This window comes from Tenrec ecaudatus, chromosome 18 (assembly GCF_050624435.1).
Source record: "Tenrec ecaudatus isolate mTenEca1 chromosome 18, mTenEca1.hap1, whole genome shotgun sequence".
Lineage (NCBI taxonomy): Eukaryota > Metazoa > Chordata > Mammalia > Afrosoricida > Tenrecidae > Tenrec > Tenrec ecaudatus.
The window spans coordinates 680,180-968,537 of record NC_134547.1 but is presented as its reverse complement, the minus strand read 5'-3'; the positions used below and the strand labels follow the sequence as shown (position 1 = coordinate 968,537).

General features: G+C 45.2%; 7 protein-coding genes, 1 long non-coding RNA gene and 3 pseudogenes across 22 annotated transcripts; 5 read left to right on the top strand and 6 right to left on the bottom strand.

Annotated features, from left to right (window-relative positions):
- Positions 1-21,145: 21,145 nt before the first annotated feature.
- Positions 21,146-29,772, bottom strand: LOC142431500 (zinc finger protein 132-like). 3 transcript variants are annotated; one of them, XM_075536490.1, is made up of 5 exons: positions 29,577-29,772; positions 25,794-25,841; positions 25,534-25,700; positions 24,348-24,474; positions 21,146-22,699 (listed from the first exon to the last, which is right to left on the bottom strand). In XM_075536490.1, the coding sequence occupies exons 3-5, from the start codon at positions 25,600-25,602 to the stop codon at positions 21,348-21,350; spliced, it is 1,548 nt and encodes a 515-aa protein (XP_075392605.1). In that variant the 5' UTR covers positions 25,603-25,700; positions 25,794-25,841; positions 29,577-29,772; the 3' UTR covers positions 21,146-21,347. The 3 variants fall into 3 exon arrangements, with proteins under 3 accessions (XP_075392605.1, XP_075392604.1, XP_075392606.1); XM_075536489.1 differs by lacking the exon at positions 25,794-25,841; XM_075536491.1 differs by lacking the exons at positions 25,534-25,700; positions 25,794-25,841.
- Positions 29,773-52,118: 22,346 nt separating this feature from the next.
- On the bottom strand, positions 52,119-59,605 carry LOC142432554 (zinc finger and SCAN domain-containing protein 5B-like). The gene is made up of 4 exons (XM_075537784.1): positions 59,264-59,605; positions 56,957-57,166; positions 55,736-55,883; positions 52,119-52,858 (listed from the first exon to the last, which is right to left on the bottom strand). Exons 1-4 carry the CDS (start codon positions 59,603-59,605, stop codon positions 52,119-52,121), a joined length of 1,440 nt encoding a protein of 479 aa, XP_075393899.1.
- A 29,985-nt stretch (positions 59,606-89,590) lies between these two features.
- ZNF606 (zinc finger protein 606) lies at positions 89,591-112,185 on the bottom strand. Its single transcript, XM_075536458.1, has 7 exons — positions 111,791-112,185; positions 109,330-109,416; positions 108,856-108,987; positions 108,349-108,437; positions 96,836-96,962; positions 96,480-96,575; positions 89,591-93,036 (listed from the first exon to the last, which is right to left on the bottom strand). The coding sequence occupies exons 2-7, from the start codon at positions 109,358-109,360 to the stop codon at positions 91,046-91,048; spliced, it is 2,466 nt and encodes an 821-aa protein (XP_075392573.1). The 5' UTR covers positions 109,361-109,416; positions 111,791-112,185; the 3' UTR covers positions 89,591-91,045.
- A 115-nt stretch (positions 112,186-112,300) lies between these two features.
- ZNF135 (zinc finger protein 135) lies at positions 112,301-159,523 on the top strand. 7 transcript variants are annotated; one of them, XM_075536466.1, is made up of 5 exons: positions 112,301-112,505; positions 123,237-123,383; positions 125,348-125,638; positions 144,719-144,805; positions 153,214-159,523. In XM_075536466.1, the coding sequence occupies exons 3-5, from the start codon at positions 125,536-125,538 to the stop codon at positions 154,941-154,943; spliced, it is 1,920 nt and encodes a 639-aa protein (XP_075392581.1). In that variant the 5' UTR covers positions 112,301-112,505; positions 123,237-123,383; positions 125,348-125,535; the 3' UTR covers positions 154,944-159,523. The 7 variants fall into 7 exon arrangements, 3 of the variants coding, with proteins under 3 accessions (XP_075392581.1, XP_075392582.1, XP_075392583.1); XM_075536467.1 differs by lacking the exon at positions 123,237-123,383; XR_012780837.1 differs by lacking the exons at positions 112,301-112,505; positions 123,237-123,383 and having other exon boundaries at positions 125,591-125,638; positions 144,719-144,801; positions 153,214-153,349.
- ZSCAN18 (zinc finger and SCAN domain containing 18) lies at positions 158,589-169,470 on the bottom strand. Of its 2 annotated transcripts, none has more exons than XM_075536493.1 (7): positions 169,315-169,470; positions 165,914-166,397; positions 164,906-164,968; positions 163,521-163,612; positions 162,060-162,162; positions 161,132-161,224; positions 158,589-160,295 (listed from the first exon to the last, which is right to left on the bottom strand). In XM_075536493.1, the coding sequence occupies exons 2-7, from the start codon at positions 166,353-166,355 to the stop codon at positions 159,628-159,630; spliced, it is 1,461 nt and encodes a 486-aa protein (XP_075392608.1). In that variant the 5' UTR covers positions 166,356-166,397; positions 169,315-169,470; the 3' UTR covers positions 158,589-159,627. The 2 variants fall into 2 exon arrangements, with proteins under 2 accessions (XP_075392608.1, XP_075392609.1); XM_075536494.1 differs by lacking the exon at positions 169,315-169,470 and adding an exon at positions 168,359-168,934.
- Positions 169,471-177,710: 8,240 nt separating this feature from the next.
- Positions 177,711-182,235, bottom strand: LOC142431508 (small ribosomal subunit protein eS12-like; annotated as a pseudogene).
- A 5,931-nt stretch (positions 182,236-188,166) lies between these two features.
- Positions 188,167-203,620, bottom strand: ZNF329 (zinc finger protein 329). Of its 4 annotated transcripts, XM_075536481.1 has the most exons (4): positions 203,376-203,492; positions 194,715-194,913; positions 191,406-191,531; positions 188,167-190,892 (listed from the first exon to the last, which is right to left on the bottom strand). In XM_075536481.1, the coding sequence occupies exon 4, from the start codon at positions 190,870-190,872 to the stop codon at positions 189,277-189,279; it is 1,596 nt and encodes a 531-aa protein (XP_075392596.1). In that variant the 5' UTR covers positions 190,873-190,892; positions 191,406-191,531; positions 194,715-194,913; positions 203,376-203,492; the 3' UTR covers positions 188,167-189,276. The 4 variants fall into 4 exon arrangements, with proteins under 4 accessions (XP_075392596.1, XP_075392595.1, XP_075392597.1 ...); XM_075536480.1 differs by lacking the exon at positions 191,406-191,531; XM_075536482.1 differs by lacking the exons at positions 191,406-191,531; positions 194,715-194,913; positions 203,376-203,492 and adding an exon at positions 203,588-203,620.
- Positions 203,621-203,771: 151 nt separating this feature from the next.
- LOC142431510 (uncharacterized) lies at positions 203,772-211,353 on the top strand. The gene is made up of 3 exons (XR_012780840.1): positions 203,772-204,048; positions 204,727-204,799; positions 209,217-211,353. It is a non-coding gene; the product is annotated as an uncharacterized LOC142431510 (long non-coding RNA).
- A 10,652-nt stretch (positions 211,354-222,005) lies between these two features.
- Positions 222,006-226,907, top strand: LOC142432553 (inositol monophosphatase 2 pseudogene; annotated as a pseudogene).
- A 3,568-nt stretch (positions 226,908-230,475) lies between these two features.
- On the top strand, positions 230,476-262,238 carry ZNF274 (zinc finger protein 274). 3 transcript variants are annotated; one of them, XM_075536463.1, is made up of 8 exons: positions 230,476-230,542; positions 230,955-231,047; positions 232,211-232,337; positions 233,052-233,147; positions 251,861-252,649; positions 255,117-255,223; positions 258,140-258,266; positions 261,011-262,238. In XM_075536463.1, exons 2-8 carry the CDS (start codon positions 230,991-230,993, stop codon positions 261,937-261,939), a joined length of 2,232 nt encoding a protein of 743 aa, XP_075392578.1. In that variant the 5' UTR covers positions 230,476-230,542; positions 230,955-230,990; the 3' UTR covers positions 261,940-262,238. The 3 variants fall into 3 exon arrangements, with proteins under 3 accessions (XP_075392578.1, XP_075392579.1, XP_075392580.1); XM_075536465.1 differs by lacking the exons at positions 230,476-230,542; positions 230,955-231,047; positions 232,211-232,337; positions 233,052-233,147 and adding exons at positions 248,580-248,727; positions 250,654-250,781; XM_075536464.1 differs by lacking the exons at positions 230,476-230,542; positions 230,955-231,047; positions 232,211-232,337; positions 233,052-233,147 and adding an exon at positions 248,571-248,727.
- Positions 262,239-264,713: 2,475 nt separating this feature from the next.
- On the top strand, positions 264,714-287,897 carry LOC142431504 (uncharacterized; annotated as a pseudogene).
- Positions 287,898-288,358: the final 461 nt, after the last annotated feature.

The following is a 288,358-nucleotide window of genomic DNA, read 5'->3' as shown; positions in this document are numbered from 1 at the left end:
GTTTGTTTGTTTGTTTTGCTAAACTACAAAGTATTTTAGGATTGTGCTCATTTTGTCTTGTTCTGGATTCTTCACATAATTTGATTTGGCCAGAGTCAATGCTTAAAAATGTAGGATCTAAAAGAAATATATATATACATATAAAACCCAAGAATGACATTAAAAGTAAATAATAGTAGTTAACCATAAAGAGAAATTAAATCCAGATACATCTAGAACATTAATAAATCATGAAATCATTATTCCCAGTGAAGTGTATCAATTGCAAAAGTACAAATATTGTATGTTCTTACTTAAAAAGCTAGAAGAGACAACTTCACAGAGACCAAAGGAACCAAAGGTAATAATTACCAGTGGCAAGAAAGTAGAGGAAGAATCATTATTTAGGAAGTATTGTGTTTATGTTTGTACTAATAGAATATTTGGCATATAGTGATGGTCACATAATATGATTCATGTAATTTGTGTCACTGAATGGCACATGCAAATAATGTTGAATTGGTGAGTGTTATAAGATGATAAATCAGAAAGTATTGTAACTATGGTTCCAGTTCTTACATAGACATGGGTTTATTCCAGAGAATACTTGTTTAAACGTGGCTCTTTGTGGTAATTAAATAATCTGTTGTCAATTTGAGACTTAAGAGTGAAGGGGTAGAGTTTAGTCTGTCAATAAGGTCACAGCTTGAGGACCTCATTTGGAGGCATGAAGGAGGTTAATAGCTCGCTGGAGGCAGGACATAGGCTCAAACCCTGCAAGACATTATTGTGAGAAGGTGCATGGGGACAGAGCCTCAGAGTTGGAGGACCCAAGTGGAGACCCACGCCATCTCTGAGATGCTTCTACCACCACTGGATCCACAAGACTTTCCACCCACTGGGCCATGATCTTCCTGCATTTGCATCATTGCAAGTGTTTCATAAGTCTGAAGAGGACTTTATAAGTTGGTATCTGACATAAGGGCTAATATCGAACTTATGGACCTGATCTGGACTGGGTTGGGATGTTTTCTCAATATCCAATTGCTCTTTGTTACAAAACTCTCTCTTATACACATAAGAATGTCTATGAATTTGTTTCTCTAGTCCACCCAGACAAACACACTCTTCAATCAGTGGGTGGCTAAAGACAAATTCTCTCAGCAATACACCTGTCTTAGTCTCTCTAGGGTGCCTTCCATGAAAACAGTCCAAAAAAATAATTTCTTCCCAAAAGACATGTTAGACTAGTGAAATTCAAGGCAGAGAAGTCAGCTGAGAAGGTTATAGTGACTGTTCTTTGGGAGAGCAAAGGAAAAAGCCTTGATAGATTTTCTTGAGGAACACAGGATGATAACGGAAGCTTATTATAAAGAAGTTTGAAAAGAAAAGTACAGTGGTAAGTGAAAGGCTAGGAAACTTGTGCCAAGGGAATTTTTCTCAATCTGGACACTGCACCTGCTCATCCTTCAAGTGTGGCAAGAGGTGTCCTACAATGATTTCACTGGGAAAGCTTACCCCTCCACCTGAAATCCCTGATCTTGACCCTCGAGACTCCCCCGCCCGCCAAAGAAAAACAAAACGTTGAAAAAGAACCTAATTGGAGTCCCTCAAGGATGCCAAGACAGTGGTCTGGATGTTCTACAAGTCAAAGAGCACAGCAGCATTGGGGAAATGTTGAAGAGAGAGAACCAGCATCTTCAGAAGTGTACAGACCTAGATGGAGGGTATGTTGTGAAGCAATAGCTACATCTTCTATCTTTGTTTAATAACGGTGTCTATCGTTTTGTACCAATCCTTTTAAAATTTGCCCTCCTATACATAATTTTGGAGTTCTGGTGGCATAGGGATTGCTTGTTGGGCTGTGCTCTGCCTGATCCGCAGTTCAAAACTACCAGCTGCTCCTCTGGAGAAAAATTGGGCTTTCTACTACCGGAAAGCCCATAAAGGGGATCACTATGAGCCGCTAAGTACGACTTGATGCCAGTGAGTTCAGTTTTGGGTATATATAATTTTTAACTAAAAAATCAATTAACCGTGATTAATATTAATCAATATTTAATATACAGAGATAGGAGTTCTTGTGTTTATATTTTCTCACCAGTCTAGAGAAATCATTTTTCCCTGTGTAGAAAGCAAAGCAGCAACAGTTCACTCCATGATAAGCTTCAGTCCTCAGGATTTCTCCTTCCCGGCTCTCTCCCACCTTCTGCTCACCAACCTCCAGAAGCCCCGCCTGAGAACAGATGCCAAGCCCCTCAGTGTCAGCCACAGGCTCCACTCATCATCACACGGATCAGCGTCAACCCACTGGAAGCGGCAGTTGGGCACACACCCACCATCTAAGTTCTGGGCCTGGCTCACTAGCCCGCTCCCTCTCTTGACAGGTGTTTTCCCGAGGGTCCCCAGCATCGTCTCTCCCTTACACAGGCATGTGTGAGAACTTTTACCTGCAGGTCCCCAGTAGCAGGGCCCTGTCTGTCTCCACCTCCGCCTCACACTCTCTCCAAGGCAGCACTCCCACAGTCCCTCTCCCTCCCTGCCCCGCCCAGAGCACAGGGGTTTTTCTTCCGACCTTCATCTTGAAGCCAAAGGTCTGTGTAGGTCACAATAGTTGTGTGTGGTGTGTATCGAACATCAGTTAGTTCGGCAAATGTTGGTCTCAGTGCATATAAACACACACATTTTATTTTACTTAAGGCAAGAAGCAAGTGGGTGTGCATTGTTACCCCATGAAACGTGAGGATTATTATTCAAACGTCGAAAGTTACCAACTGGCTGAACATGATTGGTTACAGCTCCATCTTTCTCTGCCAGCATCTGGCTTATGAAGATTTTCTTTCCAGGATCAGAAAGCAAACAGTTTGGTGAAGAAGACTGGAAATTCTGGAGATCAAAGCAAACAAATATTCAGAGGAAATGTGGATCTTTGAACGGTGGCAAAAAGAGGCGCAGGAGATAGTGGTGAAATGCCAAAGTATTTCAGTGAAGCGATCTCATCCTTTTCGGGAAATCCCTCTATTAAAAAGTTACTCCCCACCCCAGCCAGTCCTGGGGCTTTGGGGCTCGGCTCCAGGGGAGTCCCTCTGGGACATGGGGGGTACAGTGAATGGTGTGACCCTTTGCTGGGCATGCCTATACAGTAGGATATGCTGGGCCCCTCTAGGGTTTCCCATATGGGCTCCAATACGTTTCTTCCCTTTTGCTTAAAAAAAAAAAAGTTACAGTGAGATTTGGAAAACGCGTGTTTGTTTTCTGAAGTCATGTAGATGTAGAAAAGTTCTACAGATCAGTTAGGTAGGTAGACTTTTATAGACATAGTATTTTTTCTTGCCTGAGTATCTTGGTGGGCTTAGAGTAGTCTTTCAGAAATTATTTGTTTTACGAATTATGTATTTCTTTTGTTCAATATTGTAATCTTCTGTGCCAGAGGCTCTATTATTTTCATCTTCATCAGTAAGTGCCTCAAGCCCTCTTCATCTTCATGACCCTGTAGGAAGGTTGCGTCCTCTGCATATCATCTGATGCCACGGGCATCTTCACATGATTCAGTTCCTCGGCACACATGTTTGCTCGGCGCACATACTGAATAGTGAAAGGAGATAAGCCTGGCACCTACCTTTCCAGGCAGAGCTGCCTTCCTTTGTTAAAACAGGTGGACAGAGAATGCATTGATGTTATCAAGGATTTCATAGTATGTGAATCCACAATAAATATGCATGGCAGCAGATATGCAGTCCCCTAACGGATGCAGTTCATGCGATGCATGCACCTACGTATGCTTTAAGGCTGTGTATTGGCTAGGTCACGTGTTGGCAAACTGCAGCTCGAGAGCCATATGCCACTCTTTTGGACACATATGTGGCTCTGAAATAAAATTGAAAAAATATAAAGGATGTATTATTCAGATAATTGTGATTTCATTTGTTTATAAAACTATATTTACGACTCTCAAATAATTTTTAAATTGTTATGAGGGACAGGATTGGCTCTTCCATCTCAAAAGTTTGCTGACCTCTGGGTTAGATGACCTGTTTTAACAAGGCTAAGAGACTAACAATTAGAAAACCAGACCATTATTTTGTAGACAATTCAGGAAGTGCCATGATAGGGTGCCTTAATGATGCAGGCATCTCTTGGTAGTTTCACACGTTTCACATCCCTAGGGCTTTGCCTGTTTCTGAAGACGTCCTTTGTCCTCTTCACTGAAGCCCTGAGACTGTTGTCAAGCCGGTGCAAGCAGTGAGGTCTGCATTACAAACAGCATCACCCAGCCCCAAGTAGTAGATGCTGTGCCGTGTGTGCCTAATTTCGGAGTTATTAGAATGAAGGAACATGTGTCTTAAGGTCTTTGAAAAAATGGTGTACCCACTGTTCAAAGCAGCTCAGTGGCTGCGCATAGGAGTATCATAAAAACGCATGGCCATCGAGTCCAGTTTGATTCCTAGTGTCTCTAGAGGACAGAGTGGAGAGGCCCTGTGGACGTTCACTTTATGGGAGCAGAAAGCCTCATCTTTCTTTGTGGGAAACTAACAAATGGCATTCCCACACATTCTCCAACAGCTATGCTGCCTTAAAATGAGCACATGGTTGATTCTGTCTCCCAATAGAGCAGTGGTTCTCAACCTGTGGGTCTCGACCCTTTTAGGGGTCAAATGACCCTTTCACAGGGGTCACCAAATTCATAACAGTAGCAACATTACAGTCATGAAGTAGCAATGAAAATAATTTTAAGGATGGGGAGTCACAGCATGAGGAACTATTAAAGGGTTCAGCATTAGGAAGGTTAAGAACCACTGCTATAGAGACTGACATTCCCTGATCATCTCGTTCCACCAAGGCACCCATCCCCATCATGCCTTCCCTCAAAGCAGGTATTAAGTTTCCTCACCTGTGGATCCAGGGACTTTACTGTGATTCCCCCGACCTTGTGACTTATGTAACTACTGAATATGCATTTCTTATGGCGACCTACAAGTAGCCCCAAAACAATAAAGACCTCTTTCCTCCGGTCCTCCTTCCCCACTCCCTCTCCCCTCTCTCCTGCCCTTTCCACATCCCCACGTGGACCACCAAGCGGGGCTGAGGTGTGCATGCTACTATGAAAAGTGTCTGACTCCCTTATTTCATTCTCTCTCCCATCTCTCTTATTCTCTATGACTTTAATCTTTAGATATTAGAGCTATACAATTGCGCCTACCGAACCCGTGATTACTTTTAGGCGCTGGCTACCCTGATATTTCTTCTGAGGGAGGCACAGCTGTGGTTCTGAACTGCTAACCTTGTCATCAGCATCCCAACAAGTAACCCACTACACCACCAGGGCTTTCCATTACCCAGCAATCCCAAGCCCGGGTTTTGTTCTGAAAAAGTGACGTCAGAAACCTATACACCAATGTTCATGGCAGCACTTTCCACAGTAAATAGTAAAAAGGTAGAAACAACCAAAATGTCTCATGAGCAGCACGCAGACCCCGATGGGTGACTGTTTTTCAACAAAAGTCTGTAATCGCGCAAAGGGCAGGAAAGGTCATGCAAGGGCAGGGGAGGGATAGGATGAACTGGGGCTACTGGAGACCAGGGTCAGTTTAGCAATGCCCTCTGGCCTGGGGGCAGGAGGGCAGGTTTGGGAGAGGAGGAGTGGGGTCGGGAAACACTGCAGGGTTTAAACAGGATTTTGCTCCTCATAAATTTGCTTGCCAGGGCCTAGGATTGGAGAACTTCACACTAGTACCCTATATGTACAAAACCCAGATTTATAATACTTTCCCTTTTTTGTTATGTATGAATACTATGAACCAAAATATTAAAAAAAGGTACATCACCTTGTCCTTAGCAATAAAGTGTATTGAGCAGCAAAAAAAAAAAAAGTCCCATCAGTAAATGAATGGATAAACTCTACATAGCCGTAATGATTAATGAAATTCTAATGCACACCACAGATGGATAAGCCAAAAAAAAAACCTTGCAGAATGACATCAGTTATTACAAAAGGAAAATACTATATGATCTCATGTATATGAAATAAGAAAATATACAGAAACCAACACTTATTGGTGTCTGTGATAAGTAGAAGGAGGAGGAAAGGGTGTTTTGCACAGGAGAATGTGAGTCATATTAGTGGTGGTGGAATTATTTGGAAAAGGAGAATGGGGGTCCTTATGCAACTGAAAGAATGTAACTAAAGTGACTGATGTGTGCATGTGGAAATTGTTGAGATAGCCCATGTTTTATTATGTATATTTATAAAATAAAAATTTCAAAGGCCATGGAAATACATTGAGACTGGACCATCTAGGTTATTATAGCATCAGATTACCTTAAATATTGCCCAGCCCACAATCAAAACATAAACCAAGATGAAAACTAAACCTGTTCCCGTGTACTTCGCTCCCACTCGTCATCCCCTCCCCGACAGAGCGGCACCACCTCAGGGTTTCCAATTACGAAGAACACAGTGTCTCATTCGGTTGTGCATAGGGTTGCTATGGTCAGAGTCAACTTGAAAACATCAAATAACAACATCATCTTTCAGAAGGATACTGTCACATCTCTCTCCCACCAAGAACCTAGTGGATTCGAACTGCTAACTTGGCGATTAGCAGCCCAGCTCTTAACCACTGTACTACCACCGGGCCTCCTTAAAATTCAGGCTTGTCACAGTCAGTATAGAAGAAAAGCCACTTATCTCACACTATATGGGTTGAGGTACAGGCAATTCAACAGGGCACAGACCAAACCCATTGAAGTGCGTGTCATTCGAACACAAAGAAGGGGAAAGATGGGGGGGCAGGGAAAAGGAGGGGGGAAGATGATGACATTGGGGGACCAGGGCACTAATCCACCCAGGGGGAGGGTATTATGTCTCCACAGAAATAGGAGTGTGAATGCAGACCCCACCATTGCACGGCAAACCTTGAGGGCAATGCAACCACATGGAGCAACTCATGAGCAGAGAGATCTACAGGGCCAGCCCCAATCAGAGCCAGACTGACCCCCTCCCCCTAGAAGTTTGTGCTACAGAGGACAGCACTAAACCTGCAGGTTGGGGAGAGGGGCCTGCCTGCCACGCCCACACGGAATCAGACCAAGAAAAAGAGAGTGAGAGACTAGACCCCATACACCCTATAGCAGCACACCAAGCCCTGAGGACAACCTCCCTGCAGGAGCTGCTAAGACAGAGAGGACCATAGGGCTGACAACAGCCTGAGACGTGATGTCTCCTCACTGGAGCACACGGTGACAGAGGACAATACTGGGGACACACAGCGGGGAGTGAGTCCAGTCTAACCCCCACCCCCAGTAGGGCAAACGAAGAAGGGAATGTAACAGATCAGCAATGGGAACAAAGCAAAGCCACAAGCCACTGAGGAGCCCCCCAAAATAGGCTTCGGCTAGGAGGGGCAGTTCCTAGAATTCCCCAGGACCAGTAGGGAGATAGTCATAAAGATCAGCGGACAGACCTGGAATTATCTATGCTTTTCTGGTAGTTTGGCTTTTTTTTCTTTTTATTCAATCTTTTGTCTTCTTTTTGTTTTGTCTCCATTATTGTTGTTTTGACCACCTATATAAGATAGGCATGGGAAGCAAGCCCAAAGAGAGGAGAAAGCAATGGGATCTATGGTTCTGGAGAGACTTGGAGGGAGGAGGAAGTGGGGGAAGGGAGCAGTGAGCAAACACTGCCATAGACAGAGGAAAAACTAGGGAATTAAAATCAGCAACAAGGAGGATGTAGAGACCCTGGTGGTGATGGAGCAACAGCAATCTAGCTAAGAGGAATTACTAAGAGGCAGAAGAAGGGCAAGCATGATGGTGGGCAGGAGGAAGGTAAAAGGAAACAGGAAAGGTCTAGGAAGTAAAGCTATGGATAGAGATGTACACATAGGTGTGCACATATGTAAATATATTAATTCATAAAAAGAGGTATTGGCCCATGTACATATAATTATATGGCAAACCTTGAGAAAGTGGATGGACCATGGGCTTATGCTCAGGCCTTCTCTCAATGCAAGATCACTTTGTTCTAACAACCTGGCATTCTCCTGACCCGATCACTGAAGACAAAATGGATGCCTAAGCAAATGTGATGAAGAAAGCTGTTGGTACCCAGCTATCAAAAGATAGTGTCTGTAGTCTTAAAGGATTGAAGTTAAACAAGTGGCCATCTAGCAGAGAAGCAGCAAGCCCACATGGACGAAGCACACCAACCTGTGCGATCATGAGGTGTCAACAGGATCAGGTAACAGGCAGCAGAAGACCCAAAACAAAACAAAACAAAAAGAACATGTTGAGAATGAGGTGCATCAGAGCAGAGACCTCAAACCTATCTGTAGACAATAGGACATGCCCTCACAGAAGGGTCACAAGGAAGGGATGAGTCAACCAGGGCATAGTGTAGCACTGAAGAAACAAACACAATATTCCTCTGGTTCCTTGAGGCTTCCTCATTCCCCATTCTCATGATCCTAGTCTTGCCTTTCAGTGCACAGGTACAGATAAGAGCTCAGGATACATGGAATCCAGGTCAGATAAACCCCTCAGGAACAGAAATGGGAGTATCAATACCAGGAGGGTAGAGAAGGTGGGGGGAGGAGGGGAGGAAAGGAGAACTGATCATGATCAACACATAACACCCCACCCAGGGTGGGGTAAAACAAACAACGGAAACATGGGTGAAAGGAGACAGTGGATGGTGTAAGATATAAAAATAAGAATAAGATCAAGGGGTCAGGAGGGTGGGAGGGAGCGCAAAAAGAGGAGCTGATACCAAGTGCTCAAACTCAAAGTAAGAGTTTAAAAAATGATGATGACGACATATATACAATTGATGTATGGACTGTTATAAGAGCCCCCCATGAGATGACCTTAAAAAAATCAGGCTTGTTCTTATATAATAAATAGATTTCTATTTTGTACAGAACATAAACTTCCAGATCTTTTGAAAGACGTAGAGGAAATTCCCTTTTTCAGAAGGAACTAGTCCCTGGAGAAAGACCTCATGCTTGGGAAAGTACAGGGTCTGGAAAAAAGAGGAAGAGCCTCGACAAGATGGATTGACACAGTGACCGCAACAACGGTGCAAGCATCCCAAGGACCGTGAAGATGTCAAAGGCCTGGGCAGGGTTTCCCTGTGTTATCTGTACAGGGTCACTATAAGTCGGAATGGACCAGACGGTGCCTAGGAACAGCGCCTTTTCCTGTAGCAGGGAGAATAGGGTCTGGAAGCAAAGTTATTTTTCTGGATGAACACAAACAGGTTTCCACAAGAGCGATGGTGTTTCTCAACTATTGTTTTTGGCTTATCAGAGTGCCATAGAACGTACCAAGATGGAAGAGAGTGAGTAGAAGGTGAGAGAGGCGAACACCAGCAATAGGATGGTTTGGGTGGCTCTTGTCTCGGGGTGAGTCTAGAGAGAGCTAGGTGCTGTGAATGTATTGGACTCGCTTCTGGTACCTGTAGAGGATGCTCATCAAGGAGCCGCTGGCCCAGACCATGAGGCCCAAGCACAGCACATCCATGAAACAGAGCGTGAACACATACAGTGTAGTTGTAATCGTGCCAGAAACATAGCCTGAGCAGTACCCAAAGCTCATCGTCTCAGTGATAGTTCTGCAGTCGCCCACAAGAGAACCATGATGTTGATGAGCAATTGCACTAGCCAGTTGAGTAAACAGAAGGGTCCAATGGACTTTGTGGCTCTGTGCCAAAGTCCCATCCACTTGGTCCTGCTGGGTCTGATCCTGAGAGCCTGGAAGCAACTAAGGAGGCAAATAGGGTCTAAGGAGATTCCCCCAGGCAACTCAACAAAGGAAGAAAACAAGCTTACATCCAGAGTCTCGAGGCAATGTTTTAATCCAAAGGTTGCTATTGTCGGAGGAATTTCTCTTGAGACAATGGCTAAGGAGGTGCTTTAAAATCAGGTCTTAGAGCTTCAAATTCTGTCCCATATATATCAAGAAGATACAGTGAAAGAGAACTGAAGAATTGCCTAAGACTCCCATTCCGGACTGGGTCAAGAAGGTAATCAGCATCACTAAATCCCAGGGAAATATTCTGTCTCTACCTAAAGGAAGGTGAGTTTATTAGGGTTTAAAAGACTCTAGAGAGAAATATACAAATGTGTGTTCTTCCTATGAAGGGAGGTGAAACAAAATGTTCACTTCTTCACCATATTTATTGAAATTTCCTGTTGATAAATATTATCTGAAAGTTGGTTCTTTATATCAATAGAAATTTTCCATTGATTTCTGTGGTATGTACCTTATACATGAAATGAAGCTTATGATTGGAATATTTAGTCTCAATTTTTAAAAAATCCTTCCTATAAATCCAAGTATTTCTGCTAGATGTGTCGAGCACAGTTGACTATTGTGTTTATTTCATGGTTTCACTTTTTCAAAAGGATTATTGATCTTACTAAAGAATAAAGTTGCTCATACCAGAAATGTAATATAAACACATTGATGACTACATTTAAAGCATAATTCCTCTACCATCAAATGGAAAAATTACTTTAAAACAAAGATGAGACTGTAAGGGGGCAGGGGGACTAGATGAATGGAACTGAAACAAGCGGCATGAGACTAAGAACAGCACCTTGTGAAGAGTGTAACCAGTGCCGCTGAGCGATTTGTACAGAAATTGTTGAATGAAAAAAAAAAGAAATTGTTGAATGGTCTCAGAGCTACCGGTCCACAGAGAGGACCGCATGGCCGTCCCCACTATGAGACATGACATCATTCACTGACCTATAGCCCAACAGGGGACAACACTGGAGACACAGTGTGGGAATTGCACCCCATCTGATCCTGCCACATCGAGGCAAAACATTAAGGGGGTGTAACAGAACAGCAATGGAACAGAGCAGTGAGGTCCCCAGGAAATGCTGAAGGTGGACTTTAGAGCCAGGGCTTGGTGCCCCAAAGACTGGACTGGAAAAAACTCTGAAAGGCCAACAAACAGTCGTTGAACTAACTACAAGCTTTTCTTTCTTGTTGTGTTTTGTCATTGGTTTGTTGTTGTTTTGTTTTATATTATTGCTCAGTTGTGCTTGGTCTTGTCTTTGTGCATGTTATTATCTCCACAGGTCTGTCTAAATAAGATAGGCTGGATGAACAATCTGGAGGAGAAAATAACAGGACCAACAGTTCCGGGGGGACATGGGAGAGGGGGAGGTGGGGGGAAAGGTAGTGGTGTTAACAAACCCAGGGACAAGGGAACAACAAGTGATCCAAATCGGTGGTGAGGAGGGTGTAGGAGGCCTAGTCGGGTGTGATCAAGGGTAATGTAACCAAGAGGAATTACTGAAATCCAAATGAAGACTGAGCATAATAGTGGGACAAGAGGAAAGTAAAAGGAAATAGAGGAAAGAGCTAGGAGGCAAAGGGTATTTATAGGGGTCTAAATACAGGCATGTACATAAGTAAATATATTTATATATGAGGATGGGGAAATATATCCATGTGCCTACATTTATAGGTTTAGTATTAAGGTAGCAGAAGGACATTGGGCCTCCACTCAAGTACTCCCTCAATGCAAGAATACTTTGTTCTATTAAACTGGCATTCTATGATACTCACCTTCCTGACAATCTCTGAAGACAGGGAGGGGCAAAAATGAGGAGCTGATGCCAGGGGCTTAGGTAGAGAGCAAATGTTTTGAGAATGATGAAGGCAATGAATGTACAAATTCATTTACACAATTGATGTATTATGGATTGTGATATGTTGTGTGAGCCCTTAATAAAATGATTAAAAAAATTTTTAAGTAATTGTTGAATGGCAACCCAAATTGCTGTATGAACCTTTCAGAAAAACACAAGAGAGTGTATATATATATATATACATATATATATACACACATATATATATATATATGTAGGATGCAAAAGTTTTTCCATTTCAAAGTGGTGAATAAGGATACTCACCTCCAGAAACATTGTGAACATGGTCATCAAAACAGTGATTGGTCAAGACTTTCATTACACAGTCGACATTTATAGTCAATTAAAAATAAAACCAAATGCTTATAGATCAGGGCATCATGATTTTCCAAATCTGTTTATTCAATTTGCCTGTTAAATTCAATGACACTTTGAGTGTCCTAAGACCTGAAGGGCCCATCCTCTGGCACTATCTCCGAAAACGTTCTGCTCATATCCATTAAACCTTCAGTATTGGTCAGTACACTATGATTAAGGTTTTCAGTGGCTTTTTCTTCCAAAGTGGGTAGCCGATTGCTTCTTAGTTGTTTGTTCTTAGTCTGGAAACTCTGCTGAAACCTGTTCTCTTTGGGTGACCTTGCTGGCATTTGAACTACCAGTGACATAACTTCCAGTGTCATAGAAACACACGCCACCACACTATGACAAACTGACAGACAAGTGGTGGTTATTCCAGGACAGATCTTGAAATACTCTTTTTGATCCTCATCATAACTCACTAAAAACTCACTGTCATTGAGTCAAAGCTGACTCCTAGGGACCCTACAGGGCAGGACAGAACTGCCTCAGTGGGTTTCCAAGATTGTAACTTTTTACTAGAGTAGAAAGTCCCATCTCTCTCTGGAGCCATCCTCAAAATAGTACAAATATAGTCCATCCTATTCAAATGGCAATTAAAAGTCCATTTTAGCTCAGGAACGCCTCCCTAACTTCATACGATGTGCGTTCTATGTTCTGTTATCAATGGCTGCTTATAGCTGCTTTTCTGAGTCATGTCACATCAGCAAACGAAGGTCCCCAAAGCTTTACACCCTCTATTTCATTAAGGTTACCTCTACTTTGAGGAGGGTGCTCATCTTCTGGCACTATATCAGACAATACTCTGCTGCAGTTCATCAGGTTCTCAGTAACCAACGTTTTTAGAAGTAAATGGCCACATCCTCACCCCCACCACCACCCCACCCCAATTCTGTCAGCTCTGCTGAAATTTGTCCACCAGGCGACCCTGCTAGTATCAGTGGTATAGTTTCCAGCATCACAGCCACTTGCAAGCTACCACAATACAACAAACTCACACACAGGGGGTGGTTTCTCTCCCTACATTGCTCTCTCTCTCTCTCTCTCTCTCTCTCTCTCTCTCTCTCTCTCTCTCTCTCTCTCTCTCTCTCTCTCGTTTCTAGTCTCCTGAGCCCACAGCCACAGTACATGGTTTTCATTTCTTTAGAAGTCTCCATTTTAAAACTCCCTACTTCTTCATGGAAGAAAAAGTGTCCAGCACATTTTCTGCTGAATAAACAAACCAAAAACCAAACTCACTGACATTCAATGCTGAATCATAGCGACCCCCTATGGGTTTCTGAGACAATAACTGTGTATGGGAATAAAAATCCCAGTCTTTCTCCCGAGGAGCTGCTGGTGGTTTTGAACTGCCAACCATGAGGATTGCAGTCCAACGTAACCACTACATCACCAGGGCTCCTTGCTGGGTAAAAGGTCTCAAGGAAAATGTAGCCAGTAGAAAGAATAACTAAATTACAGTTTAAGATCAAATATGGTTTTAAACAATATTTTTAATTATATGTGAAATGGGGTATTTGCTTTTTAATAAAATGTTTTTCACTTATGTACAAACTTTTAAAACAAACATCAATAAATATAATTTATTGTACCAAGGACTTATTTTTTTAACTGCAAGGTTTACAGTTAGAAACCACCAGCTGCTCCATGGGAAAAAGACGGGGCTTTCTACTCCCATAAAGAATTCCGGTCTCAGAAACTCACAGAGGCTGTTCTACCCTATCCTATAGCGTTGTAATGAGTCAGTATCAACTGGATGGCAGTTGTTTGTTTTGCAACATATGAGCAAGTATTATTCATTCTCACTAAACATATTTTGGGAGAAGGGGAAATAAAATCCCATTTTCTGTAATCTAATGAGAATTAGAGTTAGTATTATGCTTATATTCTTCCTTGAGGATTTTTTTCTTTTTTTGCACATATATAATCTTTTAAAAAATCATTTTATTGGGGACTCGTACAACTCTTATCACAATCCATACATCCATCCATTGTCAAGCACATTTATACATTTGTTGCCATCAACATTCTCAGAACATTTGCTTTCTACTTGAGCCCTTGGTATCAGCTCATTTTCCCTCTTCCCGCTCCCTCATGAATCCTTGATAGTTTATAAATTATTATTTTGTCCTAATCTTACACTGTCCGACGTCTCCCTTCACCCACTTTTCTGTTGTCCATCCCCCAGGGAGGTTATATGTAGATCCTTGTAATTGGTTCCCCCTTCCAATCCCACCCTCCTCCACCCTCCTGGTACCACTACTCTCAGCACTGGTCCTGAAGGCATCATCTGTCCTGGATACCCTTGCACATATATAATCTTGCATACGCAGATGTGATCAAACCACAGAGATCATTTATACTGTTACAATTTTCTCTAATAGTGAGAATACATAATTTAACCAATTATTTGCCCATTAAGAAGCCCTGGTGAATGGATTACTCATATGACAGTGGTTCAAACCCATCAGCCACTTCATGGGAGAGTGATGAGGCTGGTTGTTCCAGTAAAGGTTTAGAATCTTGGAAACCCAAAGGGGACAGTTCTGTTCTCTCCTATAGTCTCTTATATGTTAGCTTCCACTTGATGACAGTAGGCTTGTGTTTTGGTTTATCTGCCTATCTTGTTTACAACTTCCCTACTAGGGAACGTGTACTCAGCATGTTTATATGTAAGGTCACGTGTAATGGAGCCTTTATTTTTAGTAGCAGGTTAACAAGAATGTATTTAAACCCATGCACACTAATTGTTAAAACATGTTGGCCATCAGGTTACTATTCCAAATGTCTACCAAGACTCTCAGCCTCTTCAGCAACACGAGTGCCTGTAGTAGCTATCCCTGGGCCATTCACACACATTTGATCAATGCTTTTATCCTTTTCACACTGGTTGCAGACACCCAGCCATCCCACACAGGTGCTTGCCGTATGCCACTTCTCTTCATAGGAATTGCAGAGAACGGAAGCTTTATCACAACGGAGCGACCCAAGTGGCCCAGAGCAACTACAGTGGTGTTAGGCTGAGCAAAGTACCCTCACTGAGAGGGTGGCAGAGTTGCACAATTGGAGAACACCATTCATGGAGATGATTGCACCTTTCACAGCTTTGGTACTTGTGGAACCTTAGCCTCTCAGAGACAACAGTGGCTAATTCACACAAGCGGTGTCATCATGCTCCTACTCTCAAAATACTTGTTGTCTTACATTTTGCTTATAATCTTTCCAGAAGCAAATCACGAGTTATTTCCTCCACAGGGGTGTAAGGCAATATTAGATGCATGTAACGGGCTTACAAGCTCCAATTTGCCTGGTGTTTGAAGTTCTAAATCCCCCAATTTCTGTAACTAGAATTCTTAAATTGTCCTTAATAAAACCAGAATCCTCTAAATGATCACATTACGGCAGGAATGAGTTATGCTAAGTATATTGGGTAAACACCTGCTCACAACATCTATGGTTTTTAAAATTCTAACTCGGCCCTGATCATTTAGCAGTGGTGTCCTTATTTTCAACAGCACTTTTAAATTGCAGGCCGGAATAAGTCAGTTCAGAAAGAATGACCTGCTCTGGGACAACAGGCTTTCCCCTCCGCAATCTTTGATGAGGGACGGTTAGACTGCAGTAGGAAAAAGGAGATACAGCACGGTTCAGAAGAAAAAGATGATGTGCCAAGACCAAGAGAAAAATGGCAAGTTCTGCTCTTCCTCATTAGATAGTAACAGTCATTTCTGTATCTGATTTATTCAAAAAAGTAGGAAAAAGAAAACCTGGAATTTTGTGTCCAGGGAGCCTTGGTGGTGCAGTGGTTACATGGCAGGCTGCTACCACAAAATCAGCAGTTTGAAACCACCAGCTGCCCTGCAGGCGAAAAATGAGACTTTCGACTCCCCATTACAGTCTCAGAAACCCACAGGGGCAATCCTACCCTGGCCTATCGGGTTGCTGAATCGAAATCAACTCAATGGCTGTGAGCTTCATTTTTTGCTAAGTTGCAAAGTACGGTAGTATTGGGCTCATTCTGTCCTGTTTTGAATTCTGCTCACAAGTGGACTTTATCATAGTGCTTCAATATGAGACAAAGGAATCAAATTAAAACTTTAAAATATTATTCAACCACAAGGAGAAAATAAGTGCCGCAGCAGGTGATGCTTGAAACATCATGCAGAGTGAATCAAATCAATTGACAAAAAGACCAATATTATATGCTTCCATTGGAAGTGTCTAGAATAGGAAAAGAGAGACCAGATTTCACCAGCAGGAACCCTGGCCGAATGGAGGCGGAAGGCAGTGATTGTGTAGAAAGCACCAGGGTGTATTTGGATTCTGGTGGCGATTACATAACACGTTTGACATTAACTGGAACACTAAATTGGACATGGAAAAAATATTGAACTGGTAAATGAACTGTCTTCACGAAAAGCAAAATTTTCCAAGTAAATTGGCATCTGCGTCAATATTTATTATCATTTAGCCACATAAGAAAAACATTTCATTCTTGGGCAGCAGAGCCTTGACATGTAGGGGTCACTGCCAAGTTCAAAGGGCTGAGCTGGGAAGCAGGCAGGTATCAGTGCACAGGTATTCCAAGCAGCCAACTAAGCTTTCAAAGCAAGGCTCATACCGTTAAAGAATAAGAACAGTAAGAGGCGAAGTGCTAAAAAAGACAAGGCTGCTCTGGCCTACTTGGAGCACTTTGAGGGGAGGTTTTTACTATAAGTATATAAAATTTCCATGTGTTTTGTACAAGGTTAACACCATAGAGCTACTGGCCCAAACCATAAATCCTAACATCAATGAAGAAATGACCAGTTAATGCTGTTAGGTTATAGTGTCAATAATCTTGGTAGTGACTTAATAGGGCTCTTCAAGCCAGAGTCTTCGATTCACAGACTGGGTGGGGTTTTGCCAACAAAATGATTAAGACACATGCAGCCAGGGAAGTAGGCAAACAAGGTGTGTGGAACCCTAATGAAGTGGTCAGCTTCAATATCCTGCTAGGCTTTAAGAGAGCCAGTCATAGAAACAGAAAGGGATCTCCTTAAAATCAAGAAAGACTAGCCAGGATTTGAGCATGTCCTTTGGGTGCAGGGCTTGTGCTAAGAACCCCATAGACCCAGGGACCAGAGAATTGTAACTTCAGGGAAGGCATGAGATTGCAAGATGTACAGCAATGGTGGTAGAAGAAACAAGAGACTGGCAAGAAAAGGTACAGGATCCCCAGCCCTGATTGAGCCAGTGAGTGGATTTGCTCACCCAATGAGAAAATGGAGCACCTTTGGGCAAGTGGCTTGCCAGTGGTGTAGACCACTTCTGGATATTTGCCAGTGGAGCTACTGCTTTGTGATACTTACCTGAGCAGAACGGTATAGAGGGGCTGAGGGCTGTCAGAGAAGCCTGCCAGCACAGGTGGCATGGACGCTATTCTCAATGTAGTATAGCCTAAATCCTGATCCTAAATTGTAACTGTTACTTCCCTCAAACTGGCTCACTGCCATAGTCAATGCTGACTCAGTGACACCCCCACCCCGTTTCCAAGACTGTAACTGTTTACCAGAGGAGAAAGCCTTGTCTTTCAGATCTCAGCCCAGCGTGTAACCATTACGTCACCAAGGCTCCACAAAGTTGCACCCAATTATGAGTACCGTTCGAGTTCTGTATGGCCTTTTCCAGCAGAGAAGCAGAGCATCAAGGGATGGCTAGTGTCAGCCACAGTATAAAGATCGGGAGGGTGAGGGTATGTTTGAATTCCATCTCATGGGAATCAGGGACTGATAGTAATTTTGATTTACCCTTAAAAAGCTACCCTAAACATGGTTCCCATGTTTCTCAAAACAGACTGAATTCTTCAAAGAGCACAATGGCTGGAGAAAAATGGTTTCACTAGTTTACCCGGGCCATTGTTTGAATCAACTTACCCTCATGCCCTAACTTTTTTTTTAAAGACTCAAGGTTTAAAAGGACACCCAAGGGCAATGGCCTGTGTGGCTCACCCAAACTTTCTTGTAAACTATTAGTTTGGACAGTGAACTAGGAAGAACAGAAACATTCACATTATATCAAATATTCCAATAATCCATTGTATCATGGCTTTTGTAACAAGGAAATAATTCCCATGCTGATAAGTGTCAGAAACTACTTTTATGTGCTGAGGCAGCAACATTCTGCAAAATCTCCCAGCAAAGTTTAGTAAAGCCTAAGAGATTAAGATTAAAAGGTCAGCAAATGTGACAATAAAATAGTATTAAAAAGGATGTGGTACCTACAGGGCAATCAAGTTAAAAGACACCTATTTGGGATCCTGACCATAGTCAATCTGCCTTAAAAAATTTTAGTTTTTGAGCTATTTGATAATGTCTCAAAGTAATTTTATTTCACATGATCCAGTTATTCGAGTTCTGCTAAGGCCCATAATTTTGGAGATGCATTCTGAAGAGTACTGAATTAGATACCATGTCTGACAGGAGTAAAGCAACCTATTTCTTATAAATTTAAACATTCGCCTACCCCGTGACAGAATCACAATCCAAGGTAACTGTGTGAGAAATAAAAACATATCTCCACATAAAGAAATGTACACAGTATTTAAAGCAGTTTTATTTGCAAGAGCTCCACTCTGGAAATAAACCAAATGTCCACAGAATATTTGGTTATAAAAAGAACAAATTACTAATACAAGACAAATCATAACTATGTAACAAGGAAACTGAAGAACAAAACATTTTAGGATTTCAACTTTAGAAAATTCTAGAAAATGTAAACTTATCTTTATTATTTGTCCTTGAATTAATTCTGACTCAGCGAGCCTATAAAACAAGAGTTCAACTGCCCCTTTTAGGTTTCAGGGACTGTAACTCTAAGGTGCAGAAAGCCTCATCTGGTGGTTTGGAACTGCTGGCCTCACGTTTAGAAACCAAATGTGTAACCCACTACACCAAGCAAAAAAACCCCAACAAACCAAACACCAAATTCACTGCCATTGAATCAGTTCTCATACTGACCCCAATCAGAAGGCTGGCAGCGTAGTGGGTTATGCAGTGGGCTACTAACTGCAAGGTCAGCAGTTCAAAACCACCAACAACTCTGTGGGAGAAAGAACTCACAGGAGCAATTCTTTTCTATCCTAGAGGGTCATTATGAGTATACCAGCAAACTTACCTATAAATATATCAGTGCGTTAGGGCTGGGGAACACAGTAAATGTGTGGGTATGGAGATGTTCATGATCATGAAGGGCTCTTCAGTTTCCAGGTGTGTCCAATTATAAAGCTAAAACTTGTGGTTTATGGAATGTCAATTATATTTCCATAAAGCTCTAAAAATGATTAGAAGGATAAAAAGTCTAGATCTTCCACTTTTGGGGAACTTGGCTTTGGCAACCCAGTAATGACCTGAGTTGTCGTCTCTCCCTTCTTGACCCCCGTACTCTAGAAGAGAGTTGCTACCTAAGACAACAAAAAGGCTGTGGCCGGGTCATAAAGCCTTGTTCCGGGACTACAGATCTCCTTGAGCTCTAGCCTTGCTTTCCTGCTGGTGCAGAAATATCATTTAAGTGAACACTCAGAGCCTACAAGAACACACAAAATGGTTTCCTTTGACAAGGATCACAGTTGCACACAACTACCCTCATTTCAGACACCAAGTACACGTTGAGCAGCTCTGTTGTGAGGTGCTGTTGAGTCGATTCAGACTCAGAACGAAACCCTGGCCAGTCCTCCGCCATCCTCAGAATTGTTCTGTTTGAGTCCTCTGTGGTACCCACTGTGTCATCCACCTCATGCAGGGCTCTCTTCTTCACTGCCGCTCTCCTCGACCAAGTCCTTCTCCACACGGCTCTCTCCTTGCAACACGTCCACAGTACACGACAGAACATTCTGCCTGTATTTCTTCTGACAGATCTGGTTCATCTTTTGGCGGTCCAGGATTTCAAGAAGATTCTTCACTACCACAGCTCAAATGCAAAGATTCTTCTTCTGTCTTCCTGATTCAGCGTTCCACTTTCACATGCCTATGAGGCAACTGAAAATACGATGGTTTGGGTCAAGGGTTCTAGGCCACAAGCATGGAAGCTCTCACTATCCCTTCAGGTTTGTTAATTTATGAGAACGACTCACAGATGACAGAAAATTACTAATTTACAGGTTCATTAATATGAATACAAAAGAGGTACATGGAGTGAAGGCCTGGGAGGCTACAAACACAAAACTTCTGTATTGTCTCCCCATGAGTAGGATCTAGCACCCTCCTGGCACGCCAATGTTATCAATTAGGAAAGCTCAGAGTCCAGATTTCTGCTTGGAGTTCCATTTTGTAGGCACAAATGGTTGAATCACTGGCTGCATGATCAAGCTCAATCTGCAGCTTCTCTATCTGCCCTGGCAGCCAGGCGGATATCGTTTTTCCTGGCACAGCCTGCCCCAATATGTGTCATTTCCTTAGCAGGAATATCAGTGAGATTGAATTCTTTCATAAATAACAAAGACACTCCAAACACTCAGGTGATCCCAGTGGTTTACATGTTAGCTCCCAGGACCCAAGGACAAAAGCCTAATCAATTGGGTAAAATTAATTCTTCACCTCACCAGATATAGGTCTGGAAGTCCTGAGGTTCTCTATACACTGACTCCACACAACCACAGCCACTGAAATGGGTCGAGGCACTTTGAGAAGAGGTATGTATACTCATTTGCTTCAGTCTCAACTGCTTATCAATACAATGTTTGGGTATCTCCCTGAGCCCCAACCATGCTGAACCTGCTCATGTACTTCTCTAAAGCAACTGTGCCCCCTTCAAGGTAACCTCTGAGTTAATGTGTGAGAGCATACACAAACACATACTGGCACTGAAGCCAGAACTGTAGCTCAAAAAGTCCTGTAATTGTTCTGAGACACATGTAAGTCCCTGAAAAAGAATCTCTTTGGCAAGATGCCATAACTCAGATTAGGCTCTCTGGGTCCCAACTGGGTCTGGTGCTGGCCTTACCATGTCATAGGGATGGGAGTGAGGGCCTCCTAGAGGTCACGTTTCTGTTTCCTCCAGCAAAAAGCAAGCACAAGGTTTGCCTCCGAGAGCATTTTAGGTTGGTGACTAATGCAGTGGGTACTTTTCTGGTGATCCAGGCAGGATGCTGTATGCCAGAGGTCCTGGTGGCTTAACGAGATTCTGGTGAGGGTTCTGGGAACTTTATAAAATGCACTGCAACTTCTGAAGGCTTCCCACAGGCCTATATCCCATGGAGAATCTCCACTCTGCAAATGTTTGACGGTAGGAGAGTCAATTCCTGTAGATCAGTGCCTCACAAAGACTTCCCCAAGTCGTGTTATTTTGAACAATAGCTCTTTCCCTGCCCACTTAAGGCCTTTCTCCGGTGTGAACTCTCCGATGCTGAGTGAGGACAGAGCGACTGCTGAATGACTTCTTGCACTCTGCACACTGAAAAGGCTTTTCTCCAGTGTGAACTCTCCGATGCTGCGTGAGGACTGAGCGACTGCTGAACGATTTCTTGCACTCTGCACACTGAAAAGGCTTTTCTCCAGTGTGAACTCTCCAATGCTGCGTGAGGACAGAGCGATTACGAAACGATTTCTCACATTCTGCGCACTGAAAAGGCCTTTCTCCAGTGTGAACCCTCTGGTGGTAAGTGAGCAAGCACTTGTATCTAAAGGCTTTGCCACATTCGCCACACTCATATTCACTGGCTGTGGCGTGGCTTCTTTGGTGGTGGAGGAGGCTGGACCCTCGGGTAAAGGATTTGCTGCATTTACAGCACTGGTACAGCACTGTTTCTATGTGAATGATCTTGTGCTTACTCAGGTAGGAACAGTAACTAGAGAATTTCCCACATTCCTTGCACTCATAAGGCCTTCCTCCAGTGGGACTTTTCTGGTGTTTCCTAAGATTTGATCCCTGGGTAAAAAATTTCCCACATTTGCTACACTCATAAGGCTTTTCTCCAGTGTGAATTTTACGATGTTGAATGAAGGATGAGGAATCTCTAAATGATTTCCCACATTCCTCACACTTATAGGGCCTTTCTCCAGTATGAACTCTCTGGTGGTAAACAAGTAAACATTTGTATTTAAAGGATTTTCCACATTCGCCACACTCATAGGGCCTTTCTTCAAGGTGAATTTCCTGGCGTTGAACAAGTCTGTGCTTGTAGCTTACACCTCCATATTTGCTATCCTCATAACACCCCTCTCCAGTCATAGTGCTCTTGTGGTGAACAAGTGTGTGTTTGTTATCAGAAGATTTCCTGGATTTACCCCACTTGCAAAGATTTCTTCCACTATGGAAAGTCTCCCCATACTCAAAGCTGCTGAGTTTCTTCTCACTCTTAGGAATGACCTGGTATTGGAAGGTCAAGGGTTGCTCTAGCACTTGGAATCCGCAGCTGTTCATAAATGAGGCCCCATCCACATACTTCTGGAAGAGTTTCTCCTCACTGTGACACATCTGGTGCTGGTGAAGAGCTGTACTCATCCAGAAACACCTTACACAAGCCCCACCAAAGCATGGATCATGTCCAAGGTGTGTCTGTTCAGTAAACTGCAAAATGTCTTTCAAGAATAAGACACCCATCTCCCAGGGGTGAGTCTTCTGAGTGGTTAAATTTGCCTCTGAAATCTTGACCGTTGAGATTTCTTTTCCAGAAATATTCTGCTTAGAAGATGCCTCCTCATCCCCTGTCCCACGCCAAGAACCTGAAAGCACATAATTGCTGATGAAATGCATGCTGGCTTGGCTGAGAGGCGGTAGCCCATGATAAATGCATGTCAAGACACAACAAAGGGTAGAAACCACAAAGCTGTTATGAGAACATGGGAGCTGGGGGCACGCTGAAGAATGGACTGCGTTGCAGTACTGGAACTCTGAGAGCAAGACAATCAGATGGGGAGTGGCACAGGATGGAGATGCAGGGTCTCCAATTACCTTCTAGGCCAACAACCGTCTGGAGGATCTTAGGACTGGTAACAGTGTGCCCTGTATAGAGGAGTTAGTTATTCTCACTCCCAGGAAGATACAAGTGGAACTGGGAAGTTGGTGTTTAAGGATTACATAAGGGAGCACATCTCGAGAGACATCACATGGGCTAATGTTGGGGAACAGTACAGAGGAAGCAGTGGGGAGAAATGAGTGGAGAACAGATGAACAGTTGAAATGATAAATCAAGAAACTGTCAAAAACAGGGGAGGAAAAACAAAAACAAGGAGTGGCCATTAGCTTTTGCACCAAAACGCTGGGGGGCACAGAACGAGTCCCTAAGTCTGATCTAAACACAGCTCTGATAACAAGCCGCCGGCAATGTAAAATTCCATAAGCGCTCTCTTAACTCAGGTTTGAGGCCCTGGTTAAAGACTGGTCAGTTCCTCTTCTTAAGCAGAGGATTACATGCTCTCTTTCTTATTGGGTTCACTTACTCTGGACACTATGCACCTACCCTAATGACTGGGCTGGGTCGCAAAGGAATAGGGACAGGTGAAATGTCCCAGAGACTGTGGAATTACGAAATATGCCCAATCCCCAGAAAACCTGCAAAATCTAACTTATTCTACTCTGCTTGCCACATGTAAGCGCTTCCTAAAATCTCAACTCCTCAGGGGCAACATTCTGAGTGGTGGCGCAACATGCCACATTATCTCTGGGCAAAGGTGACAATAAACTCTTTAATACTTTCATGGTTTCTGTCTCTTGATCTGCATCTGACCACATCTTATCATACCTCATTCAAGACAATATAAACAAACACTCTTTCCAGCTGCCACTCAGCAGGGACAAGCCTCCTGAGAAAAGACGCCATGACCACCCCGGGGAGCAAGAGCACACCTCTGAGTTCCTGGTGCATAAGCCAAGTCCCCAAAGACGCACATGACAGGTGAGTTAGACAACACAGATCCACAGTAACCTAGCTTAGAAAGAAAATTAGCACTACAAAAACAACAACCTGTGAAGGACGGTATTGTAAGAACAGGTCAGTGCATGTAAGTTATGGTCCATGATAATGCCTACAACTCCAGGCACGTTCAAGGACATCTAAGCTAAAGAAGCCAGAACTTAAGCCAAGGTGTCATGAAACCAGACATTCATGCTGCCGGGAAGAAGCCAAGAAAGGGGAGCTCCACTAGGTTAGCTGTAAGATTACTGACCCCCAGATGTTTCCCTGTAGGGTTTGGGCAATAGAAGGGGGGCTGCTTTGGGAGTGCACAAGGCCCAGTCTGGTTTCCATGCATGCCAAGAACGTGGGATGGTAAGAGTGCAATGGCCTGCCTGTGGAAGGACAAAGACATTGCTGAGGAAAGGAGGAACGGCAGAAATTAGGTCAGGATACATGTGTGAATGTGGGAGGCTTACCCAGGGAGGCAGTGATAGCAAAGTTCTCCAACATCACATCACAGTACAGCAGTCTCTGTGCGTCATCGAGGAACCCCCACTCCTCTTTGGAGAAGTCAATGGCCACATCCTCAAAGGTCACACTGCCCTGCCATGAAAGGAACAAGTTTATTTCACGATTAGCTTTGCTCTGAGAACCTCAAGTTCATCCCCTTTGTGTTCATCTTCTCACCTTCCTAGCCCACTCAGAGGAGATACCAGACCCTGGTGCTGCGGATGTCACCTCTCCCCCTTGGTCTCACTGATTGCTGCTGTCACCCACCAGCACCAACTGGCATACGAGCAGATAAGCTTTGGGCCAGGCATGCCAAGTTGTACAGCCTCAAAACAGACAATTCTCTGGGCTTCCAAGAACACGTGTCCCTGATACAACCGTGCGTGGGCTTAGCTTCACTCGGAGTCTTTAATGTTAGGGCCCTGAAACCATCAGTTCACGCTTGTCTCCACAGGCACACCACACTGTGCCACTCTCTCTCACAGCTGTACTTGCATAGCCTCCTTCCTTCTGTGCTCCACAAACAGTAATCTCTGCCCTCACCACATGTCACCTTGATCTATTTTGAATTTGCTTTAGGGGGTGCGTATTTTTGCATGTGACAAACCAATTTTCCCAAAACTATTTATCGAAGAATATATCTCAGATTTTTATCATGGTCAAAACAATTCTCTCATATCCCCAATGAGAATTATTCTTAATACTATCTTCCCTATTATCACTTGATGGCAGTTCCGCTGTGCTGCTTAGTCTCAGAAACCCACAAGAACAGCTCTACGTTGGCCTGTAGGGTCCCTATGAGTTGGAATCAACTCAATGGCAGTGAGTATGCTGTTACCAGGGGAGCTCTGGTAGTATAGTGGCTTACATGGTGGACTGCTTACAAGGTTAGCAGTTCAAAAACACCAGCCACTCTGGAAAAAAGATCAAGTTTTCTACTCCTGTAAAACGCTACAGCCTCAGAAACCCACAGGTACAGTTCTATTCTGATCTATAGGGTCATTATGTGTCAGAGGAAATTAGCCTCCAACAACTGAAGGGCCAGAAGGTGCAAATGTATAGCGATAATAAAGATTAAAGTCATAGAGGATAAAAAGATAGGAGAGAGTGTAAAATAAAGGAGTCAGACACATCGTATGGTCGCATGCTCACCTCAGCTCCTCTTGATGGACCACGTGGAACTGGGAGAAGTGAGAGCAAACTTTTCCTATCTTGGGACATTTATAGGTAGCCTTAGACAATCATATTCAGTAGTTACATGCAACACAAGGGAGGTTGAGTGTCGTGATGGGAAGAGAACAAAAGGATAATGTCTGCTTCTGTAGGGAGATAGAACCATGTGCCCATTTTAAGAATCTGTGGGACTGAGATTTGAAGAAGCATAATGTACTTGGACTTTGCCTCTAACTTACCGAAGTGGAGACATTCCTACTGTGGAATAGCAGCTTTCCAGAATCCATCTGTTTTAAGGTAGGAAATATAGTGCTCATCATATTTCCCTCAGTGTTAGTTTCCCAAAATTATGCATCCGAACCAAATCCTTGGCAGTCAGTTGAACTGCTACAACCTCAAATCTCAAGAGTTATGATAGTACCCCACTAATAGGATACAGCCACAGTAGGCAAGTGGTTAATGATCAAACTTATTAGAGGTTTCAAGAGTATCAAGCAACCCCAAATCTCAAGAGTTATGATAGTACCCCACTAATAGGATACAGCCACAGTAGGCAAGTGGTTAACGATCAAACTTATTAGAGGTTTCAAGAGTATCAAGGTAGCAGGACGGGAAAAGAAAAACAATGCTTAGAGAACACTAAGCATCTTTTAAGGGTGATGGAAAAAACCCCAAATGGTTAATGGTGATGGCATAAATCATGTCAAAGAACTATGAAGATTACAGAAATGGCTAATGTTATGTAACTTATGAGGTGGGACTTCAAAAAGTTTGTGGACAAGTCACATTAATTTTCCAATTTCATCTTTCCATGAACCTTTTAAAGTTCCCTCATATATTTACCACAATAAAAATAAAGCGGTATTTACATATGGAGTTATTGATTAAAAAATAATTTTTACTTCAATCATACTTCCTCATGCTAGCTACATATTTACCACAATTAAATAAACTTATTTACAGTAAAGAAAATTTTTAAAGTCATCTCTCATTCCTATCTTACTCCTACCTTCAAAATCAGAAAATCTAAGTAGGCTTATATAGATTTGATAAAGTACATACAGAATCCACAAATGTCTTCTCCCACTAGCACTGTCAGCAGCACCTAGACTTCTACAGGAGCCTCCTCCCTAGTCTGTTACCCAAATCATACCCACACGCTGGTCTCCAGGGTGTAGTCACTGAGAAATTGACAACACCTTGATCAGATAACCACCCTCCAATGCTCCAAAACTCCCATTACTCCTATCACCTCCATAACAGAGGCTCAATGCAGAGAGCTAGCCAAAGCTGACTCCTATTCTTTCTTCCTACAAGAACAAGAAATAAATATGCAGCTTCTTGGTCTCAACTCCAAGCATTCCCATACAGTGCTACCTGGGCCCTAGATAAACTTCCACATTGGTCCCACTGGTTGCCAACAACATGCCCTATACTTTGTACCCAAGTTCAGTGTCTTCTGGCCTAGATAAGAATAGCGTAACTCGCTGCACCAGGTCGCCTTACATTGTCCCAGATCATCACAACCCCAGACACCCTAGGGATGGGGTTCAGAACAGTGAGTGGACAGTAATGAAGTGGGGCACATACCACTCACTCACCAGTGTAGGATCCAAGAGGGATTTCTGCAGCCATGCATGGGAATCTGAGGAACTAGAGACCACATGAGGAACAAAACCCAGGCTTCAGTGACTTAGCTTTCTCTGTATGTTGATCCACCCCTGCCTGGGAGCCAGGTGACCTTGGGGTGCCAGGCTAATCCCTGCCTCTCTCACTCTTACTATCTGTGTCACCTTGTGCAAGGATTGAGTTTCCCTATGTTTTACACTTTAAAAGACAGGGCTTCTGACAAAAGACCAGCAGTTTGAATCCACCAGTGGCTCTGCAGGAGAAAACCAGACAAAATCACCACCACCAAGTCAATCTTCTATAGTGACCCCTATAACATAGAGCTTAACTGCCCCTTTAGGTTTCTGAGACTTTACATCCTTTTTGTTTAAATCATTTTATTGGGAGTTTGTACAACTTCAGCTACAGGGTCAGAAAGGTGAGCATTATGGAATGCCAGTTTAATAGAACAAAGTCTTGCATTGAGGGAGGCCCAATGTCCATCTGCTACCTTAATACAAAGCCTATAAATATCCTTAATGGAGCAGAGAGCTTTATCTTTTTCTCCTGTAGAATGGCTATTAGATTAAACTGCGGACTTTGTGTGGTTAGCCACTCAGTACAGTCTGCTGCGCACAGTGCTCCTTTCTGAATGAGGAAGATGACTCTCAAGATGTGGTGTACTTTAAAAGCAGTGGGTGTGATTGGTGTGCCCACTCTATCACCTTAGCCTACGATCTGGTCTTTGGGCAGCTCTGAGAAGTTTTTTTTTTTTCATCTCCAATACATTATTCTTTTATATATATAAAATCATTTTATTGAGGGCTCATACAACTCTTATCACAATCCACACATACATCAATTGTGTAAAGCACATTTGTACTTTCGTTACCCTCATCGTTCTCAAAACATTTGCTCTCCATCTAAGCCCCTGGCATCAGCTCCTCATTTTTCCCCCTTCCTCCCCACACCCCTTCCCTCATGAACCCTTTTGCCCAATGTCTCCCTTCACCCATTTTTCTGTTGTTCATCCCCCAGGGAGGAGGTTATATGTAGGTCCTTGTAATCAGTTCTCCCTTTCTACCCCACCCTCCCAGTATCGCCACTCTCACCACAGGTCCTGAAGGGATCATCTGTCCTGGATTCCCTGTTTCCAGTTCCTATCTCTACTAGTGTACATCCTCTGGTCTAGCCAGATTTGTAAGTTAGAATTGGGACCATGATCGAGGTGGGGAAGCATTTAGGAACTAGAGGAAAGTTGTACATTTCATCGTTGCTACCCTGACTGGCTGGTCTTCCCCTCTCCCAACCCCCACCCCCGCTGCCAACCTTCCCTAAGGGCATGTCCAGTTGCCTACAGATGGGCTTTGGGCCCCCAATTCGCACTTTCCCTCATTCACAATGATGATTTTTTTTGTTCTTTGATACCTGATACCTCATCCCTTGGACACCTCATGATCACACGAGTTGGTTTGCTTCTTCCATGTGGGTTGACAAGTTTTCAAAAAAACACAACACACAGGGGACAGCACCGGAGACACAGTGTGGGAATTGCACCTGACCTGATCCCACCACACCGAAGCAAATCACTGGGGGAGTGCAGCGGAACAGCAAGGGAATGGAGTGGCAAGGTCCCCAGGGAATGCTGAAAGTGGACTTTGGGGCCAGGGCGTGGTGCCCCAACAGACTGGACTGGAAAACGCTCCTAAGGGCCAGCAAACGATCCCTGAACTAACATCAAGCTTTTCTCGTGTGAAAAAAAAAAAACACATCAAATTCCTCTTCTGGCCAAACAAGGTTGTCAGAATGAAAGTACAACTCCTCAACTTGGTATTCCAGGCCGATTCCTACCATTCTCTGGCCCCTGGAGTCACAGGGTGGGCTCTCACTCACTGCCATTGATTCAGAGAATTCTTATAGAGCAGCCCCTGGGGGCTTCCAAGGCTGTCAATCTTTCGGGGTGCAGAAAGCCTCATCCTTCTCCCTGGCTGACCTTGTGGCTAGTAGCCCAATGCACAGCCACCCTCATGCCATCTACGCTCCCTTAGGGGGTCTCTCCCTCCCTCACTGCCATCAAGTCGATTCTGACTCATGACGCCCCTACAGGGCTGGGGAGAATCGCCCCTGGGAGTAGAAAGCCAAGTCCTAATCACTATACCACAAGGGCTCCTGCTTAGGAGGCCTGCTGGTTTCTCAAGTGCTCCCGGCCATGTTTACAAGATCGGGTCCCTCGGCCGGTGGCTCGGTCCCACTCACACGGCAGACTACAAGCGGAACGGGAACCCCGCCGACAGCTCGCCTCCCAGAGCAGGCACCGGGGGCTGGGCGGCAGTGGCGCCAGCGGGCCCCGAACTGGGGGACTTGGGACGCAGAGGTGGGTCAGCGGGGGCAAGGCCTGGGGCCGCGGCACTTACCTGAAGCAGGCCCTTCCGCGCGGCCGCCGCCATCGGAGCCTGTGGGCTGCGCGCCCACCCTGGGCAGTGTCGCAGTCCGGCCTCCCCGACGTCTCTGGCAATCGGTGAGGACAACGGCTCTCACGCCTGCTCACTCCGCATCCTTCACACCGTAACCCGTAAGCACAGCGGAGGTCCATCCAAAATGACCGCGACCGGGAAGACGCCGGATATCCAGCCCCGACGTAGTGCGTGAGAGGAAGTGCCTCTCTTCTGGGCTTTCATTGGCTGAGAATTGCACCGCCTCACGCAGAGCTTTCTGGGTAATGTAGTTTCCACCGTTGTATAGGCCTTGGGAACCGCTTTGTACTTAAGGTCTGCGAGGACTGAGAGCATCATTATGACCCTGGAACACGGTTTCCTGTGTCTCCAAACGCAGAACAGTCATCGCTTCTACTTAAAGGAGCGGATTAGACATTTCTGGAGCCTGTTGGCTTGTGATCACCAAAGCGTTTGGAAACATTAGTTGAGACTTCCTGAAGATCAAACAGCATGCTCCCAGAAGCTAAAAATATTTCAGAAGCTCCCAGAGGTGACAGATCCAAATACACACAGCCATTCAATTATAAAACGTAGCAGGAACCTAACAAACATTTGCGTTTAAGTTCAATTGCATGTACAATCTGCTTTATGAGTCTAAAACATGTACAAGAAGGGCTAGGGCAAGACAGAACAGCCACGTGGAGGTGGGCAAAGGTGAGTATCTGCCTACAGTTTCCCCAAAACAACATACTGTAAAGATGAACTGAGGCACAGGACAAGTGAGAGGTAAACCGAGGCACGGGGAGACGGACAAAGATAGCTGACAAGACAAAGGGAGAGCAGAAACAGAAATGCTTTATTAGAGGGGAGCTCTCGGGCGAAACCCCATGGCTTGCAAGTAGTCCAGGGTTGTAAAGGGAAGCGGGAGAGGGAGGTCCGTCCTGCAGGGGATGGTTTATGGCCCAGGATGCAGTTTCTCAGCTCTGGAACCAGGCTGACTGGTTCTCAAGGAGTCAGGCATTCCAGGCATTGTTTTGTGGTCTCCTCATTTCAAGTGGGCAGCGGGGCCCAGGCCTGCCTCAGTTTAGCCCAATCACATATTTTTAGGCTTGTTTTAGGCTATTAAAAAGACACTGGCATTAGAGTTTAAACTTCTTGAGCGCCCCAGTTTGCAAAATGCTATGGGAGGCATTTATAGTTGAAAATCCTTAATGTTTAAGCCTCCCTTGAATTTTTTCTGGTCTTTAACCAACGATGCAGCTAACCATGCCCTCAGGCAGAGTGCCTTGGGAAGTAGATTAACCCCTCCCTCTCCAGCCTCTCTCCAGAGAGGGGAAAGTTTCTCTCCTAGGCTGTGCCCTTGATGGAGGCCACTGTACTTCGGACAGCACCAGAGGTCTCACCTGGTAATCATGAGTCATGCCCTATCACTTCTGTCCTGATTGTCTGAGTGGGAAGACCTGGACCAATTTTATAAGCACTTCTATCTAACAACATGCATATCCCAATCATGGTCCCATTCCTAATTCTGTACGCCCACATGTAATTTAGATGTATTGGTCTATCAATCATACTTTTGTGACAGTGTTTTTTACCCTCCTGTACCCTATTTTATAGCTTCCCAATGGGGAAGTCTGACACCATTTTAACCCCATGCTAATATCTCCCCTCATCCAGATGATGTGTCTTGTGTTGTCTGTGGGTATATATATATATACATCTGTGTTTAAGATTTAGGAAATGTTCTCCTTATTTGAGATTGGGTCATTGTTGTATCCAGAGACATCATCCAGATAAGGGTGACATTAGTAAGAGCCCAAAATGACATCCAAGGGTAAAGGACATGGGAGGACAAAGGAAACTGTCACAAAATCATGTTTGAAGGCAGAGCAACACCTCACAGTGACAGGTGGGGCTACAGAAGGGGGAACAGAACCATGATTAGGACACATTATTAGGATTAGGACACCAGAGCTTTTAAGATTGGTCCAAGGTCTTGCTTGGCAGTCAGAGCTTGATTCATAGGGCATGACTCCTGACCATGCAACCCCTGGTACCATGACCTCCATCAAGGACATACCCAGGCAAGTTCCCGAAGAGAGACTGCCCCTCCCTGTGCTGGCTGGAGGGAAGAAAAAGTAATCCACTTGCCAATGTACTCTGCCTAAGGGCAAGACTGCTTACATCCCTGGGCAATGATCTGAAATAATTCAAGGGAAGCTTAATCCACCTGGAACTTTCACTTCCATCCACAGCCTGCAAAAAGAAAGTTCAGGATTTAAGGTCTAATACACTGTCTGGTCAGTAATTGTATCCCTTTCACTGTTTCTGAATTTATATTCTGAGACAGACTCGGTTCCTCTTAGGAATTGTCACGTCTCTACGGGAGAGCAATTTATCCAGAGGTATCAGGTAGAGAGGGGGCAGTGGCTACTGTGTTGACATACAGAAAGCATGTGCAAAGGGGGCCTCTGGACGTATACTGGAGCTTAAATCTGGCACCTCTGCTTGTAAAAGGCTACGGGTGGCAATGGCAACCCAAACTCCACGTGCCAGATTCCCCTAAGATGTAAACGACTGAATGATTTATCCTTATTAAGGACATAAATAATCTTGCCCCTCAGGCAGAGTGTCTTGAAAAGATTACCTCCACACCTTTCCGGCTAACCCAGGAAGGGGCAGTTTCTCTCTTAGGACTTGTTTTGCTATGTCCTTGATGGAAGTCATTGTACTGAGGACAGCACAGGGGAGTCTCATAGTCATGAGTCAGGCCCTATCAGTCTTCCCCTGATTGCCTTCATCAGAAGGCCCTGCACCAATCTTGGAAGCCCTTCTAACAGTGTACATGTCCCAATAATCGTCTTTCCTGCTTCTGTAGTCCCATCTGTACCTGTGATGCCTTGATTTGCCACCAATCATGAATTTGTGACTTTGTTTCCTTTGTGCCATGCCTTAACTAGCTTCCTGACTGCGAATCCTTGGACACCATCCTGACCTGGTGCTAATGCCCTCCCTCATCCAGATGATGTGCTTGTGCCTTTGTCCCTTGAAGACTTAATATACATCCTCCTTAAATTATATTTTGGATCGGCATCTCTTTCATCATACCATTAGATGTCTCTATTTTCTAATTAAGTTATAGTTATTAATGAACTATGAGAAGTAAGAAGCAAGAATTGCTATATAACAAATTTATTTGTGCTCTACACTTCTGAGAATCTTCTACTGGGTTCTCAGAGGGTGAGTCTTGTTTGAATTCTGTCATCTCAGCCCCACCGTTGATGTCTTTGTACTGTCCAGCTTGCACCTCTGCTTTCACAATGGCACGTGCATTCTGTATTTTCCCTTTACTTTTCATCCTTCTTTTCAGTAAATTTTTTTTGTTTTGATCTCATAACTGAAATGTGAAACATAATGATATTGAGTGAGTAATAAATTAGGAAAGATGGAAATAGGACAAGGGGAAATACGAGAAAGTAAAAAGTGCAAGCCATGGAGCTTAATAGGTAATGATTAATAATAGGCTGCATTCAACCATTCAACGAATGATAGGCAAGAATAGTGTTTATTTTCTTGTCGAGGTGAAATCTGAATGTTAAAATTATCTTCCCACTTTGTTTTCACACATTATAAAAGTCTTAATGTGATGTCAGATTAATTTTATGTCCTGTTTCCTCATAAGGAAAATGGAACGAAGTCCAAACATATAGAAAAGTGAGAGCCCAATGAAATGAGAAGACATCTATGTGGAACAACGAGGGGCCTTGTCTCGGGATATAAAACTCATTCCTTCTGTGCTTGGTCTCCTCCTCCTCCTCTTTCTATCGATGCTTTGTGAGTTGTCAGAGAGGGAATCCATGCAGAGGAAACTTACTACAACACTTTCCTTCCTCTTTGGTTTTGTTCTAGAATTTTCTAAACAGCTATTTAAAAATGTCTCGGCGCTCCTACCAGATCAGGTTTATATTCGCCTAAACATTATCATCTCACAAGAAAATACAGAAGACATCCAGAAAGGGTATCTCTCAGATACAGAGCCTTCCACCTGGAGGAGGTGTTATCTCAGATGCCTGGGCTTAAATCCTGTCCCCACAGCAAACTCAGTCAATAGGTGCAGGGGGAAGTATGCCTGTCTGTGTTCTAAAGGCAGCGAGCCCTGGAGCAATTGTTAAACTGTGAGACTGACTGCTCATCAAAAGTTCAGTGCTTCGAATCTACCAGCTGCTCCATGGGGAAAAAAGCTTGGAAATCTGCTTCCATACTAATTTCCTTTATCATATTATGGTGCTGGGGAAAAATATGCAGGGTACCACAGGCTGCCCAGAGAATAAGCAGGCCTGTCTTGGAAGAAGTACAGCCAACATGCTCCTTAGAAGCAAGACTGGCAAGATTCCATCTCCAGCACTTTGGACATGTGACCAGGAGAGGCCAGTCCCTGTAAAAAGACATCCTGCTTGGTAAAGTAGGGGTCAGCACCCTCGACAAGATGGATTAACACAATGGCTACAACGGCCTCAACGCTAACAACAGTTGTGAGGACAGCACAGAACCAGGCAGTATTTCACCCTGTTGGACACAGGGTCCTTATCCGTCGAAACCAACTCAAAGCAACAACAACATAGGGTTTCTAGGAGCTGGAATTCACCAGAGGGCATTGAGTTTGGGGGTCTCAATGCAGAAACCACCAAGAAACTCACTGGCTGCTGTCAAATCTATTCTGGCTCGAGTGTTACAGAGGGGCCGTCCCACAGGGTTGCTTGGCTGTAACTTTATAGTAGCGGGTCACCAGCTTTTCTTGTGCAGAGCCACTGGGAGCTTCAAACTATCAACCTTGAGGTTAGTGGTGGAATGCAAACGGTTTGTGCCACTCAGGGGACCCTTAAAAAGAAACACCATGTGAACAAGTATGTTTAAGGGAAATGTGTCTCAGCAAAAGTGTCCTTCCTGAAATATGTTTTGGATTCTTGAAACTGCCCTCCAGAAGGAGCCAAGCAACCCCATAGCTGTTTGTCCTTCCAGTTACCTGGATGAAAACAGTGTCATCTGTAGGAGTGGCCATAACTCGGAACCTTTTTTACCCCGGCCTCCATTCTCTCATAATCTGTCTTTGAAAAGCAAACCACCATGTCTAGCCTAGCTTTCATGTGCCTTTGGAACTGACAAGTAAAAGTGGTGGATTCTCTACCTGAATGAATGAACTTATCTAGTTTCTTCTCCTTCTCCTTCTCCTTCTCCGGTAGCAGGTGAGCAGACTCGCCCTGGCCCTCATCCTCACCCCCCTCTTCTTCATCTCCTGATGGTATCTTGATATTCTTATAAAGTGATGCAAGCTGTTGTTTTTCCTCAGCCTGGACCAGCTGGCTAGAAGGTAGAATAGATGAATTTAGCACCACAGTCTCCATGGTAAATCTCACATTAAAATAAATAAATAAACAAACAAACCTATTAGGGCCTCTTACAGTTCTTATAACAATCCATACATCAGTTGTATCAAGCACATTTATGCATATGTTTCCATCAACATTTTCAAAACATTTTCTTTCTATTTGAGCCCTTGGTATCAGCTCCTCTTTTTCCCCTCCCTCCTCCACTCTCCTACCCTCATGCACACTTGATAAATTTTAAATTATTATTATTTTCATATCTTACACCATCAGCTCTCTCCCTTCACCCATGTTTCTGTTGTTTGTCCCCCTTGGGGGTGGGGGTGGGGTTATAAGTCAATCATTGTGATCAGTTCCCCCTTTCTCCCCTTCCCCCTCCATCTTCCCCTATCTTTATGGTATCACTACTTCCATTATTGTTCCTGAGGGGTTTATCTGTACTGGATTCCACGTGGAGAGCTCTTATCTGTACCAGTGTACATGCTCTGGTCTAGCCAGGTTCCTAAGCTGGAGTCTTGACAGTGGGGTGGGGTGGGTGGGGAGAGGAAGCATTAAAGAACTAGAGGAATGTTGTGTGTTTCATAGGTGCTATAATGCACCTTGGCTGATTCGTCTATTCCTTGTGACCCTTCTGTGAGAGGATGTCCAATTGTCTACAGATGGGATTTGGGTCTCCATTCAGAACCCCCTCTTTCGCATCAATATGATTGTTGTTTTGGGTCTTCTGATGCCTGATACCTGATCCCGTGAACACCTTATGATCACACAGGCTGTGTGCTTCTTCCATGTGGGCTTTTATGCTTCCCTGATAGATGGGTGCTTGTTTAACTTTTTAATAGCCAGGAACAATCAGCTTTCTTCACTATATTTGCTTATGCACCCATTTTGTCTTCAGTGATCTGTCAGGAAGGTCAGCTCCACAGAATGCCAGGTTATTAGAACAAAGTGATCTTGTGTTGAGGGAGGACTTGAGTAGAGGCCTGATGTCCGTCTACCTTGATACTTCATGCCTGTATTTATACCTCTATAAATGTCTTTTGCCTCCTAGTTCTTTCCTCTATTTCCTTTTACTTTCTTCCTATCCCACTATTATGTTCAACCTTCATTCGGCTCTCAATAATTCATCTCAGCTACATTGCACTTGATCACCCCCCACCAGGCATTCTACACCTTCCTCACCATCGATTTTAGATCTCTTGTTGTTCCTTTATCCCTGGGTATGTTGAAGTAAACCCACCTTCCCATCTCCTCCATCCCCCAGAACCGTAGGTCCCGTGTTTTCTCCTTGGGATTGTCTATCTTGCCTATCTTATATAGACAAGACAACATCATTACATCTTAATCATGTGCCCATTTGATTGGAAATTAGTTATTTGTACAAAGTGGTAGGGAAGGGAAAACCAATCAAAACCCACTCCAATGCGTAGTGACACTAAATCGGGTTTCTAAGGCTGTGAATCTTTGCACGAGCAGGTAGTCTTGTTTTTCTCCTGCAGAGTGGCTGCTGAGTTTGAACCGCCTACCTGTATATTAGCAGTTCAATCAACAGAAAAGAATTTTAAATCAAGGTCAGCAGAGTTCCCAAATGTCTGTGTGGAGGCAGGAGAGGAACATCTTTCATAATTCCCAAGAGTGGATCAGAGCCAAAAGGAGGGTGAGACACTTTTTTCAAGTACAAGATATACAGATTTAACAAAAAATAACCCATAACTTAGATAAATAATAGATACTTAAAAAAATAACACCTCTGTGGTTTTGGTGAAGATTTACACTGAAGTTTAAGTTCACATTCAATAATGTCTACGTAGTTGTTCACTGACATCTTCACAGTGGGTAAACATTCTCAATATTTTTGCTCAGGTTGTTCTACTCCCATGAATCTAGTTTCCCCTTAACTTTGACAGTCTCATCTTAAAAAAAATATTTTCTAATCACAAGTAATATTTTAATGCAATAAGGTAAAATTTCAAAAGCAATCCATTATGAACAAAATGTCAACCTTTTGAAATAAAAATTGGATCGTTCTTTTTATTTTATTTTATTTTATTTAGGGGATAGCGCGAACGCAGTCCCGTTCTTATTAATATTCCCTTCTGCTCAGGTTTCAATGTGGCATGGCAGCATTGTTATTCACCCTGTATTTAAAATATTGATATTCTTTTTACTGTGGGTATAGTCATTAATGGAAGTGTTCATTTTGATTTCTTAAAATATTAATTAATGGCAGGATAAAAAAATTCATGGCAGGGAATTTAGGTTTACAGTGGAGGATAAAATAGTGAGAGTGCTTTGACAAATTGAAGAATGTTATCAATATTACTTAATTATATATGTAGAAAATGTGGAACTGATCTACATTTTATTTGTTTGTATGTTTATCACAACTACTTATCTTGATTGTAGACTTTATGGTGCCCCTTAAGTTTTGCAGTTGGGTGAATACCTTTTTCATCTCTCCCTAGATCCAGCCCTGGAATGGATCATCCACCATGGATTTCTGTTTGACATGGAAATGGATAAGACTGTTTTGCTCTTGCTTGATATATTTCAATCTCTAATTCTGTTTGAATTATGTAATGAACATAATCTTAAATACAAAACCATGTCAAATACTTTTTTACAACAGCATACATGGGCACAGTGCACATATACCTCACCATGTGGAACACGCAGGAATCAAATGAACTGAGTACACCTGTGAAAGAGATGATGGAGAAGCTCAATAACATCAGACAACTGGATGAACAATCTGGAGGAGAAAACAATGGGACCAACAATTCCGGGGGGCATGGGAGGGGGGAAGTGAGGGGATAGATAGTGATGTTAACAAACCCAGGGACAAAGGAACAACAAGGGACCCAAATCAGTGGTGAGGAGAGTGTGAGAAGCCTGGTAGGGCATGATCAAGGGTAATGTAACCAAGAGGAATTGCTGAAACTCTGGTGGGGACTGAGGATGATAGTGGGACAGGAGGAAAGTCAAAGGAAATAGAGGAAAGAGCTGGAAGGCAAAGGGCATTTATAGAGGTCTAGATAAAGACATGTACATATGTAAATATATTTGTATATTAGGATGGGGAAGTTGATCTATATGCATATATTTATAGGTTTAGTATTAAGGTAGCAGGACATTGGGCCTCCACTCAAGTACTCCCTCTATGCAAGAATACTTTGTTCTATTAAACTGGCATTCTATGATGCTCACTTTCCCGACACAACCGCTGAAGACAAAGCGGGTGAATAAGCAAATGTGAATAAAGCTGATGGTGCCCAGCTATCAAAAGATATAGCATCTGGTGCCTTAAAGGCTTGAAGGTAAACAAGCGGCCATCTAGCTCAGAAGCAACAAAGCCCACATGGAAGAAGCACACCAGCCTGTGTGATCACGAGGTGTCGAAGGGATGAGGTATCAGGCATCATCAGAACAAAAAATCTTACCATAGTGAATGAGGTGGGAAATGCAGAGTGGAGACCAAAAGCCCATTTGTAGGCCACTGGACACCCCCTTACAGAAGGGTCTCGGGGAGGAGATGAGCCAGTCAGGGTGCGATGTAGCAACCATGATGAAAAATACAACTTTCCTCTAGTCCCTAAATGCTTCCTCCTCCCTATCCCCCACTATCATGATCCCAATTCTACCTTGTAAGTCTGGCTAGACCAGAGCATGAACACTGGTATAGATAGGAACTGGGGGAGGGGGAGGGAACCACACAGATAGGAACTGGAAACATAGGGAATCTAGGGCGGATGATCCCTTCAGGATCAGTGGTGTGAGTGGCGATACTGGGAGGGTAGAGGGAAGGTGGGTTTGAAAGGAGGAAGCGATTATAAGGAGCTGCATGTGACCTCCTCTCTGGGGGGTGGACAACAGAAAAGTGGGTGAAGGGAGACATCAGACAAGGCAAGATATGACAAAATAATAATTTATAAATTATCAAGGGTTCATGAGGGAGGGGGGAGTGGAGAGGGAGGGGAAAAATGAGGACCTGATGCCAGGGGCTTAAGTGGAGAGCAAATGTTTTGAGAATGATGAGGGCAATGAATGTACAAATGTGCTTTACACAATTGATGGATGGATGGACTGTGATCAGAGTTGTATGAGCCCCTAATTAAAAAAATGGGACCTAAAAAAAATTCAGAAGGGGAGCATGAGAATGGTAATACAATCTGAAGAATGTAATTAATGCCATTGAGTTGTACTTAATAAAATTGTTCAACTGGTCTATGTTCTGCTTTTCAAATTCTCAACAGCAGGAAAAAAAGAAAAGATAAATGAAAAAATCTGTTTCATTCAGGAAAAAAAAGTTAAATTAAAATTCAGTACTTCAGAAACTGGAAAAAAAAAGACAAAATAAGGTCACGTATCAAATCTGGAAAGACCATCAATTTTGCATAATTCAAATTGAAGCTGAAGAAAATTAAAACAGATGCCGGAGAGCCAAAATACAACCTTGAGTTTATCCCATTTGAATTTAGAGATAATCTCAACAACAGATCTGACACTGAACAGTTCCTTAACCGAAGAGTAGATGAACTGTTGGGATGCCATCAGAACATCCATGAAGAAAGCAAATGAGAACTAAAATGACAGGACAGAGAGAAAAGACCAAAGTGTGTGCTGGAAGAGACTCTGAGATTTAATCTTAATGTAGATTAGTTAAAGAAAATGGAAGGAATGATAGTAAAGGATCTGAAAAGAAAATTCCAAAAGGCAGTTCAAGAAGACAAAGGAAAGCATTCAACAAAGAATCAAGTACTGGAATTAGGACACCAGAAGGGGAGCTGATCTTAACACAAAAGGGCTAAAGAAAAGTCAAGTCAATAGTTGCAACATTGAAGGATTCTAAGGTCAAAATACTAAATGATGCAGGACACTTTAAAGAAAATGGAAGAAATACAATCATTGTGCCAAAAACATGGCCCATATGCAATGGTTTCCAGCGGTAGTCTATAATCAAGAACCATTAGTCTTGAAGGACAACTTTTAAGCTGTGCTAAAGGCATTAGTGAAAAGAAAGGTTCCACGAATTGGTGGAATACCAACTGCAACGATTCAAACACGGATGCAGCATTGGATGCACTTGCTCATCCATGCATGAAATCTGGGCGACTGTTACTTGGTCAACTCACTGGAAAAGATCCACACTTGTGCCCGTTCCAAAGAAAAGTGACCCAACAGAGTGCAGACGTTATTGAACAACATCATTAATATTATATGCATGTCAACTTCGGTTGAAGACAATTAAAAATAGAGCAGTACAATGACAAGAATCTGGAGGAAATTCCAGCTGAATTCAGAGAATGTGGAACAAGAGATCACTGCTGACGTCAGCTAACTGCAGGCTGAAAGCAGAGAATACCATGAAGATGTTTACTTGTGTTTCATTGACTACACAAAGGCATTTAAATGTGTAGATCATAACAGTGGCTTTCAAACATTTTTGACCATGACCCATAGTAAGAAATAGTTTTACATCAAATCTGCACATGAGTATATATATGTGTGAAAAGTTAAAAAACAAGCCAGTATGTACTTTACCATTTGCAATTCTTCCTGTTACTCTCTTAACAGCCTCTTAAATTGTTATATTGCATTGTTTTCCATTGACATGAAGACTCGATGTAAAATGCACGGGGACTACAATAATTTCCTGGTATAATTATCATCCTTGTTATCATTATCATCTTTCGACACTCATAGCAAGTTGCAGCTGTGGTGGCATCGTGGGTTGTGAGTTTTGGCCGCTAACCTAAGGTCAGAGTTTGAAACCACCAGCTGCTCTGTGGGAGATGAGTGAGGCTTTCTCCTCAGTACAGGGCAACAGTCTCAGAAACCCAAGGCGCCAGTTCTCCACTATCCGACAGGGTCGCTATGAGTTGGAAACAACTTTATGGCAGTGAGTTTTCTGAATTAATTTATTATATCTCCCACAGTGACTGTATATGTGATATATTACATACTTACTGAACTACAAGGAAGACAGCAATCCCCCCTAGCAGAGCGATGCCGATGGCTATGCTGGAAGCTACCATGACTCGAACAAGAGCAGGTCTATTCGGAATCAGACCTAATAATGGAAAGAATTCTCATGACAATGCATTTCAACTGTGCCTAAGACTTCAGAAACTTTTCCTCGTGGTTATTCAAAGAGCAATGAAAGACACAACCAGAACACTCACTGCCATCAAGTCATTGCCAACACATAGTGACTCTGGAGGACAGCATTGAACTGCCTCTGTGAGTTTCTGAGCCTAATTCTGTATGGGAGTAGAAAGCCCTGTCTTTCTCCTGAGGAACTAGCTGATGGTTTGAACCGCTGACCTTGCAGATCTCAGAAACCAATGTGTAACCGCTACGCCACCATGGCTCCTGTGGCATAAGAACTAAAATAATAGGATTTTATATTTTTAAAAAAATATTTCATAGTCTGTGAACAACTATAGCTTAGATTCCCACCTGCTCCCTAGCTCCCCTTTTTCATCCAACTCTTGGCTCTTGTGAAGGCCTCGAAGAGATACCAGATCCTTGTGTCATGATAGAATCTCTCTCCCCTATTCTAGCTAAAATGAGTGACCTGCATCCTCTGACCCAAATGCAGGTGTGTGGTGCTGTCGTGAGTGCGTGAGTGATAGGACATTGCAGGGATTCCATGAACCCGTGTCCCCAAACAACTTGCTCTCTGACTGCTGCCACGCCATGCACTTCAAAGTAGAACAGCACCCAGAGGCTTTTCATGACTGTGACCTTCTCAGAGGAGAACCGCAGACACGTCTTGAAGGAGCCCCCTTGTGAACTGTTCATATAACAACTTAAGGCCCTGAAGTATTCCTAACCTGTATCCCAGCTGTTGGACTTCAGGTCTACAGAATGTGCTAGAAAAACATGGTTGCTCGTTGTTGTTGGTTCCGACGTATGCTCGTTCGTACGAACTGAAATTTAAGGGAAAGTAACCAGAGTTAATGTTTGTATGAATTGAAATAAAAAAATGGTAAGGGTGGGCTGGGGGATAGGCAATGTACATGCATAATTCAGCTGCTTTTAAAATCTGACAAATTGTGAAATGAGACACCGGACAGGGAAAGATATGACAAAATAATAATTTATAAATTACCAAGGGTGCACAAGGAAAGGGGGAATGGGGAGGGAGGGGAAAAATGAGGACCTGATGCCAGGGGCTTAAGTGGAGAGCAAATGCTTTGAGAATGATGAGGGCAAGGAATATACAAATGTGCTTTATCCAATTGATGTATGTATGGATTGTGATAAGAGTTGTATGAGCCCCTAATAAAACAACTAAAAGAAAAAAATCTGACAAATTGAGATGACTGCTTTCTGTCCCCCATTTAGCCTTCCCTCACTGCCAGTCCCTTCCTTCACAGGTACAGGATAAAGGGTTCAGTTAATTGAGTTGAAAGTCTCCCCGAGGTTCATTCCTCAGGAGAAAGCCCACCTGGGTAATGAGAAGAACCTGGATTGTGAAAAATGAAGATGCCTAAAATGTTTAATTATAGACTTTAGGTGAGGAGTTGCTAACAGCTTTAGACAAACCATTTTGGTCACTTTCAACATGATGGCTAAAAAGTGCAATCCTGGCTTGGTTTCCATATGCATTTATCTTATTGTGGGTGGGGTGATCATTGTTCTATGTAACCCAGAGCTAAGGATTACAAGAGAAAAGTGGAGTCTTCCAAACCAGTCTGAGTACCCAAGAAGATGGAACTCTGTTATCACCACCAGTCATTTGGATCAGGGCCTTAATAGATGTATCATGATCAAATGGGATAAAGATGTAAAACAATGTCTTTAAAAAAATTCAGGCTAACGGGACCAGGTGAGACTGAAGAACACCCCTCAATTTTTGTCCTTAGAGACTCTTTAAACCTGGAATTAAAACTGATCCCCAAGGTTCCCTGTTAGCTGACTCGCAAGTTGGTTCACAAAATAAAGATGATCACCATGAGTATTATGCTCCTTAAGAAAAATATCTATATGGACTGTGATAAGAGTGTATGAGCCTTCAATAAAATGATTTTTTAAAACCTACTACCACAAGATCATAAACCTTAAAATAAATATAATAATGGAAAACAAGAAAGAAAACTTCTATATGATCTGGACACCTGGGTTGCAGTAGGCTGTGGACAGTGGAAGCCTAAAATCCATTCTCAGGGTTTCCATACAGATTAAGCCTCCAGTGAATTCCCTCTGAGCATAGTCTAAGGTTATGAATGGTTTTGCTATCAGACAGAAAGCATCATAAAAATCAATTTTGGTAGATGTAGTTAAGTTAAAATTTAACACCTTATTAAAGAGTATGAGAAGAAAATGTTCTGGAATTAATTGTGGTGATGATTGGACAATTATTTTTTTGTGTGTGAGTCAGTGAGTGAATGAGTGAGTGAGTCAGTGAATGAGTGTGTGAGTGAGTGAGTGAATGAATGAGTCTGAGTGAGTGTGTGAATGAGTGAATCAGTGAGTGAGTGAGTAGGTGAGTGAGTGAGTGAATGAGTATGAGTGAGTGAGTGAGTGAATCAGTGAGTGAGTGAGTGAATGAATGAGTCTGAGTGAGTGAGTGTGTGAGTGAGTGAATCAGTGAGTGAGTCTGAGTGAGTGTGTAAGTGAATCAGTGAGTGAGTGAGTGAGGAGTCAGTGAGTGAGTCAATTGCACAATTCTTAATATGGCTGAATGATTAATGACTGTATGATGTGTGATGTTTATGCTAATAAAACTACTTTTAAGAAAAATTATCTCTATGAGACCAAACAGTCAGTAATGCCTTTTAAAGATGAGATGTTAAGGGGGCAGGGAAACTAGATAATTGGAAATGGAACAACCTGAATAGAAATAAAGCGATAGTTCATGCTTCATGAATGTAGCCAATGTCACAAAACAATCTATGTATAGATTGTGGAATGGAAACCTAACCTTCCCTATAAATGATCTTCATCGGCAACACAATAAAATATTATTTTTTTTAAAGAAAACTGGAGTTTTCAAGGGAGCTGATTAAATAGATATTTTCCCTATCTCCTTGGGGGTTCAGACACTTGGAACTCAAACCTCAGCAGCGGAAGTCTCAGAAAACTACAATGCAATCTCAGAAAACACATTAATGTCAAGCCAGGATCCGAACCCACGTCTCCTGCTATGCTGGCCAGGGCTTACACGCTGCTGGAGAGTGGAGGTAAGACCAGGTGGCGAAATGCTCACAGTTGCCGCAGGAAAATGAAAAATGTGTTTGAGGTGGATGTGGAGTTGAGGATGACTCCTAGCAGGCATTTCACAAGTCTACACAGAGATGAGGAAGGCTCTTCTGGATGGGGGTAGCAGCAAGATAAAGGTGGTCTTTCAGTTCAGAGGATTTCTAATCAAGGGTCTTGAGGGAGTTCCAGAAAAACAAACAAGAAACAGGAAGAGCGCTCAAAAGAAGGCTCGAGGGGCCGTTGGGTGTAAGACAGCACTGTGTATCCTGCACAACGCAGCCTGCGCTTCAACGGGTAAAAGGAGAGCCAGTGGAGATGTGTTATTTTCTAATCTCACCCGCCCCAAGTGGCATCACGACTAATCCAAGTAGCCACCACCATGGTGCCCTCTGGAGTCCGATACCATGGTCGCTTTGGAATGGACATTTGTCCCCATCCACCCTCCGGGGTCCCCTGACTTACCAAAAGACTTCAGGAACTGCTTACGGTTCTCCGCTAACGGTCCTCGGAGGGAGTCGAAGAGAAGAGAGCGACATAAGAAGCGACATCTAAACCCCAGCTCCCTGCCATCCTGTCAGTTCTGACTCAGAGCAGCCCCTATGGGGCAGAGCCCAGCGGTCCCCTCGGGGATTGCTGACGCAGGGAGCCTTGCCTTTCTCCTGCGAGTCAGCTGGGGCATTAGGAAAATAACATTCTATTTAGATAAGGAGACCCCAAGCGTAGTTTCCAAACCGTAGGATGAACAATGCTGCTAATACATGGGCTCCATGTTTACTAGACATGTTGCTGGTCTTGTGCGTGGTCGCTGAGTTGATCTGAGCTCACTGTGAGTCATGAGCATATGCCTAGAAAGGGTCTACGCAGTGGTCCTCAACCTTCCGCAGGCCACGACCCTTTCAGACAGCTCCTCAGGGGGTGGTGACCCTAGAACCATTAACTTATTTTCGTTGCTGCTTCATCGCTGTCCTTTTTGCTACTGTGATGAATCCGGCGACCCTGGTGAAAGGGTCGTTCGACCCCCAAAGGGGTCACGACTCACAGGTTAAGAACTGCTGGTCTACAGGCTTCCAAATGCCGTGACCTTGGTCTCCCAAGGTGAACTCAAACCTCCAGCCTTTCAACTAGTCATCCAGTGCTTAACATCTGCATCACCCAGCGACTCCTCATAGGAAGACGAGTGAGGTTATTTGCACTGAATGCTTCCCTCCATGAATATGGACTGTGAAGAAATCATTGGCTCGGCTTTGAGCTCTGCTTTTGCAGTCACATGGTTGGGAACGCCTCTTTCCTGGACCTGGAGAGACAGTGCCGATTGAAGGGAGTTATGGCTCATCGGGAGGTCGGGCAGCTCCTACCAACGGCAACGTCCCATCCTTAGACGTGAATTACAAGTTCTGTATTACGCAGCTGGATGCCAGCAGCGGTGCAGTCATTAAACCCTGGCTGTGAACTGAAAGGGCAGAGGTTTGACAGACCAGTCACTCCATTGGGAAAAGATGTGGCAGTATGCTTCTGTAAAGGTTACAGACTTGTAGACCCCCACGGCCAAACATCTGTGGGTACTGGGCATATTGGGAAGATGGTATTTCTCCTGTGGGAGCTGAGATGGTTTACATGCACCACATATTTCCCCAAAGCTCCTTGGCTTTACAACGAAGGAACAGCAGCAGCAGCCTGTAAGGAATGGCAGTTTTACAGGGAGCGGAGAACACAGGGTTTCATTTCCAAACAAATGCCTCTCTCTGTTTCCTATTTCTTGGACTTTGGTGCTACCAAAAGCACAAGCAAAGGCAAAAGGCCCACAAAGCAGAATTTTCACTTCCCTTGTAAGAACAGCAGCCTTCCAGAGGCAGACTAGCAAAAGAAACTCCATTTTTGTAAGCTGCAACGTAACTTGCCCGCCCCTCCCTCTCATCTCAGAAGGTTACCTGCTGGTTGACCTACCCATTCTCCCTCCCCTATGGGAAAGTCTCGGCTGGTGATTAATTTTAGAATGTACTCCCATGCATGTTCCCAGGTTCTAGACACTACAATTAGTTTTGAATATATATATCTATATATACATATACATATATAGATATATATAATTTATCCTGATTCAATATTGTTCCCTTTGATGTTGTAATCTGAATGGTGTAGTTAATTTTGTTATGGTAACCAGATGTTATAGTCAATTTTGGTCTTGTTTTTTCACGATAAGGAATGTACCTTGTAATGCATGCTTGCTCTTCTCGAAGTTACCAGAATGTTATAATCAATGCTGTACTCTGTAATGCTCCCTAACCCTAAAGAATAGTAACATTAGTTTTGCTTTCTGCTAAAGGAGAGATTAGTTTTTCGCCTTTAAAAGTTGGACTGAAAGGTGGACTCAGGACTGCAATCAAAGAGTGGCTTTTAGATTCTAGCCGTCTCATTAAAACCGAATGAAGTCTCTTCTAGACCATCAAGACATTATAGTGGCTCTCGTTGAATCGAACCCACAACACTTACCTCTGTACTTTCCCCATCGTGCTGGAGTCAGAGGTATGTGAGTTCTACGCGATGGGCCAACCATGTTATACAATGTGCCATTTATACATATTTTTGATGGTTTTCTGCCTGGAAAAGAAAACTTACAGCGGTGAAATGTAATTTATCCTTCGGGCTACCTTACTACTTCCCCTGAACCAAGTGAAACAAGTGGTTGACACGATCCTCTTTGAAGACTGATATTTGTTCTGCTGGCTTGAACTCACCTGCATCCGGCAAGCACAAATGAAGAGGGTATTCCATTAAAAACAGAAACAAAAGGGTGAAAGAATTCTGCACTGGGTCCATTATGATCACAGGATGAAAGGAGAGTTTGAGCTGCAGGTCAGTCCTCTGCCCAACATGGATGTGAGGAACTACAGGGCCCTGCTCCCACAGAATGTTTGCATCCTGACTTGAAGCCCCCAGTGTGAGGTCAGCTCACGATGTCAAGATAGAATCCCTTCATCGACTCCCGTCATCCAATGGGAGAGGGTGTGCTTCAAGTTATACACGGCTTGCAGATGCAGCCGTCATTGAGACCAGGGACTTGCTCTCAAGTGTCCAGAGAAGTCCATATAACTCCAGGTGACCCATAAGAGAAGTGAACAGAAAAGGGAGCAGAGTGTATGTGAAGGAGCAGCAGTCTGAAGCCAAACCAACGGAATCACAATTCTGACCCTTCACTTCTTCACTCTTTGAGCTTGCGCAAGTTACGGATGTTTCCAGAGCTCCGGTTTCCTCCTCTAGGGTTACAATGATGGTTAAGTAATGCCACCAACGTATATCACACGCAGAAATGCTGATACTAACTAAATGTTCTCATTCACTGCCACAGAGTCCATGCTGACTGGGGGTTTCTAAGATGAACTTTATGGGAGTAGAAACCCAGTCTTTCTCCGGTGGAGCTGCTGGTGGTTTTGAACTGCTGACCATGGGGATTGCAGCTCAGTGCTTAACCACTATACCACCAGGGTTTCATAAATAAATGTTAGCTCTGGTTATTACAAGGGATAATATCAATATCTGCAGTAAAGCAACTCAAGACACTGCAGCCTCTGGGGTACTATTCAGGAAGTAGACAGTTGAACATATTGTAGTCCCATGGTTTCTGAACTTGGCTGTTAATCCGTTTTCTATTTCTATGTATGAGATCATAAAAAATTACCCAATTTACCCCATATCCATCTACTGCCTCACTTTTCTGTAGGTCAGAAGCCTCTGTGTGTGTGTTTATGTGTGTGTGTGTGTGTTGCAAATAGCTTGATTCTCTATTCAGTCTTGCAAGACGAAATCAAGGAATTGATGGAGGAAATGGTTTCAGATAATCCATGTCCTCTTCTCGTTCATTCCAGTTATTGTAAGGATTCTGATTCTAGAAGCTATGTAGGAATGAATTTTCTCATTTATTTTCAGCACTTGACTGGGACTTACTCTCAGTAACTAGAAACTGCCCTCAAATTCTAGATGTGAGGCCTTCCTCCATAGGCAATTTACACATGGTTGATTCCTTCAAGACCATCTGGCGAATCTCTCAAACTTGGAATTTCTTTTGTGCATAAGGGCCCAGTCCCCATTAAGGGCTTGCCTAACCTAACCCAGTCAGTCCCACCCAAAGTGATCTTTTGTATTAGCTCGCAGTCAATTTCTTTAGAACCTTAATTCTATTACTTTGCCACATGGTAAAACGTAACCATGTCCTATGCACCAGGTTGAAGGAAGTGGATTAGCCAAGGTGTTTATACCGGAGGCTAAAAATCTCGAGGGCTATCGGAATTCGGCCTCTCACAGCATCCAAAGCCTTCAGGGAACTGTCACAAAATATAAATTCTCAGACCCCAACCTAAAAGATCTATTGATTCAGCATCTTTGGGGTGAATCCTGAATATCTGAGTTTCCCCCTAAGTGACTGACATCTGGAAGTAGATACAAAAAAAAAAAAAACCGAGAGAGAAAGAAACAGGTGCAATCGGTTCTTTGTGTGATAAAATGTTTGCATATTTGGACTGACCTTTTGCACTTCTTCCATTTCATCCCTGAAACTCTTTGGGGTTTTTAAGGTTGCAATCTTTTGGGGGAGCAGTAAACCTCGTCCCTCTCCCACAAAGTGACTGGTGGTTTCTCACTGCTGGCTCTCAGCAACTCTTTAAGATTTCTGAGATTCCAGTTCCTGTCTGTACCAGTGTACATCCTCTGGTCTAGCCAGACTTACAAGGTAGAATTGGGATCATGATAGTGTGAGGAGGAGGGAGGAAGCATTTAGGAACTAGAGGAAAGTTGTATGTTTCATTTTTGCTACCCTGCACCCTGACTGGCTCGTTTCCTCCCCGCAACTCTTCTGTAAGGGGCTGTCCAGTTGCCTACAGATGGACTTTGGGTCTCCACTCTGTACTCCCCCTCATTCACAATGATCTGATTTTTTTTGTTCTGACAATGCCTGCTATCTGATCCCTTCGGCACCTCGTGATCGCACAGGCTGGTGTGTTTCTTCCATGTGGGCTTTGTTGCTTCTGAGCTAGAAGGCCGCTTGTTTACCTTTGAGCCTTTAAGACCCCAGACACCATATCTTTTGATAGCCGGCCTCCATCAGCTTTCTTCATCACATTTACTTAGGTGCAGTAGAGATTTTTATTTGGTTCTCATTTTGTTAATATTTCTGGCACTCTAGTAGAAATATTGCTTCAATTTGCAAACCTTTAGGTGATATAGAGTAAGTGTTTGGCTGATAACTGAGAGCTTGGTAGTTCAAATCCACAAACCACTCCCGGGGAATAAGACTCATGAGGGAGGGAGGAGAAGGGAGGGAGGGGAAAATGAGCTGATGCCAGGGGCTTAGGTGGAGAGCAAATGTTTTGAGGATGAGGGAAATGAATGTACAAATGTGCTTTATACAATTGATGTATGGATGGATTGTGGTAAGAGTTGTATGAGCCCCTAATAAAATGATTTTTTTTAAATCTACTGCACACCACCCAGAGAGGAGGATGGCATACTATAGAAAGTGTAAAATTTGTAGGAATTCCAAAGGTGACGTAGGCTGACTCAAATTTCTCTGACAGAATGGCTGGTGAACTTGAACTGCCAACATTTTGGTTAGCACTGCGATGTTTACCTCTCCCTGCCACTCGGGCTCCTGGGTTCATGAGAAAAATTCCTCCCAGTCTTAGAACAGATTTTCCCATTGCTGTGTGAAAAGGGCAAGAACAGAACGGAAACCTAAACATATGTTTAGGAAAGATTTTTATAGAGAATTATCTTGAAGGACAATTAAAATTACCGATTTACTCTAAATATCTCCCAGTCTGTCCTTTGGCATCTGATTCTGGAAAATTACTGAGTTCTTCAAAATAACACTCAGGTTCACTACCATTGAGCCCGTACGGATTCCAAGCAACCCTGCAGGACAGGAAAGAACTTGCCCTGTGATTCTTGAGCATGTAACTTGGTGTAACAGTACACAAAGCCCTGACTTGCTCCCTTGGGACTGACTGGTGCTTTGAACTGCTGACCATGTGAGAGGGGAGACGAAGACATGGGTGGGGGAAGATGTTGATAAATTATTGGAGTAAGGTGTAGTTGTTCACATCAGCGCAATTGTTAGGCAAAGAATATTTTATTTTTGTTCAACTGTGGAGCGTAAGGTTTAAATGGGGCTGATTTTCGGTTGTACACGTGTTATTTTCCATTAGACACAAACATGGACTTATCGTTGCTTTTGTTATTTTGTTTAATAAGGATGTACACCTAAGTGGTTGTGTAAGGGTGTCCAGTTGACGAGGGGTGGTCTGTGGTACTCAGATGAATTTATGACATTAGACACTTGTGGGCAAGGATGGACTCACAGCTGTCAATCAGGTCACAGACGGATGCTGTGTCCTTGGGCTGTGGTCTTCTTATAAGCTGGGACCTAGGCCCGCCATGGCTGGCTCTCCCCCTCCCCCTCTGACAGCCACAGGAACCCTGCCATGTTTCCATGGACCCAGGATCCACTCCACATCCACTGGCCTGTGTCCTTTGAGTGCGCTGCATCAATGCAGGTGCCTGCATGAGTCTGAACAGGGCTATGTGGACTAGTATTGCCCTTATGGACTGGGCTGGGACACTTTAATGACATACAATGACTTTTATATACAGTTCTTTCCTATATATATGAGTGTCACTGGATTGGATTCTCTAGTAAACTTGGCCCAACAGTGTCCTATACTTTTATGAACTGGTTTTTACCTTTATCAAGCCACATTACTAGATGACACTTTTTAAATTAATCATGTTATTAGGGGCTCGTACAACTCTTATCATAATCCATACATACATCAATTGTGCGAAGCACATTTGTACATTCATTGTCCCCATCATTCTCAAAACATTTGCTCTCCACTTAAGCTCCTGGCTTCAGCTCCTTGCCTTTTCCCTTCCCTCCCTCCTCTCCCCTCCCTCATGAACCCTTGATAATTTACAAATTATTATTCTGTCATATCTTGCCCTATCCGACGTCTCCCTTCACCCACTTTTCTGTTGTCCATCCCCCAGGGAGGAGGTCACATGTAGATCCTTGTAACCGGTTCCTCCTTTCCAACCCACCCTCATTCCACCCTCCCTGTATCACCACTCACACCACTGGTCCTGCAGGGATCACCCGACCTGGATTCCCTGTGTTTCCAGTTCCTGTCTGTACCAGTGTGCATCCTCTGGTCTAGCAAGGTGGAAAAACTGGCAGATATCCAAAGATAATAAAAGCCACGAGAAGACAAAGAATTCTTAATGAATCCAGGTAACAACTGTGGCAGAGACCTTTGTATTTCCAATTTTATTTCTTTTAGAATATAGACGAAAAAACGTGGTAAAGGCTTGGACATTACAGAATCCTTGGTGTTATTATGTGAATCAAGTCAATCCTATGCCAAAGCCCACAGGACAGAGCATAACTGTCCCATAGGATGTTCAAGGACACAATCTATACCGGAACACATGGCTAGGTTTTCCTTCTTTGAATGAACTGTTCAGTTTGAACTGAAATTTTTACTTTTTTAAAACATGTTTCTTATTAATCCTCTTACTTTGAGCTCTTACAGGTATCATAACATTCCATGGTTCAGTCACATCAAGCAGTGTTGGACAATTGCAACCACAATCAGTTTCAAAACATTCTCTTTCTTCTTTGCTATCACTTCTTCCACCCTCCCTCATTATACCCCCTGGGAACCTTTTTTTTTTCTTTTCTTTTTTTCCATTTTTTTTAATATAATAGAGTTGTTTGTTTTGCCCTATCTCACACAATGCAATCTATCCATTCAGTTACAATTCTGTCATTCAATCATATTAAGTGAAATTATATAACCAACACAATCAGCTCCTCCTCCCCACCCCACACCATCCTTTTCTTAGCACGTGATTCACAACTGACCCAGGAGGGATCAATAGACAACTAACTGGATGTCTTTTTCATATGTATCTTCCTGTGGCGCCTGTAAGTCCCTAGCTGCCGGAACTCCTGACCACAATCAGAACAACGGTAAGGTTTTTGTCCAGTGTGGATCCTCTTGTGGACATTGAGATTGCCCTTGTGGCTGAAGCATTTCCCACACAGTGTGCAAAAGAATGGTCTCTCTTTGGTGTGGATCCTCTTGTGGCCGCGCAGGGTGGAGTCATGGGAGAACTTACTGGAGCAGATGTTGCATTGGAATGGCTTCTCTCCCGTGTGGATTCGGTTGTGGACGCGGAGATCTGATGGTTGCATGAAGCCTTTCCCACAAATACTGCACTTGAAGGGCCTCGCTCCTGTGTGTGTCCTTTGGTGGATGTCAAACTGAGATTTATAAGTAAAGAGCTTCTTACAAAATCCGCACTGATGGCAGAACTGCTTTGGGGGGCTTTGCTTTCCAGCCGCCAAGTGGTCACCTGGTCCCCCAGTCTTCGGTGAACCATGCTCTGTTGGTCTCAATTGTGCCAAACCACTAGGTCCTTCATTGTGTCCTTCTCTATCTTTCTCTGAGTGGTCTGTTTTTCTTCTTTTGGAACGTCCAAGATTCTCCTCACACTCTCGTCTGTTTGGACCTTCAGTAGAAACTGATCTCTCCACAACTGGGGTGTATGGTGTGTCAGCATCCACATTTGCGATCGAAGTACCTTCTCCACTGTTCCGACTCTCATGGGCCCCCACAGAATCTGCTGGAAGCAAGGATTTAGAATACAACATTGTTTACTCGTTACTGACTTCCATGGAGTCATTTCTAACCCAGAGTGCCCCTAGGGGACAGAGTACAAGTGAACCCGAGGGATCTGGAGGCTGCAGATGTCTATGGAAAAGACACCCTCATCTCCCCTCCAAATTGGTTATCCACTCACTGCTGCCCTTGAGGCCAACAGCCTAGCCTTTCACCCATTAAGCAGAGACATTACACGGTATTTAGCGAAGCACACTGGATTAATACCACATACACTTCTTGGCTTAGCATTAGTCTTGCATGAAATTGTCCCACCCTCACACAAGCTTAAGAGATCATGGGCTATTCTGGAATGACACAGTGGAGAAGACTGGAAATCTAAGCCGCAACATCCACTATAAAAAAAACGCAAACCTGGTTACCATGGAAAGTACAAGAACAAAGAAATCTGCCTTGGCAGAAGCATAACATTCCTTAGAGGTTAGGATGGTGAGACTTCTTAACACATATTTCACCCATCAGAGCCTAAGCACAACCACCACGGCCCCACGCTGTCATTATCACATAGTTTGAATGTCATTAGGGGAGACTAGACCCTGGGAAAGGGCACACACACACCCTTTATGTAACGTAGAGAGTAAGAAAAGAAGAAAACACAAAGGAGGAAAAGACGGCGAGTGTCATAACAATTGTTAACAATCTCCATATTTACCAGCTTCCTTCAGAAGGCAAGGCTCTCGGGTGATGCACATTGTTGACGTATTCCCATTTCCCATCAAGTTCTTTTCCAAGATCTTCTTAGGTCTCAGACTCTCCAATTCACCATATGCAGAAACGGTCTCTGGCAGACAACTCTGCTTCTGATAAGAGACAACAGAATGTGGTGGATAATCTGCCTGGACTTGAGAAGGAAAGGGCACCTGCCTTCTCCACACTTCTACCCATACCCTTGATCTAACACCAAACTTCCCCAGAAACAAATTATGGCCACACAGATGTCCTACAGACCTCATCCCCAATCAATAGCAATACTTCATTTCCAAGTCTGTGATTAATCAGCTATTCCTCACATTCTTACAAATCGAATCATGATCTGGTGGCACCGTGATTAAAACCTAAGCTGCTGAACTCACCAGTCACGCCATGGAAACCCTACGGGAGCAGCTCTTCCCTGTCCGATACGGTTACTGCCAATTGGAAGGCACTAAGTGACAGCTGTGTGGCCAGGGGTTGATTGCAGTAGGGACAAGGAGAAAGGCTTAAGAATCTTAATTTTTCCCAAATCCTCTGTGATCATGAATCAAGTATTTGTCAAAAGAACAACAACCCATTCACTTTCCCCTCATTAGGACTTTGGCGGGTACCTTAACTCGATAAGGTGAACATCTCATGGGCTCTCGATCTTCAGACAAAGTCAGGTCCATTTGTCCACTGGTGGTAGGTGAATCAGGTTCACTTGGTCCCACAAGCCTCAGTGAATCATGGGCATTAGGCTTCCTGGTCTTTTGGAAATCTACTGGGAAAATATTAAATAGTGCCAGGAATTCTGTTTTGTCTAAACAAGTAGTTTCTTCATGGAGTTCTTCGGATTTCTGGGAGTTGTCTGGTTTTCGACGTTGGGCCCGTCTCTGGTTCTTCTCACCATCTTCCCTGTGTGCCCTTGGAGCAGCAGTGTGCTTCTGCAAACCACGGGTAGCTGGTGTGTCAAGCTCTGCATTTCCAAAATAAGTGTCTTCTTCAGTATTCTTTCTTCCACTGGCTCCCACAGAATCTACAGGAAGACAGGGTCATCAGACACGTGCTGAGCTCACAGTCCATCGGAAACCCTGCTGTAAGAGCACTGAGTCCTTATAAGGTGGCCCTGCTCATCCTGGCACTGAAGAGACACGGCATAACATGCTCAGTTGGGTACAAATCCTACCTTTACCACCGACCAGTTCTGTGAGCTTGGGTGACTTTCTTGAGTCACAGGAAGTCTATAAAAGGGACAAGGCCCTGGCCTTGCCCAGTTTCACTGTTGTTGTCCACCTCCGACCCATAGTCACCCTAGGTCACAGCAGAACTACCCATCTGGGTTTACCAGCTTGTAGGGTTTTTTTAGGCAAACAGAAAGCCTTTTTTCCCTCAGGGTGGATGGTGCTGATATGCTGACATTGCAGTTAACAGCCCAACACTAACCCCCTCTGCAAGCCACCTGGCTCCACCCTCGCAGGTCTAAGGAGAATTAGATATTAGATATAAGCATTACTTAAGAGTGGGTGAGATCGCTGGGTTATGTCATAGGCTGTGAGTTCCTTTCAAGGCTGTGCTAACTATAAGAGTTCAGCAGGTCAAACCTGCCCGTCGTTCCTGGGGAGAATGATGACTGTCTGCACGTGCACAGCACTTTGAAATCCCCAGGGGCGACTCTGCCCTGCAGGAGCTCTGTCAATCGCAATGGATACGTAGATGGGCATCTGGTGTGTGTGTGTGGGGGGGGGCTTTTTGCAACTGTGCACATCCTCCCTTTCTTATCCTAAGATTGCTAATCGTTTCTATACTCAGGCATGTACAGGGGCTTCAAAAAGCTCTTGGAAAATATGACTTACTCCAAGGATGTATGAAAAACCTCTTTGAAATCTTCCGTCTCTGCATCTGACCCTGTGTGCCTTGGCAGAGCTACGGGCCCTCGGGCTCCCACCCGGTTTTCCACCATTATATCTTCTAAAACACTTGATACACGTTTTGAAACTTTGTGATTCTGCCAGAAAAACGAGGGGCTACTTCCACTAGCTGCATTATGCCCTGCCCTCACCAGTTAAAAAAGATTGATCTGGTTAAATATAGAAGCCACTGTAGAGTCATTCATTGGCCCTGGGTCCCCAGGAGGCATACTTACCAGCACCCTGCAGAAGCTGAGGCTTTGGGGCCACACAGGCGGTTGACCCATCCCCAACTTCCGTCACGTTCTTGTCCAAGTTCTGCTCAGGGCTCAGAATCCACAAATCACCATTTACTGAAGTAGTCACTGGCAGAAATATCTGCTCCTGAAAAAGGGGAACCCAACGTGGTGAGTGACATGCCTGGATTAGAGTGTGGAAGGGTCTCTCCCTTGTTTCCTGCCTACTCCTAGCAGCCTGGGTGTCACACTAAACTTCTGAAATAACAATTCTGTGGCTACACACAGACAGCCTACGGGCTACTTCGTCTCCAGTCAATATCAATACTGAATGGTCTCTCAGTACGTGATACGCCTCACGTTTCTAAGTCCCAACCTTCCTGGTTTTGCTCTCTTCTACACTGACTAGTGAGCCCTGGTGACAGAGATTATGAACTGAGCTGATGAATCTGCATCCACCGTCCCACAAGAGAAAAACAACTCGTAATCTGCTAGCAGTTCCTTTCTCTAGAGCTACACTGCCTGAGCACCAAGGAGAATGCCCAAGGTGGGGACGAAGAACAAGGATAGTGAATCTTGATTCTGCCTTAACTTGTTGCCATGATTCTGATTCACAGTGGCACTATGGGTCAGGATAGTAAGTGCCGTATATACTTGAGTATAAGCTAAGGTGATCAGATTTTAACATTGGTAAAGCAGGACTCCATTGATAAAACTCATATCCTGGTGAAATAGCCACATGGCAGCCGAAAACCGTATCCCCTAGCTTGTCCTGCATTCTTTCCAAACTCGGGACTTTATCAAAACATGCAGGACGTGGGAAAAATTGTTTAAAAGCGGGACGTCTGGTCACCTTAGTGCAAGCCGATCCAAGTATTAGCTTAATTTTACCACAAAACTGCATTAAAAATGTGCTGAAAAAACTCAGCTTATCCTTGAGTATATAGGTATTTCCCACAAGGTTTCCGGAGCTGTCCCTGTAACAAAGGTAGCCTGAGGGGCAGCTGGGGTGCTTAAACCTCCACCTGTTCAGTTAGCTGCCAGGTGATTGGTCACCACATCGCCAGGGCTCTAAGACTGTAGAGCATCCAGGCAGTAACTGGGGAAGTGAATCCAGACTCTTTCTAGAGTAGCTCTTTCACTAACCACGCACCTTGCCTACCGCAGCCCTCTGTACCTTTTTTCCCACACCTACCCAATCATCAGTCATTCCAGACTCACCTGCTGTCTCCTTGATGCTTCGTCAGTCTCTGGAATATTCCGGTGCTCTTCAGTGACCTTCCATCCATTTGCCAGATGTGTCTCACGCACAAGGGAACCTGGCTCCCTGCACACGATGTTCCCATCATCCTTATCCCTGGCCTCAGATTCGACCATCTCAACATCTGGATTTTGTAGAAGATACTGCTTTCCATTTATGGAGACTATAGACTGTGAGGGGAGAAAAGCAAGATCAGATTTCCTGTGAGCACTTACACACATTTTCCCAAAGATGGTACACAATAATACGGATAAAAGACAGGAAAAATTGGAAAGGAATTTCAAATTCTCATGAAATAGACTTTTTTTTTGCACCTATGAAGGTTGTATAAACCCAGAAAATGATTTCCCTGAAATAATGTTTGAACATGAAACCAATAAAAGCCCTGAAATCTTCAACTCAGACATTTGTTTAGCTTAACTACCAAAAACTGTCTGTCTTGGGAATTATGATTTTTAAATATCTGTCTATTTGGAAGCAAATGGCAACTCCATTTATATATATAAATATATTTGTGCATATATATGTATATATATATAGAGAGAGAGAGAGACAGAGAGAGACAGGGAGATAGAGAGACAAACATCTGGAGGGACCGAGTTTACGTTACAAGGAAGAGGAGTAACTCAGAAGGGGAGAATGAGCACGCATGTTGTTTATATGAGAGTCGGTCTTAGCTCCTTTGCACCAGTGGTTTTCCTCCTATACCTTCATTCAGGTGTACCCAGAGTCACCTTGCAGAAAAAACCAGGCAACCACTTCATCCCCAAATGAGCCATGGAAACTCAGTGCACGGTGTTCCTGCTCTGAGACACATGGGGGGAAAGGCGGGTCATGAGTCAGAACCGACTCCATAGCAACTCCTGAGAAAACGCTCCTGAGTCCGTGACTGATTTGGTCTTCAACGTCAACGTCAATGGAAAGGGACGGGAATACCAACAACCAGCCACTGGCTATCCACACCTCTGACCCACAGCACCCCTCTAGACAAATGGCACATGGGCCACAGGGTTCTAAATCCTGCAATTCCTGGCAGCTCAGCTTGTGTTGGGACTTAGGGAACTTCCTGGGAGAAACTCTTCTCAAAGTTGCCAGTGGATTTCTGATACCGACCGGGGTGGGTGAGTGGCATAAACATAAAACGAAAGCGACTGCCTTCAATTCAAGCCCAGAGTCTGACTCAGTGACCTTCTCGGACTGAGTACAATGACCTCTACGGTTTCCAGGCAACTGGAAAGCACAGAATGAATGTAAGCAGCCTGAAAATGTATCCAATTTCATGGGGGAGGAGGGGGAGGTGAGGAGGCCAGACTCAAAACCCATCTGTAGGTAATTGGACCATCCCATTAAGGAAGGGTTGGGGGGAGCTGAGCCAGTCAGGGTGCAGGGTAGCACCGATGAAACATACAACTTTCCTCTAGTTCTTTAATGCCCCCCACCTATCATGATCCCAATTCTACCTTACAAATCCAGATAGACCAGAGCATGTACACTGGTACAAATACGAGCTCACAATACAGGGAATCCAGGACAGACAAACCCCTCCGGATCAATATTGCGAGTAGCCATACCAGGAGGGGAGGGGGAGAGCGGGGGAGACAGGAGGAACTGATCACAATGATCTACCTATAACCCCCTCACAGGAGGATGGACAACAAAAAATATGGGTGAAGGGAGGCAGCGGTCAGTGTCAGATATGAAAAAATAATTTATAAATTATCAAGGGTTCATGAAGGAGGGGAAAATGAGGAACTGATACCAATGGCTCAAGGAGAAAAAATGTTTTGAAAATAATGATGGCAACAAATGTACAAATGTGCCTGACACGATGGATGGATGGATTGTGATAAGAGTTGTATAAGCCCCGATAAAGTGATTTTTTTAAATGTATCCAATTTCATTAAAGTTTACTTATAGGAGCTTCAATTGGGGTTTGTTCTCAAAAAGCCAAAAACAAAACTCAGGATCACAAAGCTGTACCAATACCGGGACCATACAGGACAAGGGAGAAGTGCCCCTGCGGGATGCAGAGACTGTTTAAGTCTCTATGGGGGTAGAAAACCGACTTTCTCAATGGTTTCCAATGGCTGGTCTTGACGAATACAGGCCAATGCTCGCGCATTATGCCACCAAGATTCCAGCCTTGGGAAACTTAGGCAACTTCACTCTCTCCCACATATTTTGTGTTTGGTCATTTGTAGAGCAACAACTCGCAATTGCCCTTAAAATTTTCCAATTTCCACCCCAGTGTGGAGGGTTGTACTCACCTGGGGCCTCCTGTTACTTCTCAGCAGCTCCTCCAGGTCTTCGCAGCTCTCCACGCCGCTCTCCCTGACCAAGACCTGGAATTCTGGTGGCATGGAAATCAAGAACTGCTCCAGGACCAGCTTGTCCATAATCTGCTTTTTGGTGTGAAGGTCTGGCCTCAGCCACAGATGGCAGAGCTCACAAAGCTGCTTCAGAATACTCAGGGGATTGGCACCCTCAGGGCCGGTAAATTCTCTGAACTTCACATGCCATCGCTTAAAATTGCCATGCTCTCCAAGGTCAGCTCCAGGCTTGTTAGCAGCCTTTCCATGCCTCGAAGCACATGTCAGGTCCAAAGCCATATCGGCTGGAGATTTTTCCAATATGATGGAATGAGTCGTCCTCAGTAATTCACTGAGACCTATCTGAAGGTGTCTTAGTTGGTTTTCTTCGATAATAAGATCACAGCTTGGATCCAGAGATCTAGAAATAAACACAGGATAAGTCACACTAAATTTGTTTTACTCACTCTGTTACTCAACCCAATGTAGGGTATACCGTTCTTCACTGGTACTGTACTTGGTTCGGTGGAATTTACTCCAGGCTATCTTCAGTGGAACGCTGGATACACAGTTCTACTGTGTCCTACAGGGTCACTGAATCAAAGCCAGCTCAGCAGCAATGGGTTTGGTTGGAGTTCTTGTCCTACCTATTCTAGGATACTCCTATGTTCCAGTGAACCGGAAAAAGAAAAAAAAAAACCTCACTGCCACGGAGTCTCTGCCAACTATAGGAACCCTCTCCCTCAGGGAGAACTGACCCTGTGCTTGCTGAGACTAAGTCTTTTCAGAAGTAGAGCAAGGGGGAGCTGTTTACATGGCTGATACTACAGTTCACAGCCCAGCTCCAAGGAAGGGGAGACAAAGAAGCCTAAGAGAATTACAAATTCTTAAGCGGATCAAAGCTTTCCCCCCTCCACAGTGAAACCCAGAAACCATAAAGTTTACCACTTGGACCCTTTGCCCGAACCAGCTCCTCATTTTCCCCTCCCACCCTCCCTCATGAACCCTTGATAATTTATAAATTATCACTGGCATTCAATACATTCGTAAGGTTGTAAAACCATTATTTATATCTTGTTCTGGATCATTTTCATCATCTGAGAAGGACCTGTCTTTGCCTGAAGCAAAGAAGCCTGGTGACCCCACAGGTACAACACTCAGTGCGCCCTCCTGATTACTTAGCCCTCAACCTAAGCAGTGGCCTGCGTGGCTTAAAGAAAAAAGGAGGACAGTGAAACGGAAATGGACTTGTGACAAACAAGTTCACTTCAAACAATAGCACACACACACAAAACAAACAAGCTGCGTATAGATAGGCTGGCCTTTGAAATCCACTCAGAGAAAGATCATTACCATAATTTCCTGTAAAGATTAACCTAATGAACTATTAATTGTGTGATGTGTGAACTGTACGGCAATAAAACTGTTGGGAAACTAAGAAAAAAAGGATTTTACAAGCCCCACAAACAAACTCATTGTCAACCAGTCCAATCATAACAAACCAAAAGGAAAAAGTAGATTTCCTTAGTGTCTCTACGGCTGCAATCTTATAGAAGCGGTCGCCCAGTTTTGTCTTCCACACAGCGGTTGCTGGTTCCCAACCTCCCCTCTTCTTTAACAGCCAAACTCTTGACCATTATGCTGACAGGATAGCTCTTCACCAGTCACCCATAACAGGACAATCTAAAGAACTCTCCGGAGGGCACCGTCCCACGGTGTGGCGGGTCCGTGACTCAGAACAATGCATGGATTTCTCCCACTGCCCCTCCCTCCCTCCAGGCATTACTGATCCACCCAGTTTTACTCCCCCAACAGAGAAAGGATTAACACCCCAGGCTCTTAAATCATGAAGTAAACATTTTGACATTCCTAAGCAGTTCTCAAACGTGCTGCAAAAAGCAGAAACTGAAAATTAACATTTTTGAAGTCTCCATGCGGTTTTCAAACGTGTGGTACGGAAAATTTCGAGGCAGGTACTGGTCTCTAGTTAATAGTACAAAAAAGCCAAAAAACTGACTGCTACCCACGAAGCTCACTCCTATTAGCATCCTATAGGGAAAGACAGACTTGCCCCCTCTGAGTTTCCAAAACCGTAACTTTACAGGAGTAGAAATCCCTGTGTTTCTCCCGAGGAGCTGCTGCTGGTTTCAAACTGCTCACCTCGTAGTCAGTGTACAATGTATCCACTGCCACCAGCGATCCAACTAATACCCTAAATGCACAAGGCCGTCCCAGCCCCGTTCATTGTGTCCGTCGAGTGCACTGACTCAGAGACGCTACCGCACGAACCAGGAATGCCCGAGGCCGTTTCAAAGAAAGACCCGATTGTGCAGATGCCACCCGACCATTTTACACAGTGGCTTCGGCAGCGCCTAACGAGGTCAATCCATATTCACTGACGCCATCTTGCTCTCTCAGGGTCAGGGGCCTCGGATGAAACTCGCAACGATCATAGCTCCTTGCCAAAACAGCCACAAATGTTTGCGGCAACCCTGGGCCCAAGTATGAACCCCACCTCACGGATGTGAACTTTGTTCCCGTGCGCGCACGGGAGGCCCCTGGCTTTCAGCAGGTCTCCGAGCTAAGCACCCCAAACCTTCTGAAACGAACCCCATGCACCCCACTTCCTGGATGCCCTCGAAGGCCTGCATCTCAGGGTTCACCTCCTCAGCGCCCAGCCCAGGACTCACCCCCTCGGCGCCCAGCCCAGGGCTCACCCCCTCGGCGCCCAGCCCAGGGCTCACCCCCTCGGCGCCCAGCCCAGGGCTCACCCCCTCAGCGCCCAGCCCAGGGCTCACCTCCTCGGCGCCCAGCCCAGGGCTCACCCCCTCGCCGCCCAGCCCAGGGCTCACCTCCTCGGCTCCCAGCCCGGGGCTCACCTCCTCGGCGCCCAGCCCAGGGCTCACCCCCTCAGCGCCCAGCCCAGGGCTCACCCCCTCGGCGCCCAGCCCAGGGCTCACCCCCTCGGCGCCCAGCCCAGGGCTCACCCCCTCGGCGCCCAGCCCAGGGCTCACCCCCTCGGCGCCCAGCCCAGGGCTCACCTCCTCGGCTCCCAGCCCGGGGCTCACCCCCTCGGCGCCCAGCCCAGGGCTCACCTCCTCGGCGCCCAGCCCAGGGCTCACCCCCTCGCCGCCCAGCCCAGGGCTCACCTCCTCGGCTCCCAGCCCGGGGCTCACCTCCTCGGCTCCCAGCCCGGGGCTCACCTCCTCGGCTCCCAGCCCGGGGCTCACCTCCTCGGCTCCCAGCCCGGGGCTCACCTCCTTGGCTCCCAGCCCGGGGCTCACCTCCTCGGCTCCCAGCCCGGGGCTCACCCCCTCGGCGCCCAGCCCAGGGCTCACCTCCTCGGCGCCCAGCCCAGGGCTCACCCCCTCGCCGCCCAGCCCAGGGCTCACCTCCTCGGCTCCCAGCCCGGGGCTCACCTCCTCGGCTCCCAGCCCGGGGCTCACCTCCTCGGCTCCCAGCCCGGGGCTCACCTCCTTGGCTCCCAGCCCGGGGCTCACCTCCTCGGCTCCCAGCCCGGGGCTCACCTCCTCGGCTCCCAGCCCGGGGCTCACCTCCTTGGCTCCCAGCCCGGGGCTCACCTCCTCGGCTCCCAGCCCAGGGCTCACCTCCTTGGCTCCCAGCCCGGGGCTTACCCCCTCTGCGCCCAGTCCAGGACTCACCCCCTCGGCGCCCAGTCCAGGACTCACCTCCTCGGCGCCCTCGCTGCGGGTCTTCCTCGCTCTCCGACCAGAGGCAGGAATACGAATCCTCCAGAGCGTGCACGTGCTATTTATAGGGCGCCGGAGGAGGAGATACTTTCAGTGAGCTCTGCAAACAATGGTTGGATTAAGTAGGCGGGCCGGGTAGATTTCCCTTGGAAAATGAAAAGCAAAGACGGAACCAGTCAGCGTGCAGTATAGCTCCTAAGAAGCACACCGCCTTCCTCTGCTTGTTTAATGCTTCCAACCCCTCCCCCAGCCCCACTATCATGACCCCAGTTCTCTTTTACAAATCTGCCCAGCTAGACGCGAGCACGGGCCCTGCTATCGGTAAAGAGCTCTGGGCACAGAGAATCCAGGACAGATAAACCCCTCAGGACCAATATTGCGAGTGGTGATCCCATCAGGGCATGGGGAAGCGGGGTAGGGAAGGGGAAGAAAGAGGGAACCGATCCCAATGTTCCACGCACCACCTCACCCCGCCCCTTCCAGGGGGATGAACAACAGAAACATGGGTGAAGGGGATAGCCGACCGTGTAAAATATGAAAATTAAAATAATTTATACATTATCAAGGCTTCACGAGGGTGGGAGGGTGGGGAAGGGAGGCGGGGGGGGAGGGGGAAAGGAGCTGATACCAAAGGCTCAAGTAGAAAGAAGCTGTTTTGGAAACAATAATGGCAACATATGTCCAATGTGCTGCGAACAACTGATTCAGGGTTGTTGTAAGAGCCCCAACACAGAGACTGATTAAAAGAGTAGATTGCGCAGGTCTCTCAGGCTATCGGAGTTTCTGAGCCAGGGCCCGTTTTCATTTCCCATCCTGGAGAGCTATTAGCTACAGTGAGGAATTTTGATCTCCGCCCTGGAGTCAGAGCCAGTTAAAGGTGGTGAAGTCTGCAGCAGTGAAAAACGCTGGTGTGGGTGTAGTGCACATACTAACTCTCGGAGCATAAGGATATGTTTTCATTGCCTTCGTTGAAGTATTAGCATATTTAAAAATCTAACATCGTGCTCTGGGGCTTAGACTAGCCAGCAACCCTTACGTGTAATAGTGGTTTTTCACTATAGGATGTTTTCTTAGGGGAAAATGTGCACGCTAAGTGACATGGTCTGGGCTATTCAAAAGGAAACAGGTAGTCCCTGGTCTCAGGTGAGCTTTTGGAACGCTCAGGATACTGACAAGTTTCCGTAATTGAACACTTAATGGAAAAACAACCAGTCACCAATGAAAGGGAGTGTACAAGGCGCTTGGACACCAGGGGGGTAACACTTTTGCCAAACTTCTCGGCGCCTCCCCCAGGGAACCGGCCTCACTTGCCAGAGCCTTGCACACCCGTCTGGCTGATTGTTACTCTTTCTTCAAGTTGTGGACTTGTGTATTTCCGAGATCTGGATCTGAAGAGGCCATTTCATCAGAGGACTGCAGCCTTTGTTTGGTCGCTTTGGCAGCGATAGCTGCCCCTGGGAAGTGGCCCCAAAGCTTAAATATTTTTTTTAAGTGTTAGCCTTTCCCCCCCCAGACTTGCTGGCATAGGCTACAGAGAAGCCTTTAAGCCCTGAAGGAAAGCCCCCCAAGTTTTTCCTGTCCTCCTTCAGCTCCTGATCCGTTGCTGCCGCTCTACCATCAATGATGTGAATTGTAGCTCTTGTGGGGGCCTGCTGTAAGTCGGACTTGCTCTCTGTCCCTGGTGTTTGGTCCCCATGAGAACGCATGGTGTGAGCGCAGGTGATCCTTGTCAATGCAATTAGAATGTTAGACGGTTGAGTGGCTGGCAGGGAGGCAATCCCTTCACACCTGAACATGTTCTGATTGCTTATTCAGTATTGTGCGCTGGGGCACGGAGTGACTTCAGAGCTGCCACCACCTCAGATGGTAGCTTCTTAAAATATTTTTCTTTTTCCTCGTTAACACCATAATTCCTTTCACATGTTCCCAGCATTCCCAGGTAGACCAAGGTGTCCTTCAGAAAAGCCTGGGGTTAGACCTGCAGGGCTCTGGATGATGTTCACAGAGGGGAGGGCAGAGCTGGGCAGCTGGCCATGGAGAGGCTGACTTGACTGGCGTGGTACAGAGCAGCCAGCTTGTTTACACGCTCGCTCCAGGACTGCTTGCCCTAAGTAGAAAGTGCCTTTCAGGATCTATTTTTGGAGGTTTATTATGTATGTCTGGTTCTTAATTCCAACAGTTTAATGAAGATCTAAATAAAATGCTAGGTTCTACCTTTAAAGAAAAAAAGTTACGAGCCCCCAATAAAATGATTAAAATAAAATTTTTTTTAAAAGAGAGAGAAAATGAAAGCTGAGTGCTTTGCTGTTTGGATGGGGACAGGGCCGCCCATCACACAGTCCCAGTTGTTTTAAAGTTTCCATCTGCCAGCAGCAGTATTCTCATTCCTGGAAAGATCAATATGCAGCTCTGGGAGCATGCAGAAATTAAATGGTGACGGAACAAGGTTTTCCAACCACAGCTGATTATTCATCAGATCCTCGAGAGACAGCTGTTGAAGAGCGGTCTTCCTGGGAGGAGGGTGCCCCACAGGCGTGCAGAGGGGGCGAGGGACTGGGAACGTGTCATGTAAAACGGAAAGGCTTCAGAATGGCTGGAACCTGACATTGAAGGTCGTAACACCACGCTTAAGGAAAACTCAGAAAATCTTTTTATTTTATTTTATTGGAGGTTCTTACAGCTCTTATCACAATCCATCCATCCATCCATTGTGTCCAGCACATTTGTATTGCCATCATTATTTCCCAAACATTTTCTTTCTGCTTGAGCCCTTGGGATCAGCTAATTTCTCCACCCTACCTCACTCATGAATCCTTGATAATTTATTATTTTTTCATGCCTTACACAGACTGCTGTCTCCCTCACCCACTTTTCTGTTGTGCGGCCCCCAGGGAGTGGGTTATATGTTGATCATTGTGATAAGTTCTCCCTTTTCCCCCTTACCTTACCCCACCCTCCTGGTATTGCTACTCATAAGTGGTTCTGAAGGGTTTATCTGTCCTGGATTTCCTGTGTTGTGAGCTCTTATCTGTACCAGTACACATGCTCTGTTTTAGCCGGATTTGTAAGGTCAAATTGGGGTCATGAGAGTGGGGGAAGGAAAAGCTTTAAAGAACTAGAGGAAAGTTGTATGTTTCATCTGTGCTATACTGTACCCTGACTGGCTTGTCTCTCCCTTGTGGCTCTTCTGTGAGGGGATGTCCAATTGTCTACAAATGGGCTTTGGGTCTCCCCCTCATTCACATCAATATGATTTTTTGTTCTGAGTCTTAGATGCCTGATACCTGATCCCATCAACACCTCGTGATCACACAGACTGGTGTAGTTCTTCCATGTGGACTTTGTTGCTTTTCAGCTAGATGGCCGCTTGTTTATCTTCAATCCTTTAAGACCCCAGAAGCTATATCTTTTGATAGCCAGGCACCATCAGCTTTCTTTACCACATTTGCCTAGGCACCCACTGTCTTCAGCTATTGTGCTGGGAAGGTGAGCATTACAGAATGCCTGGTTATTAGAACCAAGTGTTCTTGTATTGAGGAAGTATTTGAGTAGAGACCCAATGTCTTAACATATAAATATAGGTACCTAGATCTATGTTTAATTCCTTATTGAGAGAACCGTTCAATTTTGGCCCCGAGGATGGCAGTACAGGTTTCTCTAGCAAATTAGCAGCTGCACAAGAGGGGATTTTCACTCACCAGGCTCCTGAATTAGGAGCTGTCAGTTCCTGGCAAGAGAATACCAATGCCCAGGAAGAAGAAGAAAGGGGAACTGATCCCAATGATCAACGTACACCACCCCTAGCCCCACCCAGGGGGATGAACAACAGAAACGCGGGTGGAGAGAGACAGCAGACCTTGTAAGATATGAAAACAAAACCATTTATAGATTATCAAGCCTTCACAAGGATGGGAGGGGAACAAAGATGAGCTCAAGGGCTCAAGGTTCAAGTAGAAAGCTCAAGGGCTCAAGTAGAAAGAGAATGTTTTGGAAAGGATGATGGCAACCTGGGTACAAATGTGCTTGACACCATGGATGCATGGATTGTGGTAAGAGCTGCATGAGCCCCCAATAAAATGCTTTATTAAAATTTTACAGAAAAGAAGAAGAGGAGGAGGAGGCAGCCTGGCCAGCAGAAGTCTCAAAGCCACGGGGACTGTGAGAAAAGGGGGCAGAGCAAAGGAAACACGGAGGAGTGCAGCGGCTCATGAAGAAGGAACCCAACAGATGGGGCCCAGCTTTCCGAAGGAAGGCTGTTTGTTCTTCAAATGCTACCGCGCCAGGAGGGGCGTCTGCCCTCCACAAGTCAAGGGACGTGTGTGTGGATGAGAGAGAGCTTGTCGCCACCCTCCCGTAAATACACACTCATTGCTTGAGTGAATGCCTTCCTTTCTAAGGTCATCCAGGACAGCAGGTTTCTCTAGAGAACCTTGAACTCGTATTGATTGAGACTGAAACTATTTTACTGAGCACCATGTGCTTCTGCACAGGAGACAGGTCTTTTCTAACGACATGTTCAACTATGTCATAGGGTGTAGCCTTGGTGACATAATGGCTATGCCCTAGGTCTGATATGCAAAGTACATGCTAAGATATGTCAACATCCTAACCTCTAAGGACCATTTGGGCTGTACTTCTTCCAAGACAGATTTGTTTGTTCCTCTGCTGTCCATAGTAGTCAGCTTTGCCATTGTATAGTGGCTGTTGTGGTTTAAACTTGCATGGTTCTCCACCAGGTTTTATGAGAATAGCATAAGAACTCTTAAGGATGTGAGACGGGGACAATGTCAAGGAAGACTAATGTTAGGCCAAGTGTATGTGTTGTTACTCAAGTGTGCTTCACTAGATGTTGGGGAAAGGCTCTGTTTGCTTAGAGTGAAGCATTCGGCTGCTGACTAAGGTAAGCACTTCAAAGAGATAGCAACTTTGGGGTGTGGGGGTGAGGGGTGGAGATGAGACTTTCTATTCCTGTAGATATTTACCGTCTCTAGAGCCCGTGGAGTAAGGATGGGTCAGAGTGGAAGTGAGCAATCAGTAAACAATGTTGTATTCTAAATCCTTGCTTCCAGCAGATTCTGTGGGGGCCAATGAGGGTGGGAACAGTGGAGGAGGTACTTTGGTTGCGAATGTGGTTGCTGACACACCATACTCCCCAACTGTGGAGGGACCAGTTTCTATTGAAGGCCCAAGCAGACGAGAGGGTGAGGAGAATCTGAGACATTCCAAAAGAAGAAAACCAGACCTAATGGTGAGCCCTGCCTTCAAGGAATAGGAACAGCTGATTCTGGGGTGAGGGGGGGGGGGGGCGCTGACTGCTAAAAGGCTAATCCCCCACGGACTTGCTCTAGTTTCTCACCCACTGCATCTCCTGATCTTGGTTACTGGGGTCTGGTGCAATACAGAATGACAGCCGTGGCAGACTTGAGATGTCTGTCTGGTGTAGTAGTTACTCATTGAGTGGCTTAACTTAAAAACCCCGCTGCTCTGCAGGTGGAAGACCAGGCTTCTAGTGCAAAGGTGACCAGATTTTAACACTGGGAAAGCGGGACACCATTGATAACACTCATATCCTGGCGAAATAGCCGCATGGCAGCCGAAAAACCATATACCCTAGCTTGTGCATCCTTTCCAAAAAGCGGGACATTCTTAAACTGCGGGACATGGGACAGATTGTTAAAAATCTGGTAACTTTACTCTAATCCCCGAAAATGTCAGACCCACAGGGGCCCTTCTATATTACCCTTCCCTGTAGAATCACGGAATCAAACTGACAGATGATGGATGGTTCTTGAATTTCCCCTGTCTTATGTCCTTGGTCTTTAGCTGGTTCTTTAGGGTTCTTTAGGCATAAAGTGACCACAGAGTCCTGGCTGATTTGGAGTGTCAATCACTGCCTGAAGGAAGCATTGGGAGAGTCATCAGAAGTGCTTGTTGTTGAGCTCTGGGCATTTCCAATGCCTCCCCTGCCATTAACGCCAATGTCTTTTCTGTGTCAGCTTCAATCTGCAGTGCTTTCACGTTCCATCATTACTAGTGATCTCATTTAGAGAGCTACATTATTTTAGGTAGTAAGCAATTAGACCTAGTGTGCTAAATTTTGAAGGCCTAAACTAGCTTAAGGGGTGCCCTGGATCTCTGGGGTTGTCTCTTTGTTTCCCTTACTGCTGGTCCAGAGGCCGGTTTGGGACAGATGTTGGGCTTCCCTCTACATTTCCTCCCTTCTGAAGCCTGGCAGCCTGTGGCACCCAGTGCACAGAGTGGCCATTTTGGGTGTGTCTCCAGTTGACAAGGACACAAGGGACACTTCCACATAACAAGCCAAGGAGCCGCCTACCTTGTCTTTGCAAAGGTAGGCCGGCTGCCCCTAGATTGGAGAAACAACCAGCCCTGCTCTCTGGGTCATACCTATGGTTCTGATCTTTCTATCCAGCTTCCCCACCACCTGGCACCAAGGTTGACATTGCTTATCCAGTGGCTGGCACTCCTGTTGTGGCTTCCTGGAAAGTGCTCTTGGAATGGAGTGCTGGTGGTGGGTGCTGCCTTGACAGAAAACAATACCATCCCTGTGCTGAGGCTGCCTTCCAAGAAGGATGCTTCCCCAATGCCCTGGAGAACTAGCCTGAACTCTAGAGGTTCACTTCTGTTCCAGGGTCTACCAGTCATTCTGTTAATGCAATGTTCACATTTTATTATAAAATAAACCTTTCTGAGAAAGAGGATATTCTGACTTTCTTAATAAGTAAGAAACATGGTGTTAAGGGGAAGTGGAGAGGGAGGGGGAAAATGAACAGTAGATATTAAGGGCTCGAATAGAAGGAAAATGTTTTGAGAATGATGATGGCAACAAATGTACGTGTTCTTGACACTATGTATGGATTGTGATAAGAATTGCAGCCCCCAATAAAAATGATAAAAGAAGAAAACCAGACCACTCAGAGAGAAACGGAGGATTATCATGAGGGAGAGGGGAGTGGGGAGGGAGGGGAAAAATGAGCTGATGCCAGGAGCTTCAGCAGAGAGCGGATGTTTTGAGAATGATGAGGGCAATGAATGTACAAGTGTACTCTACACAATTGATGTATGTATGGATTGTGATAAGAGTTGTATGAGCCCCCTAATAAAATGATTTTTTAAATTTTAAACATTTTATTAGGGGCTCATACAACTCTTATCACAATCCATACATATACATACATCAATTGTATAAAGCACATCCATACATTCCCTGCCCCAATCATTCTCAAAGCATTTGCTCTCCACTTAAGCCCTTTGCATCAGGTCCTCTTTTTTTCCCCCTCCCTCCCCGCTCCCTCATGTGCCCTTGGTAATTTATACATCGTTATTTTGTCATATCTTGCCCTATCCGGAGTCTCCCTTCCCCCCCTTCTCTGCCGTCCCTCTCCCAGGGAGGAGGTCACATGTGGATCCCTGTAATCAGTTCCCCCTTTCCAACCCACTCACCCTCCACTCTCCCAGCATCGCCCCTCACACCCTTGGTCCTGAAGGTATCATCCACCCTGGATTCCCTGTGCCTCCAGCCCTCATATGTACCAGTGTACAACGTCTGCCCTATCCAGCCCTGCAAGGTAGAATTTGGATCATGGTAGTTGGGGGGAGGAAGCATCCAGGGTCTGGGGGAAAGCTGTGTTCTTCATCGGTACTACCTCACACCCTGACTGACCCATCTCCTCTCCTAAACCCCTCTATGAGGGGATCTCCATTGGCCGACACTTGGGCCTTGGGTCTCCACTCTGCACTTCCCCCTTCATTCAATATGGTATCTATCTATATATACACACACACACATATATATATACACATACACACATATATCTATTTTTTTTTTGCATGATGCCTTATAGCTGGTCCCTTTGGCACCTTGTGATCGCACTGGCTGGTGTGCTTCTTCCATGTGGACTTTGTTGCTTCTCAGCTAGACGGCCGCTTGGTTATCTTCAAGCCTTTAAGACCCCAGTCACTATCTCTTTTGATAGCCGGGCACCATCAGCTTTCTTCACCACATTTACTTGTTCACCCACTTTGGCTTCAGCAGTTGTGTCGGGAGAGTGAGCATCATAGAGTTCCAATTTAATAAAAGAAGGTATTCATGCATAGAGGGAGTGCTTGAGTAGAGGCCCAAGGTCCTTCCGCCACCTTAATACTTGACCTATAAATATAGACACATAGATCTATTTCCCCATCCTCCTATATATATTTGCATGTACATGTCTTTGTCTAGACCTCCATAAATGCCCTTTGACTCCTAGCTCTTTCCTCCATCTCATTTTTTAAAAGAAAAATAGAAGATTATTGATGTATATTTTTGACCTTTAATTATTGAGGGAGGCGAGGTTTGTGGGGAACAGGAAATCAACGGAAATGAGGTGAAAGGGGTTTAGGATAGCCACATAGAGGTTAGAGGTGGTCCTTTGTCTAGAGCCAGAGAATTAGCTAACTTACAAGTTATGGAGCACGAGGGCCACTATTGCAGAAAGGAAAGGAAAATTAGGTTTAATACAGACCCACTAACAAATTACAACTGAGTCTGGCAAGGACAGAGTCAAATGGCTCTGGTGCCACCACCCTGATTTTGCTCCATGAGCTCCTGGCAGGGAAGGGAGCAATGGAAAGATCAGGCACCAAGAAGGGTCTCTGAGAAAGAGCCACTGGAGTTTCAGGTAGCGAGCAGGGGGAGAGGAGAGTGCACGAAGATGCAGGAATGCCAGTGTGTAGGCTTTCTGCACCATCTGTAAGTTTTAGATTTGGTGAGTGTGATGTAATTTTTTAAAATCATTTTATTGGGGGCTCATGCAGCTCTTAACACAATACATACATATATCCATTGTGTCATGCACATTTGTACATTTGTTGCTATTGATATATATTTTAATCATTTTATTTGGGGCTCATACAGCTCTTGTCACAGTCCATATATGCATCCATTGTGTTGGGCACATTGGTACATTTGTTGTCCTCATCATTCTCAAAACATTTGCTTTCAGCTTGCACCCTTGATATCAGCTCCAATTTTCCCTCCCTCTCCATTCCCCCCTCACTTAACATAATTTAGAAATTATTATTATTATTTATCATATCTTAGAAAAATGAAATTTTTCTGTTGTCAGAATTTGAACAAGCTTTTATGAAATTAAGAGAATGCAGGCTTCCACTAGTCTGTGTCATTCCCTGGAGATGGAGTGGGTTACCCCTTGGGCTGTTAACCACAAAGTCAGCAGTTCAAATCACCAGCTTGTCTGTGTAGAAAAAGATGAGACTGTCTACTCCCATAAGGATCTACAGCCTAGAGAACACTAGGCATGAACTCTGCTCTGATCTTTGGAGTGGCTATGAACTGATTTGACTCAGAGGCAGTGGGTTTGGCTGGTAAACTCTGTAAAACATTAGTGAAAGACCCAACTCTTAGGAGGCTTGTTGATCTCTTTCCCTGGGTGACTTTTCATCCTTTTCTATGATCTCATTTTCTTCCCAGTCTGCTTACGGAGCCTCCACATCACATACTTACACTGCTGGTTTTCATTTGGGCTCTTCCATTCTCATAGCATAGTTAATATTTCTACAGGAATATCAGCAAAACATTGCATCTCATCCCAGGATCTTCTCCAAGAAGTTCAATTGCATGTACATACATAAGAAGGTATGAGAAGACAGGATCACTGCCTGGGATTCAAATAAATTAAAATACATGTGTCTTTAAAAAAAGAAAAGAAAACTAGAGAAGGACATTATGAAGGAGCGACCAATTTGGCACAGTTGAGACCAACAGACGAAGACTGTGGGACCAACTGACTGCAATTCACCAAGACCATGGAACCAATTGACCATAGTGTGGCTGAAGATCAAAAGTCCACAGAACAGTCACACCAGCAGTGTGGATCTTGTGAGAAGCTCTTTACTAATGAATCTCAGTTTGACACTCACCCAAGGACACACACAGGAGAGAGGCTCTTCAAGTGCAGCACCTGTGGGAAAGGTTTTGTGTTAGTCTGGGGTGACTAGAAAAACAAATACATAGACACTCATGTGTGTGCGACAGATACTTTATATCACAGAGCAATTGTACAGTATATATATATGTGTGTGTGTGTAGATAGATAGATAGATAGATAGATAGATAGATAGATAGATAGATAGATAGATAGATAGATAGATGCCATATTGAATGAAGGGGGAAGTGCAGAGTGGAGACCCAAGGCCCAAGTGTCGGCCAATGGAGATCCCCTCATAGAGGGGTTTAGGAGAGGAGATGGGTCAGTCAGGGTGTGAGGTAGTACCGATGAAGAACACAGCTTTCCCCCAGATCCTGGATGCTTCCTCCCCCCAACTACCATGATCCAAATTCTACCTTGCAGGGCTGGATAGGGCAGAGGTTGTATACTGGTACATATGAGGGCTGGAGGCACAGGGAATCCAGGGTGGATGATACTTTCAGGACCAAGGGTGTGAGGGGCGATGCTGGGAGAGTGGAGGGTGAGTGGGTTGGAAAGGGGGAACTGATTACAGGGATCCACATGTGACCTCCTCCCTGGGGGAGGGACGGCGAAGAAGGGGGGGAAGGGAGACTCCAGATAGGGCAAGATATGACAAAATAACGATGTATAAATTACCAAGGGCACATGAGGGAGCGGGGAGCGGGGAGGGAGGGGGAAAAAAGAGGACCTGATGCAAAGGGCTTAAGTGGAGAGCAAATGCTTTGAGAATGATTGGGGCAGGGAATGTATGGATGTTCTTTGTACAATTGATGTATGTATATGTATGGATTGTGATAAGAGTTGGATGAGTCCCTAATAAAATGTAAAAAAAAGAAGAAAAAAAAAAGAAAACACCCCAGCCCAGTCCAGATCAAGTCCATAAGTCCGATATTAGCCCATATGTCGATACTTGTCCATAAATTGCTCTTTAGATTCACACAGCCATGCAATGACACGGAATGCAGGAAGATCACAGGCCAGTAGGTTGAATGTCTTGTGGATCCTGTAATGGTGGAAGCATCTCAGCGCTGGCATGAGTCTTCATATGGCTCCTCCAGCTTCAGGGCTCGGCCTCCATGTGGCTTGCCAACAGGAATGTCTCACAGGGAGAGAGTGTATCTGGCCTCCAGGGAGTTATTTATCTCCTTCACGCCTCCAAATGAGGTCATCAAGCTGCGATCTGATTAACAGGCTAGACTCCACCCCTTTGCAAGTTGACAGGAGATTATGTACTACCACAGGCTTCATGCAACCATCAGATTTCTCTGTCAGAGGAAACGACCCTCTAACAACTGGAAGGGTTTGTAGGTGCAATTATACAGCAATGATATATAAAGGTTATAGTGAAGTCATAGAGGATAGGAAAAAGAGTAAAATAAAGGAGTCAGGACATTTCATGGTAGTATGCTCACCTGAACCCCTCTTGATGGTCCATGTGGAGGTGGGAGAAGAGAGAGAAGAGAAAGGGAGTCTACTATTTTGGGATATTTATAGTTAGCCACAGACATGCTTATTCAGTAGTTACAAACGTTACATGGTAGGTGGTAACTACAGGAAGGTCCCTGAGTTCACAGGTAAGGAAACCTAATACCTGTATTGGGGGAAGATATCAGGGGGGCTGGGTGCTATGACAAGAGTTGATAACTAAAGGATATCTGCTTCTATAGGAAGATATACAGTAATCAAACATGTGCTCGCTTTAAGGCAGCATAGGGGGAATGATATTTAAAGTAGGATAATGTACTTGGACTTTATCTCTAACTTACCAAAGTGGTGGCTTTCCTACCATGGAATACTAGCATTCCAGATTCCCTCTGTCACAAGTTAGGAAAAATAGTCCTAGTCATATTTCCTTCAGTGTTAGTTTCCTACATGTGTCCACATTAAGACAAATCCACACAGAAGATAATCCATTAAAATGCAAGATCTGCCACAGAGTATCCACCAATGACTACACCGTGCTTAGCCACAAAAGGATCCACACCAAAGAGAAGCCATTCCATTTCACAGAGTGTAGGATAACCTTCACCTGTAAGGAGGAATCTCAAAGTCCATCACAGAATCCACACCAGAGTAAAACCTTACAATTGTTTGAGTGTGGGCAAGACTTCCATCATCTGGGAACTTTCAGATGCCTCAAAGAGACTCATTTAAAAATTAAGTCCTGTTGATTGTTTACTGGATCCCTCCTGGGTCAGTTGTGAAACACTTACGTTCTAAGCAAAAGGTGGGCAGTACAAACTAAACAGTTATTCCAAAGAAGAAAGGCATGCTTCTGTATCGATTGTATCCTTGAAAATTCTACGGGACAGGTCTCTGTCCCATGGGCTTTGGTACAAAATGACTTGATATCACACAATAACATCAATGATTCTGTAATTACGTCCAAGTCTGTCTGTCTCAAGTTTTCTTACCTACATTCTGAAAGAAATAAAAATTGAAATACAAAGGGCCTGACACAGTTGATACCTGGATTAATTCTGAGGAGACAAATATGTTTTTTGACGTGAAAAATCTTCAGTCCAGTTGAAGCCTTGTGAGTCTACATCCATAAGAAACGTCAAATCAAGTCAGGCCATCTATCCATCAAGTCAGCAGCAGTGTGCACCAATTCACAGACCCCAAATTCTGATCTTCAACTGGTTGGGTTCTAATCAACTCAGGTTGGCCATTGGCTACTCCACATCTTGACCACGGGCCCCTGCACAAATCCTCAACTCTGAACTCCTCGGGGTAGGTCATGCCATATTTTCTGCACAACTCTTTAAAATTCAGACCATCCAACCCACTCTTGTATCTTCTAGTCCCTGTAAACCAAATCAATGGGTGTCAATGGACACTCAACCCATCTCTCCATTACTGCATTTCCTCACTTCCCCTCAGTAAGTGTATCCAGGTGGTCACCTAGTGAGCATGTCAGAGTGTCTGAAGACTCCCTTTAACATTCAGTCCTAGAGAGATGGTATCTTCAAGTTTCCAGATCTTTCCAGCTTTAGGCACAAACAGCTTTCTTTAAGAAAAAGAAACACACAATATAGGTGTTTTTTCTTAAGTCTCCCACAGCTCTAGTGGAAAGTCTTTCCCAATGTAAATGTCCTGAGCACTCAAGGCACTGGATAGGGTTAACCTTTTCTAATTTGCAGGCAATTCCTACTACAAATTTAAGAGATCCAATTTAATGATTGCAGGCAGTAGGCTTACAAACTCTCTGGTCATACTTTCCAATAATTATTTCTATCACATATTATATCAATAACAGTATGTTAAAGAAATCAATATGTTTCTAGTACAGCCAGATCATAAACACAATTCATAGAATTGAATTAAAATTAAATCATTTATTGTCTCAACTACCTTATTAATATGCATATGGCCCTACGCCACTGGCAGGATCAAGCCAGGGCCAAGTCTTCTATCTGTCATTTTGAGTAAGCAGCATGGTTCTTGCCTCAGAATAGTTAAAGTGGCATTTTTGCCTGCCAAGCTGCAATTTAACATCTACTATATCCATGGGGGCTATTTCTGGTTGGAATAACCAAAGATAGTGTCTAAGAATCAAAAGGTTCACTCTCAGGCCCTTTCCAGAAAACAACCTAGTATACTGACCTCTGGCTATCACAGGGGCAAAAATCAAATTCCATCCAACCATCAGACAGACAAGCCTCCACTCCCCAGGGTTTCAGCTTATAAGAAAACCACAACCAAGAACGCAGCACCAAGTGGCACATTTGACTTCACTCCTAGCCAGGGGTGTCTATTTGACCTAAACTCATCTGACTACCGCAGACACCAGTGATCTATGCAATTCAGATCAACAACAAGTAGTGTGATGTGTCCCAAGTAAGCCTGGCAGGTATTGCAATGATCACATGCTCAACTACAACCGAAAGGTCCTATGCTTTAATCCAGGGAACATCTCCATGGAAGAAGGACCTGGAGTTCAGCCCCCAATGACATTATGACCTAGAAAGCATTATGGGGCAGTTCTACTCTGTCTTGGTGGCTGGTATGCTTGCAACCAGATTATACTCTGAAACGCTCACTGTTTACCTAAGAAATTTCAGACCTGAACCATGCTGACTGCCTGTGGAGTCCACTCTCCCTAAGAGACGTTTTTCACAATGAAATACACTGCGCCCTAGTCCTGTGCCATCCACATGATCTGCTTTGGATTGGATCTTGTGCCCTCTGGGATTTGTATCACAACAAGTGAGCCTCTGTCAGCGGAGGAGTGGCGGGTGTTGTAGAGGTGCGTTGACTTCCAGTTGAAAATGAGTTCCTTGTATAAAAGGTGACAGTTCTCCCACTGAACCACCACTGCTCCTGAAATTGAGCTGCATGAAAAAGATATTGAGAAAGCAATACTGTTAGGTTGAAACGAAGGTGCCCAACGAAGATAGAACTCGGCTGAGAAAGAAAAGTAAAAAGAGGCTCTACTGAGGCTAGGAGAAACTCCCGGGAGAGTTAGATCAGGAAACTCGCAGCTTGTTGGAGAGGCAGTGGGAGATACATAGGGCTTGTGCTGAGGTGTAAGTTGACAACAGGAAGGGAGACTTTTTTTTTTTTTTTGCTTGCAGCTGCAGGACCTTGAGTCAGGATGACTCTGTTGTTTGCCAACCTACTCCCTGGAGTGCTGGGACAGGGACTGTATAAACGGGCCTGGGGAGGTAAGTTGCTTCCTGGGGTGCTGGGGAAGGGGCTACACAACTTTGGTCTGGAGAGGTAAGCTCCTTGGAATGTTGGGGCAGAAGTTGCATACTTCAATAGGTCATTTTTCTTCCTGAGAGGCTGGAAATGGGGGCCTTGAAGTTTTATCTTCCGGAGGAGCCGGAGAAGAGATGGGGGTGGCCTAGTGTGGACCCCGCCCAAACAAATACCATTTACAATAACTACACAAAATGTGAAATACTTATGATGAATAAACCTAACTAAAGAAATAAAAGACCCATACAGGGAAAACTACAGAACATTACTACAAGAAACGAAAGAAGACCTACCTAAATGGATGAATACCCCATGTTCATGGATAGCCAGACTTAACACTGTCGAAATTGTCAATACTACCTAAAACAATTTACAGATGCAACACAATCCCAATCCCAAATAGATTATTATTTAAAGAATGAAGAGAAACTAATCACCAGTTTCATATGTGTAGGCAAAAGACCCCAAAGAACAAAGAACTTAAAACGAAGAACCAAGTAGACCTCACCCTATCTGACCTCAAAACGTACTACATAGCCCAATAGTGAAAATAGCCTGGTACTGTGTAATGAGAGTTATGTAGACCAATGGATCAGAACAGAAAACCTGGACTTCAATGCATCAACCTATGGGCAACTAATCTTTGAAAAAGGACCTGGAATTAGTTGAACAAACAGCCTCTTTAACAAATGGTGTTGCACAAACAGGGATTTCCATATGCAGAAGAATGAAACAAGACCCGTATCTCTTCCCGTGCACAAAAATGAACTCACGATGGGTTGCAAACATAAATGTAAATCCAAGGACTATCATCAATGACCAACCAGGCCTAGTTTTCAGGGCTTGTTGCGGGACATATGTAGACTACAAGTGTAATGATGGAGGCCCACACAGCAGAGGACAAGACAGATGACTGACACGTGCTGAAATTACAACACTTGTGCGCATCAGAACACCTCCTCAGGAGAGTAAGAAGAGAGCCCACCGACTGGGAAAAATCATTACCAATGACGCATTGGACAAGGTCTATTGACCAAAATACACAGAAGTCTACAACAGGTCGCTAAGAAAAGAACACACAACCCAAATAAGAAGGGAGGGAGAGACATGAACATTTCACCAAGCATGAAGTACAAATGGATAACACATACATGAAGAAATGCTCCTGATCATCAGCCATCCAGGAGATGCAAGTTAAAACCACAATGAAATGCTACCTTACACCCACAATGCTAGCTCAATTAAAAAAATACAGGACACAACAAGTAATGGAGAGCTTGTGCAGAGAATGGAACACATAGATGCTGTTGATGGACTTGTAAATACATATAACCGCTGTGGAAAGTGACACAGTGATACTTCAAGCAGCTGGGATTGTATCCCACCCCAAAGAAGTAAGAGACACAACATGAGTGGATGTGTGCTCTCTCCTGTTCAAAGCAGCACAGTCCACAATACCAAGAAACTGGCAGCAGCCCAAAGGCCCAACAGTGGAAGAACAGACAAAGAAACTAAGGTACATACATACAATGAAATACTACACTCCCCTAAAAAGCAGCAATGAAAACGTGAAACACTGTATGACATGTAAAGACCTGGAAACCATTATGCTGAGAGGAGCTAGTCAATCACAAAAGGACAAGTAGTGTATGAGTCCACTCCTAGAAGGAGAAACACTAGTTAAGCAAATCTTAGAAACCAGTTCCCAAACATAGGGGTAGAAAGTCTGCCTACCAGCCATGAACTATGTACGTCATGCCCCATATGTGCGCTTCATAAGAAACACTCCAAATGAGGAGAATTAACCTCGCTTGGGGCCACTCCTTCAAGAAGGGGTGGGGGGTGGCCATCCACTTGATGCTATACAACATTGAGACAAGGCTGTGTGACAAATCAACAGACCCTCCACAGTAATATGAAGATGATGTTCCTGGAAAATCAAGTTAAGACCAGGAGTGGGGAGCATCTACATTTCAGAGGACTAAATTACATTTCTACTGGTAGATATGTTGGGTATACAGGAAGGACCAAACCCTTATTAGGAAAGGATGCTAAACAATAACTGCAGGGAACCTAAGGAGAGAATAAAACTGATTCTGTATTCCTGGGTAGACACTTATTCAAAATGAACAGCCCCATGGACTAAGCACTAGGATGACCTTCAACCCTGACCTTACAGGGAACATGGCCTTCCCCAAGTCCACACCAGAAGGACTCAAGGTGGAATCCCAACTAAATGAACTGGGCCCTGCCTCAAAACTACCAGTCGCCCTTGGACTTAGGACTAAAACTATAATGGGAGAGGAAGCACAGGATGGGCACCCCAAAACTGTGGAAATGGTAGTCACTGGAGCTTGGGTGGGAACCCTGGTGTAGTGAGTGTCCAATGAACCAACATATAGCTAGTATCTCAATGGGCCTCTTGCATTAGTAGGGCATGTACTAAATCTGATAGGCAAGGATATGCCCTTGTAAGAAATGTTACAGTAAAATTTCCCCATTGCACCAGTCCTCATGCTCAATATAAACAGAGCTCAATCAAGCGAAAAATCAATCTGTACAAAGTGACAGCTCCAGGATCGCAGCCCACAGTTGGAATATGCTAGCACAAACTCAAATCAACAGACCTTTATTTCTATGACATCAGTGGGTGAAGGGAGACATCGGACAGGGTAAGATATGACAAAATGATAATAATTTGTAAATTATTGGGGGTTCATGAGGGAGGGGGAAGAGGAAGGGAGGGGGGAAAATGAGGATCTGATCCCAAGTGCTCAAGTAGAAAGCAAATGTTTTGAGAATGATGATGGCAACAAATCTACAAATGTGCTTGACAATGGATGGATATATGGATTGTGATAAGTGTTGTACAAGCCCCCAATAAAATGATTTAAAAAATTCTATGACATTGGCTAAATTATGGATGTTATCAATGCAATCACCTTATACCCCAGGGGGATGATTAGATAACAATGTCTCTCTTTTTTGTTTGTTTGGGTTTTTTATTTGTTTCTTTGTTTCTGTTTTTGTTTGTTTTTGGTTTTCTTGGGCTTTGTTCTTGTTGGTTTCTGTTTGGGTTTTTGTCATAACATGACCGCCAAAGTAAACTAGAGTTGTTCATAATTGTGGACAAAAAGATCGTTTCTGGGCTCCCACAAACTTCTAGCCCCAATCTAAGAACAGTTCATTCATACAACGTGGCCCTGCTCCATACGGTGCTACAGCAAAGTATTGTGAAGAATGCAGATGGTACCTGGCTATCAATTGGAATAGTGTCTGGGGTCTTAAAGGCTTGTATCCCAACAAGCAGCCATCTAAGAGAGGTGTTAGTTAAATCCACATCAAAGAAGCACACCAGCCTGTGTGATCCAAAGATGATAATATAATCCAAATTTGATGAAGGGGGGATGGTATCAGAGCTTAAATTGTGAATACCCAATGTGGAGAAGGCTATGGAGGGCAGTGGGAGCCCCAAATCTATCTGCAGAGAATCTAGTCAGAGGAAGCCTCTGGCACAGGCCCTCTGGCCACAGGCGAGGGACTCCAACAGCTTTCCTACCAGACAGAGACTATCGTAAACTTGACCATGATGGATGGCACTACGGTGTGATATGATACTTGGTCAGTTGACCCTCCCTCTTGATCCAATCTAAATTTTTTCTAGGCTAAATATTTCTCATGCATTCCACAACAGAAATTTCTTCACTTGGATTTTTAAATATTGTTGGTGGTATTTTCTTTTTTATTCTTTATTTTATCTTTATATTATTATTTTTCCTCCTTCCCATTTCATTTGTATTCTAATTGTTTCTTTTCTGTTTCTCAGTTTATGAACACAGAAAGAGTGGACGCACAGAGACAATAATTGATGCAAGGGTTTATTGGGGATGGGGTTGGGGGAGGGCAGTTGGGGAACAAACAATGAATATAGGAACAGGGAGGGAGGTACTAGAACTAAATGTGATGATGTTTATACAACTCATTTAAAAGGTGACTTAACGATGGAAGTGCAAAATATGTGAATTTTAGATCAAGAAAAAGAAAAGAAAGAAAGAAACCAACGTTGACCAGTGTTTACCATGGGTGAAGGAGAAAGATTTTTCTCTTAGGGAGTACTGAGTTTATGTCCATTGTGGTGGAATAATTCGGAAGAGAATATCAATAATGGTTGCATAAAGGAGTCTAACCATTGGCAATGAAGTATACATGTAGAGGCGTTCAATTGGAGAATGTTTTGTTGTGTATATATTTTTGCCTCAAAAAATTTTTACTAATAAATACAAGGAAGAAAATGTACTAAAATTGATTGTACAACTCTTCTTGATAGGATTGAACTATTAAATTGTATGATATGTGGAAGAAGCACTAATAAAACTGTTAAAAAATAGAATAAAATAACAGCAGTAATGTGCCCTGGATGCCCAAGCTCAGAGTTTCTGATTCAGTAGGTTCTGGGTGGGACCTGAGAGTCTACATTTTTTTAAGTTTTTATCAGTACATAGATATGATTTGTATTTCCTTTTGCATTTTGAATCAACTTAAATTTCGACTAGGTTTACATGAACAGAAATCTGTGGAAATAGTACAGAGCTCCCATAGACTGCACCCCTTATTTTCCCTATTCAGAACACCTTAGGGCGGGAATTCTGGTGGCACCAATTGCAACCCAACGGCTGCCGTTCGGAACCCACCACTGACTTGACAGGACGAAGACCTGCCGTGTGCTCCTGAGGGGATCTCCTGTTGTAGTACAGGAGCTCTCTATGAATTGGAATCAACCCCACACCTCGAGCCATCTCACCTGACTTGTTTCCATCGGTAGGAGTCTTGGTAGCATGCCGTGTGTAGTGTAGTGCTGCTAACCTGAGGGTGGACAGTTGGAAACCAACAGCTGCGTCCTCGGTGAAAAGAGGGGGCTTTCTACTCCCCAGAAGAGTTTCCCCTTGGGAAAAACCCCAGGAACAGTTCGACTCTACTCTGTTTCCTTGGAGCTGGTTCTGATTAAGGCTGACCTCACAGGTCAGAGCAGAACTGCCCCGAGGAGCACCTTCTGAAAGTGCTGGGCTGCTAAGTAGACTGTGCTGCTTGAGCCCACCAATGGCACCCATGGAGAAAGAGGAGGCAGCCTGCTTTGGTGAAGACAGCAGCCTTAGAAACACCATGCTGTAGGGAGACTCTGTAGGAGAGAGTCCTTGGAAGCCCACAGCCACGACGCACCTAGGAATTGCATCCCCCTGAGAGGAGCGCTGAAGACTAAAGTCCTCAGCTGGCAACTGAATACACCTGAGCAAGTGTGTCTTTAGAAGCATGTTCAAAGTGTAGTCAAAACAACTCCTTGCGCATCATAGGGTAACCTTATTGGCACAAATAATGTTAAAAGAATGAACTGGCCTGAGAAAACCTGTGAATAGGCTGGTGGGGGTGGGCGGGGGGGGGTGGATGGCAAATTCCCTCCCCAAGTGACTTGTGGAAGGCCATCTGCTAACAGCAGTATAAAGCATTTCCACATGACGACACTGTCGTACAGCAAGAGAGCTCTGTCAGGGGCTTCTGTAATTGTGAACTCAGTTCCCCCCCCCCCCGACCCCCTACCCCTTACTTGAAGACTTTAGAACTAAAACAGACTGGCCTTTAAGCCAACACATTGTGTCAGGTTTATCAACTACGACTGGTATCACAATTCAGCGTTTCTGTGCCTTGGCGGTACTGTCACTGGGTGAGAGATAAGTCTTTGCTTGGGGGATTTCCTTTGCTGACTATGCCCCGGTCTGCCAGGAGAAGGAGCAAATCTGTCTGGGAGCTTGTACAGCCAGAATTCTACTTAGCAGTAAGAACAGAGAGACTGTGTCTTACATATTGTGGACATGTGACCAGGAGGGACCAGTTCCTGGGGATAAATGTCAGCCTTGCTAAAACCGAGGGCCAGAAAAATGGAGGACAGCCCTGAATGAGGCTGACAGACATCGCAGCTGTGGCAAGGGACTCAAACTCGTCAGGATGGTGAGCATTGGACACAATGGGGCGGCACTTGCATTCCATCCTACACTCTGGAACCCACTCAGTGACACCTTGAGCAATCAATCCCTGACTCCAGACATTGGCAAATGTGCCTTGAGGTCAAACAAGCCTGTCCTAAAGGATAACTGCCCACACAATGAAGTTCTTAGAATGAATTTGCCTTTAATCCTATGACGTTTCACTTGTCCATCGATGTTTCCTTTTGTTTTGGAATTCTATAATTCTTGTATCTTGTAATTGCTCACATTCGCTTTCTTGCATCCTTCTGAGAGAATTCCCCAACGCTCTCTTCCAGTTCTCTTAAGCCACTCTTCTTTTTCGCCTGTTATGCTCTGTTCAACTATAATGCTTACATTATAGTTTCAGCCCACACTCATTGTATTAGCTTTTCATTCTTATTGCATTGTGTATGTTGTTGTTGTTAGGTGTTGCCGAGTCTGTTCTGATCTATAGCAACAGAATGGAACACTGCCCGTCCCTGTGCCATGCTCACAATTTTTCTTAGGTTTGAGCCTGTCATTGCACCGTGGCCTCTCTTTCTCTGCCCTCTTTGTGCAGAATAAAAAGAAATGATCGTTTCTTATATTCGTTATGCTGTTTGTATTTCTTGGAGCTAGGTTCCCATTTTGTTTTGTCAGGTAACTAATTGTCACTTCATTCTTATATTCTCTTTAGTTTTCTTCGTAAATTAGCTAGCCCTGCTGAGGAGAAGTAGGAGCCCGGGTAGCACTTTCCCGCAAGCCTTGGAATGCTAACCTCCGGTTCGGCAGTTCAAACCCACCGGCCTCTACCTGGGCGAAAGCGTGAAAGCGATCTGCTGCCACAAAGACTTGCAGCCTCCAAAGCCTCACATAGAGTCATCACGAGTCAATGGCAGTGGGTGTGGTCTTGTTGGAGAGGAAAATTAATAGCAGACACCTATTTTAATTTTAAGATTTTTCTGAACCACAATACCAAATGTTAATCTGGAAAAAAAATCCTGACAAAAATTAATCCTGGCAGTGGACTCTTTCGCCCAAAGTTACTGATCTTTTCTTTCTACCTGACTCACTGTTGACAGTAGAAGGGGTTATGACTCACCGCAAGAAAATTCATGAACATAAAATAAAATGCTGAGGCCCAGAGTGAGGGTGCTAGGTTCTCACACCTACCAGCCTTGGAGAACCTGACTGCCTGGAGTAGGTCTCTCCTCCTTGGACTGAAAAGAAAGCTTAGGGATGTAAGGGAGGACTTTTGTGAGATAAAATTTAGAATTGTAATTAGATGAACACTCTTTGTTTCTCTCTTAGATCAAAATACCCACTGCCCTTGGAAATGGAATGTGTAGCTGTGACTGCTTGCTTTTACAAAAAAATATATAAATTCGGTTTAACCAGATACATTGGAAACAGACATCAGGAATGCTGAAACTTATGCATAACAGATTAAACTCACTTTGATTCTCTGGGTGTGGCTGCATTGGCTTTGCATTCTACACCAGCAAGACCTTGCCTTCCAGTATCAATTAGGGTTACATCAGATGGGATCCAGCTCATTATACCCTCATCCAGATCCACTCCTCCTGAGTGAGTCTGTGGTGCTTTTCTCGCAGTGAGTACTGTCACTGCTTGTCCAGGGAAGGAAAGACCTTCTGCCTAGAGCCCAGGCATCTGCAGTCCCAGAGCCAACCCAGCTGGAGACACAGAAAGCAGAGTTGTCATCGCAAAGGTGGGCACATCATAGCTTCTCTCTCGTGCCACAGTGCCCATGTCAAGACCTGACATAGTCTGTGAGATACCAAAAATGTCAAAACCAAGCACTAAGAAAGCAGATGGTGTCCAGCTACCAAAAAGAACAGTGTCGGGACTCCTAACGGCTTGTATGCAAACAAAGCAGCCTTTTAAGTAAGACGGTAACTAAGTCCCCATGGAAGAAGCACACCAGCCTGTGTGACCCAAGGATGAGAAATAACAAAATCCAAATCCAAAGGAGGGAAATGTATCAGAGCTTAAATTGTGAACACCCAATTTGTGGAAGGCGGTGGATGACCATGGGAGCCCAAAAGCCATGTGCACAGCCCCTACATAGGTCGAACCTCTGGTGCATGCCCTCTGACGACACTTGAGGATGTGAACAACCTTGCTGTCAGACAGACAGACTATTGTACACTTGATTATGGCAGATGGACTTACGTTATGAGGAAATTTCTGGTCATTTGATCTCCCTTTTGACCCATTTTGGATTTGTTCTAGTTTTCAATATTTCCTGCCCACCCCCCTGCCGAGATTTTTCCCCATCTGGTTTAATATTGTTGTTGGTTTTTCTTTTCTTTTCTTTTATTTAACTTTTTGCTGTTTTCATTTTCTTCAATTTCTTCCTATGTTTCTCTTTAAAGACCCCTGTGACCTATGTTCAAGGTAATTTATGAGCCCGATGTCAAAGAAACAAGGCTCAAAAGTTTCAAAATTTAGCCCATAAATGTGAAGCTTCTGATGCTTCAAAGGGAGAATTGATGAGTCAGTGCACGAAAGTTTATTAAGATGAAATCCCGGGCCGCAGGAGCTGAATATGATACATTGTAGCCTGTTTACATTCCAAAAGACGCTAGACTTTTGGATAGAAGAACTGGACACACCTGGAGCTAATGTCTCCAATTGGGCTGAAATGGAAACTTACGCCTGAACTAGGATTTGCTGTGATTAAACTGGCTGACGTTGATACTCTCTTAGATCAAAATACCCCGTCCTCAATGTGTAGGTGTGACTGTTTTCACAAAACAGTCTATTTAATCAGACACATGGGAAGCCAGCATTTAGTGATTGCTGAAACTATTTATTGTTTATATGTTAGTGATTAAATTCATTTCTGTCTCTTTTCTGGGTGTGAATGAATGAAACACGACTCTTCCTTCGGGTAATGGGGGAAGGGCAAGATAAATTGTATTAAGATTAGACTTTTCTTTACAAACCCCATTGCAACCAATCAACTTTGAGAGGCTTAGCATGAATTGTCCACATGTATTTACATATCATGTGACTTGTGGAAGACTCCTCTCTGCTTGGGGACTTGACTAGAGGGCACGTCCAGGGGTAAAAAATCAGACCTTGATCTATTTACAGGTTTTCCTTTCTTTAAATTTTTTTCTTTAAAAAAAATATTTATTCTTTTATGGGTCATTGGATTTCTTTTTTGTTGTCATAGCTGTGTTCTCATTCGTCGCTTTGTCTTGCTATGCCTTGTTTTTGGTGCATATTATTATCTCTACAGATCTATCTAGATAAGAAGGCTGGATCAACAGTCTGGAGGAGAAAACAAGGGGACCAATGGTTCCAGGGGGACATGGGAGAGGAGGAGGTGGGGGTAAGGAGGTGGTCTTGATCAAACCAGGGACAAGGTAGCAACAGGTGATCCAAAAGTAGTGGCAAAGAGGGGTACGAGGCCTGGCAAGGGCAATGTAACCGAGAGAAATTACTGAAACCCAAATGAAGGCTGAACATGCTAGTGGGGCAAGAGGAAAGTAAAAGGAAAGAGAGGAAAGAACTAGGAGACAAAGGGCATATATAGAGGTCTAAATGCAGGCATGTACATATGTAAATATATTTATATAGGATGGTGGGAAATAGAACTACGTGCATATATTTATAGGTTTAGTATTAAGGCAGCAGGATCGACACTAGAACTCCACTCAAGTACTTACTCAATGCAAGAACACTTTGTTCTATTAAATTGGCATTCCATGATGTACACCTTCCCGACATGATCGCTGAAGACAAACGTGTGCATAAGCAAATGTGGTGAAGAAAGCTGGCTTTCAAAAGATATAGTGTGTGGGGTCTTAAAGGCTTGCAGATAAACAAGCAGCCATTTAGCTCAGAAGCATCAAACCCCACACGGAAGAAGCACACCAGCCTGTGTGACCACGAGGTGTAGAAAGGACCAGGTATCAGATATCTAAGAACAAAAAATCATATCAGTGGGTGACCACCTTCCCGATATCACTCAAGAAAAATGTGTGCATATGCAAATGTGGTGAAGAAAGCTGATGGTGCCCAGATATCAAAAGATATAGCGTCTGGGGTCTTAAAGACTTGAAGATAAACAAGCAGCCATCTAGTTCAGAAGCAACAAAGCCCACATGGAAGAAGCACACCAGCCTGTGTGAACACGAGGTGCCGAAGGGATCAGTTACCAGGCATCAAAGAACAAAAAACCATATCATTGTGGATAAGGGTGAGTGCAGAGTGGAGACCCAAGGTCTATCTGTAGGCAGCTGGGTACGCCCTTACTAAAAGATTGCGGGGAGATGAGCTAGTCAGGGTGCAGGGTAGCAACGATGAAACATACATCTTTCCTCTAGTTCTTAAATGCTTCCTCCCCCCACTATCATTATCCCAATTCTACCTTATAAATCTGGCTAGACCAGAAAATGTACACTGGTACAGATAGGAACTGGGAACACAGGGAATCCAGGACAGATGACCCCTTCAGAACCAGTGGTGAGAGTGGAGACACCTGGAGGGTGGAGGGAAGGTGGGGTAGAACGTGGAAACTGATTACAAGGACCTACATATAACCTTCTCCTTGGAGGATGGACAACAGAAAAGTGGGTGAAGGGAGACGTCAGACAGTTTAAGATATGAGAGAATAATAATTTATTAATAAGGGTTCATGAGGGAGGGGATAGTGGGGGAGGGAGGGGAGAAATTAGCTGATATTAAGGGCTCAAGAAAAAAGTAAATGTTTTGAAAATGATGGCAACAAATGTACAAATGTGCTGGACACAACGGATGTATGTTTGGATTGTGATAAGAACTGTACGAGTCCCCAATAAAATGATTTAAAAAATAAAAGCAGTGGCTAGGCACAGGAAAACCACTGAGGCAGCAGAAAGATTGTGGTGATGACATAATCTCGTGTCAATTTGAAGATATATAAAATTGTAGGGGTGATATTCAATCTGTCAATCAGGTCATAGTCTGATGATACCTCATTATGGATGTGTGGTCTTCTCATAAAGAGGATCCTGGGAACCTTCCCCACCCCACCCCGACTTCGCCTTCCTGCTGGTGAGACAGTCTAAGAACTGCCAGAGCCGTGATGCTTCCACAGCCATTGGATCCACAAGACTTTGCACCCCACCAGCCTGTGATCCTCATTTTGCCTCATTGAATGTGACTGTGTGAATCTGGAAAGGGATTTATGGACTAGTTTTGTACTTAACGGGCTTCGAGTTAGACTGGGCAGGGGTTTTTTCTTGACATATAGTTACTTCTTGATATAAAGCTCTTTCTACGTTCCTAAAAGCCAAAGCAACAAATTCACCTAGAAAACTGCGTGGCACAGCAAAACAAAATGTGGTAGTCTTGTGGCATGCCTATGGTGGTTCATGGCTTGCACTAACATAATCCAGGTCTTCAATAGCTAATTTATTTGTAAGTAGATTGCCAGGCTTAGCTCATCAGTTTGAACATTTTCCTGAAACCTGTTCAATATTATGGTAGCATGCAAGTCCCTACTGTCAGACAAATGGTGACTGTACTGAATGAGAATTGAACCTCGTTCTGCATATGTGGCAAAAACTATACCACTGAACCACCACCACCACCAAAGATGTTAGATGGACATTATATACTGTAGGATTATATCCAATACCCTGGAAGCCAGTGGAGGAAGGATTCTTGGCATCTAGCTATAAGCCTGTTAGGGAAATTCAGAAAATATTTGCAAATTTATGATAAACCAGCCAAATCCAATGATGCATCTGCCCCTGGTGCATAATGAGACTTTCTATTCCAGGTGATTCACTGAAAAGCGGACACCAACCCCCACCCCCCATGGCATACTCTTCTGAATTACATCAATCATTTTACTTGGAGAAGATTTTTAATATTTACCTCAAAGTGGGGTCTTGAGAAATGATGCACCTGAACTCTGAAGTATGTTGTTATTGTTGTTTTCTTTTTTAAAAAAAACACCCAAAACTTTGCAAATTGCTCCATGAGGGATATTCTAAACTCATCACGGGACATTTTTCAAGTGCATCTAACTGTCCAATATGTCCACAATTCCCTCCTCCCCCATAAACCTCAAGATTATGGGTAATAAAACTCCAGGAAATCTCCATCCCCAAATATTAAGTAATTCTGTGTCTGATCCCAAATTCTTCAAATTCCAAATGGAGCTTACTCTCACCTTGACCACAAATTCTTTAAGACAGAGGAGTCAGGTAACTTTTTATCTGTTTAGTATTTTATTGATTTTTGTTATAAAATCTCTACTCTAGAAATACTGAACAAAATGAAAATATATCAGCAGGGGGTTGGGGTTGGGTGGAGAATCACTGGCATGGCAGTATAATGTAGAGATTAAAAATGAACTCTGGAGTCAAACTGAATCCCAGTTCTATTAACTACTTATTTATTCCTTCACGTCTGCTTTAGTCTCCCCATTTATAAAATTGAGATTGTAATGAGTTAATATTTGTAATGCATTTAAAACAATGCCTGGCACATGTGTTATCTGATTGTAAAACTATAAAATAAAACTTAACTGAGTTAATTTCTCCATGGGCTTTTCCAGCGCTTACTCATGGACAGTTTTTAGATTTGTTTTAGTGGATATGTATATATACCTGTGTCCTTTTTATTCCTTCATGTAACGAACATTGATGCAGTGACCACAACTGTAATTTATAGTTACTGCCTAAGACAAATCACAAACTATTTGACCAACAAGGCAGATATGAACAAACAATGGACACTGATACTCTAGCTTAAGGATCACTTCCTGTTCAACAACACAATCAAAATCTTATGTATACTGGCAATAATCTTTCCACCATTAGTAATCTATTTTTTTTCCTAAAGGGGTTAGTTTTGAACCATAAATAGGTCATTCGACTTCACCAAATTCAAATTTAGTATGTTTGATATTCTATTCCTTAAAGGACCCCAGGACCTTCTCTTATAAAGGCAAATTCTGCCTGTCTTTCTGTCATTATGTACAAATTATCAGTGTCAAGATTATACCCATTCTACTAGCTTGATGCATGTGTTCCGTAACAATGCACACTGAACCAGAAACAGGTGAGAGCACTTTCTCAAAAATGCCCCATTCCCTAGTCATGTTTCCCCACTATGGATACCTGGTGGACAATAAAAAGTGTTTTCCTCCTTCTATTAATAAGGATAGCTCACCCTTATCCTTTTTATTCATGAGTTTCTCCTAAGAAGATACTTTCTGTTCACGACTGAAAAAAAAATTTCCCCCTCTTGAATTTATTGAGTATTATTCCCTAAATGTTCTATCAAAGGTAAGAAAAGAAAGGGGAAAAAACCCAATCAATTCAATTTGCACAGTTTCTCTTCACTGTGATTTCTCTGATGTTGAGTTAGTGCTGACCGACCATTAAAGGCTTTTCCACACTCATTGCATATAAAGCGTTTCTCTCCACTGTGCATTCTCTGATGGATAATAAGGGAAGAGTTCTTACAGAAAGCTTTTTCACAATGATTACATTTGTAAGGTTTTTCACCGGTATGATTTCTCAAATGTACAATAAGTGAAGAACTTTCGTTGAATGCTTTGCCACATTCGTTACACCTGTATGGTTTTTCTCCGGTATGAGTTCTCCTGTGTGCAATAAGGTGAGAGCTACAATTAAAGGATCGTTCACATTGATTACATTTATAGGGCTTTTCACCAGTGTGAATTCTCCGATGAGCAACAAGGTGACAGCTCTGGCTAAAAGACTTCCCACATTTATTGCACTCATAGGGCTTCTCTCCAGTGTGTGTCCTTTGATGTCTAACAAGGTGAGCCATCTGGCTGCAGCATTTTCCACATTTATTACATTCATAGGGTTTAATTCCAGAATGAATGATCTCGTGTTTTGTGAGGGCTGAACGTTCTCTGAACGCTTTACCACACTCCTGACAGTTATATGGTTTCTCACCTGTATGAGTTCTCTGATGGGCAATAAGATGGGAGCTCCAACTGAAGGATTTCCCACATTCTGTGCATTTATATGGTTTTGCTCCAGAATGCGTTCTCTCGTGTTTGCTGAGGGCGGAGTAATCTCTAAAAGCTTTTTCACATTCATCACATTTAAAGGGCTTCTCTCCAGTATGCATTCGCATATGGGCAATAAGATGGGAGCTCCAGCTGAAAGATTTCCCACATTCAGAACACTCAAAAGGCTTCTCTCCAGTATGAGTCCTTTGATGTCCAATCAGATGGGAGTTCCAGTTGAAAGATTTCCCACATTCATTACATACATAAGGTTTTTCTCCTGTATGAATTCTCTTATGTACAATAAGATGAGAGTTCCAGCTAAAAGCTTTCCCACATTTATTACATTCATAGGGTTTTATGCCAGTGTGAGTCCGCTCATGTTTAGTAAGGGCTGAACGATTCCTAAAAACTTTCCCACATTTATCACATTCGTAGGGCTTCTCTCCAGTATGAGTAGTATTCTTATGTTGGATAAGATAAGAGCTCCAGATGAAAGATGTCCCACATTCATTATATTCATAAGGTTTCTCTGCAGTGTAAGTGCTTGTATGCTGAGTAAGGAATGAATCATACCCAAAGACTTTCTCCCATTGATTGTACTTGTATGCTTTCTCTACAGTATTGGTTTTTTGATGTTCCATAATAGATGAGAAGTAAAAGATATTCTCATATTCTTTATAATCATATTGGTTGTCTCCAACATTAAGTCTTAACTGTTCATTGAATGATGGGCTCTGGTTAAAAATTTGATGGCATTCCTTATATTCACAGAGCTTTTCTCCTGTATGAATTCTCTTATGATCACCAAAATGTATAATTTGATTGAAAGATTTAACAGCATCGGTGCATTTGAAAAGATTATCTCCAGGTTGTTTTCTTGGAGGGTGAATAGGCTGAATGGATTTGTAGAAGGTCTTGCTATAATCATTATTTTCGTAGGTAATCTTATCTGCGTACATTATGGCTGAATTATATCTCCAACTTTCGGACTGTGTATTAGGTTTATAGAAATGTTCTATTTGAGAAACTCTCTGAGACGGAAAAATGTTTAAGCTCTGGCTACAGTTGGACCCAAATTCATAGAGTTCAGGGCCTCTTTGTGAAAGTACTTCCTTTTGCATGAAGACCATTTGCCTCCTTGCTGTGCTTTGGTTCATGTGGTACATTTCTAATTGATCTCCACATCCCAAGACTTGTACCCTGGAGAACCAAGGATCATCCCATATGTATCTTTCCAACTTCATGCTATGTGATTGTTTTTCCACAAAAATACTCTGTGTTGGGATCAAAGCTGTTCTTTCAATACTTTTCATCCATTCTGAAATAAACAAGAATAATTTTTAAAGTCATAGTAACATAGAAAAATAAATTTTAAGAGCAGGAATGGTGAGATCTACTGTATACAATATTGTCAAGTGTGATTTTTTTCCCCCAAATACAAACTTGTAACCCAGGAAAATATCATAAACGAGAAGAAGAGAGTAATGAATAAGGAACAAACCAGTATAAAAACTATGTACTGAAAATTGATAACCCCAGTTAGGAAGATTCCTTATGAAAAGATAAGTCAGATTGGCTGAGCTGCTCTAATGCTGCATATCCAAGTAGACTTGATTCAGGACTGGAACGTGGCCAACTCCTGGGAAATGAGGGCTTGGAATGTCCTAAAGGAGAAAATGTTTTGTATGCTGAGGATTTGAAGCAATATAATCCTTTCTCTGAACAGTTTGTGCAAATAATATCATTTATGGTGGACACCTGAATTTCATTCTGGGTGGGATTCGGTGACTGAACTCATTCACACAGGCACCATGTGCTCTCCTGACTAACAACCAAGCTCAGATGAGTGTCCCTGACTATACTACACACCTATTATCACAACTCATTGGTGGGGAAATTAATTATGTCCCATGTGATGCCACTGGGAAAGGACTATAGGAAACTTGTATCTAGTGTCCCCTGAAACTAGGCCCCCTGTGCTTTTTCCCCTTTGTTAATGTTGTTTTATACCCATTCACTGTAATAAACTGTAGTTGTGATGATAAAGATTTCAGAGTCTTGTGATTTCTCCCAGGAAATCACTAAACTTGGGATGGTCTTGGGGACTCCTGATACAAAAAACACTGAATGCTATTAGGTTGGTTTTTTTTTAAGTTCCTGGTAACAAAAATAGTTAAGTGTTCAACTAGGAGACAGAAGGTTTGACTATACCCACAGGCAGGTCTGATGGTCTCTTTCTGATGGGTCACAGCTTTGAAATCCCTAAGGGGGATAGTTCTACTCTGAACATGTGGGGTCACCATGAGCCAGAAGTCAGCTGATGACAATTAAAAACGATGGCAATAAGGTAGAAAATGATAACAACTTGTTTTACAAAGGGTGATCAACTCACAATTCCTTAGCAACCAGTGTTTAAATTATTAAGTAGAATCCTAATTCGTTTCCATGTAATGATACCCTTTCTGTTCCCATAGCTTGCCATCACATTCACCTACCCTAAAAAGGAGGGGTCGATGTAAAGACAAAACATCATCAAGCTAGGTTTCAAGCTAAGGCATTGTCTATGAAAGTATGAGATCCCATAGAGTCCAAAAAAATGAAAGAAAATTCATCAACTCAAAGGCCAACATCATCATATTTTAAAGATCTCAAAGTTACAGTACTTTCAACCAGTACAGGAAAAAAAAATGTTTTTTGAAGGATTATATCAATGACTTGAAAAAGAGCATATTGTGATGAAACAGATAAATCAGTACTTAAATGGCTCCGCCACTATCCTTCCAAGACTTATCTGATGATTAAGTCAGATTATAGATACAGTGAAATGCCTATCAAATGGCAGACTTTCAATATATGGGAGCTACTATCATTGTTGTTGAAGTATGCAGTCCTCTAACAACTAGAGGGATCTGTATTTGTTCTCTAATGCTGCTGTAACAAATCACCAAACACTATGTGGCTTCAAACCATACAAATTTATTATCTTTCAGTTCAAGGGGTCAGAAGTTCAAACCAGCCATCCACAGGGCCACCTCCTCTTGGAGACTCCAGGGTAGAATCTGTTTCCTTGCCTTTTTCAGTGTCTAGTCACCCTAGACAAGATGGACTGACACAGTGACAGCAACAACGGGCTCAAACATAACTGTGAGGATGGTGTGGGACTGGGTGGCGGTTCATTCTGTTGTACACAGGGTCACTCTGAGTTGGAAATGACTCAACAACACCTAATTACAACAACAAAAGTGATCATCTGCATTCTTTGTCTGTGGCCTCTTCCTTCTTCAAAGAACACCAATCCTCTCGCAGCTTCTTGTGTGACACCTCCTCTGTGTCTCCAGCCCACCTGCTTCTCTTTATTAGGACCCTTGTGAGGACACTAGGCCCACCTAGATAATCCAGAATACTCTGCCCATCTCAAGGGCATCAAGTCCTCTTTCTCTTAAGGAAGATACCATATTCACAGATTCTGGGAATTAGAATACAGACATCTTTCAGGGACATATGCAAATGAATGTAGGGTGGAAGAGAGATGAAATGTGGACATTGTCAAGAAACTAAGGAGTGCCGGGGCTGCAAAAGCTAAAAGAGACAAGAGTCTTGCTCCAGAACCAACAGAGAGATAGCCTTTCCTGAAAGTGGTACCTTGAACCCACACTTCTAGCCTTCTGCACTGCAAGCAAATACATTTCTGTTCTTAGTCCTTCACAGTGGAGCCTGATGAGAGGGAAGATAAACCCAGGGTGCGGTACAGCACTGATGAAACACAGAACTATCCTCTAGACCTTTAAGATTTCCTCCCCTCACTATTATGGTCCCACTTTTACATCATTAATCTTGTCAGGCCTGTGTATACTCATTTATATAATGAAGATCACCTAATGCATGAAACCCAAGATAGAAAAACACATCAGAAATAGTAATGGGAGCAAGGATCCCCTGGGAGTACAGGAAGGTGGGGAAGGGGGGACTGATAGCAACGAAGAATGTATAATTCCACTGGAGGGGAACGAATAACAGGATTACAGGTGAACAGATACAGTGGATAGTGTAAGACATGGCAAATAAATAATAATGATAACAATAATTATTTATAATATAAGGATAAGGGTTCCTGGGGAGTAAGGTAGGGGAGGGAGGGGACAAACGAGAGCTGATATCAAAGAGTTCAAGATGACAGAAAATGATGGTGGCAGTAACTGTACAAGTATGCTTGATCTAACTGAATTATGGATTGTTATAGTATCTGTTAAGAGCTCCCAATAAAATTTTAAATAAATAAATAAAGGCCTGCCTTTTAAAGCAACCAACTATTATATTTCTGTTACAGCAGCTCAAGGGAATTAAGGCAGTCATGTTAGAGAAAAAAGTAGTGGAAACTATGAAAGGCAGGAAAGCAGACTGTGTAGAACTCCCAAAAAACCCACTATGGCCATTAAGTCAATTCCAACTTCTAGTGATCCGATATAGGGTTTCCAAGAGTGTCGATCTTTGGGGAGCAGAGAGCCTCTTCTTTCTCCCATGGAAGGCTGGTGGGTTTGAATACTAACTTTTTAATTAGCAGCGTAACCCTGAACCAGACACACCAGGGTTCTGTCATCAGGTTATCATCAACAAGAAGAGGTTGATACAGGAAGGGGAAAGATGTAGAGGATGTTCTGATGTACCTAAAAAAGGCAACCCCTCAAGCCCTTGTGCTGTTTCTCAAGTAAGGAGGTTCCGGGGAAGAATTTCTGCCCTCTTGGGGCCAAGACCGGCTCTTACCTGGACAAGTGCTTTGAAGATATCCTCTTTCCACAGCCCATGGCTCTTCTCCTTGCTCCAACAGGGAGATGACCTCAGGCTTGGCGATCTCATTACCTGAGCATACAGGGAAAACAGAAGTTTGTGTAACAGGACAGATCAACTAATGCCTGCTTCTCCACTGGGACTTTTCACTTGAGCAGAAGAAGCCTAGACCCTCTAATGCCATATTTCACGAGTGTTAATACATTTCACCCTGATTTCCTACCCAAGACCATTTCAGCCCTCCGGTGGCCTCAAAGGGCTTTTAACCACAGAGGCGCTGAAGGCATTGTAATGGAAACCACCTCATTGCACATGGGCAGCACCTGTCTTACCCACAGAGATCAAGTGCCCGAAAGTCTCCAGCATCACATCACGGTACAGGGTCCTCTGAACAGGGTCCAGCTGCCCCCACTCCTCTTGGGAGAAGTCCACAGCCACATCTTTGAAGGTCACTGGTTCCTAAAAGGACACACATGTTCTTCCTCAACCTGGGGCACCTTCTCTACTATTTCCTAGGGATGGACTGAGGCTGCTAAGAGAGAAGGGAGATGAGGCTGGTGGTAGAGAAACTGGCCTGATTATGTTCAAAATTCTGACTGGTGCAGGTCAGGTTTCATTAGGAGGCACTTAACCTCACATCTAGGGAGTCCTGGTGGTGCAGTGGTTACAGTTGGGCTGCTCACCACAAGGTCGGCAGTTCAAAATCAACCAGCTGCTCCAAGGAGAAAGATGGGATTTTGCCTATGCTTAGAGTTTACAGTCTTGGAAACTCACAAAGGCAGTTCTACCCTGCCCTACAGGGTCACTATGGGTCAGAATTGACTTGATGGCAGTGAGTTTGGATTTGAGCCCCTTATCTGGAATGAGCCATTAGGAAACTAACCCATCCCTCTTGCTATCAAGTTGATTCCTGTAAGGTGGAACCACCCCATAGTTTCCAAGGTGTAAATCTTTACAGAAATGGACTGCCATATCTTTCTGCCAAGGAGTGGCTGGCGGGTTTGACCTTCCCATCAGCAACCTCAACTTAGCCAGGAAGTTACCAGGGATCCCCCCAGGGCATTGGGTACCTTCCACAACCACTGCAAGAAGTTAAGCAGGTCTTTCTGCAGACTCTTGCCCAACTTATATTACAGCAAATTTGGACAGAACTCCCCCTTTTGGGTGGGTAACCCAGACATTTAATAAAACAAAGGCGTCCTTGGGTGGTACAAACGGGTACGCACTCCGCTACTAGCCCAAAGGTTGATGGTTCAAACCGAGTCAGAGGGGCTGTGGAAGAAAGCCCTGGTGATCATATTCCAAAAACCTTGGGAACCCTAAGGAGCAATTCTACTCCGCACACGCGGAGTCACCTCGAATCGGCATCAACTGCATGGCAACAACGTCACAGTAAAGCCTTTGTGTGCAGCTCAGAGGATAGGAGGCTCAGTCGCTCGCCAGAGACTCTGGAAACTTTGATTTGCGACATGGGCATCTGAGCATGGAATGGCATGACTTGAATACAGAATGTCTGTATTCCTGGCAGGAGTTGAGCTGCTTCATACCCAGAGCATTTGTCTCAAGAGCTGGAGCTGAGGGTGTACAGCATTGGGGGTTCAGGACAATCTGTGACAGTGGCTCTTGGAAGCACTTACATCCAAAGAGCCCAAACAGAAGACGATGGGCAGGAAAGAACCAGGATAGTCCAAGAGCGAAAGTGAATTGATGCCAACCTAATTTCTGCAATGAATGTGCCAACTCACCGTCCTGGTAAGCAATCGGTACGATCCTCATCTACCCGGGCACGGGAAGGGCTCAACACTTCTCCTGGAGGTAAGGGTGAGTTATGTGTGGTGGTTGGCCCGACACACACCCTGCAGCCCACTTCTCAGAGTACGCAGTCCCCTGCACCCCGGTCCTCCTCTCCGTTTGGAAACGGCTTTCTGCTCTGCCCTGGTGTCTGTGTACAATCAAGGCCATGAATGCTCCAAGTGCAAAGGGAGTGGCTTCCACTGCCCGGTTGCTGGAGCCCTTTCACGCTCACCTTGAAGTCTACTTCTACCTGTACAAGGTGTCCCCGACGGACTGCTCTGCTGTCAGTGCTGGTCCTAGCTTGTAAAGCCAGCTCACCATCTGACTGCGTCAACACAAAGCCTTTACGCTGGCTATTTGAGGAGCCCTGTTGGCACAAGGGTTTTGCACTTTGACGTGAACCAAAAGCTGGGTGGGTGGAACTCACCCAAAGGCTCTATAAGGCGCCCTGGGGTGTTAGTGGGTTACAAGTTGGGCTGCTAATGGCAAGGTCAGCAGTTTGAAAACACCAGCGTCTCCTCCTCGGGAGAAAGATGGGGCTTTCTACTCCCACGATGAGGGACAGTCTCACAACCTCACAGGGCAGTCTTACAGGGTCCTGTCCCATAGGATCGTCATGAGTTGCAACCAAGTCGCGGGCAATGGGAAGGCTCCATAGGAGAGAGATCTGGCGATCTGCTCCTGTCCTTGTGTTTTGTACCAAGGTCCACGGACGTCACAGACGGTTTGTGCTCACCTGCAAGTCTGCATCTGAACCCACCCAGCAGCTCTGTGGAACACCAGGTGACCAGCTCCTGTCCTGTAAGGATTACTCTACCGGGGCAATTTACTGTCGCATGGAGCAGCTCAGCTCCAAGTCAGAACCGTGTCTTCAAAGTATCCAATTGTAACCATCTGCCCAAACGGCTCCCTTTCCACCTTTAAAGGAAGAGCAGGATAAAAGGCAGAACCACCGATTCCCCTACTCAAAATCAACCCTACTGATTTCTAACAAGATCACCAGGAGGACCGCCCTCCCATTTATGGCCAAATCTTTCGTTTCTGTAGCTCAACTCCTCACAGAGCACATGGGATAAGGAGTCGTCTCCTGTGATCTCCACATTCTTTCTCCATAGCTTATACAAACGTCCCTGTTCTCCTGTGCCCGTGCCAGCAGTCAAGCCCCTGTGAGTGACAGTCCACGCTCACCCTCTCCTTCCTTGCCATCCGGGTGTCACCAGCTGCAGTCCCTTCTGTGCCTTCACTGTCCCATCTTTACCTCTGCTTCTTGGCAATTTTTCTTGATATTCATCTTTTTTTAAATAATCTGTATTGAACTATATGGGGGGATGGGTATGCATTACAGCCAGTCCTCATACACCAACTATTTCACTGTCCCACATTTTAGATATCCACAATAGTGAAAACTCGGCTTTCTGACTATTCTACACATTAACAGTATACACCTGGCAGTAACCAACAGCAAGAAGTGAAACACGAGTAGGGGCGGCTGGTATCAACTTGGCTGGGGCATGGCAGTTTGGCATTGATGTAATTTGGGCAGTTATGTGATCATCATTTTGTGATCTGCTGTGGTCATTCTCCACGTTCACATATCAACAATGTTTGCATGACAACGTGGTCTTTGGAACTTTACCATGTTGAAAAGTGAGGAGTGGTCACAATCATGATTTTCCTGTTCACCATGCCCTCCCCGCAAATTCCTCACTCCTGTGCTTGCTAAGCCTAAGGTCATTGGCTGCTTTCCTCTTCTTGGACATTCCCGCGGCATTTCAAACGACCGTGCCTCCTCTCTATGCAACACTCCTCAGCCTTGGGCTCCCCTATGCCAACGCACTCTCACAGTGTCCATACTTGGCTGCTTCTGCTCCGTTTGGTAAGGTAAACTTTTCACGTTAGTGGAACTTTAGGGCAGACAAGTGTGCAAAGCATACATGTGCCAAGAGCTGGATGCATTTTTACAGACACTATACCCCTAGCAGCAGCTAAGAGGCTGTGCTCGCTTGCTTGTTTTCCTCTCAGGCTACAAACCTCTCCTCTGTGGAGTGCCATCTATGAACATGGCTTCAACATTCCACTTAACACAAGCTGGATTTTCTCTTCAGCTGGCAGACTACAGCTCCCACGGGTCTCAAGACACCCATGGAAGAGTCATGCTGCTGCTGTTGTTGGGCCCATCAGGTTAACTCCGACTCATGACAGCTCCGTAAGACAGAGTACAACTGCTCTACAGTGTGGGAAAGGAACAGAGGGAAATAGGATGAGGACTCTATTCCCTAACTTATCACAGAGGGAATCTGGAAAGCTGGCAATCCATGGTAGGAAAGCCTCCACTTTGTAAGTTAGAGGTAAAGTCCAAGTACATTATCCTGCTTTAAATATCGTTCCCAAAGATTTTCCCCTAACAACTATGCTGCCTTAAAGTGAGCACATGGTTGATGTAATCTCCCTACAGAAGCAGACATCCTGTTGCTATCTCTTCCCAGACCCCCTCACACTTCCCCCAGTGCAGGTATTAGGTTTCCTCACCTGTGAGCTCAGCGACTTACTATGTAACTAATGGATATGCATGTCTTATGGGCTACCTATAAATATCCCAAGATAGTATAGGCGCTCTCTCCTTTCCCACTTCCATATGGACCACCAAGAGGGCTGAGGTGAGCATGCTACTATAAAATGTGTCTGATTCCTTTATTTTATTCTCTTTCCTATTCTCTATGACTTTACTAAGATCTTTATATATTAACACTGTACAATTGCACCTTCTGCCCTTTGGTTATTGGAGCTAGGTTTCCTCTGACACTAAAGGCCATATTGCTGTGACCTTTGGAAACACATCACCTGCTTGTCTTCCAAGGAAGGCTCACACTGCCTTTTGGGTAGCAGTTGGGTAGACTGTTTGCTCCACCCCAGGACTCCTGGAGTATTCATGCACATATCTACCAGATGCAGGAAGAATGATTAGAGAGTGATTCCGCAACCACTACTAGGCTAGGGAACATTAGCAGTCGCGTTCTGCTAAACCATGGGGGAAAGACAGACAGGAAACTTTATCATGAAAGGGTCCGGTTGACAAGACCTGCACCCACTGATTCTTCTTACAATCTACAACAGGCCAAGACACCCTGTGCCTCCTGGCTCACAAGGTACAAAGGAACCAGCATCACCTGTGAGGTGCTCTTGCCAAAATATCAAGCCAGGATCTGAATGGTCCCAACCCCTTCCCAAAGGACTTACTCAATGGACTCACAAAGGTAAAGTGAAGCCGGCCCACAAGACATGTAGAGTTCAGGGCCACTGACTATATCCGTCATGCTGAGTAGTCATCACCACTTTCTAGTTAAATGTTGTCACCATTCTTAAAATCTCAATGCCCTTAAGTGATTCAGTTTTGACCTACAGAGATTGGTGGGTTTGTCCTCCCCTCAAAATCCATGCTATCAGCTCAAAAATGTGGCTATTTGTAAACTCAATAGGCCAGTTCAAAAATTATTGGGGGGATGGAGCAGACAAAACTCCTTATTTCTGCTTAAGAAAACTTAGATAAATAGAAATGTATTTCCTTTATTTCTTTTTTCCCCCTATATTTCTTTTAAAAGCTAGAGAGTTACATACATTTTTACTCACTTAAAAGTCATTATTGTGGAGAAAATCAGTGATAGTACTTTTTTCCAAATTATTGGAGTCTTATGTTTTCCAAATGAATTTTAAGTAGGTATGTGGTGTGTTTATCTAGCCAAAGGATGGCTTTAACATGTTTTCACAGGTTTTTAAATTGCTGGTGATCAGAACATACCAAGTTTTGGAAATTTTTAATAAGCATCTCTTCTGCTGATTATTCCTTTTTAAAAATAAATATACATTCTGAAAAATGTTTCTAAATATAAGCTTAATGAAAACTGTAAGCCACTTGGGTTTTTTAATTTGATGCATTATATTATGTAAGAGTATAAAACGCTAGCTTCAATTAAAAGTAAACATTTTGGACTATCAGAGGCCAATTTATATGAGTTTTCTATAAGTTTCATAATATAAAATTTTATAAATTACATTTGATTGTTGTAGTTTCACAGCAAAAACAAAAAACATGAAGCATATGCAACAGCTGGGCCTTGCTTGGATCCTAATTTAAACAGCGCAGCCATCAGAAGGAATTTTGGAGACAACCAGGGAAAACTGAACGTGGAGTGTGTGCTTAGTGAGTGAGTCATCATGGTTCATTCGTGGGCGTGGTAAAGGTACGGCAGTTGTTTGTGGAGACACTTAGACAGACGCACAGAATAGGTGAAATGATGTAAAGTGAGGAGGAGAGTGGAGGACGGAGCTAGGGATAGCTTTGCTCGCTGCCAGCCTCCTGGCCTGTGGGCAGCTTGGCCAGGAGCTCTGCATACCTCCCTCAAAACCCTTCTCAAACTCAGGAGTAGGGATGCTTCTCAGGACAGCAGGGCCACATGGAATACCCCAAAGCTGAGACTGCCATCATTTTGGGGTGGGAGTAGGGACCCTTACAACCAACCGCCTACCCTAGGTAACTAGAGGCAGAATGGGTTGAGTGACCCTATCTAACCAGGTCCCTAGAACTGAAACAGAAAAGGGGGAAGGGGAGGTACGGGGGAAGAAACCAGTCCCAACTAGCTGTCGTAGAAGAAGATGCTCAACCTGAGAGTCCTACACTCCCTGGTAGCTGGTTAAATGCCCTGTGGGGAACGTGACAAGCAGCTGCCACACAAGGTAACAGAGGACACAGAATCCAGGCAGCAACGATAGCTCCTAGTCTTCTGATCTCAGACCAGAGAGGAAGCTTCAGGATAAAATGGGGCAGGATACAACCAGGGGTCTCACAGAGAACAGGAAAGAGCTCGCAGAAAATGTGGACTGCAGAAAAGACCAGTGGAGGAGGCCCATCAACTAAGAGAAGGCCCGGGAAGAGTCCAGTGATGGTCAGAAAATCACAATCCCTCAATCCCCAACCATCTCTCTCCCCCCACCCCGCCTGCTTCTCTCTCTCTCTCTCTCTCTCTCTCTCTCTCTCACACACACACACACACACACACACACACACACACACACATGAAGAGATGAAAGACACAGTCCAGGAGGCATAGGCATACCATCCAACAGGAGGTGTCACAATGAGTTCTGAAGTTGTGAGAATGTGATCGCCAGACCTTGAACGCCACCACTACCACCTCCACCACCGCCAAAGGGGGAGAAAGACACACAGACTATGAAGAATCAGAAGATGAAATCATCAGCTCAGGAGGCCTACTGTCTCATAGAAGGCCCTAGAAGGAGAATGAAAAGGAAAGGAGGATTTTATTTTTTTTAAGAAAAAGACAAGATTTCTTTTAAAGACTTAAAAAAAGGTCAGCATTAATAAAGATGGGATGTTAGACAAAACTGAATCGAGAAACATCTGGCCAAGGGAAGACAAGCCCTGAACTGGGAAAAGTTGATTCTCAGGTAGCAAAGACTCCAGGTTCCAGGTAGCAGAGAGTTGGAGAGTTGAGATCCACTGAAATACAGAAAGCAGGAGCCACTAGGGGGGAGGGAGACAGAGAAAAGCAGATGGACAGTCGACATATAAAATGTTCACCTCACCAGAAATCAAAGACTCCAATTAAAATAATAATGCAATACATCTACATCTCCTCAGTCTCAACTGAAGCAAACACTAAAAGGCATGCTAGTGTCCAGTGCCGGCAAGGATGGAGGGGAACGGAAACTCAAGGGCGGGGAAAAGACCAGCTTTGTCCTTCAGAGAGCCATGAGGCAGCACTAGCAGTATTGAAAACATTTACCCTAAGAGCCAGCAAAACTCAGAGACAAGAACATTTTAAAAATACAGAAATTAAGTGACCCCAAACCAAAAAACTCATAAACACTTACAAAGTGCTATGTACAAAAATATTCCGGAAGGTTTGACAGGTGCAGGATGAGGGGGTACAAATAAGCTCATGTAGAAAAGGGATGACTGTAGAGGCATATTCCGGTAGGCATTACCTGGCAGTGCACAGGAACTACATGAGAATGTGGAGGCATATTCCAGTAGGCATTACCTGGCAGTGCACAGGAACTAAATGACCTATGTCTGTGCCCAGGGGTGGATCTCAGAGTTGACCCTGAATGAACAATTCACTGCCATCGAGTCCGTGCTGACTCAGAGTGACCCTGCGGCACAGTAGACCTGCGCCTGTGGGTTTCTAGACTGTAAATCTTTACAGAAGCAGAAAGTCTCAAATTTCTCCTGCAGAGTGGCTGGTTTGTAAGTGCTAACTTTGGGGTTAGCAGCCCACTGCTTAGCCCACGACACCACCAGGACTCCTTTAAATAAGTAAAGAACACTAAGAAAGCTACCTGTAGAACAAACGACTTTAAAAAGGATACTGTGTAACTATATACCTACGCTTGGTCATAGTTACATATAATCAACATGAAATTAAACATACTAAGGATATAAAAAAGGACTCGCTGTGTCCATACGAAACCCATCAGAGCAACTGCTCTAAGATGGGAAGAGACTACTGAGTTAGGGTTTATCATTAAAACGAAAAACAAAACAAGTAACATGACAAAACATCAATGCCTGCTCATTCTGTGAGATCAGGGCAGTATTTTCTTGATTATTTTTTATACTCTGAAATTTACCCAAATTAGGTTTGAAATAAATAACAAGCAGCATTTCCAGCATCAAAAAGGGCCACAGGGGCCTTAGGGGTGGTACGAGGTAATGTTTTCAACCTGGAATTGCAAAGGAAAACACTCAAAACACAACAGCAGCAAGATGTGGAGGTGGTGGACACCCGTCCAACAGTGCTCTGCAGCGGCTCCAGGAGGAAGCGCAGGTTCCAGGCGCAAGCTGGTTTGCGGGTGGCCAGTGGCAGGGCACCCTGGGCAAGGAACTGGAGGAGGGGGTGTGCTCTTCCAACACTTCCCAACGTCAAGTGCTACTGCAAAAGGCAGAGGTACCTGGCACAGACACGGGCCCCTAAAGCACTTGAAGGGATGGCTAACGAGGGAGGGAGAGCGCAGAAGGCAGACCCTCTGGCAGGGCTCCCAAGGGACCTACTGCCTTCACTCCTGCAGCCCCCCATGCCAGGCCGACTGACCCTTTCATGGAAGCCGACCCTGGCCGCCCACAAGCTGCTGCGCCAGGTCAGTATCTGTGAGGCAGTACTTGTTATTACTTCAGTGCAAGCTCTTGGCAGAATGAAGAGTAGCGTGGCTCAACTGCTTACCTGAGTCCACCAGGGATGGGGAGAGCATGCCACTTGGTGTTCCATGTGCAGTGTCGACAACGAAGAAACCCTTGACAGAGGGGTCAAGGTGCCTGGGTGGGTTAGCTAGGATTTTCAGACAGGCCGGAAACAGCATTTCCCGTAAGTCCCGAAGCAATGGGATCTAGGCTCCCACTAGGTGTAAGTGCCCTATCCATCATCTTTTAAAGACTAGACAAGGTGCATTTAGCAAGGGATAGCCTCATTCGATTTTTTTTTTCACCCAGTAGATGTTTAATTTCAATAAATGTTTAATAGAGACAAGGGGCTCTCACTGATTTCACGTAAGGCCTCAATTCAAAATGCACATGATGAAGCCTGAGTTTCTCATTGGGAAGAATGCAGAGTGAGTGTGGGGCAGGGGCCGGAGCAGCTTCTCAGAAATCACAACTCTTCAGACACTGGCGGGTATTGTCATTTTAAATTCTTTTTATTTTCTCAGCATTTTTTTTCAGCAGTTAGTTGTGTGTGTGTGTGTGTGCGTGTTTTGTCTTCAATGGGGTTTATTACATCTAACTTCCATTCCCAATTGACTGACTAACTCAGGGAACCATCTTTCAACCTAGCCTAGCTTTCTTCCCTGCTTTAAATTGCTATGTGTGGTAGTTTATGTAATCTGTTGTCAATTTGAGAGGATTAAGAGTGAATGGGGTGGAGTTCAGCTTGTCAATCAAGTCACAGCTTGATGACCTCATTTGGAAGCGCTAAGGAGATAAATAGCTCTAGCTCATGGGCACAGGCTCCCTCCTTGGGAGACATTTCTGATGAGAAGCCACATGAAGACCACTGCCAGCCAGAGCTGAGATGCTTCCACCGCCACTGGATCCACAAGACTTCCCACCCACTGGCCTGTGATCATCCTGCATTCAGCATCATTGCATGTGTTTTGTGAGTCTGAAGAGGGCTTTATAGATTGGTATCGGACATATGGCTAATATCGGACTTATGGACTAGATGTGGACTGGGCTGTTTTCTTAATATACAATTACTCTTTTATATAAAGTTCTCTCTTACATACACGAGTGTCTCCCTGGGTTTGTTTCTCTAGTCAACCTGGACTAACACACTGGGATCTGAAAATGATTGTACAGTATAGCAGCAACTGGTATTACAGCACCAAGTTCTAGTGCCAACCTCCTGACCTTCCTGGGCAGCAGCCCTGTCACAAAGGGATGTCACACTCACATTGCACGATTCCCGGGTACTGGAGGGGAGGGGGGCGGAGAGTTACTATTGTCTTCATTTTGTAGGGAGCAGCTTAAAGTTAGGTGGCAACTTGAATATTTCTACATCACGGTATTTTACATTTATATAATTTAATATTCACAAATAAAAAACATAAAATGATTTTTTCACCATTCAACAGAATCTGTGTAAATTTGATTAATTAAATAATAATCAAAATCTTTGACTTGAGAAATAAGGAGGTAGGTGTAAGAAATGAAAAACTAAGTTATAAGTGGCTGATTCTTGGCCCTAAAAAGGAATGAGGTGAGGTGCTAACACATGCCACATGGCGGGTGGCGCTGGAAAATAACGTGGAAGGAAGAAAGGCAGGAAGTAAGGGAGGGAGGCAGGCAGGAGGAGGAAAGAAGGGAAGGCAGGAAGGAAGGCAGGCAGGAAGGGCCATGCGTTACAGGATTTCTTTTCCTTCAAGGGTCAGCAGAGGCAAATCCGTGGGGGGAGAGAGGAGAGTCGTGGCTGCTACGGGCTAGGGCAGGCAGGAGAAGGAGCTAAAGGGACATGTTGCTTCTTTGGGGGATGATGAAAATGTTATAAGAAAAAAGGATGGTGATGTACTAAGAAAATCACTGACCTACACACTTTAAATTGTTGAATGTTCAGGTGTGTGTGAGTTGTCTCATTAAAGTTCTTCCTATAAAATACATATACTCGAAGGTGGCTCTTGAAGGGGAGGAAGCTCAAGGAAGAGGAGACAGATGGTCTCCCTTGGGTCACCTCTGCTGTTCCTTTTCACACTGCCCCCCTGGGAGTCCCAAATGTTCTCAATCAAAAAACCCCTTCCTTTGACATCCTCAAGCCTCTCCCTCCCTTCCCCAGCCCAGCGCCAGAGGTGGCATCTGGGGCTGGCTTAGCTCCTCTTGGTCTCTGCAGCCTATGTCTAAGAAGGTCCACCCTTTAGCAGTCACTGGACATTCACTGCACACCCTGCTCCCCAGTCTACAGAAGGCTGGACCCTGCGTCACCATGCCAGGCCTATCCACTAGGACCATCCCCACCCCCACCGTGACATGGCCTCACCTGTTGTGAACCTGCACTGAACTCTGCTGACAATCCCACCTCCTCACTCACCAGGGATCCAGGGCCTGGGCCTCCCTTGGGCATCCCGGGCTCCTGTGTCCCACAAAGCCCCAGAGCTGGGTCAGCAAGCCTGGGATGGGGTCTTGGAGCTGTTCAGCACAGGGGTCCATTGAAGACCATGTGGGCTCAGGCCAGATCCAGCACTGAGGTGAAGACAGGAGGAGGCAGAGGAAGGGATGCCCTCATCACCAGAAATACCACCAAGGCACAGGACGATGGCAGGTCCAGTGGACAGAGAGAGTTCAAGCCCTAGATAATACTTGAATCCTGTGCTGCCCCAACGCTCTCTAGCCAAGCTCAAGAAGCTGATCCATTCTGGTAAACCGTCAGCTGACTTCCTCAGGTTAGTTCTTGTAAATGGAGGGACCATGTCAACGGGGGGGGGGGGGGCTGGGGCACCTGGGCACCCACCCTTTGGGAATGTGAAGGAAACAGTGAAAGCCCTGTCTCACCTGGATCTGGTCTGCTGGGAGCCAAGTGGTCCTCCTCTCCTCCTCAGAGGTCACCTCCATGGGCCAGGCGAGGTCTCGAGGACACAGAGCTGAAGAGAAAAAGAGAGGTCATGGGGGTGGGATGGGGAGCAGCTATCCCTTCTAGAGAGATTACCCACAAGCCCTTCTTCCTCAGAAGGGGTGGGGACCTCTGTCTCTCCCCATTGGACAAGGAATGAAAGCCACTTTTCTGAACTGCAGGGGAAGGAAACTCGGAAAAGGCAGGGAATTTGGCTAAGCCCTTCACAGTCACCCCCACAGTGTGAGGTATCATCTGAGAAGCAGCCCTGGGCTCTGGTTGGAGCTTTCTAGGCCTCAGGCCGACCGGGCCTCCATGCTCTTTCTTGTGTGTGTTGCCCTGGTGATACCAGTGTCATTTTGTCCCCCAACGGAACTTCCTGGTTGTCCCTGTTCCACCTTTTCTCTGAGGCGGATCTCGACCAGATCTCTTTGCCCCAAAGTCCTCACCCGGCTTCCAGGCTCTGACCCTTGGCGGGGGCAGCTCACTGCTAGAAGAGACCACACCATGGCAAGTGATGGGGACGCAGGAAGCCCACGGGCTGATGGCTGCCATCCCCCAGTACTGGTCTGTGAGGGCACCTGCATGAGAGAACAAGGTCAGGGCAGTGCAGGACACAGAACCTCGCGAGGCACAGAACTCTCTGTCACATACAGCGTGTGACAACGCTCCATCAACAGAGTCAGGGGCATGTGTTTGCTTTTTCATTCTAATAAGCTAGATTTATACCAGATATATATAGATGGGTTACATGGCTATCAAATGTAGCCATGGAGCCCTGAAGAACAGCGCTCTTAAATAGGGAAAGATCATCTTTACCCCCAGAACCCTCCACCCCTCTTCAGCCCTGACTCCTCGCCAGCGCAGAACACTGCTGGCAGAGATCCACCTCAGGGGCCTACAGACACAAGACCTGGACTCACCCCAGGAAGTCCATGGGTTGATGGCTGCCATTGCAGGACGGATTACCAAGGAGCTTGCTCAGGAGGATGGATTCTGGGGAAACCAGCCTAATGACAAAAGTGAAAAGTCACGAAGCAAACTTGTCAGAGGAAACGAGCCTAACAACTGAAGGGCCGGTTGGCACAACTTTATTGATAGCAATGATACATAAAGATCATAGTAAAGTCATAGAGGATAGGAGAGATAGATAGAGGACAGATAGGAGCGAGAGTAAAAAACAGGAGTCAGACACATTTCATGGTAGCATGCTCGCCTCAGCCCCTCTTGGTGATCCACGTAGAGGTGGGAGAAAAGAGGAAGAGAGTGAGGGTGTCTTTACTAACTTGGGATATTTATAGATAGCTGCAACAATACATGCATATTCAGTAGTTACATACGTCACAAGGTGGGTGGTAACTACAGTAAAGTCCCTGAGCTCACATGTGAGGAAACCTAATACCTGCATTAGGGGCAGGCATGAGGGGGGGATGGGTGCAGAGGCGGGAGGAGATAACAAAAGGATATCTGCTTCCATAAAGAGAATCAATCATATGCTCACTTTAAGGCAGCACAGCTGTTAGGGGAGAATCTGTGGGAATGATATTTAAAGCAGGATCATGTACTTGGACTTTATCTCTAACTTACCAAAGTGGAGGATTTCCTATTGTGGAATATTAGCTTTCCGGATTCCCTTAAAGTTAGGGAATATAGTTCTCATCCTATTTTCCTCAGTATTAGTTTCCCCCAAAGACTCATAAGAACAATGACAGGACCCCATCCACAGAAGCAACCAAACATGCCTAAGGACCATTATAATTTACACGTCAATGCTCTAACAGGTATCCTAGAGAGAAACTAAGGGTAACTTGAGTAAGCTAGAAAAGAGCAAAACCTTGGAAGAGCAGGTGGACATTTGTCTACTGTTCTCAAGATGATTTATATATAGGTCCAAGAGGCAGGCAGCCATGACACCTCAATAAACTTGACAATAATTACTGTAAGTCCACTGCACCCGATACTGGGTTAGTAGGACTATAAGTGGAGCAGTCCCTAAGGAAAAGTCGCCCTACCAACCAACCACCTCCCTGCCATCAAGTCGACTCCAACTGACAGTGGCCCCCTGGGCAGAGGAGGGCGATCCCTACCAGAGTCAGAGTCTAAGGCTGTCATCCTTAAAGGGAGCTGAAAGCCCAACACATAAGCTATTACACTACAAGTCTTCTTTACCATATGACCCAGCAGTTCCGTGTGTGTGTGTGTGTGTGTAGCACACACACTTATGCAAACCCGACCTTGACATGCTTGCTGTGTTTCTCCGGGTCTAGAGTTTCCAACCTTGGACAGAATGCAATTTTGCCACTTTCCTATTACTGGTTTTAGTGGGGAAATTCCTATTTTCCTTCTCTGACAGGCTCCTTGGTGTCTCGGCTTCCAACATTCACAGGTTTTACTGTACATATCCAAGAGAAGTGAAAACCGGGGCTCAACAAAACGTGTGCATGAATGCTCACGGCAACATTATATGAAGCAGCTCCCCAAGGGAATGGGCCCAAATATCCACCAGCTGACTGATAAGCGGAATGTGGTCTATCCATGCAGTGGACTGTGTCCAGCCCTACAGCGGAATGAAGGGCCGATGCATGCCACAACACAGATGGACTGTGAAAACGCTGTGGCACATGAATGAAGTCAGACACAAATGCCATCTACCATGTGTCTGTTGATGTGGTAAACCCATCATAGGCAAGTCCCTAGAGATAGGCAGTAGATTACTGATTGCCGGAGTTTGGGGCTGGGGAGGACGACTTAATGGGTATGGGGGGGGGGTTCTCTCTGGATTAATAATAATAACGTTCTGCATTGGATATTATGGACGATTGCCCAACAATGTAAATATACTAAAATCACGAATCACATACTTTAACATGGTCAAAACAGTTCATTTCATGTTGCATCAATGTTCAATCTCGTTTTTAAAAAACGAACCTACAAGACCTACCAAGTCCAACCACTGTCTGTCTCCTCTGACAGTGGAATATTCACCTCACTGGACGCTACTTAAGCCACCACTCGGCACGAAACAGGGGGAGATCCCAGGGGTCACAAATTTGGGAGCACAGGACTCCACGACCCCCAGGAGAGATGTGCCCAAATCCAAAGTAGGCAAACTGTAGGATTCTGAACCGTTGCTTGAAGCCTGCCAAAATCCTCCTGTCACTGCCTACTTATGTGGCCAGGGGCTATTCCCAGCGCCGTCTGAAGTCCGCCAGCGCTTTCGTGAGCCGCTCCTTAGAGAAACGCCTGCAGGGGAATCAGAGGTGGGCATGCCCACGAAGGGTCTGCAAGGCTTCCTCCTCGCCTGCGCACGGGATGCCCAGCCACTCATTTCTCCTGTCCCTCCTCGCAGGTACAACGCTCTCAACAGCCAGCGGCCAGCCTTACCTGGTTCGAAGCCAAGCGTCCTCCTTCGAGGTCGCTTCCCGGCCGTTTGGCTGTTGTCCAGCGCCAAGGGCCGACCGGGCGTGCTTCGTGCGCCCTGACGTGACCTGGGGACAAAGGGACGAGGAGCCGAGGACCCCAAACCGAAGCCAGGCCCGGAGTGCGCAGCTTACTAAATAAAGTCCGCCCGGTCCAGCAACGCCGAGCCGGGGGAGGGGCGCGGGGGGCGGGGGTCTGATGGCCGCAGGGGCCCGAGGGACGCCAGGCCGGGGGACGCCCGAGGGGCAGGCGCAAGGGGTGCGGGGCCGCCCGAGAGCTCCCCGCTCCGGTCCGCTCCCGCTCGGGCCCCCGGTCCCTCCTCGGCGGCGGAGGCAGCCTCCCCTCGGCCACGGACAATGGCGGCCGCTCCCGGGACGGCGCCGCCGCGAAGGCTGCCGGGAGTTGTAGTTGCGGCCGCGCTGCGCACGGCCCCGGGGCCGTCTGGCCGGAAGCGCGCTCCGGGGGGCCCCTCTCGCAGGCCCCGACCCCCGGGGGCTGAGGGTGGCCGAGCTACCGGAGGCGCCTTCTGTAGCCCGGCGGGTGACGTGACCCTGGCCCTGGCCCGGTCCACTAGCCCCCCACCTCACCCCCACCCCCGGCGCCGCTGGTGCCCGGCCTCAGTTTCCCCTTCTGGAAAATGACCCCTGCCCTGTGATAGCCGTTTAGCAAAAGGAATTCGGTAAGGCTTATTTGTGTTCTGTGTCCCAGAATTGAGTGTGTGTGTTTTGTTTTGTTTTGGGGGAAGGGGGGTCAATTTAATTAAAAAATATATTGTTTTAAAATGTTTTTATGGCGCAAATGGTTACGTGCTTGGCTGCTAATGAAAAGGTTGGTGATTCAAACCTGCTCAACGGCTCCTTCCGAAAGACCCGAGTTATATGCTCCCCAAAGGACTGCAGCTAGGAAATGCTATGACACCGCCCTGCTGCTGCTGCAGGAGGACACCGGAGTGAGAATGGAATTCATGGCGCCGAACATGTGAAAGTGGGCCGTGAAGTAAGGAAGACCTTAAAATCCGTGCATTTGAATTATGGTGTCGGCGAAGATTATTGAAAGGACGATGGTTAGCCACAAGAGCAAACATCTGTCTTGGAAGAAATACAGCCAGCATGCTCCTTATAGGCAAGGCGGGTGAGGCTTGGGCCGACTTACTTTGAACATATTGTCGAGAGAGCAGCCCCCACAGAAGGACTGCAGGCTTGGTAAAGTCCAGGAGCAGCGAAAAAGAGGAAGACTGACGAGATGAATTGACCCTGTGGGTGCATTGGAAGGCTCCGACATGAGAATAATGGCCAGGCTGGTGCAGAACTGGGCCGTGTTTCCTTCTATTGTGTACAGAGTCGCAACGGCAACGAGTCTTTGACAGCACCCAGCAGCAACAATAGCAAGATTTAAGAAAAGTGTTATTTCTATATTGAAATGCTTAGCTTACCCTCTAAGTACACAGAGGTCAGCTACTAATAACATTAGAGATTGTCTCCAAATTCCTTTTCTTTTTTTAAATAATTTTATTGGGGGCTCATACAGCTCTTAGCACAAGCCATCCATGCATCCATTGTGTCGAGCACATTTGTACATCTGTTGCCCTCATCATTTTCAAAACATCTTTCTTCTTGGAAAGGGTCATCCACCTCCTTTGTGATTTTCCTGGGGTCAATTTGTAACCAAGCAGTCCTGAGGCATCAGCAGAAAACAGAGAACAAAGCTTCTCAAAGAGCTACTATTCAAGAGCTTTCACAGGAGAGAGGAAAAGGGGCTTCTCCCCCCACCCACCCACCCAATGCTGAGGACCCCTGGGGGGAACTCCTCAAGGCAACCTCCAAGTCCCTGAAAGGTACTTGGTAAAAGAAGTTCAGAGAGGCCACCCTACCCCTTCACCCCATTCCAGCACCCCACTACCCCTCCACCCCACCACGCCCCTTGCCTCTTATCTCCATCTTCCTGCCAATGTAAAGATGATGTTCACCTCCAACTGTCCCAGTTCCCCACCCCCTCACCCATTTGTATGCCCCCCTTTCAGCTGTTTGTGGGGTCTGAGTGTCTTCCAGTTGCTGGAGGCACTAGGTCAGCTGTTATCAACCTGTGGGTCGTGACCCCTTTGGGGTTGAACAACCCTTTCACAGGGGTGGCCTAAGACCATCAGAAAACACTTATTTCTGATGGTCTTAGGAACTGAGTTACCCCTCCGCTATCGTCTCCAGGCGGGTCCGCCCACATGCAGATACACCCACATATGAGTACCTGGCATGAAGACTGTTACTCATGCTACACCATGCTTCAAGACAAATTTCATTTATTTGTCATTAGAAATAAATATTTCACAATTTATAATTACATACTGTTTTTGTGATTAATCACTATACTTTAATTATGTTCAATTTGTAACAATAAAATGCATCCTACTGGGGAAGTTGTTGGACAGTGTAACATATGACAAAATAATAATAATTTAAGAATTATGAATGGTTCATAATGGGTGAAAGGGGGAGGAAGGGGGAAATGAGCAGCCAATATTAAGGGCTCAAGTAGAAGGCAAATGTTTTGAGAAAGATGATGACAACAAATGTACATATGTGCTTGACACATGGATGTATATGGATTGTGGTAAGAATTGTACGAGCCCCCCCCAAAAAAAATTTTTTTTAAAAGAAAATGCATCCTGCATATTAGATGTTTACACGATGATTCATAACAATAGCAAAATTACAGTTATGAAGTGGCAATGAAAATAATATTATAACATGAGGAACTGTATTTAAAGGTCCTGGTATTAGGAAGGTTGAGAACCGCTGCTCCAGGTGAAGACCCGCTTTCATCATGTCACACTTTCACTTGTGTCACTTACCTTTCCTGGGAGAAAAACGAGGTTGTCTGCTCCTGTAAAGATCTACCATCTTGAACCCCCTAAGGAGCAGGTCTAATCGGTCCCATCGGGTCACTAGGAGCACGGATCGACCACATGGTAGTGAGTACTGGCTTCCACAACCCAGCCTGGGATGGCCGCGGCCGACTAGACCTGTTTGTGTCCTGTAAAAATTCAGTACAAGAAGAGGGCAGACACATAGAGAAAAATACAATGAAGGGAGGTCAGTGCTGGGACCGAGTGTCTTGTGGAACACATAATGCCGAAGGGTCAACTGTATTTAGAAGGGGAGGCCTGGCCCAGCCGCTTAAGCTGGGTCGCGAGCGGAAGAATGTGCGCGGCAGCAGGAGAAATGCTGCTTGAAATAGGTGACGTGAAGCGTTGCAGAGATGGGCACGAGGATGCCAGCAAAATGGGGGGGGGGGGTGACATGCCATTTACGCTGTCCATTACAAGGAGCCGTGGAAGGTTGGTTTTTTTTAAGGGTTATGATAATAAGTGAATTTGCACAGATTCATCCGACAGCCGGTGTGGAGAAAAGCCTGTGGGAGGTGAGAGTGAAGACAGGACGCTCCTAGTGACGAGGATTCTGGAGGGAGTGTTGACTCGTGATGGAAACCCGAGGCCCGGGCTTGTGTAAATTGTTGGCACTCACTGTGAGAAGCCGTTTCAGAGGGTAGCTGGATAGTTGCAGGGGGCGGCCCTGGTGGCATAATGGTGAAAAACTTGGGAGAGCCAGGGGGACAGGGAGGTGGGCTTGGACAGACATGAAACACTTTGGACGGAAACAGCCTGTGGATAGAATCCCCGTAGTTCCCATGGCGAGACCTGAGCCGAGAAAGATGCTAATGAAAGAGCAATCTCAACGGCTAAAGGCAGGTATCGCTGCCTCCACTCCTACCTGGTATCGCTGCCTCCACTCCTACCTGGTATCGCTGCCTCCACTCCTACCTGGTATCACTGCCTCCACTCCTACCCCTTACAGTTCATCCTCCAGCCAGCAACCAGGAGGGGCTTAGAATCCCAGCTCAGATCCCTGCCTAACGTCTGTGCTAGCTCTGTCTAGTGGGTGTGATCCCACCTCTGGTCCAAGGCTTGAGAACCTGCACACCTGATCTGTTCCCCAGCCAAGCCAACAAGTGCATCTCTTGACACTCTCCGCTCTCTTCTGGGATCCAATCATTTCTCCACAGCAGGATAGTCACTCGCTCAGCAAACATTAAGCACCTACTACCTGCCTGGCTCTGACCTAGACAGTAGGATTCTAACGTGAACAAAAAAAACCTAACACTCCTATACTTAAGGAAGGAGGTAGACAACAATATAACAAGATGAAGTAGAAGAGAATGCTTTTGGGGCAGGGGACAGAGCAGAGTGGAGGACTGCTTGCATTCCTGGTGTCCCCACCCACCACCCCAATGTGTTCATTTGGCTGGCATGATTCTCGGTTACATAATGATGTAATCTGAACGCTCTGTAATGATCCCGGTGAAGCAATCCATCCGGTTGGAATACTATCACAGCCCTAATCCAGTGTCAGTGGAGATTCCTTGGTGTGTGGCAACATTTTAAAAAAATCATTTTATTGGGGGATCTTACAGCTCTTATCACATTCCATACATCAACTGTATTAAGCATATTTGTGCATAATGTTGCCATCATCATTTCCAAAAAACATTTTCTACTTGAGCCCTTGGTATAAGCTCCGCTTTTTCCCCTCCCTGTCCCCCATCCGTGTGTATCCTTGATCAATTATATATTGTTATTGTTAATTTATTTCTTATACTCTCCATTGTCTCCTTATACCCACATTTCTGTTATTTGTCCCCTTGGGGGCGTGGCTATATATCTAAGGGGTTTATTTTTCCTGAATTCCATGTGTCAAGAGTGCTTATCTGTACCAATGTATGTTCTCCAGTTTAGTCAGATTTATAAGGTAGAACTGGGTCATGGTGATGGGGGGAGGATGTATTCAGAAACTAGAGAAATAATGTGTGATTTGTCGGTGCTATACTACATCATGGTTGAATCATCCCTTCCTTATACCACTTCTATGGGGGATGTCCAATTGTCTACAGATGGGCTTTGGGTCTCCCCTCCAACCCCCCTCTTTTGCATCGATATAGCGGTTTGTTTTGGATCTTTAGGTGTCTTTAGATGCCTGATCCCGTGTGGCAACATTTTTTATCTTACAAAAGAGAAAAGGAGATAGAAACGAGAGAGAGAAATGGAGACCTACTGTCACCCAAAACAGGAGGAAGAAGCAGAGCACATCTTTTGGATCCTACTAGATTCAGGGTACAATTGATGCCAAGATACACAGAACCCACAGATGTGAAATGAGACAAAGACCTTTCTCCAGAATTGACACAGAGAGAATCCCTTGCCCAGAATTGATGCATTAATTTCAGATTTCTGGCATCCTAACTGTGAGAGAATCGATTTATTTGTTAAAGCCATTCAGTTCTGTTTGTCCCAGCAGCTCTGGATAACTGAGACAGGTGGGGAATTGCAGTTTTATATTAGGTAGTTCCACCACTAGTCTGTCAGTTTGTCCTTCTGTGGTGACATGTGCTGCTGTGATTCTGGAAGCTATGTCACTGGTATTTCAAACAGCAGCAAGGTCACCCAAAGGGAACAGGCTTCATCAGCGTGTCCATGCTCAAAACAGACTAGAAAGAAGGAATGGGCGACCTCCTTCAGAGGAATTAGCTGCTAAAACTACATGGCTAGCGCTGAGACACTGTCACGTCCTGAAGACGAGAACAGTGCCGGCATACTGCCAGAAGATGAGGCTTCCATGTCAAAAGGCTCTCAAAATATGACGAGGAAGAGCTGCCTTCCCAAAGTAGAGTCAACTATAATGACGTGGGCGGAGTAAAGCCTCTGGAGCCTTCATTTGCCAGTGGACCAGGACAAAGGATGAGAAGAAACAGCTACAAACATCCATTAATTGGAACCTGGAATTTACAAAATATAAATCTAGAATTATTGGAAGCTGTCATAAATTAATGGAACTCAATACCCTAGGCATCAGTGAACTGAAATGCACTGGTATTGGCTATTTTGAATCAGAAAAGTATCAGGTTTATTATGCCTGGAATGAGTTTTCAAGAGGAATGCCATTGCCTTCATCTCGAAAAGGACATCTCGAGATCTGTCTGTAAATGCAATGCGGTCTGTAACAGCATTATATGATTTCACATACAAGGAAATTCAGGCAGCAACTGTTATTCAAACATACACGCCAGCCACTAAAGCAAGTGATGCAATATCGTTATTTTTAAATTGTTCAAAAATGCAATCAAGATGCATTGATTATTACTGGCTGTGGTAGGTAGGTTTATTTTGCCAACCTGGCCAATGAATATATGTGGGATTAATTGAAGGGTGGATAGATAAATGACTCGGGAGCCTTGCCTTTCTTGTCTCTTGCTCTTTGATGATCAGACCAGTGTGTGGCTGCCTTAGCTTGTTCTCTGCCTCAATTTGCAAGCTACACTATCTGTGGGACACTTAACCCGCGGACTGTGTCGCTGTAATTTGAGGTTCCTTCAAGACCTGCTTCACCACACTACCGCAGTATACACGCTTAAGCTGCGGACTGTTGGACCCTGTCATCTGGCTGACTGTTGGTGAACTGCCTTGCTGCTTGCTGCCTGTGGCTGGATTGCCTGAATTGCTCTACAGAGGACTCAGCTGTCTGCTTCCTTGACTTGCACACGGTGGCCCTCAAGACTTGAAGGACTACCAGTGTATTAGCGCTCACGGAAGTGAGTTGCACTGAGCCATTTGCTCTATAATTAGCTGGGTTTTTTTTTTAATATATTGGGAGCTCATACACCTCGTATCACAATCCATACATATATCCATTGTGTCAAGCACATTTGTCATTTGTTGCCATCATCATTCTCAAAACATTTGCTTTCTGCTTGAGCCCTTGGTATCAGCTCTTCATTTTCCCCCTCCCTCCTCCCTCCCCCCTCCCTCATGAACCCTTGATCATTTACAAATTATTATTATTTTGTCATATCTTACGCTGTCCAACATATCCCTTCACCTACTTTTCTGTTGTCCATCCCCCAGGGAGGAGGTTATATGTAGATCCTTATAATCGGTTCCACCTTTCCACCCCACCCTCTCTCCACACTTCTGGTATCACCACTCTCAGCACTGGTCCTGAAGGGATTATCTGTCCTGGATTCCCTGTGTTTCCAGTTCCTCTCTGTACCAGTGTACATCCTTGGTTCTAACTAAATTCGTAAGGTAGAACTGGGGTCATGATGATGGGGATGGGGGTGGGAGGAAGCATTTAGGAACAAGAGGAAAGTTGTATGTTACACCGTTGCTATACTGCACTCTGACAGGCTCATCTCTTCCCCACGACCCTTCTCTAAGGGGATGTCCAGTTGCCTACAGATGGGCATTGGGTCCCTACTCTGCAACTCTGCGTCATTCAAAATCATTTGATTTTTTGTTCTTTGATGCCTGATACCTTATCCCTTCGACACCTCGTGATCACACAGGCGGCTGTGCTTCTTCCATATGGGCTTTGTTGCTTCTGAGCTAGGTGGCCGCTTGTTTACCTGTTTATTTCATATATATCAATAACAATATATATATATATATAATCATAAGTGTCCTGGTTTTGCTTCTCTAGAGAACCCTGTCTAACATACTGATGATTGGAATGAAAAACTTGTAAACAAAGAGGAAGGGACAGTAATTGAAAAATATGGTCTTGGTGATAGAAATGAAGCTGGAGATCACATGATAGAACTTTGCAAGACCAATGACTTTTTTTTTTTGTAGTTAGTTCAGGGATCGTTTGCTGGCCCTTAGGAGCGTTTTCTAGTCCAGTCTGTTGGGGCACCACGCCCTGGCCCCAAAGTCCACTTTCAGCATTCCCTAGGGACCTTGCCACTCCATTCCCTTGCTGTTCCGCTGCACTCCCCCAGTGATTTGCCTCGGTGTGGTGGGATCAGGTCAGGTGCAATTCCCACACTGTGTCTCCGGTACTGTCCCCTGTATCGCCCTTAGTCACTGAGGGGCATCATGTCTCATAGTGGGGCCAGCCATGTTGTTCTCTCTGTGGACTGGCTGCTCTACTCAGGAACATCATCCTCACGGCCAACCAATGACTTTCAATGCAAATATCTTTTCCCAACAAAACAAATGGTGACTATACATGTAGACTTCTCCAGATGAAATACACAGAAATCAAATTAACTACATCTGTGGAGACCATGGAGAAGCTCAATATGAGCAAATAAAACCAGGCCAGGGCTGACTGTGGAATAGATCACCAGTTGCTCATATATAAGTTCAGGTTGAAGCTCAAGAAATTTAAAATAAGTGCACAGGAGTCAAAATATGAGTTTGAATCTATACCACCTGAATTTTGAGAACATCTCAAGAACGGATTTAACACAGAGAACACTAATGACAGAAGGCCTGGTGAGCTTTGGATGACATAAAGAACATTATACACGAAGAAAGCCAAAGGTCGTTAAAAAGACAATAAAGAAAATAAAGATCAAAGTGGACACCAAAAGAGACTCTGGAACTTGCTCTTAATTATAGAGTAGCTAAGGCAGATAGAGGAAAGGATGAACTCAAAGCGTGAACAGAAAATTGCAAAGGACAACTCAAAAAAACAAAGTAAAAGATTACCGTGAAATGCGCAAAGGCCTAAGGTTACAAAACTAAAATGGAAGACGCTCAGCATACCTTAAACTGAAAGGACTCAAGAAAAAAAAAATTCAAGCCTCAAGTTACAATATTGAAACATTCTAAGGACGAAATATTGAATTATTCAGGAAGCATCAAGAGAATCTGGAACACACACACAGAGCCACTGTACCAAAAAGAACTAGGCAACATACCACGTTTCCAAGAGGTAGGATATGAGCAAGGAACAACAGTACTGAAGGTAGGAGATGAAACTGCACTGACACCATTAGCCAAAAACAAGACTCAAGGAATTGATGGAACACCCAGTGAAATGTTTTTGACAAGCTGATTAAGCACTGGAGGCACTTACTCGTCTATGCCAGGACATTTGGAAGACATCTACTTGTCCAAGTGTCTGGGAGAGAGCCCTATTTGTACCCATTCCAAAGAAAGGTAACCCAACATAATGCTCAAACATAGAACAATATCATTCATATCACATGCAAGTAAAAAAAATGGAAGCTCACCCATTTGCAGCAGTATATTGACATAGACTTACCAGAAGTTCAAGTCGGGTCTAGAAGAGGACATGGAACAAGAGATATCACTGCTGGTGTCCAATGGATCTTGACTGAAAGCAGAGAATACCAGAAAGATGTTTACTTGTGTTTCATTGGCTGTACACAGGTATTCAACTCTGTGAACCATAATAAATTGTGGATAATCTTGAGAAGAATGGGTATTTCAGGACACTTGATTGTGCTCACTCGGAACTTGTATGTGTGAATCAGGAAAGGTGTGCATCAGGGTTGTATCCTGTCACCATACTTGTCCAATCTGTATGCTGAGCAAATCGTCAGAGAAGCTGGATTATGTGAAGAAAACGGTGTCATAAGGGAATAAAGGGAAGGCTTATTAACAACCTGAGATATTCAGATGACCAAACTTGCCTGATGAACGTGAGGAAGACTTGAAGCCCTCGCTGATGAAGATCAAGGATTGTAGCCTTCAGCATGGATGACAACTCAATGTGAAAAAGACCCAAATCCTCACAACGGAACCAGTAGTAGATAGGATCATGATAAACAGAGAAGATTGAAGTTCTCAAGGACTTTGTCTTCGAGCTTCAATCAATGCTCACGGAAGCAGCAGTCAAGAGATCAAAAGATGTATTGCATTAGGTCTTCTGACCTAACTTGCTACACAAGACTTCTTTAAGGTATTAAAAAGCAAGGATGTTACTTTGAGGACTAAAATGCCCCTGACCCAGGCCACTGTGTTGCCAGTTGCCTCTTCTGCATGTGAGATTGAACATCGAGTAACAAAAGCTAAAGAAGAACTGATGCATGTGAATTATAGTGTTGGTGAAAAATACTGACTATACCATGGACTGCTAAAAGAACCAACAAACCTGCCTTGGAAGAAGCACATCCAGAATGCTCCTTAAAGGCAAGGATGATGAGACTTAGTCTCACGTACTTTGGACATGTTGTCTGGAGATACAAGTCCATCATGCGTGGCAAAGCAGAGGGCCATTGAAAAAGAGGAAGGCCCTTGACAGGTAGAATGGACAACACAATGGTTACAATAATGGGCTCAAACAGGAACCATGGTGCAGACGGCTCAAGGCAGGGCAGTGGTTCATTCCGTTGTACATAGGGTCACTGTGAGCTGAACCGCTTCGACAGCACCACACAACAACAGCTCCAGAACATTTTCATTACCCCTTCAAGAAACCCCAAATCTGTTCTCTCATCCCAACCCCCCTGGCAACCACTGATGCACTTTCTGTGTCTATGTATTTTCTTATCCTGGTCACTTCACATAAAGAGAATTCATTTGTGGCTCTTTATGATCGACTTCTTTCACGTCACACCGTGTTTTCAAGGTTCATCCAGGCTGTAACGTGTTCAATGTCCCATTCTTTTTTTATAGGTGAATAATAGTTTGTCATATAGATATACTACTATTTGTTTCATGTATTCATCCAATGTTAGGCATTGAGTTGTCTCAGCTTTGTGGCTATTATGAATAATGTTAATGTGAACACTCATACATTTCCATGCAAGCATGTGTTTTCCTTTCCACAACAGCTATGTTGTGGAGTGTGTTCACTTTTTACAAAGAGGGTAGCAATCACATCTTTTGGGGTTGTGAGCCCCAACCTTGATACCCTCTATGGAGGCAATACGGTACAACCACTTCTCCTGTCAGGAAATGGCCTCCTTGCTAAGAGCCTCGCCCAGGGCCTGAGTTGTTTCTTGTAGTTGAACGACACTTTTCTCTGTCAGGGGCTTTCCACTCAATAAAATTATTGTCTCTGGTTTGGGAGGTGATGGCTCAGGGCCATCTGCAGCTCTGGGGACATTCACTATCTCTAAACACTGCTAGTAGACACCAGAGGGGCTAAAGAAGTTCCTTGCCCCCTGTTCTCTCAAGGGGCCCCTTTCCAAACACAGAGACCTAGAGATCTGAGTGCAGCTGCTCCTGGACTTGCAGGTTCTCTCTGACCCGCCTCCCTGAAGTCTACAGATGAGGTCTCTGAGCTGTTACTCAGTTGTGCCAGGGATCAAAATAGCAGGAAATTAAACGTTTAATGATCCTGGGATTTAATGTTAGCCCAGTTTGGTCCCCAACATCCCTAACATCCCTAGGGTCTGCATGCCTGAGTCTGCTCAGCCTTAGGAAAGGCCCAGGTGGCCCCAGGCTCAGAAGTGAGGTGCGAACTCCCACTTAAAAGCACCTGACCTTATCTGTCTGGGCTCTGCAGGAAGGCTGCAGGTACCACTGCCCGTTCAGCCACCTTCTCAGGCATGTGGCTGTGCTCCTTGTTGCCTGTCCTCATGGGGTCCCTCTCTGGCTTCATACGTCCAGGGTCAACAAACCAGCAGTTAGTGCAGAGGCTCCACTTTAAACGGCCTGGAGATGTAATCATCAGGGCGGCAGCTTCTTCATCTTCAAGTGTGATGAAGTGTCCTTGTTCAAGTTTACTTCGCCACCATCTTGGTTGCTGTCTTTAAAGTAAGTGATCACTGGGTGGGTTGGTTGGGTGGTTGGTTGGTTGGGATACTCAGAAGTCTAAGGGCACCATCAGAAGTATTTCTCTAAAACCTGGGAGTGTTGTTGATTCTGAGAATCCAAGTTGATCATCTGGGTTTGTTCTGTTTTGCTTCATGCTCCTCTGTTTGCCTATCCTCCCTGTCTTACCACATCCCCTGGTCTTTCTTGCTTATACTTGTTTCTGTTTAAAGTGGGTTAATTAATTGCCACCAGTGGTATCTCCACCCCCACAAGTCCACAATGTTTTTCTCTCTTGTTCACTGGTAGACTCTCGGTGCCAGGAACACAGTAGTCACTCAATAAATGTTTGTGGAGTGAATACATTTCTTCATGGTCTCTTTGGGGGGCTCTTATAACATTCCTTACAACAGTGATATCCAGCATATTTGTACACAAGTTGCTATCATTATTTCCAAAACATTTTCTACTTGAACCCTTGGTATCAGCTCCTCTTTTTTCCCCTCTATTCACACCCTCCCACCCTCATGAATCCTTGATCAGTTATAGATCGTTATTATTATTTTGTATCTTACACTGTACGTTGTCTCCCTACACGCACATCTCTGTTATTCATCCCCTTGGGAGGAGGCTATACATCCAATCTTGTGATGGGTTCCCTCTTTCTCACCCTTCCCCCTTCCTGGCCATCTCCTACCCTCACGATATCACTACTCCCACTACTGTACCTGAGGAGTTCATCTTTCCTGAATTCCATGTGTCAAGAGCTCTTATCTGTATCAATATGTGTTCTCCAGTCTAGCAAAATTTGTAAGGTAGAACTGGGTCATGGTAGTGGGGGGAAGAGGCATACAGGAACTAGAGGAATGATGTGTGATTCGTCGGTGATGTACTGCACCTTGGTTGTATCATCCCTTATAGCCCTTCTGTGGGGGGATATCCAGTTACCTACAGATGGGCTTTGGGCCTCCACCCCAACCCCCCTCATTCCCATTGATATAGTTGTTTGTTTTGGATCTTTTGACATCTGATACTTGATCCCATCAACACCTCATGATCGCACAGGTTGGTGTGCTCCTTCCATGTGAGCTTATGTGCTTCCCTGCTAGATCGCTGGACCACTTTTTTGAACTGAGTTTCTTCATAGTCTGCAAATGAGAGGCACTGATTTCTGTCGGTTATGAATGAAAATAGTATGAACATTCATGTAAAAGTTTCTGTGTAGAGCGTGCCTTCATTCCTTTTGTATATACTTAGGAATCACTCTCAAAATTCTGTCATAAAAGAAAAGAAAATCTGAGTGATGTAATATTTGAAGTTTTATTTAGTTTATAGGTCTGTGGAAGGCCAGCACTTTCCTTGGAACTATGAAAAGTTTTCCCCAACAAAGAAAGGCTAGGGGTTTACACTGACATCAGAAAATAGGGGTGGTGTGATTTTTTTTTAAGTAAGACATTTAAAAAAATAATTTTTACCATTTAAAGTTGAACCAGGCATCATTTTATCAAATATTTATCAAGGGAAAACACAAGATAAACAGAGCAGCTAAAGTTTAAGCTTATCAGAAAAAGTCAAGTAAGAACACTAATGGGCATACACAGCTTAAAGCTTTGTATCAGCAGACATGTGTTGATCAAGACAGCAAAGTAAACATGGATATCATATGCCAGGCCTCTGTGTCAGTTTGTCCCAAGTCAATCCAACTCATAGCAACCTGGTGCGCTCAACAGGGGGTTCTCGCTGTTGGGGTTACAGTGGATCACTGAATCTTTCTCCTGTGGAGGTCCACAGTGAGTTCCAATGGTGAGTTTTTTGGTTAGCAACCCAGTGCTTAATCGCTGAGCAATCAGCTTCCTTTGTGCAAGCCCTAGTGCCGTGGAAACTGGAAAAGGGTGGGGGGGGGGGAGTTCACACCTGTCATCACCTGCACCAGTAGCAAATGATACACGGGCTTCTCTTTCCCACAGCATTTCCATGTGGAGCTACCAGGTTGCCCAGGGTTTGGTCTTTGCCATTGAGGAAATCAACAGGGACTCCCACCTGTTTCCCAACATCACACTGGGCTTCTCCATCTGGAACTCTGGGGACTTGGTGGCTGATGCCCTCCACAAGGCCGTGAGCTTCCTCACGGGCCAGGAAGAACCCATCCCCAACTATGTGTGTCAAGCTAAGCCACCAGAGTTGCCCTGATTGGAGAGTTAAGGTCCACTCTGTCTATCCCTGTGGCCAGGCTACTGGGACACTACAAGCTCCCCCAGGTAAGTCTACTTTGCTCAAGCCTTTCCCCTTACGAACATAAGCGATGGTCACACTGCCGATGCTGATCATACTGAGACCCTGCTTCCCCTGGGCCGGCTTCCCTGCTAATGCTTTGCATGCAGTACATTGTCATTCTCCCACGTCCGGTGGTGAAGGATCTATGGTTCTCATTGCACCAATGAGGAAAAATCAAGGGCAGATTCAAGCTCACCCAACCCGGAGGGGCTGGAGTCATGTTTTGAACCCAGACAATCCGGTTCAAGATCAGCCAGCTTCACTTCATCCCGGAGGATGGAGTTCAAGCTTTTGGAGCTCTTCCTGTGATGAGCCTCTCCCCAGGTGCCAGCTCTTCCCCTTGTTTTCTCCACCGAGAGCGGTCACATGCCATAGCACACACCCTGTGAAAGTTCAGAGCTCCGTGGATTTCAGTACAGCCAACGAGCTGTGCAGCCATCACTGAAATCTACTTCCAGAACTTATTTCTAGTGTTTTTTTTTTCTTTATGAGAAAAAAATTAAACTTTATTAAAACATTAAATAGAAACTATACTAGGTTCATGAACTGGAAAACTCAAACTTCACATAAACATCTATTTCCTTCTATGGACATTTCACTTCAGTCTGGTTCCATTCAGTCTCAAGGGAGTATTGGCATGGGGCTTGACAAACTGATCCCCAAATCCCTGTAGACCGGCCAGGACCTAGCATCCACTTCAGTGGTGGGTGACTGGGGGTAGATAAAATGGGAAAATGGACTGCTGTCTTCCAGGGGTCACTACTACACAATCGGGGAAGTCTCAGAAGCGTGAGTGGAGTGACCAACAGGGGCTCCCGTTACATGAAGCTCACAGGCCTGTGGAAACAAGCCCTATGCAGTCATAAAACTGCAAAGCTATGCAAGGCAACAGGACGGGTTGCCCTACTGGGGGTGGGGGGTGGGTGTCACCAAGGACTTCAAAGAAAAGCCGTCCCTAACACTCCTTTACTTAACCGGGGTGGAGGGAGATGCTCTTCCCCTGTCCATCTTACCTCCTATCCGCATCACTGTCTGATACAATCTAAGGCAGTGTGTTTGTATTAGCAGAGGGGGAAGAAAGAATCTGCGGTGGGCTGGCTATGTGGTCCAAAGTGCCAGGCGTACAAGGTTCCTAATGTAGTTTCAAAAAACTAAAGCTCAAAAATTAGCAACAGATCATGCCACGTGGGGAAAAACACAAGCAAGCAAACAGCTGGCACCTCGGTGGGCACAGGCAGGGCATGTCAGAGGGGCGATCTCGGGGGATCTCCCTGGATGACATGTAAGAGCTCCCATCACGGAACCCTTCCTATGCTCACCCCCACCCTCCCTGGGGCCCCATGCCCCTGCCACTCGGGCCCCTCCCTTGAGCAACTCACGCCCCGAGAGGAGCTTGGCAACAAGGTGTGTGGTGGGCCTCTGGGGATGGATGTACCCAGCTGCTCCTCAGGTAGACTGTCCTTACTTCATGTACCAGCTGCCCTCGCCCCCTGGTCCCAGTGGATTCTAAGCCTGTGCAACCTTAGGGGAGGGGAAATTTCCACCCCCTTTATCTGTCACCAGAATAAGCAAGCCTTCCCTCTACTTGGCATCTTTTAAAACAGCGTGACTCTTTGATCTGTTTTGTTTTTATCCTTGTGAATGGATCAAGTTTCACTTCTTAGCTTCATTTTAGTGAGAATTTAAGAAACAGGAAGATAAATCCATGCCTTCTGACCTGCCCCTGGAAGTCTCTCTGGGCTACAAACATAATGACATGGGATGGGGGGGGGGGGCGTGGGGGTCTACACAATAGCTCCTGGAGAGGCCACCACCGAGAGAAGCCCCCACTCATAGACCCCAATGTCCTTGTGGTTTAATTTCGCATCCGGTGTGACCAGTTCGCTGGGAACTGTTCGTGGGGAAGTCACACCAATCCCCAGGGGGGTGCAGTCATCAGGGCCTCAAGGCAGCTTGATCCACATTTCCAGTGTTTTTATCCACTCTGTATAGAACCTTGTGCCCACTAGCTACCTCATCTGTCTTCCTATCCCTCCCCACCCCGGGAAACTCACCGACCTACTTCTTTTCTCTATGGATTCCCGATCTTGAACGTTGGGAATCATCAATGGAATCATGCCGTTTGTTGCCTTTAGTGTCTCTCTTCCTTCATTTGGTACAATGTTTTCGTTTCACCCACGTCGTACCATGAGTCAGTACTTCTTTTGATTGCTGGTAATATGTCACTGTGCGGATATACGACGTTCTGTGTATGTATTCACCCCATGACGGACGTAGGGTTGTTTCCACACTTGAGCTATTATGATAATGTTTATATAAACCTTTATGTGGACATGTTGGTTCGTACATGCAATTGTTTGTAAATGTATCCAGAACTTGGATCGCTGGGTCACATGCTAATTCTACACTTCAACTTTTAAGGAAATTCCAGAGGTTTCAAAACAGCTTACACCCTTGGCCTTCTCCAGTGGGTGAGAGCTCCCATTGAAATCCATTTCTTTTTAACACAAATGTACATTTTTGCAAAGAAAGCACTGTACTGTGGGTGGCTTGTAAATGGGCCATTGGTAATTACCCGCCACAAATGAATACAAAACTGGACTAGGAAATTGGAGCTAAATCCTTAGTTTCTAGAGCTGAATGCCTGGCTCTTTCTCACAGGAGAAAGTGCTTAAGAGCACACACGATTCGGCTCCTCTCTGCAAGCTGAGCATTATTCTAAGTACAGTATATCCATCAGCTCATTAGATTCTGACAAAGACCCTATAAAACAGGCATTTGATCATCTCCACGCTACAAATCTGTTAGTTTGGGGTTCTGCTTTAACTAATTCATGATGTGCACAAAGCAGGGGCCACTCTCCTTGCCCCACCCCCTGAGCATCTTAGAGCGACCTCCATAACTGTCAGAGCATCATTTTCAAAAATTCCAAATGACAATCTCATACAAAAATGAAACTCATGCGTGGGGGAACAACAGGCTGGTGAAGCTGTTTGAAGCATCCGTATTTTGAAATGTGTTGAGCGACTCCGCTGCATCTCTCCGGAACGAGGACTTCACCCACCCAGGCGCGGACCGAGGGCATCTGGGAGCTGTTTCGATCGCAGCCTTATGAGTCAGCGCCCACATTTTTTAACGCTTCTAGGGCAGCCTGTAAGTACCTGGAAAACAAGTTGTAGTTGTTATTCAGTTCAGTTCAGTTTCCTGCCACTTGTGACGACCCCCTGTGTGCTGAGTAGAACTACTCCCTGGGGTCTTCGAGACGGGGGGCCTCTAGAGAGCATATCACCAGGCCTTAATTCTGAGTGGCTTTTCGATGAGTTTAAACCACCAGTTATTGAGTTAGTAGTTCAATGCATAACCATTTGCACAATGAAGCCTCCAACAATGATTTGGACGACACAAGACCTAAGCCAAAAACCCCAAACTCACTGCCGACAAGTGGATGCCGACTCATAGCGAATCTATAGCACAGGATAGAACTGCCCTGTGAGTTTCCAACTTTACTGGAGTAGAAAGGCCCATCTTTCTCCCTCAGAGCAGCCGGTGGTTTCAAGCTGTGGCCCAGTGCATACCCACGATGCCACGTACACTCAAAACAAGATAAAAACCCTGTCACTCCCCAGTCAATTCGTACTCATGGTGTCTCCGTGTGTTACAGGGTTCAACTGCTTCCTAGGGTGTTCTTGGCTGAAGATCACCAGGCCTTTCTTCCCCGCTACTGTTGGGTGAAGAAAGTCAACATCCCACCATTTCAGGAGGTAGCATATGAGCAAGAACCAGTGGTTCTGAAGAAAGACGTTCGAGCTGCACTGAAAACCTTAGCCAAACACAAGTCTCCAGGGACTGATTAAATAATCACTGAAATGTTTCAACAAGCTGGTGACGCACTGGAAGCACTCACTTGCCTCTGCCAAGATATTTGGAAGTCAGTTACTTGGCCAACTGACTGGAAGAGATCTGTATTTGTTCTCCTTCCCATGAAAGGTGACCCAACAGAATGCTCAAATCATAGAACAATACCATGAATATCACATGCAAGTACAATTTGACTGAAGATCATTTAACAAGGATTGTAGCAGTATTGACAGAGAACTGACAGACTAGATTCAGAAGAGGAGGTGGAATAAGAGAGATCATTGCTGTTATCAGATGTTTCTTAGTTGGAAGCACTGCGTATCAGAAAGATGTGTACTTGTGTTTTATTAACTATGCAAAGGCTTTCGACTGTGTGAACCACAACAGACTATGGATAGCCTTGAGAAAAATGGGAATCCCGGAACACTTCACTGTGCTCATGTGTAACCTGTACAAGGTCAAGAGACAGTTGTGTAAACAGAACAAGAACATATTGCCTGGTTTAAAATCAGCAAAGGTGTGTGTCAGGGTTTCATCTTCTCAGCCTACTTGTCATCATCAAATCATCTGTATTCAGTGAGCAAATCATTAGAGAATCTGGGTTATATGAAGAAGAATGTGACATCAGATTGGGGAAAGGCTGATGTACAGACAATACAACCTTCCTGCTGGAAGCGCTTGCTGATGGAGACCAAGGACGGTAGGCTTCACTATGGGTCGCAGCTCAATGTACAGAAGACCAAAACCCTCACAGCTGGACCAATAGGGAACCACATGGTAAACGGATAAAAGATTGAAGTCAAGGATTTTGTCTTGCTTGGATCCACAGTCATGCTCATGGAAGCAGCAGTCAAGAGCTCAAAAGACATACAGCATTAGGCAAATCCACTGCAGAAGACCTCTTTTAAGTGTTGCAAAGCACGGCCAATGAGCCTCCAGCCAGAGGGCCATTGCGTACCTCATCTCCGAGAACAGAAAACAACGCCCAAGCCTTGGAGCAGCTGGTGTTTTCAGACTCCAGGCGGACCTTGCAGTTAGCAGTCCTACGCGTAACCCCGCTCCACCACCCGGGCTCCTTAACAGGAACCAAGCAAGTCCAAGTCCCTGCAGAACAATGCACACCAACTCTCATGGCTGGGAAGTTGCTTTCTGTTCTCGGAGATGATGCGCGCAGTGGCCCTGCCCCTCCAGACTCTGAGTGTTGGCCATGCCTTCTGGGTTCTGGGCGGAGGCTCCTTGGCCCTCTAGATCCACTTATCAAACCAACTGGACTGGCAGCCCTGACCTCCTAGTCATCTGAAAGGTGACCCCCTCCCCCACCAGCTTGACCTCAACAGACCCCATGCTGCCCCTGAGACAATGCAGCCCTGCCTCCACAGTGTGGGATGGCCGTCCTGTTCCCCTGCACCCCCTGATGGCACCCCCACACCAGGGAAACCAGTTGGAAAGATCTGACCCTGAAACGTAGGCGGCTGGAGCCCACCCTTTGAGACCCCGAATACCTGGGCCCATTTAAAACTGAGAAAACGTTTTAAACCCTTCTACTGATCCCTGAGCTCCTTCCAGAACGGTCCTTTTCCTTCCTTAGAGGACAAGGGTAGTGCCTGTGACCGTTCCGTGGCAGTAGAGCTCCAGGAGTCAGGTAGTGTTCTTTGCTTTCATTCTTCCCTGTCCTCTTGAGTCGACGCCCATGGGCTCTCTGGGGTGGAAGTGATGATATCCATCAATCATAAGGTTAATCTCTTTAGCAAGACTGGGCAGTAACCAACTATACAATTGTAGGAAACCCGCACCTCATTTGTACAATGGACTTTTCCAAATTTTTATGTTCGGTTTTCATTTTGCAGCATTCATTTTTAAAAATCATTTTATAGGGGGATCATACAGCTCTTATAACAATTCTTACATCAATTGTATCAAGCACATTTGTACATATGTTACCGTCATCATTTTCAAAACACTTTCTACTTGAGCCCTTAGTATCAGCTCCTCCTTATCCCCTCCCTCGTAACCCCATGATAAATGATAAATTATTATTATTTTCATATTTTACTCAGTCCGCGGTCTCCCTTCACCCATGTTTCTGTTGTTCTTCCCCCTGGGGGAGAGGGTTATACATTGATCATTGTGATTGGTTCCCCCTTTCTCCTCCTTCTCCTCCTACCTTTATGGTATCGCTACTCCCTTTATTGTTCCCGAGGGGTTCTCTGTTCTGGATTCCATGTGTCCAGAACTCTAGCCAGGTTTATAAGTAGAACTGGGGTCATGATAGTAGGGGGTAGTTATTAAAGAACTAGAGGAATGTTGTGTGTTTCAAAGGTGCTATACTGCACCCTGTCTGGCTCATCCCTTCCTTGTGACTCTTCTGTGAGGGGATGTCCAATTGTCTACAGATGGGCTTTGGGTCTCCACTCTGACCCTCCTTATTCACATTGATATGGTTGCTTGTCATATCAGGGTCTTCTGATGCCTGAGACCTGATCCTGTCAACACACCATGATCACACAGACTGATGTGCTTCTTCCATGTGAGCATTATGGCTTCCCTGCTAGATGGCTGCTTGTTTAACTTCAAGCTTTTAAGACCCCAGATGCTATACCTTCCAATAGCCGGGCACCATCAGCTTTCTTCACCACATTTGTTTATGCACCTTTTGTCTTCAGCAATTGTGTCGGGAAGTTGAACATTACAGAATGCCAGGTTATTAGAACAAAGTGTTCTTGCATTGTGGGAGTACTTGAGTAGAGGCCCAATGTCCACCTTCTACCTTGATACTTAACATATAAATATATGTACATTGACCTATATCCCTATCATTATATATTAATATATTTACATATATACATGCCTCTATAAATGTCTTTTGCCTCCTGGTTCTTTCCTCTACTTCGTTTTACTTTCCTCCTGTTCCACTATCATATTCAATCTTCATTCGGCTCTCAGTAATTCCTCTCAGCTACATGCAACATTCATTTTTAAGTTAATCTTTTCCCTCTTACAAACAGCAAGTAGAAAGGTCTCTTTCAGACCTTGCTTAGAAATCTCATCCGCCAGATAGTCACGTTCATCACTTAAAATTGATGGTCCACCAAACATTTGAACATAGTCCAAACAAGTTCTTTGCCACATAATAGAAAGCATTGTCTTTCCTCCATTATTCAATCGCATGTCCATCGTTTTCTTTTACGACATCACCAGAAGCACATTTAATATCCACGTTGCTCGCAACTTTCTGTTGTGGGCACTAGACATAAGCTCTAATAGACACATTCTCTAAAGCTCTCTCCACTTCCTTCTGAGACCTCACGAGGATTGCCTCTGATGTCCATACTTGTACCAACAGCCTCTTCAAGCCAATCTGGGCTTTGCTATCAGACACCCTGAAACTCTTCTAACCTTCTCCCATTCCCCAAACTATCCATTCCAAAACTGCTTCCACATTTTAGGTATGTTTTAGAGCAGCATCCCACTCTCCTGGTCCCCAGATCTACCTCAGTTATATATGCCACTATCACAGAGAAAACACAATTAGATGGCTTTAAGGAAGAGGATTTTTCACAGTTCAGGAGCCTGGAATTTCACATTCACAGTGCCCAGTCCCTGGGAAAACTTTCTCTCTCTGTTGGCTCTGAAGAAAGAGCCTTTTCTCTACTGAGCTGCTGCTTCATATAGTTTGACACCTCTCTGCCCCTAGCTCTGCGTTCACTTGTTTGTTTCATCTGCTTTATAGAGGGGTACTTCAAAAAGCTCATGGGACAATTAAATAGGAAGATAATGGAATGTTTCTTATCTGAAATCATTTTGAGGACTCAGGTGAACCTGACCCAGGTCATGGTATTTTCAATAGCCCCGTATACACAGAAAAGTTGCACAATAAGTAAAGAAGACTGACTAATTTATCCCTTGGGATTAACATGCTGGCAAAGAATGTTGAACATACATGGAGCGCGGGAGGAATGAGCCAGACTGTGTGGGGAGAAGTACACTCAGCGCTCCGCAGGAGCCCAGAGACCAGTCCGTGGAAAAGAGCATCACGCCGACAAAGGAAAGAGGAGCACTCCCAGTGGGACAGATTAACACAGTGGCTGTAACACAGAGTTCTCACATAACAATGACGCTGAGAATGGTGCAGGAACAAGACGTGTTTCATTCTGCTGTGCGTAGGGTCACGACAGGCTGGACCTCACTCAACAGCACCTACAACAACAATAACATATCTCAAGAGTTTGGCGCAAGACACAGCCTAGGCTAATCTTTATCAGGGACACGACAAAGACAAACTAACTCCAAATGTCATTATAACCACCACCCACCACTCAGAATGAGCCTAGAGCGCAGAATGAAACTGCCCCCTGGATTTGCAGGCTGTAAATCTTTACGCCTCTTTCTCTCTCAAATCAGCTGGTGGATTTGAACTTCTGACTTGGTGGTTAGCAACCCAATGTGCAATCCACGATAGCACCCAGGGCTCTTTACTCAGAACCCCAGGCATACCAGGAGCACACACATACACCACTCTGTCAAGTTGATTCTGACTTATAGCATCCTTATAGGACAAAGTAGAACTACACAGGGCTTCCAAGTTTGTCTGTCTTTAGAGAAGCAGACTGCCCTATCTTTCCCCTCTAGAGTGACTGGTCCCCGTCCTGGTCCTCTATCCAACATTGGTGGAAGGCCATGCCTCTCCACCGCAACCTTGTCTTTGTGTGTCCTTAAAGGTGCCCGTGTTCACTATTGACCTTTAGGATCTGACTACCATCTCTGGACCCCTCCACTCCAGGTCACACATGCCAAGTTTTCAGAAGATTCTCTTGACATCCCCTTTCATTAGCACGAGCTGGGAAGGGGGCCCTGCTCTTCTCTACAAGTAGGGGAAGCTCTAAATGCCCAGACTACTTTCAAAGGTATTCTGACTGCCAGACTCCCTATCCCTACTGCCTGAAGGTGGGAAGTGGGCTGAGAAGGGCCAACCCTGCCCAGATGAGAGGGTGTACCATGGGGGCCCCGAGGGAGTGATCCCTGTAGGTCTCAATGTAAGTTCCTCCGAGGTGCATGGCTGGTGCTGTTGGGCACTGCGCTACTCAGCTTTCCGTCCCTCAGAGACGGGCAGACGTAGCCGAGGAGCCAAGAAAGCTATGTGGTGTCTTCCAGAGACTTACCTGCTATCTGCTTGCTTGGAAGGGATCTTGCTGTCACAATGATTTAATTTCTCAATGGCTAACCAACTCACCAAGTGGCTCTGTAAAGATGACAGCCAAGGAAAGCCTGTGTGGCAGTTCTACTCTGTCATCTAAAATCCCTGAGAGTTGGAACTGACATGGTGGCACAGGACAGCAACATACTTCAGTGAATCAGTCACTACTCTCTTCTCTGACACCACTGAGATTACTTCCCAACAGGAAGTAATCTTTCCTGTGTGTGAAAGAAGACTGGCACCACTGCTCTGGGTCAGAACAGGGTTGTGTTCCGGCCTGGCCACTGCTGAACCCCTGTTCCTCTGTCCTCAGGTCCCAGACTCCACCTGCAGCGTGAGCTGCTCTCCAGGCTTCAGCCCGATCCCTCTGCAGGCTGCCTCTCATTGCTGTTGTGAGTGCAGACCCTGCCCAGAGGGGCAGTTTGCAAACCAGACAGGTGAGGGCTCCCTGAGGCTGAATCCCAGAGGTGATAAGGCAGCCCCTAAACACCCCCAAATCCCAATCAGCAGAGTCATTATGGCCTCCAACTTTGGGGTATGTGGGAGCAGAAGAAGGCTAACACAAAAGTCATTCTTAGAACTTTGTCATTAGCAAATGTCTGTTTGCTGTTGTTGATCTCAATTTTGGTGTGTGTGGTGGGGGTGGGGGTGGGAACCAAACCCAAACATTTGTCAGCACCCCTTCCACCTTTTCAATTTAATAGCATCGATCACAATTTTGTCATTATTGTTGTCCTTTTTCAAAATACTCCACCACCATTAAAATAAACTCACCATCCATTCCAAGAAAAAGGCCACTCCTTCCCTCTGTCTCCTACCTGTGGTAACCGGTAATAATTGTATGCTTCTACGTATGTGCTTACTCGTTGGGCATGGTCGGCGTCCATAACCACCAGCAGTTCTGTGGAAGAAAGACTGGGTTTTCTACTCCTGTAAAACCGGTACGATCTCGCAATCCCACAGGGGGTCACTGTGAGTCAGCATTGACTCCATGGCGTGAGTCTGGCTTTTGTGTAAATACTTGCTTGTTTGACACAAGTGACATGATCAGTATCTGACCTTTTGCAGTTGACTTGCTTCACTCAGTTGGATGTTTACAAGATTCATTCATGCTGTGGAATCCCTCAGAACAGCACTGCCATTTAACCATCTTGGTGGCTGGTGGCATTCCATTGTATATGTATATACCACATCTTGTTCATCCATTCATCCATGGATGGACATTTTGTGTGGGGGTGGGGTGGGAGGGGTTTCCCCACCCTGTTAAGGATTGAATTGTGTGTAAATCCTAAACTTTACATCTGTGGTTAGAATCCCTTTTGGTGATGGGCTGTCTTTGTTATGTTAATGAGGCAGGAACCTGTAAGATGTGTTTTGAGAGTCTGTCTCTTTCCAGACATAAAAGAGATAAAGCCAGTGAGCAGACAGAAAGGAGGGAAGGTGGATACCACACCACAGTATAACGTATCCACAGGTTCCGGCTACTAGGGCTGGAACGTCTTCGGGAAGCATCATCTAGTTTACCACAGTCTCCAATGTCCCCATCCCTGGGGTGTCTGGGACTTTTTGAGGGTGGGGGAGGCGGGGGGTGGGTAGCTCCTGTGATTCAAAAAAGGAAGGATTGGTGAGATGTGTTAGTAAGAATACCTGCTACCACTCTTGGGGAAACTAGCCCTTAAAATAAGAAGGACGCAAAGAATAAATAGGATCTCACTGGTACGAAATCAGCAAATACAGAGGAAGCGAACTTTGTTCATGGTTACGGGGTGGGCAGGAGGGGAGAGATGGAGCGCTTGCTTATGGGAGTTCATACTTAGATAACTAAGGCAATCTGGTGCTGCCATAAGAGAAATACCACAAGCAGAAGGCTTTACCAAAGAGAAATTTATTCTCTCAGAATCCAAGAAGCTCTAGGTCTGAATTGAGGGCACTGGCCTTAGGAGAAGGCTTCCTTTCCTTGTTTGATCACAGTTTAGAAGGAAGGGTCTTGTGTCCCTTCAGCATTCTTTGCACATCTCTGTGTACCTCAGCGTCACTATTTCCCTGCGTCTGGGACGTTCCCGGCTCAGGGAGCCCGAGTCCAAAGGACACGCTATGCTCCCAGTTATCCTTTCTTCATGATAATAGGTCGCCCTGGTCTCTGCTAGCTTGTTTAATCTCTTATATTTCAAAAGAAATTTGCTCAAGATTCAGCCTAATTCTGTATATTGCATACTGCTTCATTAACATCATATAGGTGCAATTGACAATGTGTAAGATAATTACATCAAATCAAAAAGAAAAGATAATTATATAATACTGAGACTCATGGCCAAGTCAAGTTGATATACATTAAGGGGGACAATATTCAATCCATAACAAGTAGTGGTGTGGTGGGTTGTACACTGGGCTATTAAGCATAAGGTCAGCAGTTTGAAACTACCAACCCCTCTGTGGGAGAAAGGTGAAGCTTTCTACTCCCGTAAAGAGTTACAGTCTCGGAAGCCCACGGAGGCAGTTCTGTCCCATAGGTCGCTCTGAGTCAGAATCGACGTGATGGCCGTGAATTGGCTGATGATAGAATGATTTGGAAACAATAGCAAGCATGGTGTCACAACTTGAAGAACGTTACTAAATCGTAATGTAGAAATCATTGAGATGGTATATATTTTTTGTGATATATATTTAAACCAGAATATAATTAACAACATAAGCACACACATTTTTCCTTGTGCCCCAGACTCTGGCATGGCCCATCCTGCCCTGGTAACTACTCACAATTCATAAAGTAACCCTTCTGAAGAGCTCATGAGAACGCTAGCGCAGATCACCGCCGAGTTCCGGGGTCCGTGTCTTCCACAGACATGAGGCAGTGCCTTCCATGCCACACAGATCAGTACGCAAGCAACGCCAGAGACCACTGCCTGCCCAGGACGGAGATCTTCCTGGACTTTGATGAACCCCTGGGGCTCACGCTGACCTCAGCTGCACTCACGCTGGCCAGCCTGGTGCTGCTGGTCCTGGTGGTGTTCTTGAAATACCGGGACACACCTGTGGTCAAGGCCAACAACCGGATTCTCAGCTATGTGCTTCTGGTCTCCCTGCTCCTCTGTGCTCTGTGCTCCTTGCTCTTCCTTGGCCGCCCCACCGTTGCCACCTGCCTCCTCCGCCAGACCACCTTTGCGATCATATTCACTGTAGCTATCTCCTCCATTCTGGCCAAAACCCTCATGGTGGTCCTGGCCTTCAGGGCCACCAGGCCAGGGGTCAGGTTACAGGTATTCCTGGGACCTGGCACCTCCACCTCTGTTGTCCTAATGACATCCGTGGTCCAAGTGATTCTCTGTGGGGTCTGTCTGGGCACCTCCCCACCATTCCCAGACAGGGACAAGGCCTCTGAGCCCAGCCATATCATTATCTAGTGCCAGGAGGGCTCTGGAGCGGCCTTCTTCTACGTGCTGGGCTACTTGGGCCTCCTGGCTGGGGTCACCTCCTTGGCAGCCTTCCTTGCCAGGGGTCTTCCAGATGCCTTCAATGAGACCAAGTTTCTCACATTCAGCATGCTGCTCTTCTGCAGTGTCTGGGTGGCCTTCCTGCCCCTGTACCACAGTGCTCATGGCAAAGCCACCAACGCTGTGGAGATCTTCTCCATCTGACCTCCACGGCTGGGCTGCTGGGCAGCATTTTCCTGCCCAAATGCTACATCATCTTGCTGAGGCCTGAGAGGAATGTCCCAGGCCGGTGGAAATGTGTATGCTGAGCTCAGTAGAACATGTAGAGTGAGAAGCTCCAGGGCAGGAATCTCCCAGCCCATCACCACAGGCCTCATAGTCTGTCCTTGTGCCACAGGCTCTGTCCCAGCCCACTGTTTCCCTCGGGGCTGCCAGGATGAGAGAAAAACGAAGCACTTTCAGCACAGTGTCAATTCCTGTTGGATCAAGGTGATGGTTACACGGTGACTCTTTTTTTTTTTTGGCAGTTCAAGTATGCTCTTTTATTGAAACAGCAAATCTGAAAACATACCTGAACTCTGACAGGTGAAGTTCTTTCTCACCTTACAAATTCAAATAGGATCCCACAGCCATGTCTACCACCCCTTAGGTCACGCCCAATCACACAGTGAGTTGCCTGGACTTGTTACCATGGGAAATGTAAATGCAGATATGCTAGCTCAGCAGGTGATGCTGCCTTTTGCTTCCTAGTGAGCAGGGCACCAAGGTTTGCAATGAAACCACAGCCAGCTTGAGGCATAGCTATCTGACGTGGGTTTAAGCCAGACGGATTGTCCAGATTGCATATATTGCCAGCAAACGACACATAAGGAGCGAGCCGGTGGAGTTGAGTCCATGCACTTTGGCAAATGGATTTTTCGTACTCGTTTGGATGCTGGGGAGCTGTGCACGCTATTAAAGATACATTCTCAGGGTTCCTGTGGGCATCCACCAGGGCTGGCGAATCCACCAGGCACATCATCAGCCATTTGTGTCCATTTGTGGCCATGATGGGGAGCCCAGCCCATTTGATAACAGACCATGATCCCACTTATACTAGGCAAGCAGTTCCACAATTTTTGTCAAGACTGGCACGTCCATTATACCACAGGAATTCCTTACAATTCCCAAGGCCAAGCCCTTACTGAACAAGCACAAGTGCACTACACTCCAAAATCTCAATTACACAAAACAAGGGGAAATGTGGCAACCTGATGACCTGAACAAAAGTGTATGCGGCCTGCTCTCAGGACTTGGCACTGGCAAGCCAGTCCTAGTGAGAGGCATGCCTCCACAGTCCGGGATATGGGAAGCGCCCAAAGGCACATGTTCCAGGAAGGTGGTTTTCTCCACAAGCACATGGACTCTCCCATTAAAATGCTATTGTGAAGCTGTCTCCTATAGGCAGCAGTGGTTCTCAACCTGTGGGTTGCAACCCCTTTGGGGGTCAAATGACCGTTTCACAGGGGTCACTCAATTCATAACAGTAGAAAAATTTCAGTTATGAAGTAGCAACAAAAATAATTTTATGATTGGGGGTCACCACAACATGAGGAATGTATATTAAAGAGTCATGGCATTAGGAAAGTTGAGAACCACTGTCTTAGGGCATTTACTACTCCCTTTGTCCCTCATCCTTAAAAGCAATTTGCATCTCTTGTCTCTTGCATACCAAATACTCCATTTGAGGTATTCCCTTGAGGGCTTGGATATTCAAGAAGAGCACATTGCCCATTTGTTTAAAGTGTATGTATAACAGGAGGCTTGCAGGCCTCAAGAACTACAAAACAGTGTTGCTGAATAAACTCTGGACTCTTCTGTTTCTCCCAAGAATGGAGATCAGTCCCCTGTGCTCTGCTGTCTTCTTTTTCTTCAGTCTTGCACATTGCTCCACAGGAACCCATGATGCCCTGACAAGCAAGGCTGAGAGCCACTGCAAAGATAATCCTAAAGGTCACTGGTTTTCCACTGTTATTGGCAGAGACCCAGGTGAAAGTACCCAATAGCATCATGCTGCAGCTATGACCTCACTTGCTTTGCCTCATCTATCTTATCTTTGGGTTGTTAGTGCCAGCAGTCCACAGTGACTCTCTTATGTATTATTGAAATTTCTTCACAATTAAACAAGTGTGAAAAAGCCTTATCAAGATGCAATTTAAAAATAATAAAAAACATATAATAAATTTTGGTGAATTTGGTAAATACCGGAACCCTAATCCAGAGCAAGGTAAAATATAAAAAGACATAGCCACTCTGGCAGTTCCTCATTAAGTTAATCATAGACTTACCATAACAAGTCTGATACTGTAAAATCAATTTTGACCCATCGAAACCCTTCAGTACAGAGTAGAACTGCCCCGTGGGGTTTTCAAAGCTGAAATCTCCATGAAAGCAGATTGCCACCTCTTTCTCTGGCAGAACAGCTGGTAAGAAGGTTGAACTACAGACATTTGGGTTAGCAGTTGGATACTTAACCATTGAGCCAATAAGGCTGTAGAATAACCATATGGTCCAGAAATTTCACTTTTAGATACTTACTCAAGAAAAAGTCAAATTTATATCCACATAAAACCTGGTACCCACATTCAAAGCTGCATCGTTCATAATGGTCGAAAAGTGGTAACAGATATTCATCAACTAGCAAATGAATAAGCAAACTGCTGCATCCTGGTTTAGTGTATGTTAATGGTGGTGGAATAATTTGGAAAACATTCATGAGAATGGTGGCATGACCAGAAGAATGCAATTGGAGGGAGCATTAGAATTGATTGTGTTGATGTCTATACACCTCTTTTTAAAAATTAATCATTTTATTGGGTGCTCTTGCAGCTATTATAACAATCCATAATTCAGTTAGATCAAGCATAATTTTACAATTGCTTACCACCATCAGTTTCAAACATTTTCTTTCTTGAAGTCTTTAACATCAGCTCCCCTTTAGCCCCTCCACCCCCAGAAACCCTTATATAACTCTTTTAAAAGTGATTTAACTATGTATTTGTATGATATATGAATATTATATATCTTGAGCTCCTAGGAAGTTCTGAGACCCAACGAGTTGGGTCAGGGAAATTGCAGCTTCTCTGTGAGGCGGTGGGAGATACAGAGGGCTCGAGCTAGGGAGGTAGATGTTGACAACAAGAAGGGAGATTTTTTGCTTGCAGCTGCAGGACCTTGAGTCAGGATACGATCCGTGGGAAGTGCCTTTGTTGTTTGACAACCTGCTCTCTGGAGTGCTGGGACAGGGACTGCCCAACCTTGGTCTGGAGAGATTCGCTCCTTGGAATGTTGGGGCAGAAGATGCATACTTCAATAGGTCATTTATCTTCCCAAGAGGCTGGAAATGGGGGCCTTGAAGTTCTATCTCCCTGAGAAGCTGGAGAGGAGATGGGGGCTGCCTAGTTCGGACATGGCCCAAACATGTATTCCATCTGGATAAGTCTCTGTGTATACTCACCTTTTGTATTGTATAAAAAAGGTATTTGTGAGAAGAAATCATTGGTCTTTGAAAAGTCTATCATGCGATCTCCTGCATCATTTTTTATCACCAAGACCATATTTTGCGATTACTGTTCTTTCTTCTTTGTTTCCAACATTTGTACTCCACTTGCCAATATCTATCTTGTATGTACCGTATGTTTGGTCAATCTCAGACTGAAGATGTTGGTAGAATTCTTCAATTTCTGCATCCCTAGCTTTAGTGGTTGCTGCATACCTTGCTGGCTTTTGAAATACTAGTCACATCGCTTCCAGTATCATAGCAACACACAAGCCACCAGAATAAGACAGACTGACTGACCAGTGGTGGTAGAGGGCGGTCTAAAAGAGGAAGACCTTTCAATACGATAGATTGACACAGTGACTGCAGAGTGGGCTTGAACATAGTATCGACTGTGAGACCAGTGCAGGACCCCGCGTATTTCAATCTCTTGTACATGGGTTGCTATGAGACTGAACCAACGTCCTGGTGTAGACACCAACAACCTGGGGCACAAACACTTGGCACACCATCCTGACAGAAGCGCCCGCGGCCGCGCAGCCCTCTGGGAGTTGTAGGTCGGCGCCAGTTGGCGCAGGCGCACTGGCAGACGAGGCTGTGGCCCGACCTAAGGTAGGATTAGCGCTTGATGGGAGGGAGGAGCCGCGTCGAGTGACCGAAGGCTGAGCTCCGGGGATCCGAACCCTGTTTCCTCGGTCCCAGTGTCTGGGTGGGTTTGGACGGAACACGGAGCGTAACGGAAGCGCACGCACTGCTCACTGGGAGTTGTAGTTCACTGCCTGACACGCGTTGATCTTGATCCTGCCGTCTGGCAGATAGTCAAGTTGAGAAGTAAGGGCTGAGGGCAGCAGCGGCTTGGCCTCGCGCTAGAACTGGAGCCCGGTTGCCTCGGCCTCTGTGCCTACCCCAACACCGGGCGAGTACGAGAATGACCGGAAGCGGGAGCGCGGGCCCCTGGGAGTTGTAGTTCAGTGTCCGCGTGCGCAGGCGCAGACCCGCCAGGTGGTGACCTAGGCCTTTGTCCCGGCAGCGGTCGGGTAAGTGGGGTTTTCTGTGGATCCGAGCCGGGAGGGGGGAGGTGGGCCCAATCGCGTAGGTCTCGCCGAACCTGTTTCTGCTCTGGGCGGGGGCCGCTGTTGTGCGGCGCCCAGGGGACAGGGCCCGGTTAGGGAGCCGAGGTCAGTGAGTGGGAGTTGCTGATCTCGGGTCAGGAAGAGGAACGAGTTTATGGAACTCCTGGAAGGCTGGAGCCAGCCTTGCCTGCATCCCTCCTGCCTGGGTGGGAGTGAGCGGGCTCGGGGAGGCGTCTCCGGAGCCTGCACCTCTTGTGGTTCTAGCCTGTACAGGAAGGAGAGACCAGGGACCCAAGATGTGTACCCTAGTGAACGTGGGGTCCAAATAGACTGAAACTCTAGTGTGCTAGGCGTGGCCCAAGCGCCATTAATTCTTTTGTATAATGTGCTCTTCTGGGTGTCAGACCCTCGTTCTGGACCAAAGACCTCAGTGGAGACGCACCCCTGCACCGCCCACTGTTGAGCTGGAGAGACGGCAGGAAACTCAAAAGCACATCTTTCAACAAGCTCCTCCACCAACCTGGAGCTGCAGGGTAGACCACAGAGCCAGGGTTCAGATGGGACCCACCTGTGTCTTATAGGCAGGCTCATCAGGGGAAGGTTTGGAGAGAAAACAAGGAAGCGCTTCCCGTTTGGCCTGAGAGTTTTGCTGAGGGGTAGGGGGAATCAGCTGGGATGCGCGTGCTGGAAACCTCTGGGTGTGTGGTAGGCACTAAAATCCTGGGAAAGTTTCACTGCCTTTCAATTTTCTTTTTACACCAACTGCTTGAAGCCCCCTCAGAGGGTCTCCCCCCTTCTCTGCAGGCAGCGGTCACTGCCCCTCTGCTGCTGTGCACAGAGGCCATGTTGGAAGTGCTGTTTCCTTGACTCCAACTGCTACCACCCCCCGCGGGTGACGGAAGAACGGATCCAAGGGTTCTCGGGGCTGAAATCTTTAGAGAAAGAGATCTGGTGGCACAGCGATTAAGCACTCAACTGCTAACCAAAAGATTATCAGCTCCTCCAAAGAAAGCCCTGGTGATCTTTGAACTGCACAGATGAGCCCATCAGTTTTCCCAGACGGTGAATCCTTACAGAAACAAAGTACCACCTCTGACTCCCGCAGGGTGGCTGAGGGTTCAAACCTCTTAAGAGCTGGACCATCCGAGCTCTTCCTGTATCGATTGGGGGTCGTGGTGGTGGAGGACGCGTTGCCATCTCATAGCGACCCTATAGGCCACGGTAGCACCGCCCCTGTGGATTTCCATGACTGTAACTGTTTATCAGGAGTAGAAAGCCATATCCTTCTCCCAAGGAGCAGCTGATGGTTTGAACTGCCTACCTTCATTTCACAGCCCTGTTGGTAACCACACCACCACCAGGCCCCCTTCCTTGCGCAGGCAGAATACCCCTCTTTCTCCTGTAGATTGTGGGTTCAAACAACTAACCCCTGTAACTCCTCTTAAAACTATTCTCACCTCAGACACACTGTGGGGCCATTCTACTCTGCCACATGGGGGTCCCTCGGAGGTGAAAGTCAGCTTTCTGGCTCCCAGCCACAGAAGTGTAACCAGTCCCTCTGCAGCACAATTGGGCAGGGTCAACAGCCAGCCTTTAGCTGGGACCACCTTGCCTTTCCCTAAAGGAACGGTTCACCTGGCTGGTACTGCTCAGGCCGGGCTGGGATCCCAGGGCTGTCGGATTTTCCAGCAACAGCAGCATCACTTGAGAAAACTGGCTGTGCGACAGAGCTGTGGCCTTCCCACACTCCCAGGCCTCCATTTCCTCACCTGTGGGATCGGGTAGGAGATAACAAGGGCTCCTGGAACAACACCTGAGTTTGTGTCAGGTGCACGGGTGGTGCTCCAGACATGCCTGGTCAAGGTTTCCCTCCAGGTGGCTTGGGGCTGTAGCAGCTCCATGGCGCAACCTCATGGGGCTCTGGGAAAACTCTGAATCTGGTCCAGCCTCTCGTCGCCTCTCTCCCTCAGGTGCTGCTGAGGAGCCGGAGCTGTTTTGTAAGAGGCCAGAGGAGGAGGAAATGCGTCTTGGACTTCTGGCTGCCAGCAGCATAGTGAGTACGTCACTGGCCTCTTGCTCAGCCTCCAAAGGCCCTGCCAGGTAGCACATTCTCGGCCAGCTCTGTGTCCTCCCCAGATCTCCCATGTCATTTATGCTGACTGGCCTACTTGTGGGACAAGCAACCCATGGATCGTGTTGCTAGAGCTTGAGGCTCCTTCAAGACTTGCTTGGCCACGCTGCTGGTACGTACATCGCTTGAGCTTGAGGGTGGTGCATCCTGTCGCCTTGCATTGCTTGAGTTCACTAAGCTTCCAAGCTACTGACTATTGTTGACCTACCCTGCTGTCTGCTTCCTTGACTGTGGACTTCCAATGTATTCACTGTTCCATGAAAGTGAGTTAAACTGAGTCCTTTGTACTGCTGTGTGGACTAATTAGCTGTTATATTCCTTCTCGCTGTATAAACCTTTCCTCATATAGATATATAATCATTTTAAGTGTCCTGGTTGTTTCTCTAGAGAACCCTGCCTAACACAGTGAACCAGGCAGTGTGGCATGTGTCACACTGATGGGATGTGACTGAGACTTTCTCAGAACTGTGCCTCGGGCCCCTGCTCTGCACCCAGTCACTCCGCTGACACTGAGTCAGCTGCGAGGAGCCAGGTGTCCTTCCAGGTGCTGTTCCAGGCCCCACAGATGCAGGACCCAGACTCCCCACCCCACGGGGCTCCTGGTCCAAACAAAGATGTTAGATTTGCCACCCACCCAAGGCCCAACAACTGAGGGGTCCTTAGGCGCAGCTGTCCGGCACAAGTATATGAAAGTGAGAGTAAAGTCATAGAAAACAGGAGAGGGAATAGAATCGTCAGACACATTTCATGGCAGCGTGCTCACCCAGCCCCTCCTGGTGGTCCATGCGAAGGTGGGAGAAGAGAGAGAGTATATTTCCAATCCCAGGTGGTATACATTTGGGGGATGTGCAAGCCCCGATTACAGGTAACCACATACGGAACAGGAAGGGGTTGTGCAATAGGCATAGGCACGCAGCAGGAAGGGGATGAGCTAGCGGTGCACACACAGTAGGAAGCGGAGGCACTAGGGGTACACATGTGACAAGATGGGCGGAGCCTAGATTCAAGATGGCAGCCTAACCTTGGTCCTTGAGTTGACTTGACCTGGTCTCTGGGCTTTCCTCCAGGGAAACCACCCACTATCCTTACCTTATCCTTACCTAGGGTGGGATGGACAATAGGGTCTGATTGCTCTAGATGGCTGATACCCTCAGGCAGATCTCCAAGTGTATAGACATGTGTCATAATATGGGGAAACAACGTGGGGACCTTTCTGTATATATGTGTGTATAGCAGGAGGGCTGAGAATGAGGTCCCCAGGGCCAGCGCATGCAGTCTGGGGCCTCAGCAAGAGCTTCTGCCTCTGGCGGTCCAAGCAGCAGGAAGGCCCCCAGGGCCACACTTGTGCTCTTCCTCCAGGACGCCCTCCTGGACCAGGGCGCCTCTCAGGAAGAGGTGAGCTTCTACAGCCTTCAGTGTGTGTTGGGTGTCAGGGAGCTGCCTCCCGTTCTATGACCCCAGGTGTGGTGCTGGCTCTTTCAGTGTGTCTTGGGTCCTGGGGAGTCTCACGGGGGACTGACAGGCCGAGCCGAAGCCAGGTATCTGAGGTTCCTTTAGTTGTGCAGCCTTAGACTTGTGACTCCCCTTGCCATGCCTGTTTCCTCATCGTCCTTACCTCACGGGGTCACTGGCAGCACTGACAGGGTGACACATGCCATTGGCTGCCAGCCCCAGCATGCTCATCATTACCGACCACTCTCTGAGCACCTACTGTGCGTGGGTAATCCACATTGACCCCCCGTGGTCTTGTGTGGCCTGCACCGGGCCTGAGGCAGTAGGTGGTGATGGTGTCACCTGTTTTTGTGTTTTTACATTTTCACTGTCCCTCCAGCTGGACCCCACAGAGGTCAGCACCATCTTTGTCACCGCCATCCCCTCCTGAGCCGGCAGACGCATCAGAATGGGGCCCACAATCTGGGGCCCTTGGTTACCCTCGGCTGCTCAGGACAGGCAGGTCCCAGAGGGACTGGTGGGATGTGACAGACTTTCTCAGAACAGGGCCCCAGACCCCTGCTCTGCACCCAGTCACCAGCTGCAAGGAGCCAGGTGTCCAAGTTGGCTTACAGACCCATGCAATAAAGCAAGTATAGCAATCCAGTAAGCTGCGCAGACACGGGGTCCCCAGTGCGTGTGGAAGATTTCCTCACATGCACTTTGGCGTGCAGTGGTGTGGTGAAAACATTGCACGTTGTTGTGAGCATTACCAAAAGGTGGCCTGGCACACACCAGGTGAGCACGGGCTGTAGGAAAACGGTCCTTTATTCTGCACAGGTGACCGCAGCCGTTCCCTCTGTGACAGACGTAGCATCCGGAGAGTGGGGCACAGCACACTACAGAGGGGTTTGTCTGTATACCCAGGCCTTGAGCTTCTGCCTGGGCTTCCTTTTCTGTGGTTGGTTTGGGTTTTGCTTCTAAAGAAGGCAGGGGACTTTACTGCCTGGAACTGGCTTTCTTGACCCTTGCTGAAGGTCGACCGCACCAAGCCCCCTGGCAGAAACTGACAACCCCAGGGTCCTTGGCCTCGGGTCCTGGGAGCTGCCATCTCATCATGGATCATAGTGGTAGCCGATCTGAAGCAGACCCAGGGTGAATCTCCATCTGTTAGGGAAAGAGTAGCAGGCGGGATTCCGGGGGCTCAAGGTGAGATGGGCCATGTGGACACAGCCTGGCTGAGTCATGGCATCAGAATCAACTGGTCAGTGAGCTGTTTCGCTGAGCCCAGCTCTGTCTGACCCGAGCCAGGCTCTGGTCACACCCTTCCTCCCCTTCTCCTTCCCACTTCAGGGCGTGTGCCTGTGTCTGTGCCCGTGTCTCGTCTCGCCTGGGATCTGCAGGGCCTCGAGGTTTGCCCTGCCGGCAGCTCCTTCCCCACCACCAGGCCATGGGCACCGCAAAGGCAGGCACTCACGCCTCTGGGTGCTGCGGCATGTGCAGCACCTAAAGGTGCCCTGTGCTCAGTTTAAAAAGACAAATCAAGCCCCTTGTTGCCCCGTCAGTCAGTTCCAGCTTATGTCATTCTCCCACTGCCTTAAGCTCAATTCTGATCAATAGCGATCCTGTATGACAGGGTAGGACCTGTCCTTTGGGTGTGTGAGACTGTAACTCGTTAGGGGAGTAGAAAGCTTCTTCTTTCTCCGGCAGACCAGCTGATGGTATTGACCCGCTGACCTTGCACTTAGCAGCCCAATGCACAGCCACACCCACTGCACTCTGGGTGTTCAGTCGTGCTGGATCAATAATGGCTGAGCGACACCTATGGAATCTAGGAATTGGGTGAAAGAAAACGGCATGTCCCCAAGGGCCCTGCCAGCCTGACAGAGTACTGGGCGCTGGGCCTCCCCTTACGTGCACTGACTACGCCTGCCTAACAGAAGCCCTCTGAGGAGCTTCTTCATCCTAACACATGAGGAGCCCCACACATAGGATGGTGAAGAGATGGGCTGGGGGGGGGGCAAGGGAGGGGCCTGGGACTTGAAGCCTGACCGCCTGAGGCCATTGCTGGGTCTGTCTAGCAACACCCAGCTCGACACACCTGCTGCTGCACCCCCCCCCCCCCCCCCGCTTTTCCTGAGAGGACTTGAAATGGAGGCAGATTCTGCCAAGAGCAGAGGACCTGATGCCCCTCCTGTGGAGACAGCTGCACGTGGTGTCGGGGGTGACACATATTGACCTGGTCTGACCCTCCATCTGCCTCCCTCCACCCCACTCCCTGGTAGGCCTTGGCCGTGCCCCCTAGCTGCTGTCTGCACTATGTTTCTCTGAAAATGAAAATCCTGAGGGTGAACTTGCACCTGACTCTGATGTAGGAGCCAGTCCACATCTTAACAGGTCCTAAGGGATGCTTGTATAATCAAAGGAAAGAAATAAAGAGGCAGACAAGTTTTGGGGTGCTCACCTCCAGGAACCAGGACCGAGTGGGAGAAACAGAAAATGCATTCTTTCACCAACTGATAGTCTTGGGGCATGCACGCCCTCCGCGCCCAACCACTGACACCTGCCCACATAATAAAGTGGGTAGTAGCTTAACCTTAGAGGTCCCTGAACTCATTGGGGGACTAGCCTAGCTCGAGTGCTGGGGCATGTAAGCGGAAGTGACTGTCCCCAGCATGGAGAGCAGTAGCAACATGTCTGTTCCCACAGAGCGCAGTCGGCTGGATGGGAACTAGCCACGTGCTTGGAAGAGGGGACAGGAAGGTTGTACTATGCTAGGAGGATACAGTGGGGATTTTGTTCATTAGGAGAACATGACTGGGCCTCTTCTCCCACTCACAAACGGGAATCCTGGCCTATCAGGCTTCCTCAAGCATGCGAATAAAGAATTTGTCCACATAAACTCTGCCCAGTCCTTGGTGTCCCCCACTGTGATGCGTAAGAGCCTTGAAAACCACAGAGCCCTAATGTGATTCAGGCAGGAAGCAGCCTCTTGTGGAAATGTGAGTCAGACTGATGTGTCCCCATGCCAACATCAATTCAGTCCGTTGCAACCTGCTGCCCAGTGGCCCCCTCGACCCACAATTTCATGTTCCCTGGGCCCACTTCCACCTGCTGCTTCTCTTCATCTCTTTTGTTCCAGCGCCTGCCTGCATTTTTTTACATCCAAGTCAGGTTTATGTGGAAGATTTCCAGGAAGGGGCCCTGCTGGCACAAAGGTTAGGAGCTCAGCTGCTAATTAAAAGGTTAGCAGTTCAATCTCAGGCAGTGGCTCCGGGGGATCAAGCCTTGGGAATTAGCTCCCCAAAAGACTAACCCACTGCTGCCGAGTGCAGATGACAGCCTCGCAAAGCTCGCAAAGCCTGGGGCCGTGCTGCTCTGCCCTGTGGGTTGCTGGGAGTCTGTTTTCAGGAGTGCTGTGTGGATACCTGTGGGGTTCTGCCTAAGGTGGGGACGTGCCCCGTGGCTCTCTCAGGCCCTGCCCCCATGGCCCAGATGGTCACAGTGCTGCCCTTCATAGGTGCAGACACGTGTTTGTCCAAAGAGGAGCTAGGTGGCAGGTCCAGCTGGAGCTGAATCACACATCACCCTTGACCGGGTTCTTATTTCTCAGGGAGGCCGCACACTTGTCTGACCAGTGTATATTGGACCGGCACTGGACCCGGCCGGTCTGGGTTAGAATCCTGGCCCAACCCTTTTTTCCAATGAGCTATTGAGGGAAACTCCATTCATTGAGTTGTGGGTGGGGGTGGGTGGGCAATGAGCATCCCCCACAGTGAGGCATTGTTTTGAGGATCAAGTGAAGCATCCTGTAAACCTCTCAACCTGGTGCCTCCCATAGAGCAGGCAGGATCTCTGTTTCATTGTATTTTTTGGAACAGAAGTGTAAAGATTAAGTTGTGTCAAAAGAGCTACTGCTTCTATATGATTTACCTTACCAGCACTTATCTCCCCAACCCCAAGATTGGAGAATGTATTCATGTATTTGTTTTCTCCTAGGCCACACGGCGTATATGACAGTATTGTCATTGTGAAGATACCCTGTTCCCAGGCCTCCTTGCACCTTACCCATGCTGTCCCTTCCATAGTCCTCATCTCCCCTGTGTTTGCAAGCTGTTTTTATTCTTACCTATAGGGACAGAAGGAGTTACCGGTTAGGTGTTGGGCTGCTAGCCTCAAGGTCATCAGTTCAAACCCACCAGCTACTCCATGGGAGTAATATAAAGCTGGCTGCTCCCATTAAGATTTAGTGTTAGAAATCCTTGAGAGGTTTCAGATGAGTCCAAATCAACTCAGTGACAGTGGGTTCGGTGTGGCCGGGTACAGGACTAGAGCTTTGTTCTATTTTACATAATCACTCGTACTCTTCAGCAGGCTTCTCGTGACTTGGGGGAGGGGGTTACTCTAGCAGGACGTCAGGAGGTAGCTATCTATGTACTATGCTACCACCTTTGGTTGTGTCTCAAGTAGATTCTCACTCCTAGTGACCCCACAGGACAGACTAGAACTGCCCCAGAGTGTTTCCTAGGCGGCACGGGCATCTCGTTTTCTTCCACTTCCCAGATTGGCATGTTTATCCAATTGGAGCTTTCAGACAACTCTGCGTCGAGCAGGTCTGTTTATCGCTGTCAGTTTCCCAGTAGCAGTGTGTTCCTTTGTTGTCACAAGTTGTTCGTTCTCTCGCATTTCAAACTTTTTCACGACGCTGTTGCACACTTTGTCTCACATGCCTTGGTGCTGTTGTCAGGAGAGACCAGTCTCTGAAGAAGGGCATCCTGCTTGGTAAAGTGGAGGGCCAGAGCAAACGAGGAAGACCCTTGATGAGATGGATTGACACATGCTGCAATAATGGGCTCAGACAGAAGAACAATTTTGAGAATGGCTCAGGACCGGGCAGTGTTTCATTCTGTTATACATAGGGTTACAGTGAGTCGTCGCGAACTCGATGGTACCTAACAACAACAGCATTGCACACTTAACAGAGGACAGAATAGTGCAAACATCTCTCTTTCATACAATGGGAAACAAAAACCTTTGTGTGGCTCACTTTCTAGCAATATTAACTATTCTGGTGATGGGGATCCAAACCCACTCTATCCCTGAAGTGTCCATCATTGTTATGGTAGCAGGTCATTTGGGGTTTTCTTCCCTGTGACAGCAGGTGGATTTGAAACACCAGCATTTGGTTAGCAGTTGAGCACTTAACTATTATATCACCAGGATATCTGATCTCATCTTGGACTTGGCAGCAAAAATTCCCTTGGGATAAGTGAAAGGGGACTTTTTCTGGCCACACCTGGGACAAACATCACATGATCTCGAACGTTGTCGCTATTCCGCGTGAAGGGGCATGAAACTCTGATAGGTAGGGTCATGGCGAAGTGTATCATCATCGGACAATAGGATTTCTGCCTTAAAAACAGTAGTTGCCAACTGCAAAAGCGATACATGCCTGTCTTCCAAATCCCAGCTGGTTTTGCAGTGTTGATTCTTGCTTACTATAAATCCCGGACTTTGTATTTTCACCATCTTTTGTGTTTATTCACAAATTTTCATTCAAAATATCTTCCAAGGAAGTGCTCCCCAGTGGTAGATGCCTCTTTCCACAGTACTCACTAGCCCTTTAAACTGTTTGTAGTCTGTCTGGTAAGCAGGAAAGTGGACTTTGCATTCACTCCCTGATAATCAGAGGTGATGCACAGCTCTGCAGAAAACTGATGAACTCCTCCTGGAAGGGCTAGGGTTTGGGTGGTATTGGTTGAGTTTCTTATTTATGTGTTGACTTTATGTATATTGGCCATTATTTCGTGTCATTTTGGTTGCAAATATTTATTGTATTGTCAGCGATCCTACAAATGGCTAGCAGAGACTTGTCATTCATAAGTCATGAGTGTTGTTTACTCGATGTATTAGCTTCCTATTGCTGTCAACAAATTACCACAATCATTGAAAACCACACAAAGTATAGCTCTAACTCGCTAGAATGCTCTCTTAAGTCTTCATCCATCATGATTCCAAACCCCAATGTTAACCTCAATGTTATTTTTGTCAATTAGTTTTTTCTTGTTTCTGGATTTTTACTTTTTTTTTTTCTTGTTTCTGGAATTTAAATAACTACCTCAAGGCCAATTTTGAGGAGGGTGGCTACAAACTTGCACTAAGGCTGTGGCCTGAGGAAGACTGGGTACCTAGATTCACAGGCAGACTTTTTAGGCAGAACGAAGAGAGAATACATTTACTTATTAATGAATTCAAGCATACTGTCTTGAGTTTTTGCTATGAGTGTAGGTGTAATGTTCACTAACGTGTATAAAAGTCTCTAATAGGTGTTCCCACTTACACAGAAAGTAAACCCGATTCAAAGACACCACAGGTCATTCAGCAATCCTCTTATGGATGCTTTAGCTAATTCTGGTTTGGGAGGAGTAGATGGGCTTCTTTATATCTGAGATGCAATGATAGAACAGTCGAATGTTTCTGGAAAAGGAATAGATCTTCATGACCAGAGATAGCGGTGGTGATCCTTTCCCATGAGACCTTTTCCTCTATCAATACCATGCCTTGTGAAGACTTGCGTATCCAGTGTGAAACTGCAGTGTCACTCTGCACCATGCAAAGCTGGCACATCTGTCCACATGTTCCCATTATGCTGCCTCCCTCAATCCTTTTCTTCTTTTGCAATCTCCAGCCATGCTTCTTGCCCCATTTCTTCCCAATACTCTCTCTACCTTCCTCCTGAAATTTTTCTTTCCCTGGTTTACAAGGCCCCATTTTAAAGTGGCTAGAGTCAATTGTGCTTTCAACCTTTCAAAGTCATCAGTTTTATCCATCCACTCCTCCTACCCCAAAATTCTTTTTGTTCTACAAAAGGCACTAAGGAACATTTCCATTTTTTTCTTTCAGGCTTAGGAACTAGATGTAAAGTGAAACTCTCAACTCTATGGCAAGACATCTCTGAAGAACTATGTCATGATATACTGGTAAAAAAGATTCCTGAGGGATGGTCGTCCAGAAGTGAAGATGCCAAAGGTCACAGAGTATTCAGTTGTGACAGTTCAGACAACTGTGTGGTGCAAGCTGCTGTCACACCTGTGAAAATATTTGCTTGGGAGCAGCAACAGGGCAATGAGTTTGGAGAAAACCTGCATCCAAATGCCAGTCTCTCAACACAACCAATGACTCCTGATGAACCAATGACTCCTGAGAGACAAGATACCCATATGTCAGGATTACCTGAAAAGGAACCAAAAGCAGACTCTAATATTCACCAGAAAACGTCTACAAAAGAGAAACCCTATCGATGTAGGGAATGTGGAAAGGCCTTCAGTCACAGTTCAGCTCTTATAGAACACCACAGGACACACACAGGGGAGAGACCATATGAATGTCATGAATGCGGAAAAGGCTTCCGAAACAGCTCGGCACTCACCAAACACCAGAGAATCCACACTGGTGAGAAACCCTACAAGTGCAATCAGTGTGGGAGGACCTTCAACCAAATTGCCCCACTGATCCAGCACCAGAGAACTCACACAGGTGAGAAGCCCTATGAGTGTGGCGAGTGTGGAAAATCTTTCAGTTTTAGATCCTCCTTCAGCCAACATGAGCGGACTCACACAGGTGAGAAGCCCTATGAGTGCAGTGAATGTGGGAAAGCCTTCCGGCAAAGTATCCACCTCACCCAGCACCTGCGAATCCACACTGGAGAGAAGCCTTACCAGTGTGGAGAATGTGGCAAAGCCTTCAGCCACAGCTCATCCTTGACCAAACACCAGCGAATCCACACTGGGGAGAAGCCTTATGAGTGCCACGAGTGTGGCAAAGCCTTCACCCAAATCACCCCACTGATTCAGCATCAGAGGACGCACACCGGAGAGAAGCCCTATGAGTGCAGTGAGTGTGGGAAGGCCTTCAGTCAGAGCACACTCCTGACTGAACATCGGAGGATCCACACAGGCGAGAAACCCTACGGGTGCAATGAGTGTGGGAAAACCTTCAGCCACAGCTCGTCACTCAGCCAACATGAAAGAACACACACAGGCGAGAAGCCCTATGAGTGTAACCAGTGTGGGAAGGCCTTCCGGCAGAGCACCCACCTCACTCAGCACCAGAGAATCCACACAGGAGAGAAACCCTATGAATGTAATGACTGCGGAAAGGCCTTCAGCCACAGTTCATCTTTATCTAAACACCAGCGGATTCACACTGGAGAAAAGCCCTACGAATGTAATGAATGCGGTAGAGCCTTCAGCCAGCTCGCCCCCCTCGTCCAGCATCAGAGGATCCACACAGGAGAGAAGCCCTATGAATGTCATGAATGTGGCAGAGCCTTCAGCCAGAGCTCCCTTCTTATAGAACACCAAAGGCTTCACACCAAGGAAAAACCCTACGGGTGCAATGAGTGTGGGAAAACCTTCAGCCACAGCTCATCACTCAGCCAGCATGAAAAAACACACACAGGAGAAAAGCCTTATGAATGTCAGGATTGTGGGAAGTCCTTCAGGCAGAGCACCCACCTCACTCAACACCGGAGGATTCACACAGGAGAGAAGCCGTATGAGTGCAGGGACTGTGGGAGAGCCTTCACACATAGCTCCTCCCTTACCAAGCACCAGAGAACTCATACTGGGTAGCCCCACCCTGCCAGTGGTGGGATTATAGGGAAACCTTAAGCCATAGTCCCTGTTCTCTTCAACTTCTGGAAGTCACACTAATGAGAAACAACACAAACAATACTAAATCTTCACACACAATGCACCCCAGTCAACCCTAGAACAGTTCACACTGATGGGAATGATCATAGGAATGCCTAGACCTAGCTTATCCATTCCTATTTATATGATCAGACAGTAGGTAAATATGGAGATAAGTAATGTTTAAAGTCTTCAACCATGAGTGAGTGTCCTCTAAGCTAGATGATAAAAACCTGTAATAGAAACAATATAGTGAATCTGGGGATGGCTTCTCTCCAAAGATTCACCATATTCCATCCAGATTTCAAAGTGGCGAGAAATGTAATAAATGCCTTTCCAAATTAACGAAAGCAAGCCAAAATGAATATTATTGCACATTATGTCCTTAGGGTGTGACAGTGTAAGTTAGGATGCAATTGACTCTCAAGAAATCAATATGGTGGGATGTGTTTCAGAATGAAGTGTAACATTTATGGATTACCACAGATATTCAACTGTCTCAGCACAAAGCTTTCTGATTTAAATGTAAATTATTCAGTGAGCATATGAGGGAGCTTCAAAAATCTGAGAAATTAGGGTTAAAAGGTGGTATCATTTAATCACAAAGTTTTAAGGCTTCATACTGTAAGCAGATTAAATTACCTGTGCATTATTTTGTAACAAATTAACCATATGCAATATTAATGAAGAGTTTGTTGTGGAAAAACTTGAAATGTAGATCCGCTGCCATGGAATTTCAGATTTGAGAGGGCTTTTTAAAAATATATCATTTTATTGGGGATTCTTTACAGCTCTTATAGCAATCCATACCTCAATTGTATTAAACATATTTGTACATGTTGCCATCATTTTCTAAACATTTACTACTTGAGCCCTTGATATCAAATCTTCCCCCAACCCATTGATAAATTATAAATTATTTTCATATCTGACAGCAAGCACTGTCTCCCACTGTGGCTTCTGTTCCTCCTCAACCTGGGTGTGTGGTGGGGGTGGTAGTTATGTATCAACCGTTGCAGCTGCCTCCCGCCCCTCCTCTCCTCCTCTCCCAACTTTATCCCAGCTCACCTGGTATGAGATGGCTTTTGCTACTCTATTCTATTTCTTTTCAGGAGTCTTGGGGATTTGAAACTCAGATGTTGTTTTATAGAGGACTTTTCCCACATGGAGGAAGCATACCAGCCTGTGTGATCACGTGTTGAAGGGGATCAGGTAGAAGACATCAAAGAACAAAAAATCATTGTGTGCTCACCTTCCCCATACAAACACTGAGGGCAAATGTGTGCACAAGCAAGTGAGGTGAAGAAGGCTGATGGTGCCTGGCTATTGAGAGATATAGCGTCTGGGGACTTAAAGGCTCAAAGGTAAACAAGTGGCCATCTAGCCCAGAAGCAACAAAATCCACATGGACGCACACCTGCCTATGTGTCAAAGGGATCAGGTATCAAGCACCAAAGAACAAAAAATCATCGTGAATGAGGGGGAGTGTGGGGTGGGGACCCAAGGCCCATATGTAAGCAACTGGACATCCCTTTGCAGAGTAGTAGTGGGAAGGAGACGAGTCACTCAGAGTGCAGTGTAGCATCGATGAAACACAACTTTCCTCTAGTTCTTAAATGCTTCCTCCTTCATCCCCCACTATCATGATCCCAATTCAACCTTACACCCCTGGCTAGATCAGAGGCTGTACACTGGTGCAGATAGGAACTGGAAACGGAATCTAGGACAGATGAACCCCTCAGAACCAGTGGAGAGTAGCGATACCAGGAGGGTGGAGGAAAGGTAGGGTAGAAAGGGGGAACCACTTACAAGGATCTACATATAACTTCCTCCCTGGGGGATGGATAACAGTAAAGTGGGTAAAGGGAGACATAAGACAGTGTAAGATATGACAAAATAATTGTAAATTATCAAGGGTTCATGGGGGGGGTGAGGGAGGGGAGAAATGAGCTGATACCAAGGGCTCAAGTGGAAAGCAAATGTTTTGAGAATGATGACAATGTACAAATGTGCTTAACACAATGGGTGTGTATATGGATTGCAATGAGTTATATGAGCCCCAAATAAAATGCTTTTTAAAATGATGGCAACATGTACAAAGGTGCTTGACAAAATGGATGTATGTAGGGATTGTGGTAAGAGCCCCCAAGACAATTATTTAAATAAATAGAGGGCTTTTTTCTTTTCTAAGTCACCATTTATGCACAATTACACCTTCACATTGGAATATTTTTCAAGATTTGGAAAAAGACAAGTTAATCTCTTGGACTGTTAATTCTGATATTTAGTAATCTTTTGTTTTTACACATTCTAGTTCCTATCTGTACCAGTGTACATCGTGTGCAGACCCCTATTTTCCATTCACAACTACTCCTAGCCCCATTCTGGTTACAAATGGGGATGCAACAAGGAGTTGGAACCCAGAGAAATCACTAAACCAGGGGCGATGACTCTCCCCTCCCTGATGGCACCCAGCCAGCAAAGAGAATGTAAATGAGCTAAACCTAGGATATGAGGAAAACTGCATTCCTAACTCTAAAGGGTCTGGCCTAATTGGATTCGTAGCTAATATAGTTTTAATTATTGACACCAAAAGTAAACAAGATAGGAAGATGCATTTCCTAGCCAGATCAGACTGCAGATTGGGGATGTCTTCTGAGGATGAGGAAAAGGCTAGGCAGCTTCTGGTTGTATACGGAACACTTATGCTGGGAGCTCGGAGAGGCCATTGTAGCAAGTCTGACACGAGGACTTCTGTTCTTTGAGCATGCCAAACCACAGAGGTCCCATTTAGGGGCTCTAGCCAGCAGTGCTACTTCCCAAACTCCTGAGACATGTTGAGTCAATCCTCAGATTCCAGCCCCCCAGCTTTCACTCTAGGGCTCCCAAATTCCCAACTGAAGCCTAGACATCATAGAGTACAAAAAACTAATCTTTCCCAAACCAGGCAGAATTGCATTTCATGCCATTTGGTCAGGGGGAAATTTGTTTACATAGTAACTAAGATCTAAAGGTACTTTCTAGTTCCTGTACCTGAGGAGCCATGGTGGCGTGGAATTAGAGGCTGGGCTGCAATCGGCAGTTCAAAACTGCTCCGTGGGAGAAAGGTGGGGCTTTCTATTACTGGAAAGTTACAATCTGGGAAACCCACAGGGGCAGTTCTACCCTGTCCTATAGGGTCGCCAAGAGTCGAATCAATTCTATAGCAACGAGTAGTTTTGGGTTTTACAGTTGGATCACTTCCAACTCACAGCCTCCAGTTGCTTCCTACCACCTATCAAATGAAGAGAAAGCCCTCACCTGGTAAAGAAGGTCCTACCTGGTTAGGCATTTGCCCACCTTCAGATCTGTCTGACCTTGACTTGCACCAGTGACATGAGCCTTGTTTGTTCTTCTCAGTGTGAGGAGGAAAGTGATGTGTTGCCTGAACAGTGGACCTTTCCCTCTTGTTCCAAAGATCTAGTGGAGAATGAAGGCACAATAGGGGTGGAGCCTGGATTCCGGAGTTCCTGCATGGAGCAGAAAACCACTCCCCCCCACTCCCATAAGCCACAGCCATAACAATCACAAGCCATCAGACTGTAATGAGAGTGAGGAACTCATCCTTTATTTATTATGTCTTTTATTACTGTCTGAGCAGATCGATTACTCAAACACAGCAACAGAAAGAGGCACTAGCTTTTGTGTCTAAAGAGCAATTAACTTTACACTCACATAGAATGGAAAGAGTGCTGTAATCTGAGATTACATGCAAAAGTCAAACAATCACAATATGTAACTCAGAAGTTTTGTTTTCCTGTGTCCTTGCAGAAATAGCTCCTGCTCCTCAACCTTTACTAGTGGTTTCAGACTTTTGATTATAACCTCCAGTGAGATATGCATTTTTTATTGCAATTCAGTTCCCATATTTAGATTTTTGGCTGGAAAGTTTCACAAAATACTTGCGTTTACAGTGTAATATACATTCTGATGTGTCCTAGTTCACTGCTTTGAAATGCTAAGTTGACTTCACAATTCACTAACAGGCTGACAGTTTGAAAACCCTGCCTTACGAGGCTCTGGGTGCTTTTAGGATCTCTATAAACAATTCCACACAGATTAAGACAAACGAATTAAATAAGAAACAGATGCTGCATTTCAGGATTCAGAAGTCAATTTGACACGTTGTAGCTACGACAAGGCCAAAAGAGTTGGCAAGATTGCTTCCTGAACAGCGACCCTGAGGAGCTCAAACAGGAGGAAACTAGGGAAAGTTAGCGTCAAGAACGAACGAACAGCAGAGCACACACAATTGAAGGCAACTCTATGCTTTGCACAACATCAAGTGTTCCAATGTGTAGGTGGCACTAAAATGGCTGCAGAAGCAAATGTGGTCATTTCACAACTGGAGGCTCCCACTGAGGACAACAGCATCTGCTTCAGGCATAGGCCCAGGGCTTCCGGGGGACCAGGCAGGTGAAGTGCTTCAGAAACTAAGCAGCTTTCCCCGCACACCAGCATCACAGAAAACCAAAAACAAATTTCAAAGGAGCCCTGCAGCATTCGGGATGTTCAGCCAGAAGGCACCCTTCTTGAGGGGACATACAGCAGAGTGCTCTTACCCACGGTGCTTGCTCTCCATGTCTCAGATGGCACAGGGGACGGTGTCCCCCTGCAGGCCCTCCAGGAGCCTGCCAGACCTTCCGGCAGCTTGGGCTCCATGTGTGGCCCGTTGGGTGTTGAGGGCCCTCCGTAGCATGCAGGCTTTCTCTTTCTCGTGGGTCTTACGGTGCTCAGCCAGTGCCATGCTGAAGCGGAAGGTCTTCCAGCAGCCTTGGCATGCGTAGCGCTGCCTGCCAGTGTGTCTCCTGCGGTGCTCGAAAAAGTATGAGATCCACGCAAAGGCCTCCCCGCACTCACTGCACACATAGGGCTTCCCTTGGACCCCCTCAGGCTCTGCAGTCCCAGGGCAGCCCCAGGCGGACGCACCCCAGGCCTGTCCACCCCGGGACCGAGTCCCATTGCCAGCTGCAGCAGGCTTCTCCCTCACAAGGCATGGCTGCTGCTGATACATTCTGGAGCCATAGTTGGGGGGCTGCTGACCTAGATACTCAGGGTGGGGCCGCTTTCTTCCCAGTCCTACGGGTGGGCTGGCTGGGTCTGCAGCCATAGCTCTGCCCAGCTCCCCAGCTCCACCCCTACCCTGCGCTGGCTTCTGGATGACTGATTGCCTGTGGACTATGACGACGGGGCGTGATTGCCCCTCTTGGGCATCCAGCACCTTCTGTGGCTCTTCTTCCTCCCACTTGGTGCCTGAGGAGGGGAAATGAGAATGGTCCTTGTGAACCTCTCTATCACCGTCTCCCACAAGGGGTCAGACATATACCACTGTGTTTCCCTGCCTATTCCTACTGCCCGAAAGAGGCCCAAAATGTGAGTGCTCCTGAGTCCTCGGGCCTCAAAATGGAAACAACTATATGAGCAGGGAACGAAAATGGCAGCAACAGATGCCAGGCATGGAGGACGGTGACTGTGAGGGGAGGATAGAAAGGTGGTCCTCAGTGAACCACACCTGAGATTCATGCCACTCCCTGACCCCAACACCCACACATAGACACTCAATTGGCTGTGTGGCCTGCTGCAGCCAATGGGACATTAGCACACATGTCGTAAGCAAGAGATTCGCTAAGTACACATAATGGTGCCAACCCTCCTGGAATGCTCTCTCTTGGAACCCAGCTGCCACATCATGAGTAAGCGGAACTGACCACTTGCAGAGGTAATGTAGCCACCCAATAGCCGTGAGGCTGTCTGGACATTTCAGCCCTATCTATCTGAGCACCCACATGCCTGGCCTTGAGTGGGTCCCTCAGCCACCAGATAGCACAGAGCAGCTTCCCAGCTAAATCCACCCAGACAATCATGATAATTACTAATCCCTCATTTTATGCAGCAGGGGATCATTGAAATAGATCCCCTATCTTCTCCTGTGAAAGAAGTGGGAGGAGGGGTGCTGTGGGGACTCACAGGAGGAGGATAATGAATGAGGTCTAAGTTGAGGGCTTTGCTGAGGTTGACTGAGCTGTGGAGAGTCTCTCTTGGCCAGCATGTTTCCCACCTCCTGCCCTGGCCAGCACTGAAGGACTCACCTGAAGGACTGGCTCCAGCTGTTGCTCCCTCCACCAACTGAAGTTCATCTGTTTCTGACCTGGAGACCCCATCAGGCTGGGCAAGCTGAAATTCTGTGTGGGGCCATAACACCAAAAGAGCTCAGAGGCCTTGAGACCACAACTGAAAGCAATCAACAGGCCTGTCCTGTGGACAGCCAGGGTCAGGATTCCAGTCCAGGCAAGATGCCTCTTGTCAGAGTCCCACTGAGCTAGGTTTCTGGGGATGGATGGGATAGGGGTGGGGTGGGGGGTGTGGAGCAAAGGGGAAGGGCCCACCTGGACAAGACTGAGATGTGAGGGATGCAGGGTCAAACAATTTTGAAAATATAAGAAAATGGGAGGAGGGGGAAAAATGAGCTGATCTCAAGGGCTCAAGTAGAAAGAAAATGCTTTGAAAATGATGGCAAACTATGTACAAATGTGCTTGACACAATGGATGAATGTATGGATTATGATAAGAGATGTAAGAGCACCCAATAAAAGTATTTAATTTTTAAAAATTAAATAAGTAAAAATATGTAAGAAAACAAAATGAAACCACAACGAGCTTTCTGGTGCCTCACTACACTACAACGGAGAGTTTCTGGGGGCAAGAATATGGAGTTGCTCACCCTCCACCCAGAGAAATTGACCATGTCTCATCACCACACCTAGGGTCTTCAGGTCCCACAGGCAGGACCTGCAGACATGGAAACCCTGGGGCCCTTGCAGAATTCAAATGCGTACCCAGGAAAGGGGCAGTCCTTGGCCAAGGTGTTCACCTTCAAATGCTAGCAACACCCCACAAACCCTCATCACCACAAGTGCTTGGGGGAGGTTAGAACAGGCTGTGCTGCAGCCAAGCAAGGGCAGAAGATGGAGGGTACTACAGCTCGGGGGGCCGAGCAGCCCCTGCTGTCTGTCTTACCGCACATCAGCAGCTTCTGGTAGGTCCTCAGGTTCTCCTCCACGGGGTCCAGCAGGCTCCAGTCCCTTGAGTGCAGCGATAGTTCAGGTAACAGCCTGGGCTCCTGAAAAGGCAGCAGGATCCTGGTCAGCCAGCACCTGACTCTCCCTCCCATTCAGAGGGAGGGGCCGGCCCAACAGTGGCACCAGCAGCACTACCCTGGGATCTTCTTACTACTATGCGTCACACAGCAGGCAGGGCCGTTTCCCTGGAGCCAGACTACCGGCTATCACTGGAAGGCCATGCTTCCTGCACACTCGACCTTTATTGTGGCGTCTTCATCCTGACCTCCCTCCTCGTGTGACGTTCAGAAACATCTCCAGACGTCCCCAAATATCCTGAGGGACAACACCCCCCAGGTTGAGGTCCACTGCTGGGGAAGATCCCAAGGGTTCTGTCATCCTCTGAGCTTCTCCTCAGCCTCACACCCAGTGAGAATAGGACAGCAATGTTCTCTGCCCTGAAAGCAGAAACCAGGGCAGCATGCCCGGGTGAGAGGAGGCCCAGCAGCAAGACCAGGAGGTCCGATTGTGATAAGAGTTGTAAGAGCCCCCCATTAAAAAAAAGACCAGGAGGTCCAGGGGCCACCTGGGCCTCCAGGGAAGTGGGGACAGCACCTGTAAGGAGCCAAGAAGAACCAGGGCTGCCCATTGGCTGTGACAAGGAGTTGGATCATGTTCTCAAATGTGGGCAACCCCTGGCCCCTGTGCAGGACTGGGCTTGGGGGCAGTAGCTCGAGGGTAGTAGTGGGGCAGGGTGCTGAGTGGAGGGGAATTCATTGTGTCTGGTGATGACAGCCCTCTTGAAGGCAAAAGCAGCGGTGAAGCAAGTTCAGGGCAATCAGGACAGACTGGGCTGAAGGAGAAATTGAAGCAGGGACATGATCCTTCCCTCTATTACCCCAGTTTCCCAGCCCTTGCCATTCAGCCCAATCTCATTCCTGTGTCCTGGGGACACTCAGTGCTCACCCCCGACCCTCTCCCCAAGGCTCTGAGACAAGCTTCTGCTCACCCCAGCCCAGCTCAGAGGTCTGCTGTCAGTGGCTCTGGGCAGCCTTGCAGTTCCCTGCTCTTTCCCCCACCAGTGGGTCCACAATCTGTGAGTGTTGCTTGTTTCCAGGTTTGCTGTGAGGACACGCTGGGTTCTTCCCCACTGTGGCCCGGAGGCTGGCAGCACCTGAACATCCCCTGCTGAGCACACAAGCCCCCAACTCCCAGTCCACCAGCCTTCTACTTCGCCCACCTCCTATGCTGGCCTGTCTGGGGATCCCACTGGGCAACTTATCAGTAAGGATGGAGGGATAAGGTGCTGGACAACCAGAGTGACACAGACTCTCCTCCTCAGGGGTCAGCTGATCAGTCTAGCCTGCCCCAGGGCCAGCAATGACCTCCACCTGCCAGGAGACACAGGGGCCCCACCCACCTGTGGCTCGGCTGCGGCAGGTCTAGCCTCTTCAGGTGTCTCCTCATGGAGTCTACCCTGATCCGAATGCACACTGTCCACCGAGGGCTGTTCTGGAATGAAAGACAGACAAAGGTGAACACTCTTCAGCCAGCCAGGGAGGTGCCCACTGTTCCTCCCGCACAGGTCTTGCCCCGAAAGAGAATGAAGGGGTTTTAGACTGAGGGTGGGGAAGACTGCATCCCAGGCTCAATTACCAGAGCAGCTGACCTCAGTTCACAGAGCAACAGAGAAGAGAACAGGCCCACCCAGGACCCCGAAATTCCACTACAACCAAGAAGGACATCGGATGTTTCACCCCTGGGATCGATGAAAATCAGTTTGTTTGTTTGTTTTTAAAACCAGTTTAAAAGCAACAATAAATAATGCTGCCAAGGCTGCAGAAAACAGGTGTGTTCAAATAATGGCAGCAAATGAAAAACTCACCACCAAACTCACTATCGTGTGAAGCCAACTCACAGAGACCCTATCAGACAGGTTGAAGTGCCCCTGGGGGGTTCCGGGGCTGCAAATCTTTATAGTAGTAGAAAACCCTGTCTTTCTCCTGAGGAGCAGCTGGTGTCCTTTTGAACTGCTGACCTTGCAGTTAGCACCTGGATGCACGATCACTACAGCACCAGGGCTCCCTGGCACTGAAAAGAGCCACCAAAATTTTGGCAAACCACGTTGAAATTTGTCTTATGAGAAGTGTTAAATCCTCGTGCCTTTGGCCAATGGCCCCACGTTGAGAACTCAACCTGCACAAACACAGCTGCCAAACACACAGCTGAGGGTGTTGTGCTGCAGCTTTCTCGGAAGAGCAGAAACCAAACCATGACAGTGAGCTCCGAGGCTACATCAACCCAAAGGCTACACAGGAAGCCACACAATTATGCGAGGGGACAGTAGCACATCTCTGTTGAAGGCCTGGAGCGAGAGCTGTAGGGACTGCTCGGAACAGGCTCCCTTGGAGGGAGAGAGGGGAGAGAGAGGAAGTGGGAGAGAGAGGAAGAGAGAGAGAAAGAGAGAGTGTGTGTGTGTTAGAGAGAAGGGTATGTGAACGATGGGGATAGGCCCTTGACTGTGCCATCTGGGTTTATTTTTAGTGAGTGGGTGAGAAGTTGGGGAGACTATTACTTTTTTCCTCCTATGTCAAAGCTTGTATTAAACACATACAATATGTATAATATCACAGGAGGAGGGAAAAAAAGAATATCATTGCAAGTTTTATAGAGCCTACACGAGCCCTGAACTTACCACAGACTTCAAAACGTGCATGGTAACACAGTGCCCTTTACCCGTCCACAACAGGTCAGACACCACACCACACCACCACCACCAGCCCACCGGGCCCAGCAGTCACTCACGGGCCTCAGGGCGCGACCAAGTCTCCCTGGATTCTGGGTCTTGGATGGCACTCGGCGGCCCACCTGGTAATGGCAGACAGTATAGCTCAGCAATTTCCCACACAGACCCCCCCCCCAAACCTGAGGACAGCATCCCTGTAGATACTAAAGAGGACTGTTGTGGATTAAATTGTATCCTCAAGTGTTGTAAATCCTAACCGCTATCAAACCAAACTCACTGCCATAAGAGTCAATGCGGACTCATAGCAAGCCCCAGTGGGTTTCCAAGGCTGTTTGCAGGAGGAGAAAACCCAATCTTTCTCCAGAGGGGCTGCTGGTGGTTTTGAACTGTCAACCATGCAGCCCAACAGGTAACCACTACACCAGGGCTACTCTACACCAGTGGTTATAGTCCCACTTAGGACTGGGGCTTCTTTGGTATGCTAATAAGAAAGTACTACTCTAAGGTTCTGTCCTAAGTGATCTCTCTTGAAATATTATAAAAGAGATCAAACAAGCAAGGGGTGGGAGCAGAGATGGGGGTGGAGTGGGGTGGGAACATACCAAGATCAATGTGGGGCAGTAGCTCACAGAACAACGGCTTTCAGATTCACACACAGAGTAAGCCTTCCCTAGAGTGTGCACCCTAAATTTGGACTTCTAGTCTCCTATGAGAAGATAAATCTGTGTGTATGAAAGCACTCGCTTGTGCTTTTCTGCTATAGCAGCAGAGGTTGGACCCCAACGAATAATCACACAGCTAACTCACAGGAGACAGGCAGGGACCCAGGCTTCTGACCCTGGCCCACAGGATAAGTCCTCAGACATAGTGTTCACTGCCACCTGCACACCCACTCCGAAACTTTGGGTTCAGAAAGGCGCCCTGATCGTTTACCCAGCTCTTAAAGGGCTAAGTCTTGCCTGGCCCTCCTTCCACAGTTCCTACTGCTTCTGCACATGGGGAAGGCAGATATGAGGGAGGGCAGGAGCCCAAGCAGTGGTCTTGACCAATGAGGCTGAGATGCTCACCTCTTTGACCTGCAGGAAATGAGTTCTCTTGGGCAAGCCGCTCTCCACCGATGCCAGTTCTTCCAGAACACCTTTGCTCGTGGCCTGTTCCTTCTAAAGCACGCTCTGCCCTAGGGGCGGCAGCTTCCCCTGGCTCCTCCAGGCCCTCAGTCAGGCCCTCCACCAGGTAGGCCGCCTCGTGGCAGCTCTTAGGATGGTGAGCCATCACCCAGGCCCGGACCTCCTTGGGCAGGATGCCCAGGAACTGCTCCAGCACCAGCAGCTCCAGCATCTGCTCCTTGGAGTGCACCTCAGGCCGCAGCCACTGCTGGCACAGCTCCCGCAGTCGGGCCACGGCCTCTTGGGGGCCCTCAGCCTCCTGGTAAACGAACTTTCGGAAGTGCCGACGGGAGAACTCCAGGGTGGCAGGGGAGCACTCCCGGATGGCCCAGGGTTCCCCCATGTTGGCCGCTGCCTGCTTGGCAGACACCTTCTCTTTGCGAACCTGCACCAGAAAATGCAGCTGTGCCTCCAAACCAAGGAACCCAAGAAATGCCAAGCTAGCACTGGCAAGGGAAGGATCTCCCTGGAACCTTCAGTGGGAGCCCAGCCCTGCCAATAGCTTACATTCGTAATTTTCTAAACAGTTTATTGTTGCTGACTGCATACACGGAGCATACATTAATTCACCAGCATTCCCATGTACATTCTGGTGGCGTGAGCTACATTCTTTGAGTTGTGCAACCATTCTCACCCTCCTTTTTTAAAGCGGTCTCCTCACCACACCCCTGAAACATGGACGGGCCACCTACCCAGTTTCCTATCAGGCACTGTTGTCAGTGTGCTATTATGTTGGCCTTCCCTCCCACCTTCAACATCGTGATTTTAGATGTCTGACATCCAGAGCTGTAAATATGTGTACATAACACACACACACACCTCATTTTATGGTGCTTTGCTCTACTGTGCTTCACTGAGGCCGTAGGGCAAATTGAGGGTGTGTGCCAACCCTGCAAAAAGCCAATCTGCTGATCCCAATTGCCCCAACACATGAACTTACTTTCTGTGTGCTGGATTTTGATCATTCTGGATTCATACCCTTTTCATCCTGATACTGCACTTACTAAGTTACAGTAAAGTGTAGATAATAAGTTGGGATTTTGTAGATAATAAGTTTTACATGCACTGGGGAACCAAAATCTTATGTGACTAGCTTTATGGCAATAGTTACGCTAGTGCTGTGATCTGGCACCAAACCTACACTATCTCCAAGGTAAGTCCTGCAATTCTGTGCTTCTAAGCCACCCAGTGTGTGGTTGTTGATCACTACAGTCCAACAATGCTCCTTTACATACAGAATTATGTGACGCATAATGACAGGTTTGGATTTAATCCCAGAAATAAAAGGTTTATTTAGCAAAGAATATTTTAGGGTCTGCAGTTTAAAATAACATGGAAAGGCTAGGTATCTGGATTGCTTCTCCCCTTAAACCAGCTAAACATCTGGAACAGAATTTGTGAAGGGCTGCAATTATCCCGTGTATTGGAGTCCTAACCTCTATGAAACTAATGAGGTAAAATCGGTTATGTTAGTGGGGCACGGTACAATCTACAGGGTTATGATGAGTCAACCAGTTTTGAGATATTAAAGAAATTAAACAAACGAGGGGAGATCAGAGAGACCTACTATTACCAAGAAAGGAGAGTTGGCAGTGGAGAGCACCCCTTGGATGCATGGTCCTTGCAGGTTAGCCTCCTTAGAACTAGGGCCCAGAGAAATGACCTTCCCCCAGAACCAATGTTCGGAAATTGTACTTCTAGCCTCCTCAACTGTGAGAACAAATTTCTCTTTGTTAAAACCCTCTGCTTGGGACATTTCTGCTAACAGCGCAGCACCAGGTAAGATACAGGCCTCTTCCTGGATAAGGGATACTGTGAAATGCACTATGGTGATGGTCACACAACTCTGTGAATATACTAAAAATCACTGATCTGTACACTTTTAATGGGTAGTTTATGGTATGTAACTATTACCTCCGTAAAACCCACTGCTATGGAGTTGATTCCAACTCAAAACAACCCTCTAGGGCAGAGTAAGACTGCCCCATGGGGTCCTTGGGCGGTTTATCTTTAGGAAAGCTGATTGTCACATCCTCTTGCCCAAGAGCAGCTGGTAGGTTTAAATTGCTAGCTTTCAGTGAGTGCTTTAACCATGGCACCACCAGGAATCGGCTGTTAAAGAATAAGGCAGTGGCTCATTGTTGACTGCTCCCTTCTCCCCTGTGGCCAGGAAAGCAGGGTTTAAAGGTAAGTGCAGATTGCTAAGCGCTTACAGAAGACAAGTCCCAATTATCAAAGAGATAAAAGACTCATACTACACCATCATCATCACCAGTACCACCTTGACTCCCCTTTCCTCTCAGCTCCCTCCCTCCCTCCCTCTGGACCAGGTTACTCTTTTCTCACCTCCTAGAGGCCTGGATCTGAACACCCCTCAGAGATGTCTTCTTTCTTCTTCCCTGCCTGCTCCCACACCCCCAACCTCACTTCTGTGGCATTTTACCCTTCTGCTGATGCCCTCTCCACTGGAATGCGAAGAAGCAGGTCTTCGGACCTGGGCAGTGGCTGGCTCAGTATTTGTTAAATCCATAAACTCTGTTTAATGAAGCCGTGTTCCTCACCACTACCAACACACCCTACTCAGTTAAAGCAGGGCTCTGCTGCCCGGCAAGCTGATTGTGACCCCACCCCCACCCTGGGGGTTTTCGGTCGTTACAGACAGACCCTTACAGCCCTAACCTGGAGTCCCGTTCGTAAGATAAAGGAAGAAGTGGGATTTCACAGATCTTTCCCTCCATCACCCCTACGCGCTCGCGCTGACTCTCGCCCTCCTAGAATTCATACCCAGCAGGCCCTAGGGCCTAGGGTCCGCTCGACCGTTGGCCCCTCCTCTTTCCCTTCTCCTCACGGACGTCCCACCTTCACCTCACAGGGACACCCCCAGTCCAGCCAGCCAGAAGAGGGAGGCCCATAGCCCCACGGGCCTTTCCCCTTACCTCTTTCCCCGCCCCCAACGGCTCCCAACCGCTCCCCCAGAAAGGCTCCGGCACCCCCACAAGGGCTAAGTGAGCCACACGCACCCTGAGGGGAGCCTGGCCCGAAGCCCCGGCGGCGCCCCGCCCCCACCCCGCCCTTACCCCCGGGGTCCGCAGCCGGGCTTCCACAGGGACGCCTCAGGCCCCTCCTGCCCCACCCCCCACGCAGCCCCGACTCCTCTCCCGCCGCGCGCCCCCGCCTCCCAGGGGCCCACCGCCCCTTCAGCCCCCCCCCCACACGCCCGCCCGCCCCTCAGGCCGCCACGACGGGGACCCCACCCCCACGATGGGCGCCCAGCCCCTCTCCTCTCGAGCCCCACAGCTCACCCCCGGGACGCAGCCGCGCGGGACGCACGAGCGAGACAGTTAACGCCCGCTCAGGAAAACAGCCGCGCCGATCTCAGCGCCGCAGCCCCAGGCAGCTCCCGGCGCCACAGGCCAGAAGCCCGGATGGCAGCGGGCCAGACTGCGCCTGCGCACTGATTCCCGCGCCCCGGGACTACGACTCCCAGAAGGCGGCGGGACCGGGGCGGGGCCTAGAGACGCGGACAGCCAATCAGAATGATAGCCCTCGTCCGCGTCGCAAGTTGTGCCCATACCCCTTTCGATGCCATGGAAAAGGGTAAACAGCGGAGGCAAAAAAAAAAATTCTATTTCCCCCTGACAAGCAAAGACAAGAGACTAAGAGGGAGAAACTGAAGCATAATGGGGAGAGGCAGAAACAAGAGGGATGGAGCCGAGGAGAGATGTGCATATCCAAAGAGGAAGGGAGAGGAAGAGCAGAGATGGGACAGACAGGAAAGGACAGAGACTTGGAGGTGGGATGCGAAGAGAGGCCTAGGCACAGAGAGGAAGACAGACAGAAAAAAAGGAATAGACTGAGACCCAGAGAGCAAAAGAGAAAGACGTAAGAGACCAGGAGACATACTCTGCGATGATAAGATAATAAAAAGAGACACAGGTGTGGGCGGGGCGGGGAGGGTGGGGAGAGAAAAAAAAAACAGACACAAAGAGGGACAGAGGCAAAGCCCCCAGAGGTGGGGAGAGCCACAAAACAGAGTGTGGGAAACTGAGGACAAGGAAAAAAGTGTATGCGAGCAAATTCTCTACACTAGGTCCTCAGTTTCCCACAGGAGATTCTTTGAAAAGAGTTTCATAGCATTCCATTGTACATATTAAGTCTGTGATCTATTTTGAGTTCATGTGATTAGGAGGAGTGAGATTAAGACAAGATCTCTTTATCTAAGACAACAGTTCTCAACCTGTGGGTTGCTACCCCTTTGGGGGTCGAATGACCTTTCACAGGAGTCGCCCAATTCATAACAGTAGAAAAATTACAGTTATGAAGTAGCAACAAAAATAATTTTATGGTTGGGGGGTCACCACAGCATGAGCTACTTTATTAAAGGGTGGTGGCATTAGGAAGTTTGAGAACCACTGATTTAAGGAATCATTGTTCCAGCATTATTTGCAGGAAAAAGTATTCTTTCTCCCTTTGAATCATTGTCAAAAATCAGTTATGTTCCGTTGGCCTGTGTTTTTGCCAATACCAATTGTCCTGATTACTGCCTCAGAAACCAACCAACCAAACTCCCTGCCATCAAGTCCATCCCAACTCATGGCAGCCCTGCAGGTCAAATCATTAAATCCCTGTGGGTTTCCAAGAGTTTAAATATATATATTGTAATCATTTTATTATGGGCTCTTCCCGTTGTCCATGAACCGGACAAGAACAACTCAGTCTCTGGTAAGCAGCAAAACAGTTTATTAAAGGAGGACAGAAAAGGAAAAAAAAAAAAAAAAGAACCTGCGTAGGGACCAACCCTCTGAGGAGAAGGAGAGCTGGCCCGATCGCTCACAGACTTGGGTTTTTATGGGGTGTGGTAAACAATGGGGGCTTTGCAGCTGTGCAAGCAAGCAAGCAAGAACAGAAGCAGACCTTGCGGTTAGCCTTGACATTTTAAAACTTTTTTTTCTTTCAGATAGATGTGTGGCCTTATCTTGCAGCTGCTATTTTCTGGCCAATGTTTGCTTGACCTTAAACTCAGGGGAATTTCCATAGCTTGATACAAAATGGAGACTGCTACAAGATGGTTCCACTTAGGCTAACTATCACAATACAATTCTTATCACAATCCATACATTAATCAATTGTATAAAGCACATTTGTACATTCGTTACCCTCATCATTCGTAAAATATTTGCTCTCCACTTAAGCCCCTGGCATCAGCTCATTTTCCTCCTCCGCGCCCCCTCCCTCATGAACCTTTGGTAATTTATAAATTATTATTTTGTCATATCTTACACTGTCTGACGTCTCCCTTCACCCACTTTTCTGTTGTCCGTCCCCCAGGGAGGAGGTCACATGTAGATCCCTGTAATGGGTTCCTCCTTTCTATCCCACCCTCTTGCAGCTCAATATGTAGTCTACTTGGCCACCAGCGCTCCTTGATTACTGTCTAGGAAGTATGAAAATCTGTGAGGCCTGCTATTTCCCTTATAAACTGTTGACATAATTTTATTTTTAATATACTATATTATATATATAAAAAACACTTTGGAAAAATATAAACCGAGACCACATTTATTTTGCAGGGTAGAACAAAAAATATTTTATTTAAAAATTAGTGCCCCTGGCCACAATAACATGATAGGAGCCCGGTTGGCATAGTGATTACACGTTGGGCTGCTACCTGCAAGGTTCGCTGTTTGAAACCACCAGCTGCTCTGCAGGAGTAAGAGGGTGCTTTCTGTTCCTCTAAAGAGCCACAGTCTTCACCAGAAGGACTTCATGAACACGGAGGTTCCACTGAATGAACTGATCCCTACCTCGAAGCTGCGGGCACCCTTGAACTGAGGACTGGCGTACTTGAATGGGAGAGGAAGCAGAAAGTGGCCACCCCAGTAATGTGGAAACGCATTCATTGGACCATGGGGGGAACCCCGCTGGCTAAGTGGGTGTCCAATGGAAAGGGACCCAGGATCATCATACATGTAGTACCTGAGTGCCCACCCTGCAGTGACATGACAGGTTGTGATCCATTGAGCAGGGATCTGCACTTTGAAGAACCGATCCAGGAAGGCATCAGCCCTTATACTTAGGTTTGACAGAGACACATCAAATGAGAGATGGAACCCTGTAGGACAGAACCTCCTGGGAACTGTCTCCACATACTGATAGTGTCTGGAGTGCTGGGTCGTGAGGAAATTTTATGTCGACAATTGTGCAATCGAGTTACACCCCAGGGGGATGATTGACAATATTGTACTTCTTTGTTTATATAGGTTTTGCTTTCCTGCTTGTAGCTTGCTTTTTCCCCTCTTTTTTGTTTTTTTTGGGAGTGTGTGTGTTCTGATGTTTGGTTGCTGGGTGGCTTATGGCTGTTATTGAGGCATTTGGTCTTATAGGATTTTGATCTTGTCTATTATGACCACCAAAATAAACCTTAGACATGCAAACCCCCGTGCACAAGCATGTGAGGGGAATCCAGCCCCTAACATATCATCATGGGTCCGGTAAGCACAACTGTACAGTAATATTAAGTAAAGATTATAGTAAAGTCATAAAGAGCATGAGGGCACCTAACAACTAAGAATTTAAAGGGTTTCCAATTGAACTATGGTAAGCCAGGGATTAACTAGGTTTCACAGGAGTTACAATATAAAAACAATGTGTCTTTATCATTGTGTTAGTCTAGGTAGACTAGAGGGAAAAAAATTCATAGAGACACTTATGTGTATAAGAAAGAGCTTTATATACAAGAGCAATTGAATATTGAGAAAAGCCCCAGCCCAATCCAGATCAAGTCCATAAATCCCATATTAGCCCAAATGTCTGATACCAATCTATAAAGTCCTCTTCAGACTCATGAAACACATGCAATGACCCCAAATGCAGGGCAATCACAGGCCAGTGGGTGGGAAGTCTTGTGGATCCAGTGGCATTTTGAGCATCTCAGTGCTGGCAGGGGTCTCCACGTGGCTTCTCCAGCTCCGGAGGTCTGGCTCCATCAGCCTCTCTCTATGTGTCTTCTCCACAGGGATGTCTCACAGGGAGTGAGTAGAGAGAGTGTGTGTCTCCCGCCTCCAAGGAAGAAATACAAGAGTTCCCAGAATCCTCAGGAGAAGGCCATGCCACACAGAGGCCTCATTGGCTACATCCTGATTGACAGCTAGACTCCACCCCTACACTCTCAATCCTCAACCTGACACCAAATGAGGTAAACTACCACAATCATCTACAACCAGTTCGAGGTGCTATATCAGTATTAACAGGTGTTTCTAGAAATGTATTAAAATCTGATAGATCGGTAATGCAACAAATGTCTTACAAGGAGACTTCCTCTGGAACTCATCCTCTGATGTAGTCTGTTCAATCCAGGAGTTGCTAGACAGTTGACATTATAGTGCCAGAAATACAGCAAGCACCATATGTGTGGATGACAGCATTTGGATAGAGTGGGCTAAAGAAAACATGTCATGAACATTTATTTCATCCATTTGTTCCAGAAAAAAATGCACACTCCATATGTGGGTTATGTTGTGTTTCTATGAGCTAGTAGTGTTCTGGCCATCAGATTTCCAGCTGGAAACCCCTCCTCCCAGCACCAGGCTGATGCTCACTCGCGATGACCTGATGCATATCAGCGAAACGGTTGACAGGGATTTCATGGCTGTCATCGTAACCCAAACAGATCAACAGCTGTTATTCAGCGGTGTTGCCAGCTGAGTCTAACTGCCAAACTCCAGTTGTCAGGCCAAGTGCTTCACCTCAGGACTTTTAGAAACTTCCCCACATAGATTATACTTTGCTATATGACATTAACATGAGTTTCCTTATCACATTAAGCGAACAGTCTTCTTAAAATTGTTTCCCTAAGGCTGGCCCCAGCACCAAAAATTAAGTGGATTCCTGCCCCTCCCCCGAGAAGAATTTGTTTCAAAGGACGACACTGATTCTGCAGCTCCGGGAGATGGACATATCTGATCAGAGCACATGGGAGCAGATGAAGGGGAAGGAGAGAGTGGAACACAGCCTGGCCCACCAGGCCGTGAGGATGATGTTCCTGAGTAGAGCAGCCAGTCCACAGACAGAACAACATGGCTGGCCCCACTATGAGAAATGATGCCCCTCAGTGACTAAGGGCGATACAGGGGACAGCACCGGAGACACAGTGTGGGAATTGCACCTGACATGATCCCACCACACCGAGGCAAAGCACTGGGGGAGTGCAGCGGAACAGCACGGGAATGGAGTGGCAAGGTCCCCAGGGAATGCTGAAAGTGGATTTTGGGGCCAGGGCGTGGTGCCCCAACAGACTGGACTGGAAAACACTCCTAAGGACCAACAAACGATCCTTGAACTAACTACAAGCTTTTCTTTCGTGAAGTGTTTTGTTCTTTGTCAGTGGTTTGTTTTTGTTGTTTTGTTGTCTGGTTGTATACTGTTGCTTTGCTTTCCTCTGTCTTGTTTTCGTGCATGTTAGTGTCTCCACAGGTCTGTCTGAATAGGGCAGGCTGGATGCACTATCTGGAGGAAAAACAATGGGACAGACAGTTCTGGGAGGACTTGGGGTGGGGGGAGGTAGGGGGGTAAGGAAGTGGTGTTAACAAGCACAGGGACAAGGGAACAACATGGGACCCAAAATGGTAGTGGAGGGGGAGTGGCAGGCCTGGTGAGGAATGATCAAGGGTAAGGTTGCGTAGAGAAGAGGTATAGCTGTAGCCCAGGTGGGGACGGAGCATGGTAGTAGGGCAGGAGGAAAGTCAAGGGAGATGAAGGAAAGAGCTAGGAGTCAAGGGGCATTTATGGAGGTCTAGACAAAGACATGTACATGCAAATATACATATGAGGATAGGGAAATAGATCTATGTGTCTATATTTATAGGTTTAGTATTAAGGTGGCGGAAGGACCTTGGGCCTCTACTCAAGCACTCCCTCAATGCATGAATAATTTCTTTTATTAAATTGGCACTCTATGATGCTCACCCTCCTGACACAACTGCTGAAGCCAAAGTGGGTGAACAAGTAAATGTGGTGAAGAAAGCTGATGGGGCCCGGCTATCAAAAGAGATAGTGTCTGGGGTCTTTTTTTTGCCCCCCCCTCCCGTGTCTGGGGTCTTAAAGGCTTGAAGATAAACAAGCGGCCATCTAGCTCAGAAGCAACAAAGCCCACATGGAAGAACACACCAGCCTGTGTGATCCCGTGGTTCCGAAGGGATCAGTTATCAGGCATCAAAGAACAAAAAATCTTATCATTGGCTGCACACCTCCATGATATGATCGCCGAAGACAAATGGGTGCATAAGTAAATGTGGCAAAGAAAGCTGATGATGCCCGGCTATCAAAAGAGATAGTGTCTGGGGTCTTAAAGGCTTGAAGGTGAACAAGCGGCCATCTAGCTCAGAAGCAACAAAGCCCACATGGAAGAAGCACACCAGCCTGTGCGATCACGAGGTGCCCAAGGGACCAGGTATAAGGCATCATGCAAAAAAAAAAGAATATAGATATATATATATATACCATAGTGAATGAAGGGGGAAGTGCAGAGTGGAGACCCAGGGCCCATTTGTCGGCCACTGGAGATCCCCTCATAGAGGGGTTTAGGAGATGAGAGGGGTTAGTCAGGGTGTGATGTAGTACCAATGAAGAACACAGCTTTCCCCCAGATCCTGGATGCTTCCTCCCTCCAACTAACATGATCCGAATTCTACCTTGCAGGACTGGATAGGGCAGAGGTTGTACACTGGTGCATATGGGAGCTGGAGGCACAAGGAATCCAGGGTGGACGATACCTTCAGGACCAGGGGTGTGAGGGGCGATGCTGGGAGAGTGGGTTGGAAAGGGGGAACTGATTACAAGGATCCACATGTGACCTCCTCCCTGGGGGAGGGATGGCGGAGAAGGGGGGGAAGGGAGACTCTGGATAGGGCAAGATATGACAAAATAACAATCTATAAATTATCAAGGGCTCATGAGGGAGGAGGGAGCGGGGAGGGAGGGGGGGGGAAAGACCTGATGCAAAGGGCTTAAGTGGAGAGCAAATGCTTTGAAAATGATTAGGGAAAAGAATGTACAGATGTGCTTTATACAATTGATGTATGTATATGTATGGATTGTGGAAAGTTTTATGAGCCCCTAATAAAATGTTAAAAAAAATTGTTTCCCTATAATCACTCTATACAGGTAAATTCCAAACTGCTTTCTTTTTTCATAATAAGGCAAGAATTCTTACAAAACCACAAGCGTTTATTTTTTTATATTTACCACTCATTCTGATGCAGCGTTCCAGTTTAAATACAAGGTTAAGTCAAAAAGTATTGCTACCACATCATGGCACCCTTATTTACGAAACGTATGAAAATGCAAAGCTACTGTTTCTTGACATACTCTCCATCTACATCTACGTGCACCTGAAGGTGGTGCTTCCATCATCTCCCTAACCCTCCCTGAGAGAATCTTGTGCTAGTTGGTTTGCACCATGTCAAAACGGCAATTTGGGCACCCTGGAGGGCCACAGATTGCGTTCCTTCTCAATGTTCTTTGAATTTGGGGAACCAAAGCAGTCTGAAGGGGCAAGGTCAGGGCTGTAGGATGCATAGGTAAAGTTCACACACACCCCCAAAAAAGTTCTTGTACAACAGCCTTTGCCACCCTTGAAGAATTAACAGGTGCATTGCATTTAACTGGCCCAGCTGAATCCCTCGGAAACCACTGCACTCAATGGGCTTGCTTGCTAGCTTGATTTATTCCATTTCCCTGGTGGTGTGATGGTTATGAGTTAGGCTGCTAACCACAAAGTCAGCAGTTTGAAACCGCCAGCTGCACTGTGGGAGAAAGATGAGGCTTTCTACTCCCATAAAGAGTTTGTCTTGTAAACCCACAGAAGCAGTTCTACCCTGTCCCATAGAGTCACTATCCGTAGGAATCTACTTGATGGCAGTGAGTTTGGATTGCTTTTGAAGACAAGTATTTTAAAAGAACAGGTGGCAATGGATCCACCTTGGAAGAAGTACAGCTGGAATGCTCCACAGAAGCAAGGATGGTGGGGATTTGTCTCATGTATGTTTGATGTGTTGTCAGAAGAGACCAGTCCCTGGGAAAGGACATCATGCTTGGTAAAGAAGAGGGACAATGAAAAAAGACCCCAACAAGATGGATTGACACCGTGGCCTGCCAGCGTTGAGATGAGCTCAAACGTAAGGACAATTGTAAAGATGGCACCGGGCTGGGCAGTGTTTGTTCTGTTGTACAGAAAGATGTCTAAACATGTGCATACACAAACTGGAACCCTAATAACACTTTATTTACCCATGTACTTTCCACATTCACTTATGGACTATTAAAAAGTTACTAATTACATGTAGAACAGTAGAAAGAAATGCAGTGAAATGTCGGTTTCCCACAGTTACCTAGGTCCCCTCTCTAAACCCTGTCACCAGCATTCAAAGGGTTTCATTATGATGTGTTGCCTCATATTTATCAAACGCTGGATATGTATTGCATTTCTGATGTTTCTTTCCAATAAGTTAGTGTGGCAGTTACATAATCTGTTGCCAACTTGAGACCATTAAGAGTGAAGGGGCGGAGTTTAGCCAATCAGGTAACAGCTTGATGACCTCATTTGGAGGCACTAAGGAGATAAATAGCTGCTGGAGGCGGCACAGACACTCCCTGCAAGACATTCCTGCTGGCAAGACCCACGGAGCTGCGCTAGAGCCTGGCGCTGGAGGAGCCACATGGAGACCCCTGCCAGCGCTGAGACACTTCCACTGCCACTGGATCCACAAGACTTTCAACCCACGGGCCTGTGATCTTCCTGCATTTGGTGTCACTGCATGTGTTGCATGAGTTTCAGGAGGAATTCATGGGCAAATATCAGACTTACGGGCCGATATTGAACTCATAGACTTGATCTGACTGGGCTGGGATGTTTTCTCAATATTCAACTGCTCTTGATATAAAGCTCTCTCTTATACACATGCGTGCCTATGAATTTGTTTCTCTAGTCAACCCAGACTAACACAGGTAGCAACGTGGCAGAATTCTAACCATAAGAATGTCTTCAGGGCAAAAATGAGGAGCTGATACCAAGGGCTCAAATAGAAAGCAAATGTTTTGAGAATGATGAGGGCAACAAGTGTACAAACGTGCTGCACACATGGATGTATGTATGGATTGGGATTAGAGTTGTATGAGCCCCAAGAAAATGATTTTTTAAATGTCTTCCTGATATGATTCTTTAGGGTTTCTGTTCCAGGGAGTAAGGGACGAATTACTTTCTTTTCAAATAGAAGTCTAAGATGCTAGGCAAGCGCAGGCATGGCCACTGTCATGTTCAGTGAACCCTCACAGCTGTCTCCAGTGTGCCAACCCTGGTGTCTAATAAGAGCACCACTGCTCTGGAACCGTCCCACACGTGCCACACTGGGAGGGAGTCTTTTGAGCTTATTCCCACTGATGGTTGGTCAGAGAGGAATTATCATGGAAATTTTTAGGACACTGGTTACGCTTGTAGGGCTTTGTACCAGAATGAGTCTTCTGGTACCAGATGAGGCCAGCAATGCTCCTGAAAAGTTTTCAATACTAGTTACAGCCATCTGCCTCAGCATGACTTTTTTCCTATGTGAATCTTGTGCTACAAGGAGTCCCTAATGTACATTTTCCCACATTATTTGCATTCATAGGGTTTCTCTACAGAATGAAATGTTAATGCACAATCAGGTGACCATTCTGATCGAAGGGTTTGCTGCCCTCCATGCACTTACAAGGTTTCTCTCAGGTGTGAATTCTGGCATGCTTCATCAGATATGAGACATCCATTGATGAAGGCCTTTTCCCTTTGGGCACATGCATGGGACGGCTCTCCTGTGTGAATCCTGACAGAGTACTATAAAACTCAAGGCACCTGACAAGACTGAGGGTTTTAGCTCAGAGGTAAGCCTAATGCCATTTAACGCCTTGACTGATTCTCAGTTAACTCCGTGGTGTTAACTCAGACAAGAGGCCCACCAACGCCTGAAGGTGTTAAGATGTATTAAAAAGGTCATTTCCCCAATGTTCCCGGACTCTTGCACACCGATAAAGTCCACCTCTGCAATTTCTCTCCACATTTTATTTCCAGCTACCTATCATAACTCTTTGTCAACAAGTTTATGGTCATACCAATCGTTCGTTTTTATGTTTTTTTTTAACAATCAGCAAAATTTTATTTGCTCACTTTTTGCGCTTGAAGTATTCTTAAATAACATCCTTGGCTTGAAAGTCTTTGCCATGGTCCTTAACAACCACAATCAACCATTTTCTGGGGCTTCCTTCTCTATTTTTCAGAGGCCTGCCCACTCTCCTGGTTTCTTGTTGTCATCCACCTCAGTGAGGTCGATGTGGTGCTCGGCACACAGGGCCTCCACTCACTTGACACCCACAGGCTCATCACAGCTGGATGAAGCACGCAGAGGTGAGCTTGGCGCTTGGCTAAGGCTTTGGCAGCTCCACGAGTTCCACGTGCTAGGCCCTCGTGGATGAGGGCGGTCTTCAGCACCTCTTGCAAAGCAGTGTTGACGTCCATTGCACCGCCAGCAGCAGTGCCTTCCTTGGCCATGGCGGTGGGTTATGGGTGGGACTGAATCTTGAACACATCAGATCCTGTGCCTTGGCACAGCTTGGCAGGGACAGGGAAAGCGCGTGTTTGTAGTTTTTCATGTTTGTGGCTCACAGTCTTTGCCCCGAAATGGAATTGCTCAGGGAGTACCCGCTGAATTGCTTTCACTTTGTTGTTTCCCTGGTTTAAACTGTACTATATACCTAAAAGAAACTTTCCTTCTGGTTGAGTTTTTCAACCACGTTTTTCTTTGGCGAATATGTCTACTCGCCCCTCGACTATCTCATTATCTGACTATTCACATTTACAACAATATCAGGAACTCTACTCTCCCAGGACTGTGTATCAGGCTCCTGGTGGAAGCAGCCTGCTCTCCAGAGGCCTCTCGCCAGGCCCATTCCCACTGCCAGAGCCCTATTGTGACTCTTTATGCAAAACAGATGACTAGAGCTTTGTGCTCTGCTACTGGGTAAACACACACACACACACACACACACACACACACACACACACACCCTCCATCTAAAACTCACACCTTACACCAAAATTAACTCAAAATGAATAATGGTCTTAAATGTAAAACTATACAGCTTTTAGAATACAGAAGAAAACCTTTGTGATCTTGAATCAGGCAGAGTTTGTAGACATGACACCCAAGCATGCCATTTATATCCTACCTTTATCTCAATCTAATGCACATAGTAAGTTGATAAACTAAGTGTCACGAAATTAGTAATGTCTGTGCTTCCATGGCCCTGCTCGAAGCTCACCCTCATGAAGAGATCACTGAAGATATGGGTGCTCCAGCAAAGTGTGAAGGACGCAGATGGTGCCCAGCTGTCAGAAGGAAAAGCATCTGAAGTTGTAAAGGCGAGTCTTCACACAAGCACCCATCTAAGTGAAGCATCAACTAAGTCCACATCGAAGCAGCACACCAGCCGGTGTGATCCAAGGATGACAAATAATAAAACCCAAGTCTGAAGGAGGAAATGGTATCACTCGATTTTCAGAAGGCAAGGGATGGCAGTGGGAACTCAAAATCCCTACACGGATGAAGCGTCTGATGAATCCCCTCTGACCATGGTTGGGGGTGTGAGCACCCTTGCTATCAGACAGAGAATATCATAAACTCGATCATGGCGGATATAATTAGGTTAAAATGCAATTGATACCTGATCACTTGATCTCCCTTTTGAACCATTTTCAATTTGTTCTAGTTTTTAATACTTCCTGCTTTTTTTCTCCATTCAAGTTTTCTTTGGTTTGTTATTGTTGGTGTGTGTGTCCCAATGTGTGAAGACCGGGATGGGTGAAGCTATAGAGACAGTAACTGGATTATGGGCTTGTTAGGAATCCTCAGGGAAGGGAGTTCGAAGGGAAATGGGGTACTAATAATGAATACAAGAGGGAAGAAAATATTCTGGAACTGATTGTAGAGATTAGAGTACAATTCTTTTAAAATATAACTTAATTATGGAAGTGTATGACATGTGAGTCATGTGTTAATAAAAATGATATTTTTTTAAATGTATGTACTTTGAGGGGAAAGGAAAAAGGGGGGAGGGGGAAACCAATCACAATGATCTACCCATGGCTCCCTCCCAGGGGGATGGACAACAGGAGGGTGGGTGGAGGGAGACATCGGTCAGTGTAAGACAAGAAAAAAAAAATCTATAAATTATCAGTGGTTCATGAGGGAGGGAGGGGAAAAATTAGGAGCTGAGATCAAGGGCTCAGGTGGAAAGAAAATGTTTTGAAAATGATGGCAACAAATGTACAAATGTGCTTGACACAATGGATGGATGGTGATAAGAGTTGTATGAGCCCCCAATGAAATGACTTATTAAAATTAAAAAATGTATGTACTTTAAAACAAAAGTCAAAATAGTATTTCTATTAGGTTTCCAGTTCATTCATGCACATATTTATTCCAAATATTTTAAACGTGTCTCCATGACCAGTGAATGGCTGCAAATACATTTTCTCAGTAATACACTTGGCTTATTCTGGTTAGGGTATCTTAAAAAAAAAAAGATATGTCTGTGGCATTGGAAAAAAAGACTTTGAAGTCAGAGCTAATGTTAATTAAAAAAATCATCTTCCACTTTCCAAATCACTGAAACTTCACAAGTTTATAGGAATGTTGCCCTACATAAAACAAGTTTTTAGATGTGCCAAGCATTTTGTGAGGGCTCAGCAGACCGCAAAGATGACTCAAAACAATCAGCCTCAAAGTATACACTGTGACTGAAGGTCAGAAGCTGGTGGACGACCATAGAATTACCATTGATGAGATAGCTATTGTAGACGAGCTTTCACATGGTTCAGCATTTTCAATTTGAAGTGACTATCTTGCTCTCAGCAATCTTTCAGCTCAGTGGTTTCCAAAAACGCTGGGAAGATTGGTTAGCTCCAAGAGCTGATCTTTTCATCAATAAGTGAAGCAAGATTGAAGCTAATGAAGATGGTTTTATGGAACAAATTGTAGCTGGGGATGAGTCTTGGCACACACACATACACACACATATAATTTTTGTAGTGCACTTTAAAAAATCATTTTATTGGAGCTCAGTTCTTATCACAACCCATCCATCCATCATGTCAAGCACATTTGTACATATATTGCCATCATCATTTTCAAAACTTTGTCTACTTGAGCCCTTGGTATCAGCTCATTTCCCCTATTCCGTCCTCCTTCCCTCCCTCATGAACTCTTGATAATATATATAATTTTTTTTCATGTCTTACACTGACTGCTGTCTCCCATCACCCACTTTCCTGTTGTCCATCCCCCAAGGAGGGGGTTATATGTAGATCATTGTGATGATCTTTCTCCCCCTACCTTCCTCTTCCCCTCCCGGTATCACTACTCTCATTATTGGTCCTGAGGGGCTAACCATGACGTTTTATTGACGGACACAAGACAATTACTGGGGTTTATTGGGAAGAAGGTTTAAGAAAGCGGAAAAATGCATCGGTGAGGGAAAGGCCAGGGAAGTTGCTGCAAGGATTTTCCCATTATGACAATGCGCCGACTCACTCTCCAAGGCAGCAAGGGCTGTTCTGAGCAGTCTGTTGGGAAACTTGACCCCTACAGCTTGATCGTGCCTTTTCAGACTTCTTTTTGTTCCCCAAAACTCAAAGAATATTTAAAGAGGAACACAATTTGAGTCCCTGGAGAATATCAAAACCCATTTTGACAGGGTGCCAAGAGCATAGAATTCTCCCAGGAAGAGCTAAATGGAAATGCCGCCTTCAAAAATGTATAGAAATGGATGGAAAGGGGAAACTGATTACAAGGATCCACATGTGACCTCCTCCCTGGGAGATGGACGGCAGAGAAGTGGGGGAAGGGAGACTCCGGATAGGGCAAGATATGACAAAATAACAATCTGTGGATTATCAAGGGCTCATGAGGGAGGGGGCAGTGGGGAGGGAGGGAAAAAAAAGAGGACCTGATGCAAAGGGCTTAAGTGGAGAGCAAATACTTTGAGAGTGATTAGGGCAAAGAATGTACGGATGTGCTTTATACAACTGATGTATGTATATGTATGGATTGTGATAAAAGTTGTATGAGCCCCTAATAAAGTGTTAAAAAAAAAAGAAATGGATGGAGTCTATGTGAAGGAGCAATAGACTCACATTTTGATATTTTAAATAAAGGTCTGTACATTTTTATAACAATACTTTTTGTTTTACTTACTGTGTAAAGAGAAGAGCTAGAAACATGTTTGAAAAGGAAATATCCTTTAGGTAAGACTCATATGATTTCTTACTTAAATTATTTATTGAAAGTGAATAAGATGCCCTGATGCTAAATTAATTTTTCCATTGAAAATTAGCATCAGGTATCAAAAGATCCAAAACATATAATTTTATCAATGTTAATACGAGGGGTTGGAGTGGAGACCCAAAGCCCATCTATAAACAACTGGACATCCCCCACAGAAAGCTTACAGGGAGGGATTCAACCAGGGTGCAATATAGCAACAAAGAAACACACACCATTCCTCAAGGTCCTGAATGCTTCCTTCCTCCCACTACTATGACCCAGTGCTACCTTACAAATCTGGCTAGACCCGAGTACACATATTGGTACAGATAAGAGCTCTCACACATGGAATTCAGGACAGAGAACTGTAGGGCTGACAACAGTTCAGGTCATGATGACCCCTCTCTGGAGCATACCACGACAGAGAACAATACTGGGGACACACGGAAGGGAGTGAGGCCAGTCTGAACCCCCCACAGCGGGGCAAACCAAGAAGGGAATATAACAGATCAGCAACGGGAGCAAAGCAAAGCCACAAAGCCCCAGAGGAGCCCCCAAACAGACTTCAGGCTAGGAAGGGCAGTTTCCTGAACCCTCCAGGACCAGTGGGGAGATAGAGGTAAGCAGATAGACCTGGAATTATATATGCTTTTTTGGGTATTTTTGCTAGTTATTATTTTTCTCTATATTTTTATCTTTTTATTCAATTTTTTGTTTTCTTTTTGTATTATCTATGTTATTATTGGTATGCCTACCTATATAAGATAGGCATGGGAAGCAAACTCAAGGAGAAAGCAATCGAAGGTTCTAGAGGGACTGGGGGAGGAGGAGTCAGGGGAAGGGAGCAGTGACAGAGGAACAACTAGGGAATTACAATCAACAAGGAGAATGTAAAAATGCTGGGGGTGTTGGAGCAACAGCAATCTAGCTGAGAGGAATTACTAAGAGGCGGAAAGGCGAGCGTGATGGTGGGAAAAGAGGAAGGTAAAAGGAAAGAGTAAAGATCTAGGAAGCAAAGCTATGGATCGAGGTATAAACATAGGTGTGCACTTATATAAGTATATTAGTTCATAAAAATAGACGTATCGTCATTCACACATATATTTGTATGGCAATACATTGAGGAAGTGGATGGACTTTGGGCCTCTGCTCAAGACCTCTCTCAATGCAAGATCACTTTGTTCACCCTCCCAGCATGATCACTGAAGACAAAATGGGTGCACAAGCAAATGTGAAAAAAGCTGACGGTGCCCAGCTAACAAAAGATATAGCATCTGGAGTCTTAAGGGCTTGAAGTTAAACAAGTGGTCATCTAGCAGAGAAGCAACAAGGCTACATGGAAGAAGCACACCAGCCTGTGCGATCGTTGTGTCAATGGGATCAGGTAAAAGGCATCAGAAGACCCCAAATAAGCAAACAAACAAAAAAACATAGTTTAGAAGGGAGTTGGAGCAGAGACCCAAATCCCATCTGTAGAAAATGGGACCATCCCCTCACAGAAAGGTCACAAGGAAGGGATGAATCAACCAGAATGAAGTACAGTACCAATGAAACAAACAATATTCCTCTGGTTCCTTGAGGTTTCCTCACCCCCTACTATCATGATCCCAATCCTGCCTTTCACAGGGGGCTAGGCCAGAGCATGTTCACAGGTACAGAAAAGAGCTCAGGATACACAGAATCCACGTCAAATAAACCCCTCAGGTACAGAAATGGGAATAGAGATACCAGGAGGGTAGGGGGCAAGGTGGGGAGAAGAGGGGGGAAGAAAGTGTAGGGGAAGGGAGACAGCAGTCAGTGTAAGATATGAAATTCATAATATTATTCTAATGTATCAAGGGATCATGATGGAGGGAGGGGGAGGGAACATAAAAAGAGGAGTTTATACCAAGGGCTCAAATAGAATATAAATGTTTAGAAAATAATGATGGCAACATATATACAAATATGCTTGATACAATTGATCTATGGGTTGTTGTAAGAGCTGTAAGAGCCCCCAATAAAATTATCTTTAAAATAAATAAATAACTCTCAAGAACAGTAGTGGGGGTAGAGATATCATGAGTGTAGGGGTATGGTGAGGGCAGGAGAGAAGGGTGAGAAAGGAGGAACTCATCACAAGGTTAGATACATAGCCCACCCCCTAGGGGAACAAATAACAGAAATGTGGGTGAAGGGAGATAACAGACAGTGTAAGACACAAAGTTACAGCAATAATATATAACAACTGATCAAGCATTCAGGAGAGTGGGAGGGTGGTAGAGGGAGGAGGAAAAAAAGAAGAGGTGATACCAAGGGTTCAAGTAGAAAGAAAATGTTTTAGAAATGTTGATAGCAAAATATGTACAAGTGCTTAATTGAATGGTGGATTGTCATAAGATTTGTAAGAGCCCCCCCCCCCAACAATAAAATGATTAATAAAAGAAAGAAAATGAGCCTCACGCTTTCCATTCTGCCTGGTAATGCACAAGATTGTCTCATTATAGGCTGTTTTTGTTGTTTCACAAACCCAATCTGCCTATGGAATAGAGTTTGACCACTAATAAGAACAAATTTAGGTATTTGCTAGTAGCCAAAATAATTTAGAAATAAATTAAAATGAAGGGACAAATTACTTTTAAATTAAAATAATAAGCAAAAGACAAACCTTAAGTCAGACTTTCTTTTAAAAATGACTTGATTTGGAAGAGCCTGGTTTTCTTCTTTTCTGGCTGTTTTCCTTTTTATTTTAATTTATTGATATAATTCACACATATTTTACAATTCATCCACAGTGATTTTTAAGGTCTCTATAGTTATAGAACCACAATCAATTTTAGAATATTTCCATCACCACATACCACTATAGCCTCTCCTAACCCAGCAATTTGACCCCAGATGTAAACTCACGCCATCAAGGGGATCCTGACTCATAGCAACCTTGTAAGAAATAGAGCTGCCCCTGTGGGTACCTAAGACTGTAAATCTTTACAGGTTTCAGAAAACCTCATCTTCCTCCTGTAGAGCAGCGGGTGGTTTTGAACTGCTGATGTGGCTAGCAGCTCAACACATAACCTACACCACCACTGTGGTTCCTAACCTAGGCAATCTTTAATCTACTTTATGTCTCTATCAGTTTGCCTACTAATTTATCTAATATGTAATCTTTTGTGACTTGCTCCCCAAATACAGTTTCATTCATGTGAATTGAGTTTTTCTCACCTTAAGAACTGTACTATGAAAGAAAATGGTCTGTAAATCAGATTTGAGGTGAAAGGGTCAGACGCCTAGCAGTTTTCCAATACGTTTTATGTGCAATGGCTTTTCCTTATGTACAAGCATGCATGGGAAACACAGAGGCTTTGAAAAAATCATAAAAAGATGGAATTAAAAGATAATGGTTAAAATAAACCATGAACTTTTTAAAGCCTTCTCAAACTTATATTTTGGCTAATCTCTGACATGAATATTGAAGTATTTTCCCAGTTAAGAATGCACTAACAAAATGCCAAAAGAATTAGGCAACTGACATGATAATTTGCAAGTATGTCTAATTTTGCTAGCAGTTTGTATTACCATGCCCCAGGTGAATTAAAAAAACAAAAATGTTTTTTAATATCCCTTTTAATTTCTGCATTTTAAAGTATGTATGTAGCACATGACTAAAGGTGACTTGAGTAGTGTAATGCTGCTTCATCAATCAAGTATAGAATTTTATTTACAGTACAGCCCATTACTACCTGGGGCAGTCTAACAACTGAATAATGTGACCTAGTTAAAGCCTGCAGTGAACTACGATTTTTCATGATAGTCAGAAATGTATACTATTCAAGCAACTCTATAAAGAGGAAGACTCACTTCTTAAAAAACAAGTAGTCCGGTCAAGTACTGTGGCTCACTTAAAGAAAATACAGCTAGTTCATTAGCAACTGTAAAGTTGTGTAGCTAATGCTTTTTCCTAAGCATTGTGGCTTACTGTTTGAGGGCATGACAGGATCTACTCTTCTATATAGCCTGTTTCTACGATGCATGGAGTAGTGTTGTTTTTCGTGAGCCCAATGCCCTTAACATCAAGATAAACACATACATTCAATATGCTCTCTTTAAATGACCTTACCATGTCCAATGCTTTTCTTACTCTGGGTGAATGACAGGGGCAGGGGGTAGGAGAGAAAGCTCACTCACATCCTCCCCTCCCCCCCAATGTAGGTAGGGCTAAGGCTCACCTTTTATCTTTGCTTTTGGGCTCACCTGATGGGATCTTCCTGTCAAAGATGAACACTCACATAGAAATTCTGAGACACCTGACCAGTTTCTAGCTCGAGTAACTCTTCTTGAGCTCAGAGATCTGCACTTTTAAGCCTTCTTCAATAAGAGTCTGAGAACAAAGGTGATAAGGGGCTTGGTAGAATTTCAAGGGAAGCTACCCAAGGGTATTTAAGGCTACCAGCGTGACTAGATCTCCTCTGGCTGGTACTACACTTCTGAGTAAGGATGTGTTCATGCAATCTCAAACTCTTAAGCAGTCTCCTGTTCCCCATTCCTTAAGATCCATTCTACCCTACCCAATGAGGCAATAATCCAAGTCCCAAAGAAGAAAAGGATTCTCATGTAGTGGGTTATGGGATTCCATCTTCAAGACTCTTTCCATGCTAACTGCTGCCCTGTGTTCCTGATCTAGCCTGACTGATCAGAGAGGTCCAAAGAAATGCAAACTTCATCCTTCTGGCTTTTAAACTTTATTATCAAATTACTATAGAAACAATATATGCTGTGTGATGGGGGGGGGGGGGGGGAAACACAGAATTTCAGTAGCTTAGAAAAATCACTTTTTTCATATATCAGTCTTTCACTTCCAATCTATGACCTTATATGCATGTGTTTACACACCTGGATTAACAACGAATCTTCAACTTTGTGACTTTTTCTTGCCTGCAGTATTATATTGTCAATGTGACAATAACTCTAAAATGATGGTTCAGATTGGCTACTGGAAACAATTTGTGAGTGTCCTAATGAACAGAGATAATATACACTTAGTAAGCCAAATTCTTGGTTTGTTTCAACAGTTAAATCAATATATTTCTTGGCAAGAGCACCCCCCATCTTAGTAGGAGCCTATTTTAGTTTCTTTTCTTAAAGTAAATTATGTAACTGATCATAAGCAACTTCCTAACCCACTGTCCCATCTTAAGATGAATCCTTTACATTCTGGTAGCACTATAATCATTCGAGATTTTGTACAGAAATATATTCAAATGGTTTCTGCGGGATGAAACATTTCAGGTCTCCATCATTAGAATGGCTTTGCTGACACAGAAAGGAGTTTGAACACAAGTTTTCTCACTGACTACATTTAGAAGACTTGACTCTGGTAATAGTCTGCTTGTGTATGTACAATAAGGTGGCAGCTCTCTACTGAAGGATTCTTCATACTGAATACTTACTGAACACTTTCAAGGCTCTACTTTAAGCATTCTGATGCAAAAGTGGACAGGTGTTCAGGGAAACTTTCTCATGTTCACTGGTTTTATTCCAGTGTATGAGCTGCCACACTTGGAATAGCCACTCACTGCTATCGAGTCAGTGCTGACTCGTATCGTGACCCCCTGTGGGTTTCTGAAACTATAACTATTTACAGAAATAGAGTCTTTTCTCCTGCAAAGCTGCTGGTGGTTTTGAACTGCCGACCATGCAGATCACAGCCTAACCACTACACCACTGAATTATCCCTGAAGCCTCTTTTCACATTTATAACCATTCTATGTTCTCTCCAGGATTTCCCAATTATAGATTTAACCATGTGAATAAGGAATGTCTCACATTCAATTCACTGGAGAGTTTGAAGAAATTTTTCTACTAACCAGGGAGAAGTCACACCTGAAGATGTACTATTTCATACAGGTCTCTGAAAAGTCAGAAGAGTGTGGCCCATATTCATGATAGTCCTGTAGGTTTCTCTCCAAGGTGTGTCCTTTTATGTCGGATGAGGGAAGAGCTCCTTCTGAACATTTTCCCACACTGAGGACATTGGCTGGGAGTCTCTCTGCTATGGAGTCTCTGGTGTATTGCCAGATGAGAGTTCTGCTTGAAGGATTTTCCACATTCTGAACATTGGTATGGGGTCTCCTTAGAGTGAATTCTCTGATGTTTGGCCAGGCAGGAGCTATCTCTGAAAGCTTTGCCACACTGATTACACTCATAGGGCTTCTCTCCAGTATGTGTCCTCTGGTGGCGGATGAGACCAGCAATGTTCCTGAAAAGTTTCTGACACTGGTTACAGCCATAGGGCTTCTCACCAGTATGAATCCTCTGGTGCCTGATGAGGTAAGCACTCTCAATGAAGGTTTTTCCACACTCTTTACACTCAAATGGTTTTTCCCCAGAATGGATTTTCTGATGCACGATGAGATGAGAATTTCGGTTAAATGATTTCCCACACTCTGCACACGCAAAAGGCTTCTCTCCAGTGTGAGTCCTCTCATGTTGAGTAAGATATGAGCCATCTCGGAAAGCCTTTCCACATCTGCTACATTCATATGGCTTCTCCCCTGTATGGATTCTGAGATGCACAGTGAGATGGGAAATATCAGTGAAGGGTTTCCCACACTCATTGCATCTGTATGGTTTTTCCCCCGTGTGAGTTCTTTGATGCAAAATAAGAGATGAATTTCGGTTGAAGGTTTTTCCGCATTCTAGACATCCGTATGGTTTTTCTCCCGTGTGAATTCTCTGGTGCTGTGTTAGAGCTGACCCATCACTGAAGGCTTTCCCACACTTGCTACATTTATAGGGCTTCTCTCCTGTATGAATCCTTTGATGAACTATCAGGTTGTAGTTCTTCGAGAAAGACTTTCCACATTCATTACAACTATAAGGTTTCTCTCCAGTGTGAGTTCGATGATGCAACACAAGAGAAGAGTTCCGTTTGAAGCACTTGTCACATTCAGCACATTTATACAGCTTCTCTCCAGGGTGACTACTCCTGTTTTCATTAAGCGGTGAACTTAAGGCAAAGATGTCACCAAAGTCCTTACCTCCATAAAGTTTCTTGCTTCTTTTCATTATTCTTTGTTCACCAAGTGGAGTAAAATGGTTGAAAGAAGGAACACTATCAGAGTGTTTATATAGTTTCTCTTTTGTTTGGAGTCTTCCTAGTTGAAGAATGTCAACAGACTGGCTGAAGGCTTTTTCACAGGCATCACTTTCACCAGTTCTCTTAGCTACACAGGCTTCATTACAATCCAAATCTACCTCGGAGTCAAGTATGTGGAAACCACTTGCTATGGGAACTCTCTGAGATGGTGGAAGTTCTGGGCCTGTACTCATATGTGTTCTGAATCCACGATATTCACAGATGACTTCCTGAGTCCCTGGTTTATCTTGAGTTAAAACCATTTGCCTCAAAATTCCTTCCTGGTTCTCATAGTCCCAATTGTTGCATAGAGGAAAGAAATGAGGACCCTCTGTTGTAAATTCTTCCATCTTTACTTTACAGGATAGTTCTTCCCCAGGAATATTCTGAGATGTCATTTTCAGACTTGCACTCCAGGCTGGAAAAAAGAAAGAAGTAAATAGATAAAGTTTTCTTTGAACAAGGAAAAAATGTTGGTTGGAACAGGTGGGTGAATGTGCTTTTATATACACTTTTTTTTTTTAATTCAGATTTTTCAATGGAGAAGTGAGAAAGTTGAATGAAAAAATAGGTTCACAGAGAGCCAGGTTAACTTTTCCATGCTGTAGCTGAAGGGTCTGGCCCAGAGAAGAGAGCCAGAATAGGCTGGAGGGCTAGTATTGAGAGAAAATAATATGAGCTGGGCATCATTACTCATACTGTAACACTAGCTCAGCCATCTTGTTCTTTTTCCCATCATCCACTGCCCATCCTGACAACCAGTCCACATTTCCAAAACCTGCTTTACAGTATGCGTATGAGAATGTTGGTCACACAGTCTTCACTCGAACTGTGGTGAGAGTGATCATTCCTTCAGCAGCAGAAACGTTTAGATGTCATGTTACAGAGTCAGGGCTGGGTTTCTCATAAAAAAGTTCAGGTGCTTTCTCACCATAAGACCTTCTATTGTCAAAATGGTCACTCTTGTGATCTTCTCCCCCAAATCAGAAAATCTAGGTCTCTCCAAGGATTCAGCACTCAAGACAGGATTAGATCAAGTGAAGAACAGAAAGAAAACCTGAAAAACAGAAGCACATGCCTAAGGGTCCCTTCTTACTTCTCTATGAAGTCTAGGCAACTTGAAGGCCTTTAATGATTTTTCTGTTGAGCCTGACAATTGATTCCAGAATCTACACAACAGAATGAACATGCAATACAAACCAATATAGTTCTCAAATGGAACAAACAGGGCACTTTCCCTACTAGATATCAAAGCATGGTATAAAAAGACAGTAAGAGAGAGCAGGGTCCTGAAATAGAAATGAATAAATATGAGTACATTAAGAATCTAAAACATATAGAATTTATATATGTTAAAAGAATCATTTCAATTAAAAGTTTTAACTTCTCAATGATTGCTGTTAATTGGTTGTAAATAAAAATCAGGCCCTTATCTCAGGAAATATATTTTTCAAATTACATCTGGATAGAACCTTAACATAAATATCACAACATGCAATACCATAAAGATAAGGATGCCTATATTTGACAAACATTTAAAACTGTCATACAGTAAAACCTACAATAAGCCAAATTACAAGTGGCGCATTGTGAAATAAGACCCTATAAAATGTTAAAGTATTAAAGCCTGGGATATATAAATAATTCCTACAGAAGAGTAAGAAAATACACAGAAGGATAAAGAAGGAAGGAAAATTTGACAAAGGGCACAAAATCAATTCCTGGAGAGAGAACTGGAATGTCCTAAAAGTATAAAATTCTGCTCATATTCACTATCATTTAGGTAAATACAAACTGTCACTTTAAAAAATCTAATAAAAAATCTAATATAAGCATTTCCTATGAGTGAATAGAAAACAAGTGATACTATCAAGCCTGATAAAGTCCTGTGGGAATAGATTTGGTAACCGGGCTGCTGGCAACAATTCCATGGGAGAAAAGACCTGGTAATTTGCTTGGGTAAAGATTACAGCCTAAGAGACCCTGTGGAGCACTCCTACTCTATCACATGGTCACCACGAGTCAAAACCTGATTCAATGGCACCCAATGACAACTGTGAAACATAAAATGGGCATACTCTACTGCCCAGCAATCCCATTTCTAGGTGTCTCAGAAAACATGAGTGCCAAGCAGGATAAATGAACATCAATCATCTCTAAGGCAATGATCTTAAAAGATAGCAAGAAGGCTACTGGCATATGAATGAAAATTATCATGATGAACCACTCGGTAGTAAAAATCAAAACCCACAGATAATGGAAAATTACATTCAAAGTGCTGATAGGAAAATTGTCATATATACGATACTTCAAGAGTAAAGGAAAGACAAAAGACTTCAAAAAAATAAAATATATTTATACCTACAACAATCCACTGCTGTCAATTCTGACTCATAACAACTCTACAGAACAAAAGGGGAACTGCTTCATACAGTCTCCAAAGCTGTAATCTTTCCAGAAGCAGCTCTATTTCTCTCATGGAGCAGCTAGTTGATTCAACCTGCTGACCTTTCAGGTAAGTCAAGCTTTTAACCATTGTGCCACTAGGACTCCCCATCGTTGTTGTTAGGATGAAATCAGTTCCGACTCCTAATGACTTTATGTACAACAGAAAACACTGTCCAGTCCTGGGTCATCCTCACATTATTACATTTGAAATCATTGTTGCAGCCACTGCCATCAATCCATTTCACTGAGAGTCTTCTTCAATTCTTTGGTCTTTTTATTCAGTGTCTAGCTCAACAGTATTAGTCACCAAATAAATTGAAATTGTTTGTTCTTCAAGAAAGAAATTAAATGCTGAAGGGGGGCATGGAAAGAAAAGGGAATTGGCGAGTGTGCATGTAAATCAATCTAGCAGTGACTGTATAAAATGCCGCAATAATACATTAAAGTGGTTAACCAACAACAAAGGAGAAAAAAATACTGGGCACAATGGCCAGTGACATGAGAAAGGGACAATAGAACCAAATGTTCTGAAGTCTTTATGTTGCTTATGGTTGGTGCTAGACATGGCCAAGCCAGATATACAGGAACAAACGCGAAGTGTATCTACCTGGAGTACAGTGGTGCTGACCCAGGACAGTTCACCTCCACGTGACATAGGGAATATGTATGGGAACATTTTTAGTTGTTTAGGGAGCTAATAGGTAGAGGTCAGGTATGCTGCTAAATACCGTGCAATACAGGGCAGGCCTCACCACAAAGAATTATCTGGCCCCAGATATTGATAACGTCGAGGTAAAAACACATTGATGTACAGGGAGAGAAGAGTAATAAAACCTACTGACAAAAAGGGCAGGCTGTATAGGGAGTATAAAAGGGAATATATGTATGCATACATCTGGAAATGAAAATATAAAACACTCTGGCAAGATGCCTACCAAAGTCAGGATGGCGTCTATCTCAGGGTCAAAGAGGGGAATAGGTCTCAAGGAGAAAAAGTGACTTCAACTTAATCTATAATAGATACACCTTTGACTTAAATAAGATATAAACACCATCATGAAAATGAAAAGCCAACTAACGGCATGGGCGGAACTATTTTCAAGTCACATCTGATAGGGGAATTTATGTCTAGGCGAGAGAAAGAACTCTTGCAAGAACTTTTAAAATCTTACAAAAACTTTAAAAATGGAGGTCTCAGTTTTCTAGAAGGAGCCCTAAAGCTTTAGTGGGTTACCCATTGAGCTGCTCACGGAAAGGTCAGCAGTTTGAACCTAACAGCCACTCCGGGGGAGAAAGATGAGGTTGTCTGTTTGTTTTTTAACATTTTATTAGGGGCTCATACAACTCTTACCACAATCCATACATACATCAATTGTGTAAAGCGCATCGGTATATTCTTTGCCCTCACCATTTTCAAAGCATGTGCTCTCCACTTAAGCCCTTTGCATCAGGTCCTCTTTTTTATTCCCCTCCCTCCCCGCTCCCCACTCCCTCATGAGCCCTTAATAATTTACAAATTATTATTTTGTTATATCGTGCCCGAGGTTTTCTGTTTCTGTAAAGACGGAAAGTCTCAAAAACCCAGGGGGTAGTTCTGTTCTACAGGGTTCCTATGGACTGCAATAGACTTAGCAGTGGGTGTTTCTGTTTGCTTTTAGTTATTGGTGCTACTATAAGAGAAATATCACAAACAGATAGCTTTAACAAAGAGAAACTTATTCTCTTGTCAGTCTAGGAAGGTAGAAGTCTGAATTCAGGGCACTGGCTCTAGGGGAAAGCTTATGCTGCTCACAGTGTGAGAGAAAGGCCTTTGTCTCCTTTAAGCATCGATTGGCTGGCATTCCTTGAACATCTCCATTTGACTCCGCATCAGTCTTCACCCGTGTCTAGAAGGGTCTCAGCACAGGACTCCAAGAGTCTGGAGTACGCACTCCACGTCAGGCTCTTCTTTCTTGGTGGTCTTGAGGCCTCGCTTCTCTGCTTGCTGCTCTCTTGTAAGACAAAGGGTGACATAGAGAACATCTCAGGAGAATGTCCCTCACATTAGATCATAGCGGTGACCTGATAAGGGCTGTTGCATTCTATCCTACTCCCTTTACAAATGATTGGCTGATCAGGTCAGCTCATGGGGAATGATTACATGATTAATAACTACCAAATCACAAGACTGCATAACTGTCAAACAACTCAGAATCATGGTCCAACCAAGTTGGCACATATTTGCAGGGAGGGAGGGGAATGGGGACGACACACACAACAATTCAATGCCTGACAATCACAACCATCTACATATTTCCATACAATGGTATGAAAACTGTGTTGTAAAAAATTCATATTAATGTTTTTCTCTGTATATCTGTGTATCTGTATACACACATGTATATAAAGGACTGATGGTGGTAAACAAACGGCCATCTAGCTCAGAAGTAACAAAGCCCACATGGAAGAAGCACACCAGCCTGTGTGATCCCGAGAAGCAGAAGGGATCAGTTAACAGGCATTAAAGAACAAAAAATCCTATCATTGTGTGCTTACCTCCATGACATGATCACTGAAAACAAATGGATACATAAGCAAATGTGGTGAAGAAAGCTGATGGTGCCCAGCTATCAAAAGATATAGCATCCGGGGTCTTAAAGGCTTGAAGGTAAACAAGTGGCCATGTAGCTCAGAAGCAACAAGGCCCACATGGAAGAAGCACACCAGCCTGTGCGATCACGAGGTGTCAAAGGGATCAGATATCAGGCATCATCAGAACAAAAATATCATATCATAGGAGTGCAGAGTGGAGACAAGCCAGTCAGAGTACGATGTAGCAATGATGAAAAATACAACTTTCCTCTAGTCCCTAAATGCTTCCCCTTCCCACTATCATGATCCCAATTCTACCTTGCAAGTCTGGCTAGAGCAGAGGATGTACACTGGTACAGACAGGAACAGGGAATCCAGGGTGGATGATCCCTTCAGGACCAGTGGTGCGAGTGGCAATACTGGGAGGGTAGAGGGAGGGTGGGTTGGAAAGGGGGAACCGATTACAAGGATCTATATGTGACCTCCTCCCTGGGGGACGGACAACAGAAAAGTGGGTGAAGGGAGACATTGGACAGGGCAAGATATGACAAAATAATAATTTATAAATTATCAAGGGTTCATGAGGGAGGGGAGAGGGCGAGGGAGGGGAAAAATGAGGACCTGATGCCAGGGGCTTAAGTGGAAAGCAAATATTTTGAGAATGATGAGGGCAATGAATGTACAAATGTGCTTTACATAATTGATGTATGTACGGATTGTGAGAAGAATTGTATGAGCCCCTAATAAAATGATTTTAAAAATAAAGGCCTGGTGGTGTTGGCTAAGCATTGGGATGCTAACTGCAAGGTTGGTGGTTCAAACCTACCAATCACTCCAAAGGAAGAAGATAAGGCTACCTGCTCCCATAAAGATTTACAGCCTCAAAAATGTTAGACAGGGTTACCATGAGTCAACTCAACGGTAGTGAGGAATGCACGCACACACACACACACACACACGCACACACACAAACACACAAAATTTAAGATCTATATCTTACAGTTCTCTTTTTATCACTCTTTCTCCCTCACCCAAACCCTGACATCCCCACCTGTTTGAAGCTCCCGATGCAAGTAATTACTACTGTCTTTCCCAACCTTCCTTCTATTCTCTTTCACTGCTGGCCGGGGTGGGCTTCAAAGTGCTGTACATACTGAACCCTGTCCCAACACGTGCTGCGGCATAGAGACTAGAAAACTTTCACTTATTATTATTATTTATTTTTAGAAAATTGTTTTTTATGACATACCATGCCAATGCTACTCCGAATCAGAGCATGGGGAACAAGCGACTCTCGCCCTGTGGAGAAGACCCAGGTTATCTGGACCACTGGGGTGGTGTGACTGAGTTAGTACTTAAACAGCCAGCTTCTTCCTTTGATCCAATGTAATCCATCTGGTTTGTGTCCACAGAGCCTGGGTGGTACAATGGGTTATCACGGGCTACTAACCAAAGAGTCAGCAGTTCAAATCCACCAGCTGCTCAGGTTAAGACAGATGAAGCAGTCTGCTTTCTAAAAGATTTACAGCCTCTGAAACCCAATGGAGAAGTTCTACTCTGTCCTATTGGGTTACCATGAGTCAGAATCAACTTAACAGCAGTTGGTATGGTTTTTGTTTTTTGTTTTTTTCCCCTTAGTCTGTATCCAAAGGGTCCTGGTGGCACAGTGGATTAAGCACTGGACTGCTAACAAAAAGATCAAGTTTAAACCCATCATTTACTCCACAGGAAAAGAGGTAGCAACTTCCAGGGATGTTTAAAGCCTACAAACTCTATGAAACAGTTCTACTTGGTCCTATAGGGTCACTATGAATTGAAATCGACTGGACATAACTGGAGGGTTTTTTGGTCTGTGTTTCCTTAACCTGACACACACTGTTATAACCACATCTACCCACAACTTTCTTCACTCCATTTCACTAAATACAATAAATTCTGTCTTTCTCTTCTTTATACAAATTACAGTCTCTGTTGCCTAATTGCTTCATTATACTTTCCAGGGTAGATGTGCCCAAGTGTCTAAACATGAAAATATGTACTTTTACTGTGTAAACTTTCACCTAAGCCACATTAAAAAAAAAAAAGCTGAACCAATCTTCTTTTCTTGTTCTCTCTGGACATTTTTAGATCTGCTTGGAAGCTACCATGCTGTCTCCAGAAAGCTTCATTTTATGTGTCTAATAAACCTTTTCATGCACAATTCGTGCATGGGTCTGAGTGATCGTCAGTCTCTACAGCCGAAGCACAACCTGTGTGGGAGAGTTCACCCTGTCTCTTTAAGGCAGTCCTAACATCTAGTTTTACTTTTTTACTTCACATTAAAGCAAACACATAATTACATACAGATACGGATCATCAAGCATAATGGATGCCCTGGAACATAAGTGGGTCTGCTTGCTCATAGAGATAGTCCACGCAACCAGCACAGAACTTGGCACATGGTAAGTGATGAAGAAATATTTACTGAATTAATAACTAATAATACCCCAAATCAATACTTTGATAAAATAACCATTTGGAAAATAGTTTTAATTATTTAGATCTGATTAAAATAGAAAACAAAAAACTAACTCTATCTCTGTGATGAGAACTTAAAAAAAATTTAAGGACTCCAAAGAGTATCTGAATAAGCAGTGAGGTAGTTAGTTTATTGTGCCAACCTGGCCGATAAACACATGTGGGATTAATTGAAGGGCGGAGGGATAAATGGCTCAGTGAGCCTCGACTATTAAGTTCTCAGGTCTCTTGCTTTCTGATGGTTGGACCAGGGTGCAGCTGCCTTAGCCAGTTCCCTGCTTTAGCCGGCAAGGTTCACTTCCTGCAAGACATCCCTGAGGAGAAGCCACATGGACCTACCCCGATGCAGCCCTGGGTGCTGGAGCACCCTTGTGGAGATCCCTGCCAGCGCTGAGATGCTTACGCATTCATTGACTTGGCTTTCCTCCTATAGTTGGCATCATTATGTCTGTTTTGTGAGATGGAGGAGGACTTTGCGGATTGGTGTTAGACATATGGGTTAATGAGTTAATGTTGGGCTTGTGGGCTTGGGCAGCACTAGGCTGGGCTGTTTCCTTGATGCGCCCTTAACCTTTATATAAAACGCTCTCATATACAAGAATTTCTGTGGACTTGTTTCTCTAAAGTACTCAGACTAATACAAGCAGTGAGTTGGACCCAGTACTCAGATGAGAAGGTCCAACACTGTAATCAGACTCTTACCAGACTAACCTGTAATATCAATCAATATCTTTCTCACTATCACTCAAACAGTGCTCCCAAAGGAATTTTACTGAAATCTGACACACAGATCCTATAATTCACATGGGAGAGGATGAGTCCTGGGAGACACAGACAGCTCCTTAAGAAATGAAAGGTGATTGTGGTAAGAGATGTAAGAGCCTCCAATAAATGTATTTAATTAAATAGAGAAAGAAATGAAAGGTGGGTGGCAGGGGTGAAAAGGGAGCTGATATCAAAGAGTTCAAGAAGAAAGAAAATGATTTGAAAGTGGTGGTGGTAGCAATTGTGTGCTTGATCTAACTGAAATATGGATTGTTATATCTGTAAGAGCTGCCAATAAAATGATTAATAAAACATAAATGAAAGGGAGGGAGGAAAAGGAGTTGGGAGCTGCTCTGCCGAAATTAATGCCTTTCCTAATGATCCAGGAACTGGCAGCCTGCTGTCGGGAAGGGAAGAACGAAATAGCGGATATAAAACAAGTCGCCCATGAAATCAAAGTCAACCTACAGCAACCCCAGCTGTGTCACAGCAGAGCTGCACTGCACAGGTGTTTTCAATGCTGTGATCTTTCCAAATAGAGCACTAGTCCTTTCTTCTAAAAACTAAGGTGCTCACAAGACTGAGACTTCTAGTGAATGCCCAGGCCAAATCTCGCCAAGTCTTTTTTTTTTAACCAGAACAAGTCATTTGATTTATTATTCAAACAAGTTTCAGTTGTGTTTATTTAGCTTTCTGACTCCTGTGCTGTGCCTTCAACACTTTCACAACAATTTTCTGCTCTTCAATGAGGAAAGCCCGCTTGAGCCTGTCTCAGACACATTTAGCACACATGGACCCATCATAAGCACTGCAGACGTGTTTTTGGTTTTGGACAACCTCGTGAGAACTTTGGTCTCACAGCACAGACCCCCCCAAAGTCGGCCTGGTCACACGCCACAAGCAGATTTTGGCGCTTCCCCAACCTCCTTTGTATAAAGGTAAACAATTCTCGTATCAGGGGTTCGGGACAGCCTAGTTTTGTTAGAGGCGGTATTGTAGGGCAGCCCACGCCAGTAGGTCAGACGCTGAACCATTCTGAATGTCTCTGCACAGCGTCCCTGGAATCTTTCCATGTCTTAATTCCATTTCATAGCTTTCAAGATAGCCTCTATCATGTAGTACTGACTGATAGCTCTCTAAAACTTCCGGTTACAGATCATCCTTATCATCTAGAAACAGTCTACAGAAAACGGTGGTTTGCTTGCTTTGCTCACATAGGTGTGAAAGATAAGTTGTGGTTAGGCTACATGTACTAACATGTAGAATAATAAAGTAATGTTATATCACAAAAAACCCCTCACTGCTATTGAGGCAATTCTGACTCACAGCAAGTTCTAGCAGTACAGTGGGCTACGTATTGGGCTGCTTACTGTGAGCAGATCACAACCGCCAGCTGCTCCCAGGGAGAGCGAGAAGGCTTCCTACTCCAATAAAGAGTTACAGTCTTGGAATCCCACACGGGGCAGTCTTACTCTTTCCTATAAGAGTTGCTATTAGGAATGTTAAAGGCATGCTTATATTTTTTGGTATCTAAATCCTTTTTCTCCCCTTAAGTATAAGAATATCTAACATTTTTAGTTGGGGCTGTTCTATTTTTTCAATATCTCCTTAATTTCACAATTTAACAGAAGTCATCAGTATACTGCACATCTAGCTCCATTACTGCTGCCTTGACCATTTTTTGTAAAATTTCAGCTTAGCTAACGTCAGAAACTGTGTTACAAGTGCCTAAATGATCTAATTTGCCAGGAACCATGTGATTTGAGAGGCCAGCCAGTTCTCAGAAAATGCCAGTTCTCAGAAAATGCCAGTAGATGCTCCTTTACAACCCTCTATCTATATTTAAAACCGTTCTTGGAAATGTACAGTTAGCCAAACTCCTGTCACTTATAACCATCCTAAGTGTACCTGACCCAAACCATGGTATTTTCAATAATCTCATATGCATGTGAAGGTTGGAAAATAAACAAGGAAGACCAGAGGAAAATCAATGCATTTCAATTACGGTGCTGATGAAGATTATTGAAAGTACTATGGACTGCCAGAAAAGATGAACAAAACTGTCTTGGAGGAAGTACAGTTGGAATGCTCCTTGGAAATAAGGATGGTGAGACTTCATCTCATGTATTTTGGACATGTTTTCAGTAGAGACCAGTTCTTGGAGGGCATCATGATTGGTACAGTAGAAGGGCAACAACAACGAGGAAGACTCTGAATGAGACAGACTGACACAGTGGCTGCAACAATGGGGATCACAGCACAGGACCAGGCTGTGTTTCATTCTTTTGCTTACAGGATCACCAGACAGCAGTCAACTCAGCAGCACCTAGCACAACAGAGGCACTTTACAGAGGAAGCCAGCTCCTGTAAATGGAGTCAGCTCAGAGCTTGCCACTTGCAGCTTTATTTCAGAAATAACCCGTGTACCCCCACTAAATTCAGTTTTTGCCTGTATTAGCGTCTGTATCTATAGCTTTAAATCACTTGTCAAAAGTTTGACTCTTTCCCCATTTTATCCCTATAACACTGAGTGCAACGTTTTCGTAACATTTAATTAAATGTATATATTAACATATATCGATGACTATGAAAGTAAAGAATAAAAACAATTTTTCTGAAATTAAAAATTCAGGTGTTATGGTGGGAGGGGAAAAAAAAGAGGACCTGATGCAAAGGGCTTAAGTGGAGAGCAAATGCTTTGAGAATGATTGGGGCAGGGAATGTATGGATGTGCTTTATACAATTGATGTATGTATACGTATGGATTGTGATAAGAGTTGTATGAGTCCCTAATAAAATGTAAAAAAAGAAAAGAGAAAAAAAATTCAGGTGTTATAAGGTTATAAAACACTTTTGCAGAAATAAACTCTTGGTTTTAAATAAACTTGTCTTTTCACATTTCCAAGGTGCCTCTGGGTGGATTCAAACCACTAAAACCTTTTGGTTAGTGGCCAAGCACTTAACCATTCACACAACCCAGGGACAAGGAAGTAAGGGACAAAACAAAAACAAAAAACAACCACACTCTGCCATCAAGTTGATTCCAATTCATAGTGACCCTATAGGACAGGGTAGAACTGCCCCCTGGGGGTTTCTGAGACTGTCAATCTTTACAGGAGAAAAACACTTTCATCTTTTTTACCGTGGAGCTGTTGGTGATTTTGAACTGCTGACCTTACAGTTTGCAGTCCAATGGGTCATCAATACATCACCAGAGCTCCTAGGAAGTATGAACAGAAAGAGCCTTTAAGAATCTCAGGGACATATAGGAGTTTAGTAGAATAGGAAGGAACACTCACACATCAACCGGAGTGGGTATAACTATTCTACAGTCTTTCCAGATAGAAGGGGGGGAGGGAAGAGTACAATTTCTAGTTCTTAAACACAGTCACCCTCTCACTAATAAATTCCAAATGGACCAAAGACTTAAATAAGAGTATGGGAAGCTTACAACGGAAGGGATTATAGAATTACAGAGTATGTTCGAATAATCTCGGTCCCTAGTTCATGTGAAGCGCAGTGATGTGTTCCAACAACCAAACGAAAGTCACTGCCATCCCGTCAATTCCGTCATCTAGTTCATGTTAAGCACAGGGGAGTGTTTAGGGAGAAAGCAAATGATATCTGAAACCTACTTTGAAGTGTTTCCCCCAAATGATGGATTAAAGGATGGCTAGAGGAATAGGCAGGGAGAAATAGCACATAGCTAGTCCCACACTGCCAAGAGTTTCAATTTTTCTCTGATGTTTGAAACTTTTTATTTTAAAATGTTTGGGGAGAGAGGGCACTGGGCAAAGGATATGGACCACGACTCACAGAGAGAGCACATGAACGCGAAATGAGTGCACTCTAAGCTGGTGGAAACAAGTGGAGAAAAGAAAGAAAAATCGGTCCCCAACCTAATCTCTGGAAAATACATCATGCTTGCCAAAGAGGGGAGACGAGGAAAAATAAGTCCTACACGACGCGGACTGCGACAATGGCTGCAATCATGGGTTCCGATAAAACGGTGAGGCTGACCGCAAGGCTGGGCAGTGTGTCCTCCTATGGTACGTTGGGTCCCTATGAATTTGACTGACTGGAGGGCACGCACTAACAGCGACTCCTGGGAGTAGTGCCAAGACCGGATTTTGCAAATATTAGCTGAAAACTGTGGGACTCTGGGAAACTGCACAAAGCACAGAAACACACACACACACACACACCACACCCCCCGCCGCCCTGGGAACTGCACAAAGCACACACACACACACACACACACACACACACACACACACACACACACACACACACACACCACACCACCACCACCCTCCCACTCTGCAGTGGATTCTGTGGGGCAGCGCAGAACCTCAGCTTCACAGGGGCAAGGTGACGGCCTCGGCTTTCTCTCACAGAGCCGCGGGTCGAAGAGATCGAACCCCGGACTCTTCGGTTAGCAGCCGCGCGCTATGACGACACGGCCATTGGAGCTCCTTGGACACCCCACAGCCCCTAACAAAACAAAAAGGGACCGCAGAGCGGGGACGAGGAGAAGCAAACACCCCAGGAGCGGGACCACGAGCAACGTGAGGGAAGGAGCCGACCGAGGCACCCTCACCTGCCGGCGCATCCACACTCGCCGGGGGACGTCCACACCCCCGAGGGCAGCGGCACCCGGTCCGAAGCCCCTCAACTGTGAGCCCGACGCTCGAAAAACCCGCCGGCGGGAGCGCCGCTCGCAGTCCCAGCAGGACACGGTGGACCCCGCCGCCACGCCGCTTCCCGCAAGGACACTGAGGCACAAGAGCTAGCGTGCGCAGCAGGACTCACCGCAAGCAGCCGGCGGCGGCCATGTTTCGGGTAAGTGCGCATGCGCGGGAGCCGGAACCCGGATGTGTACTCCTGGGGAGGCTCCGCCCCGTCCCCCCTGCGCCGGGGGTTCCGGCCTTCACTGCTGCCGGGAACGGCGCCGGGGGCGCGCGCGCGCGCACGCACACACACACACACACACACACACACACACACACACACTACATGCTCATCTTTTTATATGTATCAGCATGATATAATAATATTAGGAATAGTGTCTGCTAAACATAGTGTCACACTATGTTTTGGTTACAGACCATTTCTTTTTATTCATTGCATACTTGGCCAAAACGTTTCCATACTATACTTTATTCTTTTATTTCGCGCGGGCATGTGAACATCCAAGTACGATGAATAATATATCAACACCCGTATTCCCACGAGCTGGCATGAACAAGGACGGTAGCAGCGCTGGCTCGGAGGTAAACTTATCTCTTTTCCTGCAGGATCCTGGCCTGTGCATCTCAAGTACTGCCACAACCATCCAACTACAGTTGGTAGCTTGCCTGTTTCTATGATGCCCAGCGGGCTTTAGCAGTGTTTCCAAACTAAGAAGGAAGGACTTATGATCTTCCAAATGTCAGCCAATGCAAAGTTTATATTTTTATATGGATTTGCTCATGTACTGCAAGCCTCTTCACATTGGTCACATTCTTAGATTTTCTCTATGGAAAGACTTCTCTCCACGAGAGTTTCTTGTCAGTGCTTTTCTATATTCCGTGCATTTAGTTGGTTCTTCTCCATTCTCAATTTTCTAATGTTCTGTATGAATTGTGGTCTGGTTAGAGGCATTATGAAATTACTTAAGGTATTCTGGTTGCTTCTGTAAGAGATGACCACAAGTAACTCAAAGTTATTGTCTTACATTTTGGAGGTCAGAAGTCTGGAATGTGTTTTTCTTGGCTTAATTCAAGGCATCAGTAGGGCTGCACTCATTCTAGAGGCTCTAGGGAAGAATTCATTCCATTGCCTTTACCAGCTTCTAATTGCTGCCTACATGATTTGGCTTGTGGCCACATCATTCCAACCTCAGCTTCCCTAACCTCTTTCTCTGATTCTCTTTCCTTTATGCTGACATTGGTTCCATTTGGACAATCCAGGATAATATACACATCTCAAGATCCATAATGTACACAACAGCAAAGTCACTTGGGGAGCTTAAGGTAACGTAAGGTAAGTCGCAAGTTCTGGGGAATAAGATGTGGATGTATTTGGGGATGGGATACTATTCTGCCTACCACACATGTCCATGAGAGTTCATAAAGAAAAGATGAAAGCAGAGCATTTCAAAGTATGAGGAGGAGTTTGCCCATTGTTGCTGACCATGAGGTAGTGAAAAGGGATCACAAACTGAGGAATATGGGCAGCCTCTGGAAGCTCTGAACTGACAACCAGCAACAAAATGGGGATCTCAGCCCTACAAGGAACTTAACTCTGCCAACAATCTGAATGAGCAAGGTAACAACTTCTCACCTAGAGTCTCAGAAAATAATGGAAACTTCTGACATCTTGATTTCAGCCTTGTGAGAGCTGGTTAGGACATCTGACCTACAGAACTGTCAGGTGATGTGTTAGTGAAAAACCAGTTGTCTTTAGGTGCCATCGAGTCTGTTCCAACCCATAGTGACTCTGTGGGCAACAGAATGAAACTCTGCCCGGTCCTGCACCATCCTCACAATTGTTCTATGTTTTAACCCATTGTTGCAACCACTGGACTGAATCAGCCCATCTTGTTGAAGATCTTCTTTATTGCTGTACCTCTGCTGCTCTAAATCTCTAGGTTTGTGGTATTTTGTGATATCAGGAATAGAAAAGTAATGGGCCAAGATGTGACTATTAAGTTCTTCTCTCCCAGAGTAAATAACTGTGTAGAAATAGCTCAAGTAAACCATTAATCCAGAGGGCTAATGGATCATGGGAACCAGAGTCTCCACTACCTGGAGTTTGTGATAAATTAGATGGGGCCCAACTACGACCAACTGCTGTGATGGGGACCACAGAAGGTTCTGGACAGAATGGGAGAAAATGTAGAACAAAATTCAGAATGATATAAAAGACCAGATTTAGTGGTCTGATAGAGATTAGTGGAACCCCTAAGACTGTAACCACCATATACTCTTCAAGCCTGGAACTAAACACCCCATGACTCAACTTTCAGCCAAACAATCGGCCTATGAAGAAACTAAGGAGGCCAGTATTCTCTAGAACAATCAGAAGGGCAGCATTTGTCCAGTGATAAAGCTCAGAAGGGCAGAGGGGCTAGGAAAGAAGGATGAGTGAAAATGGTAAACATGGCGGTAAGAGTGCTGTTAGATTGTGCGAATTGAGATCCATGTCATGAAACAAATTGTGTAGGAATCATTGAATGGAAAACCCATTTGCTCTGTAAACTTTCACCTTAATCACAATTAAAAATAGTTTTTAATAAATGAAATACACATGCAAAAATGTTGAATGGAAACCAGTAAAGCCAGATAGGGTTTGTTCTATGAATGGGAGTATAATTTAACTGCAGAAAATCTGGCAAAATAACGTATCTCATCAATAAATTACAGGAGGAAAAAAAATCTTTTACTAATTAATATCCAAAATTCTCCACTTGGTCCTGATCAAATAGAGTTCACATAGTGCCATGCTTAACAGTACTGCCACTGGAGCAGACTGTCGGGTGTCCAATCTTGGCTTTTCCACTGGCTCGCTTTGGGGCTCGCTGGGCAGTTGCTTCATCCATAAAGTGAACATAACCAAATGAGGGGTGTTGTAAGAAAGGTGAGAAAACGAAAGCACTTAGAATAGTACCTGGCACATAGTCAGTGCTCAGTATTAGACATTAAACTCCTTAGTTGTCATTAGGAAGCATTTTACATCTATGACACTTGTCAGGGTAAACCCGTCCCTGACAATATCATGACTCCGTAGGCGCAATTGTACAGTGATGAGATATAAATATTATAGTAAAGTCATAGAGAATAAGAGAGAGAGGACAGAGAGTAAAATAAAGGAGTCAGACACATTTCATGGTAGCATGCTCACCTCAGTCCCTCTTGGTGGTCCACGTGGAAGTGGGAGTAGGAGAGGGCAGGAGAAAGAGTATATTTCTAACCCAGGCTTATACATACTTGGGGGCATGTTAACCCCATAATTATAGGTAGCCACATACATCACAGGAAGGGATTGTACCATAGGCAATACAGCAATGGTAAGGGGATGATCTAGGGGTATACACACAATAGGAAGAGGGAATATTAGGGGTACACATGTGACAAAATAGGCAGATCCTAGATCCAAGATGGCAGCCTAATCTTGATCTTCCTTGAGCTGGCTAGACCTATTTTCTGGGCTCTCCAGGGAATCAATCACTATCCTTATCAGTAGGCTGTGAGCCCCAACTTCTGTGAACCAGACAGTAGTCTGATGGCTCTGGATGGCTGATGCCTTCAGGGAGATAACTTCTAACTGGTTTGCTTCCAAGTGTGCTACAATCATTTACCATGTGTTGCAAGCGGTGTCCTTGGTCTGACATGTATTTGGAGGAGAAAACTGGGGAAAAGCCTTTTTGTATCGCACAGACACTGTTACAAAAACAACCAAACATAAAAACACTATCAATGATTTTGTGCATTGCAGTGCATGTCTGTAAAGATTTACAGCATTGGAAACCCTATAGAGTATTCTGTCCTATGAAGTGAGGTTGAATTGGAGTGGATTTGCTGGCAATGGGCTTTGGTGGGGTGATTCCTAATGTTTTGGAACAGCTGTTGATGTTGTTGGGAGGGATTGTCTATTCAGTTGTGACCCTGTGTACAACAAAATAAAACTACCTGGTCTTGCACCATCCAATCTGTTGTACCTAAGTTTGCTATGAGTCGGAACCAGTTCAACAAAACCAAATACCACCACCATCACAAGTGGGAATGTTTTGGAAAGTACATCAAATGTCAACCTCTTGGATGTTGCTGCCACTGAGGTTCACAGGATAGGTGGTGTAAACCATTCCCTGATACAATATTCTTTTGAATTTGTTTCACATTTCATAAAAGACATTCAGTCTTTTATGCTTATTCCTACTAGCTTTTGCTAAGTGTTGCATAACAAGTGCCCTAAAGCTGAGAAATGTTGAAAAGGAAACTAGCAATTGCAATGGAAGGTGTTATGGTACCAAAGTGCAGAAAATGACTTAATATGGCCCTTCTAGCTGTAGTCGGTAATTCCCACACAAATGATTGGATCTCACTGCTACTGAGTTAATGCTGACTTACAGTGACCCCTGAAACTGTTAACTGTTTAGAGAATAGGAAGCCCCACTCTTTCTCCCACAGAACTGCTCGTAGCTTTGAACTGTCAATCATGCAGATCGTAGCCCAGTGAGTAAAAACTACATCATCAGGAGGTCCATGCAAATAAGGTATATGGAATCTCGTGTGGTTTAAGTTATGTGTCAAATGGGCTAGGTCATGATTCACAGTATTGTGTGGTTGTCCTCAAATGTGTGATCTGATGGAATTCCTCTATTGTGTGTTATAAATCCTGATGTTTATGGAGTGGTTTTATGGTGTGCCTGGCCCAAACCATGGTATTTTCAATCGTCTTATATGCATGTGAAAGTTGGGCATTGAATAAGGAAGATGGAAGAAAAATCAATGTTGTTGCATTATGAAGCTAGTAAAGAATATTCCGGGAGGGTGAGGGAGGGTAGGGTGGAAAGGGGGAACTGATTACCGGGGTCTACATACTACCTCCTCCCTGGGGGACGGACAACAGAAAAGGGGGTGAAGGGAGATGTCGGACAGGGCAAGATATGACAAAATAATAATTCATAAATTAACAAGGGTTCATGAGGAAGGAGAGAGAGGGTAGGGAGGGGAAAAATGATGAGCTGATGCCAAGGGCTTAAGTGGAGAGCAAATGTTTTGAGAATGATGAGGGCAACGAATGGACAAATGTGCTTTACCCAATTGATGTATGTATGGATTGTGATAAGAGTTGCATGAGTTCCCAATAAAATGCTAAAAAAAAAAAAAGAATATTACAAGTACCATGAACTGCCAAAAGAACAAACCAATCTGTCTTGGAAGAAGTATAGCCAAAATGCTCCTTAGAAACAAGAAGCATCTCACACGTACTTTGAATTTATTATCAGGAGAAATTAGTCCCTTAAAAAAAACAGGACATCATGCTTGGTAAAGGAAACAGAAAAGGAGGCAGAGAAGTAAAAGATCCTTGACAAGATGGGTTGACACAGTGGCTGCAATTATGGGTTCAAACGTAACAAAAACTGTTGGGGGGCGGGCGGAGAGTGGGCAAGACCAGGTGGTGTTCTGTCTGTTGTACTTGTGGTCACTGTGAGAGTCGGGATCAACACCATGGCCCCAGACAACATGGAGTCAAATCCAATCCTGGTGATCTCATTTATTTTGGAGAAGATTTGGGCGGGACAGGACATCTAGTCGCATAGAAGGTTAAGAGTTGGGCTGCTAGCAGCCGTCCTATAAGGTCCCTACGCGCCTGAATGGAGTTAATGGGTGAGAGTGTGGTGTTTGATGCTCCCTAGGATTTCCGAGGGCAGTGATCACCAGACCTTTCTTCGCAGGCGCTCCGGCGTGGGCGTGGCACTCGGGCTGCCGAATGTGACTCGCCACTGCGCACCCGTGCCCTTTGGCCCAGCCCCGCGGGTCGGCCCCCCCGCCTACAACTCCCAGAGTGCCCCGCACCTACTCGGCGCGCAGGCCTCGTCAGGAGCTCGGGCGGTGGCGCCCTTTTCCTGCGACGAGGAGACTGGGGCGCACCTGCAGATGGTTGGGTCTTGAAGAGGTCAGCGTGGGTACCAGGCGCCCAGGACTGCGGAAGGGCACTGGATGAAACGGGAAAGCGTCCTCGGTGTTCATGCTCTGGAAAAACAGACGGTGAAGGCCCTAAAGCTCACCGCCTTTCTCGTTCCGTGCTCACTCTACAGCACTGGACAGTAGGGGGCAGTAGATACCCACCTATTATGTGACAGGTACTTTCCGATTTTTAAAGATTTTTATTTCGGACTTTTAAAAAAAATCATTTTGCGGGGGAGGGGCTTATACAATTCTTATCACAATACATCCATTGTGTCAAGCACATTCGTACATTTGTTACCATGATCATTCTCAAAACATTTGCTTTTTGCTTGAGCCCTTAATATCAGCTCATTTTCCTCCCTTCCCTCCCCGCTTACTCCTCCTTCATGAACGCTTGATAACTTATAAATTATGTCACCTTATACTGTCCGACGTCTCCCTTCACCTGCTTTTGTTGTCCGCTCCCCCGCCACTCCTCCAGGGAGGAGGTTATATGTAGATCCTTGTAATCGGTTCCCCCTTTCTTCCCCATCTTCTCTCCACCCTCGCGGTGTTGCCACTTTCACCACTGGTCCTGAAGAGGTCATCTGTCCTGGATTCCCTGTGTTCCCAGTTCCTATTTGTACCAATGTACATCCTCTGTTCTAGCCAGATTTGTAAGGTAGAATTGGTATGATAGTGGGGGGAGGAAGCATTTAAGAACTAGAGGAAAGTTGTATGTTTCATTGTTGATACTCTGTACCTTGACTGGCTCATCTCCTTCCCGAAACCCTTCAGTGAGGGGGTGTCCAGTTGTCTACAATGGGCTTTGGGTCTCCATTCTACACTCCCTGTCATTTACAATGATAGGATTTTTTGTTCTTTGATACCTGATACCTCATCCCTTCGACACCTCGTGATCACACAGGCTGGTGTGCTTCTTCCATGTGGGCTTTGTTGCTTCTGAGCTAGATGGCTGCTTGTTTATCTTCAAGCCTTTAAGACCCCAGACGCTGTATCTTTTGATAGCGGGGCACCATCAGTTCTCTTCACGTTTACTTATGTACACATTTGTCTTCAGCGATATATCAGGGAAGGTGGGCACCCACTGATAGAATTTTTTGTTCTTTGATGTTTGATACCTGGTCCCTTCTACACCTCGTGGTCACACAGGCTGGTGTGCTTCTTCCATGTGGGTTTTGATGCTTCTAAGCTAGATGGCTGCTTGTTTACCTGCAAGCCTTTAAGATCCCAGGCACGATGTCTTTTGATAGCTGGGCACGATCAGCTTTCTTCACTACATTGGCTTATGCACATATTTGTCTTCAGTGATCATTTCGGGAAGGTGTTCATCATGGAATGCCAATTTAATAGAACAAAGTGTTCTTGCATTGAGTAAGTACTTGAGTGGAGTTCTAGTGTCGATCCTGCTGCCTTAATACTAAACCTATAAATATATACACGTAGATCTGTTTTCCCACCATCCTATATAAATATATTTACATATGTACATGCCTGTATTTAGACCTCTATATATGCCCTTTGTCTCCTAGTTCGTTCCTCTCTTTCCTTTTACTTTTGTCCCACTATCATGCTCAGCCTTCATTTGGGTTTCAGTAATTCCTCTGGGTTACATTGCCCTTGCTCAAACCCTACCAGGCCTCTCACACCCTCCTTGCTACTAATTTTGGATCACTTGTTGCTCCCTTGTCCCTGGGTTGGTCAACACCACCTCCTTACTCCTGCCTCCCCCCTCTCCCATGTCTCCCTGGAACCATCAGTCCCATTCTTTTCTCCTCCAGGCTGTTCATCCAGCCTATCTTATCTAGATAGATCTGCAGAGATAATAATATGCACCCAAGAAACAAGGCATAGCAAGACAAAGCAACAAAAGAGAACACAACGATGACAACAAAAAAGAAAACCAATGACCCATAAAAGAGTAAATTAATTTTTAAAAAAGAAAAACCTGTAAATAGATCAAGGTCTGATTTTTGATCTCTAGGCGTGTCCAGTCAGGTCCAATAGGTGCCATGCTCTGGCCCGAGTCTATCTTTTGTACTCCCTCGGGAGCTCCCTGCTCTGTTCCTCCCGTTGCTCTGCCACATGCCTTTAGTGTTTTGCCCCAGTGTCGCAGGGTCAGTCCGGCCTAATCCGGACACTGAGTCTCCAATGTTGTCCCCCGTAGGGCCATGGGGTCAACGAAGGACATCATGTCTCACAGTGGGATCAGCCATATCGTCCACCCTGTGCATTGGCTGTTCGGAGCAGGAATATCGTCCTCCAGGCCTGGTAGACCAGGATGTGCTGAATTTTCTTAACATCAATGACTAGATGATTTGTGGATTAACTACTAAGGAGTAGTCCCCAAGCCAAAGATGTGTGAACCTTAAAATAACAAAATTTCCTAGACTTCTTTTACCTCAACATTCTCTTAATTTAAAAAAATGTTTTTAATGTTTCAAACATGCAGAAAGTTCAAAGAATTGTGTGGACGCCCATACACCCATCTGCTGAATTTGACAGTTAACATTTGTTATATGAGCTTTATCACTAGTCATGTAACTATTATTGTGTTTGTTTTTATGATATCAAATCAACCTTGCACCACAGGGTTGAGAGATTCTGGATATAAGTACAAATGGTTTCCACTTCAGATTAGGCAGTAATGTTTTCTAGCATCCTAACCTGAATCCAAGGACTTAAACTTGAAAACTTAGCTTCTAGATTTGAAAATCAGAAATCTAGAATATACATCATAGAGAACTGTGGGAGGACAGTATAAATACAGCTAAGTGCCTGGAAGGTAGTAAACCCTCTGTATATTTCCTATTGTAACTACACAGGCTATTTTAAAGAAAAGCTAGTAGAGCTGAAATTCCTATACGTTAAAGCAAATGATGTGACAATTTTATTAAATAATTAAAAAATCATTTTATTGGGGATCATATAACATTTGTGTAAAGCACATTTGTACATTTGTTGCCCTCATCTTTCTCAAAACACCTGCTCTCCATCAGCTTGTCATTTCCCCCCCTCCCTCTCCGCACCCCCTTCCCCCATGAACCCTTGATAATTTATAAATTATTTTGTCATATCTTACACTGTCCGACATCTCCTTTCACCCACTTTTCTGTTTTCCATCCCCCAGGCAGGAGGCTATACGCATATCCTTGTAATCAGTTCCCTCTTTCCACCCCACCCTCCCTTCACCCTGCCAGTATCGCCACTCTTGGCACTGGTCCTGAAGGGATCATCTGTCCTGGACTCCGTGTTTCCAGTTCCTGTCTGTCGCAGTGTACATCCTCTGGTCCAGCCAGATTCGTAAGGTAGAATTGGAATCATGATAGTGGGTGGAGGGTGGGTGGGGAGGTAGCACTTAGGAACTAAAGGAAAGTTGTATGTTTCATCGTTGCTACACTGCAACCTGACTGGCTCGGCTCCTCCCTGCGACCCTTCTGTAGGGATGTCCAGTTGCCTACATATGGGTCTTGGGTCCCTAATCTGCTCTCCTCCTCATTCACAATGATTTTATTTTTTGTTCTTTGATGCCTGATACCTCATCCCTTCGACACCTTGTGATCACACAGGCTGGTGTGCTTCTTCCATATGGGCTTTGTTGCTTCTGAGCTAGATGGCCGTTTGTTTACCTTCAGATCTTTAAGACCCCAGACGCTATATCTCTTGATAGCCAGGCACCATCAGCTTTCTTCATCCCATTTGTGTATGCATCCATTTGCCTTCAGTGATCATATCAGGAAGGTGTTCATCATGGAATGCCAGGTTAGTAGAACAAAGTGTTCTTGCACTGAGGCAGTATTATTAAATAATTTTATTTTGACATTTGCTTTCACAGGAGTCACCCATGCTCATCAGAAACTCTTACATCCTCTAGGCCTTTCATATATTTTCTGTTCATACAGAACAATTTACCACGTTAGGGACTTTAAAGCAGACACACATTACCTGACAGTTCCTGTGCACCAGACGTCTGGCCACAGCTTGGCTAAATTATTTTAGCATCTCCGAAGCCTACAATTAAGGTGGTGGCCAGGCAATATTTGCACCTGTAGGCTTGTCTAGGGGAGATTCTGACTTTAAATATATACTGGGTTGAAAAGTGTCACCCCAAAGTCATATCTACCAGTATTCTCAGAATGTGATCTTATTTAGAAACATGGTCTTTGAAGATGTAATTCCTCAAGATGAGGTCATATGGATTCGGGCGGTCTCGATATTCAGTGGCTGGTATTCTTGTGTCTATGACTACGTGAAGACATAGGAAAGTTTAAAAAGCACAAGAGAAGCAGAACCTTGCACACAGACTAGCTGGGAAACACTCAAAGTGACTTCTAGCCATTGTTGGTCAGAAACTGCATTTGCTGTAGTGGAGCTAGCTCATCAATGCTTTCTCGAAATGCAAAGTGTTTACGTCAACTACTTCCAGTAAGTGTTCACTAATGACAACTCCCCAAAAGGAGAAAAGAAAGCCTATGGCTGTCAGAAAATTCTTACTCATAACAGCCCTGTAAGATAGAGCAGGAGGGTCCCATATGGTTTACAAGTGTTTATTGTTTCTGAAAGCCAGCTGTCACATCTGTACCCCGTGGAACATCTGGTGGGGGTCTAACCACTGCCTTAACTGTTCAACAACTGTGCTGTCAGGAAATCCTTATGTGGAACATCATCTAAGTGTTGAGGTAGTTTTTTTTCCTTGTTCTTCCCTTTGTGCATGCCTCCCCCATTTAAGATTATACAATAAGAATCTTTTTGTTTTAATATATCAAAACAAGGACCATTCCCTGTTGACAATAAGCCACAAAATAAAAAAGTTCTTGTTTGCATTGCTACTAGAACTATATATCCAGTATATACCAGTTATTACCACCTTAATTCTATGCAACAAACTTTCCCCAAAACTCAATGACTTAAAGCAAATTGTTTTTACTCATGCATCTGCGGGTAAAAAAAATGAAGCCTGTGACCAGGCATCTGCAGGTATAAAACAAAACTTATAAATGGGATGCACCTGCTGATTTAATTTGGCCTTATTTGGACTTGCTTCAGGAGTCCTGGTTATGTACTGGGCTGCTGACCGCAGGGTTAGCAGTTTGGAATCTCCAGTTGCCTGTGAAAGAAAGAAGAGTCTTTCAACTCCTTTAACAACTTAGTCTCAGAAACCCATGGAGCAGTTCTGCTCCACCCTACAGGGTCGTGATGAGCTGGCCCTGACTCAATGGCAGGGAGATGAAATGAGGAGGGCTGGCTGTAGACTGTGGGTGAAGCCCAGAATCGCACCATTTGTCTCTCATCTTCATTGGGTCAGGGGATTCACTCGGCTCATTTGATACCCATGGTAATGGCAGAAAAGGGCAAGTCCTTTCACATCACACCTTCTAATCTCCACTCACATCACAGCGAACAACACTTCAGTTACCAGAGCAAACCGCATGCTTAGCACAAAGTCAAGGGACGGGAATGTGGTGTATCTTTAGGATCCTTTGCTGCATAACAAGTTGCTCCCAGTGACTTAAAAATGAGTGTTGGCATTTTTTTTTCTGTATAGGGCCAGATAGTCTTTTGGAGTCATGCAATCTATGATGTAACTACTTTTTAGCATAAAAGCAGCTACAGATATGTCAGTGACTGTTGGTGTGTTCTAAGAAAATATAAACACTAAAATGTTAGTTAAATGTATTCTCTATCACAAAAGTAGAATGCTCCCCCCCAACAATTACATGTAAAAATTGTTACTTCTGTGACCATCCACACAGAGGCAGTATGTCAGATTTAGCCTGCAGGCCACAATTTTCTGACTTCCTGCTTAAAACAATATTTTATATCTCACAGGGTCTGTGAGCCAGAAATTCAGGAGTGGCAGAGCTTTCGGCATAAGTCTTGACTGGACTAGAAGATATATTTCTTAGTTTACAAGCGAAAAATCAAAACTAAAGCTGCCGTTTATTTTAGAATCAACTCTTGTAAATGACGAGCCATCACTTCTAGTATATTCTGTTGGTCACTGAGACTGTATGTGATTTGAGCACCATGTAAGGGTCTGAATTCCAAGAGATGTGGTAAGTTGGGGTCACTTTGGAAGCTGGCCACCACACCTCCATCCCTTCCTCGTCCTTGTATTTTATCTGTTATGGAACCCAGACCATGACACCTGTTGAGTTCCCCATGAGTCTAGATTTTTCTGATAAGAGCTTCCTAGTGCAGTTAAGCCTGCTCCTGTATCCTCTGAGCTTCCTGAGGGTTACTGGGCAGGTTCTTACTGGATCCAATTCACATCAAAGTAATTCCTGTCTTGGTACTTTGATTATGCTAGGCTCAATTTGTTCTGACAGCCCCAGCCTGCAGGCATCGATGAAAATGTTTGTTTGAAACCAAGGTGTATGTCGCAAAAGAACCCAAGTCTGTTTCAGTTTCCCTTTTCCCTTTTATAGTCACTCAGACCAATGTTCAGATCTGATGGGTAGGGAATCTAGAGGGCTTTTAAGCCCATGACCCATATATCTCTCTTTTAAAAATTTAAACTTTATTATTTATTAACATATTTTAAAATGTATTTTCCCCTTTGTTTATTGAATACATACAAAGAAAATAGATTCTATGTAGCTACACAGCTTTATACATCTCATCAGTGACAGTATCCCATTAACACCACCCCCCTTGAAATTGTCTTTGAATGCTGCAGGCTACACTTGTCTCTCATGTTTTATTTGAGAGAACTCACAGAGGTAACAAACTGTACAGATATACTAAAAGTGAGAATTATTTTCCCAATAGTGCATACCTGCCTTGTAATCATACATGAAAGAAGTCATACTGGAGACAGACCTTAGAAATGCATTAACCGTAGAGAAGTCTTTGAACAGATACCAGCACTGAGTAAATTCACTTAAGACAAACCTTATAAATGTAGTGAGTATGGGATATTCTTTATTCAGAAAGACCTGAAATTTTGTACATTTGACAACTATAAATTCAAACACTGTAGAAAGCAAAATGCACAAATAATTCTTTATCTAGCATGAGAGAATTTATACTGGTCAGAAACCCTACATTTGCAATCAGTTCCCACAATTATTTTCAAGGACTGACTTTACATCTAAGAATCCTTGAAGGAGAGAAATCTGAGAACATGATCATTGAGAGAGAGATTTCACTTTGCTTCTCCCTTAGTAAACATCAAAGAATGCATGCTGGAGAAAACCCATGGGTAGCTATCATGGGAATGCCATTACACATGAGTCAACTCTTAAGATATGATGTAAAAAACAAGCAAACTCATACTATGAGAAACATGTAATCAATGTAGCAGGGCCCACAAGAGGTATTTTCACTATATATTAAACATAAGAGGACTCATACTGGTGAACCCTCTAAGTTAATATTTTGGCTAACTATTAGCCCTGGCTGTCACCTTATTTGATCCCAGGAAACTTTCATCATTTGGAGAAACCCATAAAACAATGTGGGGAAAACTACCAGTTGGAATTCCCTTTTATTTGACACCAGAGATGAACCATAATGGAAACAAAACCTACAGATTATTTTTGACCCATATACACGTACCCAAATGTAATAAGAGATTGTACATGTAGTTCCCTGAAGTTATGGATGAATAGGTATATATGTCTTGGTTTTCCATAGTGAAACACGATCAGTGTTTAGGATGAATGGACAATGTTTTTTCTAGAGATGATTTAATAATCCAATGTAGGTGTTAGTTGTGACAACAGTATACCTTGTGACAACTTGCTATACCATACACAACTTCAGTGGATTGTAGAGAGCTCAGTCATCTTTCAGTATCACAAGGATCAGTGTATACTATTTTTATACAAATAACGTGTCACCTACATTTACTTTCTAATTGTTCCTTCTACTACAGTTATTTTCATAAGTACTGATGCCTTTTTTTACAGTGCTGTAAAAATTAGCTTACTTTATTTTAAAAGTATCTTCTGGGGGGTGGAAGCAGTTTTTAAACATAGAGGGTGCCTGTTATTTGCATAAAAATACAGTGTTAGTTTTATAATGTTCAAAGATGGGGGCTAAAATATATGCTGTCTTCATAGTTCAAATCCAAATGCATTTGAAAAAAATCAGAGAGCTTTATACTACTTACAAAGTATGGGCCATTGGTATGTATTTTACTATGAATTTGAGGTATGTCTTTAAAAGAACTGGGTATATCTTCATACTCCTTAAGGGCCCAACCTGTGTCAGGCACAATTTAAAAGGTACACATAAAAACACATTTTGGGGGAAGTGCAGCACATGATTCAAGGATACTGGAAATGTCTCAACATTCAGCTAAACCCCTTACAAAGAGCAGATGTATTGCATTTCTCATCTGAGCCCTTGGATCATAGACGACATTGACTATGTAAGAGGTCCAGAAACAAAAGGACACTGATCTAAGAATGTCATGCTCTACAAGTACAAGATGTAAAGGGAAAGTAAACAGTTTAAGACCTTTCAGAAATGTAAGGACTCGGCGAATACATGACTGTATTCGGAAAAAACTCCTCAAGAACTCATAATAGTAATTACTCACACTAGAACTAGGAGCTTGGGGATAAACAACAGAAATATGGGCGAAGAAAGACAATTATCAGTGTAAGATATGAAAATAATAATAATTTAGAATTTTTCCAGGTTTCATGAGGGAAGTAGAGTGAGAGAGGGAGGAAAAATAAGGAGCTGATACCAAGGGCTCAAGTAAAAAGAAAATGTTTTGAAAAAAGAATGATGGCAACATATATACAAATGTACTTGACACAATGGATGTATGGATTGTTATAAGAGCTGTAAAAGCCCCAATAAAATAATTTTTAATTAAAAAAAGAACTACATGAGCTATGTCCCCAAAGGTAAGTTCACAGGAAGTTCATAGAAGATTTAGTCATGAGAGCAAAAAACTTGAATTCAGCCCAGTGATTCACAATAGGAAAATAGGCAAACTACAGTGTTTCCACCCAGTGGGATACTACTTAGCAATAAGTGAACTGCAATTCCACTTCTAGGTACATGTTCAAAAGAACTGAATGTAGATATTCAAACAAATACTTGGACAAGAATGTTTAAAGCAGCATTATTCATATAGCCTCAAGGTGGAAGCATTCGCTAATGGATAGATGAATAAACACAATGTGGCCCAGCTGTCCAATGGATATCCACCCAGAGAAAGGCACACTAAAGCACGGATGGACATCACAAACATCATTCTAAATGAAAGCAGCCAGACATAAAAAGTCATATGCTGTGATTCCCTTAATATCAAATATCCACAATGGGAAAATCCATCAAGACAGCATATTGGTGAGTCTTAGTGGGTGGAGGGATGAAAGAGTGACTACTTAATGGGTATGCATCCCCTTGGGGGTGTGAAAATATGTTAGAGCAAGATAGAGGTAATTCCCAACATTATGAATAGATTAAATGACAGTTAAAAATCATTAATTTCTAAAATACCACGTGGATTTCCCCTTACCAACAAAAATAATGAGTATTGTGTTGTGCAAAAGAGGCCAGACATAAAAGACCATATAATGTATGGCTCTATTGACATGGCATCCAAAATGGACAAAACAAGGAGATGGTGTTAATCAGAATAGTGGTTATCTGTTGGATGGTGGGCAGTACGGCTGACCCTGAAGTGGCATGGAATGGTGGAGATACTCTAGCTCAGCGGTTCTCAACTTGTGGGTTGTACCCCTTTTGGGGGGTTGAAGGACCCTTTCACAGGGGTTGGCCAATTCGTAACAAGAACAAAATTTGTTATGAAGTAGCAATGAAAATAATTTACGGTCGTGGGTAACTGTATTAAAGGGTCGCAGCATTAGGAAGGTTGAGAACCACTGCTCTAGCTCTTGACCTACATAACGGACACTTGGGTGTTTACATTCATTTGTAAAAGCTCATCAAGCAAAAACAGACAACAAAGTTCATCAAGTTGTACAATTGAGATCCCGCCCCCCACTGTGTGCATGTCACACTTCAGTTTTTAAAATCTTACCAGTTGGGGGGACACAGGTGATACATACTGCTTGTCAGAGTAGTTGAGAAGGATAAAGTTATGAATAGGTGAGCGGGTTACAGTGCTAGGATGGGCATCCAGGACAGTCTGCTATTAGCCGACTGTCCTTTAAGCTCAATGGCTTAAAAAATACATATTTATTCCATTTCAGTGGTAGTGAGCAGAAGCCAGAAACCCAGTTCGCTGAAATTGAGGAATCAGCAAGGCTATGTTCTCTCTGCACCATAGCTGCACCGCAGGCTCAAGTGTGGGAACTTTAGAGGATGGAGCAGGACCAAGCTGTGTTTCACTCTCGTGTGCACAGGGTTGCTGTGGGTCGGAACCAACTAGACAGAAGCTAACATTCCCTCAGGGAGTTCTGGGAGAATCTTTTTGTCTCTTTTGGCCTCTGGTGGCTGCCAGCATTCCTTGACTTGAGGCCACATCACATCAACCCCTGCCTTCATGGTCCCAAAGCTTTTTCTTCTTTCAAATCTGTGTACCCTTTTTATGACGATACATGTGATTGTATGTAGGGCACACCCTGATTGTTGTTAGGTGCGGTCCAATTGGCTCCAACCCGTAGAGACCCCGTATGCAGAACAAAATACTGCCTATCCTGCACCCTCCTCCTGATTGCTGCAGTGTTTCCATCCATTGTGACAGCCGCTCCGTCGACCGATCTCATGGAGTCTTCTTTTTCTCTGCCTTGATAACCAGGATAATATTCCCATCTACAGATCTTTCAACTTAACCAAATCTGCAAAGACCTTGTATCCATATACAGTTTACAGGTTCCTATGATTTAGACTTTGTCTTGGTTAGCTAAGAGCCACAGATGGGTAGCACTGACAAACATCTTCTTTCTCAGAGGTTAAGAAACTACAAGTCTGAATTCAGGTTTCCAGCTCCAGGGGAAGGCTTTTTCCCCCTCTGTGACTCTGGGGGGAGGTCCTCATTTCCTGGTGACTATGGCTGCATCGCTGCTTGCTTAGTCTTGCTTTTATACACATCTCAAGAGGATTGATTTAAAACATCCCCATATGCAATCGAGTACTACACGGGGTAGGACTTCAACAAGGAGGGCAGAATCAATCCATAGCAAATCTGATTTGGGGCAGGGGGATACTTTTCAGCCATCCAGACCCCTAATCTTTAATAACCCCCCTGTTTCATTCTGCTTGCATCCATTCTTTTACTCCAACTGCTACCAATGGGAAAATGCTTCACACCAATTGGCGTGGACCAGGCCCCCTACACACCCCTGGATTTCTTGCTGTGGCAGTAGGAATGGACTGAAGCCTGTGACTAGAGCTCAGAGGGTGTTTCCACGGTGCTGGACTGGTGGTATCTAGAGATCTCTAGGGAAGGAGTGAAGGGGAAGGTCCCATGCTCCAACTCTAAAGACCTTCTTCTCCCTCTCCCAGGCATGATGCTCTTGAACTGCTGGCTTCCCTTGACACTCCAGGGAATGCTACCTTTCTCTTCCAGCTCTCCATTTGCCTCGTGGCCTTCCTGCTTTTTGGATGTTGAGAGACTTCATTCGGCTCTAGATCTCTGCTGTTCACAATTCCAGAGACTTTCACCAGCAGCCCTCAATGTATGCTCCTAATACAGGATTCACTGGTTCACTCCAGTTTGATTCAGTTATGGATTAGATTGTGTCCTCCCCAAATAGGTCACATTGGCAATGAAAGGAACACACACACATACCAGGTGTGGTCTGATGTGATCACCCATGGCCTCCGTGTGTTAATGAGAAGAGGTTAATCAAAGACCCTCAAATGGACAGACTGACATGGTGGCCATGACAATGGGATCACATACAACAATTGTGAGGATGGCACAGAACTGGCTGTTGTTTCGTTCTATTGTACTGGGGTAATCGAGTAAGAACCAACTGGGCAGCATCTAACAAACCATATGTTAATAAGACAGGGTCAGAGACAATTACGCCAATGAGGCAGGGTACAGTTTATATATTAGGCTGTATCCTGAGTCAGCATCTCTTGAGTTATAGAGATTAACCATGGAGCGGAGGAGGACGCTCGCTATTCCCTGGGTCACAGCTCATCTTTTGGCCCAGGGTTTCTTGCTGGGGACCTCTTAGATCCAGGGGAAGACTGATGCTAAGCTCATAGATACTGACAGGAGACAAGGACATTTGTTATGGCAGCAACAGGTGACTAGGCAACTCTGGTAACTACTCCTTCAAACAAATGGTGGCTGGTTACTCACATGCGATGCTCGAAACTGCTAATCATTCAAGGCCACATATGCAGAGCTTTGCTGTTGTTTATTGGGTGCCTCCAAGTGAATTGACTCATCCTGACACCATGCGATGGAGCAGATCTGCCTCACGGGGTTTTTCAGGCTGTAATCTCAACTGAAGCAGAGGGCCAGGGCTTTCTCCTGTAGAGCCACTGAATGGCTTTGAGTCACCAAACACTTAACTTTCACTACCAAGGATCCTGTACAGATCGTTAGGATCAACTGAAATAATATATTGAGGAGGGCTGAGCCCAAGGATGAACAGTGCCAGATGATGGGTAAGTCAAGGACCAGCCTTGGAAGCCCCTGCTTCTTCCATGTCTCATCTGAGATATGGAGTGGGGAAATCGTCCAGTATTTGTGGCCTGAAAGACCTAAAGTAATAACTCTCCTTTTTACTACCCACATGCCTGCTTCTAGGTCTCTTACAGAGTCTTGCAGAGCCAGGATTTGGGAACTCCTCAAAGCAACCATCATAATGAACCAGGCTATGTGGGCTCAGCTTGAGCCACTCACCTGAGTCAACCCTAGAAGCACACAAAGGGCACAGACCAACTGCAGTCACCAAAAAGCATGGTAGCCATTTTCTGTCTCCAAGTATAGTCAAGAAGCCACAAAAAACCCAAAACAGCCAAGCGATATGCCTGAGGTTCAAGGACACCGCATAAAGCAAGCAAACTCATCCAGTTACATGGATAGGTTTGAGTAGGGTATCCTCCTCAGACCCAGCTCTTCTTCCTAATGAGGTATAACTGGGTGAAAACAAAACATCTCTACTACAAATAAACTATGCCAACTGCTGAACCACAGAATAAGCCATCCTCATTTTTTTTAGGCTGGATGATAAAATTTGTTAGCCGAGTGTGATGTCTGAATTTCTTAGGAAAAGCAAAGAATATATATTTTTTCAAAGAATATTTGTTAACTGTTTCTGGGCATTTTTCCCTTAGTGAGTTTGAATACAACTTGATTGTTCTTGTAAAGAAAGCAGTCGCCTTTGAGTTCCAGGCCCTTTCACGCTGGCCAACACCGTGGACAGGCTGGGCTTGTGCCTAGGGAAGTTTCCTAGTGTGGTCTCTGGGGCAGTGGGACTGGAGAAACCGTCCTGGTTGCCTTAGTCCCAGCAGCACCCCCACCACAGGCTGGAAGTCGCCATGCCCCACTGAGCCAGCCAGGAAGCCTTCCCAAAAAGACAAGGCGCTGGGTGAGGGTGACCCCTGGAAGGAGTGTTTCAAAGTGGCTTTGCAGCTGGCACTCAGGGCAGGGCAGAACATCAAGAAAGTCCTGACCAGCGTGATCAAGGGTATTGTAGCCAAGAATAATTATTGAAACCCAAATGAAGGCTGAAGATGATAGTGGGACAAGAAGAAAGTAAAAGGAAATAGAGGAAAGAGCTAGGAGGCAAAGGGAATTTATAGAGGTCTAAATAAAAGCATGTACATAGGTAAATATATATATGAGGATGGGGAAATAGATCTATGTGCAGATATTTATAGGTTTAGTATTAAGGTAGCAGATGGACATTGGGCCTCCACTCAAGTGCTTCCTCAATGCAAGAATACTTTGTTCTAGTAAACTGGAATTCCATGATGGTCACCTTCCCAACACAATCGCTGAAGACAAATGGGTGCATAAGCAAATGTGAAGAAAGCTGATGGAACCTGGCTATCAAAAGATATAGCGTCTAGGATCTTAAAGACTTAAAAACGAGGGACCATATAGCTCAGAAGCAACAAAGCCCACTGGAGCAAATGAATGGGGAGGAAGAGAGTGGAGCACATCCTGGCCCACCAGGAGGCAAAACACTAAAGGCGTGTGGCAAAGGAATGGGGTGAGCAAAGCAGGGAACTCCCTGGGGAGTGTAAAGGATAGACTCTGGGGTCAGAGCATGGCAACCCATTGGACTTGACTGGAGGACATGCCTAGAGGTCAAAAATCAGACCTTGATCTATTTACAGGTTTTCCTTTTTAAAATGTTATAATTTTTTTCTTTTTCAATTAATTTATTATTTTAGGGGTCATTGGCTTTCTTTGTTGTTGTCGTTGTGTTCTCATTTGTCTCTTTGTCTTGCTATGCCTTATTTTTTGGTGCATATTATTATCGCTGCAGATCTATCTAGGTAAGTTAGGCTGGATGAACAGTCTGGAAGAGAAAACAAGGGGACCGATGGTTCCGAGGGGACATGGGCAAGGGAGCGGCAGGGGTAAGGAGGTGCTGTTATTCAACCCAGGGGCAGGGGAGCAACAAGTGACCAGAAATTAGTAGCAAGGAGGGTGTGAGAGGCCTGGTAGGGATTGAGCAAGGGCAATGTAACCCAGAGAAATTACTGAAACCCAAATGAAGGCTAAGCATGTTAGTGGGACAAGAGGCAAGTAAAAGAAAATAGAGGAAATAACTGGGAGACAGGGTATTTATAGAGGTCTAAGTACAGGAATATGCATATGTAAATATATTTATATAGGATGGTGGGGAAATAGAGCTACATGCATATATTTATAGGTTTAGTATTAAGGCAGCAGATGGACATTGGACCTCCACTCAAGTACTTACTCAATACAAGAACATGTTGTTCTATTAAATTGGCATTCCATGATGCACACTTTCCCAACATGATCGCTGAAGACAAATGTGTACATAAGCAAATGTGGTGAAGAAAGCTGATGGTGCCTGGCTACCAAAAGATACAGTGTCTGGGGTCTTAAAGGTTTGCAGAAAAACAAGCAGCCACCTAGCTCAGAATTATCAAAGCTCACGTGGAAGAATCACACCAGCCTGTGTGACCACAAGGTGTAGAAGGGGCCAGGTATCCGACATCAAAGAACAAAAATCATATCAGTGGATGCCCACCTTCCCGATATGATCACTGAAGACCAATGTGTGCATAAGCAAATGTGAAGAAAGCTGATGTGCCCAAATATCAAAAGATAGTGTCTGGGGTCTTAAAGGCTTGAAGACAAACAAGTGGCCATCTAGCTCAAAAGCAACAAAGTCCACATGGAAGAAGCACACCAGCCTGTGTGATCATGAGGTGTTGAAGGGATGAGGTATCAGGTATCAAAGAACAAAAAATCTTATTGTAAATGAGGGGTAGTGCAGAGTGAAGACCCAAAGCCCATCTGTAGGCAGCTGAACACCCCCTCATTGAAGAGTTTCAGGGAAGAGATGAGCCAGTCGGTGCAGGGTAGCAACAATGAAACATACAACTTTACTCTAGTTCTTAAATGCTTTCTCCCTCCCACTATCATGATCCCAATTCTACTTTACAAATCTGGCTAGACCAGAGGATGTACACTGGTACAGATAGGAACTGGAAACACAGGGAATCCAGGACAGATGACCCATTCAGAACCAGTGGTGAGAGTGGCGATACTGGGAGGGTGTAGGTAAGGTGGGGAAGAAAGGTGGGACCGATTACAAGGATCTACATATAACCTCCTCCCTGGGGGACGGACAACAGAAAAGTGGATGAAGGGAGATGTCAGACAGGGCAAGATATGACAAAATAATTTATGAATTATGAATCGTTCATGGGGAGCAGGGAGTGGGGAGGGAGAGGGGAAAATGAGCTGATATTAAGGGCTAAAGTAGAAAACATGTTTTGAGAATGATGATGGCAACAAATGTACAATTGTGCTTGACACAATGGATGTATGTATGGATTGTGAGAAGAACTGTACGAGCCCCCAATAAAATTATCTAAAAAAAAAAAAAAGCAACAAAGCCGTCATGGAAGAAGCATCACACCAGTCTGTGTGATCATGAGGTTTTGAAGGAATGTGCTATCAGGCATCAAAGAACAAAAAATCATATCAATGTGATGAGGGGGTATGGAGTGGGGACCCAAAGCCCATTTGTAGACAACTGGACATCCCTTACTGAAGAATCGAGGGGAGGAGATGAGCCAGTCAGGATGCAGTTAAACAAACAATGAAACATTCAACTTTCCTCTAGTTCCTACATGCTTCCTCTCCACCCACTATCATGATCCCAATTCTACCTTACAAATCTGGCTAGACCAGAGGATGTACAGTGGTACAGATAGGAACTGGAAACACGGAATCCAGGATGGATGATCCCTTTAGGACCAGTGGTGAGAGTGGCGATACCGGGAAGGTGGAGGTAAGGTGGGTTGGAAAGGGGGAACTGATTGCAAGGAACTACATATAACCTCTTCTCTGAGGGACGGACAACAGAAAAGTGGGTGAAGGGAGACGTCGGACAGTGTAAGATATGACAAAATAATAATTTGTAAATTATCAAGGGTTCATGAGGGAGGGGTGAGCAGGGAGGGAAGGGGAAAAATGAGCTGCTGTCAAGGGCTTGTGTGGACAGCAAATGTTTTGACAATAATGAGGGCATTGGATGTTCAAATATGCTTTATACAATTGATGTATATATGTATTGTGATAAGAGTCCTATGAACTCCCAATAAAGTGATAAAAAAAGAAACCCCAATAAAATGATTTTTTTTAAAAGAAAGCCCTAAGAAAAAGATGTCTCTACAAAGACACCAGCTGTAGACCTTGTGACAGAAATGGATCGCCTGGTGGAAACTAATTCTTTCTGAGCTGCAGTTTCCCTCGCACAGGTTCATTGCAGAAGAATATGCTGCTTCTGGCTCAAAGTGTGTGCTTACTGCCCACCCTACCTGGATCACTGGCCCGAGCAATGGGACCTGCAATTTTGTGCACAGCTGGAATCGAGCGATCTACCACTGCACTCAGGAGCGGCTCTACACAGGCCAGCATGGTCAGGGGGCTTTCTGTAAAGGCCAATGGCTCTGGGCCTCCAGAGACAGATCTCTCAAAGCCCTTAGTTTTAACAGAAATTGGTCCCAAACATGACCCTGCCACTCTGAAGTTGTTCCTGAGTAACATGGAGAGGTTATTCCATGCCAAAGCTCATGGGATCCATGTGATCGGGAGCTCTACTTTGTCCCTCGGCCACCTGGCTGCAGGTCCTACAGGTGCCTACTACCAGTTTGGCTTGCACTGCTGGGACCTGGCTGCTGTCACAGTTCTCATCCGAGAAGCTGGCAGGATCATGATTGATACATCCGGTGGGCCTCTTGATCTCATGTTTTGCAGAGTGGTCACTGCAGGCACCCATGAAATGGCATTGCTCATAGCTCAGTCATTGCAGACTGTTAACTATGAGAGGGATGATGAGGGATGACGAGAGCAGACTACAGAAAGAAATGCTGGAACAAGGATGGGCTAACCCCTTTGACTTGAGACGGGTCCCTGCCCTTTAAGTGCTTGTTCTTATGTACGTCATTGCCCCAAAGGGAGATGTGCTGCAGCCGGTGGCCATCTTTTTAAAATCTGTGGATTTGGTGCATACCTGGTTTTTCTGTGCAATCTCACTTAAACTTTTTCAGGTTGGTACAAGTTCTGTGGGGCCCAAACCTAGCTCTCATATGGCATCCTATTTATGATTCTGTCTTGATTTTTTTCAATGTAAATCTCAGGTAATAAAGCATTAGTACTGCTAGTAAAATGTGTGTGTGTGTGTGGGGGGGGCAAGCAGTCAGTTCTTTCCTTCACATTTTGAGGACAAAGTCCTGGAAAAGATCCTATTGTTATTCCAGTTGTTCATGTATTGAGCCTAATGATGAACGTTTGAAGAACTGGCCAGTTACACAATGACCTTCCCATTCTGGAACAGAGTCTTCATTTATTAAAGTTTATTTTCAGTTCTTGCCAGAAATTTGTCTTCATGTTAGGATCCCTACACTTCCAAGAAAGTTGCTATGCCTTATATTTATATCTAAGCTTAATATACCTCTTATGGTTAGAGAGAAAGCTGTGTTCATGTGTACGGTAATTTGTGTATTTTCATTCTGCCCGATTTTCTTCAATCTCATTTTTTAAAAATTCCAGTTGGATATTTTAAGCATATCCATTTTATCTGTATTAATTGCATTTTATGTTTTCTTTTCCAATTGTTATCACATTTAGCTCTGTCTCCCATCTTCACTTAGATGTTTCATATCATAGTTGTGATGACAAAAACATCCAGAAACTTAAAAAATAAGCTTGCCAACAGCTTTCCTTCCTTTGTTTTGGTGTGAATCTCAAGTTCTAGTACATTGATTAGCAGGTGCTATGTAGTCATGGTTGTTGAGTGGAAGATAAAACGAGAAAGATCAAGGTGCAGGAGAGAAGTTATTTTCAACAGTAAGAATCCACTTCCCAAGGCAGAGAAAACACTTAGCTGGTTTGTGTTCAGTTTAAGAAAGGGGATGCCCTGGGAAGTGCTGCTCTGAGCCCTGCTGGGGTGTGTGGCTTGTTCCCTACTCACATTCCCTACCAAGTGACAGAGGGCACCAGAACCCACCCACCTGCAAATGCTCAGCTCAGTGTGCAAAGTGTCATGACGATCTTCAGTGCATAGGTATGAACTTGATTCTTCCAAATCTTACTATTTTGTCTTGCATTTTGTGTCACTTTTCACATCCCTCTTTGAAACAGATAGTTACCTAAATGCCTTTAGTGGCCTCTGCTGAGAACTCAGATTTTTTTCTATGCTCTACATCAAGTCTGAATTATGTTGATAGTCAACTTATTAACGACTATAGAGTGAATAGGAAAGAGTCGAAGAATAGCATTAGTAATAGACTCAAGAGCATAAATTTTGGGAAATAGCTCTATTCAAGTATATGTTGCCATCACATTCAATTTGACCGTTTGTTTTACAGAGCAGAACTGCTTCACAGGGTTTTCTTGGCTATCATCCTTATACAGATTCTCAAGTCTTTCTTTTTTAACCCCATTGGCTAGATTTTAACTGCCAACTTTAGGTTCCTGGTCAACGTCTGCCAAAGAAGATGAGAACACCAGATCCTGGGCTGTGAGAAAGAACATGCTAGACTCTAGGCTCTGAGGAAAATTAGATAATACTGTGTCCTGGATTCCTGAGAAAGAAGATGGCACACCACGGTCTGAGCAGTCATGGACTTCTATTTCCTCTTCCTAGACTTAACATTCCATGGCTCCCAAGAGTATCCTTAGGCATAAAAGGGCACTAGTCACAGGTTCTTCCCCACCCTCACCTTATCTCTTAGACCTATCCCATCTCCCTAGGACTGGTGACTTTGCAGTAGAAAACCATGAACCATTCTTCAGAAGGACAAAGACTGCATGCTCCTATAAAGATGCATAGTCTCTGAAACCGTTTATAGGGTTACCATGAGTCAAAATTGACTCAATGGCAATGAGTGATGGGCTATCAAGTCGTGCCCGCTACCATGGTGATCACAGGCATTACCTGGATCAGACTGTTTCAATTCATAGTTTTCATTGGCTGATTTTCAATCACGTATCACCAGGCTTGTCTTCCTACTCTTGGTCTTCAAGCTCTGCCGAGACTCCTTTGATGCCATAGTAACATAAATGTCTCCACTGAGGGGCAGGTGGTAGCTGCACTAGTGCATTGGTGGGGAGACAAGTTCAGGTCTCCTGGCATGGAAGCTGAGATTTCTTTTTTTTTTTTTTTAGATTTCTATTAAGAAATGGCTGGCATATAGATAATTCTTTCCTATATGTCCTTGGGATTAGGAGGGATTTCACCCCTTCCTTTGTACTTCCTCTGTACAATTCCGTACTTCCTGTCCCTCCCTAGAATTTGGAACTTTAGGCCAGCCCCATGGACATTTTCACAACTCCAAGTCTCTTCTCTTTCCCAAGAAAGTGGGTAGGGCCCCACGGCCCCATTCTCCTCCTTACCCACTCTTACCTTGCTTCCTCTTCCTCTATGGAAGATGGACAGACATTCATTCCCTACTTGCACATTCTGGCCTAGCCGGTCTCTCTCTAACACCTTTCCTCACAAGGTTCTTCCCAATGCTTCTTTAACACTTCGAAGTATATTTACTTGACATCCCCCCACCCCACCCCCAACCTAGGTGAACTTTGGTCCCTTCCTAAGCACTTTGGATTTGGGAGAAGGGGTGCAGGGGAGGGGGACGACGGGAAGCTGCAGAAATGGTGGGTTTAGTCCCACCTTCTTACATGCCACAAATTTGGTAAACTGATGGCACTGTCAGGTAAGCTTTGGATTCCTAATCACAAGGTTGGCTGTTCAAACCCCTACCCCCCACCCCCACCTCTATGCCACTCTCCAGGAGAAAAATTCACAGCTTTGGAAACTTAAAAATAGAATCGTTATTTCTAGATGGTATGGGTTTTGGTAACGCCACCAATTGCACCCTTAAAACCCTCAGTCACTGCTCCTCCACATTTTTCATAGGGTTAGGGTAAACTAGCCGCATCTGCTATACACGCATTTCAGGGAGCTCCCGCTCCCCAGCCCCCAGTAGTTCCCGAGATTACTAAAGCCAATGGGGGCATCTTTCTTCCTGAGAGGGTAGTCGGTGCTGCTAGGTTCCAACCATGCACCTTTCTGGTTCCCGGCCGAACTACCTCGCCGTCAGGGCCCCGTCCCTTGATGGAGAGTGCACTGATCAGACGCACCCCAAACGCATGCTACGCTGGCCCCCTCCTCCGTCTTTATCCCGTACTGCTCGGCACGACCCTGTCCCAGTCTGGGCCGCAGGCTTACACAGGTGCTGTCAGCCCGTGGCCCCGCGACCTTCCAGTCCCGCTGAGCTGCCAAGAAATTCCGTCGACGGCCCGCTTCCCGACCAACCCCGTCCTCGCGGCGCCCTGAGGGGGCCGGCCAAGATGGCCGCCGCTTGGGCGCGGCCGGGCGTGGCGCGCCGCGGGGGCGTCTGGGAGTTGTAGTCCGGGCGGGCCCTCTGACGCATTCGGCCGCTGGTCGCCCGAAGCCATTGTAGGACACGGGCGCTGGTGAGTGTGGTGTGGAGTCCGCACCCGTCGGGGGCCGTGCCCGGCGAGTCGCTGAGCGCCCGCAGCAGGGTCGCGGCGGGCCTCGGTCCCTCGTGTCCCGCGCCGGGCTCCGGCCCCGCGTGACGCCTTCCCACGGCTGGGGTGGCATGGTCGGGGGCGCGCGAGCGAGGAAGACCGCGTCCTTCGAGTTTGGGGGGGGCTGGAGGGATCCGAGCCCTCCCCGTGAGGAGGAGAACGGGCTCCCTCCACGCTTGGGGGACAATGGGGACTCCCCCCTTCTCTGGGCCTGGTTCTGAGTGTGTTCCCCGAAGTTGGCGCTGTATTTGCACTCTTGGTGCTGAGGGGCTCCTCTGGACAAAGGACTGCCACCTAGCTCACACGGCCATCCCCCCCCCCCCGCCTTTTCTATTAGTGGCCCTTTCAGGACTGTGCCCGTCCCACCAGAGTGATGTCGAGGAACCTTGTGGATGGAAAGCCCACCGGTCTCCCAAAGGCCTGGTCTGGGGTAAGTGGAGGTTCCCTTGAGCTCCAGGCTGCCTCTGCGGGGAGGTGAGTCGCCTAGGCCCCCAAATACACTGGGGAGTGGGAAGCGTCTCGGCCCGAGAGGCATCTGGGTGATGCCACACACGTTCAGCCTTCCACATGGTTGGCTAGAGCAGAAACCCAAGTTGTGGAAGGTTTTGAGGGTTAGGTTAAAAGCAAGCGCTAACTACCCCTCTTGTCACCTGTGACTCAGGACAGATTAGAATGTACCCATAGGGTTTCCAAGGCTGTAAACCTTTCGTCCCTGGCCTTCTGGCTAGCAGCAGCGAGCAGCCACAGCTCCCATGAGGATCAGATTTGTGCTCTCCGATTTTCCTTTTAAGGTGAGAGGCCTGAGCAGGTTAGTGTTTAGATTTCAGCAGCTCCATTGGCACCAAGTACGATGAAAGGTGAACCCAGTGCAGTTCCAAAGAGAAATGAGATGAGGGTGTAATCCTGACAGAAGGATGAAGTAAGGGAGAGGTCATAGCTCGGGACTGAAGATTGAAGTGTGTGTGTGAGTGATTCTTCAAGGAGTTCCTCAGTGGGAGGTTTCGGCACTCCCAAACCCTAAGTTGAAGGATTAGTTAGAAAGGGGTTTGTAACAGAGGAAGGCATCCCGTTCTGCTTGGAGTGTTGCCCTTGGGACCAGAACCAGGGTCTGCTCAAGGCCCTTGGGCTTGCTCAGTTTTCATGTTCTACAGGTATACATACCGCAGCGATAATTCAGGGTGTGTCCAGACTGACTCAATAAAACAATATTATAACAAGGCAGATCACACTTTTTTTGGCTTTCCAATCCATGTAAAAGTTACGTTGTCATGTGCTATCGCATGGAAAACTTTGAAGTGTTGTGAGAATTTCCAAAATGTGACACACACACACACACACACACAGGAATTGAAACTACGCTGTTGGAAAAATGGTGTGTATAGACTTGCTCAGGGTTGCCACCAACCTCAAAATCAATAGGATGAGATATGCCTGTACAAATGGGACCCTACGTGGGACTTGGATTTTTCAGAACCCTGAATGCTCAGGTCACCTTGCTGCCATCCTCTGCAGCCTGTGCCTTGGTCAGCCTCTCCTTCCTTGCCCGCATGGGCAAGGACTGGCCCTGGCTGAACAGGAACTTGTGGGTCTTAGGAACCAGTGACCTTTGAAGACGTGGCCCTGAGTTTCACCCCGGAAGAGTGGGAACTGCTGGATCCCTTGCAGAAGACCCTGTACAGGGAAATGATGCTGGAGAACTACCGGAACCTGGTCTCAGTGGGTAAGGCTGGTCTCTCATGTCAATAAAGATCCTGCTTTGAAGTGCAAAGTGGTGCCTCGGAGGTGGGTGTCTGTGCTTGGAGTCCTGCTGCGGGAATCAGGGTGGATACATTTGGGTCCTGGGTTCTGAAGGAGAAAGATGGTCCCCTTCTGAAGTTTCACCTAGGCCATCCCTGAGAGCCTCTGAAAGCTGGAAGGTGGGCCCATCCACCTAAAAGGATGTTTGCAACCATTGTTTGTTGTCATAACAAGAGATGCAGCGACCTGGAGTCTGCAACTCCTGAGTATTAAGTATCCTGGAGTGGTTCTCTTAACAGCTCTTCCTTGTTAGTGTGTTTTTTCATCCTTGGAACGATTGAATCTGCATAGTTGCAGCTCCCAGTGTCCTATCTATATTGAAAGCAGAAAGAATGGGTTAAAGGAGCCCTGGTCAACCCTCCTTTCACAGCTGGCACGTTTATCAAGAAACACAAGCTTTCTCCTCAGAGATCCCACCCTGACCTCCCTGGCTGTACCATTGGCCACAAGTGAGTGCCACAGATGTCCCTAATTCATAGTCTGAGCAAAGCAAGCATCAGGAATGAGGTGGTTTCATTACCCTAGACAAGAGCATAGCAGGGAGAACATGGGGACAAAGTGTGTGCCACAGTGAGAGCGCTTTCTCCTAAACATAAGCCGCCCCGCCCCCAAGCCCTGTCGCTTTTTCCTTGAACAGAACATCAGCTTTCCAAACCAGATGTGGTGTCTCAGTTAGAGGAGGCGGAAGAACTATGGATGAAGGAGAGAGAAATTCCTCAAGACACCTTTCCAGGTGAGAACCAGGCAAATGGGAGTTCCTACAGGTAGCAGGTTCTAGTGTTTGGGGAAACAAGGTAGGCAGAGAGACCTCAGGTGAGGTCCCAAGTGAGTAACTGCACATGTGCAAAATGAACAACAAAATCAACACCGTGTTGTCTTCCTGCCTTAGCGGTCCCTTAATGGAATGTGAGTTACACCTTGTAGAGGTGGCATGTGGCAGATGGAGCTAACAGTGAGAGGCGTCGTTACCTAGGGTCTGTGCTTTCCTCAGTCACCCACCACAAACTTTGTGAGGAGTAGGTGTGTAAGTACATAGGTGTGCGTTTTCGGATTATGTATCTCCCTCTTGATAAGCATCTCAATGGTTGTCAGTTTCTTGTATCTTGGTGCATGGACTTCCCTGCATACATTCTGTTGCATTCATGACTCGAGTATTTCTGTAAGTAGATTTCTAGAAATGGAATCAAAAGATTAATTGATGTGCGGCTTAAGAATCTGGTAGAAGCAGTTGCCTAGTGTGATCGTAAAATAGAAGGAGGCTTCAAAAAGTCTGTAGAATTGTGGGAAAATATCCTAATCTTTTTTTTTAACATTTTATTAGGGGCTCATACAACTCTTATCACAATCCACACATATACATACATCAATTGTATAAAGCACATCTGTACATTCTTTGCCCTAATCATTTTCGAAGCATTTGCTCTCCACTTAAGTCCTTTGTATCAGGTCCTCTTTTTTCCCCTCCCTTCCCACTCTCCCCTCCCTCATGAGCCCTTGATAATTTATAAATTATTATTTTGTCATATCTTGCCTTATCCGACGTCTCCCTTCACCCCCTTTTCTGTTGTCCATCCCACAGGGAGGAGGTCGCATGTAGATCCTTGTAATCGGTTCCCCTTTTCCAATTCACTCACCCTCTACTCTCCCAATATCGCCCCTCACACCCCTGGTCCTGAAGGTATCATCCACCCTGGATTCCCTGTGCTTCCAGCTCCTATATGCACCAGTGTACATTCTCTGCTCTATCCAGAGTTGCAAGGTAGAATTCAGATCATGATAGTTGGGGGGAGGGGGGGGGAAGCATTTAGGAACTAGAGGAAAGCTGTATTCTTCATCAGTGCTACGTCGCACCCGAATATCCTAATCTTTCAATTCTATTTTTCACAAACTTTTAAAACCCGTGTGTGTGTGTGTGTGTGTGTGTGTGTGTGTGTGTGTGAGTAAATGTGCCCAAGTGAATGGGAAGTTATTTTCATCACCAGTAGTTCATAGTGGTCTTTTTAAGGTTTACACATACTATAGGCAAAAAGTAATTCATGTTTCACTGGCGCATTTTGTATTTCTTTCACTCCTGATGAAGTTGAATATCTTATAAACAGAGCAGTTTATATTTTTTCTGTAGTGAGCTCATATGCTTTCCTCCTATTGCTTTATTGTCATTATCTTTATAAGAACTCTGTATAGTCTGATTACTAATATTGTAGGTATTATGCCCCAGACCAAATTTACCTTTTTACAGCTGATTTCTTACTATACCAAAGTTTTGTCATTTAGGCTGTTTTTTTTTCCCTGTTGTGGATTCTAGTATTCATATCATATGTAGGTAGATTCTGTGAGAGGATTTGAGAGAATTCATGGGAAAAAGGAATTAAAAATATATGTAAACTTTATTTTGTAACATATGCTTCATCAAGTTCAAGATACTTTAGTAACCAATGATATCAGCCATGTAGCCCATCCCTAGAGAACCGAGGGCCCTGGAGTTATAACCACATCAGTGCAATCTAGTTTACATTATTAACTGAAGAAAAGTGAGTGCCTTTTAAAGATGTTTTTAAGGTAAAGAAACGAAAGAAATCAGAAGGAGCCAAGTCAGCACTGTAAGGTATATGCCTAATGATTTCCCATAGAAACACAAATTACTCATTTGATGAGAAGAATAGGAACATGGTCTTATTGGAGAAAGACTCTGGTGAAGGTCTCCAGGCTTTTTTTTTTTGTAATGCTTTGGCTAATGCTCAAAAACACTCAAATATTACTATCATAATAAGCAAATAGTCTTAATCCCTTCAGAATGTCAACCAACAAAATGCCTGAACATCTCAAAAACGTGTTGGTATGACCTTTGTTGACTGGTGCGCCTTCGTTTTAAATGAGCCATTTCTTCCCCTAGGAAACCATTGCTTTGTGCTTTGTCTCCCTCATCTTTACTGGTAAAGACATGCTTCCTCTCCTGTTAAAGTGCTTCCAAGAAATGCTTCAGGATCTCGGTGCCACTTTTTAAAATTTGTCATTGTAAGCTCTGCTTTGTATGCAGCTGATCTGAGTGCGACAGTTTGGGGACGCATTGAGTGAAAAGTTTGTTCAGCTTTAACCTTTCAGTCAGAACTGTGCAAGCGGAATCAATCGAGATGTCTGATGTTGGCTATTATTTTTGCTGTTTATCATCATTCCTCTTCAATTGAGGCATGAACACAATGTTTCCGCTCAATTGATGTGGATGGGCTACTGTTGCGGGTTTCATCTTCAACATCATGTCCCTTCTGAAAACAAATTATCCATTTGTAAATCACTGATTCCATTGGGAATTGTCTCCATAAACTTGATAAAGCATCAGTGATCTTACCATTCTTCGACCTAAGCTTCACCGTAAGTTTGATGCTTGCTCTTACTTCAAGATTAGCAGGATTTGTGCTGCTCTGAGAAGGGGTTCTTTTCAGACTGGTGCCTTAACCTTCATAGTGCCTCAAAGTAGAACCAATTCAGATGTTTTATAGCAAGGTGCTTGATGTAAAGTAAATAAATAAATGATGCCCCCCCTCCCCATAATACACATTTTCTATAAACTGTTTGGACACCCTTCCTATAAATACTTTCTTGTGTTCTTAATTTGTCTTTTATTTCGTTTTTCTGGATCTTGCTCTTGTATAAGGTTTGGCATACAAATATTAGTCACACCATTTTCTGACTGGATTCTTCCTCTCTTTATTGGAAACCATGTCTGCTGTGGACTAAATTCCCATCATCTTCATCTTCTGATCCCTTCTAACTTTTCTCTTTTACTCCCTTCGTCCCTTAGTAAATACTGCATTGCTTTAGTTAATAAATACCATGCTGCATTGTTGCTTTAGAATGAGCTTAGGTAGGTGATGGTGCCTCTCTTTATTTCTTATTTTCATTTTTTTAGTCATAGAGATCCTCAGTCATTTAGTTTACCAGGAGAACATCTATCATTAGCTTGTCAGAATTTACTGAGTAAATCCTATTAAAATTGAGATTAAATTTAACCTATTAAAAATGGGTTGTATTTGATTAGATTTATAGATTACCTTGCAGTTAGTCAAACTTTGGGAGGGATCATTTTCTGCTGCTTACTGCTTATGCTCTATTGGGCCGTCCCAGCATCATTCTTAAACTCTCATTGATGTTGGTCAAGAATTTTCCCAGCACATTGTCATTTTTCACCAATAATTCAATGGGGGCTTCAAAACTCACGAGAAGAAAATGTATTTTCATAACGTTTTTCCATACCCTTTTGAAACCCCATAAAAAGGAAGACGTGTACTTTTTTTTAAAGTAGATTTTTGCAAGTATGTCATTTAGTTCAGTACATCATGTTTGTAAGCATGACTCTTGACAGTGATGAGTGGGTATTGGGTCTTAGGAAGGTTCCTGGGTTTTGATGTGTATTATGCTGGATTCTGCTTGGGTTCAAGTAGATTTTTACCCAAATGATGGAATGGTCACCTATCCCTCCTTAATCAAAATCAGTAATCTTCCTTGTTTCTCCCGAGCTTTCCCAGGCAATCCTAAGGTTAGGTCTTCTCTCGTGAGCAGCTACCACAGTGACACTGTAAACACCCTGTTGTAGAGAGTTCCTGTGAGTTCACTGACTTGTTTCAAGTTTTCTTGGTGTCAGTATTTTCGAATTAAGCTGCAGGTTTATTTCATTTATGTGTGATCACTGTCGATACTTGTATCAGAGTATGCTGTGGAATCTACACCTAGTGCCCTCAACTTTGTCAAAGATTTTCTCTTGGCCATCACAGAGAGGAATTGGAGTCACTGTGACTTTTAATCCCTCATCTTGAATCTCCTTTCTTCAGGTGTCAGCTTATCGATTCAACATCAGCATTTTTTATTTTTCTTTCCTCTGCTCCAAGTCATTCTTTTTTTTTAATATCATGTCACATTTAATAAAGTAGTGTATAAATTGAATCAAGGTGCTGTGTAGAGACCTATAGGAGTGCTATTAGCTAGGTGGTCAGGAGATTTTTAGAGAAGATGTCTGTCTGAGGGCGGTAAAAGACCGAGCTCTGTGGATTGCAGAGAAATAGATCTTGGTGAGAGTGCTAGAAGCATCCTGAGATTTTAGGCCAAGTCATCCTTTTCATAACCGTAGCTGAGAACCTTTCTGCTGACTTGGCACAGTTCACTAAACTATGCCTCAGCTTCAATAGTCTTCCCAACGAGAGCACATGTTTCTGTCCAAAAGATACCTTTGTTTCTGTGATCTAGTTTCCTGAAGGCCCTTGCTGTCTTTGGCTGTGAGTGTTCCCAGCTTGTTGGTATCTCCCTCTCCCTAGAACTTATGCCCCATTCAAACAAACTTGTGTTTGTATACCCCCTGAATGTTGTTGTTCCTTGATTCTAGCTGTCTGGGGAGCACTGAGTTAAGGATGCAATTCTCAAGAGAAAGCTAGCCCCAGAGCTTTGAGGTGTCCGTGGAGAGACACTTCCACGGAGTGTACAGGGAAGCTCTACGCAGGCTGGGCTTGAGGTGATTGATACTGGACTTATCTCTGTTTTCACAGAGTCCTCTAGATACTGTCCTCCCTCTACTTCATCCTTTGCTTTCATCTCACATATATTTGCCATCTCATTCAGTGTACTAAGCACGGGATGTTTGGTGATAAAAATGCAGCCTATTCCTGCCTACGTAGAAATGGCAGCTGGTAGATAATGGCCCTTTACAAACAAGCTACACAGATGTTACTCGAAGTTGCAATAAGTGTTGAGAAACGTATAGTGTACAGAGAGGGAGCAGTAGAAAATTACTTTAAGGAGATAGGGTACACTGAGAAAATAACATTTAAACGTATTCCTGAAGAAAAGAAGTCTCTATAGACATGGACAAGTTGTAGAACAAGCTTCCAGATGGAGACATGGTTTGGGGTGACCAAGAGGTTGGATATGAGCTTGGAACATTTGAGAAATGGAAAGTCACCCAAGAAACTGAAATAAGGTAACTGAGGTGGAGAAGTGTAGGCGTAGCAGCCAACATTGGAATTCTATTTGGCACGGGAGCCAGAGCAGACAGCATTGGAGTCCCGTTTGGAATAGTGTGTATAGTTGATGATACTGGATTCTCATTTGGAAACATGGGTGCCGCAGATCACACGAGATTCTTGAACTCTTAAGGGAGCTTAATTATTGGTGCAAGTCGGGGCCAGGTTTGGAGTCGGACTGTGACTTGGCTTTTCACCTCTCACTCTGGATGCTTGAAGAAAAGACCCTGGTGGGGCACTAACAGAAGCAGACCAGGGCGGTAGTTCCCCGGGAAGAACAACAGTGGGAGAAGAAGGGGAGGTCATGAAGGTAGACTCGTTGTGGCCCAAAGAGAGGAAGCCATCAAGTCTTCCACGACATAAATGAATGCCGGGTTCAAGGAAATTCTTGTATTTTCAATAACTTGTTTTTATTACACATATATGCTAATATCTCTTTAACAACATAATGAATGAGAAAGTTCACTCCTAAGTTGTTGCTAGCCAATGAAATGAGGAGTTCTAGTAAAGGAACAGGCATATCTGAAGGATAGAAGTGCAGAGCAGCAGTTCTCAACCTGTGGGGGTCGAACGACCCTTTCACAGGGGTCACCCGATTCATAACAGTAGCAAAATGACAGGTATGAAGTAGCAATGAAAATAATTTTATGTTAGGGGGGTCACCACAACATGAACTGTATTAAAGGGTGCGGCATGAGGAAGGCTGAGAACCACAGGTGTAGAGTGTTGGAGAAGTAAAATTTTTGTCTTGATTTTTTTTTAATTTAAAGTCACAAGAATACCTTAAAGAATTTTTTTTAATAAATCTTTTCATTGGGGCTCATACAACTCTTGTCACAATCCATACATACATCAATTGACCAAAGCACCCTTATACATTCGTTGCCCTCGTCATTCCCAAAATTCGCCTTCCACTTGGGTTCCTGGATTTTTTTTGTTTTTTTAAGAATTGTTTTAATGCTTATACCTAGTTCAACAGCTTATTGAAGTGTCGTGTATGTTCCATTAACCAAGCATGAGTGAACAATTATGAGAAATAGCTACACACAGGTTTGCAAAGGCAGTGGATGTATCTCTGGAGCTGAGAAGGAAGTCTAGAAACATAAACATGTGGAATGTTAAGTCAGCATTTAGAGTTAGTGCTTTAGCAGTCCCCAGTAGCTTTCTCCAACACTGTTATGGCTGTAGCTCCCTTGAATGCAGGTAACTGAACCTAAAGGCAAAGTTAACATTGGTATAAACCCCTCCAACTTGTCACATTAGCAAAGGACTAGCAGTGTAGGCACCTTTCTTGAAGTAGAGAAAACACTGAGTAAATGCTAGAGGAAAATGGCCCTCATCCTAAAGGAAATGTGCTGTGTAGACTATGGAATGTGTTGGAACTTAAGCCACTCCTTAGCACCCATTCGAGCTAGCATTACCATGTGTGTGTCTCGCTTGGGTTATAACCCAGAGTTAATCATTAAGAAAGCAATGAAAGGAAAGCACTTTTATGAAGGTCACAATCATAGGAAACCCTGCGGATCATTTAACTTTTGCAACTCATTGTTCAACTAAGAGATAAGCCCTACTAATGTGTGTGTGACACATGTAAATATTAGTAAAATAAAAATAATTTATAACAATTATTTTACTGCAAGGAGTACAGAGCTGTCATTTTCTGAATACCAGTCTAGTGAGACGATATAAAATGAACCCATGTGGAAAATGGGCAGTCAGTAGACCTTATTTGTTTTATACAAAAGATTATTCATCCAGGAGTGAGACAGAATAAGCTAAGTATGCTTATGCAAGAAAGTGTGCTTTCAGCTCAGCTCTGCCCATTTACCGAGGAAGGCTTAGAGACAACCTACAAAACCCCTGAATGAACAAAGTCCTTTTTTATGAGTTTTTCTCTATCTGAGAACTCACACAGGGCAGAGACCTGAGAATGATCATAGTAGGGAAAAGTTTAATCCTTGATGCAATCTATAAGAGAATTCACAGTGGAGCAAATTATCACAACAATTATATTACAATTTGGGGGCGTTCTTACACCAGGTAATTGCATCTGAGAACTGAGAGTATACGAGCGTGATTGCTGTGGGAAAGATATCGTGTATACTTCTCATGCGCAACGTCATGCAGTTGTGATCAGTGTAAGAAAGGCTTTGGGTGTCGCTGAATCCACCGGAAAGGAATTCCGTGAATTTCGCAATGTGGGGAGCTCTTCAGTAGGAGTCCTCATTGGGTTCATATCAGAGAACTCACATGGGAGCAGACTTTCTAAAAGTAATCCATTCAGGCAAACCACCAGCCTTAGCACTCACTTTATTGGGCAGAATAAAAATGAAACTAGGGAGAATCCCATTGAATCATAAACCTGGAGCGCCTCCCCCCAGTTTTACACCAGACAAATCCTACAGGAATGCAACCCCTTCATGAAACTTTTGATCTCAAGTATGTACATACATTAAAACAGATTCTGTCGTTTCCAACTTGTTCCATTTTCAGACTTGAATGTCTAGGAAAATGTTAACTAATGTGGGTCAGAGTAGATATCCTTACTTCCTTTTACTTGTACATGCTCACTTGCTACATACAATGACCCCGTTACTTAGAGCTCAGAATATGGTGATTGAGTTAAATTAAGTGCCTGAAGAAATGTCAAGAGATGGTATAAGGATCAATAGCACAGGAGACTTTGCAAACAAATCCAGTCTTTGAGACCAATTAAAGGTAGATTGGTAAGAGCAGTGTGGCAGGAGTGCCACGAAAAGCTCTTGAGGACACAAGTCATAGATACTCGGTTCAGAGCCAGGAATCTTCCATGACTGTCAAACATGTTATCTTTGAAATAAGCCTAGAGCAAAGTAATCTCGTGGTGCAAAGGATTGTAATTATGCAATCCTTTTTTCATGAGCACCTTGCATTCTCCCACCTTTGGAATATTTGCTCTGTAGAACCCATGTAGTCTTGGTCCCCTTATCTGGAATGACTGCTGTTACATACTGCTCTCTGGTTCCATATTGGTACCCAAGGATAATTGCCTTTGCTGTTAACTGTGTAAGAATGAAAACAAACAACCTAACATTTTGACAGAAATTTGGGGGAGGGGAGTGTTCTCCTAAAAATCTTAAGTAAAGGAAGAGAAATTTTACAGGAGTAAATTAACCACAAATGGATTTGAGAAAAAGAATCCAGGAGTTCCATTTTCTAGGTAGACCAATTACAAAACAACTAATTAGTTCAAAATCAATAAAAGATAAAACACTTATATAGATATTCAGTGTCACAGACAGTTGTTTTAATTGTACTACTTTGCATGGCTGTTAAAAAGAATGGGGCAAATCTTTATGTGTTGCTACGAAACAATTCTCAGGATACCATTTAAAATATATATTCATATTTAACCATATAAATATGTTTTTCATTGGTCATTCTCTGGAAGACTAGTAGGTTGTGATTGCCTCTCAAGAGGGAAGCTGGGTGCCTAGCTATCAAAAGATACAGTATCTGGGGTCTCAAAGCCTTAAAGATAAAAAATTGACCATCTAGCTGAGAAGCAACAAGTCAAAATGGAAGCGCACCACCCTGTGTGATCACGAGGTGTCAGTGGGATCAAGGATCAGGTATCAAAGACCCAGAACAAAGAATCATATCAATGCGAATGAAGGGGAGGGCAGAGTGGAGACCCAAAACCCATCTGTAGACAATTGGACATCCCCTCACAGAAGGGTCAAAAGGAAGAAACCAGCCAGTCAGGGTGCAATATAACACTGATGAAACATACAACTTTCTTCTAGTTCTTTAATGCTTCCTCCCCCCTCACTATCATGACCCCAATTCTACCTTACAAATACAGCTAGACCCAAACATGTACACTGGTACAGATAAGAGCTCACAACACAGGGAATCCAGGACAGATAAACCCTTCAGGACCAATAATGACAGCGATATCAGGAAGGTGGGAGGAGAAAAGAGGAACCAATCACAATGATCAATGTATAACACATACATCCCCCCAGGGGGACGAACAGAAAAGTGGGTGAAGGGAAGCAGCAGTTGGTGTAAGACAAGAAAATAATTTATAAACTATCAAGGGTTCATGAGGTAGGGAGGGAAAAAATGAGCTAATACCAAGGGCTCAAGTAGAAGGAAAATGTTTGGGAAATGATGATGGCAACATAAGTACAAATGTGCTTGACACAATGGATATAGAGCTGGAAGGGCCCTCAATAAAATGACTTTTTTTAAAAAGAGGGGAGCTGGTTGGGAGGGTAACTTTTGTTAGATGTTCCCTGTACCTTTAGAATTTTGTATTAACTTTTAAAGGGGTAAACTGGGTGGCAGAGCAGCTTCAGCATTGCCACCACACTTGCTGACAGCGGACAGTTCAACACTCATGAGAGAAAGATGAGCTGTCTGCTCCCATAAAGATGAACAGCCTCAGAAATCCTGGAGAACATCAGTCTCTCTGAATCAGGATGGACTCACGGGCAGTGGGCTTGGTTTGGGTTTTTAACCCATCACTGTTTCCGAGTAGCCATGGCTGTGTCCTTTATGCTGTGCTCAGTTCCCACCCAGCACTGTCACAGCTTAGGTGTTCAGTAGTTATTTGCTAAGAGGATTTACAGTGAAATGGAGGAGGTTTTAGAAAAGCCGAAATCTGTCCCAGAAGAAATGTAAAATGAATTCTTAAAAGCAAAGTAACCAATTGCATCTCAGTACTGCTCTAGCAGTGATTTTTTTCTGTTTTTCCAAATTCCTTTTATAAGCTTCCATGGCTCAGTAGCTGAACACTAATTGGAACATTAAAAACTTTTTAATATAAATTATTTTCTTGGGGACTCTTATAGCTCTTGTAACAACCCACACATCAATTGTATCAAGCACATTGATACATATGTTGCCATCATTTTCAAAACATTTTCTTTTTCTTTCAAATTGAGCTCTTAGTTCCTGAGCTCCTCCTTTTTCCTCTCCCCCCGACCCTGGTGAACCCTTGATAAATTATAAATTATTATTTTCACATCTTACAGGGTCTACTGTCTACAGCCACGTTTCTGTTGTCTGTCCACCTGGGGTGGAGGATGTTAGACATGGATCATTGCAACTGGTTCCCCGTTTGTCCTTACCCCACACCTTCCCACCACGCCCATGGTATCACTACTCCCATTACTGTTCCTGAGGGGTTTATCTGTCCTGGATTCTGTGTGATGAGAGCTCTTATCTGTACCAGTGTATACTGCACTTATCTGTCCCTTCCTTGTGACCCCTCTGTAAGGGATGTCCAATTGTCTACAGATGAGTTTCGGGTCTTCTAGTACATACCTGATGCCTGATCCCGTCGACTCCTCCTGATGACACAGGCTGGTGTCACACAGGCTGGTGTGCTTCTTCCATGTGAACTTTGTTGCTTCCCCTGCTAGATGTCTGCTTGTTTATCTTCAAGCCTTTAAGACCCCAGACACTATCTTTTAATAACAGGGCACCATCAGCTATCTTCACATTAGCTTATGTACCCATTTGTCTTCAGCAATTGTGTTAAGAAGGTGACATTAAAAACACTTGCTGCAGAATATAAGTAACATTCTTACCAAAGCAAAATTCAGGAAAGCACTGAGATGTAATATTAGTGGCTTTTAACAACCTTTTTTGTTTTCTGGAACACTTAATGAGTTCAACTTGATAGATTATAAAAAAAAATAGCTTTTCCTTATCCATTACACAGAGGGAGAAAGGTTTTATTAGCAGTATCTTTTTAATAGTGCTTAATAAGGTTATGTGCCATCAAGTCGATTCTGACACATGTTGTACCGAGTAGAACTGCCCCTCGGGTTTTTTACACTAGTCACTAGAGGAGCAGGGTGCACATCCCTCACCTGCAGAACCACTGAGTTGAAACGGCTGGCCTTGTCTAACCACTGTGCTGCCGGAGCACCTTGTATCTAATCCTAGTGGTGTGAAAGTCGGCACTGCATTGTCGTTCCCAGGGGGAACCTCCAGACCTGTGTGGTTGGTTAGGGTCCAGATAGCTACTCATACACAGCAGCAGCAAAGAGGTAGGCCAGCTTTATTGCAGCATAAGGCCACTTCATCTCCAGATGAGGACGACAACTTAAGCATAAGATAAACTTTGTTCTGGAAGCGAAGCAGGAAGCAGAGCGGATCTCTTTGTAGCAGCGTGAGAAGGGATGTTGTCTAGGGGAAGGCTTCTGTTTTTTTAAATCGTTTTATTAGGGGCTCATACAACTCTTATCACAATCCATGCATACATCAATTGCATAAAGCACATTTGTACATTCATTGCCCCTATTGTTCTCAAAACATTTGCTCTCCACTTAAGTCCCTGGCATCAGGTCCTCGTGTTTCCCCTCCCTCCCCTCTCCCTCCTCTCTCATGAACCCTTGATAATTTATAAATGATGTTGTCATATTTTGCCCTGTCCGACATCTCCCTTCACCCACTTTGTGTTGTCTGTCCCCCAGGGAGGTCACATGTAGATCCTTGTAATCGGTTCCCCCTTTCCAACCCACCCGCCCTCTACCCTCCCAGTATCACCACTCACATCACTGGTCCTGAAGGGATCATCCGCTCTGGATTCCCCATTTCCAGTACCTATCTGTACCAGTGTACATCCTCTGTTCTAGCCAGACTTGCAAGGTAGAATTGGTATCGTGATAGTGAGGGGGAAAGAAGCATTTAGGAACTAGAGGAGTCTTATTCATCGTTGCTACATAGCACCCTGACTGGCTCATCTCCTCCCCAAGACCCTTCTGTTAAGGGGATTTCCAGTGGCCTACAATTGAGCTTTGGGTCTCTACTTTGCACTTCCCCTAAGATTTTTTGTTCTGATGATGCCTGATAACCCGATCATTTCCATACCTCGTGATCGTACAGGCTGATGTGCTTCTTCCATGTGGGCTTTGTTACTTCTGAGTTAGATGGCCGCTTGTTTACCTTTAAGACCCCAGACGCTATATCTTTTGATAGCCGGGCACCATCAGCTTTCTTCACCAGGCTTCTGGTTTTTAAAGAGAATTGTCAAAGGGTAGAGGGTTGCCTCTCTGCAGATGACCAAACAACTTTCTGCTTAGTTACTCAGCCTGTCCTTGGGTCTCATGTATGTTTTCTTTCAAATTTATCTCAGGTGCAGCTCTGGGGCAGCATGTTTCAGAATTTTCTCTGAGTACCAGCCTGTGGCAGGATTTTCACTAGGGCCTGGTTTTAAGTCTAAGATGTTTACCACACTTGTCTCACAGGGTCCTTTGGCATGTAAGGCAGGGGTCCCTGTTCAGTCCCTATCAGTGGTACCTAAAAACAGTATACTAAGGAATGAGCTCAGCTGCTTGAAGCAAGTTGTAAGGTACTAAGACAGGGGAGACCTGAATAAAAAAAGAGTATTGTTTTCTTTCATGCACTTAACAGAATCTGGAGGTATGTGCAATTCCTTGTTTAGGTAAAGTTATGTTGTTGCCACAACTAACAGCCTCCAGACCAGCAAAGTGAGTCTCTGACCTGGCGCTGATCGTAACAGGCAATGACAACTTGAGTGGTAATCAGTCTTCCATGGTAATTTACCGATTGTACACAAACAATTGACAGTTGGGTTTTCTGGCAAAATACAGGAAAATTCACACAGATGGTTAGGAAAGCCCAAATATATCTCATAGTGAAGTTTTCCTTCAAATTGAGTCAAGGTGTACTGCTCGGGTGCCTGCTATGGTGGCAGTGCCTGCTTTGGTGCTAGGCAAGTGGTGAACAGCACAAGTCAAGCAGCTCTCCCGGGACCCACATCCAAACCAGAGCAGCTGCGAGTGCATCTTGCAGCGTGCGGCTCAGTAAAGCCAAATCAGAAGAACTTGTTCACTCCCTCAGTTACACTGGCCACTTTCTCAGAGGCTTGTTGACCACCTGCCTGTAGTGGATTCTGTGGGACAGTGCCCATCATTCAGTTGGCAGCACTGCTGTAGAGTGGACAAAAGAGGTGGTAACTGAACTCGTGCCAAGTCCTTTGAGGTGGCGAACAGTGCAGAGGAACCACTGGGAGCGTAGAAGGTGTGAGGGCACTGGAAGACCATTTTGAGGAGGTGACTTGTGAGAGCTGGGTGAGGAAGGTGGACCAGGTGAAGATGTCAGAGGCTTTTCAGGTGGGACAGCAAGCACAAGGCTCTTGGGTAAGGCACACCTGAGTGGTGGGGTGAGCGGAGTGGACAAGGCATGAAAAACAGGATTCGTGCCCACCCTTTGTGTCCCAGCTCAAAGGGGTGAAGCCCCTTGCCCAAAGGTTCAGTTTATTTGAATAACAATTACCCAAATTCCACTGGGGACAGAGCTGGTGACTCTTAAGCATCCCTGTGTGAGTGGATGGCCGTCTAAGGATCTGCGCTTCCGTTATGACCTCGAAGTGGAGTGCTTACTTTCCAGGGATGTATTGCCGCAGATCCTGGGTGAGTGAAGATTTGAAGGACTGGGGTGTGTTGAGTGCTCCTATCTGTGGCTCATCTCTTTTACTGGGGTGACTGGTACCCAAACTAAACCAAGCCCACTGCCATCCAGTCAGTCCCGACTCAAAGACCCTATAGGACAGGGTAGAACTGCCCCATTTGGTTTCCAAGACTCCTCTTTCTCCATAGGAGTGGCTGGTCGTTTTGAACTGCTGACCTTGTCGTTAGCAGCCCAACAAGTAACCTAGTATACCACGAGGGCTTCTGCCTGGGACACAGTAGGTGCTTTGTAGAAGCATGTGAGGCATAGCGGCAGAAGGGCTTCTGCACTGGGTAGAGCTGGACAGCATATCCCCAGGCCCCTGCACACCTGTAACCAAGCTGCCGAATTCCTGATCTCCATGCTTAGACTTGGACATGCCCACAGGCTGCAGAGTTCCACCCTGGGTTTGAGTGACTTTTCAACAGATTCTTGGGGGGAGGGGGGTACTCCAAAGCCCCCTGGTCAAGAAAGGAGGGAGAAATAATTCAAAAATGAGGGGGATGGGGAAATGGACAGTAAGGATGCAGTGAGGAGTGGGGGATGACACTAAAGACTGTGAACCTGAAACACAGGGATTGCCTTGTTTTGCGTGTCTCAAGTTTTTTTGCCTTTGGTAGGGTGCAGTCTTAGCCATTTTTCACTTGCTTGTTTTAGTACAAAATATTTGCAACTGGTCCTCATTTTGGGCTCTCAGACGTTTTACTGTAAAGTTTCTTCAATTAACCAAGGGGAAAAAAACAAAAGTTTTAGAGAGCCATCATGTAACATTAAGAAATTTGAGGTTTTAAGTCCCCTGCGTGACATGCTAAACTCTGTGCCTCTGGAAGCTGGTTCACATAATGTGAATTTCATGTTCAGGTGGCTCCTCAGCCAGTACTGCTGCTTGTGGGGCCTTGGTGGAATTTTCCTACCCCTGGGTTCTTGGATTTACCTTCCCCAACCCCCAGGAAAATTCCAAACCTGGAGTGCTCCAACTCAAGGATAAGCAAACAACTTTAATCCAGAACGTGGAATATGAAGCGGCTCCCCCAAAGTAGGTAGGGAATGAAATTAAAAGATAATTTTAGTATAGCCCCAGAGGCCCCTAGGAACAGGAATGGAAATTGATAAAGAGGAAAGGGAATATAAATTACCGGTAGTCGGAAGGGTCCGTTACAAATTTTTGAATGCCAACAATCCAGAAGCTGACGTGTTGAGAGGTTGGCGTGGTGGAGGCGAAACCTCTTAACAAACCAAACCTGTGTCACCATTGATTCAGAACTCAGCTGCAGGTGGAGAGGTCCCTCACGGTGGTGCCTTAACCGCCCAGCCGGTCTTTATTCCCCGCAGAGCCTTTAATCCTTGAGTTAATTGCCCAGAGCTTAACTTGCACCCCAGGGCTCCATTACTATGGTAAAAGCGTGGCCACAGATAAAACGGTACTAATTCACCGGGGTGGGGGTGGCTTGCAAAAAGGCCGAAAAGGCTCGGGGCAGGTAGAGACCTGCTCTCGGTGGATTGCGGTGGACTGCTGGCCTCCGGGTCAGCAGTTTGAACTCACCCGCCATTCGGAGGGGAGTTCCCGAAGGCCGAAAGCCTCGAGGGCATTCTTCCCAGCCGAATGGAGGGCGTGTCGCGTCCTCGTCGGTGGTGCACATCTAGCCCGCGGCCGTCGCCGCCCACTCCGGGTGACTCACGTCGCTCCTTTAACCCGCTAGCAAACGGCCGTACTCGCCGAGTTGTTCAACCGGTCCACGCGGGGAGCCACGGAGGCGGCGGCGGGCCAGAGGACGATGCATCGCCGGCCCCCTACCCCGCGGGACGCCGGCGGGAAAGCGCCCGCAGGTCGGGAAGGTGTGTGAGGCGCTCCGACGTGAGGGGCGGGAGGGAGGAGGTAGGGGCGAAAGCAGCCCCGCTCGGTAGAGGAACTAGAGTGGGAGCTGTCTTGAGATGGCGGCGCCGGAAGTGCAGCTCGCGGAGCCTGCTGGGAGTTGTAGTGCGGCGGCCCTCCGGAGCCACGGCTCCACTTCCGGGTCCGACGGGAAGCAGGCCATGGCCGGGAAGTTGATCCGCGCTGATAACGCAAAGGCCCGGCCTAGTCATTTTCTCTGGAGTGCAACTTTAAGCGAGTGCTCACGTTGACAGGTGTGTCGCAGGTGCGGAAAGGCGCGGACTCCGGAGACCAGCAGGCACGGCCCTTTATCAACGTTCTTTTAGTCTCAAACGGAACTGCGTTAGTTCCACGTTACACATTTGAGCTGCTTTCCATTTAACGTCCCCCAAACCGGACTACACTGCAGTCCCACGTATCCTGCATTATTGCCACATTCACGTAATGTTTGTTTTCACGAGCCCTGTTTGACACTACCTTTGTTTCACGTTTACGCCACCTTGGATCAGGTTCAGGATGGGGGTGGGGCGAGGCGGGGTGGTGGAGACCATTGAGGATACAAAGGTTATTGATTATTTACCCAGCTGGCTATATTTTGTATGGCAAGGGAATCAGCCAAGGTCCCGTGTGTTGGCCAGGGAGTGGGTGAAGAGTAGGAAAATGAGTTCCGTTGGATGGTGGAGACCAGCAAAATGGAAGTCAGACAGCTTACAGGAGTGATTTAAAACCGTTCTGGTCTTAGACTCATGGGTCCTGAGTTGAAAACAGGCAAAGAAAAGAAAACCGTGTGTGTGTGTGTGTGTGTGTGTGTGTGTGTGCGCGCGCGCGCGCGCAGGGCGTGGGAGGGTGTCGCTGATCCAAGTACTGACTGCCCTCGGCTGGTGGCTGTAGAGGTGGTTCAGTTCCCTGGGTTGGTTGTCATGAGGGTCAGGGTCAGTTTTGTGGTGTGGGTGCTGTGGCCATTGCCCAAATGGCGTGTTTCTGTCTGCCTCTCTGAAGAGCGCTATCAACACACAGGCTTGACCCGTGAAAACAGCCGTGCCCTCATTGCTATGCTTTGAGGCCATGCCCTCCTGTTCTTTTCTGGACCATGACGCCCTTGATGCCAGCCAATCACGCAGCTAACTGCTTTTTGTTTGGTTTGCCAAACATAAATCTTGAAGTAAATTGTAAATTATGGTTATTTGTTTATTTTGATTCAGCGTGTATGTGTTTTAATGCTTTTTAAAAAATTGTTTCAAAATAACATGTCTTCTTGAGATTTTAGGTAGCTTTCTGGCTTACTATTGTTCTATGCTTCTTCCTTTGCATTTCATTTGCCCTTGTGTTCTGCTAGGAGTCCCAGTGGTTACAAATTGGGCTGCTAACTTCACTGTCAGCAGTTCAAACCCACCAGTTCCTCTGCAGGACAAAGATGAGACTTTTCTGCTTTAGTAAACATTTGTGTTCTCAGAAACCCCAGTGAACAGTTCTCTTCTGTCACATAGGGTCACTATGAGGCAGCATCGACTCGATAGCAGTGGATTTTAGTGTTCAGTTCACCTGATGTGCTGTTGTAGACACTTCAGGCTGCCTTGCCTAAACATTCCTGTCCTTGTCCCCCTTGAAGGCAGGAGCAGTTTGTTTTCCCTTTAGAACTACAAGCAGAGGTCTCTTTTGAATGCCTGATGCCATTTCCTCTAATTTTTTACAACAGTTATGTTTACATTCCATATTTGTTACCCTAACTGGTTAATTCGGTACGTTTCGTATAGTCACAGGTTGTGTACCCTAGCCAAGCTGTCTAATTCTAGAACTTTCAAACGCCCTACAGAGAAACCCTGTGCCCATTAACTGTCACACCCCAATGCTGTCAACCTCACCCCCATTTCCTGACGCTCATTCTGCAGATCTGTCCACTCGTGACTTTTCATACAAACGCCAGCATACGACCTGTGGCCTTCCCTTCCAGGTTCATTGGTGGTGCAAACTATATCCACACATCCTTCTTTCTCACGGCCGAGCATTACTCCTAAGGGTGGATGTGTCACAAAAACACTTAACCATCTTTCAGTTGTTGATGAACATGTAGATTGTTTCTTCTTTCACTATTGTGTATATGAAACCAAACTCACTGCCTCCAAGTCAGTTTTGACTCAAGTGACCCATGTAGTATGATAGGTCTGCCCCTGTGGGAATACGGGACTAGAGAGCCTGTGGAGCAGGCGGGTGGTTTAGAACTGTTGACCACGTGATTAGCAACTCAATGCATAGTGCTGCTGTAAACATTCATGTTCACAATTTTTTGTTTTTGTTTGTGGATGGTTCTTTATAGTACTTTGGGGTTAAATCTAGGACCCGCACCCTGCTGGGTCAAATGGTAACTATGTTGAATTTAATAAAGCAGTTACAGTATTTTAAATCCACCAACAGCATTAGAGAGTTTCAGTTTCTCCACATCCCAACAAAACAATATTATTGACCATCTTGATTATAGCAACTCTAAGCTCACTGCCATTGAGTCGATGCCGACTCATAGTGACCCTGTAGAACAGCAGCTGGTGGTTTAGAACTACCAACCTGTCAGCAGCCCACTGGAACCATTATGAAGATCCAGTGGTTGTGGGGGAAAAGCCTTAGACACTGAGCTGTTGACCAAAAGGTGAGCAGATCGAAACCATGAAGCTGCTCAGTTAAGCATTTGGCTGCTAACCAAAAGGTCAGTGATTCAAACCTAGCCTCTTACCTAGAGAAAACCCCAAACACCAACGCTCTGCCACTGAGTCGATTCTGACTCATAGCCCGACAGTTTGCTCTCAGGACGGTGGTGGTGGTTCAGTGCTGTGGAGCTCGTTGATAAAGTGAGCTCCTGCCCCGAAGAATTCCGGAGACTGTAATCTTGACAGGAACAGATCACCAAGCTTTCCCTCACGTGGAGCCTTTTGGTTAGCAGTCCATGTGAGCTGTTTGCACCCTAGGCCTCCTTCCCTTAAAGCTGGCAGCCAGGGAAACCCTCCGTCCACTGGGGTACCTGACAGTAAGGGGATGTGAAGGGGTGTCGCACCGTGGGTTGGTCGGTGCTGACTGGCCATGTGCCTTGCTCTTTTTGACTTCCAGAGTGTCCTGTGGCTAAGCTGGAACCTCGACAGAACGCCCTCCATGTGGTGGGCAGGGATGTGAATCCCCAGATGAAGATCACGGTCGTGGAGGTGCTCACACTGAACCAGGAGGTGGCCCGCTCCCGAAACGCTCAGATCCGGGCCCTCTATGCCGAGAATGAGAGCCTAAGCTCAGAGCTGCCTGGGGAGCCTGTTGGAGAGCTGGGCGTACATTCCCCAGGTCCATTGCATCCTGAGGTCCCCACACTGAGCCAGGAGTTAACCCGTGCCTGCACCACCCAGACCCAAGCACTCTCTACTGAAGAGGGGAGCCCAAGCTCAGAGCCACCCCGGAAGCCAGCTGGACAGCTGGCCTTAAGTTCATCAGCTTCTTCGGGCCCTGAGGTCCCCACGTCAAACCAGGAGGTGACCCATGCCTGCCACACCCAGATTCGAGCCGTCTATGCCCAGAGTGAGGGCCTAATCTCGGAGCTTCCTGGGGAGCCTGCTGCTCTGCCTGGCGAGCATTCATCAGACCCAGAGGCTGCTCGCCAGAGCTTCCGGCAGTTCCGCTACCAAGTGGCAACAGGCCCTCGGCCAGCCCTGGCCCAGCTTCGCAAGCTGTGCCGGCAGTGGCTGCGGCCCGAAGTGCGCTCCAAAGAGCAGATGCTGGAGCTGCTGGTGCTGGAGCAGTTCCTGGGCGCCCTGCCCAGAAAGCTTAGGGCCTGGGTGGAGTCACAGCACCCAGCCGACTGTCAGGAGGCTGAGGCCCTGGTGGAGGTCGTGACCTGGATATCCTCAGAAGAAGGTGGGTGGGTATGGAATCTGGGGCTGGGCAGCCTCCTCGGCCTCCTGGAAGATGCCATGTGAGCAAAGCAGAGAAGTCCAGGCTTCCTGGGGGGGGGGGGGACGGGAGAATAGAGCAGCCCACTCCACCAAGGCCAAGGGGATCTGCATCCCTCGGGTGTCCTGGGAGCTCTGATTGCCTACACTGCCTGGGAAGGGCTCGCCCTAGCACCCATGTGCCAGAAGTGAACATTCTCAGGCCTCGTCCCACAGTGTCTTGGTCATGTAGTACGACTAGAACAGAAATTCCCCCATCATGCTGCTTGAACAAACACCTGTTTCTCTTGTCATATGGGACACCGGAAGTTGGGGTTCAGGCCGTCAGCTCTAGGGGAGGCATTCCTTCCCTGTCAGGTCTCGAGGAAGGGCCTTGTCTTTCTTCAGCTTCTCGGTCTTGGTTACTTGGAGGTCCATGTGCTGAGGTACCTGCTTTCCTTCGTCTCTGCTTCCTTACTCCTTTTGTGTCTGAGGTTAGAAGACAGTTACTCAGGACACACACTACACAAGTACTGCCTCATGTATGTAACAGTACATCCACATGGGACGGTAACCACAGCTAGTTCTGAAACCAACTGCATTTGTAGACTGAATCCCAACTCCAAGTGACCCTGTGAGACAGTGGACCTGCCCCTGTGGTCCCCTCAGCTGTTACCTTCACAAAAGCAGGCTCCACCTCTCTCCCTCCCACAGGGTAGCTGGCTGGGTCAGACTACCTATCGATTGCTTAGCAGCAAGAGCTTAGCCACGAGGGCGCCTTTGCCTCAGGTTTAGGATTGGGACCCTGGAGCAGGGACCACTACTACCTCCCGTAGCCAGCCTTCCAGGACACTTCTTCGGAGAGAGTTCTGCTCTGTCACCCCTTTGAGATGGGTTGGCCTGCCTCACCGTGGGTGGGTGGAAAGCCCAGGCATAGTTACATGGACGTGGGGTACGGCCTTGGCAGGGACTGTACATACAGTGAGGTCTCTGGTTGGAGCTAACGGTTGGCACCCACCCCCTGTGCTTCAGGAGAAAGGCCTGGCACTCTGCTTCTGTGATAGTGGCACCTCCGTAGACTTCCTCGGAGCAGCTCTACCCTGCAACACGGGCTGGCCGTGACCCTTCGGAATCTGCCGGAAGCAAAGGGTTTTGTAGTTGTCGGTTCTGTACATTAAAATAATTTAGAAAGAAAGGGGTTCGTGTGCTTGCAGGGGCTGGGCTGTAGCCGGAAAGGAAGCTTTTTGATAAATACACAGGTGGTGAGGGCTGGTGGGGGGCGGGCTGCTGTAGCCAGCATTAGCGTTCCAGTAGAACTTAGCTGGGCAAGAAGTGCGACCAGCCAGTGTGGTCCCGTCTGAACAGGGCCGCAGTGGGAATGCAGAGGAGGGTGTGTGGTGGCCAGCCGGAGCCCTAGCCCCGGACAAGCAGTCTGTTTCCAGCCTTGCCTGTTCCCAGGGGGCGTGGCCAGCAGACTCCTGGGAGCCCTGTGAGGATGTGCATGTAATTCTGCAGCCACGGGAAAGGATCTCTGCATCCTAAAGGCTTGTGGAACCATCTGCCTGGCGTGCTGAAGGCTCACACAGCCGTTGATGTGCTGCCGGCTCCCTGGTAGCGCAGTGTGATAAGCGCTGGATTGCTCAACAGAGTCGGTGCTTCAAGCCCACCAGCTTCTCTGTGGGAGGAAAGTGTGACGGCCTCCTTCCCCCAAGGTGGCTGTGGCTTTGAAGTGCCAGAGAGCCGGTTCTGACCCACAGCGGCCCTGTGCACAAGAGAACAAAAGCGTGCCGGGCCCTGCAGTATTTACAGGGTGACCGCCCTGGAGCCCTGACAGCCGGTCTGCTCTGTCCTGCGCCAGAATGGACTCCGTGCGGGGGAGTCTTTGTTGTGGGGCCATCCTGTCGGCCGCTCCCTGACAACAGCAAAACGTTGCTTGCTCTTGTGCCGTCCTCACGATGGCTGCTATGTTGGAGCCCATTGTTTCAGCCACTGTGTCCGCCCCTCCCGTGAGGGTCTTCCCTTTTTGCTGCCCCTCTGCTTTTACCAGACATACTGGCCCTTTTTGAGGGACTGGTCCCTCCTGATAGCAAACCCAAAGTATGTGGGACAGTCTCCCACCCTCGAGTCTAAGGAGCTTTCGGGCCATACTTCTTCCAAGATGGATTTAGGTCTACCTTGTGAGACATCTGTGGACTGCGTGGCATGTGTGAGTCGGGGGAGAAGGCGGCCAGGCCAGCGACAGTGGGGGTGGGGAGATGAGGTACTTGATAACAGTGGGAGCAGAGACTTGGGGCAACAGCAGGATGCAGGTTTGTGCCAACGCCTCAGGGTCACAGTGAAACAGAGAGGTGCCCCTCACCCTGACTGAGAACCATGGACATAGAGACCTGCATGGTATTGGTGGAGGTGGCATCTGGACCCAGCTTTGCCTTACACCTGCGCCTGCCCCTCAGCTCTGCCGGCCCAGGAGCCTGCCTCATCTCTGGAGCGCACCGACAAGCAGCAGCAGCAGGAGGAGGAGGAGGAAGTGGCCGATTCTTCAGCCAAGGAGCCACCAGAGGTGAGTATGATCGTTGCCTTCCTGCTCCCCTTGCAACGTGGCCAGCCCCAAGGCGCCCCTCTGCCCCAGAGCTCCCCGAGAAGTGTGCCCAGACATAAGGTACCCCTCTATCCCAGGCTTGCTGGGCTTGGGGAATAATGGGGGGACATGTGCTGTTAGTTGACTTGGGAGACAGAGACTGTAGGTGCCTCATGGTCCTCGTTTCTGGGCTGAGAGACAGACTGGGAGTGAAGGGCCGCCGAGTCAGGGTTTTCTGCAGATTAGCCCATGGAGGAGTGGGGGTAAGATGGGAGTGTGGATGCAGGCTGAGTCAAGGGCTAGGGTTCAGAGTAAGCATTTAGGATTTGTATGTGTGTAGTTAGTTCAAGGGGATTAAAAAAAATCATTATTGGGGGGCTCTTACAAATCGTAAAACAATACATCATTCAATGGTTTTATGCACACCTGTACATATGTTGCCATCAACATTTCCAAAACAGTTTCTTTCTACTTGAGCCCTTGCTGTCAACTCCTCTTTTGCCCCTTCCCGCCGCCACCCTCCTATCATGAAACCTTGATCAATTATATATTATTATCGTTTTTCGTTTCTTACACTGTCCATTCCATTGTCTCCCTTTGCCCACCTTTCTGTTATTTGTTCCCCCTCTTCCACCACGCCCCCAGGATTTTTTTTAACAGCCTCAACAGCATTTAAGCTTTAGGGTTGGAGTATAGGAGTAAGATTGGGGACCTGGAGACTAAGAGGAACAATTATGAACCTGGGATTTGTGGTCTAAGGTTTGCATTTAGGGTGTTGGGGGAATTGGGCCTGGGGTGAGGGTTAGTGGACAAGTTTGGGAGCAGTTTAGGGCCCAGGTGGGGCTTTCTTCTGTGGGGTCTGTTTCCATATGTTTGAAGTTCTCCATGTGGAATGAAAAAAGAGTGTAATTAGATGTGGTGTGGCACGTGTGTGGCATTTGTCAAGCTTGCTCGGTTGCAAGGAGTGTGTGTGCAGTGAGCCTTGCTGGGCAGCTTCAGACAGGGATGGGCCCAGGTGTTGTCCACTGATACTCCCCAGGGCTGGCTTCTGAGCTCTGTCTCCACAAATGGTGCTGCCCCATGGGAGCAAAATGCCTCCCAGCATCCTCCCCCAAGAGGACAGGCCACAGATCCACACAGGCGGCAAGAGCTGGCTTATGAAGGAAGGGAAGCGCTGGTTGAGGAGGAGTGGGGTTTGTACGGGGTGGGTCTGAAAGGGGGTGGGGCCAGTCAGAGGAGGCAGGTACCGGCTGGGGGCCAGGCTTGTTTGGAGCCAGCTGACCCCTGCAGGAGGGAGTGGGGCCTGTCAGAAGTTTGGAGTGTCTCAGGTAGGGGGCTGGGGCTCTTCAGAGCTGGGAGGCTTCAGGTGGGGGCATGGAGACTGGACGGTATGGGAAAGCATCGAGTGGATGCAGGGGAGGGAGAAGGATGCAGACGGGTTTGTTTGTGGCACTTGTCGCTCTTGGTAAAGTGGGAGCTGAGGGCATCACTTGAAGAGACAGACCAGAGGGGGGTAGAAGGGAACCTTGTAGGCTGCAGGCCGTGCTGGTGACACCAGAGGGCTCAGTGGCTGTGTTTGGAAACCACTGGCCAGTCCTCTGTGTCATAGAACTGTCGCACCAGGATTCGAGGTGCCCCACACACGTAACACAGACCACACATTGTGTCCGGGCGGGCACATTTGAGACCCGTTTCCATTGTTGGCACCGTCACACCATGTGGCCAGCAGGGTGGGGGCTGCTCCTCACACACAGAAAGCTCGAGCGTTATTCTGGCTCAGCAGCGCGGGTGTCCCTTTCCACTGAGGGATACCAAGGTTTGCTTGTTTGGGTGTTATGTGGTGCCCATGCATGTGCAAGAACAGGGAAGGCTGCTCAGGCTAGGAGACAGTCTGATAACCTAGCTTTGTCAGGGAATGTTCTGGACCCAAAGTTCTGCTTGAGTGGCTCAAATAGGAGAGAGGGAGACAGATGGTCCCCTCCCTGCCTGCTGCTGAGCCAGGGGCTTAGGGACCACAGCACCCAGCACCGGGTGTTTCCAGGAGAGGGGCTGTAGCAGTCTTGGGAGAAAGCACAGAGATCCTCGTGGGGCAGAGGCTGAGGAGCAGTGGTGTCTAGGAGATGCTGGGACCCTCGGGTGCTGGGGAGGTTGAGTGGGCGAGAACTCCAGCAGCCCCTGCCTCCAGGTGGAGGAGCAGCACTAGTGGCCCACAGTGCCTGCTGGAGCACAGCAGGTGGGGCAGCAAAGTGAGAGAAGGGAGGAGAGGCAGCACAAGGGGAGGGGCAGGCGCTTCGCTCACTGCTGGATCCGTGCAGCCGCTCAGGCCTGCCGACCCACCTCCCCTCCACCCCAGACACGCTGTATGTCACAAGTTGTGGCAATCGGGGTGTTTTCCAGGTGTTTGTGGACAAGATTAGTACCAGCTTAGGTTCCTAAAAAGGAGCTCTGGTGGTCAGTGGCTCAGTCGCCCAGTTGCTCTGAAGGAGAAGGGTGTCCCTGTCCTGGAAACTCTGGGGACAGTTTTTCAGGGTCCTGTGGGCGCTGTGAGTCATAGCCTGATGGCAGTGGGCTGTTCATTCCAAAGTTACTATTGAACCTGCACACCAGGTGCACGGGAAGGCCCTTTTCATTGGGATGTTCACCAGCCCGCCCGCCTGTGTGCACCAAGCAAGTGGCATAGCTGGAGTTTAAATCCTCATGTAAACTTAGTTCTCTTGTGGGGCTCTGCTTCTCAGCTTGAGGCCCAGACTGGCTTTATCGGAAGCCCAAGGTTGTCTCTCGGACCACAAGTTGTGTCTCTGCTCAGTGCAGCAAGCACTGTCAGGACAGCCTGCCTAGAGAGCTCCCCATCTTCCCACTGAGGCACCTGAGCTGATGGGCGTGTGGGTGCTGTTGCAGGAGGCGGTGACCTTCCAGGATGTGGCAGTGGACTTCAGCCGGGAGGAGTGGAGGCTGCTGGGCCCGACACAGAGGACAGAGTACCGTGACGTGATGCTGGAGACCTTTGGGAACCTGGTCTCTGTGGGTAAGGCCTGAGAGTGCCCTTGGGGTCCGTCATACATCCCTGGCCTGATGACAGGGCTCCAGACAGCTCAGGCTGCCATGGCTCCTTGCGGTAGAGCTTCCCCACCCCTGCCTGCCCTTTCTGGGGCTTTGGATAACCCACACTCGCTTTCCCGGGGTCAGGGATGAGGGGGCTCAGGTACAGGAGCAGCTGAGTCTCCATCGTCCCCTGTCCCTGCACCCTGAGTGCCTGTGTTCCTCTGGGCACCCAGCAGGGAGGCCTGGGCAGTTCCCCTCTGACGTCATACTTTGCACATTGACCTGCCTTTCTCTTAATTGCCCTTTTCTGTGGGACTCAGGGAGAGCTTACAGAGCAAGCTGGTGTTCCAAGCAACAGTGTGTGCACTTTGTTTTGTGACACTGATTGCGGCCCCGCCATGAGGCAGCTTGCACCTGTAACGGCCATTTTCAGCCAGAAATAGTCGTCCATCCCCAGCCAGCCCCGTCCTTGCTTCGCTTCCCGTGTCCCGCCATCCACCTGGGACTTGCTGTGTGTAGGTTCTTGTCCTGTGTGCCCTCAGCCGTGCTTGGGTTAGCACCAACCCCAGATCTGTGGGCCATCCGTGTTCCATGTGCGGGCATCTTCGATGCCACTGCCAACCCTCCATCTGACGCAGACATGATAACAATACCGTTTCCTGGTTGAATTGTGCTTTGTAGGTAGAAGTAGCAGATTTGCGGCAATTGCATCGACGTGTACATCGAGAAAATCTGTCGGCACCATTTCCCAACGGCATGTGCTCACGCCATGTCTCTGTCACACTCTGATAATTCACACAGCATTTCAGACGTGTCCATAATTCTATCACACATTTAATAGACTGCAGCTCAGTGTACCCATACTTTTATGTCCACTCAAACTCACCAGCTCTTTGCCATCGAATTACTCCCAACTCACACTGAACCTGTAGGACAGTGTCGAGCCGCTGAGATTGTAACTCTTGATTGGAGAAGAAAGCCTCATCTTTCTCCCATGGAGTGGCTGGTGGCTCTGAACTGCTGACCAAAGAGGGCAGTAGTCCAACACTCTTTAACAAATGAGCTAAATTGTCTAATTTAAAGATGACTTCATGGGATAGTCTCACTTCAAGGCCTAAAAGTTGTTTCCAAGCCATAGACTGAGGAGTCTCTTCAGTCTCGATGTATCCAGTACTTGTTGTTGTTGTTGTTGCTGACTGAACTGAAAGCTGTTTCACTCACAGTTAGAGTTTAGTTCCAACGAGAGAGTACAGATTAGACCAACTGAGGACAGCGGCCAATAGGGCAGAGTCCAGGAACGTGACCAGCATGGGGCTGCCTTCCAGTTGCAGTAAGTATTCATTTCCAGTAAGAATTTCAAGTTCGGTTCCACATTCTCTCCCTTTTGATCGGGATTCTGGATCACAGTCTTTGGCGGTGGGAGTGGGCAGCGCGCACTGCTGCTGGGCTCATGGTAATGGCGACGTCTGTAGTGGGTTTTCTTCTTCGAGTCCGAGGCAAACAGGGCGATCGTGAAATCTCGGGTGACTCCTCGTGCCTGTGCAGAGCCCGGGCACGACGCATTGACAGACTGCTGCCCTGTAAGCCAGAACTGAGACTAGGGCCCACCTTGTCCCCTTCATCTTTTAGTTCCAAATACGCTGTGCCACGCACAGCACCATGCCTTCCATCCTGCACAGCACTCCCTGCCAGCTCAGTGCTTTTCCCACCTGGTCCCTAGTTAGGACGAGTCAGGCACGGAGAGGTGCCATGATCTGTCCAGGGCCGCAGAGCAATCACTGGCAGAACCTGTGCTGAACTCAGGTCCAGTGATTTGCTATCCGTTCTGAGGTGGATGACGAAAGGCAGGAAGGTGGCTGTAAGCTTAGAGAACGTGCCCGGCCTTGCTTAAGTGTGTGGACAAGGGCCTGGACCTGGCCTTCTTACTTCAGTCCAGCAGCCCTGCTGCCTGTGCTGTGCCTACTCACAGTTGGTCCCCGCCCTACTGCCCCGTCTTTACAGTTGAGTGCTTTCCAGTCTCAACGTGGAGGGTGTTTTCGCTGCTGCTTTTGCTGGTGCTGGTAAGGTAAGGTGCCTTTGAGTCGGCATCCACTCGAGTGGCCCTGTGTCCAACAGAGGAGAACATCGCCCCGTCCTGTGCCATCTCACGGTTTTGCCACATGTGAGCCCACTGTGCTGTTCCATTTCATTTAGTCTTCCTCTTTTGCATTGACTTTACATTCACCGGCACCATGTCCTTCTCTGTGACTGGTTCCTCCTGATAATGTGTCCAAAGTACACGAGACAGAGCCTCACCAAGACTGATTCTAAGCAGCATTGTGGCCATAGTCCTTCAAAGTCAGGTTTACTCGTTTGCAGACGCTTCGTGGCATCTTTAAGGGACATCTTTCCTATCTGACCCGGCACAGGTTCCAAAGGCGACGTCTCTGGTCTTCCTTTTCGTTGCCCAGCTTTAGCATGCACATGACGCACACCATTGGTAGCTGGGGGTTGTTGTGGTTGTTGTTGAACTTCTGGTTTTGACCAGGGACCCGTTCGCTGGGTCAGAGTGCACCTGCAGTGTTGTCTTGCCATCACAACTGTCCAGCCCCAGACCTCGTAGTCACCCTCAGTGGAACCCATAGCCTGTGATCCCCAAATTTGTGCTTGCTTGATTACACTGCCATGCTGTCAGATCCTCTGTTCTACCTCTCACCGTGGTCTCCACACCTCTTGGATTTCTTTCAGGGTGGGAAACGACACTCGAAAGTAAAGAGTTATCGCCAGTGGCTGATGTTTCTGAGAAAGAACCAGCCCTTGGCCTGAGTGAGGAGGAATCCTCAAGGAGTGACCTCAGGCCCTCCTCTTCAGGAGACATCTTGCAAGGTGAGGTCCCAGGAGTTCAGGACATGGTACCGAAACAATCAGGACTTGCTCAGGAAGAGGCCCAACCTCAGGAAGAGCACCTGGAATGGCCCCAGTCCAGTGTGAACACCAGCCTCCACACAGGCCCAGTTTCTGGTCCCAAACCTCCCATTAGGAAAAAGCCCTTACGCAAAACCGGGTCCCAGGTTAAAAGCATAAAGCAGCACAATCTACGTATTAAAGCACCTCAGAAGAACTACAAGCAAGGAAAAACCAAGGAGAACAGCTGTTATGGGACATCCCATCGTCAGAATGTGCCACAGATCACATTCACGAGAATCCACAAGGAAAGCCCACATTGCCGATGCAGTGAATGTGGCAAAACACTCCGGAACCCGAAGTACTTTTCCGTACATAAGAAAATCCACATGGGACATAGGCCCTTTGTATGCCAGGACTGTGGGAAATCGTTCATCCAGAGCTCCTCGCTCACACAGCATCAGAGGATCCACACTGGAGAGAAGCCATTCAAGTGCCAAGAGTGTGGGCGAGCCTTCAATGACCGCTCAGCCATCTTCCAGCACCTGAGGACTCACACTGGCGCCAAGCCGTACTCATGCGGGGACTGTGGGAAAGCTTTTCGCCAGAGCTCTCACCTCGTCAGGCATCAGAGGACTCACACTGGGGAGCGTCCCTACGTGTGTAAGAAGTGTGGACGGGCCTTCAACCAGAGCTCGCACCTCATCGGGCACCAGAGGACGCACAACAAGGGGGTGAGCAAGAAGAAAAAGAAGAAATTGCTTCACTCATAAATGCTGAGCAGTCGGGGACAGACTGCCTTTTCACCTCTTCTGCAGTGTGGTGTGCACAGGCCTGCTGGGCTCCAGACTGAATGTGAAAAGGGGTGTGTGTGAGTGAGCACCTCCCCAAAAGGACCGCCAGGGGCATTGCACATCAGCCAGGCGCCTGGTGAGGTGGGGTTGCTAATGAATGTAGTCCTTAGGAAAAAAAAATTGATTTTCCAGTCAGTTGAGACACTGTCAGTGATTAATTTTATTTTTATGATAGGACCGAAGCCAGTCTGCATTGACCATATCTATAATAAAATATTTACGCATACTAACAAGAATGCGTGGTGGTGTTTTTTTCCATTCACCTCGTTTTGCAGGAATTATTTGACATTTAGAATAAGCTGTGTTAAAGGGATGGGGTCTGGGGACTGATGTCTGTGACCAGTTATAGCAGATTCTCTGATAGCACACTCTTTGACTTTCGTCAGATTAAATTGTCCAGAAGGTCTTTTGGATACGTGTTTGCAAAGCCTTATAAAAGCATACACTCCAAACTCTGGCCATCAAGTCAACTCCAACTCCTACCGACCCTGAGTGACAAAGAAGCACAGTCCCAGAGGAGTTCCAAGACGCCAACCTTTATAGAAGCCGACTGCCACATCTCTTTCCCACAGAAGAACTAGGTGGGGTTGAACCACAGATCTTGCAGTTAGCAGACTTAGCCACTGTACCACCAGGGCTCTGAGAAGTACGAACCCCGAAAGTTCCCTTCTAGAATTATAATCGTAAACTATTTAGAAAAATAAAAGAATTAGGAAGATAACAGCTATACTTCATTGTGTATATACCCATTTTACAGATGAGGAGCCCTAGTAACACTAATTAAATACTCGGCCGCCAAATCAAAGGTTGCTTGCTGGAACCAACCAGCTGTTCCACAGGAGGAAGATGTGGCAGCTGCTCCCGTTCGTGGTTACAGTCTGTGCTAGTCTGCCCTGCAGGGCTGCTACGAGTCAGAGTCAACTTGACAGCAGTGGGTTTTGTTTATGGGTGGTGGGTTTGCATTGTGGGATAAGCTTTTGAACCCACCTGGGATTAATAGCACATCACTTCCATGGATGGACACTGGCTCACTGTGCCCTAGGTATCGTTCCTTTGAGCACTTTTAAGTGGCACATGACTATCACTCTTGACACATTTTAAGATACAGCACCACAGACACAGCTTGCAAATAAACTCGCGATTTCACTTTCAACTGCATGTGAAATGCTAATGGAAAAACTAGGTTGATTTACAGAAAAGCCCTGAACAGTTCATGTGATTCAGAGATGGTGAAAGTGATGGGCTCTAGAAATCCAAATGAAAAAAATGATGTCATGTGGCTTCTGACCTCCAAGATGAAGAAAGTGGAGGACAATCGCCACCAGTATCATCAGTCCAGGACTGATACCTGTGAGGCCGAGACCAGACATACCTCCTCTCCAGTCTTTTTACCAATTCCGACATCATTTTCCCCTCCCGTGACACTGCTGCATTCAGTAGTTCTATGGGCCACACAGAAATCATAGACTGTACATCCTCAAGATTATGGTTTGATTTTGGGAGCGTGAGTGCTTTCTATTCCTGTGAGAAGTTTGTGTCAGAAGCCCAGAGAGGCAGTTCTACCCTGTCCTGTAGGGTCACTGACATGGCATTGTTTCCGAGGCAGGGAGTCGGGGTTTATTAGGGAAGGAACAGGTTACACGTGAAGCTAGAGGTCTTCACTGTCAACAGTTGCTTCTCGGTTGTGCCCATAGGCCTCTCTAGCTCTTGCCCCCCCCCCCCTGCCCTGCTCAGCGAAGTGGTACACAATCACTCTCTAGCTTTAGCTCAACTCAGAAAGCCCAACATACTGTCTTCTGATCTTTTCTGCTTCCTGCTGCTCCAAGTGTCTCTGCCAGCTTTCCTCTCCACATCGCTGCCATCTCCTGGGTCTGGCCTTTCTATAGCACTTCACTCTTAATTCCTTTCTGGATGGGCCTGAGGTCTGTTCAGACTGCTTCTGGGATAGCTCATTTTTAGCAGGATGGCCAAAATGACCGACCTGTTTCCAACCACGGATTTGCGTGGTACCACCCCCACAAGCCACCACTCTTGCCATGCCTGGTGACTTGCATGTTGCTGTGTTACTGAATCAGTCAAGTCTCTCTCCTGTTTCAGGGCGGGGGTTGGTCAGTGACACCTGGTCTTGAAGGGAGTGTTGGGGGGGGGGGCGTTGTTAGGGTTGCTTTGGGACACTGTTGCTAAGGGGTTGTGTAAAGGTAAACGTTGTATGCACAGGAAACAAAATTCACAAAACGCGTTATAGCATGTTTTGAAGCCAAGCCTGTAATACTGAGGTTTGGCTGTCCTAGAAGAATAGACGCTTAAATTAACGATTGTCCAGTAAATGGACAATAACCCACTGTAGACCCAGCGGAGAAAACGGTCTCGTTTATATTCTCAATCCTGATCATTGAAGAGCTGGGAATAAGCCAAGCAAGTTCTAAAAATCCGTAACGATGGGCCTGGAACAGGCGGATGGCCCCCCCAAAACCCGGGGCCCCACAAGCCAACTCCGCAGGCGCCCTCGCTCCAAGCCCAGTCCTCAACTCCGCCGGGCCCGAGTGCCCGAATACCCTGCGGACGCCGCCCAGGCAGCCGCGCACGCAGACTGCGTCGCCCCCGCTTCTCGGGGTGGCTGGGAAATGTAGTTCCGCGTCTCGTGACGCATTTCCCGTGCGCCCGCCCTGACGTCACGTCGGCGGTCGCGCTTCTCGGAGGCGTCGGGCCGCGGTGAGGCTCCGCGGGGCCGCGGGGCGGGCAGCTCGGGCACCGGGTAGGAGGAGGCGGCGACGATGATGACGAAGACAGAGGCCGCGGTCACCCCGAGGGCGCCACGCGGGTGAGTGGGCCCCGGAAGGCTCTGGGAGCGCCCCCGGGAGCGCCTCCCACACAGTGCCACCAACCACCGAAAGGTTTCACTCCTGTGACTCCAGTTTGCAACCAATCCATGGTTAGGTCAGTCAACCAGTGGTCGGGGTGCGGTGGGGAGGGGAACAGTGACACCTGAGACGTAAGCACACCCTGAAAGCATCCGCCAAGTGAAATAAAAAAGGCGGCGTTTACCAAGGACACGATTCAAAAGGTTTGGGAAAGAAGCCACGCAGTGAGGCTACGTTGAGGGAATGGCAATGAATGAGATTGATAACGGGGGTGAAAGTTAGCCTGTTAATCAAAGAACGAATGTATAAGGGTGCTTTGCTCAATTGATGTATGTACAGACTGTGATAAGAGCCTTATGAGCCTCAATAAAAAGATTTTTTTTAAAGAACTAGAAACAAAGCAACTTAATATATGCTTGTTGGAAATCCATAATGTAACAGCCCCTCCCTTGCAGTAAAAATTCCCTTTAAGCATAATCTGTAAAGATGGGCTTTTGATTGAGGAAGGTGGTAACAAGACCATTGCATTAACCAGCCAGGCATAAAGCAGCCGTCAATTAAATGAGCAGTGAAGTATAGTGCTCCGGGGATCGTGGTGTGACCTCCAAATATGTGTGTACAGATCATTGTTTCTTGTGATCGTTGCAAAACCTTTCTGTCACAGAGTTTGGGGTATATAATTTGCAGATTTTCACAGGATTTTTGAAGCGTTTTAGAAGTGGCAAACCCTACTGTGAACTTCTGCCTCGCACTTGCAGAATAACAGTTGGATTTCTTGAATCAGCCTGATACCTGTCTTTAGCTGAAACGGCAACAGTCAATCCCGGGCCCTTGTTTCCAGCAACAAGATGAAGCAAAACGTGTATGAATTGCTTAATGTAAAACTGACGATCTCTTCTGTAAATCTTGACCCAATTCACAATAAAAAGTTTTAAAAAACAAAACTTTGTACTTTTATTTTTCATTTTATTGGGGGCTCATACAACTCTTATCACAACCCATACATACATCAATTGTATAAAGCACATTTGTACATTCATTACTCTCATCATTCTCAAACCATTTGCTCTCTGATTAAGCCCTTGGCATCAGTTCCTCATTTTTACCCCTCCCTCTCCACTCCCCCCTCCTTCCCTCATGAACCCTTGATACTTTATAAATTATATTTTGTCATATCTTACACTGTCCAGCGTCTCCCATTACTGACTTTTCTGTTGTCCCTCCCACAGGGGGAAGGTTATATGTTGATCCCTGTAATCGGTTCCCCCGTTCTACCCCAAGGTACAATGGGATTATGATAGTGAGGGCCGGGAGGGAGGAAGCATTTAGGAACTAGAAGAAAGTTGTATGTTTCATCGTTGCTACATTGCACCCTGACTGGCTTGTCTCCTCCCCACAACCCTTCTGTAAGGGGATGTCCAATTGCCTACAGATGGGCTTTGGGTCTCCACTCCACACACCCCCTCATTCACAATATAATTTTTTATTCTCTGATACCTGATCCCTTTGACACCTCATGATCACACATGCTGGTGTGCTTCTTCATGTGGGCTTTGTTGCTTCTGAGCTAGATGGCTATTTGTTTACCGTCAAGCCTTTAAGACCCCAGACGCTATATCTTGATAGCCGGGCACCATCAGCTTTCTTCACCACGTTTGCTTATTCACCCTCTTTGTCTTCAGCAATTGTGTCTCGAATGTGAGCATAATGGAATGCCAGTTTAATAGAACAAAGTATTCTTGCATTGAGGGAGTACTTGAGTGGAGGCCCAATGTCTATCTCCTACATTAATACTAAACCTATACATATGTGCATATAGATCTATTTCCACATCCTCATATATAAATATATTTACATATGTACATGCTTTATTTAGACCTCTATAAATGCCCTTTGCCTCCTAGCTCTTTCCTCTATTTCCTTTACTTTCCTCTTGTCCAATTATCATGCTCAGCCTTCATTAGGGTTTCAGTAATTCCTCTCAGTTACATTACCCTTGATCTCACCCTACCAGGCCTCCTACACCCTCCTCACCACCGATTTGGATCACTTGTTCCCTTGTCCCTGGGTTTGTTAACACCACTTCCTTTCCCCCAACCTCCCCCTCTCCCATGTCCCCCTGGAACTGTTGGTCCCGTTGTTTTCTCCTCCAGATTGTTCATCCAGCCTATCTTATTTAGACAGACCTGTGGAGATAACATGTACAAAACGAAACAGAGCAAAACCAAGCAACAAAAGAAAACAAAACAACAGCAAGAAAGAAAAGCTTGTAGTTAGTGCAAGGATTGATTGTTGGCCTTTAGGAGTGTTTTCCAGTTGAGTCTGATGGGGTGCCAAGCTCTGACCCCAAAGTCTATTTTTGGTGTTCCCTGGGAACTTCATTGCTCTGTTCCCCTTGCTGTTCTGTTCCACGCCCTTAGTGCTTTGCCTCGGTGTGGTGGGATCAGACGGGGTGGATTTCCCACACTGTCTCCATTGTGGTCTCCTATAGGGCTATGGGTCAGTGAGGGATATTGTGTCTCATAGTGGGGCCAGCCATGTGGTCTTTTCTGTGAATTGGCTTCTCTGAGTGGGAATATTATCCTCAAGGCTTTTGGGGTCAGAAGAACCCTTGATAATTTATAAATTATTATTATTTTGTCATATCTTACCCACTCCCTTCACCCACTTTTCTGTTGTCCATCCCCCAGGGAGGAGATTATATGTAGATCCCTTGTAATCTTTCCCCCCTTTCCATTCCACCCTCCCATTATCGCCATTCTCACCAAGGGTCCTGAAGGAATCATCTGTCCTGGATTCCCTGTCTTTCCAGTTCCTATCCGTACCAGTGTATATCCTCTGGTCTGCCATATTTGTACGATCAAATTGGGATCTTGATAGTGGAGGGGGAGAAAGCATTTAAGAACTAGTAGAAAGTTGTATGTTTCATCGTTGCTACCCTATACCCTGACTGGCTCGTCTCCTTCCCATGACCCTTCTGTAAGGGGATGTCCAGTTGCCTACAGATGGATCCTGGGTCTCCAATCTGCACTATTCCTCATTCACAATGATTTGATTTTTTGTTCTTTGATGCTTGATACCTGATGCCTCTGACACCTCTTGATCACACAGACTGGTGTGCTTCTTCCATGTGGGCTTTGTTGCTTCTGAACTAGATGGCCACTTGTTTACCTTCAAACCCTTAAGACCCCAGAGGCTATATCTTTGATAGCCAGCCTTCATCAGCTTTCTAGTAAAGTAACTTTCCATTGTAAAACCACATCTTGAGTGGCTATTTGAAGGCTCACTTTTGTTGTTTTATTGGGGACTCATACAACTCTTATCACACTACCTACATATATCCATTGTGCAAAGCACATTTGCACATCTGCTGCCATCATCATTTTCCAAAACATTCTCTTGCCACCTGAGCCCCCGGAAACAGCTCCTCATTTTTGCCCCTCACTCCCCTACCCTCCCTTCTTCATTAGCCCTTGGTAGTTTAATAATTATTATTTTGTCATGTCTTCCACTGTCTGAGGTCTCCCTTTACCTACTTTTCTTTTGTCTGTCCCCCAAGTGGTTTATATGTAGATCCTTCTGATTGGTTCCCCACTCTCCCTTAAGCTCCTGGTATGGCTGCTTTCATCATTGGTCATCATGGGTCCTGAGGGGCTTGTCTGTCCTGGATTTCCGGGCATTATTCATCGATAGACTAGCTTTTTACTCCCATATCTCTGTCTTAGCTACCATGTTTCCCCAAAAATAAGACATACCAATAAAATAAGCCATAGCAGGATTTCTAAGCATTTATGTAATATAAGTCATACCCCGAAAATAAGACAGTGATAGCGCGGCTCTGCAGCATACCAGTGCAGAGAGGTCACGAAGATGGCATGCCCTTCTCTGCCCCATCCTGACAGCTGCTACCTCGGAGGGAACCGGAGAGGTGCATGTAGCCCAGCAGCAAGGGTCCCGGCCATTCTGTGCATGTCCCGTCAGGTTCCCGTCGTTCTGTGCGTGTCCCGTCAGGTCCCAGTCATTCTGGGCGTGTCCCGTCAGGTCCCGGCCATTATGTGCATGTCCTGTCAGGTCCCGGTCATTCTGTGCATGTCCCGTCAGGTCCCCGTCATTCTGTGCGTGCCCTGTCAGGTCCCCGTCGTTCTGTGCATGTCCCGTCATGTCCCGGCCATTATGTGCATGTCCTGTCAGGTCCCCGTCGTTCTGTGCGTGTCCCGTCATGTCCCGGCCATTATGTGCATGTCCTGTCAGGTACCCGTTGTTCTGGGCGTGTCCCGTCAGGTCCCAGTCATTCTGGGCGTGTCCCGTCAGGTCCCGGCCATTATGTGCATGTCCTGTCAGGTCCCGGTCATTCTGTGCATGTCCCGTCAGGTCCCCGTCATTCTGTGCGTGCCCTGTCAGGTCCCCGTCGTTCTGTGCATGTCCCGTCATGTCCCGGCCATTATGTGCATGTCCTGTCAGGTACCCGTTGTTCTGGGCGTGTCCCGTCAGGTCCCGGCCATTCTGTGCGTGACCTGTCAGGTCCCGGTCATTCTGGGCGTGCTGCAAGCTGAGGCACAGAGGGAGACACACAGTGGAAGTAGAAGTCTCCTCAGTGAAGTGCTCCACTTGAGGTGTTGTGTGTCCTCAGGGGAAAGAAGTGACACTGTGGCTGCCGTTTTACTGAGCACTGAGGGTCAGTGTTCCAGAAGAAGACAACTAAGCTATATTTGAATAAATGTAGATTGTTGTGCCATACTTAATAAAAATAAGACATCCCCTGAAAATAAGCCATAGTGTGTCTTCTTGAGGAAAAATAAATGTAAGACAGTAGTGTCTTATTTTCAGGGAAACACGGTACCTAGTGCTGCTGTTACAGAAAGACCACAAGTGGTTGGCTTTACAGAACAGAAGTTTCGCACATTTTAGGAAACTGGAAGTCCAAATTCAGGGCATGGGCTCTAGGGAAAGGCCCTTTCTCTCAATTTTGGAGAATGCTCCTCTCAGCTTCTCTATTCCCACCCTCCCTCCATTCCTTGGTCATCTCCACTGGCACCAGTCTTTCCCTCGTTTGTGCTTGCTTCTCTCTGTATGTGATGTACTCACTGACGTCTCCAAAGACATTGACACCACTCAACTGACAGAGCCTCCTTAACAAAAATGTTTGTCTTCACATAGGCTTGCAGCAAACCTCATTTAACTGTGGTTCACCTTCTTGCAGAAGTCCTGGTGGGATAGTGGGTTATATGCTGGACTGCTAACCTCAAGGTCAGCAGTTTGAAACCAGCTTCTCCATGGAGAAAGCTGAGACTTTCTACTCCCATAAAGAGTTACCATCTTGAAAATTCATAGGGGCAGCTCTACTCTGCCCTATAGGTTCACTGTGAGTCAGAATTTACTTGATAGCAGTGTTTGTATTTTTCTTATTGTTTTCATTTTATTGCATTTGACATACTGAAAGTTTGGGGTTTTTTTGTTTTTTGTTGTTACAAATTGGCAGTTGTAAAAAAATCAAGTATGTCAACCGTGTGTTGAGCAAATGTATCCTTGCCATTTTCTAACAGTATGTGCTCACTTGGTGGCTGTTACATTTTAGTAATTGTTGCAATACTTCAAACTTTTTTTCTAATGTTGTTGTATACTTTAATAGATGAGGTACAGTGAATTACATGATATGACCCTATTAGCCTTTGTCTTTATAACTTCTAGCACATAACTGTGGTAAGATTATGTAAACATGAGGTGCTTGAGACCCACCAAGAGGACTGGGTAGTTTGCTAATAATAAATAAGGTAGATGGCCCCCTTGTGGGGTAGGACCATGCAAATAAGGACTATGGAGCCCTAAAGGGAAGGTTAGTGAGTTTTACCATCCTACTCGGCTTAAAATACAAGGAGCCTGGGTGGCATAGTGGTTCCACATTGGGCTGTGGTCAGCAGTTCAAAGCCACTAGCATCTCTGCTGCTTGGGGGACAGACTGGGCTTTCTACTCCCATAAATAGTTAGGCTTGGAAGCCCACAGGGAGTCTCTAGGAGTCAGCATTGACTTGATAGCATTGGTTGGCATGAGACTTAAAGTGAGCGCTCTTAGAAACCGAGAGGGGGATATCGTGACCCTCCAGAATGAGTAGCCCGAAGTGGAATGCCTCACTTAGACCTGGTGATCCCGCACTGCGCATCCTTGAGCCAGGAAGCCAGCCACTCTGATACCAAGGATGGCATAGACACAGTGGCAGCAGAGGAACAAAACCAATAGGGGAGACACAGCAGAGCGTCTTTGTGCAGGGGCGATGCTGTCAGAGAGGATTGCATCCAGTCGCTTCATCAAGGGGAGCTAAGTTAGCTGAGTGCTTCGAGGCCAAGGCTTCCTGATGGGTGGCTGCTTAATTGGCAGAGCTTCGTTCCCCAACCAAACGGAGGACAAGTCGCATAGGCTAAGAACTAGAAGACATCTGTGAACTTGCCAGGGCGAGCCTGGAGGCCAAACACTGGCCACGAGTACAGATGTGACTACACAGAGGCTATCCGACTGAAAACCTTCCCCAAGTGTCCCTGACCCAATTTTTAACTGGTTACTTCCCCAGTCAACCCCATGGTGGTGACTGTCTGTGAGTCCTATGTGCCATTGCAACATCACACAGCCCAACAATAACAAAAACAAGGTGTTTTTTTCTTGGTGTCTGATTTTTAGTCCTATTCCTGAGGTTTATTTGAGGTGCTGATTCAGAAAATTACATTGGATAAACCACATGAACTCTATTTTCTTAGATATGGTGTTCCACTATATTTTTGGCTGTTAAGTTACACTAATTTTTTTAAAGTTATACTAATTTTATCATCCTAGATTTAAATATGAGAAGAATTCAGATCCACAAACTATAGGATAATACAAAAAGGGTTAAAAATATTTGAAAAGTAATTAGGTATGAGGGACTTCTAAGAGAAGCTATATATGGACCCATGCTGGCTAGTTGATTATATACATATTGAGCTGCCAATCATAAGGTCAATCATTTGAACCCACTAGTTGCTCTGCAACCTTTAGAAGATTTAGGCTTAGACACCCAAAGGGGCAGTTCAATGTCCTGTAGGATCACTATCAGTTAGAATTGATTAGATGATGTATTTTCTTTGTATGTGATTATTGTGTATATTTCCTTTGTTCAAGTATGTTATATCAGATATAATTTGACTCAGTGTGTTTTCATTTATATGTATGATTGATGATAAGTATAAGTTTGATTTCATTAATATCTGGAAATTATATAAGTATGTATGAGTAAAGAATTGTGTACAGGTGCCAGGCTGGCAAGGGGTGGATTGCTACAGTTTATTGTGCCAGCCTGGCCAATAAACACAAGTAGGATTAACTGAAGGGCAGAGGGATAAATGGCTCAGTGAGCCTCACCTTGGTTGTTCTGTGCCTCAGTTTAAAGGGGTACACTACCTGTGGGATGCCTAGCCTGTGGACTGTGTCGCTGTAAGTTGAGGTCCCTTTAAGCCCACATGATAGGAATGTTCATCTCTGGAGCTGGGGACTGACAGTTGATGACAGTTGGGGACCTGCCTTGCTGTTTGCTGCCCAGCTCTCTCTACAGAAGGGGACTGGCACCTGGCAGCTCTCAAAACTTGAAGGACTGCTAGTGTCTCACTGCTTTATAATTTAACTGTTAATTTCTTGTATTATCTATCTATATATAATTTAACGGTTTATTTCTTGAATTATATATCTATCTTTATAAATATATTTATATATAATTACTAGCAATCTGGTTTGTCTCTCTAGAGAATCCTGTCCAATACAGATGACAAGTTTTCTTTTTGGTATGAGAGGCTGTGTGGTAGCTATATAACCTGGTGTCAAGTTGAGACTTTAGAGTGAAGGGGTGGAGTTTGGCCTGTCAACCGGATCGCAGCTTGATGACCTCATTTGGAGGCATGAAGGAGATAAATAGCTTGTTGGAGGCAGGGCACATACTCAGTCCCTGCAAGACATTTCTGAGGGGAAGCCACATGAAGCTACCCCAAGGCAGTCAGAGTTTCAGAGCTGAAGGAACCACATGGGCACCCCTGCCAGTGCTGAGATGCTTGCAATGCCACTGGATCCACAAGACTTCCAACCCACTGGCCTGTGATCATCCTGCATTCGGCATCATTGCATGTGTTTTGTGAGTCTGAAGAGGACTTTATAGATTGGTATTGGACATATGGGCTAATATCAGATTTATGGACTTGATCCGGATTGGGCTGGGATGTTTTCTCAATATTCAGTTGCTCTTGTATATAAACCTCTTTCTCATAAACATATGAGTGTCTATGAATTTGTTCCTCTAGTCTACCCAGACTAACACAGGCTGTGAGTATAAAAGAGACTACAAGTTGGATACTGCAAAGCCAGAACACAACTTGTGAAGAGTAGAAGATAACATAGAAAAGGCATATGTATATGTGGAAGGTGAGAGGGAAATTTAGTGTAAAAAAAGTAAGGCTTCATAGTAATTTTCATAAATATTTTGAAGATCTAAATTTTTGTTCAAATTATACAATAAACATTTCAGAACACTTTTTAATTTAAATGGCAGCTCTTGCGGCTATTGTAACAATCCATATTTCAATTAGATCCAGCATAATTGTACAAATGCTACCACCATCAGTTTCAGTACCTTTTCTTAAACTCTTTGATGTCAGTTCCCCTCTGTCCCTCCTCCCACCAACCTACCCCCCAAGAACCCTTATAATTATATATTATTATTTGCAGTATCTAACACCATCATGTATCCGTTCACCTGAAATTCTGCCCCTTGGTCCCCCGAGTGGGGTTATACAGTCATCATTGCTATCAGCTCCCCCTCACTCTTCTTCCCTCCCTCTCTTCCTATACCCTCAGAGAATCATTACTCTGTTACTTTTTCTGAAGGATTATCTATTTTGGCTTTCATGCTTTGAGTGCTCTTAATTATACAAGTGAACATACACAGGTGAAACAAAGACCATAATCATAAGGGGAGGAAATATTAAAGAACTGGAGGATAGTTATGTGTTTTGTCAATGCTATACCACTCCCTAGATTTATCATCCCTTCTGTGTGGTCCTTCTGTGAGGGACTGTCCGATATTGTGTTTTGGGTCTTCACTTTGTCCATGTTCCTTCACGTCAATTTGATTGCTTGTTTTTGAACTTCTGATACCTATTCCTTTTGACACCTAATGATCACAGAGGCTGGTGTGCTTCTTCCATGTGGGCTTTGCTTCCTCCCTGCCAAATGGCCACTTATTTAACTAGATTGCCATTTCAAGCCTTTTAGACCCCAGATGCGATCTCTTTTTAATAGCCAGGCACAATCAGTATTCTTCATATTTGCTTACGCACCCATTTTATCTTCAGTGATCATGTCAGGAAGGTGAGTATCATGCACTGCCACATTATTAGAACAAATTATTCTTGTACTGAGGTAAGATTTTAGTAGAGGTCCAAAGTCCATCCTTATTGAATTTACGTATATATATGCCTACATAGACAAATACTCTTTAGATACTGATAAATATAATTCACATATTTGTTTATATAATTTATAGTATAAATTTAAATATTTATAAAAAATATAAACACAATATAAATTAAATAATTTTATAAATATAAATTATCTTTAAATATTTACATATGTACATATCTATATATAATTATTTCTTCTTTTTTTCTTTCCTCCTGAGCCACTATCATGCTTACCCATTATTCACCTCTCAGTAATTTCTCATGGATACATTTCCACTGATTGAACACAACCAGGAACACTGCACCCTTCTCACCATCAATGTTAGAGCCTTTGCTATTCCCTATCCCTGTCATTGGCTTACCACTCACCTCCCTCAACCCCTTCCTCCTCCCCTCCCACCACCCGCTCCAACCATAGATTCTGTTGTTGTTTCCTTGGGATTGCTTATCCTATATAGTTAGATGCAAGAACACATTTTAATATATAGACATTAATGGATAATTCATGTTAATTTTCTCAGCAGTGAGTTTGACTCCCAAGCTTCTTTATCAGAAAAATAATCTAACTTTTTAAGAGTTTCTGGGCACAGGTGGAGAAGTTGTGCCATTATATAAACACTGGGACATTTTAATTTTAATAAAGGAATTTGAACTCTTGACAGACCCATTTGAGTGTATTTTTAATTAAAAAGTCTAATTTATTTTATTTTTAAAATACTTTGATTGGGGGATCTTACATCTCTTATTATAGTCCATACATTCCTCCAATGTGTCAAGCACATTTACACATATGCCGCCATCATCATTTTCAAAGCATTCTCTTCCCACTTGAGCCCCTGATATCAGCTCCCCATTTCTTTCTCCTCCCTCCCGCGCCTGCCCGCCCACCCTCACAAATCTTTCATAAGTTATAGATTATTTTCCTCCATCTATATTGTCCCCTGTTGCCTCTCCCCCACTTTTCCGTATTCCCCCTTTTCCCTCTCACCCCTAGTCCTCCTGATATCTCTACTCTCCTTGTTGACCCCAAGGGGTTTATCTATTCTGGATTCCCTGTGTTGCAGGCTCTTATATTGTTGCAGTGTGCATGCTCTGGTCTAATTTGTTTTAATGTAGAATCGAGGTCATGATAGTGGGGTGAAGGAAGCACCAAAGAGCTAGAGGAAAGTTGTGTGTTTCATTGGTGCTATACTGCACCCTGACTGGCTTATCTCTTCCCTATGACCCCTCTGTGAGGGGATGTCCAATTGTCTACAGATGGACATGCCCCCCCCCCATTCACATTGGGGATGGTTTTATTCTGAGTTTTAGAACACTTGTGTCTCTATTGTACCAAACTCACTACTAGTGTCTAGTATGGCTCATAGAGACCCTATACGAGAGAGAGGAACTTCTATGGGTTTCTGAAGCTGTAAATATATATATGAGAGAAGTCCAACTGATAATTCCTACACAACCTGGGAAACAATTCCATTAATAACATGTCCTTTTGGTCTTCCTCCCTGTGCCATATTATTTCTTTGACAGGCCCATATGTCCCTTTTCTCCAGACCCTCACAGTGATCTCCAACCAACGTGGCATCTCCTGCAGACTCAATCTTCAGGACCCTACCTTTGCTCCATGGTGGGGTATCTGCATCTACTTACCTTCTTTGTGGTCTTGTACATGATGAAAATGTGTGTTCTAGAAAATGGCAGTGATTCATTCTCCCCAAAAGGTTCCTCCAGGGTCCTCACTTTTGACCCAGTTTCCTACCTTCTCTAATTATATAGTTCAGCCTTCTTATTCCCAGTGTCATCTATATATATATAATTGTTTTGTGTGAGTTTTTTTTTTAGTTGTGATTCAGGTGAATGTTTACAGAGTAAATTTTTTTTCAATTCAGTAATTTATACACATTTCATAACTATCCCAATCCCCATAATGGAACAATACCCTTTCTGCTTTCTTACTGTGCTTACTGTTTCCATTCATCCTGTTGCCTATCCTCCCTGCCTTTGGAGCTTTATATTCCTTTCCCAGTATTACATTTTTTATATGATATAGTTGGTTTTAATAAGGGATGCATACCTCATTGTGTTATTGTTCATCTTGTGTGCTTATCATTTGGCTGAAAGTTGACCCATGGGGGTATATTCCGTTCTAGGTGTCAAATATTATAGTCTGAGGCCATAGTCTCAGAGGTTCCTCCAGTCTCTATCAGGACAGGAAGCATGGTCTTTGGGCCTTTTTTAAACAAATCGTTTTATTGGAGTAAAATACATATAATAAGGCGTACCATCTCAATAATTTATACATGTTTAAGTCAGTGGCATTCATTAGTCTTCATCTTGTGCCATCATTCTCCATATCCTTTCCTAGATTATTCTGCCACCATTAACATGTCAGTGCCCCCTAAGCAAAAATGTCCTTTTTCTACCTTTTCCTGGTAACACTAGTAATCTTTGGTTTCTATAATTTCACATGGGTTCACTATGAGGTGGAGCTTACAATTAAGAGCAAAAAACAATCCTCAGATATCACTTTGATGTGTGGGAGCACATTGTCATTATTCTAAACAAAAACCCTTGCTACCTCTTAGACAAATCTACTATCTATATCTACGTCCCTACCCCTCAACACACAATACCATTCTAAGACTGTGCTATGCCACTCAATGGAGTTGTCTCAAAATTCTTGAGGGAAAAATTATTTTGTATAAAACAATATCCCACTGAAAGGGACACTTGTGGTTAAGAAGGAAAAAAAATAGATGTTGGTAATTGAAAACCAGGCAAAGAACGTGCTGAAGCAGGCCTCAGGGCCATCAAATGAAGAAACCAGACCATCCTGGTGCACCACCTAGAACGTAATGTCTATGCTGAAAGAATAAGGACATGAGTTTAGAGTGACAACACCTAAGGCATGATCAAGGGAGCTGTCCTTACTTGAGTAAGGTGGTATGAGGATCTGAAGGGTAGTGACTATAGTAAGGGTGGTAATTTCTGTCACCATCTAGTACGATGATGACTCAAGATGCATTCTACTAGAATCATACTTTATTAACAGATAACTCACTAGACAATGGGACCATAACTGTAAACATAGGAGATAGTGTTTACAACACATCACATATCAGGATTATATCATAGCAAAAGGGCCGTATTAAGTAATTCACTACACCACAGATATCTTACAGGGACCATTCCTCAGCCCACATAACAGTCTTGACAATCTAAGCATGGTCTCTGAGAGCTTTCCACTTGGAAAGTCCAGTTCTTTCTGTGATTGTTCCCTTTAAATTAACCTCCTGCTTATTTCTCTGCATGGTATGGGAGCCAGTGCGCTTGGACCATATATTCATTATCTTTGATTTCTTTGTAGATTTTGCTATTTGTTTCCTGTTTGCTGGCCCATCATTCTCTTGTACACCCAACATGGATTGGGAACAAATTGAGAGTTATATCTTACTTAATATTACCTTCCCTTCAACATCCCACTTTAAGGCTTTCTAGTAATTCAGGCACTTGAATTTCTTTCAGACTGTAAGACGACACTTGAGAAAGAAGAGTTAGCTTCTGGAGAGGATGTTGCTAAAGAAAAGCAGTCCCACTGCATGGAAATAAACTACCTCACTCAGGAGGAGGATGCCAGGTCTCTGACATTGGGAAAGGTGCAGGATTTGGAGAGACCAGCTAGAGGACTCTAAGAGTGAATTGCTTCTCACCGCAGAGAGATCATTTGCTCAAGGGAACACTGTGACCTTAAAATTAGGAGAAGTTATAGTCATTTTGGCCTCTTATCAAAAACATTACCTATAGAAACCTATAAACCTGACTCACAGTTCAGAAGATTAAAACAAAATTCAGTTTTCATTAATCATCAAAATGACTTGACATATCAGAAGCCCTGTGAAAATCATCAAAGGGCTAGGATATTTTCTCTGGGTAATTACTTGGATAAACTTATAAAACTTAAAACAGGAAATAAACATTATGAATGTGCTGTCAGTGAATCTTGCAACTATAACGACTCCATTTGTTTTCATACTGGAATCAGTTCAGCAAAGAACACTAATGAAATTAAGGACTATGGAAACTTTTCTAACCATTGCGTGTCTCTGAGCACAAGTCAATGCAATTTGTGGATTGTCAATTTGAGTATGACAAATGCAGGAAAGTCTGTTCTGAGAGCTTGAATTCTGAACGAACAGTAGGAAATGAGGTTGGAGAAACATTATTTAAATGTGGGGAGCTGTGATCCCTTCCATGAGGCTTCATCTTTTACTGAATATAATATTCAAAATGGAAGGAAGGCATGTACATGTAATCGGTGTGGAATTTTTTTCAGCTATTGCTCTAAACTTGTTGTATACCAGAGAATGAATACTGGAGAAAAGCTCTATGAATGTCATCCTTGTAGAAAGTCTTTCCACCAGAACAATGACCTTATCCTACATCAAATAACTCATATTGCAGAGAAACTCTATGACTGTTACCAATATGGGAAATCTTTTACTCAGAGTTCTAAACTTACTAGTCATCAGCAAACTCCCGCTGAAGAAAAGCAATAGACATGTCACAAGTGTGGAAAATTCTTCAGGTGGAACTCTAGCCTTATTCATCAAAGAATTCATTCTGGAGAGAAAACTTAGAAGTGTGCTCATTGTGGAAAGTCCTTTAGCCAAAGTTCTGAATTTGTTGCCTATAAAGGGACCCACAGTGGAGAGAGACCATATGAATGTAATCAACGTGGAAAGTGTTTCATTGAAAGCACTCAGCGTATTAGTCATTTCTGAATCCATACTGGGGAAAAGCTGTATAAATGCAATTGGTGTGGGAAAACTCTCACTGGAAGTTCTCACCTTGTTGAGCATCGCAGAACTGACACCAGACAGAGAAACTATGAATGTAACCAGTGTGGGAGATCTTTCACCCAGAGTGCTAATTTTTAGCCATCAGTGAACTCCCACTGGAGAAAAGCCACATACATGTCATGAATGTGGGAAATCCTTTGGGTAGAATTCTAACCTCATTGTTCATCAAAGAATTCTTACTGGAGAACAAAAGACTTATGAGTGTACTCATTATGGAAAATCCTTCCGCCAAAGTTCTGTCTTTGTTGCCCATATAAGGACTCACACTGGAGAAAGACCATGTGAATGTAGCCAGTGCCGAAAATCCTTCATTCAAATCGCTCACCTTATTAGGCATCTTCAAGTTCATACTGGAGAGGAGCTATATACATGCAATCAATGTGGAAAATGCTTCACGTGCAGATCTTGCTTTGTTGACCATCAGAGAACTCATACTGGAGCGAAACCGTTTGAATGCAATGAGTGTGGAAAAGCTTTCACCAGGGACTCTCACCGTCTTCCCCATAGAGAATTCACATATGAATGTAAAGACTGTGGGAAATCCTTTAGGCAGAGAGCTCAGCTTGTTATGCATCAGCGAACCCATACAGGAGAGAAACCTTATGGATGCAGTTGTTGTGGTAAAGCTTTTAGCCAGAGGTTCCCCCTCATTGTAATGTGTGTGTAAACACATTTACTCAAAGATCATGCCTTACTGAACACCAAAGGACACATACTGGAGAAAAGCCTCATGTATGTGTGGTCTGTGAGAAAACCTTCAATGACAGGTCAACTCTCATTAAACATGAGAGAATGCGCACTGGGAAGAAACCCTATGAATGTAATTATTGTGGAAAGACCTTTAGCCAATGATGTCGACTTATTAGACATCAGTGAATTCACACTGGAGAAAAAACCCTTATGAGCAGTAAATGTGGTAAATATTTTCAGTTATAACAGCCCTCATTAAACATGAGAAAATTCACAGGAGAGAAGCCCTATAAATAATGTGGGAAAGCCAATTACCAGACCTTGTGTAATAGATTACATAACCAAATTGTGACTCCCAGAATATCATCTGTTGAACACTTGCATCACAATTACCTGGAATATGTAAATAATTAGCCAGCCTCACTTCATCCAACTTAATTTGCATTTCTAACAGAGAATTCAGGGACCTATGGTTTCCAAAAGCACCTCTTGTGTTCAGTCCACTTGGGTGGGATGGAAGGGCCTCAGGGGTGGCGCAGATCTCAGAGATAAGTCTGGAGTACAGCTATACTGTTGAAGCACTTTGTTAAGCAGCACACTTGCAAGGTTACAGATTATGGTGGGAATGACGGGGCCCTCTACAGTTGGAGTTAAACAACTCACTAGGAGGTGGTCTATCTGAGGACAGATCCTACCTGAGTGTGGTCTGTGAATAAGTTTATACTTTAGTAAAGCCTAGGGGCTAGTTCCATACTCTGTCTTCTAAGGTGTTCTTGCTAGAGTAGTCATTATTGTCAATTAAACTTGAAAGTCTCAGTGGTGCTACATGTCCTACCTTTAGTTTGTCAGGGTAAGTTGATTGAAGTCAACTTCCTCCAAGTACATGAAGTTAAAATGCCTTCAAGATGCATTATGATCTATTAGATACTACTGCAGCCATTTTTTTGTTTTTAAAGAGGAGACCCTATTTTCTGTGTCTCAGTGTGCTAGTAAGGAACATACAGCAAAAAGGACATTGCAAACATCTTGTCGGCCTCCCAGCCATTTATCATCTTATGGCTATCATTAAAAGCCCCTAGCAGACACTACAGCATCCTGAGTGAGTCATCTAAACAATAAAGTGTCTCTCCCACTGCATTTTGGTGAGAACTGTGAGTTTGACTACTGATGAAAAGCCTTCAGTTAAAGTACCTAACTTAGCAGAAGCCAGGACACTCAGAATAAACTACACTTCTCCCTCCCACCCACACCCATTTTGTTAGTGCAGAACAACTGTAGTTAGGTGCTATCAACTTAGTTTCAACTTACAACAACCCTATGGACAGGAAAACAGTCCTACGGTATCTTCAAGGTTGTTGCTATGTTTGAGCCCATTGTTGCATCCACTTTGTCAGTCCATCTCATTGAGGCTCTTCCTCTACTTCACCAGGCATGATGTCCTTCTCCAAGAACTTGTCCCCTCTTACAGAGTAACTACTCGCATAGAATTAGATGTTGTCCTTAGAGCATATTCTCAGGAATGGTAGGGAACTGGAAAGTAGTCTTACATAAAGTAAATCATTGCATGAGAAGGTTTACATTTAGTGATTATGGTGATTAGATTTTGTGTCATCTTGATGGTACTTGTGTGGAGGTAAGGATGGAGTCCACCTGTTTGACAGGTGTTAACTTAGTGATGCCTGCTTGGAGGTTTTTATAAGACTGATAACTTTTTTTTGCCCTTCCCTTTTCTTTTTGTTTGGATTCTGTCTCCAGGGCAGCCCCATGTGGTGCCCTGCCATTTCCCAGCAGTCTTGGATTCACACAACCTTGTACTCACCAGCCCATGCTATCTCTGATTCTTACTCACTTTTCTCATTTATTGACCTGAGTCTGAAGAGGGCTCTGACTGGCCTCAGCCTCATGGGCTTGAGTTGGACTGGGCTGGGACACCTTCCTGATATAAAAGCTACATCTTGATACAAAGGGTGTTTTGTTTTTCATCTAAAGTTTTATATGCATGACATTGATTTTGTTTCTCTAGACAACCCTGGCTAACACAATGATGAAATGTGAAACCAACTAACTTAAGTGGGAACTTGCAAGCAACACAAAGGCTAATAAATCTTTGAGAATGGTTTTACTATTTGAATAACAAGTGGACTATAACATTCTGAGGGATTCCATGTGCTCTAACCAAAGGCTGTTTACTTGGACTGACTTAAATCATGAAAAGAGCAATATGGGAAATGCTTTATCAGATGAAGTGGAAACAAGACTCAAAAGTGTAGGTACACAAAAACATGTAGCCACATAAAAACATGTACACAGAATGATTGGTTAAGGTCAACTCAACATGTTCACTAGAATGGGGTGGGGGTGGTAAACTTGCTTCGATGTAGAGTGGGGAGTAGTTAGAGTGTGTCCCCTAAAGTTGAAAATCAGGTAAGCCCAGAGCTTGAAAAAAGATTCCCCCAAGGAGCTGGGTTTAATGGAAGGTCTCCTCATGAGACTGATTGTCTGCCCTACTTTTTTCATGCATCTGACATGCATGAGGCTAAGTAAAAAAAAAAAATTTGCTACAAAACTCTGAAAACTTTTATTTAAAAACAACCAATGTGTTGCTATTGCTTCTTGATATGTCTTATATCTAATTCTGTACATTTCTGAAGCTGTTATCTCTATCCCCAAAGAAGTTTGCACACTTTAATGTACACCACATCAAAGTGGAAGCCTGAGCATGCTTGAGGCAGTATGTTTCTTATTCATGTCCTTTCAGTTTGGGGAACAAAGAATGTTTAAAGAAAAAGAGTATGGGGTGAGGTTTTGCATTAAATTCTCATAGGAAAGATCTTGCTACCTATAAGATTTCCAAGATTGCAATCTTGAGGGAAGTGAAATACCATATCTTTCTCCTACAGAGCACCTGGCGGGGTCAAACTGCCAAACTTCGGGTTATCAACTGAGATGTACCTATCATTCCACCAAGTCGCCTGATGGTAATTATATGGATACTTAGCCCCCAATTGGAGCTTGAAATGGTAATGAGACCAACAATTGGATGTCAGTGAGGAGTGAGACAAGTCACCATCTGTCACAGTAGAAGGTCAGTGGTCAGTGCACTCTAAAGATAATTGAAGGTGAGAGATACAGCGGTAATTTTAAAAACAGATTAGAACAAAAATGATTCAAAGAGTTTAGCAGGCTGTTAACTGTTGGATAGGGTTTAATTTAACCATATTAACATTTCATTCCCTGATGTGTCAGTCTAGGTAGACAAGATAAACAAATTCATAGACACTCATATGTGTATAAGAAAGAGCTTTATATACAAGAGCAATTGAATATTGAGAAAACATGCCAGCCCAGTCCAGATTGAGTCCATTAGTCAGATATTATCCCATAAGTCTGATATTAGCCCATATGTCAGATACCAAATCAATAAATTCCTCTTCAGACTCACGCAACACATACAATGACGCTGAATGCAGGCCAGTGAGTTGGAAGTCTTGTGGATTCAGTGGTGATAGAAGCATCTCAGCACTGGCAAGGGTCTCCACGTGACTTCACCAGCTCCCAGGACATGGAGTCTATCAGTGTAGTGTCATGTGTCTTGTCAGTAGAGCGTCTTTCAGGGAGTGAAAGACCTGCCAATACCCTTCTTATTTGGATAACTAAAAGCCTTTCAAGTGTGTGTCTATACGTGATAACAACAATTAATATTCAATGAGAACATCTGCAATTAATTTTAAAAAGCAAGCAAAGTCAAAATAGAGCTGAGGTCTCAGATTTTTGTTTAATTAGTTCACATTGATTGGCGCAGCAGGGCAAGAATGCTCCTTGGTTTCTGGGACATGCTTGTGATTAAAGCAAAGCTGCTTAAACTATATCTGATTGTGGGAATCACAAACATTTGGGGAACAATAAAAGATTTCTGAATGTACAATGACCAAAATTTCAAAATCGAATTAATAATGAATCCGAGGTTCTTCTAGAGACACTTGGCCACGTTTCAAACTTCTTGAGAAAAAAGGGTTGTGAGTGGAAACAAATTTAAGAAGCCTTGCATTAAAGAACATCATTCATTGCTTTCTTTGAAACTTGATTTCTTAGAAACCTTTACAAGATGGCTTCTGAGAGTGAGAGCCTGTGGAAGCAGGGAATGGCCCTTTGAAGCTGTGGCTGTCAACCCACAAAGCAAAAAATAATGTGTGGTTTTCTACCCAGGTCTTGAGGCCTGTTAAGGATGTTTGTGAATTGCTGTTGAAAACAAGTAGGCATTGCATAGCACACAAATCTGTTGCCTGGGTATTTTGACCCAAGTAGGAAACAAACACTTGTGCCCCTTTCAGAGATGGTGGCAGACTGCAGCACTTTGACAATGTCTAGTTCTCCAAAACCCTACCAAAGTCCAGTCTCCTTCATCAGGCCCCTGGAGTTTCAGGAGGTATGATTGTGGCAGGAGTTTTTGAGTCTCTGTTGGCAAGACTCTGGAGAGCCCACATTCCAAACAGCATCATCAGCCACCATCTTGGAGTGGGCACTTTTTCAGTTTGTTTCCTACTAGGGTCAAAATATCACAGGCAACAGATTTGATTACTATGTAACACGTACAGCCCTTGTTTATGATAGGACCATTTGAACGATTTCAACAGACCCAGAATGTTTTTTCATCGCTGCAGAGTACTGAAGAGCATCGTTTCATAAAGTCCTTGAAGTGATATGTTGTTGACAAGTGCCGTCAAGTCCGGTCCGGCTCATAGCAACCCAATCTACAGCAGAACAAAAACACTACCCATTCCTGTGCCATTCTCGCTGTGGTTCTTGTGTTTGAGTACACTGTGGCAGTCACTGTGCCCAGCCATCTCTTCAAGGGCTTTCCTCGCCTTTGCTGTCCTTTTCCAAGGACTAGCCTCTCCTGACAAACAGTTCAAACAAAGTACATGAAACGGAATATCACCATTGTCACTTCTGTACTTCATCCAGAACTGGTCTGTTTGGACTAGTGGTTTGGCAGTTGTGTAATGATGTAATCATCCCCCATGGTGTGATCCGATGTCTTCAGCTAATCAATTAGAAGAGGATTAGGGTGGGGGGAAACACCCTTACTCACGTCACATCCCTGATTCAATATAAGGGGGAGATCCTGAACGTGTGGCCTACATTACCTTTTATGCTATAAGAGAGAAAAAGAAAGAGAAGTCAGCTGAGAGAGAGAGGTGAATGTCAGCATGATAGAAGAGCCAGGAACTCAGCAAGGTATTTGGAATACTAATGACAAGGTAGAGCAGGGGGTACCCAACAAAAATCAAAACAAAGCTCAGCTGGGCAGAGCTTGCTAGTACGCATTTTTCCTGCTAGACAAGCAACTCACTCTGAGTTAGTGCAGCCAGTGGCATTGCCTGGGAAGGTTCTCTCTGGGCACAGAATTTTCTGGTAAAGGCAGTTTCCCTCAAACCTTCTTTTATGTAATGGCTATTATAAGAGAACAGCATGCGCCTGTGAAATTGTGTTTTCTGCTCTGGAAAAATGCTGTAGAAACTGTTGTGATGTTGAACACAGCTTACGAGGACAGTGCTATGGGAAAGACTCAAGGGTATGAGTGGTTTTCTTGGTTCAAAGAAGGTGAAATGTTGATTGATGACAAACCTCGTTCTAGATGTCCATTAACTTCCCGAACAGATGACAGTGTAGACAAAATCAGTGCACTTGTGCTCAAAGACTGACGAGGGACCATTGAGGAGATGGGGAAATTATCTGGACTATCTTGGAGCTTGGTTCAGCAAATTTTAACAGATGAGCTTTGGGTCTCCACTCTGACCCCCCTCATTCACATCAATATGATGGTTTGTTTTGGGTCTTCAAATGCCTGATACCTGATCCCGTTAACACCTCATGATCACACAGGCTGGCGTGCTTCTTCTATGTAGGTTTTGTTGTGTCTCTGCTAGATGGCCACTTGCTTAACTTCAAGCCTTTCAGACATCAGATGCTATATCTTTAATAGCCGGGCACCATCAGCTTTCTTCACCACATTAGCTTATGCACCCATTTCGTCTTCAACAATCGTGTCGGAAAGGTGAGCATCAAAGAATGCCGGATTATTGATGACACAGAACTGATGAAAGACTGCCACACCTGTCTCCTGTGGAGAAGTTGGTGGGTTCCAACCTCAGGCTTTGGGTTAGCAGTCAATCTCAAACCTCTGCACCATCAGAGCTTCTTGATAATTATTATAGATTTTGTTTTGTTGAATTTTGTAATTTTAAACTAATTTTAGGGGGTTATTTTTGAAATGTATGACATTAATGTTTGCTAAAAAGGAAAAGGATTTCATAAGTATTCAAATGAGGTTTAAGGAAAGATTCTGTGTAATAAGAGTCAAAGACTGTAGACAATTTTTTAAGTAAAGAGAAGTTCATAGTAATATTTTAGAAGGAATTAAAAATATATATATATTGTTTTGGTGAAAGTTTACACAACAAATTAGTTTTCTATTCAGTAATCGGTACACAAATTGTTCCTTGACTTTGGTGGCTGTTCTTGCAATGCGTCAACATTCTCCCATTTCCACCCTGCCTTCCCCAATTCCATCTCTCCAGCTTCCTTGTACCGCCTTGGCTTCTTATCTTTGCTTTGGGACAAATATTTCCTGGTTGGTTTCATATTGTCGATTGTTTTAAAGAGCACATTCCTCAAGGTTTCAGTTTCATGTTAAAAGGGCAGTGGTCCCAGGTGTTCTTCCAGTGGTTATCAGTCTAAAAAGTCTAGTCTTTTGATGAATTTGATTTTTTTTTCTCCCATTCTGACTGGGACTTTCTGTTGTGCTCCTGGTCATGGTCATTGGGCACCATCTAGTTCTGGTCTCAGGCCAGAAAAGGCTGTGGGGTTCATGCGGACCACTAGTACTATAGACTGATGGTTTCTTTGGGTATCTGGTTTCCTGCATGCTCCTGTACTCCAGATGGGAAGAGTCTGACAGTTGTGTTTTAGATGCTACTTGTGAGCAGATGCTACTCCCCAAATGATATTATGCCAATTAACTTAAATGTTCCTCAAGACTCTGGTCCTTGGCCTTCCAGCCCAGTAACTCAGTCTGACAAGGTGTTTGAATATGCCTAAGGGGGTTCCGTAACTGTGCCCTTATGAGTTCTAGTAATATAGAACATGTACAGAAATGTATATAAATGTCCAAAATTATGCCTATATATACATGTACTCCTATGCACCCTTTCACACATTATGTAATTGTTAGGTGCCATCGAGTTGTCTCCAACCCTGCACAATGGAATGGAACACTACACAGTTCCGCTCCATCCTCACCATTGTTCCTGTGCCTGAGCTCACTGATGTAACTACTGTGTCAATCATCTGATTGAAGGCCTTGCCTTTCCAGTTTACCAAGCATGACGTCCTTCTCCAGGAACTGATGTCTCCTGACAATATGTCCAAAGTATGTAACACAAAGTCTTGCCATCCTTGCCTCTAAGAAGGACTCTGGCCTTACTTCTTCCCAAACAGATGTTTCTCCTTGTAGCTGTCCGTGGTACTTTCAAGATTCTTCTCCAGCGCCACAGTTCAAATGCATAGATTTTACTTCAGTCTTCGTTATTCAGTGTCCAACTTTCACATGCATGTCGTGCAAGGAGAACACCATGACTGGGTCAGCCACACGTTCGTCCTCAAAGTAACAGCCTTGTTTGTCAATACTCGAAAGAGCTCTTATGCAGCAGATTGAACCAATGCAACACATTCTCTGATCTCTAGACTGCTGCTTTCATGAGCATACATGTGAAAGTGTTTTAATCAATTGTTTGATGGTGGTTCATGGCAAATTTGAACTTGTTTAATTTTATTTGATGCAAGTTTTACAAATGAGGCACACTGAGTAATTCTTAGAAAACTTTTTCTTGGTATTTTTGTGTAGTTGGGTTTTTATTTCCTTTATGAAGAGTGTGAGAATGAAAATTTTTAAAAGAGAGACTAACTCATTACATTTTTGGAGTACAAAAGTTTTTAAAGTCTGTTTCATATACATATATCTTTATTATAATGAACATTTTAAATTTATTTTAACTTGATTTTGTTTATGGCTTATTTAGCTTTAGTTGCTAAGCATTTAAGTACATACTTTTAATTTTATGAATTCTATATATAATTAGATTTTATTTAGAGTTGTTTTTATTTTGTGATAGTAATAATTTTTAGAAAGTGTAATGTTTTATAGTAATTTTATTTATTTTAAAATAATTTTGTTGTTTGGAGTTAATTTTTGTAATATTTTAAAATTGTATATTTAGATTGTGTAAATATTGATGTTTATTTGTTTATTATTAATTGGGAATTATAACATATAGCATATCATTCTATAGTTCAATCACGTCAAAAAAATTGTACAATTGCTACCACAACTAGTTTCCAAACATTCATTTTCTTCTTCTTGGACTCCTTGACTTAGTCTCTCTTTTATCCCCAGCACCA

What these genes read in the sequence shown, in the direction of transcription:
- ZNF606 (XM_075536458.1), bottom strand. Translation starts at nt 109,360, where the DNA reads ATGGCAGCCATCAACCCATGGACTTCCTGGG. An exon ending in CAACCCATGGACTTCCTGGG is followed by an intron (nt 108,988 to 109,329) that starts GTGAGTCCAGGT and finishes TCTCTCATGCAG; the next exon opens with GTGCCCTCACAGACCAGTAC. An exon ending in CGGGCACTTGATCTCTGTGG is followed by an intron (nt 96,576 to 96,835) that starts GTAAGACAGGTG and finishes CTGTATGCTCAG; the next exon opens with GTAATGAGATCGCCAAGCCT.
- LOC142431500 (XM_075536490.1), bottom strand. Translation starts at nt 25,602, where the DNA reads ATGTCCCAAGATAGGAAAAGTTTGCTCTCACTTCTCCCAGTTCCACGT. An exon ending in GTCCATCAAGAGGAGCTGAG is followed by an intron (nt 24,475 to 25,533) that starts GTGAGCATGCGA and finishes CTTTCATGGCAG; the next exon opens with GGCAGTGTGACCTTTGAGGA. An exon ending in TGCTATCACTGCCTCCCTGG is followed by an intron (nt 22,700 to 24,347) that starts GTAAGCCTCCCA and finishes ATGTGCTTTCAG; the next exon opens with GTTCTTGGCGTGGGACAGGG.
- ZNF329 (XM_075536480.1), bottom strand. Translation starts at nt 194,763, where the DNA reads ATGCCAGCCAATCGATGCTTAAAGGAGACAAAGGCCTTTCTCTCACAC. An exon ending in AAAGGCCTTTCTCTCACACT is followed by an intron (nt 190,893 to 194,714) that starts GTGAGCAGCATA and finishes TCTTTTTTCCAG; the next exon opens with CCTGGAGTGCAAGTCTGAAA.
- LOC142432554 (XM_075537784.1), bottom strand. Translation starts at nt 59,605, where the DNA reads ATGGCTTTGGACCTGACATGTGCTTCGAGGCATGGAAAGGCTGCTAAC. An exon ending in AAGCATCAAGGAGACAGCAG is followed by an intron (nt 55,884 to 56,956) that starts GTGAGTCTGGAA and finishes CCCCTTTTTCAG; the next exon opens with GAGCAGATATTTCTGCCAGT. An exon ending in TCAGCTTCTGCAGGGTGCTG is followed by an intron (nt 52,859 to 55,735) that starts GTAAGTATGCCT and finishes TGCTTCCAGCAG; the next exon opens with ATTCTGTGGGGGCCCATGAG.
- ZNF135 (XM_075536467.1), top strand. Translation starts at nt 125,536, where the DNA reads ATGTGTGTCAAGCTAAGCCACCAGAGTTGCCCTGATTGGAGAGTTAAG. An exon ending in GACACTACAAGCTCCCCCAG is followed by an intron (nt 125,639 to 144,718) that starts GTAAGTCTACTT and finishes TCTCTCCCTCAG; the next exon opens with GTGCTGCTGAGGAGCCGGAG. An exon ending in GGCTGCCAGCAGCATAGTGA is followed by an intron (nt 144,806 to 153,213) that starts GTACGTCACTGG and finishes TTTTTCTTTCAG; the next exon opens with GCTTAGGAACTAGATGTAAA.
- ZSCAN18 (XM_075536493.1), bottom strand. Translation starts at nt 166,355, where the DNA reads ATGGGGGAACCCTGGGCCATCCGGGAGTGCTCCCCTGCCACCCTGGAG. An exon ending in ATTTCCTGCAGGTCAAAGAG is followed by an intron (nt 164,969 to 165,913) that starts GTGAGCATCTCA and finishes TGCCATTACCAG; the next exon opens with GTGGGCCGCCGAGTGCCATC. An exon ending in CCAGAAGCTGCTGATGTGCG is followed by an intron (nt 161,225 to 162,059) that starts GTAAGACAGACA and finishes GGCCCCACACAG; the next exon opens with AATTTCAGCTTGCCCAGCCT.
- ZNF274 (XM_075536463.1), top strand. Translation starts at nt 230,991, where the DNA reads ATGTCGAGGAACCTTGTGGATGGAAAGCCCACCGGTCTCCCAAAGGCC. An exon ending in TCCCAAAGGCCTGGTCTGGG is followed by an intron (nt 231,048 to 232,210) that starts GTAAGTGGAGGT and finishes TGTGGGTCTTAG; the next exon opens with GAACCAGTGACCTTTGAAGA. An exon ending in CTGGATATCCTCAGAAGAAG is followed by an intron (nt 252,650 to 255,116) that starts GTGGGTGGGTAT and finishes CCTGCCCCTCAG; the next exon opens with CTCTGCCGGCCCAGGAGCCT.